Genomic DNA, 261,697 nt, shown 5'->3' on the forward strand with positions numbered 1-261,697 from the left:
CTTGCCTGGCAGCTTTTCCCTCGTCAGAAGGTTTATAGCTCCCCAGGTGATTGGCGCATGCAGACTCATGCTCCACATTTGCCACTCAGCGGTGGTGCAGGGCGGCGGCGTGCCGTCGTGCCGGTGATGATCTGGGCACTTGTTAGAAATGTAAAATCTTGGGGCGCCTGGGTGGCTCAGTTGGTTAAGCGACTGCCTTCGGCTCAGGTCATGATCCTGGAGTCCCGGGATCGAGTCCCGCATCAGGGTCCCTGCTCAGCAAGGAGCCTGCTTCTCCCTCTAACCCTCCCCCATCTCATGTACTCTCTCTCTCTCTCTCTCATTCTCGCTTTCTCAAATAAATAAATAAAAAAAAAGAAATGTAAAATCTTGGGCTGCACCCCACCCTGCTGAATCAGAAGCTCATTTAACCAGACCCCAGGTGATTCCTATGCACCTCACAGTTCGAGAAGCCCTGACTGGCACGCTGTTGTAAGAACATTGGTGGGGACCGCAGCACAGATGTTGGTGCCTGGCCCCTGGGTGCGGTCCTTGCTCTACTGATTATTAGTTTTGTAACTCTGGGCAAGATGCTAAACCCCTTGGTGCCTCTGTCTGGTCATCTGTAAATTCACAATAGTGGGAGGCCGGTCTCATGGGGTTGTTCTGAGGCCCGGCTCATGGTAAGCAATGCAAGGATTCTTCTACTGTTACTGTGACAAATCTCTTCCTGAAGGGACTCTGAAATGCAGCAAGCTTCACAAGTGTGACAGTGGCACCAGGGTCGGGGTCAAGAGGGTCCTGGGACAGCCCGAGGTCCCTCCCCGTCTGGACCTGCCGTGAGCCAAGGGGCTCTCCGTACCCTGGGATGGGAGCAGAGACTGGCCACCTCAGCAGATGGCAGCAGGCTAGGAGGTGCTGGCTCCCAGCTGGGCCAGCACAGGTCACCGCAGGCCCCACTGAGAAATGATGGATGACAATGGCTACCAACTACCAGCACGACCAGGCATAAGCCCCACATTGTTCAATCAACCCCACGAGATAGCTGGGAGCGCACTTGGAGAAGTGGCCCGAGAGAGGGCTGAAGTGACAGAGTGTACCTGGACATCACTGGATGGCCTTCCTGTCCTCACGTGAAAGGGAAGCTTGGGAAGGAAACCCAAGTTCGGCTATAGGAAAAGTAAGTTTTGCCATGATAACTCCCAGTGGGAGGGCTAGGAACTTCCCAGTGATCTCCTATAACCAGGTACCCGTCCCCGCCACGCCTGTCTTTATGTCTGACTACATAGGAACCATGCAATAGGGGAAAGGGCGCTTGTTATTTTTTATTTTTTTAAAGATTGTATTTATTTATCTACAGAGATAGAGGGAGAGAGCATGAGCAGGGGGAGGTGCGGAGGGAGAGGGAGCGAGAATCTCAAGCAGACTCCACGCCCAGCGTGGAGCCTGAGGCAGGGCCTGATGCGGGGCTTGATCTCATGACCCGGAGATCAAGACCTGAGCTGAAATCAAGAGCTGAATGCCCAACTGACTGAGCCACCCAGGTGCCCCAGAAAGGGCGCTTTTTAAAAGGTTGACCCAACATGAGCAGAAAGCACAGGATAATGAGTGAAAAGAGACTCTGGAAATGCACCTGATTTCTGAAGTTTGATATTCCTCTGACTCTCTCAATAAAGCCTGTCATTTATGGTCCATCCATCTGTCCATTCATCTGCTAATCTAATTGTCTGTTCATCCATCCATCCATCCACCCACCCATTCACCCACTCATTTATCCAAACATCCATCCGTCCACACATCCATCCATCCCACTGTCCATCTCTCTGTCCATCCATCCATCCATCCATCCATCCATCCATCCATCCATCCATGCAGATCCACCCAGTGAGGGAATTTAGCTCCTGAGTCTCCATATTCTTGCTTCATCATTCTAATATTGTTCATCTGGCATTGCCAAGGAAAGAACTAGTCCATTGAAATACCTTTTTTTCCAGATAATTTTTATCCCTTTAAGAGTGCCTAATTGCATTTAGTTTAGTCATTTTAGAGAGAAAATTTTTTTAAGTGCATCGTAAACTTGTCTTCCTTGCTAAAAGAGGACATGCACATCATATGTCTTTTCGGATGATCCAGGTCAAAGTTCTAAATGGCCACCATAGTGCTTTGTTGTAAGACCAGCGTTGTGGGCTCCCAGGGCTCTCTGCAGCTTGACACTAAATGCTCTGTTTGCTCTGCTTCTGATACTCATTTTTGTGCTTTTGCTGATTCTGATTCTGCTCACCTGCCACTTCTTAGAGCTCTCGGCATGCTTCTGAGCAATTACTTCTTTAAGTGGCCTTGGGCTGGGAGAATTGATAACTAAGTGTGTTAGAATTGTGCACAAAGCAAGAGCCCTGAGTTCTTTGTGTATTTATTAAAGACTTATTTTTTGAAGTACACGAGTCTCCTGCCTTGTAGCCCCTCTCTGCTTCATCCAGGGTTGAAGTGTTCCAGGTGGTTGAACTCCTTGGAGGCATAAGCCCTAGAAACGGAGGTGACATAGTATGTCAATAGACATGAATTGTTCTTCCCAATCATAACTGCTTTCTTTTCTGAAGAAGGGAGGGGATACCAGAGGCTAATATGGATGAATGGGAGCCCAGGGTGGGGTAGCTGGTCAGTGGTGTCCGAAGTGTTTGAGGGATAAGGAAGCTGCTGGGTCCCACTGATAGTGAGCAGGTGGCTGGGGAAGGACCTCCTGCCTCCTGCTCACTCCTCGTGGCAATGGGCAGTGTGGACAGGGGAGAGCAAAGGGAGCCCCCAGGGGCGCTGCAAGGCTTGGTCTCCTTTCAAGGCCTGGGGCAGGACTGGCACCAAGGAGTGAGAGGGGCACTTGGGGTGGGGATCGGGGGCACCTCAGCCTGTAAACACCCCACTTCCTGACATACTCCTCACAACACAGCAGCCTCAAGAGTGACCCCTTTAAATGCACAGATAGGGTGACACTCAAAACGCTGACACACACCTGGCTAGCAAGGGGACCCTTCTCTCTAGGTGGGCAGTGGCCTGTCAGATGGAAACACTGACAATATACACTCAGGCAGGGAGGGAGTGCCCTTCACTTCCCTCCCACCTGGGGACAAGCACTGCCTATTTGTGACAAACACATCAGCTCTGAACTTGGACACAGTGACTCCCCTCAGGAAAGTGACCACCCCGCTGACAATCGGGCATCCTCCCTCCCAGGGTCACCCAGGGCACACTCCTGCATGGTGAGGCACTTCTCTGAGGCTCCCTGCGCACCCGTACACATGCCCACCCGCACGTGCTCAGACACACTGAGACCCAACAAGGCTTGGGGAGCTGGGGGCTGATTCCAACAGTCTTCTCCCCGCCTCTCCAGGAGTTTTGTCAACCGCAGCTTGGTGCTGGGGAAGGTTCACTGCTTTGGCTTTGACATGGACTACACCCTGGCTGGTAGGGAGGGAGGGGGCAGGGTGTCTGGGGCTGGGGGAGCAGCGGGCAGGCACCAACCAGCTGGTTCTGCTGGGTTCCCGCAGCCTACAAGTCCCCAGTGTATGAGGCACTGGCCTTTGAGTTACTGCTGGAGCGCCTGGTGTGCACTGGGTACCCACACGAGATGCCGCGTTACACCTACGACCCTTCCTTCCCCACCAGGTGCGGGAGCCGGCTGGGGTGGGAGGCTGTGGCCCGTTGTGAGCCCTGGCACCCCCACCCATAGCCTCTGCACTCTCTCCCCAGGGGGCTGGTGTTTGACGTGCTCTATGGGAAACTGCTGAAGGTGGACACCCAGGGGAACATGCTGCTGGGCACCCATGGCTTCGCCTTCCTCTCGGAGTAAGGGACAAGGTGTGGAGGGCAAGGATGCTGGGGGGCGGGGGGAGGAGAGACTCAGGCACACAGCAGAGGCTCAACAATGCCAGCTGGATAAGAGAGAGCGAGCAGGGGTGGGGGTGGGGGGATGGGTGGGAAGGAATGGCAGGGCTTGGATGGGCCGCCAGGAGGCGCTAGGGAGGGCACATTGCCTGCACCCAGCCCACTCCCTCCCCAGGGCAGAGATCTGGAGCTTCTACCCCAGCAAGTTCATTCAGAGGGACGACCTGCAGAGGTTCCACATCCTCAACACACTTTTCAACCTGCCTGGTGAGGGCTGGATAGCGGGTGTGGGGAGGTGGTCCTCGGGGCGCCCCGCTCTGGCCTGGGTGGGCTGCTGCCTGGGTCCCTGGGCCAGCGACCTGACTGGCCTCTCCCCCTGAGAAACCTACCTGTATGCTTGCCTGGTGGACTCCTTCTCAGGCTGCTCCCGTGACACCAATTGCGTCCCATGCCCTGTCCAGCCCTGGGTGACCAACAGGACATTGCCGCTGCCCAGGGCCCAAGCCCTGAACTGGGGTCCCTGCCAAGGAGCACAGACCCCTCCTGAGGGGCTCTAGGAGCTCAGTGGGAAGGCTTTCACTGCAGGGGGGCCCCCCCCGACCTTGTAACTGGTGCCCCCCCAAGGGATGACCCACCACAGGGTGACGCCCCTTCCAGCATAGCTGGGACATAAACTCAGTGTGTGGTTCGAGGGCTGACTCTGATATAGGGTCCAGGTTTGGTGGTCACCTCAGGCCCCCTTATTGGCTTCTCTGTCCTCTCGGCCTGCCCCAGCTGTGACACTGGCTATCAGCATGGGAACGTCTTCATGTCCTTCTGAAGCCTCTTCCCAGACGTGAATGATGCCATGGATAATGTCCACCAGTCGGTGAGGGCTGGGACCCCAGGACCCCTGACTTGTCTGCCCTCAGCTCTGCTGGGCCAGCCCTGAGGGCTCCAGCCCCCATAGAGTTTCCACTCCTCTGCCTGCTGAGGACTGTGGTCTGGGCTCCCTGCATCTTGGACCCAGACATGCGGGCAGGTTGGTCGCACGCGTGCACACACACACACACACACACACACACACACACACACACACACACAGTTCTGCTCCCGCCTGCAGGGCTATCTGAAGGAGAAGACCCTGGAGGACTTGTACAAATACGTGGAGAAGGATGTGAGTGGGTCATGACCAGGCCTGTCTCTTTGTCCCCCTCCTCCCCAGGGCAGTAGGGCCATGTCCCTGCCTCCCTCCTCAAGATGTGGACAGAGCTCTGTAGCCTAGCCTTGCTCACAGACTTTCCTGCCTGGCCTGGAGCCCCGTGCCTGGGAGGCCGAGAGCCGAGAAAGGGATCCCAGGGCAGTTGGGGGAGGCCCCACCCCTGGAAGTGATGTCTACCTCTGTTCCAGGTGCGCATCCCCATCCTGCTGGGCAAGACGAAGGAGGTTGGGAAAGTGTTTCTGGCCGCCAACAGCAGCTACAACTACACGGATGTGAGTGTGTGGATGGGGGGGGGGGGGCTCGGCCATCAGAGCCCAGAGAACTGACTCCTTTCTGGCCGCTGGAGGAAACTGTATAAACAGTGAGGGGTCTGGAGGAGCCAAGACCCTACTACCCTCCCTGTCTGGTTGGCATTTTGGGTTCCATTTCTTGGCATTTTAAGGTCTCAGTGGAGTGAGCAATTTCTCACCACATAGCTCCTGTGGTCCCCAGTGTGTCCTGTGAAGTGGGGTGAGGGAGGAGGCAGGCAGTGGCCCCTGGCCCAGCCCAGCTGGGTGCCCTGACCCTTGCCCTGTCTTTGCCAGGCCATCATGACCTACCTGTTTGGAATTGGTGAGGTGAGTGCCACGTGCCTGGCTGGGGTGGGCTGTGCCAAAGGCAGGAGGGCCAGGCCAGGCCACAGTGCTGAGGGCCTCTCTCATGTCCGGCCTTCCCCTTGAGGAGGAACTAAGTGTGGGAGGGGGCTTTTCCCATGCATGGGCCTCGCTGGAGATGGTCAGAGAGAGCAGGGGGTGGGAGGTCAGTGACCTCAGCCAGGCCAAGGGAGGCCCTTGGCCGGGGGGGAAGGCCACTTAGAGCCTTGGAGGAGGCCATGAAGAGGCAATCAGATGTTTGGGGAGGGGCTCAGTGAGGTGCAAGGGGGTGGGGTCAGGCTGTGGCAGACCCAGGGAAGGGGAGTGTGTGACCCACCCTGTGGCACCGCGTGCGACCAGGAGTCACTGGCAGGCAAATGGGTGAGCAGGGCTCGAACTCAGCCACTGCGCTCAGATCCTCTGTCCCTGGGTCTCTGCCCGAGCGCTCTGAGGAGCTCTGGAGGCTGATGTGAGAGCCCACACAGTATCCAACACCTGCCTCCACACATACCTTTTGAGCACTTCCTTGTGCTAGGATGGTCAGGGCCAAGGATGCTGGGGAGCCAGAGGCACCGCAGGGCTGGGAGTCAGGACCAGGGTGCGTGGCTGGCTTGTGACTTGAGCCCTGGCAAACTTTCACAGTGCAGAGCGTGGCTGAACCTGGGCTGGTACTCCCGCCAAGCAAGGCAGGCCAGGGGGTGGGGGACCAGGGAGGAGCTGGGCCATGTGTCAGGGTCAGATGTCCCAGACTGCGTGTGTGTGTCTGCACGTGCTCTCCCACGCCTGTCCACAGACTGAGGCCTCCGACAGGCCCTGGAGGTCCTACTTAGACCTGATTGTGGTAGACACACAGAAGCCCCGCTTCTTTGTTGAGGGAATGGTGCTGAGACAGGTCAACACAGTAATGGTGGGGGCTGAGGCCCCATCCACCCTGACCAGGAGGGCCATGTTGTCAGGGAGCCCGCCCCTGAGGCTGGACCTGCCCTTGGCAGCTCCCTCTCTGCTGCTCTGTCTGTCCCTGGAGACAGGGACCCAGGGGCCTCCTTCAGGGCTCGCTCTCACCTCCGTCCTCCCACGCCCCCATGGCTACCCCTGCCGCTCCCAGCCCCCTGCTCTCTCTGACCAGGGTGCCCCTCTGCCCCTCCAGGACTCGGGCAAGCTCCCCATGGGCACCTACACGGGGCCCCACCACCACTGTGTGGTTTACTCTGGAGGTACCAGCTCCCACCTCGCCCCCTTGCCTCCACAGGCACCCTACCTCGACTAGGAGCCCATGGCCCCAACCTGCCGACCAGGCAGGAGGGGCTGTGAGCAAGCCTGTCCTCCCATGGGGGGCAGGCTCTTCAGATGTGGTGTGCGAGCTGCTCAGGGTGCAGGGGAAGGATGTCCTGTACATCGAGGACCACATCTTTGGGGACATCCTCAAGTCTAAGAAGCGGCAGTGCTGGCGGACTTGCCTGGTGGTTCCTGAGCTGTCCCGGGAGCCGGGCATCTGGGCCCAAGAGAAGGGTGAGCTGTGGAGGGGTCAGGACCAGGAAGGGGGGCGCTGGCCACTAGTGCAGAGGCCTGCCCCTTCACCATCTTGCCCTCTTTCCTGTTGGGGTTAGTAGTGACCATAATAATACTGTCCACTCTGTGGTTTACGAGAGCGGAACTACTTTATCCATGAGGAAACAGAGATCCAGAGAGGTTAAGCAGCTTGCCCAAAGTCACACAGCCAGAAAGGGCAAGGCCGACTCAAATTCCTATCTGCTGACTCCAGAATACTGTGGTGTTTCTGTAGTCCGAGGCCTCCTTCCTCACCTGACTCTACCCTCCTTATTCACCTGAGGACTCTTAGAGAGTGGAAGGTCCACTCCCCCACCTGGGAATGACTTGTATCCTCGGGGTCAGGAGTGGCTTTGAGCCCAAACAATTCAGGTTTGTTCTAAGAGCTGGGTCTGAGTCATTACCATGTGACCATGGGTGGGTCACCTGACTCCCTGACCGGCTTCCTCACCTGTCCCACAAGACCTTTGCTGTAACTGCTCTGCTCTGGGTGGAGCTTCACTTGATGTAAGGAAGGGGTGAAGGATGTTATGCACACAGCTTGGGGTGTGTAGACCCCTGGTGACCTCTAGCCTCACCACATGGCTGAGCTAGGCTTGGGGCAGACAAAGGAAGGTGGGGCTGCCACTCACCCCTCGCTGTCTCCTGTTGACTTTTCAGAGTGGATGGAGGAGCTGAAGAGACTGGATGTGCGCCTGGCAGAACTGTACCAGTGAGAGCCCTGCCCACAGCGGGGAGAGGGATGGAGGGTCCTGGTCAGTAGTCAGGAAATCAAGATCTGTTCCAGGCTGGCCTTCCCTAGTAAACTGGGTTTTGGGATCCCTCTGACCCCCTTGGGTCACACTGTGACCTCTAGGTCCTTCCTCCTTACCCACTCAGCATGGACTCAGGAGGCCTGTCCTTTCACACACATGTGCACACACCCAGCCCAGCACCCTCCCTGGGTGCCCGTGGAGTGCCCTCTGACCCCCATGGGGCCTAGGGAGGTTGTGCCTGGAGCTTGCAGGCCCTGTTCATTTTCTCCTGGGTCATGTGGCCATTTTTGCACCAGGCACATGGATGGGAGCAGTTATGGGCTGCAAGTCATCAACTCCACCAAGAGGGAGATTCAGGTAAGAGTGAGTGCTGAGCGAGGAGGAGACCCTCACCCGCGGGGGTTGGGGGTGGGGTGTGGGCCTCCAGGCTGCCTGCCCCATCTGCTTCCGTCCCAGGTGCCTGAGCCCAGTGTTGTGATTTTCCCCAACCTCCGCAGAGCCACCTGTCCTTGTCTGCCAGCGCCCTCTGCTGGCCCATGTTCCAAATGACAGCAGAGCACTGCCGCAGAAGGGCTGAGTTTAGCCTGTGGGGTGATTTGTGGCGTGTCTCTCAATCTCCATTAACCCTCCTTGAGATGTGCGGGCTTGTCGGGTTGGGTCATGTGACTGACTAGCCAGCTGTGATCAGCGTCTGGGAGAAGCTAGATGAGCCGCCCCAGAAGAGGGATTTAGGGCCAATGAGCTGATGGGTCCTGGGAAAAGGAGGAAGGAAAACGCCCCGTGGCACCTCTGACCAGCCCCCAAAGCTGGGAGAATCCCGGAGGCCGTGTCAGCGGGATTCAGGCCATTTGGCATGCACAGAGCCAGCTGGGCCCAATAATGAAGGATCTCTGCAGAGCCTTTGGAGGGTATAAAGCCCTTGCATGCTATTTGATCCTTCCATAGCCCTGAGAAGTAGGCTGGGCAGCGACAGTTACCTTTATTTTACAGATGAGAAAATGGAGGCTCAGTGAGGGGAAATAGCATGCTTTTGGTCACTCTGGGTGTAAATGTCCGGACCAGTTCTCTAGACGCTGAAAGCAAGGCCTAGTGATGAGGTGGGGGCCTGTGAAGTGGGCAGGCGTGGGGTCGGGTGCATGGGCCTCTGCAGAGGCTCTCTGTCGGAGCATCAGAAGCTGCATTAAGCTGAGGGTTTGGTCTGGGTGGTCACTCTCCAGGTCCAGGCAGGTAACTGTGAGGAAAGCAGGGAAGGGGGGCCCGGGGCAAAATGCAGAGCTGCCTCACCTCCCAAAACACCCGGCGCCACCTCTGGGTTTAAAGAACACAGCTCCTTCCCTACCAGGGGCAAAGGCCCCAAGTTCCTGGGGTGATAGACCCAGGGAGGGCAGAGCGGGGCCTGGCCCCAGCAGTGTAGGATTGGCTGTGGGTGATGCAGGTCCAGGTGGGATGGGCTCTCTCCTCTGCCAGAGAGTCACCCGGGAGCTGGACCTGTGCTACAGCATGATGAGCAGCCTGTTCCGCTGCGGCTTCCGCCAGACGCTCTCCTCCAGCCAGCTGATGGGCTACGCAGACCTCTACACTGCCGCCTGCCTCAGCTTCCTGCGCTACCCGCTAGGCTCGCCACATCGGGCGGCCCTGGAACTGGTGAGTCCCTGCAGAGCCTCCCTGGCATCCCTCACCCTCTGCCCCAGAAGGACCCTCTGGTCCCCAGCCCCGCCAAGAGCTTTCGAGGTCACCAGACCCAGTCTCCCACCGCCAGGTGCAAGTGGTCCAAGCCTTGCAGGGAACTGTGGGCGACCTAAGAGGAGTTGCAGTGCTAGAGATAAGATGCTGCAGCTGGGAAGTTTTCTTCCTGTCCAGCCTTCACACCTGCTTTAAACTGAGACCACCTTAACTCAGTATTTCCTTAGTAGAGAGGATATCAGATGCTAGGAGGAAGGCTGCAGTACCTCTCCCCTCAGTTAACATAGTGACTTCAGAAGAAATGGATGAAGCAGTAGATGATACAGTAAATGCCTCAGCTGGCTTTCCTCTGAACACCTGCACCCGCTCCTGGGTCAAGGGCAGGGAGGTGGAGGGGGTGATGATGTCACTGGGTTAGCGGGAGCCGTCACTGCAGCGCGTGCCTGAGCACGCGTGTCAGTTCTCCCAATGAAGTGTCAGTATTTTCATCTTGTAACATGGAGTCTCATGTCAAGGATCTGGACTTGAAAGAATTCTCCGGGGCTCCTTGCCTCCTGCTTTTCTTGCCACTCTCAGCTGCCTTCCAGATGCTTGAGAGGCAAAAACCATTTTCTGAGTGTCTCCTGGGTTTCCTGCATTGGCTAGGTGCCTTTTATTTATTTTGTTTTTAAGTAATTTTGCTTAATGCTCAGTATAACCCACCAGAGTTTTTTTTTTTTTAAATCTTCATCGTACCATTGGTGAAATGGAAGTGCAGAGAACCTAAGTACCTTGCTGTCACTGCTAGTAGACTGCAGAGTCAGGATTGGAACCCAGTGCTCTTGAAGAACTGGGGACATGCTCTGTCCCCTGCACCACACTGCCACACACTGGCAAGCGGGGAAGTGAGCTCTCAGCGTGCAGCCTCCTCTCATGGCTAGGTTTTTAGATGAGCAGGGCTGGAGAATTCCTGTTGGCAAAACTGGGGGGTCCAAAGCCTAGTTAGACATTGTTGCTAAAGTAGTGACCAGACAGGTGAAGAAAAAGCAACCTGAGCACCAAACTGAAACATGTAAAGAAACCTGCGATTTACCCAACCATGCTGACCTGGGATTTTTGAGAAAGTGATGTCCATTTGCCAGAACCTTCCTTCTCTGGCTGACCCTCCTGGGCTTCCTCTTCTGCAGCATCATTGGACAAGAAGCTGGCAGCTGTGGGTGGAGTGAAGTGGTGGTGGTGGTGGGGTGTTGTTGTCTATGCATAATCAAGGGCTTCCAGAAAGCCTCGACACTGAAGGAGCTGCTCCATCTCCACCTGCATGTGTCTCTGCAGATGCCCCATGAGTCATTTGTGGAGCAAGAATGAGCCAAACTTGATCCCTTCTCCTGCCCCCGCTTCTACAGCCAGAGGGTGAGTTGCTAGGAGGTGGTGGGTTGCTTCCAACCACAGTAGAGCTGGGAGGAGCCAGCTGCCTTGTGCTGGGGGAGCTCAGCCACCTGGGGCTACCCTGGGCTAGAGTAGGGGTTCCCAATGGAATGGTATTCAACCGAGGAGGCATCTTGTCTTCAAGTGTAATCATCCCTGAGTATTTATGTCGAAATTTTATCACAAATTGCTTTTCTTTGTATTTCTCCTATGTTATAGTATTACATTGATTTTTAAAATTATAGAGAGAATAACTATATCATCTATGAATTTCAATTCAGGAGAGAAAAGAGGAAATTAAAATATTTGTTTTTAAAATGGGGCATTGGGTCCCCTAGGGCTGGGAAGCCCCGGCTCTAAGCCCAGATTCACAGGTTTTGTTCAGCAGAGGCTAGCTGGTGCCTTCCACCTCTCCAGACCACTTTTGGCTGATTCGTCTGACAAATCCATTCCCACTCTGGAAGAAGCTGCAGAACACGTGCTCTTCCAAGCTAGGATTCCTCTCTAGACAGCCTTTATAAACACAATGAGTAGGGGCTCTGCTTCAGCTCCTTTGTCCCTTTGTGCTGCGTGGTCCCCCTGTGAGTGGACACTCCAGCTTTCATGAGTGGCAGACTTGGCTCCTAGCCTGGTTCTGCATCCCGGAACCCTGCATGCGGCTTCCTGGGGCTTGATTTTTAAAATGTTCATCTCATAGCCTTCCTTTTGCTGGGTGGTGCCAGGCTCGGTGTGCATTTTTTCAGTGTTTACTGAGTGCCTCCTGCATGCCAGGTAATTTAGAAACTGAATGGTAAGCTTCTTTACTCCTGCCTAGGAGAAGCTCACAATTCAAGCACATTAACAATCTTTTATCAGTGGTCTGCAACTATGTTTCCATCTCAACCCACCAGAGGGCTGGACACATTCCTATCAGGAACTCTGGGTCCTCTGGGGATGTGTGTGGTTTGATTTCTCTACCCCTCATCTCCATCCCAGACCAGACCAGGGCATTCTGGCACATTCTCTACCCCGGGGTGGGAGCCATTGTGTGAGCTCAGGAGGACGGATTCCATAACTAGCTTTCTTTGTTTCTTAAAAGGCTGAGGGCAAAGAGAGGGATGAGGACCAGGAAAGCTGCACTGAGGTTGACTGAACCCTGGACATGGGCTGACATCATGGTTGTCTTCTACCTGAGATAGTTTTCAGATAAATGGAAAAGTATGGAAGAGAGAAAAAGCAATCATATTGAAATCTAAATGTAACAGACTTGGAGCCCAAGAACATGTCTTTTAGGGAGGAGGGAGTATTGTCATCATCCTAGAAGACACCCCTGTGGCCTTTGAACCATTTAAAAATGGGTGTAACAAGTGGAATTATTTTACCCAGTTCCCCTGAGCTACATCACCATTCATATCCAGTTTTATTTCTACACATTTCTTAAAAATAGTATTTTTGTGCATTTTGATTCTGTTACTAGTAATAACAATAATACTCGATTGGCCGTAGATGACTTCATTGACTGTTCTTTCCAGGTCACTATGAAAGACAGTAAATGAGATAGCCCAAACATCTTTGAGCTTGGTGTATACATGCATTAAAAAACATATACAAAGTCATACTCATGACTTAAAGACTTGGTACTTTATTTTGGCAGGAGCTGCTCTGTGGCACTAAGCCCATGCCCTTCATTGTTCTGAGGTTACTGATTTGAATTCACTTCTCCAGCTCCTGTTTTTTCTGTTGGTAGCATCATCTGGTATTATCTAGAGGCTTAGAATGAATATACCTATGTAACTGAAATGACAAAACCAACTCTCAAAGGAACAGATCTGTGAAAGAGTTCGCTAGTTTCGCTTTCTGTGGATAATCAAGGGAAACATTTGGAATATCTGAGGATAAATAAGGGACGACGGGCCATGTACTGAAAGAGTTTCAGAAGCTTGCAGGTCTGGTGCTGCTAAGACTGTTTGCTCTTCTTCCTGGGTTGACTTTTGGGCCTGAGTCTGTAAAGGAGCTTCTCCAGGCAGAGACCAGGTATCCCTGGCCTTGTGTCTTCAAACACTACATTCTTGTTCAAGGGCTAGAGGGTAGAATTTTATCAGGAAAATTGCTCAGACCCTAGGGCCCATGCTTTTCTGGAAAGATGCTGAAATACGGTGCAGTAGCTAATACTACAGAAATCAACCATTAGAATTCCCTGCTAGGGTAGTGAGAATGCAGAGAGGGCTGGGGGATGAATAGCCACCAGAAGAACTCTTCAGGTCTGAGGAAGAGTGAGGGAGGGGGAGGGGGATGCGGTGGCATGCTTTTTCCTTCTGCCTTAAGCATCCCCTCCCTCTTCTCCTGTTAAACCTGCTCTTGCCTCAGACTCGAGGGGCCTCTCCACCTCCCTGACTGGATCCGATCCTTCTGTTCGTCCCATCCTAGGGACCTCACTTTCTGGGGATTATTGCATTTTCATACATTTGTGTCCCCCCTAGACTCTTGGCTTCATAGGGCCAGGTCACACAGCTCATCGCTGCATCTCTGGCATCTACGGTGTCCTGTTTTACTGAGTGAACTATGTCACCTGGCTTATTATTACACTGCAGGGGAAAAAGGGGGGGGGGACAAAGGTAGATTGTAAGACAAGAGGATGTGGGGGAAAGACTAGAAAACTTTGGATTAGAACTCTGCTAAGCTCGTAGGAAGTCAGCTGGGGCATGGTAAGGTGGAAAATACTTCTGTCAGGGGGCTGTTCAACCTCTGTACTCATTTACCTATACTTTAGTTGGAAATGAACTTCATTATTCCCAAGACTGTAGTAGATACTGATAGTCCATTTCTGGAAGAATTTTTAGTTGGGCATGTGGCCACCCAAAATACGTTTCCCAGCCTTCTTTGAAGATAAGTGCATGTGCCCAGTGGCCCCACAATCCTAAGTAGAAATAATATGTCCAATGACCAAGCTGTAACCTTAAAAGGAGAGGGGCATGTCTTCTACCTCCTCTCTTCCCGGATCCCTGTGGCTGGAATGTGACATTGGTTGGGAGGCATCCCTGGCCATGTGGACGAGGCTGTACCCCGGGGATAGTAGAACCACAGGACAGACGTGGCCTGGGCCTGGCACCAAACACTGGACAGTTTCACTTGAACTGCTGATGTAAGAGAGACCCATTTCCCTTTGGGACTAGTTACAGCAGCTGAATCGATACCCTAATTCTGGCATCCAGCCCTGAGCAGTCAGAAAGGAAGGGAATAGAAGCATCATCCATGGGTTAGCGCCTGGTGGTAAAAACTGTGATCAAGTCACCTCATTTGTAGAATAAATGACAGCACTCTGGCTCTCACAGCAATTCCTGTTTGGTAAATGGGAATAGTTCAAGAAGTTCTTCCTTATCACCTTCCTACTCCGCATTTCCTTACATGGAGTAGAGGTGGGGATTGAAAGCTCTGGACTTGGCGCTAGACAACCCTGAGTCTGAGATTTCAGCCCTATCGTCGACCGTCTAACTAGCGTCTCCATACGTAGGTCAGAAGGCTATTGTGAAGATGTAGTGAGATAAGATGCACAGACACAGCCAGAGGAAGCACTAAATAACAGTGTCCTGCACTATTGTTTGTGTGTATAGGACTTTTCCCCTAGCAACCGACAGAAACTGGCTTTCAGATTTTATGATCTCTCAGCAAATCCCTGGGCATTGTTTGGCATCGCAGGTAAAGGGAGTCTGTCCAAAGGGAAGGAAAGAGCTGGCTGTGTGGATTCCTGCATTTTGGTCATGGTGACCGTCTATTCTTATTGAAAATTAGTATATTAACTTTATGGTTTTATAGCTCAGTTTTATGAACCTTGTCATTATAAACCTGACCTAAAGAGATGGTGCTTCCCTCATTGTGATAAAATCTAGTTTTTGGATGAGGATCATGGTCAGACCCTTGATCAACATGAGTTCTCCATGGTAATGAATGTTCCCTATGAGGCCTCTTAAGATTGCCTAACAGTGTTTCCCTGGACAAACCCCTAATTCTCTAGGCCAAGCCATCATCACTGTTTTTTTTTTTAATAATAAAATAGGGGCACCTGGGTGGCTTTGTCGTTAGGCGTCTGCCTTCGGTTCGGGTCGTGATCCCAGAGTCCTGGGATTGAGCCCCGCATCGGGCTCCCTGCTCAGCAGGGAGTCTGCTTCTCCCTCTCTCTCCCTGCCGCTTGTGTTCCCTCTCTCGCTGTCAAATAAATACAATCTTAAAAAAATAATAATAATAAATAAAAATAAATGAATAAGCAGGAATGAACAAAATTTATTTTTTTGTTTTAGATAATACTTAAATATTAAGAAAGCTAAAATTTAAAAATTCATAATATGCAATCAAATGCACAATATGTTGGCTACGTTTTTCTATACATTATATTTACATAATGATTCTAATTTTACCTTTCCAAGAACAGTTGCCCAGGAGGAAGGAAAGGCAACCTATAATAGTCTCTGGGGCTTGTACTGTCTTCTCAGGCCAGGTGTCCTGTAGCAAAGAATTGAAGTGAAGAAGCAAGTGACCCTCCCCTCCCCTCTTCCCTGCTCCCTTTTGTTTTTCTTTGAAGCATTCTGAATAACAAATGCACAAAAGCACAATTAGATTTGGATATAAAAGCTAGTTCAGAACTGTATTTCATTGGAGAAGCCCTGGCACAGACAGGATGGGAATTGCCCCCTCATCTATAGGGACACTGTGACAGAAATCAGATTTGCACATAAAAGGCATCTAGGATCTCTGAGCAAAAGCATGGCTAGCATCAGCCCCATAAAATGGGGGATTTGATCAGACAGGCTGTCACATGGCAGCTGGTCTGGAAGGCTAGCTTCTGAGCTCCACTCGTCGGGGCAGGGAGGACTCGCCCTCTCTGCTAAGGTGGATGCAGGAAGGAAAGTCTATCATCCTGTGGTACCAGCCTCCTGATGTAAAAAAGAACTACACTGAGAGTAAATTAGGTCAATAAAGTGAAAATTTTTACCATACTTGTGTGGTAGATGAATATTCAATAGTTTAAAATTTATGTACTATAGAACTGTGGCAAACTATAGTCTTAAATAAACCAAAGACAGTCCCGTGGGCATATTAAATTTGAGAGTAAGCCCAGTGAATTACTCAATCCTGAGAGCCCACAGTCTGCCTGCCCATTATATAGTTTTGTCCAGGTCACCTGGACAAAGGTATTTCTTGTTTCGTGGAGGCTCTGAAACACTTTAAAAAAAAAAGGGACTGAGAAATTATGACTCGAGGATTTTAAACCCTAATGTTACAGGCAAAGCCTCATTTTTACGGAATATAAAACACTCTGTTTCTTCCACTTCTAACAGCTCGTTAAGAGAAGCCACTACTAAATCGTGTCCCTGCAGCATTTCCGGGTAGCGGGACACAGCTCGCTCAATCCTTGCTGAACGCCGCACAGGGGTGATGAGCTTCATGTCTTGTACTTCTGGCATTCCACTTATTCTGTGAGACAGAAAGATGCATGCAGAATCTTTTAACTTCTTTTGAAATTCTTATTATTCTGAGTTTTTTACTTCTGTCCTAATAAAACACGGTAGACACTTCAATGGAAGTTGACGTAAGGGTATGTGTAGAGCAGCTCTTGTCCTAAGATGGCTTTTCCTTGATTGTCAGAATGAACTGGGTGGTGTCCATCTGCTCTCGTATGGTATAAGCACAGGGATTTTTTGAATGAAGTGTTAAGTGTGGTTTTTATTTGATACTTGGCAGTTGGTGTTTGTTTATTCCATAAACTTTCAAAGAGTTGATAGGTTTTAAGGAAATTGGGCCTAACACCAAATGGGGTTGGACAAATGAGTTCTAAGATTCTAGCTTTGACAGAATATTATCAAAAAAACATCTTTTAAGATGGTGGACCAAAACACAAATGGAAACTGGAACAAACTGGGCATCTTCCTTGTAAACTTTAATGTGTTCCAATAAAAAGTAGCCCTGAGGATAGTTTGCAGAGAACTTTCCATGTAGTGAATCTGGTCTACATCTCACAAACCCACTGATTACATTAGCCTAAGCAAAACTAGCAGGCCAGTCTGCTAAAAACTCTCATAATAAATTCCAGAGCCAGAAAGAGGTGGTTTTCAGATCACCTGCTGGCCTTCATCCTTCCATGAGTTGGCTGTAAAGCCAGGACTGAGAGAGGGGTTTAGGACTGGAAGAGGCCCAGGTGTGCTTTACAGGGAACGAAAATATAGAACTGTGTGGTCGTGGTGCTTTTGTTTGGAATTCTCTTTTAAGATCACAAACAGAGACGGATGTTATATAATGTTTTGGGAAATGGCACTGATACCTGACACAGTTCCTATGAATTCTGCCTTAAACTTATACTAATTCAAACACCAAACACTTTCAATAAAATGAGCAGCTTCTATCTCGTATATATGAGATAGCTCATTAAGAGAAGCCTGTTCTTATAGGGTTATTCGCTGTCCCTTCCCTCCTACAGCTACAGAGGTTGCCCCTGCTTGGCACTCTGTGTCCCTGCCTCAGGGCCTGGGAGGAAAGGCGGGTGGGATCTGTAAGTGCAGGACCAAACCCAGGAGGGAGGGGAAACCCATTCCGACCTGGCTCCAAACTCCAGCACCACCTTCCTCATGGCGGGTCAGGTCTCCTTGGAGTGCTGTGAGGGTGATGGTGTGTGTGCACAGAAAGGGCACAGGTCTTCCTGTCAATGGTTCCAACCCTCCCCTCACCCTCAGCTCCCTTCCTTAATGCCAAAGATGGATTAGACCATCTGGTCCTCACATGACGCAGGGGTGTCCACAAACTGCTGGTACTCTGAATCTGTGGAAGTGAAACTGAGAACAGGGCTTGAGTTAGACCCGTACACACAAAGCTTACTTTAGAGTTTGCTTACCTAGGGATTGGGGCAATCTGTAATTTGATACCAGGATGATTATCCTGTTCTGCCTTGGTTATTTGGGGTGTTGTTATAACCTGTTCTCCCTCTTTTAGAGAAAGACAAGACTTTTCAGATTCCGTCTTATTGGTCAGTTCTTCTGTTGCTCTTATATTTGTCTCAGCAACTGAAGAGTCAGAGGTAACTCCTGTGTATGCAAGGTCAAGAAGGAAAGTAAGGTTTAGCAACTTAATACTAAAACTAAAAGTCAACAAAATGAAAAATCAATATACACAATGATTTCCCGATTTAAAAAAGAGTAACTGATTTGAAGTGAGAGGTATAGTTTTTCCTGCCCAGCCTTCTAGCAATGCCCTGCTACATCAGGCCATCCTTCTAACCAGCCCTCCAGACAGCCTTTGGGCCTTCTTGCCCCTTGAGATGGATCCTTGATAGCTTTTCAACATTCTGAACACATCCCCACCTCTTATTCGCTCTTGAGAGAGGTTCCCTTAGGGACTAGTCACTGTTCTTTTACCCTCATACCATACCTTGGGTCAATTTCCTTGACTCACTAGGGTTAACTCACTTAACCTTCCAATCCCTGCCTACCCAGGGATGACCACATGGCTATTACCTTGGGCAGTGGGCGAGAAAATGTCTTGTGTTAACATAATATACATGATAGCTCAATCACAGCAACCAAAAGGAAGGGAAGGAAATTAGACTGAGATAGGCAGATATTGTGGCTGGAGGCTAAGACCCTAAAAGACGTCAATGGGGGCCAAGAAGTGGGAAAGGCATAGATTCCTGTCTTTTTTCTTATCCCTCTGAAGAATAATGCCATGAATTATAAACAAATATCTGAATAGTAGCATCATTCCCAGTATAAGAGTACCACTGAGTATATCTACTCTGTGACCTTATTCCCAAAGGTAATAGGTTAGTTAGCTATCATTCCACATGACTTGATTGTTCCCCAAAGTTCAACCTGTCTTAAAGGAAGAACATCTGTCACCTTCTAAGATCAGAAAAATAATCTATTTTATTTTCTCAAAGTAGCTTGTTTTTTCTTTCCATTCATATAACAAATATAAGCAATTATAGTGGGCCACTCACTGTATTTGGCACAGTATTTTTCAAAGAAGAGTTTTCTAAAGGTTCCTGACCAATGACAGCAATGGTTAGCTAAGTGAAAAGGTTTTCCTGCTCCAGCTGTTTTTTTTTTTAAGATTTTATTTATTTATTTGAGAGAGAGAGAGAGAACACAAGCAGGGGGAGCAGCAGAGGCAGAGGGAGAAGCAGGCTCCACGGGGAGCCCAATATGGGGCTTGATCCCAGGACCATGAGATCATGGCCCGAGCCAAAGGCAGACGCTTAACTGACTGAGCCACCCAGGAGTCTGTTTTTAAAGGCTATAATGTGAATTTGGATGTGTGAGTGCTGGTGGGTTGTTATAACACAGAGGCATCTCTCCCTTCTGTCTCAGTCTTGTCTGAGAAAGAGCTACTTGTCTTATCCCACCTAGCACTCCAGGGAAGCAAGACACCCTACTCTAGGCCGCTCTTGTGAAAACAACCTATGTTTGGTGTTGAGCAGTATATTTACTTATAATAATAGAAATAATTCAGCTGATGATGATGGCTGAAAAAACTAGGCTATGGAAACCAAGAAGTGAGAGGGATTTCAGGGGACTTAAAATTCTTTTCTTTTCTCTCCTATGTGTTCCTCCACGACTTTTACTTGAGCAGCTGGAGGGAGTAAATTTAAATACAAAAATAATAGTACCTTCTGTCGTTCTGTTTGGGTCTTGCAAAATATTAAGAACAACTTCCCGTAACTCTTGTATCGGCTGGAAGAAAGAAAATTCATAAACAGTATTAAAAACATTCATGGAGAAAATGATCTAAGGAACTTTGCTTAACATCAAATGAGCCTCTTTTTATAATAGAAAATGTTTCCTTTTTAAAAATCTCTTATTTGACTATAAATAACATTTAAAAAGTTTCAGATTTATAGCTTTATGTGAAAAACGAAGGAACAAAGAAAATGTTGGTTAAATGCTGGCATACTTGACTTTAACGAAGAAATGTGCATACGGAAAGCTGTCCGTAGTGACATTTCTCTAAATCAGTTAATTTTCTTATTGACTTATATGATCCCACTGAAGATGTGTCCCCACATAAAGATTCTGGCCCAAAGATATAAAGTTAGTTATATAAAAATGCAGCTTATTTTTTTTAGTGTTGTCTTAACTGAATTTTTGTTTTTATCATAAAAGTCATATCACATTACAGAAAAATTGAACAATAGCCAAACTTAAAAGGAGAAATCACCCATAATCCAATCACCCAAATACAGCCTTTAGTTAGCATTTTGGATAATTCCCCCTAGCCTTTCCTTTCTTTCTTCTTTTATTAATAACTTAAAAAACATAACATTAAACATAACATATAAAATACAATATTAAACATAACAAAAAACAAAACATTAGAAAAAAGCCATTATTATTAAAACTACTTTTCTGGTAAAATATTAAAAACTACTTTTCTGGTAAAATTATCTGAGATAGACTTCCTTTTTCAAAGTATCTAAGCCATGCCATGAAGTAGAATACCATAAATGAACTGTAATTTCTCATAGAAATATTATATTTGGAGCTTTGTCTTTCTGATCTGGGATTCTGTATCAAATAAATAATAGATGTAAACTGACAATAGAGCATAAAAGCAAAGCTATTTGTACGTTTTCACAAAGTCTAATGTGCTTTAAGCTTAAGGGAATGGGAATAAATGTACAGAATATATTGTAAAAAGTCTGAATTATATAAAACATTTATCAAACATTTTACATTTTTACAGGCTTCTAGTTAAAGATGATGGATTGAATATACATTTATTTCTAATCCCCATGGAAACTCTAGTGAAATGATAATGGGATTAAAGGAGGCAATAACTACAAAGAATAGAAGAAATAGCAACAAGATCTGGAAGCTAGAATGTAGAAGGAAGAGATAACCAACTTAACCAACTTGAAAGAGCTAAATCCTAAGCTGGCAGTGTGGCTGAGAAACGACAAGATTCAACCCCAGGGCCTTTCTGAAAGGCTCAAGAATGAATGGTGGGGTCAAAATTGGAGGACTCTTGAGCATCTGTTCATCAGTCAGACCTCCAAGTCTTTTTTTTTTTTAAAGATGTTATTAATTGAGAGAGAGAGCACAAGCCGGGGAAGAGCTAGAGGCAGAGGGAGAGGGAGAAGCAGACTTCCTGCTGAGTGGGAAGCCCAATGCGGGGCACAATCCCAGGTTCTTGAGATCATGACCCAAGCCAAAGTCAGATGCTTAACCAACTGAGCTACCCAGGCGCCCCTCCAAGTCTTTATCCTAACAGAAAACTGAAGATGTATTTTCCAAGTCTCTGGGGAATGTCATGCACTATTGAGGGTGGGAATATCCACTGAAAAAAAAGGTAAATGAAAGTTTCCATGCTGAAGGTTGAGACTCCCAGCTCTCTTCTCCCCCACACTAGTAGCCTGGTTTCCAGCTCCCAGGAAGAGACTGGAAGATGCTTCTTTAGAGAATATGGCCAGTTCTAGAGGAAAGATCTGAAGACATTGATAATGAGGGTTCTTCAACCAATTGGCTCAGCCAGATCACCCTATGGTAAAACCTCATCCATGTGTCCAGAGCTTTTTCTTCTCTTTCTTTCTTTTCCTTCCTTCCTTTCCTTCCTTCCTTCCTTCCTTCCTTCCTTCCTTCCTTCCTTCCTTCCTTCCTTCCTCCCTCCCTCCCTCCCTCCCTCCCTCTCTCTCTCTCTCTTTCTTTCTTTCTCTCTCTCTTTCTCTCTTTCTTTCTTTTCTCTTTCTCTTTCCTTTCTCTCTCTTTCCTTTCTTTCTCTCTTTCCTTTCTTTCTTTCCCTCTCTCTCCTTTCTTTCTCTCTCTCTCTTTTCTTTCTTTCTTTCTTTTTCTTTTTTTTTTTAAGATTTTATTTGACAGAGAGAGACACAGTGAGAGAGGGAACACAAGCAGGGGCAGTGGGAGAGGGAGAAGCAGGCTTCCCGTGGAGCAGGGAGCCCGATGTGGGGCTTGATCCCAGGACCCTGGGATCATGACCTGAGCCAAAGGCAGATGCTTAACGACTGAGCCACCCAGGTGCCCTGTCCAGAGCTTTTTCAAATCCACCTCTTTGTATACAGCCCAGTTTTTACTGGCATCTGAGTAAAGCCTGTCATGAATAGAAAACAAAAGAAAATAAAACTACCACTACCATCAACAATAACAGAGAGAGAAGAAAAGCACTGGAGGGGAGTGCCTGGGTGGCTCAGTGGGTTAAGTGTCAGACTCTTGTTTTCAGCTCAGGTCATGATCTCATAGGTCATGGGATTAAGCCCCGAGTCAGGCTCCGTGCTCAATGGGGAGCCTGCTTGAAGATTCTCTCCCTCTGCCCCTCCCCCCATGTACACACACACGCTCTTTCAAATAAAAATAATAAAATTAAAACAAAACCAAAATAAACCCCCCCCCCCACCAACAACAACGAAAAAGAGAGAGAGAAGAAAAGCACTGGAGAAGAAAAACAGATAACGCAGATAGAAACGGGAATGTGAGGGTGATGGTGAAAGGTCCCAGGATGACATGCAAAGACGGTGGTAAAGAGCAATCTGTCGAGACTGGAACATGTCAGAAACTTCTGGGAGAAGGGTCTCTAAGAAAAAGAAATTGATAGGCTATCTGACATTTTAAAAGTATTGAGAAATTTTGGACCTCATCAAGATGAAAAGCTTCTGCACAGCGAAGGAAACAATCAACAAAACTAAAAGGCAACCAATGGAATGGGAGAAGATATTTGCAAATGACATATCTGATAAAGGGTTAGTATCCAGAATCTATAAATAACTCATCAAAATCAACACCCCAAAAAGAAATAATCCAATTAAGAAATGGGCAGAAGACATGAACAGACATTTCTCCAAAGAAGACATATAAATGGCTAAGAGATACATGAAACAATGCTCAACATCACTTGGCATCAGGGAAATACAAATCAAAACCACAATGAGATACCACCTCCCACCTGTAAGAATGGCTAAAATTAACAACTCAGGAAATAACAGTTGTTGGTGAGGATGTAGAGAAAGGGAACCATTTTGCATTGTTGGTGGGAATGCAAGCTGGTAAAGCCATTCTGGAAAACAGTATGGAGATTCCTCAAAAAGTTAAAAATAGAACTACTCTAAAACCCAGGGATTGTACTACTGGGTATTTATCCAAAGGATACAAAAATGCTGACTTGAAGGGGCACATGGACCCCGATGTTCATAGCAGCACTATCTGCAATAGCCAAATTATGGAAAGAGCCCAAATGTCCATCAACTTATGAATGCATAAAGAAGATGTGGTGTATAGATACACAATGGAATATTATGCAGCCATCAAAAAGCACGAAATCTTGCCATTTGCAACAACATGGATGGAACTATAGTGGATTATGCTAAGTGAAATAAGTTAAGTCAGAGAAAGACAAATATCATATGATTTCACTCATATGTAGAATTCAAGAAACCAAACAGATGAACATAGGGGAAGGGAAGAAAAAATAAAATAAGATGAAAACAGAGAGGGAGGCAAACTGTAAGTGACTCTTAACTATAGAGAATAAACTGAGGGTTGCTGGAGGGGAGGTGGGTGGGGGATGGGGTAAGTGGGTGGGGGATGGGGTAAATGGGTGACGGGCATTAAAGGGGGCACTTGTGTCACCACTTGGTGTTACATGTAAGTGATGAATCACTAAATTCTGCTCCTGAAACCAGTACTACACTATATGTTAACTAACTTGAATTAAAAAAAAGGTATTGAGAAATTTAGACAATTAGAGAAAAGTTCGGAATCAATTATATACTAATAAATACTCAGAAAACTAAGCAAAGGGAAAACAAGACAATAATTAACTTCAGGAAAAGCAGAAAGTCATGCTTGAAAGGCAAAATAACCTTAGTATATATTACATGGCTCAATGTATTCATGTATTTCTTACATATTCATAACAATATGAATACAGGATTATTCATAACAGTGACCAGGATTTCCATATGACTCTAATATGAAGGATGGCAAAATTTGCAGGGTGTGTCTCCTGGGGATACATGCAGGTGTGTGTCAGAAAGAGTTAAATTCTTATCCTGCATAGTTAGAAGTCTACAAATCATGTCTAAAATTGAAAAATCAAAAAATAGCAATATAAGCACACTATCTGAAACTATCCAGGTGAATATGAAAATAATCAGTTTGCTCTGGGAAGTGGGAAATGGGAGGGGAGGGACACAGAGGCCTTATGGAAAGAAACTTATTGAACAGTTTTGACTTTTTTTTTTTAAAGATTTTATTTATTTATTTGACAGAGAGATAGAGAGCACAAGTAGGCAGAGTGGCAGGCAGAGGGAGAGGGAGAAGCAGGCTCTCTGCTGAGCAGGGAGCCGGACATGGGGCTCGATCCCAGGACCCTGGGATCATGACCTGAGCCGAAGGCAGCCGCTTAACTGACTGAGCCACCCAGGCGCCCCCAGTTTTGACTATTTAAACTATGTTAATGTACAACTCTTGATTCTGAACAATCATGGGAAGAGGTATGGTAGAATATAAAATGACATGGCAAGTGACATTTAAGTGAAAAGAGTTATAAAACTGTTGGATGCAGTCTTTGTGAAAAAAAGTTATATGGAGACAGTGGTTTTACTATGTTTTAGAATTAAATTTTTTTCATGTAATGGCTCTGAATTATTGCTCTATGAATATTGATATGTTGGGCTTAATGTATTTTTAGGTTTTTTATGGTGAGGTATGATTTTGTAAGTACTGCACACTGATGTTGTAACTTTCCATGCTATTACTTTCCATAAGTGCATATTTCTACAATGAGTGTAAAGTGAGACACACTCACTTGACAAGAACAGTGATTCCATTAGTTTACATGAAACACTACTTATACCAAATAAATTAAAAAAAATTTTTTTTAAAGATTTATTTATTCATTTGAGAGAGAGAGAAACAGAGAGGTAGAGAGAGTGTGTGAGTGGGTGGGGGAGAGGCAGAGGGAGAGAGAGAATCTCAAGCAGACTCCCTGCTGAGTGGGGAATGGGGAGTCCAACACGGGGCCCGATCACATGACTCATGAGATCATGACCTGAGTTGAAATCATGAGTTGGACGCTTAACAGACTGAGCCACCCAGGTGCCCCTCTAGCAAGTATATTTTTAATTAAATGTACATAAAGGACATGTTGTGCTTCATAATCTGTGTATAACTTTATGAAGTGAATTAGAAGTTTAACATAACATTGTATGACTGCCATATGGCAAACAATAGACAACTCACATGAGAGAATTTTCAGGAAGTCATCCACCCAAGACAGATACTCACTGTTGCCCCGTTTCTAATGGCCTCTTCGTACAGCCCAATAACATCAAAGGTGCCTTTACTTGCCAACAACTTTGCTTTACAGATCCAGAATTTAGCAAATTTTTCGACCTCAGGAATACTGGACAATATGGTAAATATTGCATTAGAAGGTACACCCTGTAAAAAAAAAATACCCAGAGGTAATTATTACCATTTTGCTGTTATTCTCTCTTTTTTTTTTAAAGATTTTATTTATTTATTAGAGAGAGAGAATGAGAGAGAGAGAGCACGAGAGGGAAGAGGGTCAGAGGGAGAAGCAGACTCCCCGCCGAGCAGGGAGCCCAATGCGGGACTCGATCCCGGGACTCCAGGACCATGACCTGAGCCGAAGGCAGTGGCTTAACCGACTGAGCCACCCAGGCGCCCTTGCTGTTATTCTCATATCGAATATTCATCAGGGCAGTTATGCAGAAATCAGTCTGATGACTTTTTCTTAATTTTTTAAAAAATTCAATTTTACTGAGGTACAGTTTACATATAATAAAATGCATCCATTTAAACAGTATATTTCAGGGTGCCTGGGTGACTCAGTTGGTTAAACGACTGCTTTTGGCTCAGGTCATGATCCTGGAGTCCTGGGATCAGTCCCACATCGGGCTCCCGGCTCAGCGGGGAGCCTGCTTCTCCCTCTGACCCTCTACCCCTCTCATGCTGTTTCTCTCTCGCTCGCTCTCTAATAAATAAATAAATAAATAAATAAATAAATAAATAAATAAATAAAATCTTAAAAAAAATAAACAGTATATTTCAGTGAGTTTTGACACTGGTCATTCAATTTTAAGAGTTACATGAGACCAAATAGTAAAATGTTTTTCATAGCTGAAGGTAAGGAATATGTTTACATTTTTATGCAAAACCAAGCCCCAAACCAAACCAAACCCTAGAGTAATCAACATTCATATATTTCTTACATATTCATAATAATGTAAACACAGAATAGTGAGTAGAATTTCCATATGTCTCTAACAGAAGTATGAAGGATGGCACAGGTAAGCAAGGGTCATAGGGGTGTGTGTTGGGGATCCAAGCAGCCTATATAAAAAGGGCTAATTCTCACAAAAAGTATCTTTAAAATGTCCTCACTAATTTGGTCCCCTTCTGGCTTGTACCCAGAGCGGGCAGTGACATGGACCAGGAGGAATATGGGGAGCTACCATGACCAGAAACCCACATACCGGCACACTCAGCTAAGCAGCGACTCCTAGTCCTCCTGAGATGGGGAAGCCCCAAAGGTAAGCTCACAATCAAGAATCATCAATGTTTGAGAAAACCAACACTACATGAAAGAGGCATAAAACTCAACAGAGTTGAAGAAGAAATCAACGAGCTGAAAATTTGGCTGTGGAATTCTCCCAGAACTCAGTGTGACAGAAAAAAGAAATGAAGAGTATGAAAGAAAAGTTAAGAGTTCTGGAGGGAATATCTATTACTCAGGAGTTGCAACATCCATCTAAGAGATGGAACATTCACCACGACCGATCGGACATTAATTTTCAACAAATTCTATCAAGCAGAACACATACAGGCTACATTTACAATGCAGTATAATTAAAAGTTGGAAGAAAGACAGTCAGGAAAAAAAAACAAACAAAACAGAACTCTATCTGGAAGTTAAAAGATATTCTTCTAAGATAACTTTCGGGTTAAAGAACTCAAAATGGAAATCTCAAACTATTTAGAGATGAACAAAATGAAAATGCATGTCCATTATTAACCTATGGCCTCCTAGCTCCAAACCAACCTTTTATCCTCTGCTTTGGGACACTGGGGCTGGAATTCTGTAAATCACCCACTGTTTTCACAGCAGCTCCTTACTGGGCTCTGCCAGTAGGGGGAGCTAGAGGGAGTTTGTGGGGATGGAGAAGAGAGGGACTTCCTCTTTCCCATTTGCTTTTGCTACCTCAACAATGGTCCTTCACTGTGGCAACAGTAGTTGGTTCTAGCCTCCACCTCTTTTCCTGGCACTTACAGATCCTGCCTCACTGTGCTCTTTCAGAGGCAAGAGCACCAACTGGGTAACATCCTCTCCTCAAGGTCTGAGTCCCAGCCCTGCTGGGCCCCTCCTCCAGTTTCTGGTACCAGCATCTGCTGGGTAGTATGGCCTCCTTAGAGTTGAAGTTTGTTTCTCCTAGCTTCTAGATTCTAATACCCTCAACCTCTCTTTGTTCCCCTTAGATGCAGTGGGTAATAGCTGCTTCCTGAAGTTAGTGCTTCTGTTACCTCAGGTTCCTTTTTGCTGTCAGCTCTGTGTGTAGTACCCATATTTCCTCTGATGGTCCCTTTACCATTTTTGTGCACTCAGGCTCACAAAGTGTTTTCATGTCCAACAGCCAGCATCTGCTCCTCTTTGTATGTACCAGAGAGTCAGGGTGCCTGGGAATTTTTGTCTCCCCAGGGGCAGCCATTAATCAATGACCATGGAAGTATTAATACTATAGGTTCTTTACCCCTGATCAGGATGACTCTGAGAGGTCTGATCCAGTCTCCAGAGCTCCCCTGTGGGATTGTGCCACAGTTATATTCCATGGATTTTGCTTGATACCACATCCTACTTGTCTTCCTTCCCTTCCTGGCTCCACATTCCCACTCCCCTCTGTTTTCCCTGGGATCCTCTTCCTAATAAGTTACTTTCACACAAATTCTCCTCTTGGGGTTTGCTTCTAGGGAACTTACATAAGACATTGTGAAAACAACCTTTACATTATATTCTTTCTATTAAGATCTACCTGGTGCAGTTTCTGTTTTTCTGAGTCGACTCTGACTAATACAGAACATTATCTTATCAAACATAAAGGGTATGGCCAAAGCTAAATTCAGAGGCAAATTTATAGCATTAAAAATGTATTTTTAAGAAAATAAGACTGACATAAATGATTTAAGCTTTCAACTAAAAAGGCTAGTTAAAAACAATAACATAGAAATAGATGCAGACATTGATGCAAGAGAAAAAAAAAATCAATAAAACCCCAAAGACGGCCTTTTAAAAAGATTGATAGAGAAATCTTTAAATAAAAGGCACAAAATTACTAAAATTAGCTTGGGAAATACAAAACCCAAATAGACCAATGATCACAGAAAAAATTGAAAAGATATACCCCAAACTATGCACCATAGTCCAGATAACTTTATGAGCAAGTTCTTACCAAACCTTCAAAGAAAAAATAATTCTCATGTTGTATAAACTGTTTTCAGAGTATAGGAGAAGAGGAAAATGCCCAACTTATTTGACAAAGCCAGCATAATACTAATATTAAAGAAACACAAGAAAAGACAACCGAAGAACATCTATAAAAATCTGAGATAAAATAATTGCAACTCACAAAACTATATACTTCATTTCTTTATGTGCCTACATGGTATGTACTTGCATAAAAGCTGTCTGGATGGATAACTGGCAATAGTGGTCAGCTCTAGGGAGAAGCCTGGGATGTATAATTGGCGTGTGTGCATGTGCAGATGGGTTCGGTGGGGAGGTCTAGTCATTTTCTGTATTGTTTGAAATTTTTTTATTTTTAATTCTATTTATTATTATTATTATTATTATTATTATTATTTTGGAGAGAGGGGGAGGGGCGGGCAGAGGGAGCCAGAGAATCTTAAGCAGGCTCCATGCGCAGGTGCAGTGCAAAGCCCAACGTGGGGCTCAATCTCATGACCCTGAGATCATGACCTGAGCTGAAATCAAGAGTCTTAACGCTTAACCAACTGAGCCACCCAGTTGTCCCTGAAATATTTTTTTAATAATTAGAATGTATTCATGGGGGTGCCTGGGTGGCTCCGTCCATTAAGCATCTGCCTTCGGCTCAGGTCATGATCCCAGGTTCCTGGGATCGAGTCCCACATCAGGATCCCTGCTCAGTGGGGAGTCTGCTTCTCCTCCTTCCTCTGTAGCTCCCCTTGTTTCTCTCTCTCTGTCAAATAAATAAATAAAATCTAAAACAAAAAATTGTTAAAGAATGTATTCATGCATTTTCTTTAATACAATGAAAATAAAAGAGCAACAACAAAAGAATTGAACTTTAATTCTATAAAAGAGAAATAATTAATGTTTAATTGAATTGTGTGAAAAAATTGCCTGCAGTAGACCTAAATTGAAAGTTTCCTTTTTCTGTTGCTGTCCAACACCACCAGCCAAAGGACAGAATGGGTTTGCTTCAGGCAAGGACCTTAGTATAGATGTCTACCCAATTGTTTTTTATTAATATATTTTTCCTTCAAGGCGTCTCCAAGTATCATATCCTTTGCTTACCATCTCCTTTATCCTTATCTGCAGAATCCAAGATACAGTTTAGATGCCATTTATAGCTACCCAGAGTCATCAGGATAAACTAATTTTACACATGACCTTGCCTTTGACTTCAGCTTCATGTCCAAATGTCAAGTATTTACTCCTTGACCTTGATGCCTAAAGAAGGCAGAATTCCTTTTGGATCCCTTGAGAGGCAGACTGCTTGGGTTAGTTTTCCAACTTCTTTGTGCCTCAGTTTCATTTGTAAAGTGGGCATGGTAATAGATGTTATGATAAATGTATGAGATCATATAAGTAAAGTGTTAGAACAGTGCCTGGCATATAAGAGCCTTTATTTAAGTGCATGCCATCATTATTATTACTATTCTTCTTCTATATTAAAAAGAGCAGATGAATTTCTGCTTAGACCAAGGTTATCTCTCTTACACCATATTTAAGAAAAATATTTAAAAACTCTAAGACTCTAGGCCAAAGCTTTGGGAGCTTATCCTCCTTACTCACCTCCTCAATGAGCTGCAGACATTGTGTTAGAGTGTTGTTAATTTTATTGGACAGTTCAAGTTGTGCTTTCTTTTCTTCATCTTCTTCTTCCATACTCTTCCAGAATGAAATATTCATTTCCTCTATTATTTTTCTTTTTGTTTTAAGTTCCATAGGAGGCCGTTTATAGATTTTCCCCTTGGATTTCTGCCATTCTTCCAGTTGTTTCCTGTTATAAAATTAAGAGGGGGGGTGAGAAAATGCTTTAGGTTTCTTTTTGTTTATAGTCACACTTTCAAAGTGTAAGATATGCATGGATTGAGTACCACTATACACCTTCAACTACACATAAAGTCAGGAGAATGGAATTAAAAACAATTTACAAATGAGTAATCGCAGCAATGGTTGCCCCTACCCTTAAGAAGGCAGACTGCAGAGGGATTACTAGAATCTCAGTCTTCAAATTCCTTACTTCATGATTATTCTTCATTATTTTTCTCTTAAAATTTTCATTTCACCTGTATATTACTTCTGGCACTTGCTTTCCTAAGACATCCCTCCATCTCTGAGATCACAAACTCAGCACTTCGTTTATCTTACCATAAGCTCTCTATCTGCCATTCAACCAGATCCACCAAACTTGCATTCTGCTCTTAGTAGGGTCTTGGCCAGAGTGACGCACTTTGCCCAGTTCCTTAGCCTTCCCTGACCACACATGACCCCCTTTCTTCCTAAACAAGATCAATAATTTCAGGAGTCTTAAGTAGCTAGTCTCTGATGGTGGCCAAATCTTAATCCTCACTCTCCTCCACCATTCACATTCTCCGCTCTTACTTCTAAGCAGTCAATAGACTACAGTTAGAGGAGGTACCAAGAGGCATGGATTCAAGCATGTGAATGTAGGCTCTTCAGCTTCTTTAAATTACTACATGTTTATAAATCACAGATGTACATTTCAAGCCAGACTTTTCCCTAGAGCCCCAAACTTTATAAAACCCACTGCCTGGTTGGTATTTTTTATTTGAGGTCTGGCAGTCACTTCAAATTTAATACTGTCTAAAACAAAGGTCTTGATTTTCATCTCCAAACCTGTTCCCAAATAGCCTATATTGGGGAATAGTACCCCAATCTACCCCGTTGTTAGGACCTAGAACTAGGAGTTGTCTTGATGTAGTTCTTTCTTCCCCTCACATCTGACATACCATTGTACAGGCAGTAGTCTTCTATCTCTACTATCGCCATCCTAGTCCATATCACTGTCACCTTCTGCTTGAAATGCCATAGCAGCTTCCTTCCTAACTCAAGTCCTTGCTTCCACTCTCACCCTCATCAAATTTATCATGTGCCCAGTAGCCAGAGTGGTTTTTAAAGTGTGAAGCGGACTGTGTCACTGCCAGAAACTTCCCATGGCTCTTGGAATAAAATTAAACATGTTTTCTATGGCGGAAAGGCAGTGTAATTTGGCTCCTGCCTGCCTCTCCAACCTCACGTCGTACCACTTTCTCTCTTACTCTCTCCCCTCCAGGAGCTTTGGTATCCCTTCTGTTACTTGACCAACACTCATTCCTGTCTCAGTGTCTTGAATTATCATCTTCATTCAGTCCTCTGCTCAAATGACACCTCTTTGAAGAGGTAATTATGTGTAATTATTTTATTTCATCAACGTGTTGATTTTGTCTTCTCCATTAGAATGCAAGTTCTGTGAAGGTAAAAACCTTGGATGTCCCAGTGCCTAGCTCAGTGTCTAGAACCTACAAGTGTTCAGTAACATACAGCAAAATTCACATTTTTTTTTTTTAGTGTACAGTTCTTTGAGTTTTGACAAATGCACAAAGTCATGCCACCACAATTATAATCAAGATATAATCCCTTCAAAAATTCCCTCATGCTTCTTGATAGTCAACCCTGCTCCTCATCCCTAGCTCCTGGTGACCACCGATCTGTTTTCTGACCTTATGGTTTTGCTTTTTCCAGAATGTCAATAACTAATTAACCCTCGTTTCTCTCCTTGACTGCAGAGCACAATCCATAGCGCTTATTTCAGCCGCAACTGCCCTGACTCCTTCACCTTCATGCTAACCACCTGCTTAATGACAGAAGCTGAGATGTCTGGCCTGTGTTTCCTCTATGTTCCTGGCATTCTTCCTCTCTCAGCCTTCCTTCCAATCATAAATGAAGAGGAGACTTACCTTTTTCTAAAGCCAATTTACTCCCAGGACCTCAATGCTATGATTTTATTATTCTGGAAAAAAAAGCTCCATTAAGGTAGACTGTGACTGTGTGCTCACCACTGTATCTCCCAGTGTCCAGCACACTGTTGGTGTTAAGGAACACTAGATCAATGAGTAAGTGATCTCTCTCCAGAGATTCCTCTTGTGTAATCAAACACAGTCAGCACTCCACACACTGTCTTAAAGACCAATCATCCCATTATCTGGTCTAGACTATGAGCTCCAGGGGAGGGACCCTGACTTCCTCATTCACCAACTTGGATCTTTGTACTCAGTTTTCGTTTTGCTCAGAAGGCTCATCCTTCTTTTTGCCACTATCCTTTTCCTTGACCAGATGTTACTGTTGAAAGTACCTCCCTGATCCTTCCTTCTAAAGAAGTCAGCCCAGCTCACTCTCTCAATCACATCACCCTAAATGAAGCTGTGTATTTTCTGTCTCTTCAGGAGGGCAGAGAACTTGGTGGTGGTGTTCAGGGCTGTATTCAGAGAATAGATCCTGCCCTCACTTCATCCTGCTATATCTCTTAGCTACCATCTAATTTTACATGTTCCTTTCACCCTTGTCAGGAATCTCCTTATTTTCTATTCCACCCAAATGTACACAGGCACTTCTCCTGGGAGGTTCACCACATTGTGAGACTCTATCTAGTCCTATGCAGACAGTGTGAAATCCTTTAGCTTGGTTTCCAGCTACATTCGTGTTAATGTGAACCCCCAGCACCCTGAGATCCCAATTTCTACTGTCTGAACTATGGATGTGAACTCATTGCTCCTCTATGTCTTAGCTTACTTTTCAAAACTTGGCCTGCTCATATTCATGGAAGTTTACTTTTCCTTCTTCCCTGATAACTCTCCTGGATTCACTGGTCTGCTTAACAAGGGACTACCAACTCCCTGCTTCCTAGCTATGTAAATTCACTACTCTGGCTCCTTCCACCTTGCCCTCTTTTATTGCTGTTCAGTCTCTGCAGGGTACTTCTTGAATGAGTAGTCTACATCTACAACCCCTATTTCTTACTCCACCATTCTGTTTCAATTTCTTTTTTAAAGATAAATTATTTCAAGCACACAGAACATTACAGAGAATAATTTATAACACATGTATGTCCTACCCAGCTCTCTCAAGTCAGTATTTGTTGTATTTGCTTCCAATCTTCTTTTTTTTCAGGGTTGTAGCTAAAAATTACTCAGAAGCCATTATTTATGGCCTGAGTATTCCTGATGGTCAATTTGCCTAATCTTAAATTGCAAAATTATGGAATTAAGCAAAGTACCTTCGATCCTCTGCTGTGATCTTCTTCTTAATATTTGGATTAGTCTGGGTCCCATTTGGGACTCTTCTTCCACTTACGGTTTTGTTACCAGCTTGAGTTTTGGGAGCTGTCTTGTTAAGAAAATGGTTCTGGGGAAGAGTCTTTTTCAACTTGGAGTCCAAAATCTGTGCTTTTTGTTGATAGCTGTTGCTGCATTTACTACCGTTGGTTCCATTTGCTGTTATGTTAGGGGTGCTTGGAATGACTGAATTAGAACTGCCAACTGCCAAATTAGGTCTTTGGCTTATGGCTTTTGATTTTTGCAGTGCACATGATGTCCGAGTTCTAAAACAAGGTTGAGTGGATTTCTGATCTTGCTTAATGTTTGGATGTCTGTTATTAAAGCCCCCCTGAATCACATTGGGGCATGTCCAGGGTTTGGTTTGTTTTACTTTCTGTTCAGTAACAGTGTGTGACTGTAACTTAGTTTCATTTGGTCTTTCATATTTATCCCTATTAACCTTTATATCCTTTCTGTCCTTGACCACTGGTTTCTTTGATGCCTGATTCCTACTAAGGGTCTGAACATTGTGAGAGGGAACTATCCTTGGGAGTTTTTCTCCTGGTCTTGCAAGATTTGTTCCTCGAGAGAGTTGCTGTGACTTTATTGGTGGTATCCTAATTTGTGTTTTTCCAACAAATTGTTTATTAACTCTGCCTTTCAGAATAGCACTATTCCCTGAACTTTTGCCCAAGGCTTGTTTAGGAGGCAAACTGCTCTTGACTTGATTATAAGTGTTAGTCTTTGGCTTACCTATTGTCCATAATTCAGGATTTGGCTTCCTTTCAGAGTCTGAGAAGGTTTGGGGCAAGTTCTCTTTGTTCATCTCTTTTAGACAGCTATCCAAGGGTTCATTTTCAACATGGTTATTGTCCACAGAGTCTAGACATTTAGTATTTCTTTGATCTGCTACTTGCTGCTTTACAGTTTTCAATTCTTGTATATTAAATGACCCCACAGTTTTTCTAGATAGTTCTCCAATAGTGGATGATCCAGCTTTATGCTGTTGTTGACTATTGCTGGAAGGCTTACAGTTTGAGTTAGAAGAAACACATTCTGAGGTCAGCCTTTTGCCCTGAAGTTTTGGTGCCTCCAACTTTGCTTTTTGGGATTCTGTGATATTGGCAGGTCTGGGTTGGAGTTTAATGCTGATGGGTCTTGTAGCTTTGATAGGCAAAGCAACACGATTGATAACATCCTTTTTGGGTATAATATTCTAAAAAGACAAAGAAAAATACCAAAAAAGTAAGTTTATAACAATAGCTCAGTTTTTAAAATAAAAAATTAGTAAAAAAAAATTAGTTATTTAGAATTTCATTTAAGAAAGCTGAATCTGAGAAAATTAAGGCTCACTAATAGATGACCTATTTTTAAAAAAAGATCTATTTATTTAATTTAGAGAGAGAGGGAGAGCGTGTGAGCAGGGGGAGGGGCAGAGGGAGAGGGAGAGAACTTTAAGCAGACTCCCTGCTGAGCGCAAAGCATGGAGACCAATGCAAGGTTCGACATGGGGATTGATGCGGGGCTTGATCTCATGACCCTGAGATCATGACCTGAGCCGAAAACAAGAGTCAGACACTCAACCAACTGAGCCACCTGGTGCCCCTAGATGATCTTTATAACTTGAGCTCTTGTCAGAAATTTACCAGAATATTTTAGCTTGATAGAATTAAGCAGAGATGCAGTGAATATATAAAAACTGCTGTTTAAAAAATAAATTTGCCTCAGTTGAACAAGTACTTGCTGAATGCCCATTATGTCCCAAATGAAGTGTCCTTCTAGGGACTTTTGAAAGATATATACATAATAAACTTATGTTAGGGTACCTCCCAAGTTCCTCCTAGTAGTACTGTGTATTGCTACATAATTTTTTTTTAAACAACACTGCTTTTGTAAAGGTCACAGTGTCACTCAAGAACCTTCATCTCATCCCTGGAGATCAGGGGCAAGGATGGATGGTAGATGCTGGGATGTCTGAGATACTTTGGAATAGTTTTCAAGACAATCTAACATCTCAGTAGAAAGTTAGTCATATCTGTAAAGTCAGGACAGGGTTTTAAGGTTAGATTCTCTTATTAACAAGTAAATGTTTCAGTCATGTGATTTAATCTTGGATAAGAAAGGTAGGACTAGGGGACGCCTGGGTGGCTCAGTAGGTTAAGTGTCTGCCTTCGGCTCAGGTCGTGATCCCAGGGTGCTGGGATCGAGCCCCACATCGGGCTCCTTGCTTGGCGGGGAGCCTGCTTCTCCCTCTGCCTGCCTCTCCCCCTGCTTGTGTTCTGTCTCTCTCTCTGACAAATAAATTAAAAAAAGAAAAGAAAAGAAAAGAAAAGGTAGGATTAGGTTGTAGAGAACTTAAAAAAAACTAGGGATGGGAGTTGAGAATTGGTATGGTGAATAATTGAAGCAAGTCACTGTAGATTCTGGAGCATTTGCTCTGAAAGCAAGTAGTCAATGGAGAATTTGGCAGAGATTTGTAGATCCTTTGTCTCCGGGGGAAGATATGGTAGTGCTAGAGTTACCACTCTTTACTTTTGATTTGGTAATATTGTTGAGAATTACTTTTTTTTTTTTAAGATTTTATTTATTTATTTGACAGAGAGAAAGAGACAGCAAGAGAGTGCGCACAGGCGGGGGGAGTGGGAGAGGGAGAAGAAGGCTTCCCGCGGAGCAGGGAGACCGATGCGGGGCTCGATCCCAGGACCCTGGGATCATGACCTGAGCCGAAGGCAGCCGCTTAACGACTGAGCCACCCAGGCGCCCCAGAATTACTATGTAAACTTTGTAAATGTGTAAAGAAAGTCTATAACCAGAAACACGTGGCATTAAGGGCAAAAAGATGTTTCTTCTGGAATGTTACATGTATGGCAGTGTTGCTGGCGGTGGAATAGGGGAGGGTTGGAAGTGGGAGGCAGGGAGATGGATGGTATAGCCACATGGCCATAGCTGGGTTATTCCTTGAGCCCCAACATTTATATCCACCTCTGATCATTCCATTATTGCTTACTGAAGAGGCAGGGATGATGGTATCAGAGTTTCCAAACATATGCTATTCCTTAGTTTTCTTTTTCTTTTTTTTTTTTTTAAATATTTTATTTATTTGTCAGAGAGAGAGAGAGAGCACAAGCACAGGGAGCAGCAGGCAGAGGGAGAAGCAGGCTCCGCGCTGAGCAAGGAGCCCCATGTGGGACTCAATCCCAGGACCCTTGGGATCATGACCTGAGCCAAAGTCAGACGCTTAACTGAGCCACCCAGGCGCCCCTAGTTGTTCTTTTTTAAAAATTAAGATATAATTTGTATCCCACAGAATTCACCATTTTAAAGTTTATAATTCAGTGAGTTTTAATATATTTACAGATTATATAACCATCATTACTCTCTTGTTCCAGAATATTTTCATCACCCCAGAAAGAAATCCCGTTCCTCATTTCCGTCTCCCCACAAACACTGGCAACCACTAATCTACTTTCTGTCTCTACAGATTGCCCTATTCTGGACATTTTATATGAATGGAATCATACAATATGTGGCCTTTTGTGTCTGGCTTCTTTCACTTAGCAGAATGTTCTTGAGGCTCACCTGTATTGTAGCAAGTGTCAGTCTTCACCACTATTTTTCAATAATAAGCTTTATTTTTTAGAGCAGTTTTAGGTTAAAGCAAACTTGAGTGACAAGTACAGAGAATTCTCATATACTCCTTGTCGGCACACATGCATATCGTTACTTTTAATGGCTGAATAAATATTCTATTTCATGGATATACCACATTTTGGTTATCCACTCACTGACTGCTGGACATTTGGGTTGTTTCCACTTTTTCACTATTATGAATAATGTTGCTATGAACATTTGTTATAAACTTTTGTGTGAGCATATTCTCACACAAAGTTTTCAATTCTCTTGGGTATATACCTAGGAGTAGAATTGCTGGGTCATATGGTAAATCTGCTTAACTTCTGAGGAACTGCTAAACTGTTTTCCAAAGTCACTGTAGCATTTTATATTCCTGCCAACATTGTATAAAGGTTCTAATTTCTCCACATCCTCCCCAATCCTTGTTATCTGTCTTTTTGGATTATAACCATCCTATTGGGTATGAAGTGGTATTTAATTGTGATTTTTGTTTGCATTTCCCTGATGGGTAATGATATGGAGCATCTTTTCATGCTCTTATTGGCGATTTATGTATATATTCTTTGAAGAAATGTCTATTCAGATTTTTTGTCCATTTTATTATTATTATTGTTGTTATTATTAGTATTTTCTTTTGTCCATTTTAAAGTTGGGTTATTTGTCTTTTAATTGTTGAGCTGCAAGAGTTCTTTATATATCCTGGATAGTAGGTTCTTATCATATATATGACTTGCAAATATTTTCTCTTTTGTTCAGTTCTTATATCTTTATTTGAGGTCAGCCTGACCTTGCTAATTTATTATAAGTGGTAGAACTGGTCCTGCAGTTTTAAGTACTACACTGAGAGAAAAACTAGGCTTAGAAGAGTCATCAGGCTAACAGAACAGCCTGCAATCATTATGCAAATACAGATGATTAAGGCTGGAATTTTATCTTATTATCATTATTATTATTTTTTAAGATTTTATTTTTAAGTAATCTCCACATCCAACATGGGGCTTGAACCTACAACTCCAAGATCAAGAGTTGAATGCTCTACTGACTGAGCCAGCCAGGTGTCCCCAAGGCTAGAATTGAGCACCTCCATTTGAGAGGGAATGGGAGCTGCCCAAGGCCAGGGAGGGTGTTAGGGGAAGGGCTGAAGCTAGAACTTTAGTCTCTAACTCCTAGTCTCTGACAACTCACCTCAGAACTGATGGATCAAAATGATAAAACACACACACACACACACACACACACACACACACACACACACACACACCAAAAAAACAAAGAATGTACAAGAAAGAACAATTGAGGGCGCCTGGGTGGCTCAGTTGGTTAAGCGACTGCCTTCGGCTCAGGTCATGATCCTGGAGTCCCGGGATCGAGTCCCACGTTGGGCTCCCTGCTCAGCGGGGAGTCTGCTTCTGCCTCTGACCCTCTTCCCTCTCGTGCTCTCTATCTCTCATTCTCTCTCTCTCAAATAAATAAATAAAATCTTTAAAAAAAAAAGACAGAACAATTGATTCAAACTGAATTTGGTCACTTTATTTTGGACATATGAAGCCAGAGGAGAGAGGAAATGCACAAAAGATATGACTAGGGTTTAAGTCAAGACGAGTTTACTGAATGTATACTAGGTACTGTGCTAGACTCTAAGGGTGTGCAAGATGAGAGGAACACTGCCCCTGAGGAACACTGATAGGAAAGATATATGCACAAAATAATTACGGTATGATGAAACAAGGGCTGCAGTAGGGCTGGGAGAGATTGTAGAGCTTATCTTATCAGTGTTTCTCAAGAGTTTTTGTTCATATATGCCCAAAATAATTTTGACAAACCCTGTGCCCTTTCATACTTTTTAAAATTAACATCTAAAGTTTTTCTTTCTTTCTTTCTTTCTTTCTTTCTTTCTTTTTCTTTCTTTCTTTTTCTTTCTTTCTTTCTTTCTTTCTTTCTTTCTTTCTTTCTTTCTTTCTTTCTTTCTTTCTTTTCTTTCTTTCTCTTTCTTTCTTTCTTTCTTTCTTTCTTTCTTTCTTTCTTTCTTTCTTTCTTTCTTTCTTTCTTTCTTTCTTCTTTCCTTCCTTCCTTCTTTCTTTTCTTTCAAGATTTTATTTATTTATTTGACAGAGAGAGAGAGAGAACACAAGCTGGGAGAACAGCAGGCAGAGAGGGAGAGGGAGAAGCAGGCTCCCTGCTAAGCAGAGAGGCCAACATGGGGCTGGATCCCAGGACCCTGGGATTATGACCTGAGCCAAAGGCAGCTGCTTAACCGATTGAGCCACCCAGGCACTCTAACGTTTTTCATTGTTAGTTTAAATAGTTGCAAAAGATGTAATTTCAGGCACACTGTAAATATTGGCATTTTAAGATAAAATGAAATTTGACACTCATTATAATCCATTTAAAAAACTATACAAACATACTCTTCTTTAAAAATTGAAAACAGGGGCACCTGGGTGGCTCATCTTTAGGAAGATGTGGTGTGTGTGTATATATATAAATAGAGTATTATTCAGCCATAAAAAAGAAAGAGATCTTGCCATTTGCAACAACATGGATGGATCTAGAGAGTATAATGCTAAGTGAAATAAGTCAGTCAGAGAAAGACAAACACCATATGATTTCACTCATATGTGGAATTTAAGAAACAAAACAAATGAACAAAGGAAAAAAAAAGAGACAAACCAAAAAGCAGACTCTTAACTATAGAGAACAAAAAAGTTACCGAAGGGGAGGTGTGAAGGGGAATGGGTGAAACAGGTGAAGGAGATTAAGAGTATACTTAGTTTGATGAGCATGGAGTAATACATAGAATGGTTGAATGCTGTACACTTGAAACCAATTTAACACTGTATGTTAACTATACCGGCATTAAAATTTTAAAAAGTAGATGGGAATAGAAGATGTTTTGTTGCAGCAGTAACAGTCAATTCTTTGAACTCATCTAGAGGCATGTGCTAAAAATTACATAGTGATCTCTCAGCAAAAAATTATTTTTAATGTTCTGCTAGATGACAATGCTGAATGCAAAGAACTGGAAGTCACCTGAACTGCAAAAGGTTTTCTCAACATCAACACCATTATTTCATTATTGTCCCTTGCTTTTGTACCCTGGAGGTATTCCCATTCCCAGGCAAATCATCATATTAAGGGTGACTGGTTTGTCTAAAACAGCAGAGAATGAAAGAATTGAAAAATGGTAGAAGGATGACATTGCCAAGGGAGGTAGGAAAGGAGAAACTGTATGTGAGGCATATTCTATAACAAATCAATTTTAGGCAAAAGCATATGTGAAAGTTGAAGATCGGAAAATTGATTCTGTAAAATGCATACCCATTCGAGATACTTTATGCAGCTCCAGAGGAACATATAGCCTAGTGCATAGACATTTCTAAATGTATTTCAATATGCACTAACTCAATCCCTCTGAACAACTCTATGAGATATCTCCTATTATTTCCATTTTACAGATAAAGTTAAATAACTTGCCCAAGGTCATTTAGCTAGAAAATGAAGGCCTTAGGATTTGGACCTAGGCAGTTTTTAACAATTATACATTACAGTTTCTCAATAAATTTAAGGGCATGGCTCCAAGGAATCCTTTCAAATCTTGGTTCAATACATTAAACTGCCAGATAGAAACAGAAAATGAAAAACTTTGTGCATTCCTTTGAGTAGTAACACTGCAGTAAGAGTATGCCAGAAGAGCTTTGTTCAAGTCCTGGGTCTGACCCTTACTGGCCGTATAATTTTGGCAAAGTACTCAATCTCCTTGAGCCTCAGTCCTCTCATTTATAAAATGGGAATAACAATAATATCTGTCTTCTAGGAAGGGTGTCATGACGTCCTGTTTTTCACAAGATAGTTTTTATTTATGGCTGTTGGTGCAGCATAACAGTACCTCCTTTTATTCACAAAGGTATCTGGACATTAAATTGTAAGGCCACCTTTCTTACAGGGTTGTTTTGAATATTAATTGAGATATTGTATGTAAAGTGTCTTGCCCAGTATCTGGATGATAATAAGTACTCAAATGTTAGCTATTACAATTAGATATGAAAATGTTTTATAATTTTTTTAAATTTTATTTATTTGAGAGAGAGAGTGAGAGAGAGAGAGCACGAGAGGGGGTAGGGTCAGAGGGAGAAGCAGACTCCCCGCTGAGCAGGGAGCCCAATGCGGAACTCGATCCCGGGACTCCAGGATCATGACCTGAGCCGAAGGCAGTTGCTTAACCAACTGAGCCACCCAGGCGCCCTGTTTAATAAATTTTTTATAAATTGTAAGGCATTATACAGTTGTAATGATGACTATTATTTGCCTAGTCCCCTTAGTTCCTCATATCCCATACTTGCCTTTCCCACTTAATTTTTATCTTCGCAACTGGGTACAAAAGATAGATAGGCATCACCTCATTTAAGAGATGACTTACTGAAATAAGTATTGTCAGCTTTTAGAGAAGTCTCTGGGAACGCTGAATGAAGATGCTTTTTTTCCAGCAGATTTTCCCTTTAAGACTTGCATGCTACACTAATTCAATCCACATAAAGTAGAAGTCTAACCCAGTGATTCCAGACTGTTCAAATCATAATGTACCAATTTTGCCTTATATACATTTTCTATCCTTCACAGTGCCTAATAATGTTATATGTAGCCTTTCAGAAGGCTAATTTCTTCCATTTAAACCTTGAAAATGTGAGGATCCTTTACCACTCTATCCATAATCTAGCTTAATTAAACTGTTCAGGAAGCATATCATGTTAAGTAGCTTGTAAGATCCAATAAAGGTGTTCCCTTTTAAGGACTACTAGCCTTTTAACTTCATGGCAGCCTATCAAAGTGGTTAAGACCACAGGCCCTCATTCTCATGACCTGAGCCAAAATCAAGAGTCAGTCAGTCGCTCAACTGCCTGAGTCACCCAGGTGCCTCCAAAATGATGATGATTATTTTTAATTTTTATTTATTTTTTAAAGATTTTATTTATTTATTTGACAGAGAGAGAGACAGTGAGGGCGGGAACACAAGCAGGGGGAGTGGGAGAGGGAGAAGCAGACTCCTCGCTGAGCAGGGGCTTGATCCCAGGACCCTGGGATCATGACCTGAGTCGAAGGCAGATGCCTAAAGACTGAGCCACCCAGGCGCCCGATGATTATTTTTTAAAGATTTGCTTCATTTATTTATTTTAGAGAGAGAGAGGGAGAGTGTACATGAGTAGGGGGAGGGGCAGAGGGAGAGAATCTCAAGCTGACTCCGTGCTGAGTGGAGAGGCTGATGTGGGGCTCGATGGCATGACCCTGAGATCATGACCTGAGCTGAAATCAAGTCAGCCTCTTACCCGACTGAGTCACCCAGGCACCCCCCAAATGATTATTATTTTTATTTTATTTTTTTAAAAGATTTTATTTATTTATTCATGAGAGACAGAGAAAGAGAGAGAGAGAGAAGCAGAGGGAGAAGCAGGCTCCCCGCCGAGCAGGGAGCCCGATGCGTGACTCAATCCCAGGACCCCGGGACCATGACCCGAGCCGAAAGCAGACGCCCAACCATCTGAGCCACCCAGGTGCCCAAATGATTATTTTTTAAAAGACTAATTTCTACTTACAGATTTAGAAGGTAGAGGATTCAGACAATTATTCTTGGCTTTTAGATAAGGCCTATAAAAGATAAAATGAGATTAATTCTTAGTACAGAAGGATCAGCAAGGCTTGGGAAGTATAGTGATTAAAATTTATTATGATTAGAATTTTAAATCATTGGAATTTCTGTATATAGTAAAATAATTCAAAATTATATGCAATAAAGTCTTATTATCCCTTTCTTAGTCCTGCTATTCTACTCCTCAGTGACCACACCACTCTTACCCATTTTTTCGTGATCCTTTCAGAGATGTCCTATGCATAAATACAGCATTCTAACAAGATTAATGAAATATGTTTTTTTCATATTTGCAAAGTTCATCCAAACATCATTCCTTGAACACTGCAATATGCCAGGTACTAGAGATACAATGTCAAGTAAGGTAATTAACAGCTTCTTTGAAAAATGTCCTTGTTTTAAGTATCTTCAGATAATGAATATTCAGGGGTGAAAAAAAGATATAATTAAAAAAACAGGAGCACATATGAAATCTAGCCAATGAGCAGAAAATGCAAAAAAGGATAGGAAAGTAGAGGAGAATTAAGAAGGATTCAATCTGCGTGGATCAGAAACAATTGCCAGACTAATAGGGACTTTGATAATGACTTGCTGTTAGTTTTCCCCATCTTGAACATAAACCCTGGAGTATTTGTTGAATAAATGAATTAGATTTATTTAATCGAGGAAATAGAGTTGAGTAAAACCCCAAAGTAAAAGGAAACAAAAATAAAGGTCAAAACTAACTTTGTAAAAATTCACTCCCTCTTCTTTCAGGAGAAAATACATCAATGTTAAGTAAGAGGGACTAATAACACTACAATGGCAAGATGTTGACAAAAGATAAAAGTGAAACAGTCAGATTCTGTCCAACTCAAGGGTAAGGGCTAAGAGAATGGCCAAAGAGGACTGTCAGGCTGGAGGATGTTGGTGTGCAGCTATGAAGGACTGACTATAACTGGCTCTCCTGCTTTAGCAAGGAAAAACAACCAAGGTCATTCAACTCCTTGGCCTTTTCTAGCCTTCACAAGAATCACTTTCCCAGGAAAAAAAGCAGGGATAAGAAAAGTTCCCAGCATTGTAGGTAATAGTGTGGCCCTTCTCCCCCTTCCTTTAGAGACTGTCACAATAATAGTGCTTAAACTGCTCAGGGTTTTTTGTCATGTCTGGACCAATACACCCTTTTCTGAGTTATCATAGGATCTCAATGCAGTCTGAATAAGGGCTATGTCTTTTTTTTTTTTTTTTTTTATGAGTACAAACATGGGGAGCAGGGGAGGGAGAAGCAGACTCCCCATTGAGTAGGGAGCCTGATATGAGGCTCCATCCCAGGACCCTGGGATCATGACCTGAGCCGAAGGCAGACACTTAACCAACTGAGCCACCCAGGCGCCCCAAAAGGGCTATGTTTTGAAAGGCTTTAAATTGCTAGTAGCAACAAGGGCAACAAAACTTGCATAATTGTGTGAGACAAACTCACTTGGTATTTTGGCACTTCAGTTTTCCCTTGGCTGCTAGGTACTCCTGGAGCTTTCTCTGCCGCTCTTCTGCAAAATAGGCAGGCAAACAAACAACAGAAATTTAGCTGGAGATTTTAACCAATGCGTCTATATTCTAAAAGATGGCACTTTTCTATAATAATTTTGGCTTTGGTTCATATGCTATAAAGTCCCTAACCCCACAAATTTGCCTCCAAGTTAATGTCTATATCAACAATATCATTTGTATGCCATGTCTTATACTAAGCTCTTCATACTTAAATTACTTTCTTCAATCCACACAACAATCCTATGAGGTATTTTATTGTTTGAAATCTAGAGGGTAAATGATATGACCAAGGTTACCTAGCTAAATGTAGCAAAGCTAGGATTTGAAACCAGGTTTATCCAACTCCAGAGCCCTTGCTCACAGCCACCGTTCTCAGCTACAACGTATTATGCTTTGCATGAAAAAATCTGTTACTGGCTCATCTAAGCTGGTGAACCAGTACTGGTTTTTTCTTTAATTTTTATTTTTTAAAGTAGGCTCCATGCCCAGTGTGGATCCCAACATGAAGTTTGAACTCACGACCCTGAGATCAGGACCTGAGCTGAAATCAAGAGTCCGATGCCTAACTGATTGAGCCACCCAGGTGCCAGTTGGCCTGTTCTTATTGTGTTTTTTTTTTTCCTGACAGGGATGATTTTTGTCACAAACCCTTACATGGTTTCCTTTGGGCCTAAGGACAAAATAGGCCAGGTTAGGGGGTTCATGGCAAACATCTATTACATGGTGACTTTCTAAGCAAGGCATGTGAGGGAATGAAAATTCAGTATTTCTGTCTTCAGGAAGTTTCAATCTAGTAGTGAAAATAAAATAAGCAAACAATAATTACAATATAAGGCAAAATCTAGGTATCATAAGAAAGTGTCAAAGAAAGAATTATGGGAGTTCAGAAGCAGGGAATGAGTGAGAGGAATAGGTGGTTGGAAAAGGCTAAAATTCAATAGTGGCAAAAATAAAAAAAGACAATAGGGGTGCAGAACTACTCTTAATTTCATCTAAACCGAGTTGCTGTGTGTTTTGATATCTGGCTCTGATGCATCCCTAGGAGACAGCTTTGAGGATTATGCATTTTATGCTATGCCAGGCTATGCGGTGGAGAGCACGGGCTGAGAGACCGGGTTAGAATCCCAGCACTGTGGCTTCTAGCAAGTTAGCAAACCTCGCTGCTGCTGAACCTATAAAATGGAGACAGAAATGCCCATCTTTAAGGGCTGTTATGTAAAGCACCCAGGACAGTGCCCAGGACCTAGCGGACAGTCAACAGGTATTATTACTGAAACTATCAAAACACCGTGAGCATTTGGGAGCTGGTGACATCTGAGCTGTATTTTGAAAAGCAGCTAAGGGCTCCACGTACATTTAAGAGATCAGGGAACCCAGGACCCTCAGTTCTCGGTGCAGATCTAACCATCAACTTCCGGCGCCCCCGCCCTGCCCCCTTAGGGTCAGACCCCGCCTCTTGGACCCTGTCAAAGATCAGACGGCAGCACGGAGGACCACGCTCAGTCTCTGCCCGGAGCCAAATCTGGGTTAGGGAGCGCCTGGCTTCCTTCTGGGTGTGCGACCCGGGCAAGGGGTCTCAGGTTCTCTACCTAAACGAGATGACAATGACATCTCTTTGCAGAGCTGCTGCAGGAATTACGGGGAAGATACCCGTGAGGCATCTGCCCGGCATCTACTTTCCCCTACCCAGGGCCAGACGTCTCACTCAGGGCCAGGGCCTGGGCAGCGTTCCTTGGACTGGAAACGCCCAGGGGGAGACTGAGGCAGGCACTGGGGCGGACGGGCACCTCCCGCGAAAAGAACTGACTCGGTGGCCTCCCTTCTTCCCCGCCCTTGCTGGAGCTCCTGCAAGACGCAGGGACTCACGGTCATACTCACCGGCGGCTGCGGACTGCCGCGGTGGCACCATGACGTCTCCGCGACAGTTTTTCTTCAAAGCCCGCGCCTGAAGCTACGGCTGGGGCACAACGCGTCCGCTCGCTCTCATTGGCTCCTGTGGGTTTGAAACCCGCCAGTAGGAAGCAGGGGAGGGCGGGACAAAAGGAAATAGGCGCCTTCCGGTTGGCTCTGCCCTTCGAGCCCTCCCCGGAGACCCTTTGATTGGAAGAACGTGCAGCTCCCCGGCATTAAAGGCGGCTGCTGGGACCTGCGACAGCGTCCACCCGAGGGTCAGGCTGGTATCTTTTGAGGACCTGTGCGTGGCCGGTTGTGGAGTCGGTTACGGAAACCCGCTCGGCCGCATAGGCAGGGCCGCCTTACTCCTCTCACACCCTAAGGGTCACAGGAGCTCTGAAAAAATAAGGTAAACCCCAAATCTGATGAATTTGGGGCTCCTCACCAGCATATTAGCTCTACTTGTGAAGGTTCTCACCTTCAGTCTAAAAGCTCTAAGTTCTTCGTATTGCAGGATGGCTGCTCTTTTTGTTTTTAACTGAGGTAAAAATATACATAACATAAGTTACCATTTTAACCAGTTTTAAGTGTGCAGTCCAATGGCATTAAGTACATTCACTATGTTGTACAACCCTCACCACCATCCAGATCCAGAACTTGTTCATGGTCCCAAATAGAAACTCTATCCCCATTAAAGGGGAACTCCCGCTTGCCGCCGCCTCTCACGCCGGAGGAAGCACCACTTCACTTTCTATGTGTGATTTTGAAATTTTAGGACCCCCATTTAAGTGGAATTGTCCAGGACTTGTCTTTTTGTAACTGGCTTATTTCACTTAGCATTAAGTCCTCAAGCTTCATCCATGTTGCAGCATGTGGCTGGATTTCCTCCCTTTCTAAGCCTGAATAATATTCCATTGTATGCTTGTACCACCTTTATCCATTCATCTGTGGATGGAAACTTGGGTTGCTTCCACGTTTTAGCTGTTGTGAATAACGCTGCTATGAACATGGGTGTACAGCTAGCTACCTGTCGGCATCTCTGCTTTCAATTCTTTGGGGTGTTTATAGAGAAGTAGTATCGTTGGATTATATGGTATTTCTATTTTTAATTTTTGGAGGAAGTGCCATGCTGCTTTCAGGGTGGCTCCTTTTTAATGTATATTTTTTCTTTGATCTTATCAGCTGGGTATATGCCTATCTGAGAAAGGGATGATGGGGGGCATGCCCAGTCTTCCTGAGTCATTAGACACACCCCATTCCTCTTATTTCAGCCTGAAAACGTTTTCCTTCAAAGCTTGCCCCCTGTTTTAACTATTCCCTGGTTTCATGAAGAGATCTGGGGAATGTTTCTGGTATTCTGCATGTCAGGGTTCCTCTCTCCTGGATGCTGGGGAGGTGGATAGAGAGGGACAGTATGTCTGGGTCCCTGTTTGCCGCATTTGCTTCACCAGTTGGGTACTCAGCTGGGCATGAAGCTATTACAGCAGCTCTTCACCTTGGCCTCAAGTGGGGAGTTTAGCAGAGAGCCATACTGGGGTTTCTGGATTTAGGCATTTTGACATTTACATTAATTATATACAAATATGCTTAAAACATGACAATTGATAATTATGTTAATGAAAATTTTGGACTCTTTGTCTAGGACCACGAGTCTTCCTAATGGTTAACACTAGCAGCTGGGCAAGAGCCTTTTTGGTTAATGAGTAAGAAAGGGGCTCGTTTACAGAGAGTTTCAGAAAAGCAAATGGAGTTCTGTTGGTCTTTATAGAATCTTAGTGATTGAATGGGTTTCAGTTTTAGACATCTTGCCTGATCTGCCACCTAGTGTTAGAGTATCTACAGATCCCATTAGGTATTGCATCTTTGCAGGTATACTGCTGGTGTCAGGGAATTGCCTTACCTTATTAGAAAGTCCTGATTATTATGAAACTTTCTTTTAAATGAGCTCAAATAAGCCTCTTGCTCATTGGTCCCACTTTGAGCAACATAGGCCAGTTCTGCACCCTCTCCTACATTCTTTGGATAGTTGAGGGACTATTTTGTGGGACACAAAGTGTGGAAAGAAAGCTAGGTGGGTATAACAATTTTCAACTCATCAAACAATGTGTCCACAGTAGCACTCCTTATTGCTTTAATGGCTTTCTATTGCTCTCAGGCTAAAGTCCTACAAGCCCCTGCAGGGCCTGGCCTTTGTCTACTTCTTCAGCTTCAGTTCATACTAGTCTTCCCTTGCTCACTGTAGTTCAGTCACACTGCTTTTTTTCTTCATTTCCTTTCCATACTTTTCTTTCTGGGAACTGAACTCTTCTTCCCTTTTTTTCCTAGTTTCCCCTTCTTATTATTATTACTATAACAGCTTTGTTGAGATATTCATATACCATATAATTCATCCACTTTGAGTGTACAATTCAATTGTAGAACATTTTCATTGGGGCGCCTGGGTGGCTCAGTCATTAAGGGTCTGCCTTTGGCACAGGTCATGACCACAGGGTCCTGGGATCAAGTCCTGCATTGGACTCCCTGCTCTGCGGGAAGCCTGCTTCTCCCTCTCCCATTCCCCCTGCTTGTGTTCCCTCTCTCGCTGTATCTCTATCAAATAAATAAATAAAATCTTAAAAAAAAAAGAACATTTTCATCACCCCCTAAAGAAACTGCATACCTATTAGCAGTTACTCCCCATCATTCTTCCCTCTTCCTAGTCCCTGGAAAACACTATTCTACTTCCTATCTCTATAGATTTGCCTGTTCTAGACATTTCATATACATGGAATTATACAGTATGTGGTTTATGATGGGCTTCTTTCATTTAGTATAATATCTTCAAGGCTCATCTTTGTTGTAGCATGTGTCAGTACTTCATTCCTTTTTATGACTGGATAACATTCCATTGTATGAATATGCTATATTTTATTTACCCATTCATCAGTTGTTGGACATTTGGGTTGTTTCCACTTTTTGGCTCTTAAGTATAATGCTGCTGTGAACATCCATGTACAAGTTTTTATTGTGGACATATATTTTCAACACTCTTCACCCCTCCACCCCCCAAAAAAGAAAAGTCTAAGACGAGATGCCTTCACTGGTGAATTCTACCAAACATTTAAAGACGAATTAATACCAATCCTTCTCAAACTCTTCCAGAAAATAGATGAGGATGGAACACTTCCAAACTCATTTTATGAGGCCAGCATTACCCTGATACCAAAACCAGACAAGGGCACTACAAGAAAACAAAATTACAGGCCAATATCCCTGATGAACACAGATACACCCCCCCGCAAATACTAGCAACCTGATTTCAGCACTACATTAGAAGGATCATACACCATGATCAAGTGAGATTTATTCCAGGGATGCAAGGATGGTTCAACATCTTCAAATTAATCAATGTGATACACCTCAGTAACAAAAAGAAGTATAAAACTCATATCATCTCAATAGATGCAGAAATAACATTTGACAAAATTCAGTATCCATTAATGCTAAAAACTTAACAAACTGGGTATAGAGGTAATGTATCTCAACATTATAAAGGCTACAAATGACAAGCCCACAACTAACATCATACTCAGTAGTGAAAAGCTGAAAGCTTTTCCTCTAAGATCAGGAACAAGACAAGGATGCCTACCCTCATCATTTTTATTCAACATTGTATCAGAAGTCCTAGACAGAGCAACTGGGCATAAATAAAAGGCATCCATATCAGAAAGGAAGAAATAAAATTGTCTCTATTTGCAGATGACATGGTATTATATATAGAAAACTCTAAAGACTCTTAAAAAAAAACTGTTAGAAACAATAGATGAATTCAGTGAATTTGCAGCATAAAACATCAATATATATAAATCAGTTGCATTTCTATATACTAACAATGAACTATCAGAAAGATAAAGTAAGAAAACAGTTCCATTTATAATAGCATCAAAAAGAGTAAAATATTTAGGAATAAATTTAACCAAAGAGATGAAAGATCTCTACACTGAAAACTGAAAGACATTGATGAAAGAGGTAGAAGAAGACACAAATAAATGGAAAGATATCCCATATTCAGGAATTGGAAAAATTAATATTGTTAAAATGTCCACACCAACCAGAGCAATCTACAGATTCAATGCAACCCCTGTCAAAATTCCAATGGCATTTTTCACAAAAATAGAAAAAACAAAAACAATCCTAAAATTTGTATGGAATCACAAAAGATTCCAAATAGCCATAGCCATCTTGAGAAAGAAGAATAAAGCTGGAGGCATCACATTTTCTGATTTCAGACTACATTACAAAGCTGTAGTGATTAAAACAGTATGGTATTGGCATAAAAACAGACACATAGACCAATGCAACAGAATTGAGAGCCCAGAAATAAACTCATGCATACATGGCCCATTAATTTTTAAGAAAGGAGCCAAGAATATACAATGGGGAAAGGACAGTCTTTTATTTTATTTATTTATTTATTTATTTTAGAGAGGGAGCACCAGTGGGGAGAAGCAGACGGGGAGGGAGAGAGCGAATCTCAAACAGACTCCATTCTGAGCGTGGAGCCTGAGGTGGGGCTCAAATCTCACGACCCTGAGATCATGACCTGAGGTAAAACCAAGAGTCAGGTGTTTAACCGACTGAGTCACCCAGGCACCCCTAAATAGGCTTTTTTCCAAAGAAGATATACATAGGGCCAACAGGTACATGAAAAGATGCTTAACATCACTAATCATCAGGGAAATGCAAATCAAAACCACAAGGAGATATCAACCTTACAGTTAGTGTGGCTGTCATCAAAAAGACAAGAGAAAACAAGTATTGGCAAGGATATGGAGAAAAGGGAATCCTTGTGCAGTGTTGATAGGAATGTAAATTACTGCAGCCACTATAGAAAACAATATGGAGGTTCCTCAAAAAACTAAAAATAAAACTACCATATGATCCAGGATTTCCACTTCCAGGCATATATCCAAAGGAAATGAAAACAAGATATCAAAGAGATAATCTGTATTTCCACGTTTATTGCAGCATTATTTACAACAGTCAGGATATGGAAACAACCAAAGTGTCCATCAATGGATAAAGTTGTCGGTATTTTAAATAAAACAGGATCACACTGTAAAAATGTTTATAACCTATTCTTTATACTGATTAAATACTGATTCTTTAAACAAAAATATGTACACCAAATTACAGATATCACAAAGCTAAAAGGAAGAGCCAGTATATTAAAAATGAGAATCCGGAACAACCTAGAAAGAACTGGGGCCAAATTAACAAGAATAAATTTAGCAGGGATACATTTAAAGTTTTGAAATTAGATTGAAAACCTGTAAGTATTAATTGCCTACAAACACTGAATCAACAATGTCCCTTGCTTTCAAAGAGCTACTGTCACTTTCTAACAAAACCATGGTATCTAAAATAGGAAGGACAAGATCCCATGTCCAGGCTGTGCTGGTTTGACCGTATCTTGAGTACTATACTAGGTTGGCAACAATTTTATGAAAGGTATTGACAAACCAAGATTGGTCAAGACTCAGGAGGATAATTTTGACAAATGTATATAGTCATAAAACACAATCAAGAATAAATATAGCTACATAAGTGTATTTTATATATACCACAATGAAATTCTTGCTATCCCACCTTTTTCCATCACCCCAAAAAGTTCAAATGTAGGTATTTTTAATTGTCAGAGGGGTGACAGTGGGAGGTGGGTTAGGGAAATATTTTTTTGGCTTTTTGTTTTTGTACCTTGGACTTAATGGTGGAACTTTGGCTTTACTCTCCTCAATTTGGAAACTTATATATAAGATTGTAACAAAAGAAATAAACTCCAACAAGTTCAGTGCTAAGACTGTTGAATTTCATCCTGGTGACCTTCTTACTGATTAGGCAGTGGGAGAGTTTGGACTAGAAAGTATACAGAATAACATTTTCAGGCTATTTCTAGAATGATTCAATATTTCATTATTAAAGACTGAGCAGCTATTATACTTTTAAAGTTTTCTTGAATGGGTATTGCTTGCTCAGTGTTCTGTACTTCTCTCTTTCTTAAAATATCAAGATACTAACTAGTTTTACTGCAGCCATACTTGGGTATGGAGACCAAAGTAAAGTTGTGGCAGCGAGAAAAAGCCAGGTGAAACAAACAGATCAAACTTTTTCCTTTTTTTCTGTGTTTTTTGTTTTGTTTTGTTTTGTTTTTTCCCATGGTGCTCTGTATCAGTTAGGCTGAGTTCTGTTGTAAGTCATAGGAAACAAAATGACAATGGCTTAACACTATAATAATGTTTCTTGTTTTTTTTTTGTTTTTTTTTTTTTAAAGTCTGGCAGTAGGTACTTAGTACAACAGTGTCATCATAGATTCTGGTTCTTTTTCTCCTGCCATTCTATCTTCTTTAGCATGTCCTTGCAAAGGTTGCAAGGTGGCTACCATAGTTCCAAACTTCACATCCTCATAGAACTTCTATCTTTTATCAGGGTAGAAAATCTTTCCCAGAAGTTGTCCCTGGCAGACTGACATTTCATTAGACAGGATTTACTCAACATGACTCAGTCATGTGAGGATAGAATGGTCAAGATTGGCTTAGATCAACTGGATTCATTCTTTGTGTCAATACATTTCCTTCTGAATGAAATCAGGGTTCTGGGGCGCCTGGGTAGCTCAGCTGGTTAAGCGTCTGCCTTTGGCTCAGGTCATGATCCCAGTGTCCTGGGATCAAGCCCCGAGTTGGGCTCCCTGCTCAGTGGGGAGTCTCCTTCTCTCTCTCCTTCTAATCCCCCCCGCCATGCTCTCTCTCTCTCTCTCTTGCTTTGTACTCTCTCTCTCAAATAAATAAATAAAATCTTAAAAAAAAAAAAAGAAATCAGGGTTCTGTTAGTAAGGAAGATGGGGGGTTTGGCAGTTGAATGGACAACCAACAGTGTTCACCATATGCTTCTCTTCTCTTCTTTTTCTGATGTCACTTTAGGATTTTACCTGTTATAAACCTGCTAATGCCTTCCAAATCTATCTAGTTCTAACTTCTCCTGAGTTCCAGACACATTATCATCTGCTCATTGTACATCTGCAGTTGGGCATCTTGCCAGTAGCTTGAATTATGTCTAAAATGGTAATCGCCATACTTCATCCTGGAACTGAGAAGAACTCCATATTTCTACCAAAAATACTGATTAAGACACCACTGCTCCCTCATTTTCCAGTACCAGGAAATTGAGAGGCACCTTGGACTACTCCTTCTCCATTATTTCCCATATCTAATTTCAAGGTCCCTTAACTTTAACTTTTTCCAATTCAATGTATCTTGTATCCATGCTTCCCAAATGGATCCATTAGTATTGTTTTTTTAAAAATTATTAACATATAATATTTGTTTCGGGAGTATAGGTTTGTGATTCATCACTCTTACATAATACACAGCGCCCACCACAAACATACTCTCCCCAATGTCCATCACCCAGCCACCCCATCCCTGCCACCCCCCTCCACTCCAGCAACCCTCAGTTTGTTTCCTGAGATTAAGTCTCTTATGGTTTGTTTCCTTCTCTGGTTTCATCTTGTTTCATTTTTTCCTTTCTTCCCCTATGATCCTCTGCCTTGTTTCTCAAATTCCACATATCAGTGAGATCATATGAGAGTTGTCTTTCTCTGACTGACTTATTTCGTTTAGCATAATACCCTCTGGTTCCATCCACATCATTGCAAATGGCAAGATTTCATTTTTTTGATGGCTGCATAATATTCCATTGTATATATATACCACATCCTCTTTATCCATTCATCTGTCGATGGACATCTGGGCTCTTTTTTTTTTTTAAAGATTTTATTTATTTATTTGACAGAGTGCGAGAGAGCACAAGCAGGGGGAGCAGGAGAAGGAGAGGGAGAAGGAGTGGGGCTCGATCCCAGGACCCTGGGATCATGACCTGAGTGGAAGGCAGACACTTAACCATCTGAGCCACCCAGGCGCCCCAGACATCTGGGCTCTTTCCACAGTTTGGCTATTGTGGACATTGCTGCTATAAACATTGGGGTGCAGGTGCCCTTTGGATTACTATATTTGTATCTTTGGGGTAAATACCCAGTAGTGCAATTGATGGGTTGTAGGGTAGCTCTATTTTCAACTTTTTGAGGAACTTCCATACTGTTTTCCCGAGTGGCGGCACCAGCATCCCACCAACAGTGTAGGAGGGTTCCCCTTTCTCTGCATCCTCACCAATATCTGTCGTTTCCTGACTTGCGAGTTTAGCCATTCTGACTGGTGTGAGATGGTATCTCATTGTGGTTTTTTTTTAATTTTTTATTGTTATGTTAATCACCATACATTACATCATTAGTTTTTGATGTAGTGTTCCATGATTCATTGTTTGTGCATAACACCCAGTGCTCCACGCAGAATGTGCCCTCTTTAATACCCATCACCCCCCCACCCTCCTCCCCTCTAGAACCCTCAGTTTGTTTTTCAGAGTCCATCGTCTCTCATGGTTTGTCTCCCCCACCGACTTACTCCCCTTCATTCTTCCCCTCCTGCTATCTTCTTCTTTTTCTTTTTTCTTAACATATCTTGCATTATTTGTTTCAGAAGTACAGATCTGTGATTCAACAGTCTTGCACAATTCACAGCGCACACCATAGCACATACCCTACCCAATGTCTATCACCCAGCCACCCCATCCCTCCCACCCCCCACCACTCCAGCAACCCTCAGTTTGTTTCCTGAGATTAAGAATTCCTCATATCAGTGAGGTCATAGGATACATGTCTTTCTCTGATTGACTTATTTCACTCAGCATAACACCCTCCAGTTCCACCCACGTCGTTGCAAATGGCAAGATCTCGTTCCTTTTGATGGCTGCATAATATTCCATTGTGTATACATACCACCTCTTCTTTATCCATTCATCTGTCGATGGACATCTTGGCTCCTTCCACAGTTTGGCTATTGTGGACATTGCTGCTATAAACATTGGGGTGCATGTACCCCTTCGGATCCCTACATTTGTATCTTTGGGGTAAATACCCAGTAGTGCAATTGCTGGATCGTATGGTAGCTCTATTTTCAACTGTTTGAGGAACCTCCATACTGTTTTCCAAAGTGGTTGCACCAGCTTGCATTCCCACCAACAGTGTAGGAGGGTTCCCCTTTCTCCGCATCCCCGCCAACATCTGTCATTTCCTGACTTGTTAATTTTAGCCATTCTGATGGGTGTGAGGTGGTATCTCATCGAGGTTTTGATTTGTATTTCCCTGATGCCGAGCAATGTTGAGCACTTTTTCATGTGTCTGTTGGCCATTTGAATGTCTTCTTTGGAAAAATGTCTGTTCATGTCTTCTGCCCATTTCTTGATTGGATTATTTGTTCTTTGGCTTTTGAGTTTGATAAGTTCTTTATAGATTTTGGATACCAGTCCTTTATCTGATATGTCATTTGCAAATATCTTCTCCCATTCTGTCGGTTGTCTTTTGGTTTTATTGACTGTTTCCTTTGCTGTGCAAAAGCTTTTTATCTTGATGAAGTCCCAATAGTTCATTTTTGCCCTTGCTTCCCTTACCCTTGATGATGTGTCTAGGAAGAAGTTGCTGCGGCTGAGGTCAAAGAGGTTGCTACCTGTGTTCTCCTCAAGAATTTTGATGGATTTCTGTCTCACATTTAGGTCTTTCATCCATTTTGAGTCTATTTTTGTGTATGATATAAGGAAATGGTCCAGTTTCATTCTTCTGCATGTGGCTGTCCAGTTTTCCCAACACCATTTGTTGAAGAGACTGTCTTTTTCCCATTGGATATTCCTTCCTGCTTTGTCGAAGATTAGTTGACCATATCCATTTCTGAGTTCTATATTCTGTTCCATTGATCTATGTGTCTGTTTTTGTGCCAGTACCCCATATTGTCTTGATGATTACAGCTTTGTAATAGAGCTTGAAGTCTGGAATTGTGATGCCACCAGCTTTGGTTTTCTTTTTCAACATTCCTCTGGCTATTCGGGGTCTTTTCTGGTTTCATACACATTTTAGGATTGTTTATTCCATTTCTGTGAAAAAAAGTTAATAGTTTTTTGATAAGGATTGCATTGAATGTGTAGGTTGCTCTAGGTAGCATAGACATTTAACAATATTTTTTCTTCCAGTCCATGAACATGGAACACTTTTCCATTTCTTTGTGTCTTCCTCAATTTCTTTCATGAGTATTCTATAGTTTTCTGAGTACAGATTCTTTGCCTCTTTGGTTAGATTTATTCCTAGGTATCTTATGGTTTTGGGTGCAATTGTAAATGGGATCAACTCCTTAATTTCTCTTTCTTCTGTCTCATTTTTGGTTTATGGATCCATTAGTTTTTAATGTTCTGTATTTGTGAGTTTGTGTGGCTATAAACACAAGTGTTGTACCTGTGTAATGTAAGCTTTACGTGAACCTGGGAACATTATCATTCCTTTATTTTTTTTAAAGATTGATTTATTTTTATTTTGGAGAGAGAAAGAAGTTGGGTAAGAGGCAGAGGGGGAGGGAGAGAGAGAATCTCAAAGCAAGTCTCCCTGCTGAGCAGGGTGCCTGCTGTGGGGCCTAAACTCACGACCCTGAGATCATGACCTGAGCTGAAATCAAGAGTCAGATGCTTAACCGACTGAGCCACCCAGGCGTCCCTCATTCTTCATACCACTTGTGGTGCATACTGGCAAGCTAACAAAGGGGAGAGAAAAACTGTAAAACCTTGGTTTGGTTTTGTAAAGTAACACTAATTACAGTTATTTATGTGAAGTTTTATCATTTGTTCCTAATTACCATGCATTAAAATAATGATTAAGACAATAAATGTGTGTTAGATTTACTTTTTTTAAGTTTTATTCAATTATGACTTATAATAATAATGTATCAGTGCTTATTGTTGATAGTAATATAACACTGTAGTTTGATCACAACTTTTAGAACCTAGAAGGAATGTTGCTTACATTCCAGAAAAGAACATTTAGATTTACAGTTGTCTCATGGTTACCAAAATTAAGTTTATCCCATTTTAGCTAGTAAGACTTGATAGCAGGTGAAATTGACGCAAGAATGCTAAAGCAAGTTTAAAAGTAGAGGAGTGAAGGATTGATTAATTATCAGCTCAAAGTATTAATATAAATTTATTATCACAATTATAGGGCTTCCAGGTACTACAAAAAGCAGGACTTGACCAAAGTGCCTTAGTATAACTAAATCAAACTCATTTAGCCTAAAAAACACTCTTTCCTATTGTTAAGGATGACTGGTCACACTCAGGGAATGCAAGGAATTGCCATAAATATAAAAATATAATTATTTTAAAATATATTTATAAATATATATGTATACATAAATAATAAATATTTATGCTTCAATTTCTTGAGGCTCAGTATTTTCATTCAAGAATTATTTTATTGGGGTGCCTGGGTGGCTCAGTCGTTAAGCCTCTGCCTTCGGCTCGGGTCATGATCCCAGGGTCCTGGGATTGAGCCCCACATTGGGCTCCCTGCTCCGCGGGAAGCCTGCTTCTCCCTCTCCCACTCCCCCTGCTTGTGTTCCCTCTCTCACTGTGTCTCTCTCTGTCAAATAAATAAATAAAATCTTAAAAAAAAAAAGAATTATTTTATTAGGGGCGCCTGGGTGGCTCAGTCGTTTAAGCGTCTGCCTTTGGCTCGGGTCATGATCCCAGGGTCCTGGGATTGAGCCCCGCATTGGGCTCCCTGCTCTGAGGGAAGCCTGCTTCTCCCTCTCCCACTCCCCCTGCTTGTGTTTCCTCTCTTGCTGTGTCTCTCTCTGTCAAATAAATAAATCTTAAAAAAAAAGAATTATTTTATTAAACTGATCTCATTGATTAGCATAAAATATTGTTGAGGCAGGAAGGATGTAAGTATCATCCCCTCCATTTTGAAGATGATCAAACTGAGGTCCCAGAAACTTACAGTATTTGATTAAGGGTCCATCAGCAACTTAAAAGCAAGCAGTTGGAATAAAATCCTGGGCCTATGGCTTCTCATTTCAGCTGCTGTTGTGGGTATTTAGTTTTCTAATGCCTCAGTTACTTAACCCATCTGTAATATGGGTAAGATCTTTATGGTAGCCATAGTCAGTAGCCCCAGTCCTCCCAAGATTATTATGAAGAATAATAATTAAACTGATTGGTAGTTTGCAAAGTATAGGGTGTTCTTTAAATAACAAACAACATCATGTGTTAGTGTTGGTTCCATTAGACCTTGCTCACTCTCTTACAAAGAGAGTAAACATTCATTTGGAATTACAAAGGCTCAGCACATGCTCAGAAAGTGACTAAGAGTAAAGGATTTGACTCCTCCATGTACATAGTACATATGGACTGTCAACACTTCACAAGTAAGTAGACTCTAGAGTCAAGGCTGGGTTTCCAGTATCTGAAAGTCAGTGATAGAGGGTTGCCCTCTTGCCATGTGCACCAGTTTTCGTTCTTGTGTGGCAATGAACAACTTTGGCTGGGCAACTGATGTGAAGTAGTTCTTAGTGCCATGACGTTCCCAGAAGAAGAGAAGGTTGGTCTCATCTCTGATGGTTTTGGGTGTCTCAGGCATCTCCTATGATAAGGAGAACAGAGATAAGTTAAAGAACAAGATTTTAGACAAAGAACTGAAGTGCAATCCCTTGACATTTGGCCTTTGTGAGGAACATAGCACTTTAGGACTCTGACTCTGTAATATGATGATATAGATTCTTCATTCACTTGTTCATTCAGCAAGCATTTATTACATGCCTATTAGATGTATGGCCCAGTCTCCACATAATAGTTAATTTCCTTACTTAACTGGAGAGAAATCCAGATTAGTCATGGATTGCCAATGACGGTAGTGTCTCACTATATTGTGGCAGGTAGAGTAAAAACATTGTTCTTGTCCTGCCTTCAACATAAGCAAAAGGCATTTTGCATAAAATCTGAACACTCCAATTGAGACCTCTAAACATTTGACCGCTAAGTGTGCAGATCATATCTTTGGGAAGATAATTTATCGTTAGAGATATTTGTCTCCATATTTAAGCCAACAATTAAAAGTTTAATCCCCCCCCACCCCACACACACACACCTCCAGGTATATCAGCAGCTGATTCCTTTCAATACAATTTTTGACAATTGTGATCTCTTTAGGCTGTACTATACTTGCGAGTATGAATAGAATCACAATACTTTCATGGAAAAGCGAAATTCACATTTCAACTTGAGATGCTTCTTCTGTGTTCTTTTTAATCTAAAGCAACTAATTATCCTTTTGAGGTTTCCTTGGGGTTTTCAATGTCAACAAGGAATTTAACTTCCCAAACCCATTCCTCTCCTAGTTTTTTCCCATCTCAGTAAATATATTTTCTCCCCTCCCTCCTGTTGGTTCTATCTCTGAAATATAACCAGTTCTGTCTACTTATTTCTATCTGCCTCACCACCCCCACTCTCATGACTATTATTATTACCTCCTAATTAGGTTCTGTGCTTTCTCCATTGTCTTCCTGCTGATCTATTCTCCATTTTAGAAACTATAAGTGAAGTTAGGACAATTCCTTGTTTGAAACCCTTTAATGGCTTTTCATTGTACCTCAAATGAAACCCAAATGCAAGGCTCTGCAAACACTAGCCTCTGCTTATCTTTCCTCCTTCTCACAGTGCCCCAGTTTTAGAGTGTTCCTTTTGATTTCTGAAGCAGGCCTTTAAACTCTTGAAGCTCTAGGTTCTAGATGCACTCAGATCCCTCTCTTTGGAATGCTCACCCTCACCTGTTTCCTTGTATCATGCTCCTTCCTATCAGCAGATCCCATCTCACAGGGAGATCTGCTCTTGCCACTCTATGTAAAGGGCACTCTCCCATTTTTCTCTATCTCAGCACCCTGTTTATTTCTTTACAGCATCTTGTACTTTTTGCTGGTGGTTTGGCTTGTCTACTGTCTGTGTCCCCAAGAAGACCGAGTTCAATGAGGCTAAGGACTTTGGCTCACCATGGTCTACATAGCTGTTGGCACTATGTTTGAAAAAGAGAAGTCTCTCAATAAATAATGCCTGTTGAATGAATTCATGAATGAAGCTACTGCCCTAGTCTTACAGACATCACTTTTACTTCATTTGATCCAGGTAGAGAAATAATCCTACAAAATGTACCTACAAAAATCCTAGTTGGAGTTGGGGCTTTGCATTATACATTTACTCAATAAGAGTCACCTACTTATCAGTGGAGTAAACATCTAAGGCTATAGCAGGCGTGTGTGTGTCTGTATGTTTGAGGGGGAGGTGGTAGTGGAGATGGGGCTGGGATGAAGGATAATGCTGGCACCAATGAAGAGAGAGAAGCAATGGAATCAAAAGGCCAGAGTTTGAGTCTTGGCTCCCAGTTTTTTGTTTTGAGCCCATTGGCAGGTGATTAACACTCTCTGCTCCTATTTGGCTTATTTGAATTTCTTGGAATCAGGTCCCATTGTCCTAATGCCTACCATCCCATAGGTCAGATGGTAAATGTTAGTAAGGTTCAAGATGGATGGAATAAATAGATGCCCTCGGATGGGAGGTGGCTAAGGTCAGGCATGGTATGGAAAAAGAAGGAAGAAAGCAATTTACCTTTTATTCACTCTTGCCACCTCCATTTTACTTTCTTATAGATTCTGCCTAGAAGTGCCTCTGGGGATAGGTGAGAAGTAGCATGTGGGGGTAGGTGGGCAGGTGGAAACTGTGGTAGGAAGAGAAGAGGATTGTGCTACCCTGCTAGGGGTATCTGCCTATTGGAATCATTCACAAACATACGGGTTGTAAATGAAGGTAAATTGGAGACTGAGAACGACTGACCTTTAGCAGTACAGGTTCATCTTCATTTTGGGCACTCACAAATAGTCTAGTTTTTGAGATTCTTAGAGTCACAGGAAGTTTAGAATCTTCTGATGTATAAGCGCCCATGTCAAATTTCGCTGGCAAAGAGAAAAGCCAAAAAGAAAGTAAATATGTTGTATTTGAATGAAATCAAGTCTTATGATGTAGATTGTGTGTGTGTGTGTGTGTGTGTGTGTGTGTGTGTTTGTAGTTAAGTCTCCAACTATGGTGTAAACACCAGAATGGAATTCCATACATCTTTGTAGCCTTCACAACGTGTGCCATATTTATTAGGCAGGTAATACTTGGTTAATGTCTTTAGAATTTTCTTTTTTTATTGTTATGTTAATCACCATACATTACATCATTAGTTTTTGATGTAGTGTTCCATGATTCATTGTTTGTGATTGTCTTTAGAATTTTCTATGTTGAATGAATGCTTGGGGGCTATTTGTTGAATGTCTTGTAATTACATTAATGGGATAAGACCCTTCAACTGGTGAGCTCATGAGTTCATAATAACCTAAAATGGAGGGGTTTAGGGAAGCTGATATACTCATGTTGCTAGTGATAGTGAAAAGTAGTTGTTTTCCTTAGAGAATAATGCTTAATAAGAACTGTATAATTATTTATCCCTAGGAACCCAGGAGTTCCATTTTTGGGGTATGATCCAAAGAAATAACCTCATAGGGAAAAAATTATATATACAAACTCTATTGCAAAATAGTTACTTGGAGCAAACCCAAGGGACCAGCAAAGCAACATGATTGAATATTCTAGTGCCATTAAACATGGCAAATATATATGCTATTTCAATATGTGGGGAAATTATGTGACATAATATTAAGTAGGAAAATACAGCACAAAATAATTTGTAAATGTCATGGAGTGGAAAGCATGTTATCCGAAGTATGTCCAATCAGAAAGAGCCCTGTTTGCAAAGTAGCCTCTTTGGAGTTCTGAAACTAATTTTGTATACTGAAGACATGTCCTGAAGCTAAAATATGTATACCATAGAAATTAGATTTGTGTGACAAAATGTCTTGGACACTAAATTTTATCCTCCAGAACATATTCTCAGCTTATTGGATGTTTTGCTTCACAACTATGTTATCAAAGATAAGATTCTTTCTAGTTTGGTGTTATTTGTAAGTTTGAACAGTAAGCTTTCTAATGGAGAGTGATTGCTCCTTATTGGCTTCTTGGGTAAATCTGGGTAAGTCATTTAATATTTCTGAGAGTCCGTTTCCTCATCTTTAAAACCAAGGATAAGAATATCTGAGTGAACCAAAGGAGATACTTCATCAGAAAGCTTTATACTCGGTGCTCTCAAAGATAGGAAACTTCTCTCTTGTGGAGCTTCCTGATTTGACTGAAGCTCCTGTCCTTGCCCAGAATTTTACTGGGGATGTTGTGCTTCATCCTATTCTAGAAGAATTGTGCAAAGCTAGGAATCTAGAGAGGTTTATATTTTGAAAGCAGAAAGTTTGAAAGAAATACAAAAATAAGAGGAGGGGAGGATGACAGAGCTGTCCACTTACCTGCATCTTCCAGATTCTGCAATGCAGCAGCCATGAGGTAATTTCCCCCTGTTTGTTGAATTATACTTTGATTGAGGTTGTCATTCAGGATGAACTGGGATTTGATGATCCTCATATAGTTGTATTTTTCATTGCTGTGGAAGTTGTATGCTACTGATCTGGGCTTCATGATTTCTAAAACCATTATCACAAGCTCAGATTAATGTCTATGGTATAAACACAGAAGCTATATGTGCTCTAATACAAGCAGCAAAAGTAGCTATGGAAGGAACATTAGGAATATTTTAATCCAGGTGAAGAAACTGAGCGAGAAGAGAAGTCACCCAGTCAGCAGAAGTGGTTTCTAGGATTATCCCCATGGTTGCTTATTTCTTTTTAAACTTCAATTTCTCAGACAGTAATTTTTTTAAAAAAGAGATTATTTGTTAAATATTTCATTTTGGTTGTTTGGAGGTTTCTAAGAAAATAGGAAGACTGCTAGCATTCACTATCTACATTTTTCAAATGAATACACTGAGAAAAAAATGAATATATTAAGACCATATATGTCACCGAGGATGCAGGTCTAAATGTCTACTCCGCTTTCTGGACAGTGGTATATATCAACAGCTTCACAAATCCTCATGTTTCTGAGTAATTTTTATGTCTAGGAATCTATTCTAAGGAAATAGTGATAAAAGTGAAGATATGATATGGATGTTATTGATATGGATGTTCATTATTATATTACTTACAATGTTGAAAAACTGGTACCCTAGAATGCCCTTGATATATTGCTAAGTGAAAAAAGCAGAATATAAAATTGTATATAATATAATCCTAATAATGTTTGTTTATATGTGTGTATGTACATGAAAAAGACTTTAAGTTGCTGATTGACCCTTAATCAAATACTTAAGTATTTTCTCTAGTCTTGGCAGTGGCAAAACTCTTAGTGTTTTTATTTTCTTTTTTACATTTTCTTGTATCTTCCTATTTTCTAGGTGAATGTGTATTAGTGTTTACCTGTTACCTTAAAAAGCTATTATTTAAAAAATATTTGATTTATGTTTCATGTAGAGGCTTATACAGTAGCAGCATGGGAGAATAATCCTGACTGTTAAAATCAGAACTGAATTTGGTTTAAAGCTCTCCCACTTATATACTATGTGACTTATCTAACTGAGCTTAGTTTCCTCCTATGTAAAATGAGAATGTAAGATTGTTGTGAAGTGTAGAGATAATGTAGCCATTAATAAACTAGCAGTGTTGGTAGTATTAACAAAGGTAGTAGGAGGAGGAGGAGGAGGAGGCTGAAGAATAATGACAATACCTAACATTTATTGGGTATTTATGTACTAGGCATTATGCTAGTCCAGGACCTTACAAGTATTGACTCATTTAATCTTCACAACAAGTGGGGACTCTGATTATCTCCATTTTACAGTAGAGGAAACTGAAGCACAGAAAGGTTAAGTAACTTACCCAAAGGGGCATAGTTATTATCTGGAGGAATATAGCTTGTAAGTAGCCACCCGCTAACAGTATGTAACTGCTTTCTGCCATAAGGATAAAAGTCACATGACCTTTATAATATGGCCACAAAATGAGCCCATGAGGAAGTATTCTGTAGACTCAGGCCACTGTTCCTCTCTCCCCACTGGAGAAGGATAAAAATTAATTTTCCTTCCTTATAGTTACTAGACTGATGCCTGGTTGCCCTCTTGTTCTTCTGATTCTAGGCTTTATTTTCTCCTGTGCTCTGTTGTCTCCATTTGCTTAAAAATGGAAAACTAAGGTATTATTTGCACTTGACCTCTTACCTTCTTCTGCATCATTGGTAAAGCCATCCAGGTCATCATCAGTGATGAATTGATTTAAACTCAACCGTCTCTTCTTCAGAACTTTCCCATTGGCTGCCACCACCACCACATTCTCCTTGAAGGTAAGCTGAGATGTCTTTGAGGTTTTGGAGGTACTCAGAGACATGCAGTCCTCATAAAGTGGGTCATAGCTCACATCATAGAAGGATTTCTAGGAGGAAGGAAAATGGAAGCTGAGGGACTGCATATGGTCATAGAATGAGATCCCTTTCAGTAGAAGTTTTATCCAATAGATTTAGTGAGAAGGATCTCTATTTCATCAATCTTCTCTTCCCCATTCCCTCTCTTCTCCCCCATCCCCCCATCTTTCCCTCCCTCCCTCCCACCTTTCCCTTGAAAAATCTGTTGAGCATGGAGAATGTCATCCACTATTAGTGTAGAGAGGCAGTTGGTCTCACTTATGATGAAGAAATGTATGTGTCTGAACCTCTAGTGAGGGTGAAACAAAAGCTTCTAGGATTCAAGCTATTGCTGTTTTCTCCTGGTAGAGAAAATACTGTGTAAGAATAGCAATCCTATATGTGGAATTTAAGAAACAAGGCAGAGGATCATAGGGGAAGAGAGGAAAAAATGAAACAAGACAAAACCAGAAAGGAAGACAATCCATAAGAGACTCTTAATCTTAGGAAACAAACTGAGGGTTGCTGGAGGAGAGGGGGATGAAAGGATGGGGTCACTGGGTGATGGACACTGAGGAGGGTATGTGTTGTAATGAACACTGGGTATTATATAAGACTGATGAATCACAGACCCGTACCCCTGAAACTAATAATACATTGGATATTAATAAAAAAAAGAATAGCAATCCCGTAAGAATTACAGTCATTTGCTTACCTGATTCAGAGAGAGATGGTCAATTTCAGAACTGTATTCTTCATTTTCACTGTCAAACAAGATAATGAGAATGTAATTCTGTTTGTTACATAACTGCAGTCACTGGGCAACGTATTTTAATGACCACATTAGCTTTGGGTAACACACACACAGTCATTACTGTCATCTTTGAAAATTAAGGACTTCTATACATATACATACATATATGCAGTAATTTGTGCCTCACTAATTTGGAATTAGTAAGCATCAGGACAGGTCTTGAACTTTACCTGTGCTTTATCTCTAAAAATGGGGCTTGGCTAACAAATTGAAGAGTTGTAGTTGAATTTCAGGGAAAAATGTTAACCTCCTCAAGAGAGAAATGCTTTTGAAGCACCTCATTTTATTTATTTATTTATTTATTTAAAGATTTTATTTATTTATTTGACAGAGAGACACGGAGAGAGAAGGAACACAAGCAGGGGGAGTGGGAGAGGGAGAATCAGGCTTCCCGCCGAGCAGGGAGCCCGATGCGGGGCTCAATCCCAGGACCCTGGGATCATGACCAGAGCCTAAGGCAGATGCTTAACAACTGGGCCGCCCAGGCGTCCCTGAAGCATCTCATTTTAATTTTAAGCAAATACGTCATATGTTGTACATTGCTTCCATGTATTCACTAAAACAGATTTAATAATTTATACTTGGGAACTATCCAGCAACATTTTGATAGCCTAGTTTCTGTTAGCATATATTGATAGGTAATGGGAATACCATGTTTGTTTAAACTATCCTATAATTTTTAATTTTATTCATTTACCCTTCTCTTATGTCTGAATGAGGTTTGACTGTGTATGTGCATTCACGTGCTCAAATTGCTGTGGAGCCATTACCTCTTCCAGATTGAGATCCAGAAGTTTTCCTGAGAATGGTTTCTCTCTCTGACAGTCCATTAAAAACCCATTACGGTATCAGAGCATGTGAACCTGACTGAGGCTGTGTCTAAGTAGATGTTGAAATTCACTAGGACTCAGGAGACTACAGAAATAATTTTTCTAAAATGGCTGTCTCCCTGCCAGTGTCCTCTCAGTGTAACATGCTAGATTCTTACTTTTTCTGGATCTTTGCTGAACCTGCCCTGACTTCAGAGGTAGGACACATCTCTATACCTCTGCCAGTCTGGCTCCGTGCTAGTTACCCTAACTCCTAGATCGATTCTAACGTACCTTGATCCCCTCATTAAATCGCAAGAGGTAGAATTGATTTCCTACCTGTAACAATTCTTCAGGTCTTCAAAAAGGTCGGGAACTTTGGCCATCTTGACTTCTGCAACAGAGAACACCGGTGGCTGTCAGCCTAGCCAGCCACTGAACCAAATGCCGGCAAAGGGAATCACCTCAGCTTTGTGCTTCTTGAGAAGCTTAATGAATGACTTAGCCCATACTCAGCATTTTCCCCATTCTTCTTTTCACTCCCTTGAGTTATTTGCATATGTATCTGCCTCCTCTCCTAGATTGTAAACTTCTTCTAGAACTTTGGTATTCCTTATGTGCCCAACCCAATGCATTGTACACAGTAGGCATTCAATGAAAGCTTGGATAAATTAAAGAAAAACCCCCACAAGAATGAGGTATTTGCCTTATATAGACGCAAGAGAGAGACAAATTTGGAAATTTCTAGTTTTCTTCTAATAGCTTTAGTAGTAGAGGGGAGGCTCGGCTGCACCCGCCAATGCCCTCATGTGAAACCGGTTCTGTCCCTCAGTTCCCCATCAGCAGAAAGAATTATTTTCTGAAATCTGACTGTGATTCTAACTCACACACCAAACCACGGACAGACAAGAAAGGAAGGAAGAGGTTTGTACTTCCGAGAAGGCGGTTTGAGAGACAATGGCCAAGAAGAAAAGCAAAATATATTTTAAAAGTCAAAGATGTGATAAGGACAATACCTTTGCTGGCTCAGGCGCCAATGAGATGACTCCCTCTCTGTCTGCAGACTTAGCCCTAGTCAGGCTACTTAGCCTTTTGTCTTCTTGGGGTAGGCGTGGTCTGTGTGCGTCACGGGGAATTTACAGGGAAGAATTAATGTTTTTTTATGTTCCTTTAACCGGAAACTGGCCAAATAATGACAGATTACATACTTGATAATAGTGTTGTTTGCAAAGAATCCAGGAGTTTCTAACTTGGCTCATTTGTTTATGGCTTTGCTCTAAACAATTATAAACATGTAGTCTTAGAAAAAGGGAAGGAGGGCAGGAAATGTAACTTTCTAAAAACATATGGTAGGGAGGAAGGGAGAACTCCTAAAATCAGAATTCTAGATGGCTGGAGTTGGAGAGGAGCTTAGGAACTGTAGTTTGTGTTTTAGCATAATTTGTTTTTTGTACCCCGGGGGCTGAGTATGAATTGATGGAACGCTTGGCAGCCCCTGGCAAATAAGGGTTGGCTATGAGGGAAGATGATCCATCTTTTCTGAAGAGGGACATTTGTTGAATAGGCATAAATTACTCAGAGTATGGTGAGACAACCTCCTGGTTAGGGCCCGGTAGGGGAGAGAGAAGTGATAATCCTCTTACTCCTCTGAATACTGTTAACCCATTTCCTACAGAAGTGACAGGGCTTTAGGAGAGAGCTTCCTGCTCTGGCCATGTTACAGCAAAGTGGCCCTCTCTCAGGGCCCAGAGGGAAGTCTGGTCTTTTTTAGAATAAACCTAAGGTGTGTGAGCTGTAGACTCAAGGAAATATGGGCAAGGCCCTGGCCAAAAGCTGGAAGCTGGATTTGAGAATAGAGGTTAAGGGAAGGGGAGGGACTCTTACATACGACACTGCGTCAGGGTTGCCTGGCTGTTATTATCAAATACTTTTTTTTGGTATCCTGAGGCCGGCCCAGTTCAGGTGGTAGAACATCAGACTCTTGGCAGATAAATGTTGAAGGTTTCCTGTTTGGAGTTTAAGCCATGTAAATTTTAAATGAAGAAAACGGATGGAAAAAGAGGGTAGAGGAGGGGAACAAAAAGGTAAAGAGAGAAAGGTGAGGCATGGCAATGTAACATGGTATAAAAAGGCAAGACCATTCAGAACTGGGAGTGAAGTGGCTTGTGTGAGTTGGGTAAAGTATTTTCTCTAGTCTTGTTTAACGGGAAGTAATGGGTTTGGTTAGATGATCATTAAGGTCTACCCTAAGCGCAAGATCTCTGATTCTGATTCTATTGCTGGTCCAGATGCTCCTGGTCGTAGACCTGGTCACAATAGTTATAAACAAGAGCCACAGAAATAATGTAACCTAGATGTAGACAGTGTAAATTTAGGACCAGATTGGGGCAGATCTTGGGTGTCTCAGGACGGATCCTTGTTTGAATGGTGATGGTAGCCAATCCTCTATGCCTGTGGTTCTCCTTCAGGCAACACAGATAATAATCCTGGTTATTCCTTCTGCCTCCCGGAGATCTTGTGAGGACTACTACCAAGAAACAGTTGCAAAGCACATTGTGAATGTGGGCTACTATGGAGATGCAACTAAACAAAAATAATAACAATGCTAATAATGGCTTCTGTCACTTGGGAACCTGTATAGTCATCACTGTAACGCCTTAGTTCACCAAAGAAAATATAGTTCTTACGAAAATATTGGTTTGAAAACTTCAACAGGGAGGACATTTTCAGGTGAAGGCCTCCCTTGAAACCCTGAAGATATTTAGTTTCTGAGAGGAATATATAGTATCTGTTTGGTAATCCAGGAAGACATCCTTGGTTCTACCATTAGTGGTAACACCTGTCCTGGCCTTACCCTCCTCTGTTGTAAAGAATTGGAATTCCCTGAATGTGGTTGTTGAATTTCTCAAGGATAGTTGGAATTTTTTTAGACTGCCAACTCAGGTTGAGGTTTCACTTAACTTTTTCCTTCATATGACCTTTTTGGAAACTGGCTTTTAAAGGAAGAACAACATAGGTGGGGTTTAGAGAGTGGGAAGTCCTCACTTTGTTTTGGGGAACGTACTTTTCTGTATGTGTGTACCAAGACTGACTTGTAAGTAAGCCTCATCATCAGACCACCTCCTCCTGGGGAATGGAGAGAGAAACATGCTACGTAGAACTCTGCTGGAGCCTAGGGGGTGTTTGGGGGCTGTCCTGTGACAGGAAATTTGGGGGCTTCAAGCACCCACCTCTTGACTCTGAGGAGACTTCAAAAACTTTAGTCATTTTCTGCCTAGGTCATACAGAAAAAACATTTATTGTATACTTCTTCTGTGCCAGAGTTTTTGTTAGACATAAGCATTTTTTCTTTCAGGATTCACAAAATTAGATATGCAAGATGAGATGACATATTTTGGTAGGTGAGTGGATACACCCTATAAACCTGGAGGTTGCGGGTCCAAAGAATCATGGTGGTGCTTTTCATTTGAAAACTGCCTTATACTTCACAAAGAGCTCTCACTTGCATTGTCTCACTGGCTCCACACTTAACCCACAGAGGTACTGATTACTATCTCTTTCCACAGCTGCGGGCCCTTGAAGATGTTAAGTGGCCACCTACAGTCACAAAACTGGCAGAGCCAGCACGCTAACGTCAGGTTTCTGTTCTAAGTCCAATCTTCTCTTTCCACTGCATTTAGGTGCTCAAGTCTCTTACCTCCACCAAACGCCAAATGACGGGAAAAGTGGCGGGGCTCAAAGAGATCATTCTTAAATGTCTTTTCAGCCTCAAACACCCTGTCATTTATTGATTCTAGGATTTTTTTGTTTAAAAGAAAAGATGAAAAAAAGAAATGGTTTGAACTATCCCCCCACCCTCTCTCCTCCTCCTTCTATGAAATCTCATTGTATTCTGTGACATACAGGAAAAGGGTGAAGGTGATCAACGTAGTTGAGTGCATGGTCAGTGGTGGAGTCTGCATATGGACTTTAGCCATGCTCTTGCCATTGTACCATGAAGACAAGAAACATCAGTAAACATCTTTGGAAGCAACTTTAAAATCATTGCATGTAGTTGGATCTGACAGCATTGCTTGAATGAAAAAGTAAACACAACTCTTCCCTGTGAATTTTTCAGGGGTTGCAATTATTTGTTTTTAGGTTGTAGAAAGCATCTTCAGAGGAATGAAGTGTGCATAAACCATTATTACATACAGAGACAATTGAGCCTTTTGTCTCAATTCATCCCCTATTTAATTATAACCTGCTTTTAAATTCTGTGACAGTAAGAGGGATGGGAAGGAGGAAAGGACCTAACATAGTCTTCCAGGTGTTCTAATACATTATCTCATTTAATCTTCTCATTAAATCTGTGAGGTAGGTGTTCTTGTTACATTTTATAGAAGAGGAAGTCAAAGTCCAGGGAGATTAACCAACCTGTCTAAGACTGCAAGTTTACCAAATTGCTGACATGGGATTCAGACACCAGAGCTTAGGCTTAAGCAACTACCGGGCTGTCTCTTTTCCTTAGTGTGACCTCTTCCTTTTCTTTGCTCTTTTTAATTTCTAAGTTTTTCTGCTTTGTCTTGTTAGTCTATTGAAAGATCTAGAACAATATATTGAAGGATGCACTTCAGACACTATCTAGGTTGAACTTTCACGTTATAAAAGAGGAAGCAGGTTCAGAGAGGGGAAGTGTCAAGGTTGCAAGGTCACTTAGAGAGTTTGTGTGAGAGTGGGAGCAAAAATGAAAACTCCATTTCATGATTTCTGGTTCAAAATACCATACTACCCAGTGACACTGGCTCCTCAGTAAAGAAGGGTAAGGTGGAGAAAGAATGTCTCCCATGACTTCTCACCTATAAGTGAAAAAGGGGCTGAAAAGAATGAAACCCCATTCAGTGAGCACAACCAGCTGTGGTTCTTGCTTTCCTGAAAGCTGACCGTGAAGACATTCAACAATAATCCCCTAAGTAAGCCGATAAACAAACTGAGATAAGTTTAGTAAAGGCATGAACAAAGAAGCTAGTCTTAGACTGGGAGTGTGTAATTCATTGGGGAGGGGAGAGGGTACATTCCAGGCTGAGCAAAGGCTGTGGGGGTCAAATAAGTGAAAGTGGGGCGTTGAGGCTGGAGCTCAGAGAGGCAGGGCCAGTGGAGTGGCAAGATGAGGATGGTGAGGGAGGTAAGAGCTAGATAATCAGGGCCCTGTGTAGAGCTCACTAAGGTCTTTCCCCTTCAACTTCGGGTAAACTTTGGGCAAGTGCTCTGGGAACTCGGCAGAGGGATGGCTGTGGCTTGGAGTAGATAGAGAAATTCAAGTTGGCAGAAGCCTGTAGTGGGAAGGGGCAGCTTCACGTTGAGCCACCAAATCCCCAGTTAGCTGTGATTCCCTCTCTTTGCCTCAGCTTATTTGTTCCCTAATTTATGTGCTTTTTTTGTTTCTAAGTTCCCTTTCTTTCTTCTTTTGGGATGGTAGTTCACAGGGCTGTGCCCTCTGGTTGGCTACCCCCCTTGGCACACTGTCTGTCTTTCACGGATGCACTTAAAAATCAGAGTCCATCAGAGAGCTTCTGTGTGACTGCAGTCATGTCTGTGCCTGTCTCTCACTTTTCTTCTTGCTGGTTAATTGTAATTGCCTAATCAGAAGCGCATTTTAAAGAAATTCCCTTTTCTTTTGAGTCATTTTCCTCATGGAGTCATAGTTGTCTCTGGTCTGAACTTGTTTCACAATTAAAAAACAACTTGGATTACTTTTCTGGATTCTAAAACATGATTATTAAATATTGCTAGGGAAATATAAAAAATATAAAAAGAAAATAAAACCCACAAAAAATTAAATAACTAGAGGTATTCACTATTACTATTTTGGTGTATTTTCTTTCATTCTTTCCTTTTTCAAGGCATATATAGATTTGTTCTTATACAAATGGGATACTCTGAGCACTTCAATATTTGCTTTCCTGAAATCTGGGAAAGTATATGTGGTAGATTCTCCTTACCAAATATCCATTTATGGGATTACTTGATAAATGTCTGTCTTCATTTCCTAGTCTCCTTTGCAGAGCTGGATTAGGGACACATGGTTTTTTCTGGCCAAAGCACGGTGAGCAGGAAGTGAGACGTGATGTGTTATACTTCTAGGCTTATGCAATTGAGGGCCAGTGTGTGCTCCTGTCATCTCCAACTTCCTCTGGTGCAGCAACTTTGGAAGTCACGTATTCCAGATGGTGGGGCTACAAATGGATGAGGTGTGGTTGCAAATGTATGAGACTAGAACAACCTGCATTTGACATTGCCTGAGTGAGAAACAAATCTTTAATTGTGTGAAGTCACTGAGATTTCAGAGTTTGTTACTGTGGAATAACCTAACCTATTCTGACTACCACTCTAACTATCTTTCCCTTCTCCATCACAAACTCCAAGGTGACATGTACTTTATCTCAAAATTCCTCTTTCACATAATTGATTCCTTCTTGGACAGAATTGTGTCTAGATTAGTATTCCTCTTACCATATTCTCTACTCTCTGGGAGATGAATTTTCCAATAAGGTGAATCAAGAACCTAATCAGATGCTTTCATTTTGGCCAATTCTGATTCCAGATATAAAGATATATTAGCTGTGAAAATAAAAAGGCCAATAACAAACTGTTGAGTTAACATCCCAGATAGAAATCATGTAATAATTACATTAAACATCTAACATTTATACGGTACTTTATAGTTTTTCAAAGCATTTTTTTATAACTATCAATATAAGCATCCACTATGATGTGAAGCTGACTTATTATGCATGCAAATAGTTAATAGCAAAGGTCCTATGCCCAGTGCATGGTTCTCTTCTCCCTCCTTTTGATATGAATTCCTGGCTGCTGGGGAGGATGGACCCGTGATTAGAGCAACTGTGGCACAGAGCAGGGAATGGCAGGTGTGGCACATGGTGTGGTTGGAAAGGCAAGAGACTTGGACCTGGCTTTGGCCCTAATTAGTTGTTGTGTGACCTACAACATTTCTACACATCTCAGAGCTTTCCTTATCTACAAAGGGAAGAGGTTGGACTGGATGACTACTGGGATTTTTGCAGCCATGGCTGTTCATTCCACACTTTATGACTACCCTGAGCATAACCACGTCGGCTTCATGGTACCTCTACGCTCTTGAAGTGTTGTTTGGTTACGTAAGGCCCATCCTGGATTCATTCCTTACTATTCTTTTGTAGAGTCTTTCTCTGTCACATGTACAGTTGTATTACAAATAGATACATGCTTTTTCATTAGTTCAGTGGCCAACTTGATTTGTCACTCTGGGTATAAATAGAAACAAATTCCATTTCTAGTACGGAAATATATAATAGTAGCTGATAAATTAGAAGGAAATGACAATTTTACTCCATTGATGATGACTCAGGCTTGATACAGATGAAGGATCATCTGGGGCCTTGATTACCCTTAAGAAAAGGGAGTTTAAGTTTCTGAGTCAGAAAGTCTAGACAAGTTTTGCAGTATTTTGATTAAAAAAGATGAACATCTAAGGAGGAAATGTGATCTTACTTTCTCTTTGCTGCACTCTGCTCTCCATGGGATCTTAGTGCAGTCCCCAGAAGGTCATTATATCCCCTTCAGGGTGGCATTGAAGCTCCCCTGGGAGAGGAAACGCAGACTGAGAGAGCCTAGACTCAGGAGCAGGACCTGGGGGCAAAGGAGAGCAGGAGTTCCCACAGAGCAGAGTTGTATGAAACATTCCTGAAGCCAGCTTGGCAGTCTGTTTCACAGTGAGGCGTTGTATCAGAGGCCATGGGTAAAGAGGTGGCAAAGAACTCCACTTGCCCTTAATAAGCTTTTAACTTGTGGGGAAGACCTGTGCAGACGACTACAGTGCAAGCAGAATAAAAGAAGTCCTGTAATAGAGGCAGAGCATGCAGATGGGAAGGGAGTGGCTGAAGCTAACATGGAGAATTAAGGAAGACCTCATGGAGGCTGCATTTTAGCTGTGACTTGAAGTGGTAGGTTTGGATAGTGGAGAATGGATATTCCAGGCTGAGGAAATGGGGTGAGAAGGCATAAGGCATAACATTTCATGTCAGTGTCTCCTATTGTGTGGCCTTGGGCAAATTACTTTTAGAGCTTTGGTTGCCTCATCTATAAAACTGGGCTAATGATTGTTACTTCATAGGGTTTTGGAAGGATTACATGAGACTGTGTTTGTGAGAGTGTTTAGTTCAGTGTTAGTTTCCTTTCCTCTCTCCCCAAATGTCCAACATTCTGATTCTATACATTTGCTCAGGCTGTGCCCCCTTTGGGATTTATCCCCCACTCCGCCATCCATGGAATTAGAGCTTTCTTTAATCTGCTAGTCCAGGCCCTTCCTTGACACAGAATGGAAAACATAGATTTACTGCAGGGAATTTCCAGTGTGGCTAACCAAAAATCAGGTTATAGTTAAAGGAATTCTAAGTAGAATGCAAGCTTGTCCATAGTGGTTATAGTAGATTGGAATAATTATAAAGATTATCAGTTCATGCTGTCATTCATAGACGATGGGGATCTTTGATCCAGGAACATGCTTGGAGCAGGGGACTGAGTGGTGATTAAGACAAAGAAGGTTCTGAACCTCATAGAACATCTCTGCTAGTGGAGAAGCACGCATGATCATAGTTGTGGTTTTTAAGAAAGGGGTAGTGTGGGATGCTGTGGAGTTATATGCAGGGGGAGTGGAAGGGGAGAGGGAGGAAAACCTAATCTAGTCTGAAAGGTCATGGAAAGTCTCTCTGAGAAAGCAGCATCATGCATGGGAAGGGTAAGATTTAGCCAGATGAAGGTGCAGGTAGATGTAAGAAAAGAGATTAGTATCTCAGGCAATGGGAGCAGCATGTGCATAGGCCCCAAAGCCAGAAGGACTTTGGTGTATTAGAGAAGCTGAAAAGGGCCAAGGTGGTAGAAGCCCAGAGACTGAGGGGCAAAGTGGCAGGAAATACGGTGGAAGAGGTAGGCATGACCAGGTCATGCGCAACCCTGCAAACAGGTTAAGGACACTGGATATATCCTGAAGGCAGTTTTGAAGTGTTTTAAGCAGGGGAGTGGCAAAATTAGTTTTGTGTTTTTAAAAGATCTGTCTGGATTCTAAAGAGGAGAGAGCAAATGTGGGGAGAAGGGTAACGAACTGACTGGGTGGGAATTGAGGATGGCTTTGGACTTGTGTGGTGGCCATGGAGATGGAGAGAAGTGGATGCATTTGAATTATTAGGAGAGTCAAATTACGATTTGGTGATTGGTTAGAGGTGGGGCATGAGGAAGATAGACAACTCAAAGAAAAGTGCACTCCCTTAGACAGATGAGATATTTGAGTTAAACATATTCTGGAAGCAGCAATGAGGAATACTGAAGTACCATATTCTGAGAGAAATGCTGGCAGAATTGGAGAAAATGGAGTGGATTGTGAGGATCCCGTGAAGTAAGTCTGGGAGTTGCATGCATGGATTTGAAACTTGGAAGAGGCAACAGGCTAAGGCATGGAGTCTTGGGAGTGGGCACGAGGCCCAGAGGAGGGTGTGGAGGTGAGGCACACTCACCAGTCAGAGCATGTGCATCCAGAATGGCAGTCAGGGCAACTGGGAAGCAGAAGCCCAGCATGTCGGGAGGAAACATGGAATGTGGTGTCCTGGGAGTCAAGAGAGCTGCCTGCCTGGCCCATCCGCATGGAGATACAGTTGGTGTGTCACACCCTTTCCAGTGCAGCTGAATCATGGTGGGTTCTCATTTGGCACGCCTCGTTGTTCCTTCCAGCTTCTTCTGACCTTGTTTCAGCACTTTCTTTTCAGTTGCCAGTGTCCTATTCTATTCCCAGATCTTTCTTGACTTGGAGGAAAGTGGTCTGATAAAATCTTTGATGTAAAATTTCTAGGACCTAATATTATGGGGCAACTTGCAGACATTTATGTTTTTTTAAAAGAAGAGCTTGGAAAAAGCATGGCTTTACTTTGGGCCTGGGAATTTTGCTTTTGTGAGGGCTACTGACCCACTGAGAAAAGTAAATACATGGGCATTAAGGTGCAAGGAAATTTAAAATTTTAAAGATTAAGACTGGGCAGTATAACACTTTATTCAATACTTGAATAAATATCCTTTTTTAAAAAAAATTATTTATTTATTTTGGAGGAGGAGGGGCAGAGGGAGAGGGAGAGAGAGTCTTAAGCAGACTCCATGCTGAGCGCAGAGCCTGCCAGGGGGCTTGATCCCATGACCCTGAGATCACGACTTGAGGTGAAACCAAGAGTCGGATGCTTACCTGACTGTGCCACCCTGGTGCCCCTTGAATAAACATCCTTAAATCCAGTTCAGACTAGAGATAGAAGAGGAAAGAAACATTTGACAAAATATTTAAGAGACAGAGCGCTGTGTCAGAATAGGGAGAAAAGATAGGTGGGGTAGGACCAAATTGCAGTGGGCCTTGCTTAGTGTAATGTCTGTACTTTCATTTATGAGCAATGAGGAACACCTGGAGTGTTTTGAGCAGAGCAGTGATGTGATACAGAAGAGTCTCAGAGTGGTGAATTTAACAGATTAGTCCAGGAAGTGAGTGAAACCAGGAGATTGGTCTGCTCCTCCTGCTGAAAGGCAGGAGAGCCTGGGCTGAGGGAAACAAACATGGGATGCCACAGCGGGAATGGACCTGAGAGGCCCATGCAGGGAAGGAAGAACTGATGTGATGTGTCCTGGGTGTGCAGGAGAGTAGAAAGAGGACTCTAGGATGACATCAAGATGATAGAAATAAAGAAATCTGGAGGAGGAAATGGTTTGGGGAAGAAAATGATGACTTAGGCTGTAGACAGTTTGAGTCACCATATAGGATAGACAAAAGCATTTCCTAGATTTCCCCATATTAGTTAGTTCTGCTTTGTCCTTGGGCCCTGGAAATTTCTATAGAACAAAACTAATGGCCTTGCAGAGTTTGGAAAGAAGAATTCATAGAAACAAAGTAAAAAGAGGGGAAGTGACATATTCATTGTCTCATAGATTTGAGGGAAGAAACAGGATTTCCTCAAATGTTGCCTGAGAGGCAGCAGATTACATTTTAAAGTCAAACTCCACTATTTAAAATCAGAAAGGGAAAGTGTGGATTGATTAATAAGTAGTGTTCGGGAACCAATAAGCCTTTTAAAAAATAAAAATTTAAAAAGTTACATTCTCTTCTTCATACCAAATTAAATTCCAAATAAATAAAAGGCTTAAACATAAAAACAGTGACATCATAAAATTAACAGAAAAAATAAAAGTAAATTTATCTAATTCTGGAAAGAAATGTCCTTAGGACCAATTTCTAAAAGTGGAATTCAGGGTCCAAAGGTTTATGGCACTCTATTGCCAGATTGCCCCAGCCTTGTATGAAAGTGCCCACTTTTCCCACACTTTTACCAGGGCTGGCTATTTTTGCTTTAAAAACATTTCATTAATTTCCTGTTAATGACTTTTACCTTTTTTATTGAAGGAGGTCAACTTTTATTGTTAGATTTAAGAGCTCTTCATAAAATAATAATGTAAACAAATCGACACAAATGAAGTAAATATGTATTTTTCCATTTTGGTCTACACTTCAGTTACTGCACAGTATCTGTATTATGATTCCATTTTATAAAAACAGAAAAGATGGACTCTATATCTACCAGTATGTCAATGATAGAAATATTTTGGTAGCGGGGTCACAGATGTTTTTAATTTTATTTGTGATTTTCTTTATTTTAAAAAATTTCTACAACAAACACATATTTTGTCATTCTCTGTTAAAGTGTAATTTAGCATTTTCTGTCCTCACTCTTCAGTTTCATTAAACGAAGACTTTAGAAAACTCCTTGTATATGCCTGACCTTAGACCTTTTAGAATTTGGGTGCTGTTTTCCTAGTTCCACCTCTTCCTCAGGGTAGGGGTAAACATTTAAAACATGTTGCAAAACATTAAAAACATTTAAAACATTAAAAACATGTCTTTCTCAATTTTCTATGAAAATTTTATAAAGAGGGACGCCTGGGTGGCTCAGTCGGTCTGCCTTCGGCTCAGGTCATGATCCCAGGGTCCTGGGATAGACCCCTGTTTTGGGCTCCCTGCTCAGCAGGGAGCCTGCTTCTCCCTCTGCCTGCCGCTCCCCGTGCTTGTGCTCTCTCTCTGTCTCTGACAAATAAATAAACAAAATCTTAAAAAATTTTTTTTTTATAAAGAGATCTTCCTCTGGCCTTTAGTTCTTAAGAATATTCTCTTCTGGGCTTCTGAAGTTGGCAGGTTGGGAGGTGAGCTTCTCTTTTCATTGGACACCTTGGTGGCTTTTTGGGTAGTAGACCACTGTATAAAGTTCTTCCAGTTTATCTCTCCCCAGCTGAGCTGACCTCATGCTCAATGTTACTTAATAATCTGGGAAAGGTACCAACGCAACTCTCCCCACTCTAATTGAGCCAGGCTCCAGAACTCATTACTTTATTACCATCCACTTGGATTGCTTTAATGCATTCTCTGTTAAGTATAATTTAGCATTTTCTGTCCCCACTCTTCAGCTTCATTAAATGAAGACTTTAGAAAACTCCTAGTATGTGCCTGACCTTCTACCTTTTAGAATTTGGGTGCTGTTTTCCTAGTCCTTCCTCTTCCTCAGGGTAGGAGTTAAGTAACTTCTGTTGCATTCCTGCAAAGATGAGGGTGATTGAGAAATGGGACACCTGTATCTTTGTGAAGTAGCCCACTCTATAGCTGGAAAGCTCTGTCATTAGAATGTTCTTCCTCTGGTGGACCAAAAGCTATGAGCTACTCTGTGAGTCCCATCTGTTTATCCAAGGTATGCTCTCAAAGAGGCGTAGAAGTTCTGATACTGCAGGAGAGCCTCTCAGGAATGTGATGACATCTGTTATATGCTCCCTAAGTCTTCTCTAACTGCTCCTCACATTGCTTGCTTCTTAGTCCCCTCATTGAGCTATTTACTCTGAGCAGTGCAGGATCAGTGTACCCAGGGCCCTCCTGAAATATGGTGGACTCTCAAATACTTAGGGTGTAAAGCCCATGGTGGGTTGGCCTTTCTACTTCTCATGGATTGGGTCTTAGTCGATCTGCAGTGGAGCAGTAGTGAACCAGATTTTTCTTTTTTTAAATCCTTAGCAACTTTGTCTCCAGAGGCAAGGCCAGGCCAAATCAGCTTATAACTATTTACTATTTACTATTTACTGTAAAAAGACTGATCAATCAAGCAACAAGTATTTTGTCTATGACTGGCATTGTTGTGGGTGCTGAAGGAGACGCCAATGTAACCCTAGACTCTCTGGGCCTCATTATCACCTATAAGAATATCTAAAATGAAAAGGACTGACAACACCAAGTGTTGATGAGGTGGAGAACTAGGACTTTTATACACTGCTGGTGGGAATGCAAAATGGTACAAACACTTTGGGAAACAATTTGACAGTTTCTTAAAAAGTTAAACATGTAGCTACCATATGACTTAGCCCTTCCACTGCCAGGTTTTTATTTACCCACAAGGAATAAAAGCATGGGTTTCTACAAATATTCCTACAGGAATATTTATAGCAACATTATTTGTCATTACTAAAAATGGAAACAACACAATGTCATCAATAAGTGAATGAATAAACAAACAATGGTATATTCATACAATGGAATATTATTCAGCAATAAAAAGGAATGGACTAATGATACATACAACAATATGGATGAATCTCAAAATAATTATGCTGAAAGAAGCCAGGCATGAAAGTGTACCTACAGGGTGCCTGGGTGGCTCAGTTGGTTAAGCGACCGTCTTCGGCTCAGGTCATGATCCTGGAGTCCCGGGATCGAGTCCCACGTTGGGCTCCCTGCTCAGCGGGGAGTCTGCTTCTCCCTCTGACCCTTTTCCCTCTTGTGCTCTCTATCTCTCATTCTCTCTCTCTCAAATAAATAAATAAAATCTTAAAAAAAAAGAAAGTGTACCTACTATATGATTTCATTTATATAAAATTCTAGAAAATGCAAACTCATTTATGGGACAGAAAGCATCAGTAGTTTCTGGTGTTGGGGTTCGGGGGGAGGGAAGGTTATACAGGGGTATAAAGAAACTTTTGAGGAAACTTTTAGGGGTAATGTGTATGTTCATTATTGTGGTGTGATGATAGTTTCACTGGTGTATGCCTATGTCACAATGATCAAATTGTATACTTTGAATTTGTGTAGTTTTTTGTTAAAAGACTATTCATAGAAAAACAAAACAAAGACTCTCTGGGCCTCACAACTATGTGGGTATAAAGGAATTTTAGTAACAATTCCTTCCAGCTTCCTTGGTTCCTGTTCCCTTCTGACCAGGAACTTGGAGGCTCACCCTGCAAATCTTACCTGGCTTATCTTAGAGTCCTCTGAGGCTATCTCACATATAAATCAGTCTGGCAGCTACAGTTCCCACATGGTGCCACCCCTGCTATTGCTGAGAGCAGCCTGGGATGCTTTGGGAAGGCACAGCACTGGCCTTGCTGCTGGGACCAACAGAGAAGGCTGGTGTCCACACCAGAGCCCTGTCTTTCCCAGAGGGGCTGTTCATGTGTACAGGTACCGAGGCTATTCTGCATTTGTACTAAAGTGGAAAGAACACATTCACTGCTTCCCTCTGTATCCTGGGTACTTTTACATCCATGGCTCACAGAGTCTCTGGTGAAATAACTCCTACAAGCCCCTTTCTCTATGATTTCCTGCGCATGAGCAAATGCATCTACTAAAGAAGGGTGCCATGCTGTTTTCTCATGGCTGATTCCCCCGCAGGTTCTCCCAAACCTGCATACAGATCAACTCATGCCAGTGAATGACTTCCTGCTGCTTGCCCCACCCTCTTATCTGACCTGCTTGGACAAGTTGTATCCAAGCACCAGTACCACCTAGGGTACTCCCACTCCCTGGGGGAGGTTTGGTTTCTCCGGGAAACCCCAGGTATGGAAGAGTTTCCGTATTTCCCACTGCCTCTTCCTACGTTCCAAGTCAGGGGAGAAAGGGCAGACAATGGAGGCGAAGGAGGAAAGAGTGAAGAAATAGACATTTTTCCTTCCCAGAGCTGTAGATCAGGATGAGCAGGGGAAGGTGAGAAACTTTGAATGAGGCGTGAAGTTGTGTTCTTCTTCCTTCTGCCCTCTCCTCATCCATTCTCGCCATGAAATGTTCAGACATGCAGATGGGTCTAAAGAATGGCACAATGAACATCTGCATACTCATCTTCCTAAACCAAAAGTCCTCAGTGTTTTGTCATATTTGCTTCATACATGTGTGCATGTGTGCCCGTGTGTGTACATACACAGCCACACAGAGGCAGACTAATGTTTGGCTGGATAAAGAATTCTAGGCTGAAATTAGTTTTCCTTTAGGATTTTGAAGGCATTGCTCCATTTTCTTCTAGTTTCCAATATTGCTGCTGAGAAGTCTGATGCCATTCAAATGCTCAATTATTTCCATGTGACTGTTGTTTTCTATCTGGAATATTGTAGGATTATCTCTTTATCTCCAGTGTTCTGAAATCTCATGGGGTGGGTCTTTTTTCATTCATTATGCTAGGCACTCAGTGGGAACATTACAATCTGGAAACTCTTGTTTTTCAAGTTCTGAAAACTTTATTATTTGATTAAGTGCTTTTTCTCTCAGTTTTTTCAATCTTTCCTTTTCTCTGGAATCTCTGTTTTCACCTTCTGAGTTTCCTGGACCTGTCCTCTAATATTCTTATTGAGTCTATTCTGTCTTTATCCTTTTACATTATTTTCTTAGAGATTTGCTTAGCATTATCTCCAACTCTTTTGTTAAGTTTTCATTTCTCTTATCATATTTTCTTGTTCTTTGAATATTCTCCCTTCCCTCTCCCCTGTAGTATTTTGTTCTTGTTTCTTGGTTCTATTATCTTATTACTCTGAGGATATTCATAACAGTTTTTTCAGGTTTCTTCTCTTTGCATAGTTTCTTTCTTTCCCCTGCCTTGTTTTTTTAAAAAAATTCCAGTGTAATTAACATACCATACTATATTAGTTTCAGGTGTACAATATAATGATTCAACAATTCTATACATTTCTCAGTACCCATCACGGTAAGTGTACTTTTAATCCCATTCACCCTTTTCACCCATCCGTTCACCAACTTCCCTTCTGGTAACCACCGCTTTGTTCTCTGTAGTTAAGAGCCTGTTTTTTGGTTTGTCTCTCTTTTTTTTCCTTTGTTCCTTTGTTTTGTTTCTTAAATTCCACATATGAGTGAAATCATATGGTATTTGTCTTTCTCTGACTGACATATTTCACTTAGCATTATACCCTCTAGATCCATCTATGTTATTGGAAATGACACGATCTCATTCTTTTTTATGGCTGAATAATATTCTACTGTATGTGTGTATGTGTGTGTGTGTGTGTGTGTGTGTATCTCACATCTTCTTTGTCATTCATATTGATGGACATTTAGGTTGCTTCCATAATTGGGCTATTGTAAATAATGCTACAATAAACATAGGGGTGCATATAGCTTTTCCAATCAGTGTTTTCATATTCTTTGAGTAAATACCCAGTAGTGGAATTACTAGATCATATGGTAATTCTATTTTTAATTTTTTGAGGAACCTCCATGCTGTTTTCCACAGTGGCTGCACCAGTTTGCATTCTCACTGACAGTACAAGAGGGTTCCTGTTTCTCCTTATCCTTGGCAACACTTGCTCTTTTTTGTGTTTTTGATTTTAGCCATTCTGACAAGTATGAGGTAATACCTCATTGTGGTTTTGATTTGCATTTCCCTGATGATGAATGATGTTGAGCATCTTTTCATGTGTCTGTTGGCCATCTGTGTGTCTTCTTTGGAGAAATGTCTGTTCATGTCTCTGCCCATTTTTTAATTGGATTATTTGGTTTTTGGTATTGAATTGTGTATGTTCTTTATATATTTTGGATACTAACCCTTTATCAGATATGTCATTTGCAAATATCTTCTCCCATTCAGTAGGCTGTCGTTTATTGTTGATTGTTTCCTTTGCTGTGCAGAACCTTTTTATTTTGATGAAATCCCAATAGTTTATTTTTGCTTTTATTTTTCTTGCCTCAGGAGACATGTCTAGAAAAATGTTGCTGTGGCCAATGTCAGAAATTACTGCCTGTGTTCTTCTATGATTTTTATGGTTTCATGTCTCACCTTTAGGTCTTTAATCCATTTCAAGCTTATTTTTGTATATGGTGTAAGAAAGTGGTCTAGTTTTGGGGCACCTGGGTGACTCAGTCGTTGAGCATCTGCCTTTGGCTTGGGTCATGATCCCAGGGTCCTGGGATCAAGCCCTGCATCGGGCTCCCTGCTCCACGGGAGGCCTGCTTCTCCCACTCCCCCTGCTTGTGTTCCCTTTCTCACCGTGCCTCTCTCTGTCAAATAAGTAAATAAAATCTTTTTTTTTTTTAAAGAAAGTGGTCTAGTTTCATTCTTTTGTGTGTAGCTGTCCAGTGTACCCAATGCTATTTGTTGAAGAGACTGTCTTCCTCCCACTGTATATTCTTGCCTCCTTTGTCAAAAATTACTTGACCGTATAATCTGGGCTTGTTTCTGGGTTATTCATTCTGTTCTCTTGATCTATGTGTCTATTTTTTGTGCCAGGACCATACTGTTTTGATTACTACAACTTTGTAGTATATCTTGAAATCTGGGATTGTGATACCTCCAGTTTTGTTCTTCTTTTTCAAGATTTCTTTGGCTATTTAGGGTCTTTTGTGGTCCCATACAAATTTTAGGATTGTTTGTTCTAGCTCTGTGAAAAATGCAGTTGGCATTTTGGTAGGGATTGCATTAAATTTGTAGATTGTTTGGGGTAGTATTGATAATTTAACAATATTTGTTCTCCCAGTCCATGAACATGGAATATCTTTCCATTTGTGTCATCTTCAATTTCTTTCATCAGTGTTTTATGGTTTTCAGGGTTTGGTTGGTTTGTTTTGAGATCCATCTTACTTAAAACTTCCTGCAGATGTTTAGTAGCTTTCCTGCTTATATTCAAGAGTAGGTAATTTGAAAGCAGATTGAAAGCTCTGAGTATATGTGAGGTCTATTGGCTATAAGTGCTGTCATTTGATGACTTGGCAGGGCCATTGCATTGGAGAAACCCTAATATTAGTATTGACTTTATTCCCCAGGGAAGTCTCTTTTAGTCTCCTGCCTAAAGGATAAAAGCCTGGCAACCATCCTTCTGCAAGTGGCATGGGAAAGAAGGTCTGGGATTCTCAACATCATGCTGCATGCTTTCATTAATCATCCTGTTTTCAATACTTTCCTCCTACCTTCAAATGTGCCTGGTGTCCCTGACTCCACCTTTATTTTACATTTTCTACAGAATAAACTTGCTGTCTTTTACTAGTATGGGAAAGGTGATCCGTGGATATAACTAGTAGTTAAATTATTATCATGCTGTTCTTTAAAAAGACTGAACCAGTCAGCAACAAATGAGAATTTCCTCACAGCTCTGCCAGTATTTTTAAAAGAATGTTATTGAGGTAGAACTGACATATAATAAACTGCACATATTTAAACTATGCAATTTATGTTTTGATATACCCCTTTGAAACCACCACTACAGTCAAGTTAGGGAACATATTTATTACCTGTTTCCTCAAGCCTCTTTGCAATTCCTTCTTCTCCTCTTCTTCGTTCCCAAGCAAACACTGACCTATTTTCTGTCACTATAGTTTACATTTTCTAGACTTTTATGTAGATAGAATCATACAATATATACTTACAAATATACTTTTTCTTTGATTTGTAACCACTGTTTAAACTAGCTTCCAGTCTTCCTTATTTTACCCTCCGCTCCAATCTCAGAGGTCCTAGATGTTGGCTGGTTCCAGTTTTTCCACTGCTCACTTAGGATCAGCTTCCACTTGTCCAACTGCTTTCCAGCTTTCAATTTTTTTTTTGCCTAAAAAACTCCTGCATGAGACTGGGAACTCTTGAATTTTTGTTGTGAAGGTAAACTCAGTGAAGTGCATGCCCAGGAATTGCCTGATTGATCAAAACAATGCATATCGCCACCATTGTTGCTGTGTCGTTTTCTCCATGCTTGTGGGTTTGTGCCTTTAAAGATTGCTTTAATGTTATTTTAATGGGGTTTGGGGAAAGAAACAGAATTAGGTGGAAAAGTTCATATCTGCCATCTTTACCTGGAGGCTGAGACTGTTCATATATGAAGGTTGTTCACTAGAAAGTTCTGCACTGGCTGTAGATGTCAGAGCATGTGTGAAGCAGTTGCTGGAGGAAAATAAGGTCATTTCTTGTTTGTAATTCACTAAGTTCAGATTGTCCAACATATTGGTTATATTTGGTATTCAGTAAAAAGTAGTTTTTTCCTCCCTCCTTCCTGTTGTCCTTCCATCCTTCCATGCTTCCCTCCCTCCTCTCCTTTCCTCCTTTTACTTCAGCAGCTGCTTTGGGGAAACTTCTCAGGAAGTTTCTCTTCTCAGGAGGAGAATATAGCAGCCCACAGGTAAGGGAGACATCTTGCAAGGATAAAAGAGATGCTACAGCTCAATTTAGTATAGTGTGAAAGTCACTGATGATATCTCAGGAGTCAGCTAGTTAGGGAAAGGACTTCTGCCAGGGGAGAGGGGAGGGGGATTGGGAAAGAGTTAAGGATGAGTCTCTGAAAAAAAAAAAAAAAAGGCTGAGCCTCTGAGTATAGGGATTTCAGAGTCTGCAGTCTGGAAAAGACTTTTAGGAGGTCTGAGCCTGCAGAGCCTCAGCTGATGAGCAGCCTGAAGTCCAAAGGAGAACTTTTTTCTGTGACCAGGTAGAAAGTTCCTTCCTCACACAGGGAGGTCATGTGGCAGATGAGTGAGGCGGGGCATGGAGAGACATCCCTGGGACAGGTTTGGGAAATAGGCTCAAATGGGGACTGTAAAGTTCTTATTGATGAGTCTTTTTCATTCTTTTTCCTAATCTTAGGAAATAGAATCCAAGGCCCCCTGAAAGTGGAGGGTGGATGGTAGGAGGAAGGGTAACTGGGGCTTACATCTAGGAGAGCCGTGGAGTCACTGCTTAGCTGTCCCTCAGGGACTCTGCTGAGGTTACTACGAAGATAAGAGATTCTCAGCCTTGCTGGATGGTATTAACTAAGGGAACCTTATTATTAGCATTCACTTCCTTCTCTTTTGATGAAAGTTTAAAGGTCACCATTTCCTCTTGCAAAGTAAGTTCCACAAATACTCCATTTCCAACCTTAGAAATAGCAATACATCAAGATGATTGCATACTCCCTGTTCTGGGGGAATTCCCAAGCAGGGGGAGGCAGAGCTCTGACGGAGACAGTGAATTCAGACTGATTACTCAGTGGTAGCAGCCGTAGAAGCAGCAGGGACCAGAATTTCCCCGCACGTGTCTCAGGCTCTCATTTGCCAACTCAGTCTCAATCAAGTATTTTTACTGACAGAAAAGAAAATAGCTGTGGGTGAAAGAATTCATTTTTCAGACAGGGCTACACCCATTGTTAGCTTAGAGACCAGTCTTACTTTTCTCTTAGGTGGCAGATGCAAATGTCCCTGATGTTGGGAGAGATGTGGGTATCTACACTTGAGTTCTGTCCACTTACAACAGTAGATAGAGATGAGTGTCAAGTGTGTAGACTTTCTACAGACTGTACTCAATCTCATCCTGTCATTTCCGATGAGTTGGCAAGGAATGTAAGTGGTTTTGGGGCTATCCCACCCCTCTTTGAGGCAGATAATCCAAAGCTCAATTTCCATGGATGGAGGGTTGGTGGTCAAATGTGAGTAATGCAGCCGTACTGGAACTCCAGAGAGTTACATGCCAGAGTCTCATATGTCATTCTTCTTTTGTTCATGTGAATAACTGTGGTATCAGGTCTGAAGTTAGGGCCTTCCTATCATCTTTGGGGGAACAAAATTCCCATACCAATCTGAGATGCTTCTGTTAGAGGCTTTTTTTGGGGACGGGGGACTAATGTGTTATTCTCAGATACTTTGTTTTAAAAAAGTAGACATCTTACTTTAGAGAGATGGCATTGTGAGTCAGAGCAGGATCAGAAGAACCAGCCCCAAAAAGAGGGGGAGAAGTTCTGGGCATTGAGTATAAAAACATTTAGTGGGGAGAAGGGAGAAGGTTGACCAGGAGGGAGAAGTGTTTTTGCCTTCTCCCAACTCCCATGCTGAAGATAATCACCTTGCTCTTTAAAAAACAATGAAGGCAGGGGCGCCTGGGTGGCTCAGTCGTTAAGCGTCTGCCTTCAGCTCGGGTCATGGTCCCAGGGTCCTGGGATCAAGCCCCACATCGGGCTCCCTGCTCAGCGGGAAGCCTGCTTCTCCCTCTCCCACTCCCCCTGCTTGTGTTCCCTTTCTCGCTGCGTCTCTCTCTGTCAAATAAATAAATAAAAAATCTTAACAAAAATAAAAAAATAAAAAATAATGAAGGCAGTTGGGCAGGAACTCTTATCTTCCTGCCACAATACTGAATCCACTCACTCTCCCTTCTATGAAGACAGGAGAGGTGTCCCTGAGGACAACCCTTGTCTTGAGCTCTGACATTTATGCCCCACTGTCTGCTCAGGACTTTTCTCTCACCAACACCATCAACTCCTCCCTCTCTCTCAGGTTATGGCCATTAACTACGAACATGCCCAAGAGTCTGCCCTTGTGAAGAAATTCTTCCTTGACCCCATACCCTTCTCCAGCCACCACCCCACTTCTTTGTGTTTCTTCCCAGAGAGTTGTACTTTTATTTGCTGTCTCTGTGCCTACATCACCCAATTCTTTCTTCCTTCTATCCTGGTGGGTCTTCTGTATCCATCATCCCTCTGAGACTCACATGCCAAAGCCAGGACTGATGTCCATCTAGTGGCCGCTTCTCTGTCCTCGTCTTCCCCCATCTGCAGCATTGGACACAGGGTAACCACTCCCTCCTTTTTGAAATGCTGCCTTGCCTTGGTTTCTGTGACACCCCACGCCCCTGGTTTTCCTCTGCCCTGGCTGCCCTCTTCAATCACCTTCTCTGGCTCCTCTTCTCATACCTCTCAATGTTGGCTTGTCCCAGGCTCAGCTGTGGGTCTGCCTTCTTCCCAGGAGTCTAATTTAGTCCCATGGCTTCGTTTGTTGTCCATTTCTCTGTTTGTTGTCCAATCCTAAGTGTATATCTCCAGCCTGTGTGTTTTCTCTGAGCTTCAGACTTGTATATCTAGCTGACTCCTTGACACCTTCACTTGATATATAATTGGTGTCTCAAACTAAACAGGTCCAAAACAGAGCCCTTGACCCACCACCTACTTTAAACCTGTTCCTCTCCTGGTCCTCCTTAGTAAATGGTATCAAGATTTACCCAGTTATTCTTATGAAAAATATAAGAAGTTATCTTTGATTCATTTTTTTTCCTCTTTCCCATACCCAGTCCCCTGGGAAAACCATTACTTCTACCTCTAACTTAGAATCCAATATCTCTTTATTCTTTCTTCATCTTCCATTATTGAAGATAGGACACCTGATAGTCTTAGCCACTATCATCCCTTGGATGGTGCAATAGTCTCCTAATTTGTATCCTGTGCATACAGTCCATTCTTCACACCGTGGTTAGAGTAATGTTTTAAAAACATAAATCTGGTAATGTTACTTTTTGCTTAAAATCTTCCATGTTTTCGCAATGATCTTGATCCAGATTCCTCAGTATGGCTTACAAAACTCAAGTGATCATGGCCTTTGTCTGTCTTTCAATTTCATCTCATACCACTCTCAGTGGTGGCTGAAGCTGGCTGTGTGCATCTCTTTCCAATTTTGTATTTAGTGACATCACCTTGGCAGCTTGGTAGGTGGAAGTATTTACACTTTGCAACTGGTAAATGCTACAAACCAAGACTGTTTTGTTTTTCAGAAGGCCAGTTGTTAAAACACTTCCTAGGATTGATTTTCCCCTTTCTTATTTTGCTCCAGCCTCACTGGCCTCCGAGCTTTTTCTTGAATGATCCAGCTGGTTACTGTCTCAGGACCTTCATACTTATAGTTCTCTCTGTCTGGATTGTTCTTCCTTTCCCTTATTGGGGCCCTCTTACCATTTGGATCTTAGTTCAGAGTCATTTCCTTGATGAGCTTATTCAGGAACCCCATTTTCAATTCTATCACATCACTCTGTGTTATTGTCATCATGGCATTTACCTCTAACTGAAGTATATTATTTTTGTACTTGTTTATTATCTGTCTACCCATATTAAAACATTCCCTCCTGTGTTTCTAGCACCTAGGATAGGGTCTACTAAATGGTTGGTGCTCACTAAACATTACTGAATGAATAAATGAACTTCGTTAATATTGTTTATAATTTCTGGGTCTCAATTTCCTCATCTAAAAATGGGATCATCGGGGCACCTGGGTGGCTCAGTCGGTTAAGCCGTCTGCCTTTGGCTCAGGTCATGATCCTGGGTTCCTGGGATTGAGCCCCATGTCAGGCTCCCTGCTTGGTGGGGAGTCTGCTTCTCCCTCTCCCTCTGCCCTTTGGCTTGTGCTTGCTCTCTCTCTCTCAAATAAATAAGTAAAATCTTTAAAAAAATGGGATGATTAAAGTGATGTCACCAAGATGGTAAAGTAGGAGACTCCAGCCTCTGTCTCCCTACAAAGATCAATAATTGATAGCTATCTATGAAGAAAAACAGCCCTGAGAGATCTCTGGAGTCCACTAGAAACTTCCGCAATATAGTGGAACAAAAAAAAACAGAGAATAACTGCACAGAAAGGGAAGGAAGAACAGCCTCATTTTCCTTGCATCATCCCATCCCCCTGAACCAGCAATGCTCAGCACTAAGAGGGAACTCCCCAGCTAGAGTTCTACTCCCTGAGAAGGGGAGAGCAGGGTCAGCAACCAGCTGCTTCCCCAGCCTTTTGGGCCTTTGCATGAAGGATCCCCTTCAGTTTTACCCCACCCGGACCAGCAAAGCTAGATGTATAGAGATGGCTAGGAATAAGGAAGAAGAGCAGGAGCTACCAAGTATCAGCCATGCAGTGGGAGTGCCCGTGGTTCCCAGTGACCTGCTCTGCAGAGGACCCCGGCAGCTTTCACCACTGAAGAAACCAACAGCCAGCATAGCTGCCATGAACCTTCTGCAGATGGCACTTTTTTTTTTGCCCCACAGGCATTCCCATTCCTAACCTCCAGCTGTCTGAAATGCTCCCTACTTCATCGCCCATTCCTCTACCAGAACCTGGGACCTGCAACCAGCAGCTAGCCCAGTCCTCTGTGGCTGTGTGACCATGAGATGCCAGCCTAGACCTCAGAAGCTGACCCCCACGGCCATTTGTGCCTGCTTGTGGCTAGCCCCTCCAGCTGTGCACTTGCACGCCACTGGCCTGACTTTCACCACTAGCCTCTACTGCTGTGTATGCACCCATGGTGAAATCCTATAGCCATGGAAATGCATGCCGACAGCCAAGGCCCTAACAGCTGCTTATGGGCTTGGACCTGCACCACTGGGCTCACCTGCAGCTAGCTCCTCCAGCTCTGCACTTGCACACCACCCTCCCCCCGGCCCCGGCCCAACTCCCTTCAGTGGCATCCACTGCCATGCACCCTGTGGAGAGACCCTGTAGCCACAGGAGTGCATGTCTATAGTCAGGACCCTGCAGCTGCCTGTACACCCGCAGTTGGCCCAGGCCATGCTGCTGGTTCTGGCTGCTACTACTACATGAATGCCTGCAATTGGCCCCTGCCACTACACAGGCATCTGTATGCCCCTGCACTTAAATGAAAAGGCAATCTATGGAATGGGAGAAAATATTTGTAAATCATGTATATGGTAAGGGGTTAATATCCAAAATATATAGAGAACTCATATATCTCAATAGCAAAAAGAAAAAAAAAGATTCAATTTAAAAATGGGCAAAGGACTTGAATAGAGATTTCTCCAAACAAGACATGCAAGTGGTCAAACAAATACATGGGAAAGTGCTCAACATCAGGGAAAATACTGATGAAAATCACAAGAGATATCATCTCATACCTGTTAGAATGGTTAGTATCAAAAAGACAAGAGATAATAGAATGCTGACAAGGATTTGGAGGAAAGGGAACCCCGGTGCACTGTTGTAGGAATATAAATTGGTGCAGCCGTTATGGAAAATAGTATGGAGGTTCCTTAAAAAAAATTAAAAATAGAACTACCATATGATCCAGCAATGCCACTTCTAGGTATATGTCCAAAGGAAATGAAATCACCACCTCAAAGAGTTATCTGTACTCCCATATACATTGCAACTTTATTCACAATAGCCAAGACATGGAAACTATATGTGTCCATCTATGGATGAATGGATAAAGAAAACATATATATATATATATGTAATATATATATAATACATATATATGTAATATACATATATAATGGAATATTATTCAATTATAAATAAGGAAATCCTGTCATTTACAAATAATACAGATGGACCTTGAGGGCATTACGCTAAGTGAATAAGTCAGAGAAAGACAAATGCCATATGCTCTCACATGTGGAATCTAAAAACAAAACAACAAAAGAAACAGAAAAAGGGGCACCTGGGTTTCTCAGTCGGTTAAGCATCTGACTCAGGTCATGATCTCAGGGTCATGATATCAAGCCCTACCTTAGGCTCCATGCTGGACATGAAGCTGCTTGAGATTCTCTCTCTCTCCCTCTGCCCCTCACCCTACTTGCACGCTCTCTCGCTCTTTCTCTCTAAAAAAATAAAAAAAATAAAATAAAAAATAAAAACATCGAACTCATAGAAACAGAGAGTAGAATGGTGATTACCAGGGGCTGGGGATGCGGGGAAGGGGGAAATGTTGGTCAGAGGGTACAAACACTCAGTTCTAAGATGAATAAGTTTCAGGGATCTAAGGCACAGACAGCATGGTGGCCATAGTTAAAAATACTGTTATTGTATGCTTCAGAGTTGCTATGAGAAAAGAGCTTTAATGTTCTTACCATAACAACAACAACAACAAAATGGCAGTTATGTGAGATGAAGGATGTGTTGACTCACCTTACTGTAGTCAACATGTCTCAATATATACAGTTATCAAGTCATCACATTGTACACCTTGTACTTAGACAATATTATATGTCAATTCTGTCTTAGTAAAGCCAGAAAAAGGGTGCACACAGAAAAAATGGGACCTTTTTTTTTTCATTGAACATTTATTAAGCTCTTGTCCTGGGCACTGTGCCAGATGTTGGACTGAAAATTAAACTCACCCCCATGATTGTTCTGCAGAATAAAATACGAAGTTTGTAAAAATAATAGTAAAGTGCTATACAAACATGGTATTTCAATGACTGTGGGCATTATAGGGGATTTATTCTTTACTTTCTCATCACTGAAAATGTCTTTCTTGTGTAATAAAAAGGAATTTACAGTTCGTTGTTATTTTTATTCTCATTATAACTGGCCTGTTTCACTTGCTTTTTCATTGCCTCCAGGCCATTCCAGGACGGCCATCTGGATACTCATCATCTCAATAACTAAGGGGATAAAGCACTTAAGAGAGGAATAAAGATTAGTACTGGTTTCTTCTAGGAAAAGGGCCTGGAGGAAGCAGAGATAAGAAGGGACTTGGCAAAGATGAATTTACTTTTTATAAAATAGCAAAGTTAGATGCAAAAATAGGGCATTAGTACCATTTGTTTTTATTTTATTTTATTTTATATTTTTAAAGATTTTATTTATTTATTTGTCACAGAGAGTGAGATAGAGAGGGAAAGCACAAGCAGGGGAGGCAGCAGGCAGAGGGAGAAGCAGGCGCCCTGCTGAGCAGGGAGCCTGATGTGGGACTCGATCCCAGGACCCCAGGATCATGACCGGAGTCTAAGACAGACACTTAACTGAACCAGACGTCCCACTACCATTTTTTTTTTTTTTTTAATAACTGGAAAGGACCCTAGATACCATCTGGTTCAAAGGAGTCCATTTTACAAGTGGGAAGATAGAGTGGAGAAATTAAGTGGGTGATTACAAGTTTGACTAAAAGCTGGTAATTCCAGCCTAGCACTCGTTACCTCTGTGCCTGATGGTTAACACTGGCCTTTTTTTTTTGGAAGCTGAAGCTCTGATAATGGTGAACAATATCATCTTCAAGACCGTCCACAGTGGCTAATGTAGATGTGTTAGCAATGAAGGGAGTAAGTCAGCATACTTGGGTATGAGGTTTGGTCCTTGTTTTGTGCCAAATCATGGTGCTATTGGAACAAGTCACTGCCCTTCTCTGTCCTTCACTCTTCTTTTTCTTCTTAAGAGGGAGGGAATGGTGGCAGACATTCCACAAACCCCTGAGCCAGGTCACAGGGTTGGGGGCTGACCAATTGGCCTTCCTGCCCACAGAATTAAATCCCAACTGTACTGTGGCATTCTGTTTCTTCCAAACACCGCTCTTACCTCCTTCTACACTAGCCATGGCCCACCCTCCCTCTGGTCACATCTGACTCTGTCCCCTGCACTTTTCCCCCTCTTTATCTTCTTTGCTTCTGCTTCACCTACTCCATGTCCATTAATAGAAATTCTCATTTTTTGGCGTCTAGCTTAAATTCCACCTCTTTTAGGAAAACTTCCTTGAACTTCATCCTTGTTCTCCTCCCTACCCCCCTCACTCCCCACCCCCAGCCAGAGTTCCTGCTTATTTCCTTTTTGGTCAAGGGACCGGGTTTGTATATCTCTCAGCATACCAAATATTGGAACCCAATGTTCAGAGACCTCATCAGCCAGAGAGATAAACAACTGTGGTGTGTGGGCTCCCTCCTGGACTTGTTGATGCAGGGCCTCTGCCTTCTTCCCAAGTCTCCCCACTGTTTCAGGAACTTTCCACAGTCATGGTACAGCTCGGGGGCAAGTTCACACACATTTTCACTTCCTCACTTTTACAGATGACTTCCTTAAGTTCTGGGGGGTCCCCAGGCCGCTTCACAGTCTGTAGAATAAGTGAAGAGGGGTCTTCAACAGTGATGCTGTCATTTGTCTCCCAACAAAGAGCAGGAGACACAGACTTTCAACAAATAGTTGCCTTGCTCTCTGGTCCTAACCTCTGTCTTCTGAGGTTTCAAAACCAATCCCCTAGGCTGAGTAGGAGGATGGCTATAGCCCATCCTCACCATCATCTTTGTCTAATCTTTCTGCTCTCTAGAGCAGATATTAAATATGTAGTATATGAACATAATGTATATTATGTTTATTATATATAATATAAATTACATGCAACACATATACTATATATTATATATGTGTGTATATAACATGTTATATAACATGTATGTATAGCATGTTACATGTTCTGTGTAGATATATAGTATCTGCATATATCATTATACATACTGATTAAATTCGGAATAAAACAGTTTATTTTGTAATTTACTTTTCATCTAACACTATATAATGAACATTTATCCCTGCCAAAGAGAGTCTACTTAAATGTGGTCTTCACTGGCTGCACAGTATTCCATTATGTGGACATCCCAAAAATTATTTAACTGGGTTCCAATTGTTGGGTGATCAAGTTATTTCCAACTTTTTAAAAGCTCTTTAGGATAATGCTAGTAAACATCAATAACAATACATAAAATCTGTTGTGCATCCCTCCTTTTTTCTTATAAGTAGAATTTCTGGGCCAATGGAGAGTCATTTTGAAGACTTCAGATACTTATTGCCTTTGTAGTCTTCTATAAAAGGTTTATTTCATTCAGTGTGACTCAGTTTGGGGAGCAGAGGAGGAGGTGGAGACAGGGGTCCCCTCCCTGTCCCCACAGACCTCCTTGGGTGAGGTCAGAGAGTCAGGACAGGTGGAGCTTGTCCTGGTAGATCCTGCTTCCTGCACTTCCTTTAAATCTACGCAGCCCAGTCTTAATGTCCAAGTCTCTTTTAACTCCAGGAGCTCAAGCACTGAGGGTGGGTCAGGGCCAGAGGAGGGACTGCAAAGCCTCCAAGGCCTGGGGAATGGTGGGGCCATCTGGTCTGGGTTAACCCAAGTGATATTGGTTCTAAGGGGACAGGAAAAAAATTATTGATATAGATGTTGTCAAAGTGTAAGTTTTAAATTATTAAAAATATAATCGTCTTACAAGTATATAGTGAATGTGTCAAAAATTTATTTAACTCTGTATTAGGACAACCAAGAATATGGCAAAGCTGGTCAAAGGAGGAGATAAGGGGTGGATATATACATATCTCTCTCTCTCTCTCTATATATATATCTATATCTGGAGTTATATCTATATCTATTGATATCTATATCTATAGATGTCTATCTACCTACCTATATATCTAAAGATGATAGATAGATACATTTATATATATATTTTATTCCAACATGTATATACATGTTGGAATAAAATAGCAGTTAGATATAAACCAGGGCAGTGATATCATAACAGCTGGGTTAATGTTTTCCTAGACAGAGATAATTTGCAATTTTACTGTTTTACTGGACAAAAATGACAACTCATCAGTCTTCTGCAAGTTAACATCTAACTCTATAGTGTCTGGGCCTTGATCAAGAGTGAATAGTAAGTCAAACAAAAAGATACTTTCCTCTAGAGAAGGGACAGGCTGACTTCCTTAATTAAGTTGTTTAAGAGTTGCTTATATGCATGGGAAAGACATTTATAGTTATTGGAACCCTAAATTTACATGATTAATTTTACTACAATTATAAATTTCAAAAAACCAAAACTTTCTTAAAATTTTAAGTTCAACTTACAAATCTTGCTGTTGTATTTATAAGGCCAGTTTTGGGTTTAACAATGAGAAAAACCACTTTCACTTCTTAAGTTCATGCTCAGTTATTTTATTGCTTAATGTATTAAGTCTCCCTAAATATTTAACTCTCTTTTCTACCACAGTTAATTGAGTTCTCTTAAATATTTTAAATTACAAATTTAATGTATCTGCAAATTTAATATATAATTTTTTCAAACATTTCAAATGTCTGCCAAGGCAGACTTAAAAATCTAATAAGCAAAATCTTTCCAAGCACCTAAGTAATTTCCTGTAACTCCAAAAAGAGCAGATAAAAAAAATGTAGTAAATCAAGCTATAAAAATGGAAACAATTTTTACAAATATAAGCAAATTGTTTTCTACCCTTCAAATTAAAGTCAGAAGTCTAATATCATTTACACATTTCAAATTGAAACTACAAAGATAATATTTCAGATTCTTTAATGTTTCAGTTTCTTTAATTGTTTCAAACTCATTAAATAATGAAGACAGATTACCAGGACAATCTTAAAACTTATTTCTAAACCACAAAAGTATTAAAAGCTGTGGGTTTATTTACATCATCAGCTCTATGCTTTTTTTTCTTTTTTTAATTTAATTTAATTTAATTTTATTATGTTATGTTAGTCACCATACAATACATCATTAGTTTTTGATGTGGTGATCCATGATTCATTGTTTTCCTATAACACCCAGTGCTCCATGCAGTACGTGCCCTCCTTAATACCCATCACCGGGCTAACCCATCCCCCCACTCCCCTCCCCTCTAAAACCCTCAGTTTGTTTCTCAGAGTCCACAGTCTCTCATGGTTCATCTCCCCACTCCGATTTCGCCCCCTTCATTTTCCCCTTCCTTCTCCTAATGTCCTCCATGCTATTCCTTATGTTCCAGAAATAAGTGAAACCATATGATAATTGACTTTCTCTGCTGGACTTATTTCACTTAGCATCATCTCCTCCAGTCCCATCCATGTTGTTGTAAAAGTTGGGTATTCATCCTTTCTAGTGGCTGAGTAATTTTCCATTGTATATATGGACCACATCTGCTTTATCCATTCATCTGTTGAAGGGCATCTCGGCTCTTTCCACAGTTTGGCTATTGCGGACATTGCTGCTATGAACACTGGGGTGCATATGGCCCTTCTTTTCACTACATCTGTGTCTTTGGGGTAAATACCCAGGAGTGCAATTGCTGGGTCATAAGGTAGCTCTATTTTTAATTTTTTGAGGAACCTCCACACTGTTTTCCAAAGTGGCTGTACCAACTTACATTCCCACCAACAGGGTAAGATGTTTCCCCCTGCTCCACAACCTCTCCAACATTTGTCGTTTCTTGCCTTGTCAATTTTTGCCATGCTAACTGGTATAAGGTGGTATCTCAATGTGGTTTTGAATTTCCCTGATGGCTAATGATGATGAACATTTTTTCATGTGTCTGTTAGCCATTTGTATGTCTTCTTCAGAGAAGTGTCTGTTCATGTCTTCTGCCCATTTTTTGACTTGATTATTTGTTTTTTGGGTGTTAAGTTTGAGAAGTTCTTTATAGGTCTTGGAAATCAGCGCTTTGTCTGTAGTGTCATTTGCAAATAACTTCTCCCATTCTGTGGGTTGCCTCTTTGTTTTGTTGACTGTTTCCTTTGCTGTGCAGAAACTTTTTATCTTGATGAAGTCCCAAAAGCTCATTTTTGCTTTTTTTTCACTAGCCTTTGGAGATGTATCTTGAAAGAAGTTGCTGTGGCCGATGTCAAAGAGGTTACTGCCTATGTTCTCCTCTAGGATTTTGATGGATTCCTGTCTCACATTGAGGTCTTGCATCATTTTAAGTTTATCTTTGTGTATGGTGTTAGAGAATGGTCAAGTTTCATTCTTCTGTATATAGCTGTCCAATTTTCCCAGCACCATTTATTGAAGAGACTTTTTTCCATTGCATATTTTTTTCCTGCTCTGTCGAAAATTATTTGACCGTAGAGTTGAGGGTCCATATCTGGGTTCTCTATTCTGTTCCATTGGTCTATATGTCTGTTTTTATGCCAGTACCATGCTGTCTTGGTGATCACAGCTTTGTAATATAGCTTGAAATCAGGCAACGTGATTCCCCCACTTTGTTTTTCTTTTTCAACATTTCCTAGTTGATTCAGGGTCTTTTCTGATTCCATACAAATTTTAGGATTGTTTGTTCCAGCACTTTGAAAAATGTCTTTGGGATTTTGATTGGGATGGCGTCGAAGGTATAGATTGCTCTGGGTGGCATAGACATTTTAACAATGTTTATTCTTCTGATCCATGAGCATGGAATGTTTTTCTATCTTTTTGTGTCTTCTTCAATTTCTTTCATGAGTGTTCTGTAGTTCCTAGAGTATAGATCCTTTACCTTTTTGGTTAGGTTTATTCCGAGGTATCTTACGGTTTTTGGTGCTATTGTAAATGGAGTCGTTTCTCTAATTTCTCTTTCTACAGTTGCATTGTTAGTGTATAAGAAAGCAACTGATTTCTGTGCATTGATTTTGTATCCTGCCACATTACTGAATTGCTGCATGAGTTCTAGTAATTTGAGGGTGGAGTCTTTTGGATTTTCCACATAAAGTATCATGTCATCTGGGAAGAGAGAGAGTTTGACTTCTTCTTTGCCAATTTGAATACCTTTTATTTCTTTTTCTTGTCTGATTGCTATGACTTCTAGTACTATATTGAACAATAGTGGAGAGAGTGGGCATCCTTGTCGTGTCCCTGATCTTAAGGGAGAGTTTCTCAGCTTTTCCCCATTGAGGATGATATTCTCTGTGGGTTTTTCATAGATGGATTTTATGAACTTGAGAAATGTTCCCTCTATCCCTATAGTCTGAAGAGTTTTAATCAGGAAAGGATGCTCTATTTTGTCAGATGCTTTTTTTTTGCATCAATTGAGAAGACCATATGGTTCTTCTCTCTCCTCTTACTAATGTTTTCTGTCACATTGATTGATTTGAGAATGTTGAACCACCCTTGCATCCCGGGAATAAATCCCACTTGGTCGTGGTGGATGATCCTCTTAATGTATTGTTGGATCCTATTAGCTAGGATTTTGTTGAGAATTTTGGAATCCATATTCATCAGGGATATCGGTCTGAAATTCTCCTTTTTGATGGGGTCTTTGCCTGGTTTGGGGATTAAGGTAATGCTGGCCTCATAGAATGAGTCTGGAAGCTGTCCTTATGTTTCTATTTTTTGAAACAGCTTCAGGAGAATAGGTATTATTTCTTCTTTGAATGTTTGGTAGAATTCCCCAGGGAACCCATCAGGCCTTGGACTCGTGTTTTTTGGGAGGTTTTTGATCACTGCTTCACTCTCATTGCTGGTTATTGGCCTATTCAGATTGTCAACTTCTTCCTGTCTCAGTCTTGGCAGTTTATAGGTTTCCAGGAAGACATCCATTTCTTCCAGGTTGCTTAATTCATTGGCATATAGTTGTTGATAATAATTTCTAATAATTGTTTCTATTTCCTTGGTATTTGTTGTGATCTCTCCCCTTTCATTCATAATTTTATTAATTTGTGTCCTTTCTCTTTTCTTCTGGATAAGTCTGGCCAGTGGTTTATCGATCTTATTAATTCTTTCAGAGAACCAGCTTCTAGTTTCATTGATCTGATCTACTGTGTTTCTGGTTTCTAATTCATTGATCTCTGCTCTAATCTTAATTATTTCTCTTCTAATGCATGGCTTAGGCATTGTTTGTTGCTTTTTCTCTAGTTCTTTAAGGTGTAGAGTTAGTTGGTGAATTCGGGATTTTTCTATTTTTTTGAGTGAGGCTTGGATGGCTATGTATGTCCACCTTAGGACCGCCTTTGCAGTATCCCATAGGTTTTGGACTGATGTGTTTTCATTCCCATTGGTTTCCATGAATTGTTTAAGTTCTTCTTTGATTTCTTGGTTGACCCAAACATTATTGAGCAGAGTGGTCTTTAGCTTCAAAAAGTGTTTGAATTTCTTCCAAATTTTTTCTTGTGATTGAATTCCAGTTTTAAAGCATTATGGTCTGAGAATATGCAGGGAATGATCTCAGTCTTTTGGTATCAGTTGAGACCTGATTTGTGACCCAGTATGTGGTCTATTCTGGAGAAAGTTCATGTGCGCTTGAGAAGAATGAGTATTCTGTTGTTTTAGGGTGGAATGTTCTGTATATATCTATGAGGTCCATCTGGTCCAGTGTGTCATTCAAAGCTCTTGTTTCTTTGTTGATTTTCTGCTTAGATGATCTGCCTGTTGCTGAGAGTGGAGTATTGAGGTCTCCTACAATTAATGTATTGTTATCACTATGACTCTTTATTTTGGTTAACAGTTGGCTTATGTAGATGGCTGCTCCCATGTTGGGGGCATAGATAGTTACAATTGTTAGATCTTCTTGTTGGATAGACCCTTTAAAAATGATATAGTGTCCTTCTGTGTGTCTAACTACAGTCTTTAGCTTAAAATCTAATTTGTCTGATATAAGAATTGCTACCCCAGCTTTCTTTTGAGGTCCGTTGGCATGGAAGATGGATCTCCATCCCTTCACTTTCAGTTTGGATGTATCTTTAGGTTCAAAATGAGTCTCTTGTAGACAGCATATGGATGGGTCCTGTCTTTTTATCCAGTCTGCAACCCTGTGCCATTTTATGGGAGCATTTAGGCCGTTCACGTTGAGAGTGATTATTGAAAGATATGAATTTATTGTCATCATGTTGCCTGTGAAGACCTTGTTTCTATAGATTGTCTCTGTAAATTTCTGTTGTATGTCACTCTTGGGGTCTTTTTCTTTTTATAGAACCCCCTTAATATTTCTTGCAGGGCCTGCTTAGTGGTCACATATTCTTCAGTTTCTGCCAGTCTTGGAAGCTCTGCATCTCTCTATCCATTCGAAACAACAGCCTTGCCAGATAAAGTATTCTTGGTTGCATGTTCTTCTTGTTTAGTACCTTGAATATGTCTTGCCAGCCCTTTCTGGCTTGCCAGGTCTCTGTGGATAGGTCTGACATTATTCTGATGTTCCTCCCTCTGTACATAAGGAATCTCTTCCCCCAACTGCCCTTAAGATGGTTTCCTTGGTTCTAAGATTTGCGAGTTTTACTATTACATGTCAGGGCGTTGGCCTGTTTTCCTTGATCTTGGGAGGGGTCCTCTCTGCCTCTAGGACACGAATGTTTGTTTCATTCCCCAGATTAGGGACGTTCTCAGCTATTTGCTCATATATATCTTCTAGTCCTCTCTCTCTCTCCACCCGTTCAGGGATCCCAATAATTCTGACATTGGAATGTTTCCTGGCGTCACTTATTTCTCTGATTTTGTTTTCATGGATTTTGAGTTGTTTTTCCCTGGCCTCCTCTTTTTCCTTCTTTTCTATTAATTGATCTTCTAGATCACTAATTCATTCTTCTGCCTCGCTTACCCTAGCTGTTAGATTATCTAGATTAGATTGGATCTCATTGATAGCATTTTTAAGTTCTGCCAGTTCAGCTTTCATTTCTGCCCTTAGAGACTCTATGTTGCCATTAATTGATTTCTCCATTCTAGCTATTGTTTTCACAATTGCTACCCTGAATTCCATCTCTGACACCTTGGTTATATCTGTATCCATTTGTAGATTTGTTGCAAAAGTCACAGTCTCTGAGTCTTTCTTATTTTGGGGGTTCCTCCTCCTAGTCATTCTGTTGAGGGGTGGTTGAGGGAATGTACAGAGTTCAAATTATTGACCACAACCCAAGCAAGGTGCACCTGTTTCATAGGGACCTTAGGGTTGCCGGCCTCTTGTTCTCGCAGCCTGTCTTCTGGGGGAGGGGCCTGCCACACTGTTACTCAGGCAACCCTGTTTGGGCAGAGTTGCCCTGCCCCCTGTGGGGGGGGGAAGGGCTCAGTGAAAACCGGTTTTGGGGGGCTTTTGTTCTCTGGCGGCTTTCCCTAGTGGTTTTCCGAGTCTCTTCAGAGCCAGAGCAGAAGAGATCGTTTCCAACCCTCTGCCCCAGAGCAGAGAGATCGCAGTCTGTTTTTCAGTGAGCTCTCCAGGCCACACTATCTCTCTTTCTGTCTGTGCTGCTATAAACTGCAGCATCCCGGGTTGTGCGCCCCTCAGCAGCACTCCCAGTCCTCACCTCCAGGTCGGGGAACAGGGACACGTCTCTGCCCTTTGTGCTTCTCAAACCGCCAGCCACCCCCAGTTCGCATGTGCAGCCCTGCTGCTCCAGGTTTCAGTCTGTGGCTGCCCTAAAGTCCTTTCCCTGTTACTACTGGTCTGCGAGTCTGTGCCCGGTCCCCAGCTCCGGAGGCTTTTGCACTCCTGTGTTATTTCACCTTCCCGGCACCAGGCCTTATGGCAGCTCCCTCCCCCTTCTGTTTATCTTCAGATATGTGCCTATGGAATCACAGCTCCCCGCTTCATACCTCGAAATCAACCGCCTGTGATATTCTGTTTGTAGAGATCCAGATATATCTTCTTACATCTCAGGCTGATTTCGTGGGTGTTCAGACTGGTCTGGCAGATATCCAGCTCAATTTTGGGGACCGGTTAGAATAGGGTCTCCTACTCCTCCACCATCTTTTCCTGAACTGCTTTTGTTTTTTTCTTAAATATTTTCCTGGAGTTGTAAAGCCACTTAATACAGGGACACAGATCACAGATTATTCATCTGAGATGGTTCCTAGGCCAAAGATTCTGACCCTGAGGTTCCTGGATCAAAGATTCAGGAACTTGGTGTGAGTTATTGGCTTGAGAATGTGAGACACTGTCATTGGTTTCCTCTTGGGTAACTTGATGCAAACCACAGTCAATTCTTAGAGTCAATTCTTAGAGTTGGGGCCAGACTGATAAGTCAGTGGGAATTGGTTTCACAACTAAGCTCCATGGACATCTTTCAAATGTCCCCCTGCCCGATTTTTATCTTAACTGCTTTCAACTTTCCCCACCTGATATAGATAGATGAAATAGTCCCCCTTATCTGGGTCCTTGTTAATATCTTTTATTGCTTTATCAGCTAATTTCTAATTTCTTTGGTACCTGATTTTTTCTCCAATGTTTGTTGATGACTATAATTCTGTACTCATTATAATGATTAATGGGTGTTTTAAAATCTCAGCATTCTTGTGCATTTATTGCCTATGATGGCATAAATTCTTATGCATTTAATACCTGTGATAGCCACTGTTCACAGCTGCCATGTGATAATGAGTGGGAGGGAGATGCCTCTCAGACTCTTCTAGAATCCAGTAGGACCTTAAAGGGGTTGAAGCTAAAGCACAACATTTGGAGCTTGTTAGAATATGACTCCAAGAGAATGTGCCAGTGGCCAGGGCAGCTCAACCTGTTCGGTCTGAGAGTAATAGCTGGGCAGTGTAAATGGTCCTGCTTAGGGAGCCAGGAGAGGAGAACCCTGTCTGTGTGGGAATAACAGCCACAAGGCCCTGAGTAGCTAGCATGACTGAGCACACTCTGTGCTGTCTTATTCAGAAGACAGGTTCTGTTAGGAAAGAGTTGCCTTGTATTTCTACCCCAGACATTATTGACTGACTTGCTCTGTATTCATGTATATCACCTCCCTTATGGGCTACTCCAGGCTTTGACTCCTGTAATCCTTCTTTTTCTCTCCTGCATCATTTCTCTCTCCTTCCTACTGATTGATTATATGAACCTCCCAATGTATTATAACAACTCCCATCTTAAACATAAAAATCCTCTTGATCCCATGGCCTCCTCCAGCTATCAATGCATTTCTCTGTCCCTCTTGCTTCCCCTTTTCTTTTACAGCAAAACTATTCAAAGGAGTCTTTTTCTTTTTAATAATTTTTTTAAAGATTTTATTTATTTATTTGAGAGAGAGAATGAGAGAGAGAGAGAGAGCACATGAGAGTGGGGAAGGTCAAAGGGAGAAGCAGACTCCCTGCTGAGCAGGGAGCCTGATGCGGGACTGGATCCTGGGACTCCAGGATCATGACCTGAGCTGAAGGCAGTCGCTTAACCAACTGAGCCACCCAGGCACCCCTATTCAAAGGAGTCTTGCCTATTCACTGGTTCCACTTGCTTGCCTTTCATTCTCTCCCGAATCAGTTCTGAGAAGGGTTTTGTCCTCAAGCTCTGTCCTCACTTTTGTTATGGCTACCCTCCACCTCTTTCTCAACGAATCCAAAGGCCAGGCCCTTATGTACTCGACCTCTCGGTATTGTTGGATCTGGTGGACCTACTTCTCCTTTACCCTCTTTTTCCCGTTGTCCTCTCTCCTCTCCTGGTTTTTCTCTCACCTCACTGGTTACTCCTAAATCTCCTTTGATGGCTCTATTTCTTCCTTTCAACCCCTCTATGTTGTTGTACCCAGGGCTCAGTCTTTGGCCATTCTCTTTTCTAGCAACTCACTCTTGTTAGGTAGTGTCAAGTGACCCATGACATCATAGGCCTTCTACATGCCAGTTACTCCTAAATCTGAATCTCATGGGAGATTTGGATTTTATATTCTCATGGCTAATAGGTATCTCAAATATAACTTGGATAAAACAGAACTTCTGGTTCACTCCTTCCCCCACAAATAGGATACCTGCTGTTTCCCAGGCTTCCCTATTTCTTTAAATACCCCCATTTACCCACTTCCTCAGCTCTCAAAACTTTAAGTCCCCCTTGAATTCTCCTTTCTCTCATCTCCTACACTTACTCCATCAGCCAGTTCTGTTGTCTCTATGCCCAGAATATATCCCCCATCACCTATTACCCTTGTCCAAGGTACTACTATTTCCTGTGTAGTCCATTGCCACAGCCTCCTAACTGGTCTGTCTACATCCACTTTTGTCATCCTCTCTTCTTGTCTCCAGTGTCCATTCTTCACACAACAGCAAGAGTGATAAAAAAAATATCAGGAGATCATCCCTTCCATGTTTAAGAACCTCCAGTGGTTTTGTATGACACACTAAGTCCCAACTCCTTATAGAGACCTGGCCCTTGCCTGCCTCCCTATCCTCCTCTGCAGCCCCTCTCCCCTGTGCTCATGCTGCTTCAGCCATGTTGGCCTTCTTACTGTGCCTTATTCATGTCAAGTCCACTTCTGATCTTGGGACCTTTACATCTAGAAGTTCCCTCCTCTTGGCACACTGTTCCCCCAGATCTTTGCAAGATTGGTACCTTACCTATATTCAGGTCTCTGCTTAAGGCACTTTCTCAGAGGGACTTCCTGACCACCTCACCTAAAATAACACCTTTCATTGCACCCACCCAGTTATTCTCTATCCTATTGCTGTGTTTAGTTATTTTCCTATCACTGATGATGAACTGAACCACATATGCTAGAGCTGATTATCTGACCTTTACCCTACCCTGCATTATTACAGAGGAAGAAAAAAGGTCCGAGGTAAGAGTGGGCCCAGGCCTCCCACTCCAATCTTCTCTCCCTCACAATGCAGCAGAGCTCCATTAGGTGCTGTCACTATAGTCACTGTAGTAACCTGACATCCTGACATCAGCTGTGGTCATTCTTGGCATTCATCCAGTCCAATAAACAGCACCAGGGCAGACAGCCACAGAGTAGCACTTCCCATTGTACATTTGCCCTTCACCTACTTTTCAAGAAAGATGAGTACACCAGTCTTCCCACACATTCCTAACCTTATGAAGTTACATTGCCCTGGGGTATCAGAGCCCCTGGGTACCAAACAAAGGGAATATCTCAGTGTCCAGTGAAGGGATCTACAGACTTTTTTTGCAGCTTGGGTGATTTCCATTTTTTTTAATACTTTTTAAAAAAGATTTTATTTATTTATTTGTCAGAAAGAGAGAAAGAGAGAGAGAGAGAACAAGCAGGGGGAGTGGCAGGCAGAGGGAGAAACAGAGTCCCCGCAGAGCATGGAGCCTGATACAGGACTCTATCCCAGGACTCTGGGACCATGACCTGAGCGGAAGGCAGACGCACAACCAACTGAGCCACCCAGATGCCCTGTGATTTCTATTTCTATCTTCCAACAAAACTGAAGAACTAAGTAAGTTGTTGATTAATAAGTCATTAAACATAATTTTTGATGATAGATGACTATGTGATTTTAGCAAGTAACTTAGAAGAATTTCAAAGAATTGTGTGACATTGCTATAATAAAATTCCTTTCATTCCTATCTATGTATTACTTATATGTACATGTTTTCCCACTATTTACATTAAACAATAAGAATAGGATCAATGTTGAACAGGATCATTCTAATTATGAGTAATATATAAATATATGAAATAACTTTTTTAAAAGCTTCATCTCATTGGGGTGCCTGGGTGGCTCATTTGGTTAAGTGTCTGACTCTTGATTTCAGCTCAGATCATAATCTCAGGATTGTAAGATGGAGCCCTGCATCAGGTATAGTATTGGGTGTGGAGCCTGCTTAAGTTTCTCTCCCTCTCCACCGCCCCCCCCACAAAAGCTTGGTCTTATCAAGATATATTGCTAATAATCAACATTCATAATATATTATGAATATATTATATATAATAATATTATAAATATTATTTTGATCAATTGTGTACTAACAATAATTGTAATGACTCAATCTAGAAGAATTTTTAAAAAATTTAACATCCTATGGTTACATAAAAACTAAGTTTTTTTAAAAATTAAGTTTTGTTTTTTTTTAAGATTTTATTTGTTAATTTGACAGAGAGAGACACAGCGAGAGAGGTAACACACACAGGGGGAGTGGGAGAGAGAGAAGCAGGCTTCCTGCCAAGCAGGGAGGCTGATGCAGGCCTCGATCCCAGGATGCCGGGATCATGACCTGAGCTGAAGGCAGACACATAACAACTGAGCCACCCAGGAGCCCCTTAAAAATTAAGTTTTGATTGAAAACATTTTTTTAATTAAAAAAAATTTTTTTTGCTTTTATTTTTATTTTTTTAATTTAATTATGTTATGTTAGTCACCATACAATACATCATTAGTTTTTGATGTAGTGATCCATGATTCATTGTTTTTGTATAACACCCAGTGCTCCATGCAGTATGTGCCCTCCTTAATACCCATCACTGGGCTAACCCATCCCCCCAAACCCCCTGCCCTCTAAAACCCTCATATTATTTCTCAGAGTCCATAGTCTCTCATGGTTCATCTCTCCCTCCGATTTCCCCCCCTTCATTTTTCCCTTTCTTTTTATTAACATATAATGTATTATTTGTTTTGGGGTACAGGTCTGTGATTCATCAGTCTTACACAATTCACAGCGCTCACCATAGTACCTACCCTCCCCAGTGTCCATCACCCAGCCACTCCATCCCTCCCACCCCCCTCCACTCCAGCAACCCTCAGTTTGTTTCTTGAGATTACGAGTCTCTTATGGTTTGTCTCCCTCTCCGGTTTCATCTTGTTTCATTTTTCCCTCCCTTCCCCTATGATTCTCTGTCTTGTTTCTCAAATTCCTCATATCAGTGAGATCATATGATACTTGTCTTTCTCTGATTGACTTATTTCGCTTAGCATAATACCCTCTAGTTCCATCCATGTTGTTGCAAATGGCAAGATTTCATTTTTTTGATGGCTGCATAATATTCCATTGTGTGTGTGTGTGTGTGTGTGTGTGTGTCTGTGTGTGTGTGTGTCTGTGTGTGTATACCACATCTTCTTTATCCATTCATCTGTTAATGGACATCTAAGCTCTTTCCATAGTTTGGCTATTGTGGACATTGCTACTATAAACATTGGGGTGCATGTGCCCCTTCAGATCACTACATTTGTATCTTTGGGGTAAATATCCAGTGGTGCAATTGCTGGGTCGTAGGGTAGCTGATTGAACACATTTTTATTGTTACAAAGAAGTATCATAGAATGATCAGTAAAATGCTTTTAAGCATAATATGTATTACATTTTGATAAAATTTCATGGGGGAAATGAATGGAAATATCAGTTCAAGAAAAAAAGGAATCTTGTTAATTTTCACCTGTTGAAGAGGAATTTGTTCATGTAATTTTTAGATGGATGACAGTAAGAAACAGTTACTATGGTATTAGGGTTTTGTTGGATATGTTTACAAGTGATGTAACAGTTTTTTTTTAATGTCAAATTTATAATATTCCAGAAATGATAACATTTGCAATTAACTATTTAAAATTATAAAAATTTTTGGATTTTAACCTAAAACATGTATATTGGCAAAGGGGTGAGGTCATAGTTTTCCAAAACTGTCATAGGTGATTTATAAACTAAAATTTTGGAAGACCAACATTCTATAAGGATTAGGGCCCTGGAAGAGCCTTTTGGGGAGGGAATTGGACGTGATGCTCTAGAAGCAAGGTCCATGATGGATGGTGCATCAAGAGGACATTACATACTTGGGACAAAGGTCTTATCCCTATGGCTAGGAAGGCACTGAGGCTCAGCTTCCACACTTGACATCTCTTCTAGGTGTTCCTGCTATGTTATATTTTAAGGCCAAATCATAGTGTATAGATGCTCCTGTATGTATCTGGATTCCACATATCCTTCTGCTCCAAGGACTCATCCAAACCTACCCTTCACACGCAAACCACATGGATGGACCCTTCTGGCTAGGGGCTTCTTCAGGTTGACTTGCTGTGTCAGGATGCTCAGGTAGTGCCTGGGAGGACTCCCTTGGCTCACACTTCTGATCACTGGCAGATGAAGGATGTCATACCTTTTTTTTGGCTCTGAGGGCTGATGGGTTTGGGTGCAGGGAGGAGCTGGAGAGAAAGAGAAGCATTGATTCTTTCAAACAGCCTATGTGGAAGCTCAGGTCAAAGACGGGAGTGGCTGAATACCAGTAACAACTTACACCTTGGTCCCCAGAGGGCCCTACTTGCCCAAGGACAGGTTTTACCTGGACCCCTCTATCTCCAGCTGCCCTATTTGCCAGAAGGTGAGATATTCTCAGAGATAGCAAAGCCCCTGATTTGAGAGAGCTGCCCAGGTCCCTGGCACACTCCTTGCTCCTCCCAGGCCTACCTTTCCTGGTCCACATGCTTCATTTCATGGTTTTATGACTTGCTTTCCAAGAGGGATTTTAGTTTTCATGATTATTTGTGTAACAATCATACAAACAAGAAAACATTGCTTCTGGACTTCCCAGGGGGGGAAAAATCTAATCACTTGGCTTCTGTCCAAAGTGCCAATTTAGGAGCCAGGTTGTGGGTAAGATATGATAGAACTGGGAGGAGGCTCTGACTGTGGTCCCACACCCTGGGTGGGCATCACACCAGTTCTCTAGGTCATTCTCACCCTGGCTTCCAGTTGAATCAGATGTTTGTGGATAATTCAGCAAGGCTGTACAGAGAATGAGCATGAGGAATGGGCAGGGAGGAGATCTATACAGAAGACATGCTGACTTATGCTTCCGTCACTGACTATGACATTGTAGCAGCCACCCACCCCCAACCTGCCTTTCAGACTAGATGTGCTCCCACATACCATTGCATCATGTACCTTCCCCCCAGCAGATACTGGCTTACTCCAGCCCAAGCAGATAGGATAAGCCACACCCTAACCCTATGGACTCAAATTTACAAGCACTTGCCTCCTACTCTCCAGGTACATGGAATCTCCTTGAAAGCTGGTAGGAGCTGTGATGATATGGTGTGTTACCTGCCAGAGGTGCAGAAAAATTGACTTTTCACCCCATTGTAAAGACTTCCTACTTGTCCTATTTCATGTAGTTGGTAGAGTTGGGGGAGGGTTCTGGTTCTCTGCTTTCAAATCATTTGGTCTTTTCCATTTAGAAATAGGCTATTTCTCTTTTCCAGGATAAGAACACCTAGTGCAGAGAGAGGGAGAGCTGTTATCAGGGAAAGACGTTGGCTTCAAACCAGGAATAGGATAGTCTTTGGAGGGTCAATTTTAGACTTTGGCTCAGTTCCAGGAACTGAAACTCAGGCCTTTTGAACATTTTAATGCAGAGGACTTTTTAAAATTATATAAGTAATTCACAAATACATTCTTCTTGTAAAGAATTCAAACATAAATAAAGCTAAAGTTCTTCTTGATGATCCCCTCCCCTATAACCACTATTTTCCGTCTAGTCAATACCCTTCCAGAGCTCTCTGTCTTACATACTGTTAGAAGCACATGGCCATGCATTTTGGATGGGCAGTACTTTTTTCTTTTGTGTGAATAGTATCATCTATACTTATATCAGTCATCCTGTACTTAAGGTTTTGCAGTTTCACCTTTTCTGTCAATGATTTGTCTGAATCTTTTTCCATTTCAGCACTACTTATTTTTATTTTTAACTTGCCATGGTTTATTTAGCCTTTTCCTTACCCATAGACATTTAGGTTGTTTCCAGTTTACTTTGTTTAACTTTTATAAACAATTCTAAAATAAACATCCTTGAAATTGTTTCTTCAGGGAAGACACCAAACAGTGGAATTGCTGAGCCATAAGTCATGTTAAAAATAAATTAGACACTGCCAATTTTCTCTCTAAAATGGCTATAGCAGTTTACACTCTCATAGATGATTTGGAATCTGGCTTCCTCACAAGGTTAGATGGCTTCACATTTTGTCATTCTTTCTCATGTTCTCCCTTTTGGACCTGTGAGAGGTGGGTGGAATTGTTATCAATCAACCAAGGAAAGGGGACAGTATCATTGCTGGGACTCCCAGGGGTACTTCTGCTTTCTTCCCTGGACCAGCTGCCTACCTCCCACCAGCTCTATCATATATTGGGGAATGAGCGCCACTTGGGTACCTTCCCATCCTTTGCACTGCAGTTATGAAGCAGAGCAGGTTGTAGGGCCTCCATCCAGCTCCTGTGCCCTAGCTTGGAAAACTGTGAAGGAAGAGGAGGAAAGGGTACTAGGAGTGAGCTGCTGACAACTGGGACATTTCAATTAAGTCAAGTATATATGACTTTGATAATAACTATGGAAATTACAAATGAACATCCCCTTTGGCCCAGCAATTTATATACATATTTTTTGACAAATACCTTTTAAAAATGTTTACCATTTTAATTCTAAGTAGGTAATATATTCACATGATTAAAAAAATCAAACTGTAGATGGGGTGGCTGGGTGATGGACTTTGGGGAGGGTATGTGCTATGGTGAGCGCTATGAATTGTGTAAGACTGATGAATCACAGACCTGTACCCCTGAAACAAATAATACATTATACGTTAATAAAAAAATCAAACTGTATAAAAAGTATCTAGAGAAATGTCTTGCTCCCACCATTGTTCCCTATATTTTATTCCCCATCCCCTCACAGCTACTTTTAAATTTTCTTATATATCTTTCAGAATTTTTTTTAAAGATTTTATTTATTTATTTGAGAGAGAGAGAATGAGAGATAGAGAGCACGAGAGGGGAGAGGGTTAGAGGGAGAAGCAGACTCCCTGCTGAGCAGGGAGCCCGATGTGGGACTCGATCCCGGGACTCCAGGATCATGACCTGAGCCAAAGGCAGTCGCTTAACCAACTGAGCCACCCAGGCACCCTGTACTACAGTTAAAAAGTGTGTTCTCCCCCCTCATTGTAAATTCAGAATATACAATGCAAACTGGCCTTTCAACTACATGTGCTATCATTCTCACATTATAAATGAAAATGTTCAAATTAGGTACTGGGCCAAGTCCTCTAAGTGCTGGTGCTCTCTTTCACACTTTCTGAGGGGAGTTGGCAGAGGGTCTCAGGCCCTCATACCCTTACTCCTAGAATCTGTTAGGTGGGTTTCTGATGTACAGGTAAGGAGGTAGGTGTGCTAAAGCATTTACACCCAGACCAGAAGAGAAAAGCCCTTGTTAGCATTTAATGAACGCCCTCAAACGCGGCTTCAAGCTACTAGAACGCAGGCGCCCCCGACACCCTTAATCTCCTCTGCGCTTCTACTGAAGAATTTGGCCTTCACGATGACAGGCTGTTTTGGGAGTTTTCCCTTTCCCAAAACTTTGTAGTAGCCCGATCACACCACATCAATGATAGGAGCAGCTCCAGTCTTGTTTTTGGCAGCATTTACCCATGTCTGCTCACTGACCAAGGTCCACAGTTTATCAAGGTTGGCAGTTGGGCAGAAGCTCTGGTTCCTCTTTAAGTGGTAATGACTCATACCAACTTTTCCAAAGTATCCTGGGTGATATTTGTTGAAGTTGATCCTGTGGTGATGCATGCCACCAGCATTACCCCTGACCTCCTGGGTGCTTCCGGTGCTTGCCGATGCGGCCGTGGCCGTGGCTCACATGGCCCCGAAGTTTCTGGGTCTTCCTCAGTCTGGATGGCATGTCGACAGCTCAGACAGAAAAACTTCTTTCAGAATTTTTGAAATCAAATACAAACACATTGGAAAGTACTGTCTTATTTTCCCCCCTGCTCTTTGTTACATAAGTTAGTGCGCTATAAACACTGTCTGCCTCTTGCTCTTTTTTAGTTACCAGCATATCTTGGACAGGCTTCCATATTGGTATGGAATGCTTTCTGATTTTTTGAGAGAGGGAGGGAGGGGAAGAGAGAGAGAGAATATCTTAAACAGGCTCCATGCCCAATATGGGCTCTATCTCACAACCCTGAGATCATGACCTGAGCTGAAATCAAGTCAGACACTTAACGGACTGAACCACCCATGTGCCCCTCTGATTCTTTTTTATAGCTGCATGGCATTCCATTGTATGGATGTCCCATAATTCATTTAGACAGACTCCCATTGATAGAGATTTGGGTTTTTTCCCCCAATCTTTTGCTTTTACAAGTTATGTGCAATGAATAAATTTGATCATGTGTCATTTCACATGGGTAGATATACATGGGATAAATCACCAGAAGTGAAATTGCTGGGCCAAAGGGGATGTTCATTTGTAATTTTCATAGTCTTATCAAATTTTCCTCTGCAGGAGTTGTACCAATTTATATTCCCACCTATAATGGTTAAGAGTGGGGGTTTCCCCAGTTTTCCCAACAGAGTGTGTTGTTAAACTTTTGATTTTTGGTAATCTGATAGGAGAACATTGGTATCTCAAAGTACTCTTAATTCAATTTTCTTGTCATAAGTAGTATTGAGCATGTTTTACTTTGTCCACGATCTAATGGTATTTCCTTTTCTGTGGACTGCCTGTTAATATATTGTTTGTTGGATTTTTCCCTGTTCATGTTTTTTCTAACGTTTGAAGGAACCATTTATATATTAAACAAATTACCCCTTTGCCTGAGATATAGTTACAAATATTTTTTCCTTGGGTTGTTTTTGTGTTTTGACTTTGCTTCTGGTGACTTCTGCAATTCTGAAAGTTTACTCCTTACATCATTTATTATTCATTTTTTGCTCCATGCTTTTGATCATACTGGTCCCACTACTGAGAGTACCCTTTCCCTTCTTTTCTTTTTTTTTAATTTAATTTTATTATGTTATGTTAGTCACCATACATTATATCATTAGTTTTTGATGTAGTGTTCCATGATTCATTGTTTGTGCATAACACCCAGTGCTCCATTCAATACGTGCCCTCCTTAATACCCATCACCAGGCTAACCCATCCTCCCACCCCCTCCCCTCTAGAACGCTCAGTTTGTTTCTCAGAGTCCATAGTCTCTCATGGTTCATCTCCCTCTCTGATTTCTCCCCCTTCATTTTTCCCTTCCTACTATCTTCTTTTTATTTTTTTAAACATATAATGTATTATTTGTTTCAGAGGTACAGGTCTGTGATTCATCACTCCTGCTCATTCTTTTAGGTCTGACTCATATGTCGTCCTCCTTAACCCTCTGTCCTTCACAGTAGATGTTGTCCTCCTGGCTGCTCCTTTCATATTTTATCTTACCTCTGTTTGCCACATTGCCTTATTTTTGCTTGTATCTATCTGCCTCTCCCATCTAACTAGGAATGCCTTACCTGTCTTGTTTCTGTACTCCCAGCTCCTAGTACATAGGATTTACTTAATAAATGTTGAATAAATGAGTAGAGAAATTGTTGACAGTGGTTACCACTTCATCCCTTACTTCAGCTGATCCTATTTTTCAGATGAAACTTGTGTACCAAATATCTTTCGTGGAGAAACAGAAATGAAGGGGAGGGATAGGTAGGCTTGTCTTTGCTGGTTAGTGATGTTCCTAGGTATTTTGCCACACTCAGTGATGAGGAGTGGGCTTCCAGCTTCCCAAGGAGAACTCTCATGGCTCCATTTATCTTTATTTAATTTTTTTTAGGATTTTTTTTTAAATTTATTCATTTGAGACACAGAGACACACAGAGAGAGAGAGCATGAGTAGGGGGAGAGGCAGAGGGAGAGGGAGGAGCAGGCTCCCTGCTGAGCCAGGAGCCTGATGTGGGGCTCGATCCCAGGACCCTGGGATCGTGACCCGAGCTGAAGGCAGATGCCTAACCATCTGAGCCACCCAGGCGCCCCTACATTTATCCTTACTCCTCTGTGTCAGATCCAAGAAAAGGCAATTACCACATGGAAAAAAAATGTTTTTTTCAGTGAAATTTATTTCAGAATCATTGAAGCAGTGTGGTCATACTTAATCATTCATAAATATTCCTATTTAAACAATCTGAGCTTATACATTTTTCAGCCTTGGTGAAAGGACTTGATATAAAGATGGCACATTAGTGCAAATTAAATTCATTTCATAGCTATTAAAGAGTGGGCTCTTTCACAGACACTGATGCTTCTTGGCCCTCTTGACTTAAATTAAATAGAATAACCCACCAATAAATAAATAAATAAATAAATAGTTAAGTGGTTGTTCATCAGAAGCTGGGCACAAAGGACAGAGGGTTTGTTTGAACCTAAGGTGTAATGGCCTGTCAGGCTGGCTTCGAGTAAGTAGAAGAGATGAGAGGGACCTGACTCAGCAGAGGGGGTCTGAGGATTGGCCCTGGGAAGAGGGGGTTATTCCACCTGGTTGGTAGGCAGGAGGTCTTCTTAGCAGTGATATAGGGAAGGCAGCTGTGCACCGATTAGATAAAGAAGTGAAGTGTGCACTGATTAGATAGTGAAGTTCCCCTTGAGGCCATGTTTAAACCCTTCTATTCCCCTTCCACTAGCACTAAGGGTCACTCAGCACTTGTGGACTCTCTGGGTACAGGTCACTAGGAAGAGAGTTCCATGGTGAAGTCAGTTATATCCTGACCACCTTTGGTATTTCCCAAGAAGACAGGCATTGCTTCTGCTTTAGAGGTGCTGATATACCAGTTGGGGAACTGGGAAGATTCAAATTCCAAGGTTTCCTTGATTTCTGTCTTGTTGAAGACAAATCGCTTTTCCATCTTCTTCTTTGGGTAAACTCTGGGGTCTAACATCTGCAGCAAAACATAAATAAGAATTTTTATGAGGGAAGGGACAAAGACACTCTGGTGGTTATTCTCTGGTTCAGCTAGAGAGGAAACTGATGAGTCGTAGGACCAGGATCCAGACTCCTGATTTATCTTTGTGACCCCAACTTTCTGTGTAGTGACTGAAAGAGCTCTTACTCTTTTCTGAAACTTAGTATCAAATGGTAGGGAGCATAATATAGGTGGGAATTTTATTAAAAAGTGAAAATTGGATTAAAACTAGGAGTAGCTAGTTTCCAGGGACTTTTGCTGTATTTTTCCTTATGGCCCTGGCTAGAATGACTTCAACTTAGAAATGAAACTTTTGTTGGGAAAGCTGGTTGGGGGTGGGGTAGGGTGGAGGGTGATTTGGGGAGTGGAGGAGATGACAGGTGACAGCTCCCTTGATTAATTTCCCAAAGTGTCATTTATCAAATGGAGTAACCCTAACAATGTTATAATCCTTCTAACCCTAACATTGTATCATCTGTTGGGTGGTAACAAGGGCAGGACATAATAATATCAGCAAAATGACTTAATTTTCTGTGGTGGGAGTGGAAGTTGCATACATCTAACAATTACATTAAATTTATTTACATTTATGCAAAATTATCAAGTAGCTCTGCTCCCAGATTTCCTGGGGAGGAAAAGGTGGTTGTCTTGGAAGTAAGTGAGGCCTAATGGTGTTTGAGAGGAGCCTGGGAAGCCTTCAGCCACTGGTACTCACTTACCTCTAGCTGCAGGGTGGGCTTCCCATCTTTCATCACACAGGACAGGTACAGATTCTTTTCTTTGATGCACAAGGCCACAGGTATCTTGTTACTATTTTCATCCCCTTGCACAAAGCTCATGCGGAACACCGCTAGAGAAAGAAAAAGGGCCTTGTGGTCAGGAATACACAGCAGTGCAGAGTTGGCCCAACCACTGGACCCCAAGCCCAGGACTCATACAATTAACATCTTCTGTGGGAACCCACACTGAGGTTCTCATGGCCCAACAGATGGGATAACTTGGCTTCCCACAGACAATAAGCAGGGTTAGTTGGTTGATTCTTTTCTCCAAAGAAGGTCTGGGGGTTTCTTAGAGCCTCATCACAGTGGCAGTGAAGAATTAGGGAGTCTAAGTTTTGAAAATGGAAGGAAGGAAGCCATTTTGTGACTGGCCAGTGGTGTCCCCATCCAAATGAGCAAAACCATTTGATCAATGTGAAAGGCAAGAAAAGAGGTAGATCAGGGCTCCCAAAAGAAAACAGGCACAAATCTGTTTCAGACACATGGAACAAGTGGGAAGAACTTGGGAGAGGGGACGCTTAGCTGGAAAAAGTGGCTCCAAAGAGACACTCATTTTAATCTTCTTTAGTCACAGCCATCTCATTTGTGGGTCTTTAGGTCATGCTCACAACCCAGTTCTAAAGAAACAGGTTTGTCCTGGCCTGGCTAAGATGCCTCTCTCCAAGTTCAGCAGCCTTGGAAGAGAACAGGCTGCTCCTTTCAGCTGCTCCCTTGGCTGTGCTCCTGCATACAGGGTTCAGTGGCAAGGTGCCAGGCAGATTTCCACAAGTAATTGGCTCTCCAGACTTGAAACATTTGCTAGTTACAATACAGAGAGATAAGTTCCTGCTTGTCAGTAAAATTTCCCTATAAGGAGCCATCTGGTATTGGGCGGGCAGGATGTTAGGGTTAAGGGGGCAGGGTTGGGAATGAGGATGGACACATTATCTGTTTGCCACTCTAGTTTCAACCTCAAGAACAGGAAAAAGGAACCCACAGGCAGTTAGGTCATGTCCATCAAATGACCCCTTTCTAATGGAAGCATTGACATTGCACTATCATTCAAAGACTTGGCTAGACAATGGTCCTGGGTGTGCTTGAGCATTTTAATTTCTCAGAGTCTCATCTCTTGTTGAAAAATGAACACACTAAGGGAATCAATCTGGTGTTATTGCTAGGACCAAAATAAAAAGTTTACATGTTCATTATTATATGTTTTTCCATTTATGTTCATAATTTGCCTTATTGTTCTACTTTGTTAAAAATGTGGAGAATTAGCAAGCAGCCAGGAGGCCAAGAAAGGAATCAAGATGTCCCCAGTTACCTTGTTGGTTCACACTACTCCCATTGAGGTGGAGAGCCCGAAGCTCACATGAGTTATACAGCACCAGGGATTTTTGGCTTATGTCCCGGAATTTGCAGTCCAGCGATTGCAGGGGTGCATCACACACAAAGGCATCATCATCATACACTTCACAGACGATGGGTTCTGAAATATGGAGCATATATGTTGTTTAGGAAGAAAATTGGAAGGGCAGGCCAGATGATAGAAGGCATCAGAATTTGTTTTTTTGGAGGATATCTGAGCATGCACAGCTGGAGTTTGATTATAACAATTGTGGGGAGAGGGTGGGGTGTGTGAGAACACTGGACCTGGCACCATAAGATGTGGATTCAGGCTTGCTGTGGACTAGGAATAGAGCTACTCACATAAAATGGCAGTGGCAGTAACACTAGCCCAACGAGGACATTGTAAGACTTGAGGGAGGTAATGCAAGTGAAAGCCTCTGAGACTGGTGGAGTGACTGGCAAATGTGAGTAGTTATTAAGGTCTTACTTTAAGAATAGTGTCAACTAAAGAGATAACTCATTTGGTTTCTAGGCTCCTCTGTTTTTTCTCTCAATAGTAGGCCTTCTACTTTTTTAAAAGGCTTCAGCTTCAGGGTAGTTTAGCTGACTGTTGAGTTATGGACTCTGAGAAGCAAATGACCAGAGATCTCCTATTTCAGTAAATACCTTCTTCAAAGATGCAGCAAAAGATGTTCTTCAGGTCATCATCCTGGAGGGGCTGTGAGCAAGGTAAAGATACCTTCTTCAGCTTCTCCAAAGCCACAACGACTGACACGAAATGCTTCAGACTCTTGTTATGGAGCTGGTGGGAGATGTGTAGCTGGATGCCCTCATCTTCCAGAGAGCTGTTGTTCAGGTCTTGGAAGCAGCACTGTGGAGAGACCAAGGAAGAGTGTGTTAAGATGGTTGGGCCAGAGAACTGTTTTTACATCAGAGAGGCCAAAGAGGCTGGGAGATAACTGAGCTTCTAATGTTAAACTGTCTTCTCTCTGAAGCCCAGAGAGGTTCCGTGGTTTATCCAAGGGCACGTGGCAAGTTAGAGGCAGACCCAAAACCAGAATTGTGGGCTTTCTGGTGGCCTATATGGTATTCTTCTAGAATAAAACCCATGTCTACCTCATTTATCTTTTTTATACACTGCTCCACCTAACCATAAATTTATACCTTCTTGCCCTTTGTGTCTTTTTGTATCTCTAATGCTTTAACACTATGTATTTAATTCTTCATGGCAATGATGATCATAACATTTTCCATTCATCTATGTTCATTCAACAAGTTTTTAAGTATTCTATACAAGTTCCCTGTTTTTTTTCTAAACACTGTCTTATAAGCATTCTACAAATACTTTAAAAGTGTTTACTATCTGTGAAATATGTTCCCACTTTCCTGTTATTCAGAGAAACTGTGTAACTGTATGAAGGCTTAAGTTAGGTTGCCCTGGTAGCATGATAATGGTTTGAACTCTCAAAGGCCGGTTAAAGAGGCCTCTAATGGCACAGAGGAAAGCTGAGTGTGACAGAAGTTCCTGCCCAGAGCTGAGGCTCCAGATTAGAGTGAGCCAGGCTGCTGGAAGGAGCAGTGGAGGTAAAGGCCAGACAGAGAAGCCACACACCCCACCCAGGGCTGGAGTAAACCAGTGGCTGGTTTTAAAACATTTAAAGAAATGTGCTTTTTACAAGAGTAGGGACTAGATTATTAGGCTGGGGGAGGCTGCCAAGAATTGGAAAAAGAAAAAAAAAGTCAGAGAAAAGTAGCTGCTTGTTAATCTGTCTGACTGACCTAGCTGGGTTGATGGCTGTACCATATTGGAAAGTCATCAGGCCTCATACAGAAGAGAAGGGACAGCTCGAATGTTAAAATGGCTCCCAGTAAGGTTGAGAGTCAGAGAGAAACACCCATTTCCAGGGATAAACTTAGCTACCACTGACAATATTTCAGAATTGAATGTTACAGGATGCCAGGAGCTCCAAGATCATCTAGTTCATTCCCTTTATTTTTCAGAGGCCCAGGGGGTGAAGTGGCTTGTTTGAAGTCAAACAGCAAGTGAATGAATTTCTTTCAACTCGTAATTCATCTTTTTGTTTATATCATCCACATCTTATTGTCATAAGCTCCACCCCAGGGAGGAAAAACTATTCTACCTTTAAAGAGGAGCAGGCATATGTTAATTCCCAAGAACTTAAGTGATTTATGTAGGCAGAGCCCTCTCCTAAAAGGAAAATCAAATTTGCATTGCAGCCTTGTCTGCCTTCCTAGCAAGACACAGAGGACTTTATCACCACTGCCATTCCTCCTTGCCCTCCGCAAGCATAGCCATCATCACCAAGCCTTAGTGAGTGATGGTGGGAATGGTATAGTGACCAAGTCAGCATGCAGTGCCACCTGTGTCTCTCTTGCTGGAAGAGGTAAAAGTCCTTCCATCACAAAATACCATGGAAACAAGGGGGCCTAGAACCCTTTTCCTGGAGGCTCTCCCATGTCAGAATCTCACCAGGAGTTATGAGCTAAGCCCATGGTCTCACCTTCATCTTTCTGGGGCCATCAGCCTCAAAAAATAGGTCATTCTCGTTGTCACTGTAATAAAAACAGAGAGATTGCTCAAGTATGTCTCCCAGACAAGTTTTCTTTCTTTTTTTTTTTAATTCCCTGCAAACAGTCTTCATTATTAATAGGAAACTGCAAATGGTATGTCCCTTAAAGTTGCTGAAAGCTGCTGGCAAGTTTTGTGGCAATATACATGGAATGGCACAGGAGGCAGGGCAGATATCCTGGGTACTCCCTGTTGGATCCTGAGACCTAACTTCCACCCACTCCACATCTGAGCTTTTCCTCTCTCTCAAGCCAAAATTTGCCAAGAGGTCCCCTGTATTGTGTACTTTGAATCTTTTTTCCTATTTGCCATCTGCAGGAAGCCCCTGCAGCAACAGCATCTGGATGGCCTGTGGGTCCAAAGGCTGGACTTGCAGTGGGAAATCAGTCTTTAAACTAGGTTAACTTGGAGCCATGCTTGCCATGGGAAGAGGCAGTTCGGGGGACAAATCTGGTCTCCAAGCACAGATAACACTCCGCTCTTGAAAGAGGAGTGCGACTCACATTGCTGGTCTCACTGTCCCCACTGACCTGTAGTAGTAAGACATCATTTCACTGGTGGGTTCAGGTACTGTTGCCATGGCTGCTTCAGAAACCTGTGTAAAGAGGAGAAAATGAGCGACTCCTGCCATGCCAGTCTCCATGAGAGCTGCCTTCATATGTGATTTTCCCTTAGCACCTGGCACATGGCAGGCATGTAAAGGAACAATCTTTAAATGAGTGAGTGAATGTATGAAAGAGCCTTCCTTTGGGTCCAGAGGAAGCATTTGCTAAACCAAACCCAAACCAGGAGTGTTATTTGTTAGATGTGGAGCAGAGACTTTGACACTGATCTCTCAGATGTCTGCTGCTACATAAGCAATACTCATTCCCAGAATATTTCACGAATCATAGCCATAATACATGTGGCATTTTTGTAAAAAGCCCAGCTCTCAGGCAGAGAAGAAGGGAGAGAGGGAGGGAGGGAGAGAGAGACAGAGACAGAGAGAGACAGAGAGACTTGACTGGAACCTAGTCATAAAGAAGAGTTAGTTCAAGTTGTACCTGAGTAGTGAAGACTGGCTGGAGAGAATAGAATCCTGGAGTGGACCACTGTGCCTCGAAGAGCTATGCCATCTGCCAATCTCTACCTCACTTTTATGTTCTTAAAAGCAGAAGTAGAGAGCTGAAGAATTTCCCTTTTGGTTACTGATTTCACAACCAAATTAAAAAAAAAGGATCAGTGGGAACTTCTGGGGGAGGGTAAACTGAAATAATTGTCTAGTCCATGAAAGGGCAAGTGGTAGCAAATGATGACACATTTTTACAAATGTGTCATTATGCAAATATATATCATTTTTCTGACAACTGTTAACACAAATGATGTCAATATTAAAATATAGGGTTTTCCTAGATGAGAATACTATTTTAACTTAGGGTCTCTGGAACAAAATGGAGAACACACAGATACCTACACGAACAGGCTCCCTCACTTATGCATTGTACTTATATTTAGGAGCCTTCCCACTTGGAGATGGATTAAGGGGTATAAAGACAGTAACACTTCCAGTCTGAACTGAGGGTGCTGTTCTCTACTTTGGAAGTTCAAGGTTAATTACAGAAGCCTCTGGGGAGACAGGTGACCTCCTAGGATGGGACAGAAAATATATAGCTGTGCAGGCGTTCAGGCTCCTGTTGGGGCTGGGAGAACCTTGCGGATAAGCTCATTCAACCCTTTCAGACCAGGTGCTGGTGGTACCCTAGCCAGTTACACATGCTGTCTGTATCAATACTTGATGAATAGTGAATAAGCCCGGATTGAGAATGTATTTGAAAAGATTATGAATAATGATGTAGGAAAGAACATGAGGGTTCAAAGCCGATGGCCAAGAAAGAATTCTTGAGATGTCTTTGGTGCAAAACGTGGTTTTATTAAAGCACCTTCTCCTATTCTGAAGTTGCCTTTTTGTTTTGTTGACTGTTTCTTTTGCTGTGCAGAAGCGGCTCACTGTGACATAGTCCCCCTTGTTTTATTTTTGCTTTCGTTGCTTGTGCTTTTGGTGTCATATTAAAAAAACCATCGCCAAGACTAATGTCAAGGAGCTTTTCCCCTATGTTTTTTTGCAGGAGCTTTATAGTTTCAGGTCTTATTTTAAGTCTTTAATACATTTTGAGTTAGTTTTTGTAAGTGGTGCAAGATAGGCATCTCCAATTTCATTGTTTTGCATGTGAATATCCAGTTTTCCCAACACCACATATTAGAAAGACTATTTTTTTTCCATTGAGTATTCTTGACTCCCTTGTTAAATATTAGCTGACCATATATGCATGGGCTTATTTCTGGGCTCTCAATTCTGTTCCTTTGTTCTATGTGTCTGTTTTTATGCCGTTACTATACTGTTTTGATTATTCTGGCTTTGCAGTTTCGTTTGAAATTAGGAAGTGTGATGTCTCCAGCTTTGTTTTTCTTTCTCAAGATTGCTTTGGCTATTTGGGGTCTTTGATTCCATACATATTTTAGGATTTTCTTTCTTTCCTCCTTTCCTCCTTTCCTCCTTTCCTTCCTTCCTTCCTTCCTTCCTTCCTTCCTTCCTTCCTTCCTTCCTTCCTTCCTTCCTTCCTCCTTCCTTCCTTCCTTCCTTCCTTCCTTCCTTCCTTCCTTCCTTCCTTCCTTCCTTCCTTCCTTCCTTCCTTCCTTCCTTTCTTTCTTTCTTTCTTTCTTTCTTTCTTTCTTTCTTTCTTTCTTTCTTTCCTCTCTTTCCTTCCTCCCTCCCTCCTTTCCTTCCTTCCTTCCTTCCTGAGAAAGAGAGCATAAGCTGGTGGGGGGAAGGGGCAGAGGGAGAGGGAGAAAGAGAATCCCAAGTAGGCTTCCTGCCCAGTGCATAGCCTGACGCGGGACTCAGTCTCACGACCACTGAGATCATGATCTAAGCCAAATCAAGAGTCGGATGCTCAAGTGACTGAGCCACCCAGGTGCCCTAGGATTGTTTTTTTCTATTTCTGTAAAATATGCCACTGGAATTTTAATAGTTGTTGCATTGAATCTATAGATGGCTTTAAATAGTATGGACATTTTAACAGTATTAATTATTCCAGTCCACGAAGTTGGGATATCTTTCCATTTATTTGTGTTTTCTTTAATTTCTTTCGTTAATGCCTCAGAGTTTTCAGTGTACAGATCTTTCACCTTCTTGGTTAAATTATTCCTATTTATTTTATTGTTTTTGATACTATTATAAATGGGATTTTCTTTATTTTTCTTTTAGACGTTTTGTTGTTAGTGTATCAAAATACACCAGACTTTGTTGAACTCAGAGACCAGCAGAGTACCTACCCAAAGTACTGCCCCAGGATAGCCTTCACATTTGTAGGATGATTGAATGACCAGGTTATAAACTGCATGGAGCCTAGGAATGGGGCCTTCCCCACCCCTTTTGGCACATCTATATTACAGCACTTATAGCACTGAACTGAAACCTTGCTGGCTTATCTGGTTCCCTTAGGAAGCTGTGAATTCTTAGAGCTGGGTCTGGCATAGTGCCTGGCATGCAAACTGAGGCAGTGAAATTTTCTTACCTGCATGGGTGAGCAGGAATTTGACAGTGTTTTCCCTCAAATGAGCATGTACCTACTATGTTCCAGGTACTGTGCTTGCTCTGTGTTGTCCATGGGAGAAAGTCCCTGACTTTTCCAAGTAGGAGGGAAATAGACTACTGTGGGGCAAGGATTGCCCAGCAAGCTGGATCACCAAACAGCCCTCTGATTCTTAATTTGGCTCCTAGTACCTTGATATCAGGAAGGCAGACACAAGAATGCCATCTTTGATAAGTTATGTGTTCCACAGGCAATCTAAAAGCTGCATCCTGGGGGCGCCTGGGTGGCTCAGTCTGTTAGGCATCTGCCTTCAGTGCAGGTCATGATCCCAGGGTCCTAGGATCGAGCCCCGCATCTGGCTCCCTGCTCCGCAGGGAGCCTGCTTCTCCCTCTCCCTCTGCCCCTGCCCCCTGCTTGTGCACGCGAGCTCTCTCAAATAAATAAATAAAATCTTAAAAAATAAAAAGCTGCATCCTGTTCAAAGCATCAATTTTTTATGAGTTTGGTAAGCAATAGTAAGTTCCCAACTCTGAACCTTCATAAAATCGGGTGTCTGGTTCTACAGACATTTTAGAGGCCCTAAGGAGCCTGATGGACTTTTCTGTTTTACCTACACAGGCTTCACTCTGTAAATTAAGCAGTGGTCCCAAATTTCATTGAAGGAACTACCATCTTCTTCAGAGTCTTTATGCTGGGGTGAGCAAGACCTGGAGGTCTGATAGCTCTGTGGGCTCTCCTGACAGAGAACACAGAGATACCCTCAGCCTGTTGATGTGATTAGAAGCTGAGTGAAGTTGGATGAAAGCCAGTGACAGAAAGGGAGGTATGCAAGAGACTCGAGCGTCATTTCTGAGTTAATCCATTCTGTTTCTAAGGATTTGAGATTGAGGTCAGGAATCTTGAATCTACTTCTACATCTTTTAGTATCCAGGGTGTATAAGTTCCCATTCTTTTTGCTCAAGGGAAATTTTGGAGCCATGGGGCAATGCCCCTTGACGTAGTAGTTTCTACAGTTCTGCCATGTCTCATCCCAGCCCCATAGCCTGGACCCCAACCTGGCAGCATCCTGTCCATCTCAGGAAGTGAAACTTATTGTGTCAGGCGAGCATGTTGCACAATGCATGTATCAAGCCCTGTCTCTTCAAGGAGACTACTCAGGCCATAGCACTTCCTTCCAGTCCCTAATCAACAGAAAACTTCTCACTACAGAAATAGTTGCACTGGGGGAGGGCCTGAAAGAGTGATGATGATGTAAATGGCAACGCAAACCCAAAAAATGAAATAAGCAGAAGTGGGGAGTTGGCAATGCCAGGATGTAGTGGGAAGCTCCAGTTTTGGGGGGATTCTTCCCTCTTGAGTCACTCAAGCTCTTCTCACCTGCAAGTTGTCCTCTACACTGGCAGGTCATTTTCCAACACAGGAGACTGGCATTATTCAGAGCAGTAAGTGCCTTGGTACTATCTTATGTCTGATCTTAAGCTTCTAGCCTTTCTTAGCAAGATTGGCCTCACCCAAATGGTCTTCAATCATTTTGAGCAAGAAGACAGATAATCATGTGTTAGTTCTTATATTATCATGGGTAGTTGTAGTAATATCTACTCTCTGCCATGGGCCCTTTTGTTCTTGTTGACTCTCTTGCACAGAAAAGCCACCATTTTCCAAGTCCCATCTCATTCCTGGCATTGACTTCCTAATATTCTTCTTAAGAGTCTATCATTCCTTCCTACCATTCCCATGGGTCTTTCTGGTATCTGAAAGTATTTAAAATGTCCTGTGTAGCCATTCCTGTCTCCATGGATACCTCTCTCCTTTTCTTTCTGTTTTAGGGATTATTTCAGATTAGAGAGTCTGATTTTAGTTTTGAGACCTCTGCTCTTCCTCTTATAGCATCACCTCCATTGAGTCTGCCCCCTCCTGGATCCAGGTACTCCGGGCAGATAGGTAGATTCCAGGGTATTCCATTCTCCTCCCTGGTCTAGAACAAGGAGGACTCAAATATATGAGCAAGCTGCTGGGTTTGGTGAGGTATATGGTCTGCAGAGGCTTCTCCTTACTGGCTGAGTTGTTATTTCACCTCTGAGAGGCCAGTGGAAACTTGTCCTTCCTTTGGGTTCAACAGCAAAAGCCCTCTGGCAGGTGAAGTGGATGCCAGGGCATTTCTACTTTATATCTTTTCTTACATGTAATGGATATAAGATAGTCAGCCACAAACACAGGGCTTTGGTGCTACTTATACTAGGAGTCTGGAAACATTATAAAAGACCAGATAGTAAATATTTTAGGCTTTGTGGGTCATAGGGTCTGTTGCAACTACTCAACCCTGTCATTGTTGTGAGAAAGCAGCCATAGATAATACGTAAATGAATGGGCTTAACCGGATTTGTTCTGCAGGTCATAAGATGTAGGCCCCTGTCTTACACCATTGTATTAAACCATATCTCTTGGATATAAATTTAGAAACAATACTTAAAAAAACCTGTCTTTGGGCGCCTGGGTGGCTCAGTTGGTTAAGCGACTGCCTTCGGCTCAGGTCATGATCCTGGAGTCCCAGGATCGAGTCCCACATCGGACTCCCTGCTCGGCAGGGAGTCTGCTTCTCCCTCTGACCCTCTTCCCTCTCATGCTCTCTATCTCTCATTCTCTCTCTCACTCAAATAAATAAATAAAATCTTTTAAAAAAATAAATAAAAAAATAAAAAAAACTGTCCTTTATTGAGTACCAGGCACTTTTTTCATTGCCTTATTTAGTCTTTGCAATAAACTTTATAAATAGTATTTACCCATTTCACCTATGTGAAAACTGAGGCTAACATAACTTATTGAAGATCAAACAACTAGTAAATGCTGGAACCATGACTCAAACATGGTTGAGTTGAACCTAAACCGGATCCTTTTTTTAAAAATCACTTTTAATTGTTACATTTTTTGCTCCCATCTTGTGCTGTCCGCAGTGCCCATCTGCAGACCTCTTTCTCAATGATTCAATTATATTCTAAATGACATTAGTATCTTGGCAACTCTGCCCATAAATGTTTCCACACTCTTAGGATTAGAGTAAACTCTGTTCCTTTGTCCTTCCTCCTTTTCCCACCTGGCTGTGACATGTTGTGTGAATTCTCTTCTTTCTCCTCTCAGGGTAGCACTGGGACTTTCCAAACTGGGTATTTAGTTCTCTTCCCTTTTCTGAGTTTCTTCCTTATTCCTTTTCATTTTCTCACCTGCTACTGGTAACTCTGTTGTTTGATTTCCTTTGTCCTTTCCTTTTTCTTTAAGACTGTTAGAGCACTGTCCAAAAAACCTCTCTAAGATTACTACCCCTGGAATCATATGCTTTTAAAAAAAGTAATGCTTAAAAATACTTTGCTCCTAAAATCTGTGATGAAATAGTTCTCTCCTAAATTGTCTGTGGTGTATGTCTTCTACTTGCTGGTTATTACATAATTGAAGGTGATTTGGCTATTTCCTTCCAGGAGTTAGTTAATTTCACTTCTCTAATTACTTCCTCCTTCTTGGCTGGAACTGAGTTTTCTATCTTCTGGGAATACAAAGTTCTTAGCAAAGCAACTCGGGATTTGTTGGTTGCAATGGTCAAGTCTAGAACCCAGACTCTAGGTGGTTAATCTCCTCTAATGACTGAGCAATGTGAAATGAGGAAGTCCGATTGTGTAAAGTTATTATACAAATTCTGCCCATACTTCAATACAATGGATAGATATTCCAGAATTCAGCAATCTCTGACTTGGGATTCCTTTCTCTCTCTGGCATTAGAGGTTGGAAACTCTTCCAATATGTACTAATGAATCTATGAAGCTGCCAGACATGACCCATTTTTCAAAGTAGGTTTTCACAAGGGAGGATATTTGATATGATAGTTCCAGGAGTGATCTATCAAAGTTAACTGATGACATGTGTAGGCAAAAAGTTACACGTTAGAACTGGTAATGATTTTAAAAATATCCTTCTTAGCCTTTTTGTTAATATGCATGCTCATTTTGGGGCACCTGGGTGGCTCAGTCGTTAAGCGTCTGCCTTCTGCTCAGGTCATGATCCCAGGGTCCTGGGATGGAGCCCCTGCATTGGGCTCCCTGCTCAGCGGGAAGCCTGCTTTCCCCTCTCCCACTCCCCCTGCTCGTGTTCCTGGTCTCGCTGTCTCTCCCTCTGTCAAATAAATAAATAAATAAAAATATTAAAAAATATATATATACATGCTCATTTTGAGAGTTTCAAATAATACAAAAATATTTAAAGTAAAAAGGAGAAGCCCTCCCCTCCCCACCCCCACCCCATTGCCTCTCTCACCGGATAAACCATTTCACCAAAAGTATCCCAGTCACTGCCACCCAAGGACTCACCCATCCATTCATTCATTAACCACCATCAGTTCTTTCAATAGGTCTTTTTTTGAGAACTTCCTGACTGCCTGGGATCTGTAGATTTCTCTCCATCCTCATACTTCATTGTAATTCAAGCCCTCTCCCTTCTTACCTTGGTCATTTAAATCATTTCCTAATTGGTTTGCTTGCTGACATGGACACTCCATCCATCCATTCCCAACACATTAGCCACAGGGATGTCTCCACAAAGCAAATCTGGTTATATCAAGCCCTTGCTCACATCTCATCATTGGCTCCCTATCTCCTCCATGGGTGAGTCCAAGCTCCTGAGCATGGCAAGCAAGGTCCACCATGGAATCCTCTGCTCTCCTCTCCTACTACACACTTTAGCCCTCCCAAACTATTTGCAGTCACTTGAATGCAATAATATTTTTTCTAACTTCCATGCTTTTGTACAACCTGTTCTTTTTGCCTGGAACCTCCTTCTCCTCCTCGTAGTTTGTCCATTGCCTAATCCTTTAAGACTCAATTCATACTTCACCTCCTCCATGACATGCTCCTTCCCAAGCTAGATGGTGGGTGCCTTTCCTCTGTGCCATGTGTCTCTAACATCCTCTGCAAACCTCCCTCACTGTGCTTTATTTGCTCATCTCCCTTACTATTAGCACACCTGTTGCAGGGCTGAGATTATAGCTCTTGTCTCCATGCCTGGCACATGACGGTGGTCCATGAATGTTGGCTGACCAAATGAATGAAAGCCAGGAGTGATCCTGCTGCCACTCTCACGGCTTCCATCTTGAGCAACCTTCCTCTGTTTCCTTAGAAAAGAGTATTTTGGATTTAAAAATAGAGACTCACCAGAAGTGCAATGTCCAGCTCACGATGAACTCCTCAGTAAGCAGCCTGGTTGATAACGGAGGCAGCAGGTAGGCCCCAAAGGCTCTTAGAGACTTCTGGACCTGACTGGGTGTGTTGTCCTCTTGCAGAAGTGTCGTTCCTGCCACAAAGGCACCGTGAACACCTTGCTGTCCTGGCTTGAGTCAGAGTGGTGTCCAGCTGCTCTTCTGGGGAATGCTGAGCTCTTTATGAAGTCTTCTGGGACAGGGAGGTGACAGGAGCTATCACTATTATCAGGAAGTGATAGTGTTCTCCTGTTCCGTGTTTCACCAGATCCCTGGGAGGTAAATTTCTGCAGAGACACTCCCATTTTTCCCCGAAGTGTTTCTTGAGGACTTTTCCAAATTCCTCTGAGAATTTGGGAGTTCCAGAAAGATGAAATCAGAGGTGATGACATGGCAGGGTAAACAGCTCTTAGAATGACTTCCATCATTCCAAAATGTAGGATGTGGTGTGTTTGTGTGTGCATTTGTGCGTGTGTATACAGAGGAAGGAGAATAAAACTATACATCACACCAGGCACCATGTAAGTTGTGTTTATGTGTGCATGTGTGTGTATGTACACAGAGGAAGGAGAACAAAACTATACAAGACATGGTACTTGTCCTCAAGGAATTTTTGCAAATGCCTACAATTTAAGACAGAATATGGGAAGTGTTACAAGGTGTATAAACTGCCACAGAGCGGTCGTCTGCCCTTTCCTCTACATGTGTTCAGGGACATAGCCAGGTGAGAGGAGGGACAGAAACATGATTTGGTGCTCTGTGAGTTGAGAGTGCTCTAGGCTGCCTATTGAGATGCTGTTTGGGAAATTGTGGGTTCATGTTGGAGGGATTGTTTACTGCAGAGAAGACTGAGGACCTGAGAGTGCCAGGAAAGGCATGGGGGAGAGTACCTCCTCACTCTGGACAAGGGACTATAAGAAAGAACTGGGTTGGCCTTGGCAAACCAGGCTGCGGACTAGTATCTCCACGTGATCTTTGTTGCTGTCTGGCTTGGAACCTGAAAGGAATGGATATCTACTGTCAGACATCCTGCGGAGAGGGCATGCTGAGGCAGGAGGAGGGCCCTGGTGGGTATGGGGTAAATCTTTCTCTATTAGGCCACACGGCAGCTAGGACCAGGACTCTGGGACTTGGACCTGCCTGAAACTCACCCTGAGGGGTAAGAGAGGGGGAAGTGGGATTGAACTGGTTGCTGCCACACTGAGAGACTCCAGGAGTGAGACAGGGAAGGAGGCCTGGGGGTAGCCACACTGCCCGTGGCAGTTTTACTTCCCTTCTTTCAAGCCTCCTGCCTCATTGAAGGCAGGAAGGTGGTCTCAGAGATTTAAGGGAGGGCGACATCCCCTCTCCAGGGCTGATGTGACAGGAGCAGTTAGGAGGCATTGTGTGCCCAACAAAGCAGCCACCTCAAGAATGGTCCCAAGAGCAAGGGCCTGGGTGCCTTTCTCACTGCAGTATCCCCAGACACTAGAGCGGTGCCCAGCCAGTAGCTGGTGCTCAGTGCAGTTTGACATGAATGAATGAATGGAATGAATGAATGAATGAATGAATGTCACCAGCAGCAGTCTGAGTGTGGCAGCCTGAGGTGGAAGTCAGAGGGAGGATTCTGAGACAGTGTCTTAGGGACTCTCAGAAGGTGATCACTGGGGACACATAATTATGTCCTCATAATTAGATTTAAGGCAAATTTGACCCCAAATGAAACCCAGGCATGTTGTGTGTGGTGAATGAATTGAAAGGGAGTAGAAAGTGTCATTCAGAATGTACTAACTTGGCATGTGGGTTATTTTGAGCTGAAGGCAATGAGACTTAAAACTCAGTTTGTTACCTCTCCTGTAACTACCTAAAATAATTTAGATAAGTGGACTATACCAGAGATAGTAGGGCTGTTACCAGAGAGAACTTTTATCTGAAAGAATTTTCTGCATGGTAGGGCAAACATCTGTTTACCAAACACCTGCTCTTCTTATCTGCCCGTGAATTGCCCTCCTTCCCTCTGAAACCCCAGACCCCTACCCCTTTCCCTAGCTCAGAATGGCACACATAAGCCTCCATTGCCTGACTGCTTTGAGTCTCATATTTTTATAGGGCTCCTATACAAATGAAATGAAGTTTGCATTTCTCCTGTTAGTCTTATATAAATTTAATTATTAGACCAGCTAACAAACCTAGAAGAAAAGAAGGGAAATTTTGTCTGTCCATACAGAATCCTCACCACTGGCCTTACCCTATCCAGGAGCCCAACTTCACCTTCCCTCCCCCGGAAGTCTGCTTCAGCAGGGCATCTGGAAGGTTTGTACTGTGCAAAGGGAGGCATAAAGAAATGGGTGTTTGGGCCCCTGCTTCGAGACATGATATGAAGGGGAGTGACTCTGTGTGTGCTTCGGGGAATAATGGGAGGGTTCTGAGTGCCTGGGTGGCTCACCCTTGGCTTCTCCAGCTGGCTGACATTGTTTGCCTTCAGCTGGGGCCTGTCCATGTCTGTGATTATAGGATGCTTGTGGACTGGGGAGCACAGGGTTCATAACTGTACTTGTGATCGACTCTAGGTTCCCCTCTTTAGGGCAAAGGCTCCCCCTATGTCCCTGGGTTTGGGGTAGAAGTCTCTGTGACCTCAGCATGCCCCACTGTGATGTTATTGGTTAGTTTAGGTGGGGTCTCCTTTTCTGAGGCCTTTCCAAGGCTCACACAGCCCAGCCCTCGTACTTTCTTCATCTCTCAGCCCTCTTCCTCTTGCTCACCACACCTAGCACACAGGCCTTCTGTCTGATCCTTGACTTGGCAGTCTTGCCCCTAATGGGGGCCGGGGGGGCAAGTTGATTTATCTTTTCTCATCAAAGTCTCCTTTGACCTCCAGCTCTCATTCTCTGTCTCCAATTCCAGCCACTCTCTCTCTCTTTTAAAATTTATTATTGAAGTATAGGCAGCATACAATGTTATATTAGTTTCAGGTGTACAATGTAGTGATTTGACAATTCTATACATTATGTAATGCTCACCATGATAAGTGTAGTTACCATCTGTCAACTTATAATGTCTTATAATTTTATTGACTATGTTCCTTATGCTGTACTTTCCATCCTTGTGACTTATTTCTTTTATAACTGGAAGTTTGGACCTCTTAATCCCCTTCATCTGTTTCATTCATCCTCATCAACCCCCTCCCTTTCTGGCAACCCGTTAGTTCTCTGTATTTACAAGTCTATTTCTCTTTTGTTTGTCTGTTTGTTTTTTAGATTCTACATATGGACGTATAAGTGACATCATATAGTATTGTCTTTCTCGGTCTGACTTCACTTAGCATAATACCCTCTAGGTTCATCCATGTTGTCATAAAGGGCAAGATCTCATTCTTTTTTTTATGGCTGAGCAATATTCCATCACATATATACATATATAATACACACACACATATATAATATATATATCACATTTTTTATAAAACTGGACAGCTACATGCAAAAGAACAAAACTGGATAATTGTATTACACCATACACAAAAATAAACTCAACATGGATTAAAGGCTTAAATGTGGGACCTGAAACCATAAAACTCCTAAAAGGAAAAGGCAGTAATCTCTTAGATATGGGTTTTTGCAGCATAATTATGGATATGTCTCCTCAGGTAAAGGAGACAAAAACAAAGATAAACAAATGGGACTGCCCCAAAATAAAACGTTCTAGACACTCATTAGCACATTACTCCTATGTATTTTCTTCTTGCTGTCTGAAATGATCTCTTATCTGTTGTTTGCTGACAGATTGCTCCACTAGCCTGTGGGCACGATTGGAGCATAACTCCTGCTGTCTTATTCCTATTGTGTCCTTAGGCCAGGGTGGGAGATTCTAATTTTTGAGTGAGATTGAGCAAATGAGCCAGTTGATTCCTGTCTCAGGTTTCACTTCTCGCTTTCCAAAGAATGCAGGCCCGGAAAAATTAGTGTCATTTGGTTCAGTGCCTTTGGATGGGCGGTTTGTGTCCCTGGCTCCTGCCTGGTAGAATGTGCTGCTCTGGCTGGCTGCATAGGTTCCCTTGCCCTCTCTTACTTTTTACTGCCTCTTGGCAGTTCCTTCTGAAATTGCTTATTCAGTCTAGAGAATGACCTTGCCCAACAGGATTCTGCTCCACATAGGCTTAAGGCAACCAAGAACTCTTGCTTGGATCTCTCCTACTGAGTTCCTGAAGTCCGTTTATAGCTGAGGAACTAGACTACCCCTGCAGATCGGGCAGGTTGCAGACTCCTGTACAGGTGCCCAACTTCTGGCTTGAGTTCTCCCCACACTGGGTGGTTAGGTGGAGAGAGGGCAAGGTGTTACTCTGTGCTCCTGAGGAAGCCCAGGACTGAAATCTCAGCCAAGGGCCACATTCTTTAGAGGAACTGGCTCAGCCGGCCCCGACACTGGGGGTTGGCCCCTGCCTGATTGTCTTATTATAAATGGCTTTATGGACAAGGGGACTAGACTAGTATGAGCGGAGATGCGGGGAAAAGGGAGTAAGCCCACAATGTTTTCTCTGAACCTACAGTGGACTTGTTGGCTTTAACACAGATTGTTTGTCAGACCATTAGCTCTTAAGTTATCCTGTGGACAACGAGATCTCAGGAATCAGTCAGACTTTGTGAACTCTGGCAAGATCCTTGACTCCCTCTTTCCTGAGATTGATTCCTTAGGAGACACTATTTTAAAGTATCATGGATACAATAGGATTTACCTCAGTTTCACTTTGTTCACTGGACAGGGAAATTTGCTCTTGCTTCTTTTAAGTGCTAGTCATAAGGAAAGCAATCCTACAAAAAAGTAAACAAACTCATCATTGTCAATACCCAGAACATAACTTTTCAATTTAGTCTCCCCCAAGTAATAAGCCTCCCTTGTTGGTTAGTAGGGAGCTGCTTTGAGTGTGACTGTTTGGGAACACATCTGACCTTCCCCTCCAGTCTTAAAGCTCCTAGAGGGCCATGACAAAATCAGCCACTTCTCCTCCTATAACACCTTGCTTATGATGAGCACTCAACCAAGGGTTGGAATTATCACTGGAATGAAGGATTCCAGGAGGCATTCAGTGGGTGAGTCAAAAAAACCAAAGAGGGAATCAGATGAAGCTCTACCCTCCTAGCCTTATCTCTGAAAGTCACTCATCTTTCTGGCCAGATGTCCTTATGTTAAAATGAAGACAACAAGACCTATCTCTCAAGGTTGTTATAAAGATAAACAAGGTCCTGTATGTGAAAGTCTCTAACACAGAGGTGGACCATGGTTGACACACAGGAAATACTAGTTTGCCTCCCTTCCTCCTTCTTTCTTCCCTTCCTACTGAGAGTGGCCTCCTTTTCACTGTTGCCACGGAATCTCTGATAGTAGTGATAATCCAACAGGGATCACTGGTTATGTGTGAGTATGTGTGCATTAAGACTGGAAAATGTCAACTGGCAACATTCATTCATAAAGAACTCACTTTGCCTGGGGCTGCAGTGGGGATGGGGAATCTTGTTTCCCAGCATGCATCACTGTCCCTTTGTTTCATTGGTTCCTTGGGGCCTTTGTCCAAATGGAGCTCCCCAGTGGATTCACCAGATATGGGTGTCCTGAGTTTTCCAGCATCCTTAACAATTTAGCATCATCCATTCCCTAAAAGTATAATTGCCTTTCATATAGTATTTTCAGTATTGCTAGGAATACAAAGATGAATTAAACATGGGTACCTCTTTTCAGGGAATTTATCTTGAATACAAGGAATTAATAGTAGGTGCTGAGAAGAGACACTCCTTTTTGCCACCCTCAAGGCTTGGAAAGACTCTTGGAAAGACTCCATTTAGGCAATCATGCACACAGACATCCTCCTTTCTGACCACAACCTTCCTGCTTTCTCACCCCCATACTCTCAAAGCACCAATTATTCACCCTTATCAGGATTGCTAGCCCATAGACATCCTCCCTCTCTGTCCTGCTTTTGCTTCCTTATTTAGCCAGTTTAGTTAATATGTTCCATCTTTTCAACCATTTTCTTGCTGGTCTTCTCAGCAGTCTTTCCCTTTTTCTTTCTTTCTTTCTTTTTTTTTTTAAGATTTTGTTTATTTTTTTTCGTCAGAGAGAGAGCACAAGCAGGGGGAGTGGCAGGCAGAGCAGGTAGAGGGAGAAGCAGGCTCTCTGCCAAGCAAGGAGCCCTATGGGACTTGATCCCAGGACCCTGGGATCATGACCTGAGCCGAAGGCAGACGCTTAACCCACTGAGCCACCCAGGCGTCCCAGCCTTTCCCTTTTTCTTCCCTAGCACTTCCTAGGCAAAACCCCAGGCCTGGTTATATTGATGGTCTGCTTCTTCTGCATCTCTGTTGGGGCTACTGGGGGCTGTTGGAGAAAACTACCTGGCCTCACAGATGACTGCCACCTGGATGCATGGGCACCACCACCCACTGGGCTCTGACATTGTCTGGCAGTCCTATAAAGCTCTCCTAGTGTGCTGTGCACAGCAATCATTTCAAATACTCACCATTGACCTCAAATCCTGACTTTGTCTCTCCCCTCATACTTAGTCCTTAAAAAATAGACACCATCATGTGAGAGCTCCCACAGCATTTCCTTTTTTTTTTAAAAAAAGATTTTATTTATTTGAGAGAGAGAGAGAACATGAGTGGGGGGTGGGGGTGGGGAGAAGCAGAGGGAAAGGGAGAAGCAGACTCCCTGCTGAGTGGGGAGCCTGACCTAAGGCTCTATCCCAGAACCCTGGAATCATGACCTGAGCCAAAGACAGACACTTAACTGACTGAGCCACCCAGTTGCTGGAATGGTAGAGGCTCTTTATCCTACATGGGCTCTTCCTTCTACCCAGGTCCCGAACCTCCTGACCCACTGTTGTATAATGAACAGTTTATCTGGTTTTTGCCCCAGATTCCTGTCAGAACTTCTGAAACTATTGGAATTTTTGATTCTCGGCAGTGCCCTTAGATAACTTCAAGATGGAGGCTAGTCTCCAGAAAGACCAACCATGTGATTAGAAGATTGGGGCTTTGAGCCACATGATGGTATCAGTCAACTCTTTCTCCCAGCCTCCTGGGCGGGAAGAGGAGAGGGACTGGAGATTGAATTCACTCACGTGGCCAATGATTTAATCAATTATACTTACATAATGAAATCCCAGAAAAACTCTGGACACTAGAGCTTGGAGAAGTTTCCTTTTGTTGAACACAGTGATGTACTGGGAGAGTGATGTGTCCTGATTCCACATGGGGAGGGCATGGAAGTTCTGTGTTCCCTCCCAGACCTCTTCCTCTATGTCTTGGCATTTGACTGGTTCTCCTGATTTGTGTCCTATATAATAAAATAATAATAATAACAGCACTTTGCTGAATTCTGTGAATCTTTTTTTTAAATTTTTTTAAATAATTTTTATTGTTATGTTAATCACCATACATCATTAGTTTTTGATGTAGTGTTCCATGATTCCATGTTTGTGCATAACACCCAGTGCTCCACGCAGAACGTGCCCTCTTTAATACCCATCACCAGGTTAACCCAGCCCCCCACCCCCTCCCCTCTAGAACCCTCAGTTTGTTTTTTAGAGTCCATCGTCTCTCATGGTTCCTCTCCCCATCTGACTTACTCCCCTTCATTCTTCCCCTCCTGCTATCTTCTTCTTTTTCTTTTTTTTTAACATATCTTGCATTATTTGTTTCAGAAGTACAGATCTGTGATTCAACAGTCTTGCACAATTCACAGCGCTCACCATAGCACATACCCTCCCAGCCACCCCATCTATCTATCACCCAGCCACCCCATTCCTCCCACCCCCCACCACTCAGCAACACTCAGTTTGTTTCCTGAGATTAAGAATTCCTCATATCAGTGAGGTCATAGGATACATGTCTTTCTCTGATTGACTTATTTCCCTCAGCATAACACCCTCCAGTTCCACTCACGTCGTTGCAAATAGCAAGATCTCATTCCTTTTGATGGCTGCATAATATTGCATGGTGTATATATACCACCTCTTCTTTATCCATTCATCTGTCGATGGACATCTTGGCTCCTTCCACAGTTTGGCTATTGTGGACATTGCTGCTATAAACATTGGGGTGCACGTACCCCTTCGGATCCCTACATTTGTATCTTTGGGGTAAATACCCAGTAGTGCAATTGCTGGATCGTATGGTAGCTCTATTATCAACTGTTTGAGGAACCTCCATACTGTTTTCCAGAGAGGCTGCACCAGCTTGCATTCCCACCAACAGTGTAGGAGGGTTCCCCTTTCTCCACATCCCCGCCAACATCTGTCGTTTTCTGACTTGTTAATTTTAGCCATTCTGACAGGTGTGAGGTGGTATCTCATCGAGGTTTTGATTTGGATTTCCCTGATGCCGAGCGACGTTGAGCACTTTTTCATGTGTCTGTTGGCCATTTGGATGTCTTCTTTGGAAAAATGTCTGTTCATGTCTTCTGCCCATTTCTTGATTGGATTATTTCGTTCTTTGGCTGTTGAGTTTGATAAGTTCTTTATAGATTTTGGATACTAGCCCTTTATCTGATATGTCATTTGCAAATATTTTCTCCCATTCTGTCGGTTGTCTTTTGGTTTTGTGGACTGTTTCTTTTGCTGTGCAAAAGCTTTTTATCTTGATGAAATCCCAATAGTTCATTTTTGCCCTGGCTTCCCTTGCCTTTGGCGATGTTTCTAGGAAGAAGTTGCTATGGCTCAGGTGGAAGAGGTTGCTGCCTGTGTTCTCCTTTAGGATTTGGATGGACTCCTGTCTCACGTTTAGGTCTTTCAACCATTTGGAGTCTATTTTTGTGTGTGGTGTAAGGAAATGGTCCAGTTTCATTCTTCTGCATGTGGCTGTCCAATTTTCCCAACACCATTTGTTGAAGAGACTGTCTTTTTTCCATTGGACATTCTTTCCTACTTTGTCAAAGATGAGTTGACCATAGAGTTGAGTGTCCATTTCTGGGCTCTCGATCCTGTTCCATTGATCTATGTGTCTGTGTTTGTGCCAGTACCATACTGTCTTGATGATGACAGCTTTGTAATAGAGCTGGAAGTCCGGAATTGTGATGCCGCCAGCTTTGCTTTTCTTTTTCAATATTCCTCTGGTTATTCGGGGTCTCTTCTGGTTCCATACAAATTTTAGGATTATTTGTTCCATTTCTTTGAAAAAAGTGGATGGTATTTTGATGGGGATTGCATTGAATGTGTAGATTGCTCTAGGTAGCACTGACATCTTCACAATGTTTGTTCTTCCAATCCATGAGCATGGAACGTTTTTCCATTTCTTTGTGTCTTCTTCAATTTCTTTCCTGAGTATTTTATAGTTTTCTGAGTACAGATCCTTTGCCTCTTTGGTTAAATTTATTCCTAGGTATCTTATGGTTTTGGGTGCAATTGTAAATGGGATCGACTCCTTGATTTGTCTCTCTTCTGTCTTGTTGTTGGTGTATAGGAACGCCACTGATTTCTGTGCATTGATTTTATATCCTGCTGCTTTACTGAATTCCTGTAGGAGTTCTAGCAGTTTTGGGGGGGAGTCTTTTGGGTTTTCCCCATACAGTATCATATCATCTGCAAAGAGTGAGAGTTTGACTTCCTCTTTGCCGATTTGGATGCCTTTGATTTCTTTTTGTTGTCTGATTGCTGTGGCTAGGACTTCTAATACTATGTTGAATAGCAGTGGTGAGAGTGGACATCCCTGCCGCGTTCCTGCCCTTAGGGGAAAAGCTCTCAGCTTTTCCCCATTGAGAATGATATTGGCTGTAGGTTTTTCATAGATGGCTTTTATGATATTGAGGTATGTAGCCTCTATCCCTATACTCTGAAGAGTTTTGATCAAGAAAGGATGCTGTACTTTGTCAAATGCTTTTTCTGCATCTTTTGAGAGGATCATATGATTCTTGTTCTTTCTTTTGTTAATGTATTGTATCACGTTGACTGATTTGCGGATGTTGAACCAGCCTTGCAGCCCAGGGATAAATCCCACTTGGTCGTGGTGAATAATCCTTTTAATGTACTGTTGGATCCTATTGGCTAGTATTTTGGTGAGAATTTTTGCATCCATGTTCATCAAGGATATTGGTCTGTAATTCTCCTTTTTGATGGGGCCTTTGTCTGGTTTTGGGATCAAGGTAATGGTGCCCTCATAAAATGAGTTTGGAAGTTTTCCTTCCATTTCTATTTTTTGGAACAGTTTCAGGAGAATAGGTATTAATTCTTCTTTAAATGTCTGATAGAATTCCCCTGGGAAGCCATCTGGCCCTGGGCTTTTGTTTGTTGGGAGATTTTTGATGACTGCTTCAATTTCCTTAGTGGTTATAGGTCTGTTCAGGTTTTCTATTTCTTCCTGGTTCAATTTTGGTAGTTGATACCTCTCTAGGAAAGCACCCATTTCTTCCAGGTTATCTAATTTGCTGGCATAGAGTTGCTCATAATATGTTCTTGTAATTGTTTGTATTTCTTTGGTGTTGGTTGTGATCTCTCCTCTTTCCTTCATGATTTTGTTGATTTGGGTCATTGCTCTTTTCTTTTTGATAAGTCTGGCCAGGGGTTTATCACTCTTGTTAATTCTTTCAAAGAACCAGCTCCTAGTTTCGTTGATCTGTTCTACTGTTCTTTTGGTTTCTAGTTCATTGATTTTCGCTCTGATCTTTATGATTTCTCTTCTCCTGCTGGGTTTAGGATTTATTTGCTGTTTTTTCTCCAGCTCCTTTAGGTGTAGAGTTAGGTTGTGTATTTGAGACCTTTGTTTCTTGAGAAAGGCTTGTATTGCTATATACTTTCCTCTCAGGACTGCCTTTGCTGTATCCCAAAGATTGTGAACAGTTGTGTTTTCATTTTCATTGGTTTCCATGAATTTTTTTAATTCTTCTGTAATTTCCTGGTTGACCCATTCATTCCTTAGTAGGATGCTCTTTAGCCTCCATGTATTTGAGTTCTTTCTGACTTTCCTCTTGTGATTGAGTTCTAGTTTCAAAGCACTGTGGTCTGAAAATATGCAGGGAATAATCCCAATCTTTTGGTACCGGTTGAGACCTGATTTGTGACCTAGGATGTGATCAATTCTGGAGAATGTTCCATGGGCACTAGAGAAGAATGTGTATTCTGTTGCTTTGGAATGGAATGTTCTGAATATGTCTGTAAAGTCCATTTGGTCCAGTGTTTCATTTAAAGTTTTTATTTCCTTGTTGATCTTTTGCTTCGATGATCTGTCCATTTCAGTCAGGGGCGTGTTAAAGTCCCCCACTATTATTGTTTTGCTGTCAATGTTTTTCTTCGCTTTTGTTATTAATTGCCTTATATAATTGGCTGCTCCCATGTTCGGGGCATAGATATTTACAATTGTTAGATCTTCTTGTTGGATAGACCCTTTAAGTAGGATATAGTGTCTTTCCTCATCTCTTATTACAGTCTTTGGTTAAAATCTAAATTGTCTGATAGGATTGCCACCCCAGCTTTCTTTTGGTGTCCATTAGCATGGTAAATGGTTTTCCACCCCCTCACTTTCAATCTGGGGTTGTCTTTGCGTCTAAAATGAGTCTCTTGCAGACAGCATATCGATGGGTCTTATTTTTTAATCCAATCTGATAGCCTATGTCTTTTGATTGGGGCATTTAGCCCATTTACATTCAGGGTAACTATTGAAAGGTATGAATTTAGTGCCATTGTATTGCCTGTAAGTTGACTGTTACTGTATATTGTCTGTGTTCCTTTCTGATCTATGCTGCTTTTAGGCTCTCTTTTTGCTTAGAGAACCTCTTTCAATATTTCTTGTAGGGCTGGTTTTGTGTTTGCCAATTCCTTTAGTTTTTGTTTGTCCTGGAAGCTTTTTATCTCTCCTTCTATTTTCAATGATAGCCTAGCTGGATATAGTATTCTTGGATGCATATTTTTCTCATTTAGTGCTCTGAAGATATGCCAGTCCTTTCTGGCCTGCCAGGTCTCTGTGGATAGGTCTGTTGCCAATGTAATATTTCTACCATTGTAGGTTACATATCTCTTCTCCCGAGCTGCTTTCAGATTTTCTCTTTGTCTCTGAGACTCGTAAGTTTTACTATTAGATGTCAGGGTGTGGACCTATTTTTATTGATTTTGAGAGGGGTTCTCTGTGCCTCCAGGATTTTGATGCCTGTTTCCTTCCCCACATTAGGGAAGTTCTCTGCTATTATTTGCTCCAATATACCTTCTGCCCCTCTCTCTCTTTCTTCTTCTTCTGGGATCCCAATTATTCTAATGTTGTTTCATCTTATCGTATCGCTTATCTCTCAAATTCTGCCCTCGTGATCCTGTAGTTGTTTATCTCTCTTTTTCTCAGCCTCTTTATTTTCCATCATTTGGTCTTCTATATCGCTGATTCTTTCTTTTGCCTCATTTATCCTAGCAGTTAGTGCCCCCATTTTTGATTGCACCTCATTAATAGCCTTTTTGATTTCGACTTGGTTAGATTTTAGTTCTTTTATTTCTCCAGAAAGGGTTTCTCTAGTAACTTACACGCTTTTTTCAAGCCCAGCTAGTATCTTTAAAGTCATGATTCTGAACTCTAGGTCTGACATCGTACTAATGTCCGTATTGAGTAGGTCCCTGGCAGACGGTACTACCTCTTGTTCTTTTTGCTGAGGTGATTTTTTTCGTCTTGTCATTTTGTCCAGAGGAGAACAGATGAATGAGAGAACAAAATGCTAACAGGTTAACAATGTCCCCAGCAAATATACTCTATACAAATCAGAAAAGACCTGAAACCAGGGGACAAGAAAGGGAAAGAAAGAAGAGAAAAAAAAAAAGGAAAAAGAAAAAGATAAAAACAAACAAAAACAGAACAAAACAAAACAAAAAAACCAGAATATGATCACATATGATCAGGCTAGTGCATAGATCAGTGCCACACACTAGCTTTGGGCATATTTTGGTCTGTTAGAAGAAAGTGCCTGCTAAAATTTTAAAGGAAGAAAGACTTATATATGTACAAAATAAGGGTTGGTACAATGAAGGGATGGCAGAGGGGTGTAAAGATGAAAATTATAAAAGATTTTGTAAAAGGAATTGATAAGATAAGAAGTTGTTTTTAAAAAGAAAGAAGAAGATTTAAAAAGAAAAAAAAAAAAGAAAAACAAAGGGAGAGAATGTGATCAGGCAGGAGAATAGAACAAAGCCATACACTAGTGATTTAGGGTATAGTTTGATCTGTTAGAAGAAATTGTATCTCAAAATTTTAAAGAGAGAACAACTTATATATATATGCCAAAAATAAGGGTAACTACTATGAGGGGATAAAAATATGACTCTAAAAATGAAAAATAAAAAATGTTTTTTTTAAAAAGGGATTGATGTTATTTGAAAAAGGGAAAAAGAAAAATTAAAAAAAAAGTTAAAAAAATTAACTTTGAAAAACTAATTAATTATGGTAAAAAAGCCATGAATTCTATGTGCAGTATTCCCCTAGCGCTGGAGTTCTCCCGTTCTCCTTGATCGGTAAACTTGGTCTTGGCTTGCTGGCTGTTCGTGCTGATCTTCTGGGGGAGGGGCCTGATGCCGTGGTTCCCAAATGTCTTTGCTGGAGGCGGAATTGCCCCGCCCTTGTGAGTCTGGGCTAAGCAAGCTGCTCGGGTTTGCTCTCAGGAGCTTTTGTTCCCTGCAAGCTCTCCGTACAGCTTTCGAGGACCAGGGTGAAAATGGTGGCCTCCCACTCTCCGCCCGGAGGAGCTGAGAACTCGGGGCCCCGCTCCTCAGTGTGCCCCCAGAGAAAAGCAGTCACTCCCATCTCCCTGGTCTCCAGCCGCACTGCGTGCTCACCCGGCCTGTGATCCAGCGTTTCTATCTCTGGCACCCGACCCCGTGTGGAGTCTCCAAACCCAGCAGATCTCTGCAATGCGCTCCCGCGCCGCTCCTCCCTGGGGAGGAAGGGGAGTCTCCCCGGCTCTGTCGCTTGTTGGGTCCCTGGTGGAGGAGCAGTAGCCCGAGTGGGCCGCGGATCACAGTTTATGGCAACCCCGAGCTGAGAGCCCACGCCTCGGCTCCGTCTCTGCAGCCGGCTTCCCTGCTCCGATACCTGGGAGCTCTGCCGCACTCAGGCACCCCCAGTCTTTCTGTGACCCCGAGCGTCCTGAGACCACACTGTCCCGCAAGGGTTCCACCCCCTGCTTAGCCACTGGAGCGACGTCCCTCAGCGGAGCTGACTTCTATAAGTTCCGATTTTGTGCTCCGCGGCTCTATCACTTGCCAGAAGTGGCCGATGGAGGCCCCCTCCCCCGCCGTCTAGTCTATCCTCCCGAATATCGCCTCGGATTCATTTCTCCGCACGTCCTACATTCCAGAAAGTGGTCGCTTTTCTGTTCAGAGTGTTGTTACTCTTCTTATCTTCAATCTCCTGTTGAGTTCGTACGTGTTCAGAATGGTTTGATCCCTATTCAGCTGAATTCCTGAGACCAGACGAAATCCAGGTCTCCTACTCCTCTGCCATCTTGCTCCGCCCCCCCTCTGTGAATCTTTCTAATTAAAAAACCTGAGGGGGTCTTGGGAACTTCTGAACTTCTGAATTTAGCCAGTCAGTCAGAAGTGTGGGTGGTCTCTGGTTAGGAGAGTCCTATTGGGGACCACGCCCTTTAACTTGTGGGGTCTGCGCTAACTCTGGATAGTTATTGCTAGAATTGAATTGAAGTATACCCAGTAAGGGTTGAAATGGAATACCCATCTTCTCAAGGACCTTGCTCTTGGTATCTCTCCCCTCATCTTTGACCTTTTACTCTCTACTGGCTCCTTCTTACCAAACCCTCTCATGTCTTGCTTATCTAAATCAAAACAAAACAAAACTGCTTTGTTTCTCTTAAAAAAGTGCCTTCTCTTGTTTTCCCTCCCACTCCTCAGCCCTCAACGCTTTTGCTTCCTCCCTCCACTTGATTGTAACTTCTTTCATGAAGGCCATCCTTGTCCCCATAGTCAATGATCATTTTTAGCCTTTTAACAAAAAACAACAAAAAAACTTGACTTCTCTGCGGCATTTCACACTATTGATCATTTTCTTCTTAAACTACCCCCTCTTGCCCCAGTTTCTTCAATACCACCCATCTTTTCCTTCAGCGATTCCTTTCCCAGTCTCCTCTCTAGTCTTCTTCTGTCTGTCCCTTAACTATGCCAAACTACTCCACTTCTTGCCCTCCTTTTTGATATCTGCCCATGAAAGTCGCACCATCCATCCAGATACCTAGGGCATCACCTTGAACCTTTCACCTTATTCACCACTCTAACCTCATGTCTAATGAACCACCATGCTTAGTTCCTTTTACTTTCCAAGTACCTCATGTCTCTGTGCATTTACACCCTCTGCTTCTGTTGCTCCCCAGTCCAGATGACAACCTCCAGCTCACTTCCTCAGTAGTCTCCCTGCTTCTAGTTGTGTGACCCTCCAACCTGTTCTCCACCCTACATCTAGAGTAATATTTCTAGAACAGATGCAATCATTCATGTAGAGCCAGAGCCTATGTGGGGCCTGTCCAATGGCAAGTGCTAGTGACTTTTTGTTGAATGAAGGAATGAGTATTATGTCCTTGCTGAAGACCCTTCAGTAGTTTCCCATGGCTCTTAGAATCCAGTCTTCTAGACACAGTTTCTGGGCCTCTTGACCTGGCCCTTGCACACTCCCCTTTTTGGCCTTGAATGTATCATGCTCACCCTCCTTCTACCCACAACACCCCTCCCTTTCTTTGGCCGAGTAACTGTTATTCATCCTTACATCTCAGCCTTCATGGGCCCTTTCTGCTCCACCTGCCATATGTCCTAGTCACTTCCTGCTCCACCTATTATATACTTATTACATTGTATTGCAATTGTTTGCAGTACTAATTTACACACCCATTAGCAGTATCTCACATCCCCATCACTCTACATTCTTGGCAACACTTGATGTAGCCAAACTTTTAAAATTTTGACAATCCATTTGGTGTAAAATGGTATCTTACTATATTTTAATTTCTATTTCTCTAATTTTTAATGAGGTAGAGCATCTTTTCAAATGTTTCTTAGCCATTTGTATTTACTCTTCTATGAAATGCATATACTTTTTCCTGCTGGATTTTTTTCTTGTTTATTTGTAGGAGTTCTTTATATATTCTGAATACCAATCTTTTGTGATAAATTTTATATTGCAAATTTTATATCCCGGGTTGTGACTTGCCTTTCCACTTTTTAATGGTATCTTTTAGTGAAAAAATGTTTAATATTTAAAATGGTATCAGATTGATCAGTTTCCCATTTATGGTTTATGCCTTTGGTGTCTTACTTAAGAAATCTCTCCCTGCCCCAAATTACAAAGATATTCTACTATATTTTTTTCTACAAGTTTTAAAGTTTTGCCTTTTCACATTTGTGCCTTTATTACATTTAAGAGTAGCTGCATAAGGACAGGAGGTATGGTCTTGTTTCATGCTGATCCCCAGAGCTCTGTGTAGTGACTAGTACCCAGTAAGGGATCAGTGAGTGAATGAATGATTGAATGATTAAAGGTAGAAACAGAGTGGTGTGGGAATTCAGAGGGAGCAAGAGGTACCTTTGAAAAGGTGAAGGAGATAAAGTAAGATAGTGGTTCTCAATCCTGGGTCTACATTGGAGTTCCCTTGGGAGCATTAAAATGTAGAGGGCTCCACCCCAGAGATTCTTTGTGATTGGTCTGAGCCATGGCCTCGGCATCAGGTGATCCTAGTGTGGGGTCAGGGCTGATAGCAGCTGGATTTGGAGGTAAAATAATTCTGTGGTCAAGGGAATAGGATCTGGACTCAGCACACCTGTGCTTGAATTTCAGCCTTCTCACTGACTAGCTGTGTGCTCTTATATATACTCTTTGAACCTGCTTCTTTACCTGTAAATGGGTGTAGTTAACACCTACCTGCCATGGTGGTTGTGAGAGTTAGAGGAGATAAATGTGTTCCCAGAAGGAAGTGTGTTCTTAATAATTTGTAGCATTTATTTACTTACTTACTTACTTACTTACTTACTTACTTAATTTATTTATTTGTATTTTTCAAAAGCCGATGACCTTTGAGCCAGACCTTGATGCTTGGGTGAGACATAAATATGTGCTGATCGAGAGAGAAAGGCAGGTCAGGTGGAAAGAACGTCATGATTCAAGGGGGTGGGGGAGGGAAGACATTCTCAGGAAGAGTTAGCAGGCCAGTTAGCACTGAAAAAGACTGCAAAGAAAGAGAGAAGTGGGGAATCTGCCAGGGGAGACAGGTGGTGACCAGGTGCCAAGGGTATGGCTTTTCAGGGGTTCCTATGGGCACTGTTGTCTTCCCAAATCTCCAGCCTAGCCATAAGTGAGCAAGGATTCTGGATTCTCTCTCTCTTTGTTTCTCTCTTCATTCCCAGAATAGAGCAGTGACTGGCTTTTACGGGGAGAGTTAAGGCAGGGTGGCAGTGGGGATCAAGAGAGAGAATGCAAGAATGCTCTACATATTCTCTTATTGAATTCCCACCTTAGTACCTGTTAAGGCAATCTACTCCAGGGCAATGCCCAATAGGGGTTATTCTCTCTCTCTCCCTCTCCTATATGCCTAGATTATCTTTTTTTTCCATTTCTATTCTGTTATTTATCATATCTGTCCTGTGCCACACTATTTCACGTCCATTCCTCTTTTCTAGATTCCAGCTGTTCCTGGAGGTTTAGATCATTTCCTTGTTATTTTCTTGTCCCTCAGAGCACAATGAGTGCTTAATAAATGGTTATTGATTTAAATGAAATTTTATTTAAATGGTTATGTTTCACATCTAATTGGCTCCTGGATCATTGCATTCTGTTCTAACATAACCAGGGATGGGGAACCATATCAAAGGCAGGGCTATGCCTTGTAGAAGTGCATGAAACCCTCTCCCTGGCTGCTGAAAAAGAGCATGGGGAGGTGCAAAAACAAAACGTTCCATTTTTAGAAATGGAAAAATGTGACACTTGTCACACTTAGGTGTATTTTACCATGAAGTTATTGTTGGTGTCTTATGATTGCTTTGTTTACCCAGATATGGATTTATCCTCCCGTATAGGGAACTGAGGACAGGAATGTTGTTGATGCAGACTCTTGACAGGGAAGCCAGTATTCAGAGAATTTCTATCATGCAGTTTTTGAATTGTTTTGCATTTCTTTAATATTTATTTAAATTGGTGGTTTAACTTAGTTGTGAAGTCTGATCAAATGTTTGGGATATTCTCATAATGATGGCTTTGGTTTTTAGAAAAGTTATTTGTAAGTTATTATTTCTGGCAATACTTAAACAACATGGTCATTTGTTTCGTAAGGCCTATCTTAGGTTGTGACAGTGAAACTATATCCCTGTGTAGATAAATGCTTATTTTTTTGTTCTCTGTAGCAGGATATAAACTTAGCTTGTGCCCAGAAATAAATCAGGTTAGTAAAGTATAGTTTACTAAGAAAATGGTTGGGGCAAGACAATCTGTTTTATTTACTTTGTTGGAAATCACATATCCATCAGGAGACTGTTCTGACTGACCATGACTGTGAACTGACTAAAACAAGAGTTAACAACATCAATTTACATTTTAAAAGAATCTTTATTTGTTTTAGATGGGTTGTTGGTTTGATAGCCTGAAGATTTATAATTTGTGGGAGAGTTGGCTGTTCCCCTTAATGGTTTGACTTATTTCAAAGTTATACGTAGTTTTGTTGTGAAATAGTCTGGATTCTCAAAAAAATGTTGACTTGTATAATGCTGAGAAGTACTGAGCCACTCATCTGAAAGAGTAGACCTGAGAAATAATTTGAACTGGTTTATAGATGGACAGTACTGACATCTACCTCTGTCCTAACTGGCTGCTCAGATATAGACAGGAGGGGATGAGAGGAGTAAGGATTCAAAAGTAGATGCTGAGCTATGCATGATCTGGTTGATCTACAACACAGAAGATTGGGAAAATGGACCTCAAGGAAAAGGGGTGTACATTTATTGATCCCACTACGTGAAGGGCACTATGATAAGCACTGGAAAAATGAAGCTGAATAAGAATTGGTCTCTGATCTTAAGAGGCTAACAGGTTTTGGGGAAGACAGACAAAAATATTTAATAAAAATATTTAATGTTACAAATGCTCTGATGTTCAAGAGATCAAGAGGAAGATTGGTTGATTGAGTTTGGGAGCATGGGAGAGCACATTCCTGAGCATCTGCTACGGTAAGGACCCTGGATCATGATGTGAGCCGAAGGCAGATGCTTAATGACTGAGCCACCCAGGCACCCCTGGTACTGAGTCTTAAAGGAGGAATAGTACATGAGAGGGGTGGGGAGTATCAGGCAAAAGGACTTGAGGTAGGGTCTCTGCAGGAAGTGATGAGAGATGAGACTAGGTAGTAGGCAGGGACCAGATTAAGAAGGGCCTTGTATACTAGGCGAAGGAGATCTGAGTGATACAGTCAGTTTTGCATTTCAGCAAGTTCATTTTCCCACTATGGCGTAGAAAGGGCTGGAACTGGGCCAGGCTCAAAGCAGGGAGACAGAAAGTCTGGGGGAAGTGATGATGCCCTGAAATAAGGCAACAAGGGTAAGGGGAGAGTAGAAGAGACAGAATTGAGATTTTTCCACAGTGAAATCAGAATAGACTTAGTGACCAATTGGATAGGAGTGGGAATTCAGGAAACAAAAGTTGAGGATAACTCTGAGATTTATAGGTTGACCCACTAAAGTGGCATTATCTAACACTACCTGGAAGCCAGGGGGATTATCGACTTTGTTTGCTTTGGGCAGAGTGATGTAGGAGGAGTTATTGCATTAAAGTTTGGATACATGAATTTGGCATGCCTTTGGGATTTATAGGTAAATTTCTCCAGATGGTGGTTGAATATGTCTGTCTGGGATGAGGAAATAATAACAATTTGACTGTTGATGCACAGTTGGAAGTGGTCATTGAATTTCCCAGAACTTAGAGTAGCTGAATGGAGAGGGCCACCCTGAAGGAGCTGGGTGAGGAGCTAGGGGAATAAATGCTCTCATCTCTCACCTCTCTGCTTCTGACTTCCTCTCAGTTTCTCCTTTTGGCTAAACCTGACTGAAATCCAGACAGCAGGGGAGCCCAGTGGATGTAGTCCCATATAGGTCAGCCTCCTAGGGACCAGAGCTGGATGGAAAAGGGTGTTGGAGGATCTGGGGGTTCAAAAGGAATATGTCCAGGACAACCACCATCTGAGGGCAGGTAGTACAAGAATTGTCAGTAAAGGAGACTGAGGAGCCAGAGGCTAGAAGAAAAACCAGGCAACACAGAAGCCAAAGGAAAAACGAAGTGGAAATGGCCAACGGTGCCCAATGCTGCAGAAGTCAGGCAAACCAAGGATTGAGTCCATTGGATTTGACAATTAGGAGACCTTCATAAAAGTAGTTTTAATGGAGTGTTGGAACAAAGAGCCAGCCAGTTAAGGTGGATTAAAAAATAAAAAGGATTTTCATTTCTAGCAATATGGATGACTAGTTATATAGAGTAATATCTCCCAGTGAAAGATGTCTGAAAAAGCTGGATAAACTAGTTTTAAATAAAATATTTTTAAAAACATGACTGAACTGATAAAAGAAACAGTTTGATGCCAGATGCAATGGGAAACTTATTCTGCAGCTGCGGGTGAACACTAGAGTTGGCCAAGAGTTGGTTTGTTACAGAGGAACAACAATTAGAATGATGGCAGACTCTTCAACAGTGATAGTAAAGCCAGAAAACAGTGCAGTGGTATTTTCATAGTATTGTGAGTAAATGCTATCAACTTAGGGTTGTGTACCCAGTAAAACTATCGTATAAGAGTAAGAACCCATGCAAAGTTGTTAGTGATGAGAGGATTCATACCAAGAGAACTTTATTAAAGCAGCTTCCAAGGGCAGTACTACAGGGTGGGGAAAATGACCCAACTGGGAAGGCCTGGGATGTAAGAAGGGATGGTGGGCCATGAAAATGGTCAAGGTTTAGATAAAGCTAAACAAATATTAACTGTTTAAAATGATAATAATATATCTAATTTGTGGGGGAACTGTAATTCTGGGCAACAGTAGGTTTGGAGAGGGGAGAGATTAGGGTTAAAGCATTCTGTGGTTCTTTTTTTTATTTCCTAGAGGAGAGGGAAAATATTGAGAAATTTTTGATTTTGTTAAATTAGATGTGATGTTGAAAGTTCTTGGAGGCGAGGAGTGCCTGGGTGGCTCAGTCAGTTAAATGTCCGTCTCTTAATTTCGGTTCATGTCATGATCCTGGGGTCATGGAATCAAGCCTTGTGATGGGCTCTGTGCTGAGTGTGGGGTCTGCTTGGGATTCTCTCTCTCCCTCTCCCCCTCCCCCCACTTTCTCTTTTTTAAATAAATAAATAAATAAAATCTAAAAAAAATGTTCTTGGAGGTGAGCATCAAAATAATAGAGATAAAATCTATAATTCTCAAACCAGTAAACAAAACATTAATGGCATAATAAAAACAAAATGAAGCAACTCAAACCATCTAAGAAAAAAACAAGAAACAGAAAAAATGGACAAACTGCACAAAATAAGATGGTAGAAGGAATTAAAATATATGAGAAATCACCATCAAAGTAAATGAGCTAAACTTATTAGTTAAAAGGCAAAGATTATCAGACTGGATTAAAGAAAATAGAGCTACGTTTTACCACAAACACATGAAGATACATAGTAACATACATATACAAAATAAAGGTATAAAAAGTCTGAAAACAAAATGGTGAAAAGAATATATGTTAGACTAGTATTAAACAGGATAAAGCTGTTGATTCATAACAAAAGAAATAAGCATTAAGACAAATAGCATTACTAGAGATAAGTAGGTTCACTCATATTGATTAAAAAACCCCACAAAGATATAAAATTTAAAAATATATGCACTAATAATATACAAAAATACTAAAGTAAAAAATGACAGATCCACAAGGAGCCATTGACAAAGCCACCAAAACAGTGGGAAATTTTATTTTATTTTTTCCCCCAAGTATTTTATTTACTTATTTTATTATGTTATGTTAATCACCATACATTACATCATTAGTTTTTGATTTAGTGTTCCATGATTCATCGTTTGCGTATAACACCCAGTGCTCCATTCAATACATGCCCTCTTTAATACCCATCACTAGGCTAACCCATCCCTCCCCCAGAACCCTCAGTTTGTTTCTCAGAGTCCACAGTCTCTCATGGTTCATCTCCCTGTCCGATTCCCCCCCTTCATTTTTCCCTTCCTACTATCTTCTTTCTTTCTTTTAAATATAATGTATTATTTGTTTCAGAGGTACAGGTCTGATTCATCAGTCTTACACAATTCACAGCACTCACCATAGCACATATCCTCCCCAATGTCTATCGCCCAACCACCCCATCACTCCCACCCCCCACCACTCCAGCAACCCTCAGTTTGTTTCCTGAGATTAAGAACTCCTCATATCAGTGAGATCATATGATACATGTCTTTCTCTGATTGACTTATTTTGCTTAGCATAGTACCCTCTAGTTCTATCCACGTCGTTGCAAATGGCAAGAGTTCGTTCTTTTGATGGCTGCATAATATTCCATTGTATGTATATGTGTGTGTGTGTGTGTATATATATGTATATATATATATATATATATACATATATATATATATATATCACATCTTCTTTATCCATTCGTCTGTTGATGGACATCTTGGCTCTTTCCATAGTTTGGCTATTGTGGACATTGCTGCTATAAACATTGGGGTGCACATACCCCTTCAGTTCACAACATTTGTGTCCTTGGGGTAAATACCCAGTAGTGCAATTGCTGGTATGTACAGTAGCTCTTATTTTCAACTTTTTGAGGAATCTCCAAACTGTTTTCCAGAATGGCTGCACCAGTTTGCATTCCCACCAACAGTGTAGGAGTGTTCCCCTTTCTCCACATCTTCACCAACATCTGTCGTTTCCTGACTTGTTAATTTTAGCCATTCTGACGGGTGTGAGGTGGAATCTCATTGAGGTTTTGATGTGGATTTCCCTGATGCCAAGCAATGTTGAGTACTTTTTCATGTGTCTTTTGGTCATTTGGAAGTCTTCTTTGGAAAAATGTCTGTTCATGTCTTCTGCCCATTTCTTGATTGGATTATTTGTTCTTTGGCTGTTGATTTTGATAAGTTCTTTATAGATTTTGGATACCAGCCCTTTATCTGATATGTCATTTGCAAATATCTTCTCCCATTCTGTTGGTTGTCTTTTGGTTTTGTTGACTGTTTCCTTTGCTGTGCAAAAGCTTTTTATCTTGATGAAGTCCCAATAGTTCATTTTTGCCCTTGCTTCCCTTGCCTTTAGCAATGTTTCTAGGAAGAAGTTGCTGTGGCTGAGGTGGAAGAGGTTGCTGCCTGTGTTCTCCTTTAGGATTTTGATGGACTCCTGTCTCACATTTAGGTCTTTCAAACATTTGGAGTCTATTTTTGTGTGTGGTGTAAGGAAATGGTCCAGTTTCATTCTTCTGCATGTGGCTGTCCAATTTTCCCAACACCATTTGTTGAAGAGACTGTCTTTTTTCCATTGGACATTCTTTCCTGCTTTGTCGAAGATTAGTTGACCATAGAGTTGAGGGTCCACTTCTGGGCTCTCGATTCTTTTCCATTGATCTATGTGTCTGTTTTTGTGCCAGTACCATACTGTCTTGATGATGACAGCTTTGTAATAGAGCTTGAAGTCTGGAATTGTGATGTCTCCAGCTTTGCTTTTCTTTTTCAACATTCCTCTGGCTATTCGGGGTCTCTTCTGGTTCCATACAAATTTTAGGATTATTTGTTCCATTTCTTTGAAAAAAGTGGATGGTATTTTGATGGGGATTGCTTTGAATGTGTAGATTGCTCTAGTAGCATTGACTTCTTCACAATGTTTTTTCTTCCAATCCATGAGCATGGAACATTTTTCCATTTCTTTGTGTCTGCCTCAATTTCTTTCATGAGTATTTTATAGTTTTCTGAGTACAGATTCTTTGCCTTTTTGGTTAGATTTATTCCTAGGTATCTTATGGTTTTGGGTGCAATTGTAAATGGGATCGACTCCTTGATTTCTCTTTTTTTCTGTCTTGGTGGTGGTGTATAGGAACGCCACTGATTTCTGTGCATTGATATTATATCCTTCCACTTTACTGAATTCCTGTATGAGTTCTAGCAGTTTTGGGGTGGAGTCTTTTGGGTTTTCCACATAAAGTATCATATCATCTGCAAAGAGTGAGAGTTTGACTTCTTCTTTGCTGAATCGGATGCCTTTGTTTTCTTTTTGTTGTCTGATTGCTATGGCTGGGACTTCTAGTACTATGTTGAATAGCAGTGGTGATAGTGGACATCCTGCCATGTTCCTGACCTTAGGGGGAAAGCCTCTCAGTTTTTCCCCATTGAGAATGATATTAGGTGTGGGTTTTTCATAGATGGCTTATAGGATATTGAGGTATGTAGCCTCTATCCCTATACTCTGAAGAGTTTTGATCAAGAAAGGATGCTGTACTTTGTCAAATGCTTTTTCTGCATCTTTTGAGAGGATCATATGGTTCTTGTTCTTTCTTTTATTAATGTATTGTATCACATTGATTGATTTGCAGATGTTGAACCAACCTTGTAACCCAGGAATAAATCCCACTTGGTCATGGTGAATAATCCTTTTAATGTACTGTTGGATCCTTTCGGCTAGTATTTTGGTGAGAATTTTTGCATCCATGTTCATCAAGGATATTGGTCTGTAATTCTCCTTTTTGATGGGGTCTTTGTCTGGTTTTGGGATCAAGGTAATGGTGCCCTCATAAAATGAGTTTGGAAGTTTTCCTTCCATTTCTATTTTTTGGAACAGTTTCAGGAGAATAGGTATTAATTCTTCTTTAAATGTTTGGTAGCCCCTGGGAAGCCATCTGGCCCTGGGCTCTTGTTTGTTGGGAGATTTTTGATGACTGCTTCAATTTCTTTAGTGGTTATAGGTCTATTCAGGTTTTCTATTTCTTCCTGGTTCAGTTTTGGTAGTTTATACGTCTCTAGGAATGCATCCATTTCTTCCAGATTATCTAATTTGCTGGCATATAGTTGCTCATAATATGTTCTTATAATTGTTTCTATTTCTTTGGTGTTGGTTGTGATCTCTCCTCTTTCATTCATGATTTTGTTGATTTGGGTCATTTCTCTTTTCTTTTTGATAAGTCTGGCCAGGGGTTTATCAATCTTATTAATTCGTTCAAAGAACCAGCTCCTAGTTTCATTGATCTGTTCTACTGTTCTTTTGGTTTCTATTTCATTGATTGCTGCTCTGATCTTTATTATTTCTCTTCTCTTGCAGGGTTTAGGCTTTATTTGTTGTTCTCTTGCCAGGTCCTTTAGGTGTAGGTTAGGTTGTGTATTTGAGACCTTTCTTGTTTCTTGAGAAAGGTGTGTCTTGCTATATACTTTCCTCTTAGGACCACATTTGCTGCATCCCAAATATTTTGAACAGTTGTGTTTTCATTTTCATTGGTTTCCATGAATTTTTTTAATTCTTCTTTAATTTCCTAGTTGACCCATTCATTCTTTAGTAGGATGCTCTTTAGCCTCCATGTATTTGAGTTCTTTCCGACTTTCTTCTTGTGATTGAATTCTAGTTTCAAAGCATCGTGGTGGGAAAATATGCAGGGAATGATCCCAATCTTTTGGTACTGGTTGAGACCTGATTTGTGACCTAGGATGTGATCTATTCTGGAGAATGTTCCATGGGCACTAGAGGAGAATGTGTATTCTGTTGCTTTGGGATGGAATGTTCTGAATATGTCTGTGAAGTCCATTTGGTCATTTAAAGTCTTTATTTCCTTGTTGATCTTTTGCTTAGATGATTTTTCCATTTCAGTGAGGGGGGTGTTAAAGTTGCCTACTATTATTGTATTGTTGTCGATGTGTTTCTTTGCTTTTGTTATTAATTGCCTTATATAATTGGCTGCTCCCATGTTAGGGGCATAGATATTTACAATTGTTAGATCTTCTTGTTGGATAGACCCTTAAGTAGGATATAGTGTCCTTCCTCATCTCTTATTACAATCTTTGGTTTAAAATCTAATTTGTCTGATATAAGGATTGCCACCCCAGCTTTCTTTTGGTGCCCATTAGCATGGTAAGTGGTTTTCCACCCCCTCATTTTCAATCTGAAGGTGTCTTTGGGTCTAAAATGAGTCTCTTGCAGACAGCAGATCGATGGGTCTTATTTTTTTTTATCCAATCTGATAGCCTGTGTCTTTTGATTGGGGCATTGAGCCCATTTACATTCAGGGTAACTATTGAAAGGTATGAATTTAGTGCCATTGTATTGCCTGTAAGGTGACTGTTACTGTGTATTGTCTCTGTTCCTTTCTGGTCTGTGTTACTTTTAGGCTCTTTCTTTGCTTAGAGGACCCCTTTCAATATTTCTTGTAGGGCTGGTTTCATGTTTGCACATTTCTTTAGTTTTTGTTTGTCCTGGAAGCTTTTTATCTCTCCTTCTATTTTCAATGACAGCCTAGCTGATATAGTATTCTTGGGCTGCATATTTTTCTCATTTAGTGCTCTGAATATATCATGCCAGTCCTTTCTGACCTTCCAGGTCTCTCTGACTAAGTCTGTTGCCAATCTAATGTTTCTACCATTATAGGTTACACACCTCTTGTCCCGAGCTGCTTTCAGGATTTTCTCTTTGTCTCTGAGACTTGTAAGTTTTACTATAAGATGTCAGGGTGTTGACCTATTTTTATTGATTTTGAGAGGGGTTCTCTGTGCCTCCTGGATTTTGATGCCTGTTTCCTTCCCCAGATTGGGGAAGTTCTCTGCTATAATTTGCTCCACTATACCTTCTGCCCCTCTCTCCCTTTCTTCTTCTTCTGGGATCCCAATCATTCTAATATTGTTTCATCTTATCGTATCACTTATCTCTTGAATTCTGTCCTCGTGATCCAGTAGTTGTTTATCGTTCTTTTTCTCAGCCTCTTTATTCTCCATCATTTGGTCTTCTATATCACTGATTCTCTTTTCTGCCTAATTTATCCTAGCAGTTAGAGCGTCCATTTTTAATTGATCTCCATGCTTTTTTCAAGCCCAGCTAGTATCTTTATAATCATCTTTCTGAACTCTAGTTCTGACATCTTACTAATGTCTGTATTGATTAGGTCCCTGGCAGTTTGTACTACCTCTTGTTCTTTTTTTTGAGGTGATTTTTTCCATCTTGTTTTGTCCAGAGGAGAATAGATGAACGAGAGAGCAAAATGCTAACAGGGTAAGAACAACCCCGGAAAAATATACATTAAACAAATCAGAAGAGACCTGAAACTGGGGAAAAAGAAAGGGAAAGAAAGAAAAAAGGGAAAAAAAGAAAGAAAAAGGAAAAGATAAAAAAAGAATATGATGAAATATGATCAGGCTGGTGAATAGATCAGTGCCACATACTAGATTTTGTGCGTATTTGGTCTGTTAGAAGAAACTGCCTCCCAAAATTTTAAAGAAAGAAAAACTTATATATGTACAAAAATAAGGGTAAATACGATGAAGGGATGGAATATGACTGTAAAGATGAAAATTATAAAAGATTTTATAAAAGGAATTGATAAGAAGTTGGTTGAAAAAAGAAAGAAGAGAAATTAAAAAAAAAAAAACAAAAAGGAGAGAATTTGATCAGGCAGGAGACTAGAAGAAAGCCATACACTAGAGATTTAGGGTATATTTTGGTCTGTTGGAAGGGACTGTATCCCAAAATTTTAAAGAGAGAACAACTTATATATACACCAAAAATAAGGTTAACTACTATGAAGGGATAGAATATGACTCTAAAAATGAAAAATAAAAAAGATTTTTTAAAATGGATTGATAAGATGTTGGTTGAAAAATGGAAAAAGAAAAATTAAAAAAATATATAAAAAGAAAAAAAGAAAATTAAAAAAATTAACTTTGAAAGACTAAAGAATCAAGGGGAAGAAAAGCCATGAATACTATGGGCTGTATTCCCCTAGTGCTGGAGTTCTGCTGGTCTCATTGATCGGTAAACTTGGTCTTGGCTGGCTGTTCTTGCTGATCTTCTGGGGGAGGGGCTTGTTGCCGTGATTCACAAATGTCTTTGCTGGAGCTGGAAGTGCCCCGCCCTTGCCAGGCCAGGCTAAGTAATCTGCTTGGGTTTGCTCTCGGGAGCCTTTGTTCCCTGCAAGCTTTTGGTACAGCTTTGGAGGACGAGAGTGAAAATGGCGGGCCTCCCAATCTCTGGTCCCAGAGGAGCCAAGAACTCGGGGACCCACTCCTCAGTGCGCCCCCAGAGAAAAGCAGTCAATCACTCCCGTCTCCCCGGTCTCTGGCCACACTCCGTGCTCACCGGGCCTGTGATCAAGCGTTTCTATCTCTGGCACACGACCCGTGTGAAGTCTCCAAACCTAGCAGATCCCTGCAGTGCACTCCTGCACCGCTCCTCCCATGGGAGGAAGGGGAGTCTCCCTGGATCTGCCCCTTGTTGGGTCCCTGCTGGAGGAGCAGTGGCCCGACTGTGCTGTGGATCACAGTTTATGGCAACCCCGAGCTGAGAGCCCGCTCCTTGGCTCTGTCTTTGAAGCCAGCTTCCCCATTCTGATACCTGGGAACTCTGTCACACTCAGGCACCCCCGGTCTTTCTGTGACCCTGAGGGTCCTGAGACCATGCTGTCCCAGCGAGGGTTCCACCCCCCCCCCCCCATAGCCACAGTGGGAAATTTTAATTCACATCTCTTAGTAATTGATAGCCAACGTGGACCCACATCAGTAAGGAAATAACAAGCTTGATTGGATGGATATACCTGGAAAATGGCACCCCACAAAGACTGGTACAAGTCTTTCTGTGAAATGAAGATAAGAAACTCAGCCAAATGGAATATGTTGTTAGGAGTAAATGTGATAAACTACTTAAGATACTTTGTATAGGGCCTAGCATGTATTAAGCACCTGATAAGTGCTTGATAAATATTTGTAATTTGTTCCCTAAGATGCCACTGGGATATGGTTGAGACCCAAATTAAAAACAAACCGACAAGCCCTGTCCCCTTTAAGAGTCATTGACAGAGCACAAGAGGGCAGGTCTGAATGAAGACCACTGAGAGATAGCTGAGGGCTTTGGGGGCTGGGAGCACCAGTAAGGCCTGGGGCAGGACCAGGAAGGATCAAAGAGGGCATAGTAATGAGATTGAATGTGGTGTAAGCCATGCAGCCATAAGGATCCATCAAGAGTCAGACTATAATTTTATTTACTTTTTTAGTTTTATTTTTTTATTAGATTGTAATTTTTTTAAGTGAGTTTAGGTGTGGTTCTGGGAATTACAACAAGAGCTTTGTTAATTTAGGAAAGCAGGGTGAAGAGAGTTGAGGGAGGCCATCTCTGTTAGCCCATTTTATAAACCCGCTCCCCCGCCCCGGCTTGTGCATGCACGTGCAGTCTCTCTCTTTCAAATATATAAATAAAATCTTTCAAAAAAATTTTTTAAAAATCATGTTCCTTGGCAAGATATTATTATCTTACCCCAAGCCTGATTTGAGGAAGAGAATGCTTATAGATAGTTGCTACCCAGGATTCCGGCAGCTTCTTCAAACTCCTGACTCTCGCTCTTCTATATTTGTCTTTCTGGGGCTTCGTCTTATCTGATAGCCTTTGAGGTTCAGAGTGGGCCACTGAGTTATTCTAGTCCTGGAAGTTTCCAACATTTCTAAATGACAAAGGGGCCTGATGTATGGGAGTGTAAGTGAGGCTCTAGTGAGAGCATGCTTAAGAAACATTTGAAATTCTCCCAGCCTGGAGAGAAGTTCTGTGAAAAGATTGGCATTTCCACAACTCCAGATTATATCAAAAGATGACATTAGCAGTGAGTTGAGGTGATTCACACTGGGTCTGGGTTTCCAACTGTGGCTTTTCACTTAGTTCCCTATAAAATGGCTCTAACTGATTCGGTTACATTCTGAGGGCCAGCTTGGGGACTACAGAATAGAATAATGGGAGCTACCCCTGGCACCTGCTTGGTTGTAGCTTTTAAAAAGTTTTAAAAAAGTTTCTTAAAGTTTTACTTTCCTTGAAACAGCTGTACGTGAAGAATTTAAACAGTTAGATAAGGTAACTGTTCAGTAGGTCCAAGGATCTCCCAGGTGGAGGTGGGGGTGGAAAGATGATGTAGCATATGTTAAGTTTTTCTCTGAGACAAGCTGGGAAATTATTCTCAGAGAAGGTACCCAATCCTTGAACCTTGAGTCATCCAGGAAACCTTGGACTAGTAGGGTATTCATACTTGTGGAAGCCTAAGAATTCCTAGATCACTCATCTCCTTTAATTCCCACAGCAATCCTGTATGATATTAAGGAGCTCTTGCTGGTAAACCTCCAAGTATTTGTGGATAATGGGGTGGTGGTGTGTTTGGCCTAGGGGTGCAGTGGGGCTTTGAGGTGAAAAGGCAGTTGGTTCTAAACCTAAGAACTTATTTTTTCAGAATGTTCTGACACAATTAAACTCAGGTACAAAAGATAGGTGCTGTTGATGGACAGGGCTGCTCCAAGTATGTCTGGGGTGTCTTTAACCAGGGTCCTTTCATGATGATAATACATTGGCCCATCTGGGGTCTCTACTTTCTCCATCTTTTCTTCTTGGCCCTGGAATCAGGACGTGGCCACTTTGTCTGGACTGGCCTTCTGAAAGCAAAACATCCTACTTCATCTTCATCACGTATCAGAACTAGTGAGGTCCTGGATGGATAGCAGATGGATCCAAGTGGGATGGATAAAGGCTGTGGAAAGAGATGAAAAATGAGAGATGTAGCACTTGGTGCTGAAACTGTGGAATGAATGGGCATAGAATTGGCATGAGTGGGAAGAGGAGAGACCTGAGGGGAGCTGATAGAACAGGAAGTGCCCATGTGGAAACTGAGGTGGAATGGCCTGCTAGTGGTCAGGCAGTGGTGGTATATATGCATGTTTTTCATCCCTGTGTGCTCAGTGAACTCTTTAGAGACAGACCCTGGGCCCTAATGCTGCTTTAGTATCCTCACAGCACAGAGCTGAGCGCATGGTGGGTGAGTGAGAAAATGCCTGGTCTGGTTTCATTCATATTGGCTAGTGTATCATGGCTATATTATATATATATATATATATAAACATACACACATATATGGCGTATATATCATGATACTTATCATATGTATGTATATATAAAAGCGTAGTTGATGAAGGATTTTTCTACTGCTACTGAGATTTTAGGATATATAAGTTGGATACTGTAGTATTGAAATTCCTAGAAGTTTGTTTTTTTTAAGATTTTACTTATTTGTGAGAGAGAGAGAGAGAGTGCACAAGCAGGGGGAGTGGCAGGCAGAGGGTGAAGCAGGCTTCCTGCTGAGCAAGGAGCCCGATGAGGGACTCGATCCTAGGACCCTGGCATCATGACCTGAGCTGAAGACAGACATTTAACCAACTGAGCCACCCAGGCATCCCCCTAGAAGTTTTTATTAGTTTTATTTTATTTTATTTTATTTAAAGATTTTATTTATTTGACAGAGAGAGACACAGTGGGAAAGGGAACACAAGCAGGGGGAGTGGGAGTGGGAGAAGCAGGCTTCTCGCGGAGCAGGGAGCCCGATGTGGGCTCGATCCCAGGACCCTGGGATCATGACCTGAGCCGAAGGCAGACGCTTAACTGACTGAGCCACCCAGGCGCCCCTATTAGTTTTTAAAAAGTATGTGAACTTAGGGTGAGCAATCAGTGCAGAAGAGTTCGTTGTAGAAAGTACAGTGCTCTGTCTCTGCTTAGGGACAGATATTGTGGCCCAAATATTACTGCCATCAACAGTGATTTTTTTTTCTATTTTGATGGTTTTGTGGGGTGTATAGCTTCGGAGGCTTGACGTTAGGGTGGGTCTCAGAAAATCATTGGCAGTCTCACAAAGATAGACACACAGTTGGGAGATTTCTCATGGGGCTCATTAGCCACTTGTCCCTTTTGCTTCTGTGCCCATGTTGGGCTCAGAATAGCCTGCAGTGGTGGTCAGCTGTGAGGGGCATGCTGGCATGGAGTTATAAGAGCCCACTTAATATCATCCTGGACTACCTAGAAGGGTCTGCAAAGGAAACCAGGCCCTCTGAGGCTCTTAGGAAGGAAGGATGCTTGTCCACTTAGGGTTTTCTAGATCCAGAGTTTAGGGAGGAATGGTTTAGCGTTAGGCCATGTGCCCTTTTGCCAAGCTGGATGGGATGCCCCTATGAGCTGTTGGGCTAGGTCCTGGGGAAGAGAGCAAGGCAGGAACCGGAGGCCAGGAAGTGATGGGGTGTAGGAAATCCCATCTGATGGGCTGGGCAGTGAAGATGGGAGTGGTTGTCCAGGTGGCAGTGGTGAGGACTGAGGTGGGGGAAAATGCAGTACTACAAACCCACAAACTCAGGGGTGATAGCAATCTTACCATGCTTCTCTGCTTTCTTGATGCATTTTGGGCTCTCTAGCAGCAGATGACTGGGCCTCAGCCATCTCCATGGTGTAAAATCTTTGCAGCTGCCCTACTGGACAAGACAAGGCTAGTCTGAGTCCTGTCAGGAGGAAACCTGACAGCAGCAGCAGCAGATGGATTGGCTGACAGGCAAACATGCTGGTGGCTACCCAGTTGGATTTGTTTTTTCGAGGACTCCCAGCCAGAGAGCCCTTGATGACTGATTAAATGAGAGAGGAATGGAGGCCACCTGTGAGTCAGGCCACCACAGATGCTAAGGGTCTTAGGCAGTGTCCCATCCAGTGCCTGGATCTTCTTTGCAGCTGGATCTGAGCCCAGTTGGTAAAGGGTGAGCTGGTCGGAGAGGCGTGTTGCAGAGCTACCACACACTCTTGAGGGAATGCGGGCACACAAGCATGCACAGGCAGGCATGCTATCACTTCCCCTTTCACCACAAGGGCCATGTCTAGGCTGAGTTGGCTCTGTCATGTGGGAAAACTGGTTGTACTTAGTACATAAAGATAAAGGACTTTTCTGGAGCCCATCTATCCTGAGACCCTGCCTCTGGCCCACGGATTTTGACAGGTGCCTGCTCTTCTGAGGCTGGGTCTCAGGGCAGGCTTGTGGTCTTTTACCCACCTGTGATATACTCCAGCTAATGAAAGACTCTTGTACCCTCTCTCTGCCTGTAGCAAGTGGAGGCCCCAGGCCCTGGCAAGAAGTAGTGGCTAGGGGTGCCTGGGTGGCTCAGTCGTTTAAGCATCTGCCTTCTGCTCAGGTCATGATCCCAGGGTCCTGGGATCAAGCCCCGCATCGGGCTCCTTGCTCAGTGGGAAATCCGCTTCTCCCTCTCCCACTCCCCCTGCTTGTGTTCCTGCTCTCACTAACTCTCTCTCTGTCAAATAAATAAATAAAATCTTAAAAAAAAAAGTAGTGGCTATTTGAGTAACTAATAGAGAAAGCGAACCAAAAAAAGTTAGCCAAAATTCATTTCCCTTGGGACAGGGGAGGGGCCTTCATTTCATCTGACTCCTTTCCCATTTTCAAGCCTTGTTCCCAGAGGGGGACATGGCACAGAGGAGGAGCTGCTGAGTGGACATTCAAGAAGGAGCCCTGCCAAGGGGCTCCAACACCTGGCCTGACCAGAGAAACACCTGGCTTCACTCACGGCTTACGTTTTAGATATTTGCGTTGACGTATCTCTGTTTAATCTTACAGAAACCCCCTTCTGATGACAGAAGGAGCCTGGGCTAGTTACTTTCAGTTTATTCAAATCAAACAAGAGGGGTGAGGACTCTGTGCTGATGGTGCAGGCGGAAGTGACTGGGGCGTCACCAGAGTTGGGACTGGATTCTAACACCTAATGCCCTGCTGAAGGGAGAAGCTCCACCCTGTTCTGCATCTTGTCTGTTCTAGAAATGTGATCCAGACCCCAGGGCTGGGGCTTATTCCTGCAGCCTAGGGCAAAGCCCGTAGGCTCCTGGCAGAGAGCACTTTCCAGGGGCAGCCCCTCCTATCATTGCCTCTTCCTTGAGGCAGCTCACGTGTGGATACGCTAGGTGCACCAGGTATGCTAGGTACGCCAGGTGCAGCCAGATGCAGCGGGGCCTGGAAGGCATGGATAGAGAGGAGTGGAGGTACACCGTCGGACCCCAGGGAACTTGTGTCCTATTGAAGGAGAGAGGACACACACACACCCATTTGCAAACCAAGAATTACCTAACACAGGCCGCTTAACAAAGACAAGTGACATTTCCAAGTCAGAAATGTAAGAATAATGGAAGTAGGGACCCAAGTAGTCACCAGGTAGGGGCCATGGATGTTGGGGTGCCATGAAAGGGCAGCACTGACTAAAGGAAGATTTAAGAAAACCATTAGTGTTTATATCCAGAACAAAGCCAGCCCCAGAACGTCTTGTTTGTTTATTGGAGAAAAAGTCTCAGGGCTGGGCTCTTCCATTGCCCGAGTCTGAGATTCTTGGGGCTGTAGCCTTTGCCTCCAATGGTTTCTTGGGGTCAAAGGATCTTTTGGTTTTGCTTCCATGACTGAGCTGCAGTGGGAATATGCCAGACATCCAGGAAACCATAAATCAGAAGGGTGACTACCGTGCAAGGGTGACCCACCTGGACAGCTGCGACTGGCAAGATGAAAAGCATCTCCATTATGAGTTACCCGGCTAGACAGGAAGGCTTGCTTTATCCAAACAGAGGCTTGTGGTTTGCTATTTTTGTATGTTTCTAAGATAAGAGTTTCAGCAGTCGAAACATACAAATAAATATTTTATTGATTTGATTTATTTAGGTATTTGGGGGGCTAGTTTTGTAGCTAGTTTTGAACATTAGGAAACAGAAGAATTATTTGATTGTTTTAATTACAAAAAAGTAGGTATTTCTGAAGTGACAGGAATAAAAGATTTCAGTATTGGAAGGGAGCTCAGGTATCCAATCCCTAAGGATGAGGAAGGGCATCTGAGAGATGGAGTGATTTGCCTCAACTACTCGGCCAGAGCCTGAAGGAAGCTGGGGTCCAGACTTAACCTCTGCCACCAGCCACAATGCCCACTCTACACAATGTGCAGTCTTACACATGCATTATTTCTTTTGATGCATGCATTTCATAGCTGGCAGTAACTTGTCATTAAATCCTCCTTAAAATGTTACAAACGTTCTACTCTATTCCAATGAGCCTTTTCACTTAGCCTGTAACTAACATACAGCTCTCCCCAATGTGCTACACTGTGCCCAGTAGGGGTCTCCCTAAACTATTGCTTCTGAAGAGAACCAGACAATAGCAGTAACCATGGATTTAACATCTGAGTGACAAGTGGGGGTGCCAGTAGTTTGCACGCTGGGGGCCCAAGGGCTGGAGGCTGTCTTTGCAGAAACTGAAAAGGAAGGAAAAGCGATGAGAGAAACCCAAGTTAAAGTGACCACCACATTGTGGACTCAGTCCCCATCAGAGCCCAGTGATGTCCCTCTGTTAGGTCTACAGTGGATCAGGCAGTTTAACCCTGTAGACCTCCCCTATGCCTACATCTGGGCCCACCCCTAGGGTCTCCAAATGTTACTGCCACGTAACCTTCTCCCTCTTTTACACATAGGGAAACCGAGGCATCCAAAACAAATTACTGTGCTTTCCCAAACCAGGTAGAAGTTCCCTTCCCTAACCACAATTTTGTACTTTTTGACAGATTTATTACATGTCACATTTCTCCACATACTGCCTTTGCAGAGTGAATTTTAAATACAGTTCAAGGGGTCACCTGGGTGGCTCAGTTGGTTGAGCAGCAGTTCTTGGATTTCAGCTCAGGTTGTGAGATTGAGCCCTGTGTTGGGCTCCATGCTCAGTGGGGAGTTGGTTTGAGATTATCTCTCTCTTCGCCACTTCCCCTCCACTTGTGCTCACTCGCTCTCTCAATAAATAAATAAAATCTTAAAAAAATACAGTGTAAGGAGTGAACTCAAAATGAGATGAGGGTGGTCAGGGAGTCTGGCAGGGCTTTATATAAAATAAAAAGGGCCTACCAGCCACTTTGTGTTTATTATTTCATTTTATCCTTACAACATCAGTAAACATCAGCTATTACTATCCTTTCCTCTCTGCAGGGGTAAAAAGCAGGTGTAGCAGAGTTAAGTAACTTGCCCAGGTGCCTATAAATAGGGAGTGGTAGGGCCAGGATTTGAACCATGGTCTGCATTTTTTTTTAAAGATTTTATTTATTTGACAGAGAGAGACACAGCGAGAGAGGGAACACAAGCAGGGGGCGTGGGAGAAGGAGAAGCAGGCTTCCCGCGGAGCAGGGAGCCCGACGCGGGGCTCGATCCCAGGACCCCGGGATCATGACCCGAGCCCGAAGGCAGACGCTTTAGGACTGAGCTGCCCAGGCGCCCCCAGGGTCTGCATCTTTAAAAGTTCTGCACCACCATGCTGCCTTCTCAAGATTTAACTTCTGGTATTCCTCATAGCCGCTGGAACACATCAAAATGAAAGCATAAGGAAAAAAAAGTACCAGAAGCAAAAATAGACTTAAACAAAACCTTAGTATTAAGAACCTTTTGTCTTTCTGTTGAATCACTGACCTTGGGAAATAATAATTTTGATATATTTTAACACAATACATCCCAAATATTATCATTTGAACACATAATCAATGTAAAACTTCTCAATGAGCTATCATTCTTATTCTGCACTGCATCTTTGAGATTTGGTGTGTGTTTTATTTTTTATTTTTTAAATTTTTTTTAAAGATTTTATTTATTTATTTGACAGAGAGAGACACAGCGAGAGAGGGAACACAAGCAGGGGGAGTGGGAAAGGGAGAAGCAGCCTTCCCGCTGAGCAGGGAGCCCGATGCGGGGCTCGATCCCAGGACCCCGGGACCATGACCTGAGCTGAAGGCAGATGCTCAACAACTGAGCCACCCAGGCGCCCCTGGTGTGTGTTTTATACTTTACATTTCAGGTGCTCAATAGCCACATGTGGCAAGTGGCTGCTGTATTGGATAGTGCAGGTATACAAACAGGGAAAAGGAAAAATATTCCTGGAAGGATGGTTGTTGAGTGTCAATGCCATGGCTAACTCTTAAGGAGTTATTTACCCTGGCATGGGGTATTGAAAATATCAGCAAGAAGTACGGTGAGATCATGGTGGTTATGCCTAGATTATTATTATTATTATTTTTTGATTTCAGAAAGTCAAACATTTCACATATTGTGAAGATGTGATGAAAAGAGAGCAAGTTTGAGGCGTAGGACTGACAGGTTCATGTTTGAACTCAATTACCCCCACTAGCCAAGCAACTGTGGAGAGGTCATTCGACTGCTCTCAGCCTGTTTCCTCATTTGCAAAATGGGGATCACACTTGTTCACCTCACAGAGATGTCAACTTAGAAAATGTTGTTTCATTTTCTGGGGCTCACTTCCTTCTTTGTGAGCTTCGTAGTTTGTGCCCTGAAACTGTGATTTCCCTGCCCTTTGTTCAAGGTCCAGAAACAGAAGTCAGCCTGTGTCCCTTTGGTCAGAACTCAGATGTTGGTCATCTTCCTGGTTGTGAACACATTTCACAGGCCACATATTCCGGGGAGCACAAGTGGAACTTCCCTCATTTTTCTATAATTCCCTTTCATCTCTGATCGAAGCCCTCGGTTTTTGTTTCTTTCAGGTAAACTCAGGCAATTCAACAATTCCGCAATCGTTTAGGTTTAAACTCAGCCAGGTCAGGGTTCCACCCCTCCTCCCTTTCTCCTATGGGGGCGCCCAAAGTGTTGAGGGGTCTTCACAGCATAGAGCTGTTGGTGGGGAGTAGCAACGGGTCTGTGGTGGTTCTTGGGAATGGCGGAGCTCTGCCTGGCCCTGTCTGGCCTCTGGTCGTTGACCTTGTTCCCCATGGTTCCCATCACAGGTTACTTCGTGTCCTTCTTGTTCCCAACCACCAGCTTTCAGGCCCACAGGCCTCTCTCACTGCTGAGATATGGAATAAGGGCAGCTTCTGGAAGTTTTTCCAAACTTTCCTGGGGCCACAGGAAACTGCATGTGTCTATGCTTCTGTCCAGACCTTTCTTGCTACTGTTTTTGTTATTTGTAGTTTCTGTGAGGCTTGCAGCTCCCTTGGGCTCCTTAGATGTCCAAATGGATCTGGTTTTTTGTCCCAGGTTTGTTGTTTGTTTGTTTGTTTGTTTGTTTTGACAGGGAGAGACACAGCGAGAGAGGGAACATAGCAGGGGGAGTGGGAGAGGGAGAAGCAGGCTTCCCGCAGAGCAGGGAGCCCGATACGGGGCTCGATCCCAGGACCCTGGGATCATGACCTGAGCTGAAGGCAGACGATTAACGACTGAGCCACCCAAGTGTCCAATGTCCCAGGTTTTCTGAGCCCATTATGGGGCTCTGCTTGGAGAAGGAGAGGGCTGGAGGACAGGCTCTCCCTGGGCCCTCTTCTTCCCAGAGCCTTTTCTTTCCACACCAGGGCAGCCTATTTTAGTCTAGTTGGGCAGGGTTCTCTGGCTTTTGCACATAGGGTTGCAGCTTTGAAGGGTGTAGTTTGGGGGTAAGGCAGATGTCACATGGAATCAAAGTTGCCCTTGGAAATCCCTGAGATAGCCATCACTCTGACACTGTCACCTTCCTTTCCTTAAGTCCACAAACCAGTTTTTCTTGGGGCAGTTTGGGAGGCTGGGGGGTGGAGTGGGTTGCAGAGAGTGGTTGAGGAAGGGCAAAAGAAAATAAGCAGATGTATGCAGACACAATCCTTAGTTCAATTCTCCAGTTTTACCCTGACACCAAGGCTTCCCGCTCTCCACTCCCAGATTTGGGCTAATTGCTTTTGTATTAGCAATTTCTCTCTGGAGAGAGATAAACCAAAGGAAGCAGTGACAGATAAAAATCCTTCATATTGAAAAAGCGGTTAAAGGGTGAGCTAGATGTTGTCTCGGTTCTAGTCTGCTTTAAGAACAGTGAATGTGCAAGCAAAGGAGACCAAGGTCCCTGGGGCTGGTAAATGACTGCTTTGCTGGAAAGTGTCTGCGTTCAGAACCTTAAGTTGGAAACGTCTTTAAAAATGAATTGGCCATAAAGTTTTCTTCTGAAGTATGGTCTTTTCATCACTAAATAGGCATGCTCTGGAGGCCTTAACAAGCAGAATCTCTGTTTATTTGAAAACTCTGGTTCACGTCACTCGTGGGAAGAGCTGGGGTTCACTCCCCCGCCTCCCCGCAGGGGACTCTCTCCCGCCACCTAGTGGCCATGTGCTCATATTTCATGTGCCACTGAGGAAGCCCCTTGGTGAGTTCAACAGTCCAGGGTGTTATGGACCTTAGTATAGAAAAGCTAAACTCAGTAAAGATATGGGAAACACACACAAACACACAAAACCACCCCAAAAGTATTTTAAGAGAAATTTGGCATTTTTTTATGTTTCAGTTTTATGTCAATTTATTGCTGCCATAAATAGTGCTTAAAGGTGCCAGGCACTATTCTAAAACTGAAAATACATTTTTAGGTGTGCCCAGTCTGTGGGCATTAAAAGATAGTTGATATGAAAGTTGCTATGATTCACATTTTTGGGGTAAGATGCAGGATTTTTCGAGGTCTAGGCTGTAGCATTCTAGAATGCTCAAAGAACAATTCCTCGGGGCGCCTGGGTTAAGTGTCTGCCTTCGGCTCAGGTCATGATCCTGGGGTCCTGGGATCAGGCTACATCAGGTTCCCTGCTCTGCCGGAGTCTGCTTCTCTCCCTCTCCCACTCCCCCTGCTTGTGATCCCTCTCTCGCTGTGTCTCTCTCTGTCAAATAAATAAATAAAATCTTTAAAAAAAAAAAAGAACCATTCCTGGTGGGGCTAGGAAGGTTGAGCAGCTGCCTCAGCTCAGGTGGGCTTAGTGGAGAATATTAAGACAGATGAATCTGTGAGCTCTGTCCCTGCCAAAGTGACAGCTGATGGTGAGGAGGCTGAAAGATAGCTCTTCCCATTCCCAAGAAGTTAATAGTAAAAATGACAAACATTTATTTAACAACCACAGCATTACAGTGTTCTCACTAAAATTTGGCAATGTTTTTCATGTTCGGGAGTTTTCTAAGTGGCATTTGGCTGTGGTTTTGCATATTGTTAGAATGAACTACAGATGATGGAGAACATCTTCCTTTTGAGCCCCCTCTTGGAACTTGGGTTATTCCCACACATACAATTAGAAAGCTTAGACTTGAATTCCATCTGCTTTTGGTGTTCCCTGCACAAATCACTTAAGTTCGTTTTTCCTCCTCCTCTAAGTTGTTTTCCCCCGCCAAAAAATTCAAACAAAACACAGAATTTGCAGAAGAGAACCTCCAAGTCCCCTTTTATACCTCTTCATTCCCAAATGAACTCCCTGATGCCAGGATAACCATGTGTCAGCTGGTTGGCATCCTTCTAGGTTAAACCCTTTCCTTTGCATGTATACATAGTACATATACAGTGTTTACTTATTTACTGGCCTAAATGAGGTCACACTTAGCCTATTATTTTTCCTTAAAAATCGACTTTATTGAGGTATAATTTATATATAATAAAATGCCCATTTTTAAATGTACAATTTAGTGAGTTTTGACAAACAAAAACCTCATGAAACTGCTACCTCAGTCAAGTCATAGAATGTTTCCACCACACCCTAAAGCTCCCTTTTTCCCCTTTGCAGCCAACCTCCTACCCTATCCCCAGGCAGCCACGCAGCTACTTTCTACCACTGCAGTTTCAGTTGGTCTCTTCTACAATTTCATATAAATGAAATCATATACTGTGTAGTCTTTCATGTCTGGCTTCTTTGCTCAGCTTGTTTCTGAAATGTGGCTGTGTTTTTTGTTGTTTGTTTGTAAATAGTTAATTTCTTTCTATTGCTGAGTAGTTTTTCATTTTATAGATGTACCATAATTTGCTATTCACTCAACTATTGATGGATATTTGATCTGTTTCCAGCTTTTAACAATTATGAGTAGAGCTATTATGAACATTCACGTACAAGTCTTCATGTGGACTGATGTTTTCATTTCTCTTGGTTAAGTAGCTAGGACCAGAATTGCTGGATCCTATGGTAAGTGTATGTTTAACTTTGTAAAAACTGCCGAAGAGTTCTTTGTAACAGCTCTACCATTTTGTATTCCCTCCAGCAATGTGTGAGAGTTCCCGTTGTTCCATATCTTTGCCAACACTTTTTGTTCTATTTAATGTTAGATATCTAAGTGAGTATAGAGAGACATCTCATTGTGGTTCTAATTTTCTTTTTCTGATGACTGACAATGTTGAGCATCTTTTCATGTGCTGATTGACTATTCGCATATCTTTTTTTGGTGAAGCTTCTGTTCAAATCTTTTGCCCATTTAAAAAATTTGGTGGTTTATCTTACTGTGTCAGAAGACATGAGATAATAGAAAATATTTACATTGGTCTCTGCCCCCGATTCCTGGCACAGAGCTCCTAAAAGCCTTATAAATTCCTAATTGATAAGAGCACTATGAGCATCTTTTGTTCTATCGAGGCTACTCTGGGTGGACTTCTAATGAGGAATGGTTACTAGAAAGGCTTGTCATGAGAGGGGAGAGGGGCTGGAAATGAAGTTAATAATTGATCATGCCCACATGAGGAAACCTCTATAAAAGCACGCCAGCAGAGGGTTCAGAGAGCTTCCAGGTGAGTGAATATGTCCGCACTGGGAGGGTGATGAACCCCAACTCCATGGGGACAGAAGCTCTTGCACTCGGGACCTTCCCAGACCTCACCCTATTGATCTTTTCATCTGGCTGTTCATCTGTATCCTTTATCATATCCTTTGATAAATTGGTAAACATAAGTAAGTGTTTCCCTGAGTTCTGTGAGACATTCTTACAAATCAAACCCTAGGATGGGTCATGGGAACCCCTGATTTGTAGTCAAGTCAGACAGAAGTTGTGGGTAACCTGGGAACCTACTATTTGTGACAGGCATCTGAAGTGGGGAGCAGTTTTGTGGGACTGAGCCCTTAAACTGTGGAATCTGACACTATCTCTGGGGAGATGTGTTAGATTTGAATTGAATTATAGGACACCCAGCTTGTGTTGCAGAGAATTGCTCAGTGGATGTGTGTGTGAACCTCCCAACCTCCAATGTAATTGGGTCTTAAAATCATTACAAAAGAGTTCCATATTTATTTTTTATTCTTTATCTATCTTGTATACAAGTCTTTTGTCAGGTATAATAATATCTGTCTTGCCAGCTCCTAAGACTGGTCAGATAAGATAATGAGCAGGAAAATGGTATGCAAATGGGGGAGCATAATTCAAATGTTGTTCATTAAAGGCATAAGATCCTTCCTGTTGTGGTCACAGAAGCTGCTTCTTCCCGGTTTTTGTAGACCAGCATGTGGAGCTACCAAGGCCGTCTGTGTTGGCTGCCATTAGTTAGTCAGAGGGTTTTTGTTTGTCTTTTCTTGCCCTGTCATTCTAATTTGTGACACACAATCAACCACAACATGTGTTTTCAGTTATGACACTGGCCTGGGAGGCCAAGGGGTGATGTGAAGTGGTTTTCCCTGATTTTGCAATAATTGTGTGCTTTGCTGGTCTTATTACACCATATTCTGTTAACATGAATTCATGGAAGTGTAGCATCTGACAAGATACCTCAAAGACCTTCTCCCCTTCTTCATGAATTTGATTTCTCATAAATATAATGTTTATTTGATACTTTATTCTTAAAAGCAATAAGGCTCATTGAGAAACTTTGGAAACATAGCATAGAGGGAAAACATTTCCATTCCCTCAGATGCCCGTTTTCTTCTCACATTAAGTATAATTTCTGGCCTTTAGCGGTTTCTTTTCTGCCCTGGTTTCCATGTTTGTGAGTGTTGGTCTTTTTAAGCATTTGGATTTGGTCCCGGTTATCAAGGTAATATAAGGTCTTTTCAGAGAATTGGAAAGTATGGAAAAATTGAAGAAAATCATCCTATTCCTGTCTTTCAAAACCAATCACTGTTAACATATTTCTAGACTGTCATATTACATCTTCCCTCTAGCCATTTTAATAGGGATCTTCAGGCCATGGTCACATCTTTGAGTTTTAACCTTTCTTAAATGAAAATAATCTTCACTTAGGCGCTCTTACTAAAGAGAACTGTAAAATAAAAACTTAAAAAATAAGATTGAAAAGTTACAAAAGAATAATTTTTTTAAAGATTTTATTTACTTATTTGACACGGAGAGAGAGAGAGCACAGGCAGGAGGAGTGGCAGGTGGAGGCAGGGGGAGAAGCAGGCTCCCCGCAGAGCAGGGGGAGCCCGATGTGGGACTTGATCCCAGGACCCCGGGATCATGACCTTTGCCAAAGGCAGTCGCTGAACCAACTGAGACACCCAGGCACTGACAAAAGAATAATTTTTTTAAAGATTTTATTTATTTATTTATTTGAGAGAAAGAGAGAGCAGGGGGAGGAGCAGAGGGAGCGGGACAAGCAGACCCAGTGCTGAGCACAGCGTCCCATGTGAGGCTCGATACCATGACTCTGAGATCATGACCTGAGCCGAAATCAAGAGTTGGACACTCAACCAACTGAGCCACCCAGGCACCCCCAAAAGAATAATTTTTATTAACACTGGATTTGGGCTTTTGGGCAAATTACTGAGAAGAGGTGCTGTTACTCATAAGGGATGAAGGAAACAAGGAAGTTGATGTTTGGAAACAGGCCAGAGATGTGGTTAGGTTTCCCAAACCAGAGTGAGTTAGCAGACAAGCCAACTTTAGATGTCCTCAAACGGGCCACACACCCGGACTACTGGGTGGAGGTGACAGTAAAACTCGTGTGTACTGTTTGCTGCAGGGATTCTCACGCACAGGCCCGGGAGGAGAAAAAGCTTTTCATGCCAGCAAGTGGGGGAAGACGGGTCGCCTGCAGAAGGGCATGGTGAAATAGCAACCTCTAGAAATCTCTGAATTTCATGGGGTGACTTTCTTTGTCACTAGGGTGCTGGGTGGGACTTTCTCAGCCATGCAGCCCAGTTCTGGTCTCTCCAACCAAGCCTGGGATCTTCCTACCCCTAGGATCTTAGGTTATGTTGTCCTATCTACTTGGACTCAATCAATCAGTGGGTATGTGTTGAGTACCTACCATGTGCTATGACTTTTGGAGTTAGATTTTAGAGTTTTGGGGATAAGATTTGATGGCTGAATCTTACTACATATCTCTCCTTCCCTCTTGTGTTCCCTATAAGGGAATCTATATGTGCAAAACAGAGAACAAAGGACTAATTCTGTAAACAATTGGACAAGCAACTGATGACGCTCAATATAGGGCTCTTGTGGTATCTGTGTTGGGGGGGCCCATGGATTGGCTCAAGGCTGGAGAAGGGCCTCGTTCAAGTTTACTTCCCTCAGAATATGGATGGTTAAGTGTGTGAATTAGTACAAGCCAGCCACATGGATGAGAGTTGTTATGGAGAAAGTGTGATGGACAGCTGGGCTTCCTTCCGGAAGGCTCTGACCAGGTATATTTACTACCTGGGAGAGGAAACAGAAAGAAGAAGGGAGGATGGCTGGACCTTCCCTCTTGAGGCAGAGTATGGGCAGAATCTGTCTTAGGAAGCATGGTCTTCCTCAGAGTATTCCACATGGCAAGGGGGCCCATTCTGCGTGTGCAGGGAGTTAGTGGACATGGGCACAGCCATGGACTACTAGCCCACTCCCTGGTCAAAAGCACCCCAGTGCATGTCAGAGCATCTGATTAGCAGCTTCTCCTCCCAGGGGTGGGTGCTGAGCATATTCTCTCTCTCTTCAGGGAGGGACCCTGTAGGGGCATAACGAGGACAGCCTTCCTTGAAAAAAAACATGTAACCTGGGGCCTGAATGATAAGCTACAGAGGGCTGGGAGCTCTTTAGGGCCCTCCAGACCATGGCAGGGTGATGACAAGGTCTCATTTTATTTATTTATTTTTAAAATTTTTTTATTGTTATGTTAATCATCATATATTACATCATTAGTTCTTGATGTAGTGTTCCATGATTCCATGTTTGTGCATAACACCCAGTGCTCCACGTAGAACATGCCCTCCTTAATACCCATCACCAGGCTAACCCATCTCCCCACCCCCCTCCCCTCTAGAACCCTCGGTTTGTTTTTCAGAGTCCATCGTCTCTCATGGTTCCTCTCCCCCTCCGACTTACTCCCCTTCATTCTTTCCCTCCTGCTATCTTCTTCTTTTTCTTTTTTCTTAACATATCTTGCATTATTTGTTTCAGAAGTACAGATCTGTGATTCAACAGTCTTGCACAATTCACAGCACTCACCATAGCACATACCCTCCCAGCCACCTCATCTATCCATCACCCAGCCACCCCATCCCTCCCACCCCCCACCACTCAGCAACACTCAGTTTGTTTCCTGAGATTAAGAATTCCTCATATCAGTGAGGTCATAGGATACATGTCTTTCTCTGATTGACTTATTTCCCTCAGCATAACACCCTCCAGTTCCATCCACGTCGTTGCAAATGGCAAGATCTCATTCCTTTTGATGGCTGCATAATATTGCATTGTGTATATATACCACCTCTTCTTTATCCATTCATCTGTCGATGGACATCTTGGCTCCTTCCACAGTTTGGCTATTGTGGACATTGCTGCTATAAACATTGGGGTGCACGTACCCCTTCGGATCCCTACATTTGTATCTTTGGGGTAAATACCCAGTAGTGCAATTGCTGGATCGTATGGTAGCTCTATTGTCAACTGTTTGAGGAACCTCCATACTGTTTTCCAGAGAGGCTGCACCAGCTTGCATTCCCACCAACAGTGTAGGAGGGTTCCCCTTTCTCCACATCCCCGCCAACATCTGTTGTTTCCTGACTTGTTAATTTTAGCCATTCTGACAGGTGTGAGGTGGTATCTCATCGAGGTTTTGATTTGGATTTCCCTGATGCCGAGTGACATTGAGCACTTTTTCATGTGTCTGTTGGCCATTTGGATGTCTTCTTTGGAAAAATGTCTGTTCATGTCTTCTGCCCAATTCTTGATTGGATTATTTCGTTCTTTGGCTGTTGAGTTTGATAAGTTCTTTATAGATTTTGGATACTAGCCCTTTATCTGATATGTCATTTGCAAATATTTTCTCCCATTCTGTCGGTTGTCTTTTGGTTTTGTGGACTGTTTCTTTTGCTGTGCAAAAGCTTTTTATCTTGATGAAATCCCAATAGTTCATTTTTGCCCTTGCTTCCCTTGCCTTTGGCGATGTTTCTAGGAAGAAGTTGCTATGGCTCAGGTGGAAGAGGTTGCTGCCTGTGTTCTCCTTTAGGATTTTGATGGACTCCTGTCTCACGTTTAGGTCTTTCAACCATTTGGAGTCTAATTTTGTGTGTGGTGTAAGGAAATGGTCCAGTTTCATTCTTCTGCATGTGGCTGTCCAATTTTCCCAACACCATTTGTTGAAGAGACTGTCTTTTTTCCATTGGACATTCTTTCCTGCTTTGTCAAAGATGAGTTGACCATAGAGTTGAGGGTCCATTTCTGGGCTCTCGATCCTGTTCCATTGATCTATGTGTCTGTGTTTGTGCCAGTACCATACTGTCTTGATGATGACAGCTTTGTAATAGAGCTGGAAGTCCGGAATTGTGATGCCGCCAGCTTTGCTTTTCTTTTTCAATATTCCTCTGGTTATTCGGGGTCTCTTCTGGTTCCATACAAATTTTAGGATTATTTGTTCCATTTCTTTGAAAAAAGTGGATGGTATTTTGATGGGGATTGCATTGAATGTGTAGATTGCTCTAGGTAGCACTGACATCTTCACAATGTTTGTTCTTCCAATCCATGAGCATGGAACGTTTTTCCATTTCTTTGTGTCTTCTTCAATTTCTTTCCTGAGTATTTTATAGTTTTCTGAGTACAGATCCTTTGCCTCTTTGGTTAAATTTATTCCTAGGTATCTTATGGTTTTGGGTGCAATTGTAAATGGGATCGACTCCTTGATTTGTCTCTCTTCTGTCTTGTTGTTGGTGTATAGGAACGCCACTGATTTCTGTGCATTGATTTTATATCCTGCTGCTTTACTGAATTCCTGTAGGAGTTCTAGCAGTTTTGGGGGGGAGTCTTTTGGGTTTTCCCCATACAGTATCATATCATCTGCAAAGAGTGAGAGTTTGACTTCCTCTTTGCCGATTTGGATGCCTTTGATTTCTTTTTGTTGTCTGATTGCTGTGGCTAGGACTTCTAATACTATGTTGAATAGCAGTGGTGAGAGTGGACATCCCTGCCGCGTTCCTGCCCTTAGGGGAAAAGCTCTCAGCTTTTCCCCATTGAGAATGATATTGGCTGTAGGTTTTTCATAGATGGCTTTTATGATATTGAGGTAGGTACCCTCTATCCCTATACTCTGAAGAGTTTTGATCAAGAAAGGATGCTGTACTTTGTCAAATGCTTTTTCTGCATCTTTTGAGAGGATCATATGATTCTTGTTCTTTCTTTTGTTAATGTATTGTATCACGTTGACTGATTTGCGGATGTTGAACCAGCCTTGCAGCCCAGGGATAAATCCCACTTGGTCGTGGTGAATAATCCTTTTAATGTACTGTTGGATCCTATTGGCTAGTATTTTGGTGAGAATTTTTGCATCCATGTTCATCAAGGATATTGGTCTGTAATTCTCCTTTTTGATGGGGCCTTTGTCTGGTTTTGGGATCAAGGTAATGGTGCCCTCATAAAATGAGTTTGGAAGTTTTCCTTCCATTTCTATTTTTTGGAACAGTTTCAGGAGAATAGGTATTAATTCTTCTTTAAATGTCTGATAGAATTCCCCTGGGAAGCCATCTGGCCCTGGGCTTTTGTTTGTTGGGAGATTTTTGATGACTGCTTCAATTTCCTTAGTGGTTATAGGTCTGTTCAGGTTTTCTATTTCTTCCTGGTTCAATTTTGGTAGTTGATACCTCTCTAGGAAAGCACCCATTTCTTCCAGGTTATCTAATTTGCTGGCATAGAGTTGCTCATAATATGTTCTTGTAATTGTTTGTATTTCTTTGGTGTTGGTTGTGATCTCTCCTCTTTCCTTCATGATTTTTTGATTTGGGTCATTGCTCTTTTCTTTTTGATAAGTCTGGCCAGGGGTTTATCACTCTTGTTAATTCTTTCAAAGAACCAACTCCTAGTTTCGTTGATCTGTTCTACTGTTCTTTTGGTTTCTAGTTCATTGATTTTCGCTCTGATCTTTATGATTTCTCTTCTCCTGCTGGGTTTAGGCTTTATTTGCTGTTCTTTCTCCAGCTCCTTTAGGTGTAGGGTTAGGTTGTGTATTTGAGACCTTTCTTGTTTCTTGAGAAAGGCTTGTATTGCTATATACTTTCCTCTCAGGACTGTCTTTGCTGTATCCCAAAGATTGTGAACAGTTGTGTTTTCATTTTCATTGATTTCCATGAATTTTTTTAATTCTTCTTTAATTTCCTGGTTGACCCATTCATTCCTTAGTAGGATGCTCTTTAGCCTCCATGTATTTGAGTTCTTTCTGACTTTCCTCTTGTGATTGAGTTCTAGTTTCAAAGCACTGCGGTCTGAAAATATGCAGGGAATAATCCCAATCCTTTGGTACCGGTTGAGACCTGATTTGTGACCTAGGATGTGATCAATTCTGGAGAATGTTCCATGGGCACTAGAGAAGAATGTGTATTCTGTTGCTTTGGGATGGAATGTTCTGAATATGTCTGTGAAGTCCATTTGGTCCAGTGTGTCATTTGAAGTCTTTATTTCCTTGTTGATCTTTTGCTTTGATGATCTGTCCATTTCAGTCAGGGAGGTGTTAAAGTCCCCCAATATTATTGTATTGCTGTCAATGTGTTTCTTCGCTTTTGTTATTAATTGCCTTATATAATTGGCTGCTCCCATGTTAGGGGCATAGATATTTACAATTGTTAGATCTTCTTGTTGGATAGACCCTTAAGTAGGATATAGTGTCCTTCCACATCTCTTATTACAGTCTTTGGTTTAAAATCTAATTTGTCTGAGATAAGGATTGCCACCCCAGCTTTCTTTTGGTGTCCATTAGCATGGTAAATGGTTTTCCACCCCCTCACTTTCAATGTGGGGGTGTCTTTGTGTCTAAAATGAGTCTCTTGCAGACAGCATATCGATGGGTCTTGTTTTTTTTATCCAATCTGATAGCCTGTGTCTTTGGATTGGGGCATTGAGCCCATTTACATTCAGGGTAACTATTGAAAGGTATGAATTTAGTGACATTGTACTGCCTGTAAGGTGACTGTTACTGTGTATTGTCTCTGTTCTTTTCTGATCTGTGCCGCTTTTTGTCTCTCTCTTTGCTTAGAGGACCCCTTTCAATATTTCTTGTAGGGCTGGTTTCGTGTTTGCAAATTCCTTTAGTTTTTGTTTGTCCTGGAAGCTTTTTATCTCTCCTTCTATTTTCAATGACAGCCTAGCTGGATATAGTATTCTTCGCTGCATATTTTTCTCGTTTAGTGCTCTGAAGATATCTTGCCAGTCCTTTCTGGCCTGCCAGGTCTCTGTGGATAGGTCTGTTGCCAGTGTAATATTTCTACCATTGTAGGTTACATATCTCTTCTCCCGAGCTGCTTTCAGGATTTTCTCTTTGTCTCTGAGACTTGTAAGTTTTACTATTAGATGTCAGGGTGTGGACCTATTTTTATTGATTTTGAGAGGGGTTCTCTGTGCCTCCTGGATTTTGATGCCTGTTTCCTTCCTCACATTAGGGAAGTTCTCTGCTATTATTTGCTCCAATATACCTTCTGCCCCTCTCTCTCTTTCTTCTTCTTCTGGGATCCCGATTATTCTAATGTTGTTTCATCTTATCATATCGCTTATCTCTCGAATTCTGCCCTCGTTGTCCTGTATTTGTTTCTCTCTCTTTTTCTCAGCCTCTTTATTTTCCATCATTTGGTCTTCTATATCACTGATTCTCTCTTCTGCCTCATTTATCCTAGCAGTTAGTGCCCCCATTTTTGATTGCACCTCATCAATAGCCTTTTTGATTTTGACTTGGTTAGATTTTAGTTCTTTTATTTCTCCAGAAAGGGTTTCTCTAGTAACTTACACGCTTTTTTCAAGCCCAGCTAGTATCTTTAAAGTCATGATTCTGAACTCTAGGTCCGACATCGTACTAATGTCCGTATTGAGTAGGTCCCTGGCTGACGGTACTATCTCTTGTTCTTTTTGCTGAGGTGATTTTTTTCATCTTGTCATTTTGTCCAGAGGAGAATAGATGAATGAGAGAACAAAATGCTAACAGGTTAACAACGTCCCCAGCAAATATACTCTATACAAATCAGAAAAGACCTTCCAGTAAGTGGTCGCTTCTCTGTTCAGAGAGTTGTTGCTATTCTCCTCTTCGATCTCCTGTTGAGTTCATAGGTGTTCAGAATGGATTGATCCCTATTCAGCTGAATTCCTGAGACCAGACGAAATCCAGGTCTCCTACTCCTCCACCATCTTGCTCCGCCCCTCTGCCAAGGTCTCATTTTAGGTCATCTGGTTGGAAACTAGGTCTCTGCCATCAGCTGGAGGTTTAGGGACCAGGATTCAGCTTCCAAGAGTAAGAAACTAGTGAGCTTGGGGGTTAGGGTTCAGTCTAATAAATCAAGGCAGGCCTGCGGTCATAGTGGGAGAACTGCTGTCTGTCAGGAAACCAGGACAAACATACTTATACAGCCAGGGAAGCACAGGGGACCTCTAGTAAGTCATTCATTTAACAAATATTACTGAACATCTGCTGTGTAATAGGTTATGTTATAGCCACTGGAGTGACGAGGTGGACAAGATGCCTGTTCACATATAGGTTATATTCCCATGGTGGACAGGCAAGGGACGAATTATGAATAATAAATTAAGAAAATGTTCAGATAGTGACATACTCAATGACGAAAATGAAACATGTTGGGGAGGGCTGCGGGTATGTAACCTGAGAGAGGTTGGTCAGGGAAAATCTCTGAGGGGTGCCCGTGAGAAGGAGCCAGGCATGAGAACATCTGGGGAGGAGCCTCTGCTTTGGGCACAGGCAACAGTGAGTGCAAAAACCCTGCCATATTGGAAGAACTGAAGGAGGTCAGTGCAGCACAGAGAGTGACGGAGAGGAGGGTGATGAAGTCAGAGAGGTAGGTGGGGCCTTATTAGCCAGGGTAAAGAATCTGGATTTTATTTTAAGTGAGACAGGAAACCACTGGAGGATTTTAAGATGGGGAGTGACATGCTCTAATTTACACTGTAAAGGGATCATCTTACTGGGGTAGGGTAAAGCAGGGAATCAGATCCAGAGGACAAAAGAAGAGCCCCACCCTTGGGGTTGGGCAGTAGCAGTGGGGTCGGAGTGAAGTGAACAGAGTTAGGATATATCTTGGAAGGTGGAGTCAGCAGGATTTGTTAATAGACTGTAGAGGAATGGCAGGTCGGGCGTGCCCATTCCTGAGGGAGAAGATTGGGAAGAAGCAGGTTTGGATGACAGCGAGGCAAGAGTTTGGGTTTGGCCATTTGCAGTTTGAAATGCCAAATATCAATGTGAGATTGGCAATTAGACAAACAAGTCATGATTCCATGGGAGAGGTGAGAGCTAAGATGTAAACATGGACATCATTGGCTAAGAGATGGTATTTGAAGCCACGGGACTGGATGAAATGCCTTCAGTATGTTGGTGTCTGGGCACCAGCTTAGGCAGTAAGACTATGACCAAATCCTGCCACCTGGTGGGGACTGGAGAGGCCAGGGTGGAGTCTGGCTTGCAGACTGTGTCTTTCATATCCATACATATGTGTGGCTGAATCATGTGAGGACTGGCACTGCTCCCACATCTTTCTCATTTCTCCCCTTGTAGCTCCACTCATATGTTTTCTAAAAGCCCCCATTGTCTTCATACTCTGCCAGCTGGCAACACCAGTTGGGCTCCAGGGCCCAGAGCAGATGTCTAATGGTCCTTGTTTACATGTCTCCTTGGTTGTCATGCCCTGGTTTTTGCCCTCTCTTGTATGGTTGACTGAGTAAAAAGCCCACATTTATATTACATGGCAGTCTCTTCAGGCCATCTGAGGCTCTTCATTTCAAGAACTGCAAGAGTTTTTAACAGTCATTCAGTTTTCATTTTGAAGATGGGAAATCAAGGGCAGAGAAGAGAAGTGGCTTGGCCAGCATTACAGAACAAATCAGCGGGAGCTGTGAGCCCCAGGAGGCCAGGGACAACTAGTGCTGTCTCTTGATCATTACAGAGAAATATGAGTTCCAATAGTAAAAGGGGCCTTCTAAAATTAAATGACTTAGTCTTTTAAGAAAACATTTTATTTAGAAATAATTAAAAATTGGCAGGAAGGTGCAAAGGGAGACTCCGAGTGCCCTTCAGCCAGTTTCTCCCAGTGTTATCATCTTGCTTTCTTACAGTGCAATGGCAAAACCAGGAAACTGACCTTGGTATAATCCACAGAGTTTATTCAGATCTCCCCAGTTACACACACACACTCATTTGTGTGTGTCTGCAGCTCTATGCAATTTTATTACATGTGTAGCTCCACGTAAGCACTGCAATCAAGATACTGAACTGTGCCACCCCACACATCTCCCACACCCACTTTGTTCTCCTCACCCCTGGCTACTACTCATCTGTTCTCCATCTCTATAATTATGTTATTTAATGGATATTATATAAATGGAACCATGAAGTAGGTATTCTTTTGAAATTGGCTTTTCTTCACTCATCATAATTTCCTTGAGGTTCATTCAAGTTGTTGGGTATATCAATAGTTCTTTCCTTTTTATTGCTGAGTAGTATTCCCTGGTATGGATGTACCACAGTTTGTTTAACCAGTTGCCTCTTGGACATTTGGATAGTTTCCAGTTTGGGGCCATTATGAATAAAGTGAACATAAAGCATCAAAGTATAGGTTTTTGTATGAACTTAAATCTTAATTTCTCTGGATATATGCCCAAGAGTGCAATTGCTGCACTTGGTCATATGGTAGGTTCATTTTTAGTTTTATAAGGAACTGCCAAACAATTTTCCAGAGTGGCTATGCCATTTTATATTTCTATCACAATGTATGAATGATCCAGTTTCTCTACATCTTTGCTAGCATTTGGTGTTATCACTATTTTTTCATTCTTGCCATTGTGATAGGTATGGAGTGATATCTCAGTGGGGTTTTAATGTGCATTTTTCTAATGGCTAATGATGTTGAATATATTTTCATGTGTTTACTTGTCATTCGCTTATTTTCTTTGGTGAAATATCTGCCCATGTCTTTTGCCCTTTTTACTTCCTTCCTCCCCTCCCCTCCCCTCCCCTCCCTTCCCCTCCCCTCCCCTCCCCTCCCTTCCCCTTCCCTCCCCTCCCCTCCCTTCCCCTCCCCTCCCCTCTCCTCCCTCCCCTCCCCTCCCTTCCCTTCCCCTCCCCTCTCCTCCCTCCCCTCCCCTCCCTTCCCCTCCCCTCCCCTCTCCTCCCTCCCCTACCCTCCCTTCCCCTTCCCTTCCTTTCCTTTAGTAGTCTCCATGCCCAGTGTGGAGTGCAATGTGGGGCTTGAACTCATGACCCTGAGATCAAGACCTGAGCTGAGATCAAGAATCCAACAGTTAACTGACTGAGGCACCCATGCACCCCCTTTTGCCCATTTTCTAATTGCATGGTTTATTTTTTAAATGTTGAGCTTTGAGAGTTCTTTGTATATTCTAGATAGAAGTTCTTTGTCAGATACATGATTTGCAAATATTTTTGCCAGTCTGTAATTTGTTTTTGTTATCCTTTTAACAGGATCATTTACAGAGCATGTTAATTTTGATGATCCCAAATTATCAATTTTTCCTTTTATGGATCATGTTTTTGGTGTCAAGTCTAAGAACTCTTTGTGTAGTCCTAGGTACCAGGATTTTTCTCTGGAGTTTTATATTTTCTGTTTAAGTCCGTGATCCATTTTGAGTTACTTTTTTTACATTAAACTATTTTTTAAATTAACATGTAATGTATTATTTGTTTCAGGGGTACACATCTGTGATTCATCAGTCTTATATAATACCCATTGTTGAGTTAATTTTTATATATGGTTGAGGTTTAGGTTGAAGTTAATTTTTTGCCTGTGGATGTCTAGTTATCTAGCACCATTTATTGAAAAGGGTATCTTTCCTTCATTGAATTACTTCTGCTCCTTTGTCAAAAATTAATTGGACATATTTGTGTGGGTCTATTTCTGAGTTCTCTATTCTGTTCCATTTATCTATGTGTCTATTCCTCTATCAATACCACGCTGTCTTAATCATTGTGGTATTATAGTTGGGAAGAGCATTTCTTCCTATATCCACCATTAATCTTGATGAAAAAAATTCCTTGGACTGTGTTTTTTTGGGAAGGGCAGGTTTGGGGGGGAAAGGATTCTTTCTTATGTTCACAAACTGAAAAATTTTTTCTCCTAATTATTTTCATCTTTGAACTAGACAATCTGATTGGAAAAAGTTTATAGAATTATGTGTGAAATATAAGTAAATTGGCCAGGTGTGATGTCTTTACCTGGAGAAAGTTGCAATGTACTTTATGCCCACTCTCTTGGCTTTTTGGAGGCCTTCTTCATGCCCATCAGATCTCGGAGGAGCTTCTGGATAGTAGAGGTTATAGTAATCCTGACCTGTGTGTAAATGGAGTGATTCTAACCTTACTAAAATAGCTTGCACAAAAGGAGAGGCCTTCAGGATCCATGAACTTTCTAAATAAAGGCTACTGTATTAGTTCCAAGAATATAACACCAAATACAGTACCTGGAGGGCATGGCAGGTGATAGAATTGAAAGAAGTGGGTTGCGGTAAGAAAGAAACCCAACCACCATCTGAAGGCGCATTTATTACTCTGCTCCAACCCTCTGTGGAAACAAAGCCTTAGTATTGCTAGATTTAAAAAAAAAAAAATCCCCAAATCCAGATTTTTTAAAATGTGAAATTTCTTGGCTTTTAATGTTGAGAATCAATCAGTATTTTAAAATAACACTGTGTGGGCCAGATGAACTTGTCTGTGACTCTCATCTTTCCCACGGTGGACAGTTTGCAACCTTTGCTACTCATCTGGGTCAGCCAACAGTGTCTTGTTTGTTTTTGCCAGTCATGAAGGTAATGTGTGATTGGTCAAGCAATTATGTGCTGTGTCTAGTCTGGTTCCAAAGAGTCTGAGGGTGCATAAAAACAGTTTATTTGCCCATGCAGATCTTGCAATCTTGTTTACACTGCTCATTTACTTTGCAAATCTTTCATGGTTTGTTTTAAGCAGACAGAGCTGAGGAGAGCTTCAGCCCAGCCTCTTTCTAATGCTCCATCTATCAGACTACGTGGAACATGATGGTCTTGTATTGACTGAGAGCCAGTGGGTGTGATCCCTCTTCTAGGTGTGGTGGAGATGCCAGGGATGGAGGCTGGTGGTGTGTGTGTGCCTGTGTGTGTATGCAATGTTGGGGGTGCAGAGGGCAATACCTAGGTGTAAAAAGTTTAGTCTAAGGCAGCATCAGGAGGTCCATGAAGTCAAAACTATTTTTATAACATACAAAGCATTATTTACCTTTTTCCTTCTCATTTTTTAATGTGTGTCCAGGGGAGTATTCCAAAAGCTATATGACATAATGATGGCATTGCTCTAATGGCTAATGAAAGATTTGTATATGTTTTTGTATTTTAAAATTTGGGGTTTTTTTTAAAGGTTTTATTTATTTATTTATTTGACAGAGAGAGACACAGCTAGAAAGGGAACACAAGCAGGGGGAGTGGGAAAGGGAGAAGCAGGCTTTCCGCTGAGCAGGGAGCCCGATGCGGGGCTCGATCCCAGGGTCCATGACCTGAGCCGAAGGTGGATGCTTAACGACTGAGCCACCCAGGCACCCCTAAAATTTTGTTTTAAAACAAACTTCTCTGGGGTCTTACTAATATTTAAGAGTATAAAGAGGTCCTGAGATCAAAGAGTTTAAGGACTGCTGGTCTAGGGCAGTGGCTGTCAACCCTGGCTATATATTAGAGTCATCTGGGGGGCTTTAAATTAGTACTGTTGCCTGAACCTCATCCCAAACCAATTGATCCAGAATCTCTGTAGATGGGAAGTTATCATTATTGCCATCCCCATCCCCATCATCATCATCATCATTACTATTAGCATCCCCATCATCATCATCATTACTATTAGCATCCCCATCATCATAATTGTCTTCGTCACTATCATCATCATCATCATCGTCATCATCAGAACTCCACCTATGAACTATCCACCATTGCTCAGGCCCTGTGCTATGTACCTCTGATTCTAACAACTGTCCAGAGAGGCCAATATGATCTTACTTTACAACAGGAGAAGTTGGTTCAGAAAAGCTGAGGTGAGTGAGTTCACAGACCTGGAACAGATGGAGCCAGCATCTTTCAAAAACCAGTTCTTTCTGCTGTTTCAGTGTTCCCAGTCTTTGCACTACTGAAACTTGCTGAATTCTGCTTTTATCCCGCCAACTCCACAGTATATTTTGATAGATTTTTATAAACGAACTGCACTACTAAGCAAGAGTTAGTTTATGTTTTAAACTGTGTGGTAAAACCATGCAATGGTCCATCATGACTTCTGCTTAGTACAAGATCATAAGACCACAGTATAGAGTTGAGGAAATTCCACCTAAAAGCAGAGAGACCTGATCCCTGGGTTCACTTGGAAGGCCTAAATGTGGTTAAATATGTCTTTTTTCCTGACACTTTGAAATACTGAGAAGAGCACATGACCCCCTGCCCCCCAAGCTCTTACCTTGGTGGATCACAAGTGAGCACAACTCATGGGTAGATGAGGGAAGGAAAAAGAAACCTTCAATTTTTTGCTGAATTCTGAGCAGTCGAATGCCCTGGGTGTGCCCAAAGCCTTTTCTTGCAAATAGACTTTCATGAATAATTTGTTTCAATTTTGTCAGGAAGCTGGCTTTATGGATGCCAGAGGATGGAGTAGGTGGAGTGGGGGAAGAAGAAAGGTAGGTGCCATGAGGTCTCCGTTTCTGGGACAGTGATCCTTTTTCTCTGATGGGGAAGGAGAGCATGAAGTTTAAAAGCACACAGATGAGGTGTCTGTGAGACCTGTTAACCTGCCAGATAGAGAGATGCAGCAATTCTCACGGAGTCCTCATTGCTCTGCCTTTACTTTGCTTTTGCTTATTCTAACATTAATAACAGAAACATTCTGACCCCAAAGAGTTACTAACTCCCCTCTTGGGCTAGTTAAACCCTATGTCCCCTTAGAGCTCAGTTCGAGAGTCACTTGCTCAGAGAAGCCCTCTCTTTCCCCTTGATTAAAGTCCCTGTGATAAGCTGGGCCCCTCTCCTTCACAACACTTGTGCTAGGAGTAGTTTTTTGTTTTTTTTTCTTCACCCAATTCCTCCTCCTTTATTTTTTTTTATTTTTTATTGTTATGTTAATCACCATATATTACATCATTAGTTTTTGATGTAGTGTTCCATGATTCATTGTTTGTGCATAACACCCAGTGCTCCATGCAGAACGTGCCCTCCCCAATACCCATCACCCGGCTAACCCATCCCCCCACCCCCTCCCCTCCAGAATCCTCAGTTTGTTTTTCAGATTTGTTCACCATTTTTATTTTCAGCATTTAGCACCATGCCTTGTGCAAATAAGTTTTTAAAAATGAAATGAATGAATGTGTGAATGAATGAGTTAGTGCTGAAAAAGCAACTACAGTTTTGGTTTATTTACTTTTTTTTAAGTATTGGATTCCTCCCTGATGCTGTTGTTCTCTATGTTCAGGCTCATGTTACGTTTTTTTTTCTTTATTGTGGTAGGATGCTGATCATTATCTGTATTTGAGGCTAGACCAAACACTGTTAGTGCAGATTGCTAGGTCCCAATCACCCCAAATGGCTCTCAACTGTGTCATTCATTTTATTGCACTTTTAAATAAAACATATCAGGAAGAGGTGGTGTTTCTCCAAATATGATCTGAACCACCGGCACCAGAATTACATGGGGAACTCTGTGAAAAAGCCTCTTTCTGGGCTTAATCCTGGGCCAGCTAAATCAGAAGCTCAGGGTATAGGAGCATGAGAATTTGCATTTATTGTTATTATCTTAAAAAAATGAATATGTACCGCATGATCCAAAACCCCAAAGTATAAAAAGACATATGGGCTTTAATAAAAAAATTAAATGTTTAAAAAATTAATATCCATTTTATTTTAGAATATTTTTAGGTTTATAGAAAAGTTGTGAAGATAGTACAGAGAATACTCACATACCCCACACCCAGTTTCCTCTGTTGTTAACATCTTATGTTGTTAGGGCACATTTGTCATGATGAATGAACTAATAATATTGATATATCATTATCATTATTATTTTAAAGATTTTATTTATTTATTTGAGAGAGAGTGAGAGAGAACATGAGAAGGGGGTGAGGGGCAGAGGGAAAAGCAGACTCCCTGCTGAGCGGGGAGCCTGATGCCGGGCTGCATCACAGAACCCCAGGATCATGACCTGAGCCGAAGGCAGACGCTTAACTGACTGAGCCACCAGATGCTGCTTGATATATCATTATTAACTAAAGTACATACTTTGTTCAGATTTTATTATTTTTTTTAAAAATTTATTTATTTATTTTAGAGAGGAAGAGAGAGCACAAGTGGAGGAAGGGGCAGAGGGAGAGAGAGAATCTCAAGCAGACTTCCCACTGAGTGTGGAGCCCTCTTGACTGTGACAGTTTCTCAGACTTTCTTGTTTTAATAACTGACAGTTTGAGATATTTCATAGATTTTCCTTCAATTGGGGTTTGCCTCATATTTTTCTTATGCTTAAACTAGAGTTACAGGCTTTTGGGAGGAAGACCATTGAGGTAAAGTACCAGTCTCATGACATCATATCAAAATTACATGTTATCAATATGATTTATCAATGTTGATGTTAGACTTGATCAGCTGAGTGAGGAAGTGTCTGCCAGATTTCTCCACTGTTATATTATGTCCCTCTCCGCACCTCCCCCCACCCCGCCTTTACACTGTACTCTTTGGAAGGGAGACAATATGGGTCAGCCCACACCTCTAAGGTTAGAGGAGTTATGCTCCACCTCTTTGAGGGAGGAAGTATATACATAAATTACTGGGATTTCCTCTGCAGAGGAAATTTGTTCTCTCTCACTTACTTATTTATTCAATCATTTATTTATATCAGTATGGATTCATGGATATTTATTTTATACTTTATAATCCAATGGTATGTTATTTGTTTTGTTGCTCAAATTATTCTAACTTTGCCACTGGGAACCCTTTCAGTTGGCTCTGGGGTCCCTTTGACATACCCAATTACTGCCTCCCCTGCTTTTTTTACTTTTTGGTACTACAAGGTACTCTAGACCCATCTTGTACATTTCCTGACTCAGCCCTAGAATTTCAGGCATTTTCCCAAGGAGTCTTGATTCTTTTTATTAGAGAATGGTATTAAAAACTACGAACTGGGCACTAGATATGCTTGTTGTACTGGGTATCATTGCTTCTAGGCTCTCCCAGCTGACCAATCAGGGAAATATACATGTGATACCAACCCAAGCACATACATATATTGATAAATATTTCTGTTTGTAACTGTCTGTACTATATTAAACCAAACCTGAGTTCATACTGATGTCTCTAATCCATTTCCACATGAATCACTTCAGCCTTTTTCCCATGCTTGTCTGTATACTCTCCCTGTAACAGTGAGAAACCTGGCTGCTACCATCCACCATTCATTTGCTTAATTGTTGAATGCCAGTACCCATGTATAATGGTTTCAAAGTTGTTCACTTGTACTCCACGCTCTGTGGGAAACTTTACCAACTGCATGCAGTGCTTATGTACAGTTCCTTTGCCTTTGGTCTTATAGACTGCGCTCATTTCCAAAGTTACTTTAGGTCAGCACTTTTCCTTTCTCCCTCACTCCCTGCGGTGAGGTTATTTCATACCTTTTTACTATATTTAGATTCTTTTGTTACAGTCTGCATTCCAACCTGGGATAAAAAAAATAAAGCTGAATAAATAAAATAAGTTTAATTAATTTAAATAATTTTATATTTAATAAATTTAATTTTATATTTATATAATTTTATATTTTAAACCCCCAAATATAAAAAATATATAGTTTCTGGGGTACCTGGGTGGCTCAGTCGGTTAAGTGTCTGCCTTCAGCTCAGGTCATGATCCCAGGGTCCTGGGATTGAGCCCTGCATCGGGCTCCTTGCTCAGTGGGGAGCCTGCTTCTCCCTCTCCCTTTGCCTGTCACTCCCCCTGCTTGTGCTCTCTCTTGCTCTGTTAAATAAATAAATAAAATCTTTAAAATATATATATATATATATATATAGTTTTTAAATCATGGTCAAACAGTTAAATTTTTGAGCACACTTTTTTAATATTTGCTTTTTTAAAAAGTGGTTTATATTTGTGCTTTCCTACTGTTATATAATTAGAAATACTAACAGTTTCTCCCCATTTACCTTTTGTGTACGGGGACCCCTCTTAGAGGACAGGGGCCAGAGGTTCCTTGAAGTTTCCAAAAGCTCATATGTGAGTGAGTTTTGAATGAAAGATGCATTTTCTGACAGAAAGAAATGTAATAAGTGATGATTGGCTTCCCAGGCTCACCCACTAAATCCCACTCAGTTCCTTATTTATTCCCAGCTGCAATAGTGGCATTTTACTTATCTCTGACCTCATGGATAAGACTGTTCTCTGGAACAAAAAAAAATCCAAGTTCCACGTGAGTTTTTAAGATTGCCTTTTGACAGAGACTGACTGTTCCTTGAGGCAAATGGTAGGACAGTAGGACCTGTGGAAGTATCTTGATACAGGCAGAGTACACACTGGAGCTTCCCTTCTGGTAATGATGAACTTGGCAATTCAGGAATGAAGGTGAAATGAGGATATTTTCAGCTAAACAAAAACAAAGGACGTTCACTACCATAAGATCTGCAGGAAAGAAAACTTTAGATAAGCACTAACCAGTAGAACTTTCAAAGATGATGATAATGTTCTTTATATTTGCTGTGCAGTAGTCTTTAGCCAGCCACTTGTGGCTAGTGAGCACTTGAAATGCATCTCTAATGAGACCAAGGAACTGAATTTTAAATTTTATTCAATTTTACTTACTTTACACTTAAATAATCACATGTGGCTGGTGGCTACCATATTAGACAGTGCAGCCTAAAATACAGACTTCAGATAAGAAGAAAATGATCCCAGATGGAAGGTATAGGTATAAGAAGAAATGAAGAGCAAAGAAGTTACTAAATATATAGGCGAAAATAAATTAACACTCATGCTATGAAATAATAATAATAATAGTATCTTAAAGTTTTGAAAGTATATGAAATTAAAATATATGACAGTAGAAGCATATAAATTGGGCGAAGTTGAGGTAAATGGAGTTCTGTCATCCTTTTTTTTTTTAAAGATTTTATTTATTTATTTTGACAGAGAGAGAGACAGCGAGAGAGGGGGAACACAAGCAGGGGGAGAGGGAGAAGCAGGCTTCCCGCTGAGCAGGGAGCCAGATGCGGGGCTCGATCCCAGGACCCTGGGATCATGACCTAAGCGGAAGGCAGATGCTTAATGACTGAGCCACCCAGGCGCCCCGGAGTTCTGCCATCCTTGATTGTCTGGGAGGAGGATAACGTTATTCATTAGCATTAGTCTTTATAATTTAGGGATGCATGGGGGATACTTCTAGGATAAGCACTAAAAATATAGAAAATAAGTATATAAGTATATAAATTTCAAACTAGTAGGGAGATAAATGGAATGGCAAAAAATATTCAAATCAAAAGAAAGCAAGAAAGGGGAGAAGAAACAGAATAGGAGTAATGAATATAAGGCACCATAACAGTGGTAGGTTTTTAAACCCAAATGCTCTATTTCATTGATTTTAATACACATATTTACTCATATTTTTACATTTCTGGAATTGGGAGGCAGATGATAGATTGTGGCATTGCGTGAGTCCTGCCAGGTTGTGTTAACATGTCAGAGCTTTTTTTGGTCATCGGTTGAGTTTTGTGGATCATTGTTATTCCATATATTTAGTTTAATTTTTGTTGAAAATGTTTCAAAAAGATGCCCTCTGAATTGGCATGAAAACCGAGCAGTAGGGTAAAAAGGTAATAATACTGAAGCAATTCCTTTTTTTTTTTTTTTTTTTTTTTGGCAAATACCAAGAGCTTTCAAATACCTAAAAAAGAAGCTAGCCACAAGTAGATGAAGGTCTGTTACACTTTGTTTCTGAGATATGTGCGGTGTAAAACAGGAGAAATTGCCAAATCCCTTGGAATTGATGAAAGAAAATTTGAACCATGGAGAAGCTGGTATGATTGATTTGTGCACTTCATAGTGCTATTGTTGAGATGCTGTGTCATGGTTTAATTGGTGGTGTTTCTCTTATTGATCTATAAAATATTGGTATGTCTTATAATCCATAATGATGTAAGCAGTTATATGATATGGTTATATCATATAACTGCTTATATGATAAGGTTAATTATATGATAAGGTTAATTATGAAAAGAAAACAGAACCCAATTATATGCTATTTGCAAGAGATACACCTAAAACATAAAGGTGGAAGAGGCTGAAAGGAAAAGAATGGGAAAAGATACACCACACAAATCTTAATTTAAAGAAGACCTCTGTATCTGACAAAGTAGGCTTTAAGACAATAAGCATTCCTAGAGATAGAGGGTTTCTCCTTAGGGATAAAAGTTTCAGATCACCAGAGAGATAAAAAATTATAAATTTATATGCACCTAATTAACATGACTTCAAAATATGTAATGCCAAATTCAAGATCAAAATAATAAATCTATGGCATAATAGGAGATCTTAATGTGCTTCGTACATAATTGATAGAACAAGATGACAAAAAAGTCAGTAAGGATAGAGAACATCTGCTCAGTAGAATTGATATATATCTGATCTCATGGTCACGTATAAAATACTGTACATAACAACTACATGATACATGTCAAACATTGACCTACAGTTATTGGTGGAAAAAATGTAAGGTGGAAATGAGCAGACTGGCAGTCAGGAGATGTTAGTTAATAGCCACACTAATAATGGGGATTGCAATCATCCCTTTACTGACTTCCAAATGTTTCTTACAACAAACATGAAATTACATAACGTCCTCTACTTTCTTACTCTGTGTTCTGTTCTGAATTCTGTCTTACTCACTACTTAATACTGTGGTCTCTTAAAATTTGCCAGTCTTCTGAACCTCATGCTAATGATAAGGCCCCTGCTACTTGCTGATGGGCCTTTCAGATGCTGGCTGGATGCTCAGCTGGATATGTGGCTACCACCTGACCTGGATTCCTTATTGCTATGCTCCTGCCATCTGTTAGGACTTGGTGCTACCTGTATGGGACCCACTCCCATCTTCCCCCATGCAATACTTGCAGAGGCAATGCATTCCCATGCTCCCTTGGACACTGTGCTCTGGACTCCAGACTGAATGTTTCCTGTGGGCAACTGCAGCTGGGCCTGTTCCCCTAGCACTGTTCCTCATGGGTAGTTCTGAAACAGAGATTTCACCTTGCTGCCCCTCCTGCTATGCATGCATGGACAAATCACAAGAAGTGTCAGCATCCTATGGTGATGCAGAATGTAGGAATGAAACCAATTTCAAAATCGCATTTTAATTCTTTGACTGTTGGATGACAGAATTTATACTCAGTTGGGTTTCCCATTTTTTTGTTTCATATTTTCCTTCACAATCTCATCCCCATGACAAAGGCTTATCAAGAAATTCTCTAAAGATCTCTATTAAGCATTTAACAGACAAATTAGACATTTCTAGTCTAGCTATCAAGGGTATAACATTTTTCAGATCTTTAGACCAATAATGAAATACCTTGCAGCAATTAAAAATAATGTTACAGAAAAATATTGATGAGATGAAATGATATTTGAGATATCATCTTAAGTAGAAAAGGCAGGATGCATTGTAAATAGGAAAGGATGTTACCAAGTAATTTGTCAGACACATTCCTGTATTTGTCTGTTATGTAGATGTGAGCCTGGAAGAAGATCTGAAGATAAAATCCTAGTCTTTACCCATATTTGAAAGATGGAGCTTCAGCGTTCTCAGAAAGGCCTGGACTGCCCGGAACTTGGTCTGTGACCTCAGGGAAATCACTTAACCTGCACTGCCTTTTACAGTGGAAGCTGGGAGGCCAGCAGCCAGCCCCAGGATCACGGCATTAGGGGAGCTAAGGAACACAGCGGGCTTAGCCCAGGCCTGGCATCCTGAGAGCATACAGTGGACTGCCGTGGCTGTTGCCATTGCCCCTGTGCCATTGCTGGTGGCCCAGCAGCTCTGATCTTACTTGGTCGTGTGGATTTTCCTCTGAATGGACCAACTGGTATTGGCTTTGTGAAGTACAACCATACTCGTTAACTGACAAGAGCAAATGCAATGCAAAATAATAATTTTAAAAAAGCAAGTGAATAGCCGACAGGCTGTAGGGAGAAGCTGGTTCTTGGTGGGCTTGAACAAGGAAGGTCCCTTGGGGATGTGTTGCATGTCACCACTGAAAAAGAGCGAACAGAGAGGAGGTGGACAGGAGTGTCAGTGATGTCCTGGAGTGCTCCTTAAGGAGAGATGAAAGAAGGATATTTGCCTCTGGCTGAACTCTGGGACTGGAGTAAAGAACCAGCAGGAGAACAAGGACTTGCCTGAACCGCCCAGGCTCAGTGTCCAGCTTGGACCCTGTGTCTCCCCTTTCCTTTCATTCATGTCTCTTTCCTACATCTTCGCTGTCAGACTGGACTGGCAGCCACACAGCCTGTCTCAAGTGCCTTGAAATGTGTTGAATGGATGTGGCACAGTCCTTGGCAGAGTGACAGTACTCCATAGGAATTTGTTTGTTCCCTTGGTGTGGAAAATGGCAGGCAATGAGCAATGACGTAATGACTAATAACCTAAGATGCTATTTATCACTGGGTAAAGGAATGCTGGTGTTACATTTGCATACACACTCCCAAACTGATTCTTCAAAATAAGGACCAGACCTGGCCCCTCCACATGAGAGATCCTGAAGGGAGAAGACAAGCCGAGCTCCAGGAACCATAGCGCGTGAGGATCTCTGGCGCAGGTGAGTGGTACTGACTCCAGCTGAAGAGGCCAACTGACATAGACAGGGAAGCAGAGCAGCATCTGGCCCTGCCTTGCTTTTTTCCCAGAAGCATGATCTTCTGTGAATTTCCTGAATTTCTAAATATTGTCTCTGATACCCGCCCAGACCACCTTGCTGTCAGCCCCAAGAGCAGCCTGATGTCTACCAAGAGGGCTTCTGTCAATAAGCAGAGCATGGCTGGAGGGCCAGGCAGACACTGAGCTTCGGAGACCTGGCAATGCTGATAATGCTGAAAATCTCTGATTTTCAGATTCTAGAGAAGACTGATTTCAGAATCTAGAAAGTACTGGTTTTCAGAAAAGAGATTTTGGAAACCTCAATATTTTGAATGTTCTTAGGTGCAAAGAGATCCACTTCAGATGGCTGAATGCACTGCTTCTCTAGGGAGCTCTGTGGAGGCCACCTACATTTATTTTGATACAGGTGGCAAATTCTATAAGCGGGTCACAGTGTCATCCCCAGTACCTCAGTCTGTAGTTATCATTCTGTCTTCCATCAGGACCACCATTGTCTTCATGTATTTGGGTACCTACATTTCTGCCAGATGTTTCTTATTCTGATGTCATGTGGCTGCCAAATTCTCTGCCTTCTCAAGGGCCACCAATTCCCTGTGTCCCTTGATTTATCCCCAAACTACAAAGGCAGGTGTGCTTTGTAGATTTGGGGGATGCAGCCAAATAACAGATAACCGAAACTCAGAAAGTGGCTATCCACTCCCTTAAAATTCTATCAGGTGTCCTCACCCAGTGGCCTCCTCCCCTATCTTTCATTGTCTTTGCTGCCAAGTCCTGGAGCCCTCTCATGTCATTTTTAATTTTTGCCAAATCATTTAGTTCCCTTTGTCTCACTCCTAAGTGCTTCTCAAAGGATTGGGTTTCCACACAGACTGCCCATCTCTGCAAACTAAAAGTGGTGTTACCCTTGAGAATTCACTTGCCTTCGGATTTTTCATCTGTAAAATGGGAATAATGATTCTTGCCTTACTTCCCTCACTGTGTTGCCCTGAACTAATGTTGGGGAAAGTTCTTTATGAAGTGAGTGAGATGTGGCCTGCAGAATTGAGGGGTGTTTAGAAATCTCTCTCCTCTAAGCCCTCCCAGTGAAGAGGTCCTGTGTCATCCCTTCCCCAAGACATTAAGAGTTGAGTCTTCTGGGACCTTTGGAGGCTCAGTTTTCCATGACAAGAGGCTGCAAAAAACCTGCCTTTCTTTGCAAAGATTAGACTACAGCAGAGGGTCAGCAAAGTTTTTCTGTAAATGTTGGGACAGTCAGCATTTTATGCTTTGCTGACCAGATGATCTGTCTTTCAAATACTCATCTCTGCCGTTGAAGTTGGAAAGCAGCCATAGACAACATGTAAAAAAGGACATGGCTGTGTTCCAATAAAACTTTATTTAAAAAAATAGGCAGTGGGACAGATTTGACCTGTGAACTGTAGTTTGAGAGCCGCAGGACTAGAGCAATACATTTTGAACTTTTGATTACATTTTTATCAAATGTTGTCAAGATCCATAAAAATGATATCATGACCCACAGTTTGGAAACATTGCTTTGGAGGGGCAAAAATCAAAGAAGGAGTGATAGAAGAAGCATGGTCAAGTCTTACAAGGCCTTCCTGGACACAGCAAACATTTCTAAGCAGAGAGCAAGGCTGATGGCCAATCAGCATTAGGGGAGTCCGGCAAGATTTCTGGGGTCAGAAGTGCCATAACTGATCTCCTTCCCTGTCTACTCAGGTCCTGCTTTTCATCCCAGGCTCCTGTTGAGTCATTTCATTGTGTTAAAAATGTCATTTTTGAAGGACTCAGGTGTGAAAATGGAGTCTGAAGACCAGGAAAGAGATGAGCCCCGGTGCTGCTCAGAAGGTAAGATTTTTGCAAACATTCATACCAGGGCCAAAAAAATAACTCCTAAAGCGGGACCTTGTAGGTTTGTGCACAGACCCGTTCCTTCCTGTTGACCTCGCATGGTAAGTGACCTTTGAGAACTTCGCTGGTAAATGAATTAGACAAGAGAAATCCTTGAAGGGAAAATGAAGCTTTGCCATGGGTGTCTAGGTACGTTAGGTAGTAGATAAACAGATCATCTTCACCCACAGATCCAGGGCTTTGAAGTCCTGACTCACCACCTGGATGGTTCTGGATCATCCAAATGCATTTCTTTCCTCCCAGCCTGCTCAAGCAGAGGAGAAGGCCCTGCAGTGGAAGGGACTGTCTGAGTCTGGGGTGAGAAAATGACACCGGCTTAGGGCTTCTGAGTGCCCATGGAGGAAGGCACTTGGCTGTTGGCTCAAGGGGGATAAAAAGAGGAGGCTTTGAACCCAAATGACTGTCTAATGCATGGAGTGTGAAGGGAGAGGCCTATAACATGACAGAGGCCCAACCCCTGAGCCTTCAACTCACACATGACAATCAGTGTTCCCAAACTAAAAATAGGACATTTGTCTGACAAATGTGGATCTGCCAACAGAGAGGTTTGGAACCAGCCCTGCTCCTGGAACATGGGCCATGTGATGGCCGCCATGCACATTCTGTCCCTTAAGCAGCAGGGAGTGCACACCAGGAAGGCATAAGCACTAGATACTGTAATTTCCCAACCCTGGGGAACTCCAACTGGTGACACTGAGGCCGTGTCCTAATTCTGCCTCTTTGTAGGTGGCATGTGTAGAAAGGGAAGAATCTTCCTCTGACTCGCAACACAATCCTTTTGAGTCTCTGTCTGAACCTGGCCTGGGGCAGCTCCACCTTCCCACATTCCTACCTCACCAAGGTGCAGTCCTCCTGCTTCTTAGAAGCATAGACTGTGAGCTGGAGGGACAGACAGGGAAAATGAGGCTCAGAGTGGTGAGAGGCAGAATTGCCTCAGACAGCCGAGTAGTTAGCAAGGCCAAGACTGTGTAGAACCTTCATACCAGAGCACAAGGTTTGAGTTTTCTTCTTCCCTAGGTGCTATATGCTCTCACAGTGCAAAGGTTGTTTGGATTATGATCAGGGATTTCATTCAGGTATTTCTCAAACTTAATGTTTGATCAGGTAGAAGCCTCCAGATTATTCTCAGATTAATGTGGGCAATGTATACTATACCCCCTGAATTAATGCAATGCATATGTTTGTAATAAGTAAGCGTTCTAGGAAGTTCTGCATTCAGAAACTAAGTTAGCTCTATTTCATTTCTGTTTCTACCATTTTTGACCAGGAAAGTTTCGTTTCGTTTTGTTTTGTTTTGTTTAGAGAGAGAGACAGAGGTTGGAGGGGGAGGGGAAGGACAATGGGAGAGGGAAAGAGAGAATCTTAAGCAGGTTCCATGGCCCGCACAGAGTCTGACGTGGGGCTCAATCTCACAACCTTGAGATCATGACCTGAGCTGAAATCAGGCTTAACTGACTGAGCCACCCAGGCGCCTCCAGGAAAGCTATTTTTTATGTCATTACTGTCTCTGTGCTTTAGTGTCTCCCAAAACATCCAAAAAAGAAGTAAAGCATTAAATGGGCCCTGATGTTTCTAAATCCCTAGAAAATCCCAATTGTGTGTGCTAACCTCACTGTCTCTGATTTCAGACTTTACCGGAAGCCCCCCAGAGCCAAACATGAGCCTCCCCACAATGAGCTCTCCCTATTCATGTAAGGCCCCTGGATGAACTGATGAGGGTGGTGATGGGTGAGGGTGGGGATGAGAGTGATGCCACTATGTTCTCTTAGGGGAGTCAGAGGATCAGAGATGGGGGATACCTAAGGGTGCTGTGATGAGGCTGAGGCTTTTCCTTTGTGGAAGTGCATCTCAGGAGGGTCAATAAGAAAGATGAACCCTGGGTGGGCCTCTGCCTTTTCAGAGAGGTGCAGGTAACACATGCTGCTGAATGGCACAGGAGAAGAAAGGTTATGAGCCTGGGAACCTTCCATGTCCTTCTTCTGACCTTTGCCGTGATGCTAGCTAGCAACCCTGACCTCCTCACGTAATTTATGAAAAACAGGAATTTGGCCAGCAGAGGGCGCACACGAAGCTCACACCATTAGTGCCTTGGCAGCCCTCAGATCTAGAACCTTCTCATAGGCTACTAGATAACCTCATGATGACCTTAAGAAAATTCAAGTGCAGAAACTGAGGAAGCGAAGGAGGGTACCTACCCCAGGTGACACAAGTAGTAAGTGCCAGATGCTGGAATTTAAAGGTACTGTGACATCTGTCAGCCCAAGTCAGGTTGTTTTTTTTTTTTTTTTTTTAAGATTATTTATTTCTTTATTTGACAGAGAGAGACACGGCGAGAGAGGGAACACAAGCAGGGGGAGTGGGAGAGGGAGAAGCAGGATTCCCGCGGAGCAAGGAGCCCGATGCGGGGCTCGATCCCAGGACCCTGGGATCATGACCTGAGCCGAAGGCAGTCGCTTAACGACTGAGCCACCCAGGCGCCCCCCAAGTCAGTTTTAAGGCTTCCCCTCACCACCCTCTGCACAGGAAGAGTCAGGAGACCGCAGCCTGAGTCCCAGGTCTATTGCAGGTGACCTTCCTCCCCGGTAAACTGGCAGTGAGCGCACACAGGTGCCCGGTGAGCTCCCGCGACTCTGTGAGGGAGGTCTCGTCAAGCACTACTGCAGCCGCCCTTGCTCCCTCTGTTGTTTGGCAATGGACTGCCTAGAGAAAATAACTACCAGCACATTAAAATCACTTACACCTCTGCTGTGGCCTTGAGAAGGAACTCTGAAGAACGCATATGGGGTCAGGAACGATGTGATGTGAACTGATCCAGCTAAGAAGATACGGCGCAAGCCTCAGTGCGTGATGATGGGAGGCCCAAGTCAGCGTGAGAGGAGGGAAACAGAAGACGAAGGACAGGTTTGGGAAATATTTACGGGGCAAACAGCCCAGTGCTAGTGCTGGAAATTCAACTTACAGAGCACGAGTCGGTGTCTCCCGAGACCGATCAGAATCTCAGGAATGTGGGGCCCAGGCATCCAGGGCCCTAAAATGTCCCCCATCAGGTGATTTCCAACGAATGGTGCTTGGCTCCTAGGTACTTTCTGCCTAATTTCTCACCCCCCACTCTTCCACTGGCCCTCCAGTGCAAGGATCTGTCCCACCCCAGGCATTGCTGATGGCACGATGCCCCCAGTGATAGGCTGCAGGAAAGAGGGTTAAGAAGAATAAAGATGAACATGTTCTTAGTCTTTTATATGACTCAGATACCTGGCTAAATGCTACTCATTTGAGTAAGCATTTTAATCTTCCCAACAACCCCGCCAGGTAGGTGCTATTCTTACCCCCTTTTCACAGATAAGGAGGTTTTGAGAGATTAACTTTTCCTAGGTCCTAAATCAGTAAGCGATGGGAGCTTGGATTGAACCTATCTGTGAAAATAGATAACCCATCCTAAATTGCTCGTTCAGAGCAAGGCAGAAAATCTGGGAGTGGGAGAAATCTTCAGTGGGCTGTGATGTTTGAGGCCACAGGCAGGTGGAGGCCTGGGGCTGGGACTCTTTAGTGTGGGCTAGAAAGGATTGCCTGTAAAAGGGCAGTCTCAGGGAATTTAATCTGTAGCAAGAACAGGAGCACCCTAACCAGAGGTTCCTTTCGCAGTTGGCCACTGCTTCTGCTCCCATTCAAGATCCTGGGGCAGGGTGAGGCAGGTGAGGGCAAGAGCAAGGCTGTCTTGGGAATAGAAGAAGACGTTTATCCATCCTGTACTCTGCTTGGCATTGAGTTACCTGTACAGAGATAATAGCCTTAGGAGTGGTATACTCTAAGCATTTTGGATCCCAGTGACCCCAATCAATTAAACAAAACTGAGGATCTACATCTTTGAAATGTGAGCATTAGTACATTATGAAACTTACACAAAATTAGAAAATTCATGAGGACTAAATAAAATAGGAACTGACATTGAGTGGTTTCTTCCCACATTCCATTCCAGTGGACTGTCTGGCTCACCCAACCACTGTGCTCCACCCCCATCCCAGCAGACACACACCTAGCAGTGTGCTGGCAAATGTTTGACAACCAGTTCTCTGGGGTTGGGGGAGTGGGAGGGGGCTCTGATACGTAGCTCTTGCCAGTTTTCATGGTGTAATGATTCCCAACATGGCTGACTTCAAACTGCCAACATGAAGTCATTGAACATGGATTTGGGAAGAGATGCTAGCAGTTGGCTCTTGCAAGCTGATATAAGCTGGTTCCAGCACACCACTGCAGCCACCTTTAAGATCTTCATTTTAGAGCCAGGACTGGTTGGCAAACTATAGCCTGCAGGCAAAATCCAGCTCACCGCCTGTTTTGTGTAGTTTGCTAACATAGCCATGCTCATTGGTCATCTATGGCTGCCTTCTTACTACAACAATAGAGCGTGTGGTTTCTTGGCCTGCAAAGCCTAGAATATTTACTATACATCCCTTAACAGAAAGTTTGCTGACTCCTGCTGTAGAGGGTAGGAGACCAGAGGCTGTTGGCAGCCTCTAGACATTCATCCCTGAGTCAGTCTGGTACTTGAAGTACAATTTCCATTAGAGAGCTGAATGCACGATGGTCACAAAACTCTACACTATTTTACACTGCAAAAGTAACATTAGATGTTTTAGTGTTTTTTGTTTGTTTTTACTTAGCTTAGTTTGTCGTGGCAATTTTCAGTAGGAAAATGCATTCTAAATTCCACTGATTCTAGAGACCCAGAGCTGTTGACAACTACCTGTTACTTCCCCCCAGCCTTCTCACAGAAGGAGCTTTGTCAGAGCAGCTCCATGCAGGAGCTCAAGGCAGGATCAGAGGTCAGTTGGCCCAACGTGGCAAGACAGGTTCTCTTTGTAGAGTGTGCAGAAGGGACAGTTTGGCAGTCTCTCCTGGTGATTTCTGGTCTCTAAGGTAATTTTCATAGTGCATTGGGTGATTGTCACATCAATAATCAACATAATGCTGTGAGGAGGGCAGGGTGGGGAATTACTATGCTCATTTCATAGACGAGTAAACAGACTCAGAGACAAGTACCTTGACCAGTCACCCAGATCTTAAGTGGCAGATTTCCAGGTGTTCTGACTCCTAGTATAGAGCAATTTGCATTGTCCCTGAGGTGCTAAAACGTGACTGTGCTTAAGAATCACCTGGGAAGGTACACCTGGGTGGCTCAGTTGGTTGGGTGTCTGCCTTTGGCTCAGGTCATGATCCCAGGGTCCTTGGATCGAGTCCTGCATCGGGCTTCCTGCTCAGACCCTACTTCTCCCTCTGCCTGCCGCTTCCCCTGCTTATGCTCTATCTCTCTGACAAATAAATAAATAAAATATAATCGTTAAAAAAAAAAAAGAACCACCTAGGAAGCTTCTGATGAATCTTAAGGGTATTGTGCTATGTGGAAAAAGACAGAGAAAGAGAAATACTGTATCTTATCATTTTTTATGTTGAATCTAAAAAAGCTAAACTCAGAGAAACAATGTAGAGTGGTGGTTACCAGGGCCTGAGGGTAGGGGAAATGGGGAGATACTTGCCAAAGGATACAAACTTCCATTTATAAAATTAACAAGTTCTGGGGATCTGATGTACAGCATGGTGATTATAGCTCATAATACTGTATCATATACTTGGAAGTTGCTAAAAGAGTAGATCTTAAATGTCCTCACCACACAAAATAATTATGTGATGGTATGGTGTCATTAGCTAATGCTGTGGTGATAATCATATTGCGATACATAAATGCATCAAACCAACAGGTTGTATGCCTGAAACTTATTTATATGTCAATCATATCTCAGTAAAGCTGGAAAAAATACAGATTCTCAGGGTTATACACACTGAGATTCTGACTTAGGCATTCTGAGATATAACTCAGGGGTCTAGCTGCCTTGTTAAAAAGCCCTAAGTAATTCTGGTTCAAGTATTTCTTTCTAGTCCACACTTTGAGAAACACTGCTTCCTCCCCATATGTCTCATTTGTGATTGAGAGCCATTTCTGAGTGATTGGGTACCAGCACCCAACTGTATTAGCATTTAATCTGGGCTGAAATATCCGCCACTAGGGATATCCTGCTCCAGGTGACATGAGCCTGAACCATGGAGAAATCCCATTGCATGGTGCATCTGGTGACTGTGCACTGTTCCCAGCAGCAAGGTGCCCAGCAGAAGACAGTGGCTGAGAGAGGCTTACTCACACAGAGCTTGCACAGTGTAGCTTGCCCTGGTGAACCCACTGCTAGTTGACTCATTCATTACAGAAGTGCTTGTGCCAGGCTCTGTGTTAGGTGAAAAGGATGAAAGGCTGAGCAGACCCAGATGCAGACTCTGTCCCCACGGAGCTCATGGTCTGGTGGGGAGGCAGACATTAATCAGGACAACAACAAGTGTAAATGGAGAAGCAGTGCCCAGTGCATGATGGGGGTGGGTTGTAACCCAACAGGAAATCAGAAGGGCTTCTTTGGGGAAGAGACACTTGAGCAAGATCACAAGAAAAAGTGGGTATTAGTTGGCTCAAGGTCTGTTTAGGTTCTAGACAAGGTCAGTCTAGGCTCTGCTGTCTGTCTTCGAGTGGTCCCGATGAGTTTCATTTATTGATATAGAAAAAAGCAAAGGTGAAAAAAAAGGGAGAGATGCGAACAGCATGGAGCCACCTGCATCTCCTTATCTGGCAGGGATTGTTTACCATGCCCCAAGCTGTGGTACCCTGACACTCCATTGAGATACCTTTGGGCACTTCCGTTCTTATGGGGGCACAAAGGGAAGGGGCAGTGCTTTAAAGGCCCAGGGACCTCCTGCCAGCCATCCTCTTCCACTCTGTCTCCTGACATGCACAAAACCCATTTCCTCACCTGACAAGTGAAACAAGTGTTGCTGGAAGGGCAATGAATAAAAATCGGCCTTGGGGCACATCCACAGCATGAGACAGCCTTTACCTTTTCCTTGGAAATTTGGGAAGAGAAACTGCTTTATTTTTTACACAGCCTCAAAGCAGATCCTGGCCCCTGATCCACTTTCTGAAACAGTGGCCAGAGCCCACATATTACCAAAGGCTGCAGAGGAGAGGAGAGGAAAGGAAAGACAAATTTCCTAATGTTGGTGTGTGCTAATTACTTCCTGGCTCAGTCAGCAAAATCCTTCAAGAGAAAGATGGACTCAGACCAGCTCTCGCCAGATGGCAAACAAAGATGGAGGGAAACACTGCTTTGCTAAGGCAGGGGGCTGGTCTGCAGCCTGCAATCTAAGTTCACTGCAAATCCCCCCACCTTTTTTTTTTTTTTTGACCTCTACAGGACTGGGAAAGCCAACTGCTTACGTATGGGCCTTGGAAGCTGCAAAGTGGCAGCTTTCATAGTAGATAAGATTGGGGCCCCATATCTTTATCAAGCATGGTCCTTCAAGAATAACCATTCAAGTATATTCATTCCAGTGTATCAGGCATGATCCCTTCAGAGTTAGGTCCAGTCAATATGCTGGCCAGTGTCAGACTAAGAATATTTATGATCTCATCTGAGCCCATTCTGAATGATCTCAAGGCAGCATAATGAAGTTGAGGGACCTCTTACAACACACATCAGTGGCTAAATGCTGCTGCCAAACAAGAACTGTCAGTTTCTAGAGCTCCCAAAATGAAAATAAATGCAAACAAAGCACATTAAATATTAGTTAAGTACTTGCATAATCATATAAAATGGAGAATTCTTGAAAACATTGTAACCACAAAGTAATTTTGATTATATAATCTCTTTGGGTTGCAGTGAGAGAAAAAAGCAACTGAATTGTTAAATCTTGCTATTTATCAGATCACTTTAATTTTAGATATTAGTCATGTTTTGGACTCTAGATCAGATAAATCAAGTGAGTAAGCTAATTTTGTAAGTATCACGATTTTCAATTAGAAAGTAATTGTATAGCTCACTGAATTATAAAAGAAAGGCATAGTGTTTTGGTAAACTGTTGGCTTTAGTCTTAAGATGACACAAACAGAGTTTGCCTTTCTAAAGGATGCAAAGGGAAAGACCAGCAAGAGAACAAAAGGAGGCACCAACTTCCAGACCCCAAATTTTTACCAGGCTTTCCCAGTGCAGATGACAGTTTCTGAGTGGGTAAGCATCATCTAGACTGTAAGCATTGGATCTGTTATATGCAACTGAGAAATCAAACCGTTACTAGCCTCCAACATCACTTTTCCCCAAATCTATACCTGACTCCTGGTTCCTATTCTGATTGCCTGCCTGGCCACTACCCCCACAGCATTTTAGTATCTGGACCTTGCTTTGCTTTGGACCTAATCCCAGATAAGTCATGAGGGCCCTGCTGCCTGCCTTCAGGCTTCCCAGAAGTAGCTTCTCCCGATTCTTTGTTACTGGTTCCTCTCACCTGTTCACAGCCGCTGTCCCATCCTTCTCCACTGGGGACTCATGGACAGTGCCTTGGCATACCCCTTGGACCCCGGACCCCACTGAACCTCTCTCAATGTGCCTGCAGCTGGATCAGCTTCCCTAGAATTCATCATCCATGTGCGTCATTTATTATAGAGCTTGCATTGTCCAGGCTATCCTCTTGGAGGAGATAACCAGTAGAGTCTGGCTATATCTTGAGAAACAGAAACACCAGGGTGAGGTTGGGCATGTTTAGGAAAGCAACAAACCCACAGGTACTGAGATCATCACTTCCCAGAAATTTATTTCACCCAGAACTTTGTAATTAACCACACTCTACTTTTTTTTTTAAAAAAAAAAGATTTCATTTATTTGAGAGGGAAAATGTGTGTGCACAAGCCAGGGGAGCAGCAGAGGGAGAGGGAGAAGCAGGCTCCCCACTGAGCAGGGATCCTGATGTGGGGCTCGATCCCAGGACCCTGGGATCATGACTTGAGCTCAAGGCAGATGCTTAACTGACTGAGCCACCCAGGCTCCCCCACACTCTACTTTTTATAGCCCAAACAACATACACTTTAAAGGGACAAATGACACTGAAGGCAAAGTCCATATGCTTGCAGGGTGAAGACAGCATGGTATAGGGAGAAGATATGTCCTTATTTGCTATTCTCTATAGAAATACACAAATGTTGGGTGCCTGGGTGGCTCAGTTGGTTAAGTGTCTGCCTTCAACTCAGGTCATGATCCCAGGGTCTTGGGATAGAGCCCTGCATCGCATCAGGCCTCCCTACTCAGTGGGGAGCCTGTTTCTGCCTCTCCCTGTGCTGCTCCCCCTGCTTGTGCTCTCTCACTCTCTCTCTCAAATAAATAAATAAAATATTAAAAAAAAAGAAAAAAGAAACATACAAATGTTGACACAAAATGAATAAACCTTTTAGAATCTCTAAAAGAAAGAAAGAGAATTTTATTTGAGCCCAAGATAGATGCCTGGGAAACATGCTCTTCACAGTGAAGAAAGTGCTCCAGGGAATGAACAGTTTTTATGGTTATATACCTTTTTACAAGTTGTAAAAGCTCAAAAGACAACAGATTAAGATGTAAGCAGGAATCATAAATTTTAATGTCAAGGAATGCAGGGAGTAGGAGCATCGATTAAGATCTTAAGGACAAGATGGTTTCCTTCAGGCTACTCATTTACAACGCAGGTGTACAGTGTGTGCTTGGTGGGCCATAAATCAGGCTTTTGGTTTAAACAAAGTTTATGTACAGTCATGCTGACTTAGAAAGAAATCTAAAATGGCTTCCCTTACATATCAGGCCTTTAGAGAAGGCCTCATCGTGAAGACCACTCAAACAAGAACAAACAGGAGCTATTTATTTAGAATTTGCTCTAGCAAAGGAGTCAGCCACCATCACTTGCATTTGGCAGTGATTCAAAGGCAGGCAGAGGAGTGGGTAAGCTGTGTGGTGACAAAGGGGGAGGGCTTCAGGTGTGTATTGACTGGAGTTGTTGGTGTGGGAAGCTGGAGGTGGGCCATCCTGTATGCTTGGCTTGAAGAGCATAGTTGGCTTTCTCTGGTTGGTCCTGAGTTGGAAGTGGAGACCGAAATAGAAAAGCTGGCAGTCACTGAACACATCCTAAGTGTGGGTCAATCGTTAGAGAAGCTGAGGGTTAGAATTCTGTTGGTCTGGCCATTCCCATTTGCAGATTCAGTCTCCTACTGTATAGAGAGTCACACTGGTATTTTGAAATTTGAATTGAGTGTTGTTTTTTTTTTTCTTTTCCTAGATCTTTCCTTACTCCCACAGTTTGTCTGTGTAATTAGAGGTACAGATGAAGTATCTGGAATCTGCAGCTGACTCCAAAGTGAAATAGGAGCCAACATATTCCTTGAGGGAGGTGAAGGGATCCTCGTTCAGTGAGTTCGCTTCTTTGATGTTCTTTTTCTGAAATACAAAGGAGAATTTATTAGGTAGCCAGGCTACTTTGTGAAGGAAAGAAGGAAAGATCAGGCAGTCTTTGCCAAAGTTTGGGTTTTCAGCCTTAGCATTCAGGCTTCCCATTTCCCTGAACTGGGAGGGCAGGAGGCATTTCTTTCCCAATCTCTTACTTTCAGTTGCAATGAGAGATGTTTTGGCTCTTTGACTCTATCACAGGAGGGACAGAGTTCTCCTTTAGAGACAGCCAAAGAAATATATATATATATATATATATATATATATATACACACATATATATACACACATATATATGTGTATATATATACATATATATGTATATGTATATATATATATGATTTTTCTTGATGTTATTAGCTTTTCTTTAGTGTGAAGTTGATATATAAAAGGTCTCTGGAAAAAGTCAGAAAACTGGGTCAGCTCTAGGATTAGAAAAATGACCTTTTTTTCTTCTGACATTTCTGGTACAACGCCCTCTTTCCTTTGGCATAGTCATCAAATTCTCATAGGTGAGCTGTCCCAGGAGCCAAGAACATCTCAATTCTTGGAATTTCCCTTTCCCTATGCCTCTGGCTCCTTCTTCCTTCCAACCCTTCCGGATAAACTTCTTTTAGATCCACGACCCCCTTGGGACCCATTCCTGTCACTGTTGCCCACCACCAGCTGGTCTTTGAGGCTGCTCCACAGGAGGCAGCCCTTTGCCCATCCTGGAGAAGAGAGTGGCTGAAGGCCCCATCGGGAGAGGGGCTTTATACAGGCCAGGTGGGAAGTGAGAGAATGAGAATCATTTCTGCTAAATAAAGCAAGATGGAGGGTCACCTGGGGTTGTGGTGCTTTTGTCTGGAACTGCTTTGAGGACCCTACCTTCTAGAACCAGAACTTGCTGGTTTGGGTCTCGAATAGTATGTGTATTTAAGGTTATGGATTGATTTTTACTCCTGAAAAACAGTACCAGAGATTATGAACAACGAACATGCCTCCAGTTCACCAGCCTTGGATCCCTACTTTGCCCAGTGGGCTCAGGCAATATGTGTTCCTCTCAGTTTTTCACCCCAACCCATTCATCCATTCATAGAACAACTTTGGCAATTAACCACACCCCTCTGGAGTCAGACTGAGTTGGGGCCAAATCCCTGTCAGTCATTTACAATCTGAACAAATTCCTAAGCCCCAAATTTCATTTTGCCCACCGGTAAAATGGGGATAATAAAAGCTATCTTACATAGGATTGATGTGAGGTGTAAGGGGATTCAATGAAAGTTAATTATTATTATTTGTAATAGTATTGATAATATCCAATGGCAGGTCATCATTATTATTAGTAGTAGCTGTGTTGATAGCATCCAATAAAAGTTGGTTATTATTATTATTGTTGTTGTTAGTCGTAGTCGTCGTGGTGGTGGTAGTGGTGGTATTGATAACCCTCTCTTCTGCACCCTCTCACCGGTGGGCCCATGACATCAGCAACGCCCAGGTGACATGGATCTCTGCCGTGTTGGGCACCAGCTGGGCCGATGGTGAGGACAGTGAAAGGGTGAGGATGACAGGGTGAGGCAGGAAGCACCCAGGAGCAGCAGTTTTGTGTTAGGAAGGGGATGGAGATGGCAGGAGTCTTGAGGAAAATGCAGAGGGGTTGTACTTGCCCTTGTGGAGCTTGTCTGAGGGGGCAGGACCAACTACAGCAGTGGCCAGGGATCTGCCTGACTATGCGGGGGTTTAGGGATTCAGTTGATCAACGCTGCTCATGGGGGATAGGGATGCAGGACAATTCTAGACAGGGAACTTGTCCCTATGCCATCTCTGGTAGGGAAAATGACCAAACATCAGTGGCTGAATTCAGGCTTTGCATGAGGGAGGGTATGAGCCCACATACAGGACTGATGATTGAGTCTACGTAGAACAAAAGATATAAAATATGATTGATGTGATAGATTAGCATTTATACTATATAATGATATACAAACATAAACAAACACAACAGTCTTGTTTCTGGCTCCATAAACATGATACCTTTAGCAGGGATCTATGGTTTATACTCTCTTCCGGGTTACCCCCTGATCTTAGGATCACCTGAGGAGCTTTAAAATTATAGATCTGGGTCCCATCCCCAGTGACTGATCTAATTGATGTGGGGTGGTGCTCAGACACTGGTATTTTTTGAAAGCTCCCAAGTGATTTTAAAGTGTGGCCTGGGTGAAGAGTCATTGTGCTGTAGGGTTGGGCTCCTAATTGGAAACCGTTTGCTCCATCAGGCGATACAGTTTCTGATAATAGTTAAGCTCCCCTCCTAGATTTTCTGATACAAGATGAGTCATGTTTACAAGTTGGTATCAGGAAAACTACTTTTGTCCTTGTTTTTTCCTTCTACTATTCTAACTCCAGAGTCCTTTGGGAATCCCACTGGGAGATGAATCTAGAAATTTAATCTCTTAGCAGTAGCTAAGAGTTAAGTGTTGGCATTTGTGCCAGATCTAGTTGGGACTGGTAGGAAAGCAGCACCCAGAAATCCTTTTCTCTCCCATCAACTTCAGGCCCCATTTGGATCAGATAGAGTCCTTGCTACAAGGTTTTCTTACTTTACTAAGACATTTGGAGGTCACATTTATCCGAATTATTAGTTTAGAACCACGGTTCCCAAAGTGTGAAACAAGGGGCCCTCGGGTGCCTCACCACACTCACAGAGGTGCCATGGGATGTTTTAAATTTTCAAGGGAAACACAGACATCTGTCAGACCCATAAAAACCACTATCATTAAGTTGTTTCAACCTGACTACTTAATAAACAGAACTGACTGTTAAGGCACTCCTATCTTAGAGGCTCTGTGAAGAAATTCCTGATACACTAAGGGCACAGTGAGTTGAGAAAGTTTGGGAACCTGTGACTTAGAAGTTGGAGGTGACATTTCTTGGGCAGAGTACTTCCTTGGGATTAATAGATACTTTTGACAGTGCATTTAGGTGTGGGATGAAATCCCGAGTGGGACTGAGATGTGCTAGAAGATTGTACTAGATCTATCTGCCTGATAAAGAAGGAACACTCTGGGGGCACTTGGGTGGTGCAGTTGGTTAAGCATCCCACTCTTGGTTTCAGCTCAGGTCATGATCTCAGGATCCTTAGGTCAAGCCCCACCTTGGGCTCTGAGTGAGTCTTCTTGAGAGTCTCTCTCCCTCTCCCTCTGCCCCTCCCCACTGTGCACTTCTCTCCCACTCCCAAATAAATAAATAAATCATAAAAAAAAAAAAAGAACACTCTGATGCTTCCACAAGCAGCCAGGGAAGAATAAGGCATGGGGTCTGAGACTAGAGAGAAGCTGAGGGAAATGAGAAGAAAGGAAGGCCTGAGAGGTGGGACTAGAGGAGTAAGGTGGTCTCTGAGAAGTTCCTGAGAGCAGTATCACTGATAGGTGTCAACCAAGAAGGGCATAAATTGTTTGCTAGGCTGTCGTCATCTCCCATGTCTGCTGGCTCCTTGATAGTCAAGAAGCAATCAGGGGATCAGCAGCATCATTTGAGAGCTTGTTAGAAATGAATCTGGAACCCCATGCCAGACCTAGAATCAGACTCTGCATTTTAACAAAATCCCCAGATGATCCTTATGCACAGGTATTTGAGGAGTGCAGGCTAGCTGAGAGACTCTCAAGCACTGCTGACATTGAAACATCCAAAAGAGTTAAAAAAAAAACCATACTGGAACTCTTAACTTAACTGATCTAGGGAGTAGACTTGGGATCAGGATACTTTAAAGTCTTTCAGGTGTTTCTAAAGCCAAGTTTGAGAACTACTGGGCTGGTAACAACTGCTTTGTTAGAGTGGGGTTTTTTTTGTTTTGTTTTAGTTTGGTTTTGGTGGGGTGTGTGTGAGGGGAAACCAAAGTTCTGTGTCAGTTTGGGACAAACAGGAAAAAACTGAAATATGTGAGCCATGAGAGAGATCAACAGATATAAGAAATCAGGGACTGTAAGAGGTGGCCCTGAAGTGTTAGGGGATAGGGAAATTGAGTTTCCACCATATGTTGGTGGAAAGCGAATTCCTGCTTAAACATTGCAAAAAGGATGACTCCAATAGCCTGGAGCAGTTGGAGACATGTAGGTGACTGCCATCCAGTTACAGACAGAATTGGCTCACAAGGGAGCGCTTGGATGGCTCAGTCAGTTGAGTGTCTGCCTTTGGCTCAGGTCATGATCTCAGGGTCCTGGGACTGAGCCCCGTGTCGGGCTTCATTCTCAGCGGGGTGTTTGCTTCTCCCTCTCCCTCTGCCCCTCTCTCCACTTATGCACTCTCTCTCTCTGTCTCTCTCTCAAATAAATAAATAAAATTTTTTTATTTTATTATGTTAGTCACCATATATTACATCATTAGTTTTTGATGTGGTGATCCACGATCCATTGTTTTCCTATAACACCCAGTGCTCCATGCAGTACGTGCCCTCCTTAATACCCATCACCGGGCTAACCCGTCCCCCCCCCTCCCCTCCCCTCTAAAACCCTCAGTTTGTTTCTCAGAGTCCACAGTCTCTCATGGTTCATCTCCCCCTCCGATTTCCCCCCCTTCATTTTCCCCTCCCTTCTCCTAATGTCCTCCATGCTGTTCCTTATGTTCCACAAATAAGTGAAACCATATGATAATTGACTTTCTCTGCTTGACTTATTTCACTTAGCATAATCTCCTCCAGTCCCATCCATGTGGATGTAAAAGTTGGGTATTCATCCTTTCTGATGGCTGAGTTATAGTCCATTGTATATATAGACCACATCTTCTTTATCCATTCATCTATTGAAGGGCATCTCGGCTCTTTCCACAGTTTGGCTATTGTGGACACTGCTGCTATGAACATTGGGGTGCAAAGGGCCCTTCTTTTCACTACATCTGTGTCTTTGGGGTAAATACCCAGCAGTGCAATTGCTGGGCCATAGGGTAGCTCTATTTTTAAATTTTTGAGGAACCTCCACACTGTTTTCCAAAGTGGCTGTACCAGCTTGCATTCCCACCAACAGTGTTAGAGGGTTCCCCTTTCTCCACAACCTCTCCAACATTTGTTGTTTCTTTCCCTGTCCATTTTTGCCATTCTAACTGGTGTAAGGTGGTATCTCAAAGTGGTTTTGATTTGAATTTCCACTTCTCTGAAGAAGACATACAAATGGCTAACAGACACATGAAAAAATGTTCATCATCATTAGCCATCAGGGAAATTCAAATCAAATAAATAAAATCTTAAAAAAAATTAAAAAAAAGAATTGGCTCACAAGGCTAATAAAATTCACAATAAATCTTCAGAGGGTATCCACTCAGATGATATCCACAGAGCCACCTAAAAAAAAATGCTATATTCAGTCTTCTGGGATCTGTATCCAACAAGCAAAGAAGGCCAAAACAATGGCTTCCAGAAGTACTTTCCTAAAAATTTTCTATTTGCCTGCAAAATTAGTCAGTCCAGCCCGTGGACTAGAAGGGAGTAAGTGACATATCAGTGGTACCCTACCACAATGCATCAAGGTATGTATTTTCTCAAGCGCCATTCTCTTTTTCCCCCTAGATCACTGACAACCCATTGATTTCTAGGGAAATCCCTCCTGGGATAAGATGGCTCTTCTTGTATCTTGGAGAAGGTTGCTCAGAGAAGGTATTGGGGATAAAATTTGGAAAAGTTAGAAAAGCCTTAGGGAGGAGGTCCTCCTAGTGAGAAGACGGCCAGACAGCTAAGGAAGTCAATTTTGGGTTGGGCCAGAGGGTTGAGAAGGGCCAAAGTCAATGGTGTTCACAGCCCAGGAGGGTGTTCCAGAAACTGGGGGTGAGAACCACATACCTGAGCTAGGGATGTACGATGCCTGCAGCTCTAAATGGATGTCTGGAGCTATGCCTTTTTTTTTTTTTTTTAAGATTTTATTTATTTATTTGAGAGAGAGAGCACAGTGTGAGAGAGGGTACAAGGAGGGGGGAGAGGCAGAGGGAGAGGGAAAAGCAGGTTCCCTGCTGAGTAGGGTGCCTGACAAGGGCTTGATCCCAGCATGATGACCTGAGCTGAAGGCCTGCACTTAACCCACTGAGCCACTCAGGTGCCCCGTATGTTGTGTCTTATATAACACTGAGACTATTGCCTCATTGAAAAAAATAAAATGAGAGTGGATTGATGTGAAATAATGAAAGCAACAAACAATTAGTCAATAGCCTATTTGTAGGGCAGAATAAATACAGTACAAATTCTTTGACATTCTTCTCCTTGACAAAGGTGGTCAGTGTTCCCTTCTCTTAACTCTGAGTGGGCTCTGTGATTGCTTAACCAGTATTTAACAGAATGCAGTAGAATTGTGCCATTCCCAACCACATCCAGGTCTTAAGGACTGGCAACTTAAAAAAAAAAATTTGAGATATAATTAACATATAACATTGCATAAACGTATTGGTTTGATACATTTATATATTGCAATATGACTACTACAGTATTTAGCTAACATACCTTTGTCATATCACACAGTTATAATTTCTTTTTTTGTGTGTTGGGAACACTTAGGATCTGGTCTGTTAGCAACTTCAAAGTTTATAAACAGTATTGTTGATTATAATCGCTATGTTGTGCATTAGATCTCTAGAACTTGTTTATCTACTATTTGCAAATTTGTACCCTTAAATAACATCTCCCCAGTTCCCCCATCCCCCAGCCCCTGGTAAGCATTCTGCTCTCTGTTTTTGCAAGTTCAGTTTTTTTTTTTTAGATTCTACATATAAGAGATATCATACAGTATTTGTCTTTCTCTCTGACTTATCTCAATTAGCATGATGCCCTCAATGTCCGTCCATGTTGTTGCAAACGACAAGTTTTCCTTCTTTCTCATGGCTGAGTGATATTCAGTTGTATAAGTATACCACATCTTCTTATTTCACTCATCCATTGACAGGCCCAAAGGTTGTTTCTGTATGTTGGCTATTGTGAATAATGCTGCAGTGAACAGGGGTGTGTGGATATCTCTTCAAGATACTGATTTCAGTTCCTTCAGGTATATACCCAGGAGTGGGATTGCTGGATCATATGGTAGTTCCTGCTCACAGAGGGAAGGTTGCCTCAAGCCAGGGCAGAACCGGATCATATGGTAGTTCCGTTTTTAGTTTTTTGAGGAACCTCCATACTGTTTTCCATGATGGCTATGACATTTTACATTCCCAGCAGCAGTGTAAAAGGGTTCCCTTTTCTCCACATTCACACCAACATTTGTTATCTCTTGTCTTTTTGATAAAAGGTAGCTTTTATGTAGTATCTCCTGAAATACGTATTCTTGTACACCAGTCATTACATTGTGAGAAATTCCAGGCAGCCTTGGGAAGAGGTCCACGTGGAAAGGAATTGGGGTGCCACTGACAGCCCAGCTGAGCTCCTAGCTGACAGCCAGCACCAACATGCCAGCCAAGTGAGTGGCCTCCTGGAAATGCATCCTTCAGCCATATGAAACAGAGTCAACCATTTCAGCTGAGCCCTGCCCATATTGCAGAATTATGAGTAAAATAAGCCACTAAGTTTTGGGGTGGTGTGTGATGCAGTAATAATCATTGGAACTGAATTTGGTACCAGCAGTGAGGTGCTCCAGTGACTAAAGCTTACAACATTTGCCATTGTCTTGGGCTTGGGTGTCAGATGGAAGTTGGAAGATTTTGGGGAGACTTTTAGTGAGGGCTAAGATAGTGAGGAAAGTGCTACTGACAAAAATGATATATGTGTTATGTAGGGGTGAGAAGTTTAGAAAAAGTGTTGCCTGAAGTAATGTGGGAAACTGGAAGACCTCAGAGGGATTTAGGACATGCCTAGTAGGTCCTTGAAAAAAACAGAAGCCTCACAGGTGATAGAAGGTAGAGCGGGCTGTCTTGAAAAGAAATGTAGATGTGTTTTTCCCCTAATGGAATTGATTATACATTGAAAATGCAAAACATTTTTAAAAGAATTATGGTAGCTTGGTCTGAAAGGGACAGAGAAGTAAAAAAGAGAGGCCTTAATATATAAAATATTATATAAATATATATTATAAATGTATATTATATAAATATATACCTATATAAAACATTATATAAATATGAAATATATTGTATATAAAATACATTTTAATACATAATATATTTCTATAATAATATATAAAATAATATAAAATATAAATATAATTATATATTATATAATAAAATATATAAATATACTTTAATATATAAATATATATTATATTATTACTATATGTAAAAATATATATTACATATTATATAAAAAAATAATGGCCCCAAAGATATGTACATCCTCATCCCAGAACTTGTGCATATGTTACCTTACATGGCAAAAGGGCCCTGCAGATGTGATTTGGTTAAGGATCTTGAGGTAGGGTGATGATTCTGGATTATCCAGGTGGGCCAAGGTAATTACAAGGGTTCTTATAAGTGAAAGAGGACGTTAGGAGGGTCAGAGTCAGAGCGATGCAGTGTTTAAAAAGATTCAACTAGCCATTGCTGTCTTTGAAGATGGAGGGGAGATGTGGAATACAGGTGCCTCCTAGAAGCTGGAAAAGGCAAGGAAACAATTCTCCCCTAGAGCCTCCAGAAAGAGCCTGCCAACATCTTGATTTTGGCCCATGAGACCCATTTCCAACCTCTGACTTCCAGAACTGGAGGACCATGTTTTTTTGTTTTTTTTAAAGATTTTATTTATTTGAGAGAGAGAATGAGAGAGAGAGAGAGAGAGAGAGAGAGCATGAGAGGGGGGAGGGTCAGAGGGAGAAGCAGACTCCCTGCTGAGCAGGGACCCCGATGCGGGACTCGATCCCGGGACTCCGGGACCATGACCAGTCGCTTAACCAACTGAGCCACCCAAGCGCCCTGGAGGACCATGTTTGAGATGTTTGCATTATGAAGTCTGTGGTAATTTTTTTTATAGCAGCCATAGGAAACGAATACAGACCTCCAGCTTTCCATGGGCCAGAGGCAGGTGGAGAGAAACCCTCCACTGCAGACATGGGCTACTCCATACAGAAAAGTAAGGGGGGCTCAGAGGGTGGGGCTGATGGCTCCCTGGTAGCCTGCTCCCAGGGAACAAGGCAGGTCCCTAACCAAGGAATTGATGATGTGGTCCCAGCTGGACTTGTGAACTGCTATGAACCAGGGACTGCTGTGTATGTCTGGAACTTCCCCTTCTGAACAGGAAGATCTCTGTGGTTGCTCTCTGCCTGTTTACCACTGCGTGTTGGGTATGTGTGGATAGATAACTTATCTCTTTGGTTCACAGGTCTTCAGATTGGGAGAAACTTCATCCAATAAGCCATATCTATACCTGGACCTGATTTAGACCAGGGATGGGCAACTTTTTCTGTAAAGGACCAGATAGTAAATCTTTTCTGTTTAACAGGCCATCCAGTCTCTGTTATGACTACCCAACTGTGCCATTGGAGCCCAAAGGCAGTCATACACAATGTGTAAATGTGTGGGCAGGTCAGATCTGGTCTGTAGGCCAGAGTTTATCTGACTGAGATGATGAGGTCCTGGACATCAAGCTGATGCCTTAACCGGATGAGATCTTGGGAGCCCTTGGGTGAGCATACGTGTATTTTGCATAAGTGAGGACTAGAAATAAGGCAGACTAAGATAGATTAAAAATAAAGGCAAATTCTTTGACATTTTTCTCATTGAGAGGTGGCATTTATGTGTACTCCTCTTGAATCAGTGCAGGTTCTGTGATAGATCAATAGAATTATGACAGAAATGAAGTATTGCCAGTTTCTGTGTGCAGGCCTTAAAAGACTAGCAACTTCGACTGTTCCTCCACTTTTTTGGAGGTTGGGATACTTGTTCTTGGAATGCAGCTGCCATTCTGTAAAGAAACCTGAGCAGCCACAGTATGGGTTATGTGAGCATTTGTGACTCTGAAAATTTGACTTAGAAACAGACCTGTGAGATACAGTCTGTTCCTAACTCTGGCTCTATGTATGCCTTTTAACTGGGCCCAGTGAGTGGTTGCAGCTCTGGGCCTGGACCCATAGGGCCATGGGGCACAGAGGTGGTGCCAGGAACAGGACTGGGGACACAGGTGGTCCTTGCCGCGTGATTCTCATGATATACTTCCATAGAGCTATGTGTTCCTCCTGCCCCCCAAGTCTTTGTTTAATTTATAAGTTAATTCTTTTAGCAACAACAGAAATAGAAGAGCAGGAGTTACTCCTCCATTTAACATAGGAAGCACTTGTGGGGTCCAAGGATCGTTAGGGGCAGGATGGGCCAAAAGGACTCTTCTGCTAGTCCCAAGCTCGGCTCTTTCTGTGGGGCTAGTCCGTGGAGGAGACCAGAGGGCCTTGTGCCCTCCAGAGCCAACTGCCAATGATCTGTTTTCTCCCAGCTCTGATTCTAGGACAATGCCTCATCAATTGTGGGTTGAGAACATGGTCATAAAAATCAATAGAAAAAAAAGAGAAATAGAACATACATCAGAATCCATTAAACATAGTAAGGGTGAATAATATATTATGAAATATCTATTCTACATTTAGCTCACAAATTCTTGGTAAAACTTTTTTTTTTTTTTAACTATTCAGCAGGAATATTCTGCTCCCATGTCTTAAGGAGCTGAAAATGGATTGGGTGGGAACAGTTGGGTTTTTTAAGACACACCGATGTTTTAGCATCATGTGGTGTGGAATTCAGATGTCCCATAAGATTTTACACCCTAGATCTTCCCTGTGAATTCGATAATCACCCAAAGTAACTGAATCTCAGTGCTTTCGGAAAGAACTTGACATAAAGCCATGACACCTTTCTATTTCCGCAGCCCAATTACCAGGACACAAACTCCTGTAATGCTTCTAGAATATCTTATTTTTTTATTTTTTTTTTACCATGCTACAAAAATATTTAATAAAATCTTTAAGAAACTTAGAAATGACTGATGATTGATAATTCTCTTAAGTAAACAGCCTATAATAACATTATAGTCACTGGCTAAGTTCCATCAGTTTTTTTTAATTCTCTTTGATTTTTTCTCTTGGTCTTCTGTTATCCTTTCTGCAGGTCGCTTCTTCAACCCCTTCATTTTCCTGATTTGTAGTTTGCTTAGGTCTTGCTTCTGCATATGAATCCTTCCATAAGTTGTACCAAAAGTATCATGGGAAACATTTTTCTTCTTCTTTGGCTTGAGCGCTTTTGGCATTTTCATAGATAATTTATAAAGATCATCTGATGCCAGATGTGTCCTCCTCAGAACCAGATCCAGTGAGGGCCCTATCTCTTCCAATTCAATCCTTGGTGTTCTACAACCAGATTTCTTCAACAGCAACTTACAGCTTCGAAAGTAAATCTTCCCATTCAATGCAGTGAAGTGCAGAACATACTCTAAACCAGCCAGGCGGATATTTGGTACTGTGGGGCCTCTGAAGAAATCAATAAGAAGACTTTTTAGCCTTCTGTAGTCTTCTGTTACATCAAAATCATCACCAGCAAATATTAATATGGGTTTTGTTCCCTCGGGACGTTTACTATTCTTAATATCTTTTAGAGAGACAAACTTCTCGATACCCAACTCAATCATATCCAGCACATGGTAGTCATACATACAACCTATTACTAGATTATTTGGCCGCTTCTTATTATGGGAGCCAAACATAAATAAAGAACAATCTGACTTCTTTGAAAAGAATTCCAATGATGTCTGATCCTCAAATGGTCTTGTAATGTTTTTCTTTTTATACAGAACTCCATACGGTTTTTTCAGTGCATATACATCTTTAAGTACTTGTGTCACCATGGAATTTTCATTTCCCCCTTTAATCAGCATAGCATTTTTAATATTTTCACTGAGTTTTGGTTCTCTCTTCTCAAGGAATCTCTTGGCTCTTTTCATTTTGGGCTTTACAACTCGATCCAAAGCATCCATGGCTACCACAGCGTGAATCCCAGGAACCTAGAATATCTTATTTTTTTAAAAGCATTTATTGGCTCATGAATATTCATCCCCAGTATCTTGTCTTGTAGAATTTCTCTTTAGGGATCTCAATGGCTGTAGTAATTGGGCACAGTTACTTATGCATTTTTATCAATCTGAAATGAAAATTTTAACTTAATATTCTATTAGTAGTTATTATTTGAGAGTGGAACCTTTTCTTTTCCCTCCATTGGTCTCAAACAATGTAACAGCTTTCACAGGCTAGGTAAGGGACTGATTCTGCCACTGTGTGAGGCATTTGCCTTTAACAGTTAACTGCATCATTCTGTGACCAGCTCCTGTTGTAACCAAGCTCACAAAATCATTGTTTCTTATTTTGCATTTGTAGACACTTTGGGAATCTCCATTCACCTTGCAAGGTGTCCTCACAGTTTGTTTCCTGCTCCTGGTGATAACTCTTCCATGCAAACAAGACTTTTAAACTAAGGAAGAGAATTATTTGGAGCACGAATCCAAATATAATTGTTATTATGTCTGCTACAAAACAAGACACCAATACCAAAATGGAGTCATTCATGTTAAGCCCCATGTCACCAAACTGAGGCTCAATTACAGTTTTAGCTCTCCCTGAAATGGAGTCTGAAACCAGCAGTAAAAAACAAAAACAAAAACAAAACAACAAAAAAAACAAAACAAGGCAGATCATTCAGGAGTCACCTGCTCGGCACTAGCTAGGTAATCTGCCTGAAACACCTCTGCCATCACCTAAGGGAAAGTAACCTTGCAATAAGCAAAAATTAACCTGATATTTTGCCAAGTAGGCAATCTTTGTTTCCGCTCCCTTCTGCCTATTAAAGTCTTTCATTCTTCACAGCTCCTCAGAGCTCCTTTCTAGCTGCTAGATTGGATGCTGCTGGATTGGAATTGATTTCTGCTCAAATAAATTCTTAAAATTTTTAATATGCCTCAGTTTTTTCTTTTAACATGTGGATGACAGAGTTTTGTCCCCACGGCTGTCAATGACTTGTGAATTAGATACCTTTCTAGTTTTATTTAAATTTTATACACCCTGTTCCCCAGAAAGTAAACAATTTATGAAAATTGAATGTTTCATCTTAAGGAGGCTGTAGGCCTTTATGACTTTACACAAATTTTCATAATTTTTTATGTTACCTACATTTTAAAGAATATTTCAAAATTCCAAAAAATTAATCATGCAACAAGAAAAGTAAAATATACTGATATGGTAAATTTTATGTATTCATTCAGTAACTAAAAATCTGAATATTTCACCAAAAAAAGGCTTCAGTCATATAAATGCAAATTATTTAAAACAATAATTTGCTGAAGGTACAAAGACCAAAAGTCCACTTTAACTAGCTCAATTGAATTTTGTTAAACTATTTTGTAGTTTTTGAAAATGTATTTCATTATGAAATTCCATCAGATTTTGGTAGGATAACATTATAAGCCGATAATAAATTTACATGTATGTGTGAACTCGGTTGCAAGGTAAAATGTATTTCAAACTGGGATGCAGTAAAAAAGAAGTTTGCAATCATGATTCTAAGCTTGCGACAAAGGTCCTCCGTTCAGACGCCTCGCTGAGTTGAGCTCCAGGCCCGCCCCCGCCCCCCAACCCCCAAACCCCCAAACTGGCGCGGGATGTGGCCTGCGGAGGCTTGGCCTTTTAATGTCATTCGGTGCCGTGGCTCCCTCTGCTGGTCCCAGGAGGCACAGCTGACCTCTCAGCCAGGGCCTTATCTCCAAGTCCTGAAGGTGTTCTAGGGTGACCAAAGGGCGGTCTTTGGATTCTGTGACAGCCAGGCCCTCTCTGTAGCAGCATCTAGGAGTGGGCAGGGGCTGAGGATGGCTCTTGAGGGGGTTTGTGATGAACCAAACACTTGCATTCATGAATCCACGATGAGCAAGCTGGTGAGCTGAATCAGCTCATAACAGGTCTGGTGGACTCACTATGGAGCTTGGACTTGCTGGGGGAAGTGGTGTAACTGGGTCTGAATTTTAGAGAGATTTCTTTTGTTTGTTTGTTTTTAAAAGATTTTATTTATTTGAGAGAGAATGAGAGTGAGAGCGCGCACATGAAGGGGGAAGAGTCAGAGGGAGAAGCAGACTCCCTGCTGAGCAGGGAGCCTGATGCGGGACTCATCCGGGGACTCCAGGATCATGACCTGAGCCGAAGGCAGACACTTAACCAACTGAGGCACCCAGACGCCCCTAGAGAGATTTCTTGGCCAAACTCAGGCAGACAGCCTGGAGCATGGAGCGCCTGGAGGTGGGTAGGCAATTATGGGCCGGGCCAGGAATCCAGGTGATAAGTGGTGCCCCTGAGTCTCAGGAGGATGTGCCCCATGTCTCTACCTGCTCTGTGTCTGTGAGACTGACCTTGTGGGTTGCTTCAGGGGTCTCTTGTCCTCTGACTTCTGGTTGGGCTGAGGCAATGGGAGATCAGAGGGAAGGAGGAGAGTTTGGTTAGTGTGCCCCCCTCCCCCAGTTGTCTGTAGCATTCCTTTCTGATATAGAAGCCATACTTCAGTTCTAGGTATACCAGTCACTGGCAAAGCCCCTTGCCCCTTCTCCTCTTGGGGGTGTGGGGATAGGGGATTCCAGCTGTTGGCAGCTCCCGTGCTTCATTCTCTCCTGTTGCTTTCTCTAAACCTGCCTGCAATTTTGTAAATATTCCCTTGCTTACATTCTTCCCAATGTGCACCTTCTGAGTATACTTCTTTCCCTTGCCAGGTCCTGAGCCATGCCAAAGATTTTGAACTTTATTGTTCAGGCAGTGAGGAATCATTGAAGGTTTTAGAGGACAATAGCAAGAGCAGATGTGTATTCAGGAAAAATCTGTCGAACTGAAATGAGCAGGACAGGCCAATCAGTGGGGATTTGAGGCAAGTAAACCATTAACAGGCAGCAGCATGAATCCAAGTGATAAACCGAGACCCTGAGCCCCACATCGTTGGGTCAGGGAATGGGAGAGGGAAGCCGAGCATTAGATGAGCATCCCAGTTGCACATATTATTTGGTAATTAACTTTAAAAACCTCTACATTTAATGTTTTGGTTTTTTAGTGTTGAAAAAAATGAGTGTATCAAAAGTGTCAAACCAAAATGTTGTGTTTTGCCTTGGCTCTCAGCCCCTGCCCCTTCCACACAGGCTTGGACCAAGTGGCCGCACCTTCACTGATGTGGTGCCTTGATCTTTCTGGCACCAAAGCTGCATCTTTAATGTCCAATCAAAACATAATGAATGGTGAGCCACAAATATGAGCACATACGGAATTTTAAATTTTCTAGCCACCATGTTAACAAAATTAAACAGAAGTAGGTGTAAATCAAAATATACAAAGATCTCTTTACATTCAGTGATGTGAGAACAAACAACCCAATTAAAAATTAGCAAAGAAATCTGAAGAGACACCTCACCAAAGAAGATATACAGATGGCAAATAGGCATATGAAAAGATGCTCACCATCATACATCATTAGGGAATTGCAAATTAAAACAACAGTGAGACACCATTACACACCTATTGAAATGGCCAAGCTCTGGAACACTGACAATGCCAAATGCTGGTGAGGATGTGAAGCAGCAGGAACCATGCCTGGTGGGAGTGCACAGTGGTTCAGCCTCTTTGGAAGACAGTCTGTCAGTTTTTTTTGTTTTGTTCTTTTTACAAAGCTGAACACAGTCTTACTGTATGATCCAGCAATTGCATTCCATACAAAATTTGCACATGAAAGTTTATAGTAGCCTTTAGGGCTTCAGAATATCATATTTTCCCCCAAAATAATTTCCAAAATGTTGTATTAATATCTTATGAATATTTTAGAAATTCAATTGTTTAATAAAATTAATTTGTTACCAAAATTTTAATTTATTAAGTATTTCATGTGATTTGTTTTGAAATATCCTTAAACATAAAGATAACCTAAAATTTTAAGAATTAATTTTCTGGAGCCATAAGGTCTTTATTTATATTAAATAGATTAATGCTTTATGGAGATTTATTTTCTAGCCAGCATAATAGATAATTTTGGTTAAAGCTGAGAAGTCTCAGACTGACAAGACAAATGTTTGTTTTGTTTGGGGAAAAACAACCAAGAAATTAGGCTTATCTTATTTAATTTTTTAAAGAAACTAAGTTTAAATCACCAATTAGGCAATATAGTAGAGAACACCTCAGTTTGGATTTGCCCAACTGATAATTCTCCTTCTCATTGTCTAAACACCTCACTCATATGGAAAAATGATCAGAGAATCAGCAGTACCAAACCAACTACTCTAGCAGTTTACCATAATACATTCATTTCATTTTTCTTTTTAACTTTTTATTAGAAATAATAATAGACACAGAAAAAGTTCAAAAAAAGTGCAGGAGTTTACAAATATTTGCCTAGCTTCCTCTAATGTTAGAAATTTAAATAACCATCTCCAGCCCAGAGAGGGTGGCTACCGATGAGTTCTTCAGGAGACTGGAGTGCCCTTCACCAATACATTTGCTCTTGGTCCCTCGGGTCATCCTGGGGTGGATGATTAATGGGCAGCTGAGTAACAGGTGTGTTCCAACATTCTCTCCATCTCCCTGAGCCTCCTGTACAGCAACAGCTCAACCTGAGCTACATATGTATTTACAATGTCAGCACTCTGTGGCAATGACTAATTCATCATAGGGTTTCTAGAAGGGAAGTCGATGGAGATGCTTCTAAGATGCTGCTTAACATATATGAGAAAAAAGTTCTAGGTGTGGTAGGCAGAAAACCTAACTTGAATTGCTATAGTGGAGGATTCATGGTTTCTTACCCACTTTCCAGACTGAAGGAAGATCACAGACGTGAAAAGCCCTTTGAGGCAAAGGCCAGGTCCCTTTGAAGAATTTTGCATAGTGGTGTGTTACAGATTGAATTGTGTCTCTTCCCTGCCCCCCCTTCACATGTTTAATCTCTAACTCTCAATGTGACTGTGTTTGGAGATGGGGGGCCTTTAAAGGAGCCATTAAGGCTAAATGAGGTCATGATAGTGGGGTCCTAATCTAAATAAAACTGCTGTCCTTATAAGAAGAGGAAGAGACACCAGGGATATGTGTGCACAGAGGAAAGGCCACAAGAGGGCACAGCAAAGAGAGAAGCCTCAGGAGAAACTAAAGCTGCCAAAACCTTGATCTTGGACTTCCAGCCTCCAGAACTGTGGGAAACAAATTTTTGTTCCTTAAGCCACCGTGTGTGTAGTATTTTATTATGGCAGCCCAAGCAGACTAATACAAGGCGACAGGTAAATAGTAGGACTCTTCCCCCAAGCTTTACCCAGAGACACTTGTGGCCATTTATCAGAGGACTGTGTCCTGGGAAGAGAGAAAGACTTTCCAGGGGTTTCAGATATTGGCTCCATACTGATGCTGATCCCCAGAGATGCAAAAGGCTGCTGTGGTCCATCAAGCCAGGTAGAAGATTATAAAGGTCAGGAGACAGATGGACTTCGGAGTTCAGTCTGTCTGAAGACCCAGCCTTATATTACTTTCTCAGGTTTAGAATCTATCTAATTTAAATCGATAAATTTAGTGATTGGCAACATGCCCATTTTGGGTTCCTTCTCATAAAGTGAGGGTTATTATGGAGAGAATGCAAAGGGGAAGCCCCTAGAATTCTTCTTCACCCCTGCCAAGATAATAAACCCAAAACCAAAAGCAATACTACACACCTGGGGCAATGACTAGAATTAGTGTCATCATCAAAGACTTGAAAGATGCAAGGTTATTAATTTTACATCCCCGTTTAATTTGCCTTTTTGTCGGGTACAAATACTGCATAGGTTGCAGAGAATGCCAGGAGATCATCATAAACTTTAACTTGTAAATCCAGTTGAAGCTGCAGATCTGCATGTACTGTCCTTACTGTCCTTACCCAAGACCTAGTATACAGCTATTCACCTAGAAAATGTTTTTTTTTTTAAAAAAAACCATATCTATGAGCAAAGATGACCAGAAACAATTTGCCTTCACATGCAAGACTGTGTTGCCTCATGTCTGTATCAACTCTCCAATTCCTTATCATCATAAGTCCTGGGGACCAGGTGTTGGTCCATTACATTGATGACATTATGCTAATTGAATTTGGTAAGCAAGAAATAACAAACACACTAGATGCCTTAGAAAGAGAAATGCTAGTGATATGCATTCAGGGGTGTGCTATATTGGTGAAATTCCCAGTAGTCCGGTAGTCTAGGACATCTCAGAATATCACCTAAAAAGTGATAGACAAATTGTTGGATTTTGTATTTCCCAGCATAGAAAAAAAAAGAAAGGCACAGTGCTTAAGGGGCTTCTTTGGATTTTAGGGTTAGCATTCCTTGTCTGGGCATACTGTTTTGGTCCATGTACCAAATAATCCATAAAGCTGCTAGTTTTGATGGGTCCTAGCGCCAGAAAAGACTATGCCGAATGTCCAGGTTGGGATGTAAGCTTATTTGCCCCATGGGCCTTAAGAATTAACAGACCCACCGGTTCTAGAAGTGTTTGGGGCAGATAGAGGTACTTAATGGAGCTCTTACAAGCCCCAGGTGAAAAATGATAGGGAAAATCCCTGGGGTTTTGGAATAAGGCCATGTCCTCTTCTGCTTTGCTGAAAATCAGCTCCAAAATTGCTATTTGTTTATTACAGGGTCTGAATTCTTAACCATGAGACATGAAATGACTATCCTATTTAAAATCCCCACCATGAGCTTGGAATGACCTGATCTACCAAACCATAAAATTGGACAGGCACAGGAACATTCTATTTTAAAACAATGGTGTGTAGGAGACCAGGCCCGAGTGTATCTGAAAGGCAAAAGTCAACTTCATAAACTGGTAGCTCAGACTCCCATGATATCTGCTCCTACAGCTTTTCTACCCATTTCTTAATTCATACCAGAGTCTCATGGGGAGATCTAGAATAGAGGAGAAAAAGTGTAGGCCTGATTGGATGCATGCATTGATCTGCTGCCCCCAGCTGGAAATAGATGGCTACTGCCATTTCACTATAACCCCTTCAGGTTGCCTTGAAAAATAATGATGAAGGGAAAATCCTCCCATTGGTCAGAACTTGAGGTAGCATATTTGGTTATTCAGTTCATGTTGGAGGAGATCTGTGATACAGATCTACACTAATCCATGGGCCAATGAGTTGGCTAGCTGGGCAGAAACTTGGAAAGAAAAAGGTTAGAAAATTGACTACAAGGAAGTATAGAAAGTGGTATGCAGGTCAACCTCACAGAATGGACACAAAGTGGGAAATGTGAAGATATTTATTTTTCAAATGAGTGCCTACCAAAGGGAATCTACTGCAGAGGAGGCTCTCAATAAATGAGAGGTCAAAGTGTCCCAACCTGTGGATGTCAATCTTCCCCAGTCACTTGCCTACTCAATGGGTCCATGTACAAAGTGACCATGGTGGCAGATATGGAGATTATGCACGGACTCAGCTGCTTGATTTCCCCTCAACAAGTTTGATCTGGTTACTACCACTGAAGAGTCCTCAAACCATCATCAACAGAGATCAACAGAAAACCACTGATATGGCACCATTCCCTGGTGAAACCAGCCAGCTCCCTGGTGGCAGATTGGTTGTATTGGACTGTTCTGTTATGAAGAGGTCAGTGCTTTCTTATTGTAGAGATTACATATAAATTTTTTGTATTGATTTATCTTCTCAACTCATAGTACTTCTGCCAGCAACACCGTTTGCAGATTTACTGAATGACTTTATCTAAGATGTCCCACATAGCATCACTTCTAACTAAGGGTTATGTTTTTCAGTAAAGGCATTGTGGCAGCAAGTTCACACTTATGTAATAATTCATTGGCTTTACCATGTGCAGCTATCTTGATAGAATAGTGGAATGGTCTTTTGAAGAGTCACGTGTTGTGCCAAGTAGAACACATCACTTTGAGAGAGTGCTGTCTTACTGAAAGTAGTGTATTCCTTAAACCACTGGTTGATAAATGTTGCTGTCTTCCTCATGACGGGAATGCAGAAGTTCAAGAGCCAAAGAGTAGAGTGGGGAAGAGCCCCTCTTACTCTTAAACCAAATGGCATACTGTAGGAACTTTTTCTTCTTGTTATGTGACCCTAAGCTCCATGGAAAGGAGGTTCTAGTACCCAGGAATGAAATGCTTCCACTAGGGAATACAGTCAAGGATCTGAGGAATTGGAAGCTGAGATTGCCCAATAGCCATTAGGCCCCTCGTGTCATTGAATAAACAGGTAGAAAGGAGTCACCTTACTGGTTGGGGTGATTAATACTGATTATTCAGGGAAAACTAGGTTGCTGCTACTTGATGGAGGTACACAGGACTGTGTCTGGAACCCAAGGGATTCCCTGGAGAAAGTCTTATTACTCCTCTGCCTGGTAGTTTCAGACAATGGAAAACTTTAGCACCCAAAAAAGAAGAGCACCAAGGACTCAGAGTCTACAGAGACAAAGGCTTGATTTACCCTCAAGGTGAAGAAGAGCATCCTACTTAGGTACTCGTAGAAGGCAAAGGGGAAAATGGGATAGATGATGGGAGAAGGCCACTATGATTACCAAATTAGACCTTGTGAATAGCTACAGAATCAAGGAGTCTATCAATTGACTGCTTAACTATTTCTTCCTCATTCCTGTCTTTTCCTCTAACTTATATGAGTAACACTGGGAATGGCTTTTAAAAACTTTCATTTGGGAGTATGACCACATTGACCTAACTTGTGATGATTGAGAAGCTGCTGTCTTTTTATATTTCCCTTGGGATAGGAAGCACAGATTTCCAACTCATGGAATAAGAACATGGACCTGAGGGGCAAAAGGCTTAGCCTATGCTGGATGACTTCATCAAGTCTTGATGACTTTTCATTCACTGGAAGGATATTGGAGGGTGGGAAGAGAGTGAGGTCAGGGTATTTATTGCTGGTTACTTCCCTCTGGGGTCACCCCAGGCTGTTTTTCTTGAGGCAGGTCATGGCTTCTATTATGTTACCCTCTCCACAAAGCTCTCTCTCATGGATTCTGGTAACTGTTTCCTCCTCCTGTCCATTCAGGCCTATGAGTAATAAGAGGTGTATCCTACTGTTACTAGCCCTAGGGTTCAGCATTATCTATGCCTTGGCATTTCCCTACACTCTGCCCACATCTTTATAAATAATCCCTTTATTACATTTACCTCAAATTGTCAAATTTTGAATGTGTCATATATTTCTTGTTAGGACCTGACTGGTACAGCATGGCTCTCAAGTTCACCCAAGCAGACTTGAAAGACTTTGATGTGGGAGAGACATTCTCTTTCTTGCAAAAATGTAAATGTCTGAGCATGCAGTTCTTTCTTTTTTTTTTTTAAAGATTTTATTTATTTATTTGAGAGAGAGAATGAGAAAGAGAGAGCACAAGAGGGGGGAGCGGGAGAGGGAGAAGCAGACTCCCCGCTGAGCAGGGAGCCCGATGCGGGACTCGATCCTGGGACTCCAGGATCATGACCTGAGCTGAAGGCAATCGCTTAACCAACTGAGCCACCCAGGTGCCCTGAGCATGCAGTTCTGATTCTCACAGAAAATTATCTTACAGATATGAGGAAACCCGGCCTTAAGTACTGAATGTCAGTTCAGAAAAGAATTAACTCAATGCTGATCCTTACTGACATTATGAAATTATCAGATCAGCAGTTCTGATCCTGTGCTGCTTCTGGACTTCCAAGTTTATGATCTAATGAATATTTTGATCACTTTGAATTGGAGTTTTCCAACTTTTGAAGCTGAAAGTAAACTTAACTGATAGATTCTTATAAGGAGAATTGATGAGTCATGGCGTACACACATTTAGATTTTTAATAGCTCCTGCAAATTTGCTTTCCAAAAAGGCTGTGCTGATTCACACATCCATCCATACAGTGAGTGAATCTGTTTCCTTACCACCATTGCCTACCACCTTTTTAATTTGTGCCTTCCTGATGGGTGGAAATGGAATCTCATTGTTGCTTTGATTTGCATTTTGCTAATTACTAGTATGGTTAACTATAATTACTTCTTTTTTTTAAAGATTTTATTTATTTATTTACAGAGAGAGACACAGCGAGAGAGGGAACACAAGCAGGGGGAGTGTGAGAGGGAGAAGCAGGCTTCCCGCTGAGCAGGGAGCCTGATGCGGGGCTCGATTCCAGGACCCTGGGATCATGACCTGAGCCGAAGGCACACACTTAACTGACTGAACCACCCAGGCGCCCCTAACTATAATTACTTCTATTTGTTGGATCTTTATATTTTCTTCTCAGCAAAATGCTTTTTACATCTATTGTTTATTTTTCTATAAAATTACTTGCATTTTTTAAACTAGTAGGAACTACTTAAAAACTTTGAATATTAGGTATTAGCTTGTTAGATGTATTGCAAACATTTTCTTGTAGGCACCTTATCTTACAACTTTCACCCATTGTGTGTTTTGTCCAAAATTCTAAAATTTTGATAATGTTCAATTTATCATCATTTCTTTCATGGCTTTTGTATTTCACGTGATGTGGATTGTTGGACTAAAAGTTCTCTGTCATTGACTCTTTGTCCAGGAATTTCAAACTTTAGGCATTTAACCTAAACTTCTCCTTAAATGTTTTACCACAAGCTGTCTGATGAAGGCTTTAGCTGTTTGCTTTTTATATTTTGGTTGCACATAAGTGTACAATTTGGTCAATAGATGTTTTAAATTTAGAGAAATGTACCTTGATGTTGGTCCTGTATAGTTGGATTCTTTTGTCTTGATGCTTTTAAGCCTTCTATTTATTTCTGCCATTTTGGTGAGGAGTGTGGGGGTTACTTTTGTTAACTTATCTTTCATTTTCACATGAAGGAGAAGAAGCTGTTAAATAGCATGTTGGCCCACAACTGAAAGTCTGGGTTTTCGTGGAAGACCCAGCTTGAGGAAAGATGTGAGGATAGGTCAGCCCACAGGGAAGCAAGTCTTAGACAATGGGCTTGGACTCCTTAGAGGAACAGAGGTTTGTGCAAGTTTAACTACATCATCATACCCACATGGGGTAAAGGCAGTCCTACAGAGATCACCCTGGGAATTTCCTTGGCATCCCATTTTCCCAAATCTACTCAAGTACAAATGGCCCGGGCTGTTCTCTATGGTCTGTGGTCCACATCATGTTGCACCATTATTCAACCAAGGGGAGTGCCAGTTCTCTCCCAGTAGCAATTCCCAGGCCAGACTGCCAGCCCTGCTTGTAGGTAGCCCTTGATAGATGTAAGCTACAATGGCTTTGGTCCTTTTGGGAGCCCCAAGGGAGCTGGCGGGCACTGGAGCAGAAAGCCCTGAATTAGGGGATTGGGAATTACAGATTCTAAGCCCAGTTCTACTATGAATTTGATTCTGTTATTTTTCAACTATGGGGAGCAGATAAGCTCTACTACTTCATGGTTCCTTCTGCTTTATTTGTTGTGAATGTCAGCTTGGCCACATGAATACATTGTTATGGAGATTGTGCATCTATGAACAGGTTCTAGAGAGTCTAGTGGTGGTGAATGACCAAGCCCTCTCCCCCTACCTGGTTTCCATTGATGTTCCCTCCACTTACCAAGATCATGGGCATGTTAAGTGAGCAAAATAGCAGGACTTGATACCAAACAAACATGGATGATAATATCTTAGAGTTTAAAAATTGGAATCTGGACTTCATGATCCCTTAAAATTATTTCCACATCTAGGATCTTTGGCTTTAAGAGTACTTACTTGAATTCAATTCAAGCCACACTTAATGGTGTGCATAATTTTCATTATTGTATGTGACAATAGAACATTAATAGAATCTGACAAACTGGGTTATGTTTACATAGCAGAATCATATTCCTTTTTATAACCAGCAAAAATATTGATAGTCCTCTCAAATATAGCTAGGGTATCATGTAATCATATTATCCATCCCTTCTACTCTAAGACAAAAGTTCTGGTCCATTTCTCCAGTAGATGGACTCTCTGTTCCTCAATTATCCACCCCAGTGGTTCAGTTCTTCCCTCTTATCACCATCACTCCTATTTTAATTTCTCTGATAGTTATTCACACTAAAGTTTAAATTGGGGACTTCAGAATGGATACTGATTGCTGGCAATTCTGGAAAGTACTGGATGCTCTGAATGTTGGGAAGAGAGGGAAAGGTCAGTGGAATAAGAGGCTGAGGCCGAAGAGGACACATGCCATCATAAGACACAGGTTTTTGCAACCATCTTCTGGGCATGGAAAATTCAAGCTATATTCAATGGCTTTTGAATCAATGAAAATACAGCTCTCTGGGTTGTGTCCCTTGGGCCCTCTGAGCATCTCTTGGGCTGATGCCTCCTCTCCACATTTGTGGTTCATGCACTGAACAGACTACACTCTCTTTTCAGAGGTCTGAGCAACAGTTTGGCAGAGGGTCCCCTCCAAAGGTCTGGGCATCAGTCCTACAAGATCCTTTGAGCTCATAGCTTCTTTTGTTCCCTCTTGTTTCTTTCCTGTAGTTGTTAATTTCGGGGATACTTCAGCACTTTCTTGTTACTCTTTAGCCTTCTAACATATTTTATAACCAGTTGCCTTTGAAATTCCTTGTGTGGGTTCTGCTTTCCACACTAGATCCTGATTGAAACAGAGACTTAAGGAATTTGGGGGCCAGATGATAGGACCCTTTAGATGCCATTTTGTGGTGAACATCCCAAGAAAGGGGGTATGTTAATTGATACACAATGGAGAGGCTCTTCAGTTGGACAGAGGGGACACAAGAGAGGTGACACTGACTGAGCCTGGCTTTGAACACAAGTGTGTCCGAATTCATTATCACACTCTCTCCTGGGGTAACAGATAAACTGGAAGCCAAAAGTGATAGGATTGAGGCCTCAACAGGAAAGGACCATGTTCCTCCAAGGGCAACAAGGAGATGGGGGTGAAAAGTATGAGAGGTTGAACAAGGAACTTTTCAGGGCTGGGAAGAGGAGCTCATGGAGATGCTTGCCTAAAAGGTTCTGTCTTAGCCCTTCCCTCCCACCCCCCAGCTAGGCGGGTAAATACAAAGTTGTTTCCAGTCTGTTTTTTGAAATTCACCTCAGTCAAGTTAGCTTGTGCAGCAGAAAATTTTTGTGCTTGACCTCAGCAGATGGAGGGTGGGGGTGTAACAAACATGGTACTTCCCACCAAAAATAGTAATAATAGCTGTTACCATTCACTGAGAACCTACAAATGCCCTACATTACTAGAACAGAGGTGGGGGATAAGTTGGGATCTGGGGCTCAGTTTTTAGGGACATCATTGCTGACTATTTTAGTTCTTAGGCAGTTCTGGAGTCCACTGCATTTTGGGGGCACCAGGGACCAGGCTTGCCTTGATTAAGGGTATGCTGCTCAGTGCCTGTGGCTTCCCAAGGGGGTGGAGGTGCTGAAAGAGTACAGTAAGGGAGCTTTCAGCCTAGTCCTCTTTTCAGGGGTGGCTTGGGTGGTTCAGGCGTAGTTGGATGGCCAGGAATGCCATGTGGACCCTGCCTGAAGTCCACAGCTAATTTTGCAATCACAGGACTCCCTTAGTGGAACTGTAGAGGGCAAGCTTGCCTGCCTCAACAGATGAACTCCTTCTGTGAAGGGCCTGGCATTTCCAGTTATAGCCTGAATGAAAAGGCAGGAGAACTGAGTTCTGGGGAAGTCCCTCAGTCTCCCCTTGCTGAGAAGCCTGGGGTCTGTCATCAGCTCTGTTTCCCTGTGGGCGTGGCTTGGTGCCTCCTCCTCTGGCAGCTCATGCTGATGCTGTGATTTCTTCATCTGCGTCTCAGGATATTCTGACATATAATTGCCACGCCCCCCCAAGGTAGGTGGCACCTCCCCCATTGTACAAAATAAACGGCAGTCTCTGTCAGAGCCCATCGCTGCTCTTGGGAGCTGTTGGAGCTGTGTTTCAGTCCCCTGCACTTTTGATAAAGGTTCTCCAACTTTTCAGCCTTCCCTCTTTTCTGTGCTTTAGGGCTCAGGAAGGGATGGGGCTATGCCAGGCTCTGTGTCTTGTCCAGTGCTTGTCTAGCTGCTTCTCACTTTCTCACTTCCCAGGGAGTTGCTGGGATCCTGGCAGAGCTGGCCTGCCCCCAGGCAGAAGCAGATGTCAATGGGGGAAGGAGGAGGAGACACAGGCATTAGGGGGCTGTGGGTATTTAAGGTCAAAAGTCATGCCTGGCTTAGAACATCTAGGAAGATACTGTCACTGGCTGGATTTTCCGGTGGAGGAAGTTCTGCCTGATGTCTCCTCCCTGTCGGTACCTTGAAGTTTTGTCTCAGGAGGTGGCTCAGATTTTCTGACTAGGGCTTTGTGTCAGGCCAGGCTTCCCAGTTCCTTGTCCAGAATGAGGATCTCAGTAACTAGCGTCCTGGAAAGGTCTTGGAAATGTCTCCTGACGCTCATGTCTCCTGTCACTGTCCCCACAGGTGTTGAGACAACCCCACTATGACATGCATTCGAGGAGTCCCTATCTCTGGAGAACCCTTTACAGCAGGTGATGTTGAGATGGGGCTCTGGAGGCCTGGGACACCTGCACTCATACCTGTCTCTTCTGGATCTGCCCCAGCATTTTCTGCCCCTCTTTGTGTATAGCCCTTACCACCCAGTGCTCTCCAGCTTTCCCTGGAGAGAGAGCTTCTACAGGGTGGGGAGCAGTCCTTATTCTCTGCTCTAACTCCAGACCCAGCACCAAGTCAAGCACAGAGTAGTCATCAGAGGGAGTAGCTGGTCTTGACACACATGTCCTATGGGACAGCTTACCCTCTTAGACCATTTGCAGCTCTGGCCCTCCTCACCACAACCCATAGTTTTCCCAGAAAGAAAGGCTGAGCTGAGGGTCATGTGAATGCTGTCAGTTTTGGTGTGTAAACCCTGGACCTTCCTTCCTGAAGGGCCTAGCGTCTAGCAAAGCGGCCTAATTATAATGGTTCTTCATTATTCTTTTCTATTTAAACTGTAGTGAATAAACCTCATACTGGGGAGGTCTCCGACTTGAATCAGCAGGTGTGGATCCTTCAGGGTCAGACCATTGTGACAGTTCCACGGAGTAACAGTGTAACCCCAGGTGAGTGTTCATCCCGTAGCTGCTGCCTTGGAGGCAGGGGAAGGGTCACATTAGTGATGCTGGCACTGGCCTTTTGTGAAAGGGTGGCTTGACAACAGGGCCCACCTGGAAGGAGGAGAATTTCACACCTGCCTGGGAAACCATGTCGGAGAAGTTTGTCTGGAGTAGGATTTAGAAAGCAGAGAGGGTAAAGCAGCCTCCTGGGGGGCAGGAGAGAGCTGCTTTCAGTGACTGATGGCCTGTCCCATGGAAGAGGAGTATTTTATTCTGCTTGACTTCAAGGTGTCCTAAAAGGACTAAATGAGTGGGTACAGGAAGGCAGATTTCAATATCACATTAAGCAAAACTTGCTAATGGTCAGAACTCTTCAAGGATCAGAGGGGCTGCTTGGGGTTGGAGCTTCCCACCTCCAGGTGTTTAAGCAGAGGTATGACAATCTCTAGGACAGGGTCTGCCACCTGTTTAACTCTGTATGTTTGCTCCATTTCCTAGGGACGTGACTGGTATGTCATATGAATGAATGAATGAATGAATACAGTAGTTGGCCATTTGGTGGGCCTGGGGTAGCAGGGATGACACTTGAAAGGTTTCTTCCTGCCCCACCTGAAAGATGCTGGCCTTGTCCTGACTTCAAGAAGAAACTGACACCATCTCCCCTCTTACCTTTAATAGTCACTGTCACTGTTGTCCCATGCAAGTATCCAGAGTTGCTTGAGCAAGGAAGAGGAGTTCCCATTTATTTGGGAATAGAGAATCCAGATATGTGTCTGTCTTGTGAGAACATTGAAGGGCAGCCCACGTTGCAACTGAAGGTGAGTATGAAAAATGACATTTAAAAAAAAGCCAATTTCTTTTATAAGATGTTTATTTGGTAGATAATCTAATTTTAGAATTAAAAAAAATTCACCTATTCTTTTTTTTAAGATTTTATTTATTTATTCATGAGAGACAGAGAGAGAGAGAGAGAGAGAGAGGCAGAGACTGAGGGAGAAGCAGGCTCCCCGTGGAGCAGGGAGCCTGATGTGGGACTTGATCCCAGGAACCTGGGAGCATGACCTGAGCTGAAGGCAGATGCTTAACTGACTAAGCCACTCAGGCACCCAAGAAATATTCTCCCATTCTTAAACATAGTTAATATTCTTGGCTATTTTTGAGTAGTGTACATGCAATTGAGTTATCCTGACCCTCACTAGTTGAGGATGTTTGTCCTTCTTGAATTTTGAGGTATTCTCAACCATTGTTTCTTCAAGTATATTCTCTCCTTCATTCTGCCTTAGCTTTCCTTTTGGAATTCCTATGCCTTAGTCATTGGAACTTCTAGATCCCTCTTTAATATCTTGTCTAATTTTCCATACTTTCTATCCTTTCATTGTTTTTGTTTTTTGCTTGTTGCATCCTGGGAGAATTTCTTGATTCCATTTTTGAAGTCATGATTCCATTTTAAGCTCTTCCCATCTGCTAAATCATTCTCCCCTTGCTGTTTTCTGAAATTTCAATCTTTACTCTTATTCCATAAACTTCAGCTCCATAAACTTCTGTTTAATTCAATTCAATTTATCAAATCAGTTCAGCAAATGTGTGAGTTCTTACTGGCCTCTAGCTCTGTTGCGGCCATCTGACGTACATTGGGGCACAGAACGGCAGAGAGCCCTGCCCTCATGGGGCGTGGATTCTAGCAGGAGGAGAAAAATGGTAGACAACAATTATCAGGATGGGTAAGTTGGTGATGTGTGTAAGGGTGTTGTGTCCCCTGGGAGAGCAGGATAAGAGAGGCAGGCAGTGCTAGACCCAGGTGGAGTCGGGCTGCCGTAGAAAATAGTGCAAGCAGGCCTGCTAAGATTTTAACAGACAGTAGAAGGCAGCAAGAGAGTTAGCCAGCTGGGTGTCAGGGAGGGCAAGGATTAGCAAAAAAAACAGTGACAGCAGTGAATTAGGGAGGAGGAGTTCGGAGAGATAAAGGCGGATCACAAAGGGCCTTGCTGGCATTTATAAGGACTTTGCCTTTCAATTTGAGTGAAATGGGGAATTATTAGAATGTTTTTAATAGGAGAGTGACATGAATAGACATAGGTTTTAAAATAATTATTTTGGCTGCTAGCTGAAAACAGACTGTGGTGGAGGGCAGGGGTGACAGTCCTATGCAGAACTTCGACATGATCTATGTGAGATCTGATGGATGAGGGGATAGCAGTGAAGGTAGATAGAAGCCGGTCGGACTCTGAAAATATTTTATTTAAATTGAGGCAACAGGATTTGCTGACAGAGTGAATGTGGAGTGTGGTGAAGGTGGACTGAGAATTACATTTTCAGCTAAGTCCTGTCTAGTAAGCCGCCCTTCTATTGTGGTTTTGTCCTCAGATGGACTGAGAATTGACCACTGCATTCTGCCATGTGTGGGTCCTTAGGGACCTTGGTGACAACAGTATTGCTGCAGTCCGGGAGGTGAAAGCCTGGATAGAGGGGGTTTAAGAGAGGGACAGGAGGGGAAAAATCCGAGACAGGGTATATGGACAACTATTACGGGGAAATTTCTGCAAAGGGAAGCTGGGAACAGTGATAGGCAATCGAAACAGTTATTTTTTAAGGTGGTAGAATGACAGCAAATATGCTAATGGGAATGATGGAGAGAAAGCCAAAATGATGAATTGCTAGAGGAGCAGGCATAAGCTGGGGAGGGCAGATGGGACCTGCAGCCCAGTCCTTCCCAGGCCGGACACTGAAAGGGAGGAGGAGGACGTATTGGAGTTTGAAATGAGAAAGTGTCTTTTTATTTATTAAACACATCTCTATTGAATTTCTCTGTGTTGAGGAATGCAGTGATGAACAAATCTGGCAGTAATGATATGATTGATGGATAAATATACTAAGTTCAGATGGTAATCAGAACTAATGAAGAAAATAACCTGGTAACGAGATAGGGTTCGAATGTGGCTGAATTACAGACTATTCCTGTGTAGTGGCTCTCTGGAGATCTTTAATTTAGTTAGAAATACTTTACTTAAATACATGCTATATAAACATACAAAATGTACTTCTATATGTGACATAGAAGACATTTTCTGATTGCTCTATTTACTTTGTTGTTGTTTTTTGAATGCAAATCCTTTGGTTTGTTAGACCCTCTTGTGTTTTTTTCCTGGCACTGACCTTTCTCACATGCTGGCAGTTGGTCAAAGACTAACACGGAACTTTGGTTAGACGAATGGTGTTTGCAGGGCGGCGGCCCTCACTGCTGCAGCTTTGGTGGGAGAGGTCCTTGGTTTTCTGCTGCAAATCTGCATCTCCTTCCTTTTCCTCCGCTTGGCTTCTTGTGTGAGAAGAGTGCGGTGTTCGAGTGTGCCCACATGTTCATTAACCTGTTCCTTGTGTCATTCCTCCTCTGTCTCTGGATTTGAGGCTGGGGGCTGGGAGGGTCTGCTGCTCCTAGGCCTGTTTTAATAGAGGGATAAGGCTTTCTCGAGCTTTGGAACATTTACTGATTGTGTGCAAGTAACCCTGAAGGACTCAAACAGCCTCTGCTTCTCCTGCGGGGCCTTCTCTGTCATATTTCAGGAGGAGGAGATACTGGATCTGTACAACGAAGTCGAGCCCGTGGAGCCCTTCCTCTTTTACCACTCAAAGAACGGCAGGACCTCCACCTTCGAGTCCGTGGCCTTCCCTGGCTGGTTCATTGCCTCCTCTGACAGAGGCCACCCCATCTTCCTCACTTCGACCCAGGGGGGAGTGTACAATGTTAACTTCAATTTAAATATCAACGCTTGAACTCAGGCTGGAGGGGGCAGCTTGGTCAGAGGTCTTTATATTAAATTTTCGAGTTCCCAGTGTGATTTCCTCTATATTATCTCAGTGTCATTTCACATCAGTGCTGAGAGGTGGGCAGGACCCTGTTATCACCGCACTTTATGAATGACTTCATGGCAACTGAGGCATAGAATGTGGGCTCAGACATAGGAGGGAAAGGTGATGTAAGGTTCTCTCAGGCTGAAGCTGTTCATCCCACAGCCGTCCCCCAGTAAGAGTATGAGTATGTCAGAACCCAAAGACATTAGGGCATTCCCTGGGGGTGGATATGGAGAAGGCTCAGAGCTCATGAATCTTACCCAAGATTGGGTGACTAGTGTGGAACTGATTGTTTTTGTTTTGCTTTGTTTCCTTTCCTATTTGGATTACATATTCCATATAGTTTGTATGTTGCCAGTATGTCTCAAGTTGCATAATGTATCCTTTTAAAAGAACTTTTAAAGATAAATAATTCTTAATAACAGAAGAATTATGTTTTTTCCTAATTCTAATATGTAAACATAAGGCCAAATATAAACTTCATGTGTTTACACAATAAGAAAGCTAAAACTAAGATATAAAATGAAATAGCAAACATAGTAAACTGAAATTAGCAAGAGTAATTGAATGAGGATAGCTCTGTGGGTGAGCCTGGGACCTGGGCTTAGCTGGGGGGAGGAGGGCCCCTGTCGCTGCTGATAGGCTGGGGAGGAGATAATGCATGTAAAAGAGAACTATTATTTCACTACTTTCTGTACAGTCTCACAGCCTTGATTTCTTTGCCTCTTCTAGACTTTTCCTTTTAGGCATACTCACCATCCACATAATCCCTTTAAAAACTGCAGGAAAGTCCCTTTCTTTGGAACAGAGAGCCTAGCGTTTTCACCAGCCATGCTTCAGATGATGTATTCTGATGAAATTAAATCACTGATTGTGAATATAACTGTAGAAAGATGTAGCTCAGATCTGGTTCTGCATATAATACATTTCTTATTTTCACTCTGATATTACAAATGCAGAAAATTCTATTTGCTTAAATACAATTTCCAAAATAGCATAGCACCAGTAAATTAAATTTTTTTTTTCTACTTTTGGACCATCAGACCACATACTCTACTAGCCAGGCCAGTAAGCAATCAGTAAGCACCGATTTAATGCAAGGTCTCTTGATTCTTTAAAGTTTCTTCAATTACGTATAGTTTTAGCATTGTAGTTTTATAAAAAACATTAAAATGGGCACTGAGCTAATTCTGGGATATTAAATAGAAGACTTGGTTATTGAATATTTATGACTATCCTCACTGCTAATAAATGGTGGCAGTGTCTTACATCTGCCAATTACATTGTTATAGTGTCGGTTGTTACATCTGACAGTTGGGATCCAATGACACATTTGCTTGTGACATGATTATGGTCTGAGTGTTACAGCATCTCCAGACTACTACAGGCTGTGTGGTGATTCCGTTGTCCCATCTCTTTTCTCTACCACCAAAACTGTTCATGCAGACACTGTGACACTTTGGGTTGTCACTTGGCACAGATTTGAGCCCAAACAAAGCTCAAATATGAGTCTTGGTGTCATGTAACTGGCTATCCTGATGGTCCAGAAGAGGTTCTGATAGCATATTGAGAGTGTAATCAAAATGAAAACATAGTAATCTCATAGTTTGTGGAACTGGAGAACAGACTTCCAGGGACCCCTTGACTTATCTGTCACATTTGAGAAAGACCACAGCATATGAAATCATGGAAGGCCCCTGTGAGTAGCGACATCCTCATTTTCAGGTTTATGGCCTGGGGAACATCTAGTTTTCACACATTTGAATATCAAATGCTCTGGCATTTGAGTTCTAGGAGCTCCAGGCCAACATTCCTTGAAGGATTTGGTTCTTTTGGGTCTTTAGCAACGGGGTGGTATAAAGGGCTTGATGCATTGTGTTGGGGGAGGTCATTGAGAGGATATGACCACCAGTTGACCCATGAGCTGGACTCTGGCCGTTGGAGGCTCCTTACCCGCTCCCCTGCCCTTGCAGTGTGTGTGTTCTGCTTGCCTTTCCTGCTCCCAGAAGCTGCCCTAAGGACATAGCCTTGAAATAGTGATGTGATGTTGAGATATCTGGATGGTGTATGTGGCCGAACCCAGTTAAAGCCTCTACACACAGTTTTAATATTCTAGTGGGTGAGTATGGAGATCTACTTGTCTTGTAACCACTCAAAGACAAGCATTGTGTGTGAGTTTTCTTGTTTATTAAATTTGGCACCTACCGATCTGGGGTGAATCGTCTCTTTCCTTTTGGTCTCAATCCTGACCTCCACATATGAGGACCAGTTTCAGATTATACCCAGGAAGCTCCTGAGGAGGTGTAAATCTGACAGATTACACTGAGAGAGGTGCTTTTGGATTCTGGTAAGGAATTAAGAACCTGGTCACCAAAATCACAACTACAGTGAAAACTGTTGAGTGGGATGTTTTTCTGCTTTGGGAATCATATCTTCTGGCACCAGGACTGCTGAAAGACCAAGACTGCTTCCTGAAGCTGGACCTGATGATACCGTCCCTGAACTCATGAACAACTGGGCATGAGGGACTGAAGATGCTGCCTCCGGGACCCTAAGAACAGTGGCTGTAATAAATAATTCTTCATGTCAATAAAACATTACTTTTTCTTTCTCATACTTTAAAAAGTTGTTTAAAAGAACATTCTTCCAAAACAATACATGTCTATGATTAAAAGCAATATTCTTCTGCCCTGATCCTATTTCCATGAGGCAACTGTTAACTCCTTTTCAGCTCTTTTTTCAGTTTTCCTCCATGTGTCTAGGGATATATTTTACCTCTATTTCTTGAGTTACCAACTTTAGACATTATCTTTTCTACCAGACAGATGTCATTTGCCTCTCTACTGTACAAAAATCATATGCCCTTTATCTGTTTGCTACAAGTTAATAGAAGTAGTAAGTCAAACAAAATTATATTTATAGAGAGTTGTATGACCTTCGGGTGGGCCCATTAGACAATGCTCTAATATGACATTGAAAAGGCACACAATAGCGGAGCAAGTGGTGGAGGCGTAGGAGACCTGGATTTTGTCTGGTCTCAGGAATTCAGCTGAATAGGGATCAAACCATTCTGAACACCTACGAACTCAACAGGAGATCGAAGAAGAGAGTAGCAACAACTGAACAGAGAAGCGACCACTTACTGGAAGGTAGGACGTGCGGAAAAGTGAATCTGAGGCGATATTCGGGAGGATAGACGGCGGGGGAGGGGGCCTCCGTCGGCCGCTTCTGGCAAGTGATAGAGCCGCGGAGCACAAAATCGGAACTTATAGAAGTTGGCTCCGCTGAGGGACGTCGCTCCAGTGGCTAAGCGGGAGGTGGAAACCTCACGGGACAGTGTGGTCTCAGGACCCTCGGGGTCACAGAAAGACCGGGGGTGCCTGAGTGTGGCAGAGCTCCCAGGTATCGGAGCGGGGAAGCCGGCTGCAGAGACGGAGCAGAGGCATGGGCTCTCAGCTCGGGGTGGCCATAAACTGTGATCCGCAGCCCAGTCGGGCCACTGCTCCTCCAGCAGGGACCCAACAAGCAGCAGAGCTGGGGAGACTCCCCTTCCTCCCCCAGGAGGAGCGGCGCAGGAGCGCATCGCAGGGATCTGCTGGGTTTGGAGACTCCACACGGGGTCGGGTGCCAGAGATAGAAACGCTCGGTCACAGGTGGGGTGAGCACGGCGTGCAGCCGGAGACTGGGGAGACGGGAGTGATTGACTGCTTTTCTCTGGGGGCGCACTGAGGAGCAGGGCCCCGAGTTCTCAGCTCCTCCGGGCGGCGAGTGGGAGGCCACCATTTTCACTCTCGTCCTCCAAAGCTGTACCAAGAGCTTGCAGGGAACAAAAGCTCCTGAGAGCAAACCCGAGCAGCTTGCTTAGCCCAGACTGACAAGGGTGGGGCAATTCCGCCTCTGGCAAAGACATTTGGAAACCACGGCATCAGGCCCCTCCCCCAGAAGATCAGCACGAACAGCCAGCTAGCCAAGACCAAGTTTACCAATCAAGGAGAATGGGAGAACTCCAGCGCTAGGGGAATACTGCACATAGAATTCATGGCTTTTTTACCATTAGTTTTTCAAAGTTAATTTTTTTAACTTTTTTTTTTGAATTTTTCTTTTTCCCTTTTTCAACCAACATTTTATCAATCCCTTTTTAAAAAAAATTTTTTATTTTTCATTTTTAGAGTCATATTTTATCCCTTCATAGTAGTTACCCTTATTTTTGGCATATATATATATATATATATATACACATATATATATATATATATATATAAGTTGTTCTGTCTTTAAAATTTCGAGATACAGTTTCTTCTAACAGATCAAAATATATCCTAAATCACTAGTGTATGGCTTTGCTCTAGTCTCCTGCCTGATCACATTCTCTCCCTCTTTTTTTTAAAACTTCTTCTTTCTTTTTTCAAACAACTTCTTATCTTATAAATTCCTTTTATAAAATCTTTTATAATTTTCATCTTTACAGTCATCTTCCATCCCTTCTTTGTATCAACCCTTATTTTGTACATATAGGAGTCTTTCTTCGTTTAAAATTTTAGGAGGCACTTTCTTCTAACAGACCAAAATACACCCCAAATCTAGTGTGTGGCACTGATCTATGCACTAGCCTGATCATATTTGATCATATTCTGGGTTTTTTTGTTCTGTTTTTGTTTGTTTTTATCTTTTTCTTTTTTTTTCCTCTTTCTTTTTTCTTTCTTTCCCTTTCTTTTCCCCTGGTTTCAGGTCTTTTCTGATTTGTATAGAGTATATTTGCTGGGGACATTGTTAACCTGTTAGCATTTTGTTCTTTCATTCATCTGTTCTCCTCTGGACAAAATGACAAGACGAAAAAAATCACCTCAGCAAAAAGAACAAGAGGTAGTACCGTCAGCTAGGGACCTACTCAATACCGACATTAGTGCGATGTCGGACCTAGAGTTCAGAATCATGACTTTAAAGATACTAGCTGGGCTTGAAAAAAGCATGGATGTTATTAGAGAAACCCTTTCTGCAGAAAGAAAAGAACTAAAATCTAACTAAGTCGAAATTAAAAAGGCTATTAATGAGGTGCAATCAAAAATGGGGGCACTAACTGCTAGGATAAATGAGCCAGAAGAGAGAATCAGTGATATAGAAGACCAAATGATGGAAAATAAAGAGGCTGAGAAAAAGAGAGAGAAACAACTACAGGACCACGAGGGCAGAATTCGAGAGATAAGCGATACGATAAGATGAAACAACATTAGAATAATTGGGATCCCAGAAGAAGAAGAAAGAGAGAGAGGGGCAGAAGGTATATTGGAGCAAATAATAGCAGAGAACTTCCCTAATGTGGGGAAGGAAACAGGCATCAAAATCCAGGAGGCACAGAGAACCCCTCTCAAAATCAATAAAAATAGGTCCACACCCCGACATCTAATAGTAAAACTTACGAGTCTCAGAGACAAAGAGAAAATCCTGAAAGCAGCTCGGGAGAAGAGATATGTAACCTACAATGGTAGAAACATTACATTGGCAACAGACCTATCCACAGAGACCTGGCAGGCCAGAAAGGACTGGCAAGATATCTTCAGAGCACTAAATGAGAAAAATATGCAGCCAAGACTACTATATCCAGCTAGGCTGTCATTGAAAATAGAAGGAGAGATAAAAAGCTTCCAGAACAAACAAAAAAATTAAGGAATTTGCAAACACGAAACCAGCCCTCCAAGAAATATTGAAAGGGGTCCTCTAAGCAAAGAGAGAGCCTAAAAGCAGCATAGATCAGAAAGGAACACAGACAATATACAGTAACAGTCACCTTACAGACAATACAATGGCACTAAATTCATAATTTCACTAGTTACCCTGAATGTAAATGCGCTAAATGCCCCAATCAAAAGACACAGGCTATCAGATTGGATTAAAAAACAAGACCCATCAATACGCTGTCTGCAAGAGACTCATTTTAGACCCAAAGACACCCCCAGACTGAAAGTGAGGGGGTGGAAAACCATTTACCATGCTAATGGACACCAAAAGAAAGCTGGGGTGGCAATCCTTATCTCAGACAAATTAGATTTTAAACCAAAGACTGTAATAAGAGATGAGGAAGGACACTATATCCTACTTAAAGGGTCTATCCAACAAGAAGATCTAACAATTGTAAATATCTATGCCCCTAACATGGGAGCAGCCAATTATATAAGGCAATTAATAACAAAAGCAAAGAAACACATTGACAGCAATACAATAATAGTGGGGGACTTTAACAGCCCCCTGACTGAAATGGACAGATCATCGAAGCAAAAGATCAACAAGGAAATAAAGACTTTAAATGACACACTGGACCAAATGGACTTCACAGACATATTCAGAACATTCCATCCCAAGGAAACAGAATACACATTCTTCTCTAGTGCCCATGGAACATTCTCCAGAATCGATCACATCCTAGGTCACAAATCAGGTCTCAACCGGTACCAAAAGATTGGGATCATTCCCTGCATATTTTCAGACCACAGTGCTTTGAAACTAGAACTTAATCACAAGAGGAAAGTCAGAAAGAACTCAAATACATGGAGGCTAAAGAGCATCCTACTAAAGAATGAATGGGTCAACTAGGAAATTAGAGAAGAATTAAAAAAATTCATGGAAAGCAATAAAAATGAAAACACAACTGTTCAAAATCTTTGGGATACAGCAAAGACAGTCCTGAGAGGAAAGTATATAGCAATACAAGCCTTTCTCAAGAAACAAGAAAGGTCTCAAATACACAACCTAACCCTACACCTAAAGGAGCTGGAGAAAGAACAGCAAATAAAGTCTAAACCCAGCAGGAGAAGAGAAATAATAAAGATCAGAGCAAAAATCAATGAACTAGAAACCAAAAGAACAGTAGAACAGATCAAGGAAACTAGGAGCTGGTTCTTTGAAAGAATTAACAAGATTGATAAACCCCTGGCCAGACTTATCAAAAAGAAAAGAGCAATGACCCAAATCAACAAAATCATGAATGAAAGAGGAGAGATCACAACCAACACCAAAGAAATACAAACAATTATAAAAACATATTATGAGCAACTCTATGCCAGCAAATTAGATAACCTGGAAGAAATGGGTGCTTTCCTAGAGATGTATCAACTACCAAAATTGAACCAGGAAGAAACAGAAAACCTGAACAGACCTATAACCACGAAGGAAATTGAAGCAGACATCAAAAATCTCCCAAGAAACAAAAGCCCAGGGCCAGATGGCTTCCCAGGGGAATTCTATCAGACATTTACAGAAGAATTAATACCTATTCTCCTGAAACTGTTCCAAAAAATAGAAATGGAAGGAAAACTTCCAAACTCATTTTATGAGGCCAGCATTACCTTGATCCCAAAACCAGACAAAGACCCCATCAAAAAGGAGAATTACAGACCAATATCCTTGATGAACATGGATGCAAAAATTCTCACCAAAATACTAGCCAATAGGGTCCAACAGTACATTAAAAGGATTATTCACCACGACCAAGTGGGATTTATCCCTGGCCTGCAAGGCTGGTTCAACATCTGCAAATCAATCAACGTGATACAATACATTAACAAAAGAAAGAACAAGAATCATATGATCCTCTCAATAGATGCAGAAAAAGCTTTTGACAAAGTACAGCATCCTTTCTTGATCAAAACTCTTTAGAGTATAGGGATAGAGGGTACATACCTCAATATCATAAAAGCCATCTATGAAAAACCTACAGCCAATATCATTCTCAATGGGGAAAAGCTGAGAGCTTTTCCCCTAAGGGCAGGAATGCGGCAGGGATGTCCACTCTCACCACTGCTATTCAACATAATATTAGAAGTCCTAACCACAGCAATCAGACAAAAAGAAAGGCATCCAAGTCAGCAAAGAGGAAGTCAAACTCTCACTCTTTGCAGATGATATGATACTGTATGTGGAAAACCCCAAAGACTCCCCCCCAAAACTGCTAGAACTCCTACAGGAATTCAGTAAAGTAGCAGGATATAAAATCAATGCACAGAAATCAGTAGCGTTCCTATACACCAACAACAAGACAGAAGAGAGACAAATCAAGGAGTCGATCCCATTTACAATTGCACCCAAAACCATAAGATACCTAGGAATAAATTTAACCAAAGAGGCAAAGGATTTGTACTTAGAAAACTATAAAATACTCAGGAAAGAAATTGAAGAAGACACAAAGAAATGGAAAAACGTTCCATGCTCATGGATTGGAAGAACAAACATTGTGACGATATCAATGCTACCTAGAGCAATCTACACATTCAATGCAATCCCCATCAAAATACCATCCACCTTTTTCAAAGAAATGGAACAAATAATCCTAAAATTTGTATGGAACCAGAAGAGACCCCGAATAGCCAGAGGAATGTTGAAAAAGAAAAGCAAAGCTGGCGGCATCACAATTCCGGACTTCCAGCTCTATTACAAAGCTGTCATCATCAAGACAGTATGGTACTGGCACAAAAACAGACACATAGATCAATGGAACAGAATCGAGAGCCCAGAAATGGACCCTCAACTCTATGGTCAACTCATCTTTGACAAAGCATCTTGGACAAAGAATGTCCAATGGCAAAAAGACAGTCTCTTCAACAAATGGTGTTGGGAAAATTGGACAGCCACATGCAGAAGAATGAAACTGGACCATTTCCTTACACCACACACAAAATTAGACTCCAAATGGTTGAAAGACCTAAACGTGAGACAGGAGTCCATCAAAATCCTAAAGGAGAACACAGGTAGCAACCTCTTCGACCTCAGCCGCAGCAACTTCTTCCTAGAAACATCGCCAAAGGCAAGGGAAGCCAGGGCAAAAATGAACTATTGGGATTTCATCAAGACAAAAAGCTTTTGCACAGCAAAAGAAACAGTCCACAAAACCAAAAGACAACCGACAGAATGGGAGAAAATATTTGCAAATGACATATCAGATAAAGGGCTACTATCCAAAATCTATAAAGAACTTATCAAACTCCACAGCCAAAGAACAAGTAATCCAATCAAGAAATGGGCAGAAGACATGAACAGACATTTCTCCAAAGAAGACATCCAAATGGCCAACAGACACATGAAAAAGTGCTCAACATCGCTCGGCATCAGGGAAATCCAAATCAAAACCTCAATGAGATACCACGTCACACCCGTCAGAATGGCTAAAATTAACAAGTCAGGAAACGACAGATGTTAGCGGGGATGTGGAGAAAGGGGAACCGTCGTACACTGTTGGTGGGAATGCAAGCTGGTGCAGCCATTCTGGAAAACAGTATGGAGGTTCCTCAAACAGTTGAAAATAGAGCTACCATACAATCCAGCAATTGCACTACTGGGTATTTACCACAAAGATACAAATGTAGGGATCCGAAGGGATACGTGCACCCCAATGTTTATAGCAGCAATGTCCACAATAGCCAAACTGTGGAAAGAGCCAAGATGTCCATCGACAGATGAATGGATAAAGAAGAGGTGGTATATATACACACTGGAATATTATGCAGCCATCAAAAGGAACGAGATCTTGCCATTTGGAACGACGTGGATGGAACTGGAGGATGTTATGCTGAGTGAAATAAGTCAATCAGAGAAAGACATGTATCATATGACCTCACTGATATGAGGAATTCTTAATCTCAGGAAACAAACTGAGTGTTGCTGAGTGGTGGGGGGTGGGAGGGATGGGGTGGCTGGGTGATAGACATTGGGGAGGGTATGTGCTATGGTGAGCGCTATGAATTGTGCAAGACTGTTGAGTCACAGATCTGTACCTCTGAAAAAAATAATGCAATATATGTTAAGAAAAGAAAAGAAGGTAGCAGGAGGGGAAGAATGAAGGGGAGTAAGTCGGAGGGGGAGATGAACCATGAGAGACGATGGACTCTGAAAAACAAACTGAGGGTTCTAGAGGGGAGGAGGGTGGGGGGATGGGTTAGCCTGGTGATGGGTATTAAATAGGGCACATTCTGCGTGGAGCACTGGGTGTTATGCACAAACAATGAATCATGGAACACTACATCAAAAACTAATGATGCAATGTGTGGTGATTAACATAACAATAAAAAGTAAAAAAAAAAAAGAAAAGGCACACAATAATCCTTTTGCCTTTTTCAAGATTTGGGTAACTTTTCTGAATGACATCATTTTCCTTCAGCCTTTTCTTTTTATGGGTAAGGAAAGGGGGGATTGGGGCGCCTGAGTGGCTCAGTCGTTAAGCGTCTGCCTTCGGCTCAGGTCATGATCCCAGGGTCCTGGGATCGAGCCCCGCATCGGGCTCCCTGCTCCACGGGAAGCCTGCTTCTCCCTCTCCCACTCCCCCTGCTTGTGTTCACTCTTTCGCTGTGTCTCTCTCTGTCAAATAAATAAATAAAATTAAAAAAAAAAAGGAAAGGGGGGATCCTTGGAAGTGGATATGACTTGTTGAGGACTGCACTGACATTTGTTAGAAGGCCTGGAAGTATGATAATCTTGATTTTTGGTCTTTCAATTTCTGTCTCCTTCTCTTGAGATGTTATAAAACACTGTGTGAGAAATCAGCAACAATTACCCAGAGCAAGACAGCAGAGCAACGTTTGAGCCACCTCGTTCCCATCATAGGGGCTATCCTTACCTAGTAGTGTATCAGCAGATGACCCAACCTAGGGCGGAACACTCCTGGCCACCTAAACATTGTTATGTAATGGTGTCAGTGCTGAAATATATTGTGTATCTGTATTTCTCAAACTTGAAACAATATCAGAAGCATCTGGGGTCTGAACTAAAAGCGCAGATGTTTGGGCTCACTCTGGACCTAGTAAATTAAAACCCATTCACCTCAAAATTCCAACTTAGTAGGTTTAGAGCAGGGTCTAAGAATCATTATTTTACTAAGGGCCTTAAGGAATAGAATGCACTCCCACTGTTCATATGCCCGTCATGTCTGTTTTAGGGTAGTTGGCTAATGTCAACTAGCAGAGTGGTTTTATTTGCTTGGGTATCCAGTGACTCTTCTGTGGTTGATGCTTTCTGGTGGGCATTAACATTGTATTATATAATACAAACATCTTCACATTTATGTCCACTCCCGTATGTCCATCCACATGTCTTTACTCCCTATCTCCTTATCTTTCAGTCTTCTGATCAGCAAGCCACTCATTGACTACTGCCCAGGAATCTGTGTGTATTGTTCCTTTGGGACAATACCAAGTGAATGACTAGTAGTATTACTCCCAGCTATTCCCATTGAATTATTTCCTCTCTTCACTATTTTTCAAGGCACTGCCAAGTGTGGTTGTAAAATAGCTGCAATCCATTTTTGCCTTTTAGACCATAGTCAGCTGACCCATTTGTAAACAATACTTGGGCTTTTTTCTCCTCATTCAACTGGCTATAGGGCGACCCTCCATACAACTGCAAATGCAAGCTAGGGGAAGGGCATTTGTACAATTGTGCTGGGTGACATAGGGGTCTGCATTACCTGCTCATATAGCTTACATGTACCCTCTAGTTCTGCTTGAATTCAATTCTGGATTGAGAGTGAATGGCTGCTGGGCATGTGTCTAACTTTATTGCTTGGTAGTCTGACATAATTCAAATCAAAATGGGCAGTTTGGGATGAATGGTCACTTAGTGCCTCATATATGTGTTTCTCCATGAGGGCTCACTAACACACAAAGAGCTATTTCCAAAAAAAAGCATAGAATTCTCTGCTATAGAGGGCAGCAGGTGGCTCAGTTGGTTAAGTGTCTGCCTTGGGCTCAGGTCATGATGACAGGGTCCTGGGATCAAGTCCCATATCAGGCTCCCTGCTCAGCAGGAAGTCTGCTTCTTCCCTTCCCCTTGCTTGTGCTCTCTCTCTCACTCACTCTCTCTCTCAAATAAATAAATAAAATCTTTTTTTAAAGATTTTTATTTATTTATTTGACAGAGACACAGTGAAAGAGGGAACACAAGCAGGGGGAGTGGGAGAGGGAGAAGCAGGCTTCCCGCGGAGCAGGGAGCCTGATGTGGGGCTTGATCCCAAGACCCTGGGATCATGACCTGAGCGTAAGGCATATGCTTAACGACTGAGCCACCCAGGCACTCCATAAATAAATAAAATCTTTAAAAAAATTCTCTGCTATAGAGAATTCTCTCCTTGATGCCCCTCCTTTATTATTCCCCAAAGTGAGTCTTTCCACATGATGAGCTTTAAATTATCTGAGACTGTTTTTGATTTGCCTTTAATCTGGAAAGAAATTTTGCAGAGTGTGGAATTCCATTGCAAGTTTTTTCTTTCCATGTTTGAGATATCATTCTACTGTCTTCTGACTGCCACTGTTGTTATTAAGAAGTTAGTTGTCAGTCTTTTGCTTCCTTGAAGATAGTGCCTTTTTATTATCTGTTGCTCTTACTAGCTTATCTTTGTCTTAGATTCTATGCAATTTCAGTCTGATATGGATTTCTTTTTATTTACTTGGAATTTATTGTGTTTCTTAAATCTGTGAATTTGTGTCTTCACCAGTCAGTTTGAGGAATTGCTAGCGCTTCTTTCTTCAAATAGTGCCTCTGCCCTACTTTATCTTTCCTTTTGGGACTCCAATAAATGTCATAAGCTTTCTCACTTTATTCCCCACATCTCTTCCACCCTTTTCTGTATTTTCCATCATTCTTGTGTCTGTGCTATAATTTATATTTCTTCTCATTTATTTCCAAGTTAATCAATTCTCTCTTACTTTTTTTTTTGTTTCCAGATTTATTGAGGTATAATTGACATATAACATTGTATAAGTTTAATGTGTACAAAGTAAGGTGGTTATTTGATACATGTTTTGTTTGTTGTCTACTTGTGTGTTCTTGTTGTTCACTGAATTTCTCTAAAAGGATTATTCAGGGTTCTTTGTCAGACAGTTTATTTATCTCCATTTCTTTAGGGTCAGTCATTGGAGTTTTATTAGTTTTCTTTAGTGGTGTTGTGTTTTCTTGATTTGTGATCCTTGTGACCTTTATTGATGTCTGTGCATTTAAGGAAGTAGGCACTTCTTTCAGTTTTTGTAGGCTGGCTTTGGAAGGGAAAGCCCTTTGCCAGTCAGCTTGTCCAGAGATTCTGGGTGGGCTTGCTGCTGAAGTTCTCATAGGCATGTCTGTTGCCTGGGTCAACAATTGAGCAGACCTGGTACTTAGGTCCATAAGGGGCTAGTCTGTGTCTGGGTTCACTGGGTTCACAGGCCCAGTGCCTGTCTCTGGTGGTAGGCCTGGGACTGGGGTCTGTGTAGATGGGCCTGACGTCTGGGTCCACAGGGGCTGGCCTGATGGTGGGGTGGCCCTGGAGCCTGGGTTCATGGGAGCTGGCCTGGAAGCCGGGACTATGGAGGCCACCCTAGCAATTGGGCAAGCCTGAACCTGTAGCTTCGGGGGCCATGAGGGCCACTCTGGAGTTTGGATCCATGGGGGCTAGCCTGGAGGCTGGAGCCATGGGAGTTAGTCTGGAGACTGGGTCTCTAGGGACCAGCCTGGTGCTGGGGTGGGCTGGTAGCCTGCACCCATGGGAGCCCACCCAGAGCCTAAGTTTATGGGTGTAACCTGTCTAGAGCCTGAGGCCATGGGGTCTGTCCTGGTGCTAGGGCAGCCTGGGGGCCTAGATCCACGGGAGACTGCCTGAACCTTGGGGCCAATGGTACCAGCTTGGAACTGGGGCAGGCCAGGAACCTCATTCATGGGAGCTTATCTGGAGTCTAGATTTGTGAAGGCTGCCCTGGGTGCTGGGGCAGGCTGGTAGCCTAGGGCCATGAGAGTCAGCCTGATGCTAGGGAGGGCCAGGAATCTGGATTAGCAGGAGGCTCTCTGGAGCCTGGGTTTGTGGGGGTCTGCCCAGTGCTTGGGTGGACTGGTAGCCTGGTTGTTGGAGCCCACCAGAGGTCTGGGGCCATGGGAACTGGCCTGGTGCTGGGATAGGCCCAGAGCCTCAGGCCACAGGAGTCAGTCTGGTGCTGGTGTGGGCTGGTGGTAGAATCCACTGTGAAGTCAGTTCCTTACTTCACTCTCCTCCCATGAGTTGGATGTCTCTACCTTGGCTTGGTTGGGGGATTGGGCAATGGGAGTAATGTGAAACTATGCTTCCTATCCTTTTTTCAGTGCATCTTTTCTTATTTCTGTGTTCTACCCAGGTGCTGTCATCCCTCACCTGGAATTCTTAGCTCTTGTGGAAGTATTTTTATGTATGGATAATAGTTCAAATTGACATTTCTGGGAGGCACTGAGTGCTAGAAATTCCTATACCATCAGTGGTACTCTCTAATTCTTCCTTCTGCTGTGTGCTGTCTGTTGCGAAATACAAATTTTGGTTTATGTCATTTTATTTATTGTGTTATATAATTCTAGAGATGCTGTTTAACTCTTCCAAATCTGCCACACTTCATAGTTTGCTGTTCTAGAAAAATATATCCATGTTTGTCATTTGCTTCTTAAATATGGTTAGGATAGTTGTTTTATGCTCTCTGTATAATAATTACAGAATCTGATGTCTGTGTATGTTTCTGCTATCTTGCTTTGTTTATTTTTTTGGTTCTTGTTCTTGTGATCTTGTTTACTTGTATACCTAGTAATCTTCAACTCCTTGTGGCTTGTTGTCTTTGTAAAATTATTTAAGTGGCTCTGCCCTCCTCTAGAGAGGCTTTCTCTTTGTTTCTGGTGGAAAGTGTTTGGTCTACATTAAACCAATTTGAGAGTTCCTGGCTCAATCAAGCTGTGAGTACTCAAAGTGGAAATCCTCCAGAGGGCCTGTCCACAGCCATAGCCTTCCAGAAATTACTTCTTTTCTTTATATCTTTCCCTCCCCCACTTTGTTCAGTGCCAAGACAGCCCACTTCATGGGTTCCAGAGATTGGGGAAAGGTGAGCGTGGGTCTAGATCTGGTTTGCTTGTCCCCCCTCCAGTCATAGGCGGCTCCTGAGTCTTGACCTTTTTTTTCTTTTTTTGTGCTGCTGTGACTAGAGTATGGCGTGTGTGTGTGTGTGTGTGTGTGTGTGTGTGTGTGTGTGTTATATCAGCACAGAACATATAGTTCAGTAGTTTTAATGCTCCTTTATTTCAGATCCTGATTCCATAAGTCTGGGATAAACCCTGAGATTCTGCATTTCTGACAAGCTTCCAGGTGATGCGAATGACACTGGTCCACAGGTCACACTCTGAATATTGAGGATATATAGAACAAAGACTCTTCCATTTAATAACTTGGCAATATGTGAACAATAGCCAAATTGAATGATGGGAATTGTGCTATAGAAGTTGGGAAGGATTTATGGAACTGAGGTGACATGTTAGACCTTGATGTGAAGTAGTGAAGGATAGATATGGGTGGATAAAGGAATGAAATCCCAAGTTGGATCCAGTTCTGGCTACCTGAAGAGAGAAGGAGGGCTATATCTCTAGATTTTATTCCTATGGAGTTCTTACAGAGAGAGAAATTTCCTTCACATATTTGACCCAGTGTCCCTTCTCAGGATCATCCACCACCTTGGTGGTAAAGGATACACCTCCATACTAGGGAGACATAAGTAGAGGTCTTGGGTTATCTGGTATCATGAAAGCCCCCATCACCTCAACTAATGGCACTGGCTACATGGAGCTCCATGTATTTATAGGATGAAATAATGAATCTGAAAGGATCCACATCTTATTAGCTCTGGTCCCGAATGAGTTGGCATGCATCATCCATACCAATGTATCTTGAATATTTGCTTCTTTGTACCTTATGGCAGGACATTGAATCTCTCTCCTCAAGATATCCAAGTGGGTCTGGTCCTACATAAGGAGCATGGGGGTGATGCCATAGGCTCCAGACTTTCTTCTTAGAGTGTGGAAATCAACTCATGCTAATGGATACCTAGGGCAACTCCTCATCATAGCCACAGATTGATTCTGAATCCTAGTTTTGAGTCAGAGACACCTACTGCACATTTAAGTGTGGGTGCTTTATGATTCCACACTCCTGAAGGATTGGTTATGGGGCTATCCAGGACAAGATGATAATGACCTTTCACATCCCACTGTGCAGTGGGAATCCCTTGGAACTGTATACAGTGTGAACATGAGGGTGTTAGGTAGTTAGGTAATTTGATGAGGTAGAAATGTCAAGAGCTAGGATGATCTATTGGTGGTCAAAGCAAAAAGGCTGGTAGAGACAAATAGGCTGATCTGGGGTCTGGTGACAGACTTAGGAGACTTAATAGGCCAGTTGCTACAGGAAGCTGTCATGTACTGGGGGCTTTGCATACTCTTCTTTAACCCACACAATAATCTAACAAGGTACAATGCATTTCATATAATAATCATTTGAGGATCAGAGATGTGAAGAGACTCTGCCAAGGACACAAGTCTGAAAGTTGCAAAGCCTAATTGTGAACACACATCTTTTGAATATAAGTCTCTGGTTTTTGAACACATGTCTCTGGCTTTTGAACACTAAACTACTATCATAGTGTGGGTTCTCCCTGAGAAACCCTACTATTGTCCCACCAGAAGCTGGGGAGGCTGGGACATTTATCCACGAGCCCTTTCTCCCATTGGTTGAGGTTGCCGTTGAGATGAATACCCTTGAGGTATGAAGCTGACAGGTGCTGGGAACTGTCACAGTGACAGTGAACTCAGTTGGCCTGAAGGGATTGGGGCAGAGTATCAACAGCATTGCCTCAGCTTTCCTTTATGTAAGACCTAATGTGTGTCTGCTAGCTCAGAGCAGTGGAGCATCTGGGAGCCAGGCTCCCTTTCCCACTAATCCAGGGTAGTGATCTAGAGTCAGTGATAGGCAGGGTGCACAAAAGCTGGCTTTGCCCAGGTTAGGCTCCCTTGAGTGGAGAAGCAGCATGCAAACAGACTCTGAAAAGCTGGAGAAGCATACACTGGGGCATTTTTACCTGGTCTGAGATTGGCAGAGAATATGGTGACTGGACCAGGAATAGTTGCAAGTTACACAGGTCTTAGGGAACCCACCCCTTCCTTAGTCTATCTTAAACCTACTAGGGGCTTCCACTCCTAGTAATAACATTCCAGTATGTCATTTTGTGGCAAAAGAATCCAGTCATGGGCCCTGGGGCAGTCCCATAATATTTCTTTCCTCAAACTCGATGTTGATGACTATATTTCCTGGTCATTGCTCTTAAGGGCTTAGCATGCCCTACTTTTTCAGGGTGAAGAGACAAGTCATAGCGATGCTTGGTTGATATTTACATAAAGACTCACTGAATCCTCTGGCACCAGGAACCAGCAAATATTGAGTGTCAGGCAGTCCCAGCCCAAGTGAGGCAGAACCTCCTTCCTTCCGCATGTGGATAAAATGCTTGGGACCTGTTGGAGTCAGTCAGAGCACCTGAGTGCAGAGGAAGCCATAGTCCATAATAACAGATTACAGGTACAGCCTGAAGTCACAAAGCCTATTGACCTTTGATCTTCTCTTGCATCTGGGTCTCTGGTTTCTCCTGTCTTTTCAGTAAAAGAACTAGGAGTCCTAGAAAACTTTCCAGAGCCCTTGGATGCAGATAGAACCTTAACTTTGGATCCATGGACAAGAGCATCTCCTAGACAAAGGTAACTTCAGCTCAGAAGCCATTTGTGGGGAGTCTTGTTTCACTGCTCTATGTCTAGCCTTGGGGAGACTTGGGGGGGCCTTGGTGGAAGGCACAGGGTGCTGGAGAAGCTAAGGCTTCTTCCAAGAGTACAGGTGGTGATTTGCTTACTCCCTGTCCAGTGATGACTATTGAATCAGGCCGTGAGGATCCTGAGGCGGGGAGGGATGTGAACAGCTGGCTCTCGCTATGGGGAGTTTATGGCCTTCTTGGAGAACTGTCCTGGTTCCCTAATCAGAAGCCCAGGGACAGATGGCCCCTGACAGTCAAAACACCTAATAGAGATCCTAGTGATGCCTCTTTGGACGAAGAATGGGTGAAGACGGGGTTATAGAGGCAGATTTGCTGCTAGTTATTTAGTGGTGTTCAAGCTTGAAGTCCGGATGAGTGGTGACTCACCAGCCATATGGGAAGCTAGAATGGAGATAGATGCCCAGTCTCCCCTCCATTCCTTCCTTTAAATCCGGAGACTTGTTGCACAAAACAGTGCCTGAGGTGATGCTCTGGAACTTCCTAACAATCACAGATGTGATGGATGGAGGGCATCCCAAGGCCATCAGAGTCTGGAGAACAAGGACTAACCAGTCAGGACAGAGATGGGAGTTTCCATTTGGGGTTTTCTGGCCTTGGAAAACCCCATCCTTAGTCTCAGATGTGTATTTGGGACAGGATTTTGGGGCAGCTTTCTCAAAAGAATTTTTACACAAAATACCAGGGTGGAGGAGGGGCAGTGAGAAATTGATGACATGTTTTTCTTCTTTCTTTCCCCCACAAGACCAGCTGCTGACAACCTCCTCTCTATTATCTGATCTACCTTGTCCTCTTCACAGGAAGCTCTGAAACCATCATGGCTACCACACAATGTGAGTGGTGAATTTCAAACCAGCCTGGAAATATCTCCATCCTGCACCAAAGACAATAGAGTACCGGGCCCCTATCATTTACTCAGTTATAGATGCATTTATTTCTTGCTAAAATATGCAGATTGCAAAACCTGCATTTGAAAATCTCAGAGCATTTAGCTCTTTTCTTATTATGTATGTTCAGAATTATTATTTATTTCAATAAAGAGGGTAAAGAAAAAAACAAGAAACATATCGATGACCAATTTGAATATTTTTGGTTTTGTTACTACCCAGAGACTATCAATCAGAAAAAGACAAGTCACTGATATCCCTAGAAAAAAGACAAATCTCGAAAATCTTTTGGGGACTATAAATGCAGGTAGATCCTTACAGACGCTTTGATCCACAAACCAGTTCCTGCCTTATTTCTTCTCCCTTTCTCCTTATAGCCACTCTTTCTCAGAGCAGTAAGCCTACCCCCAAGGATTCAAAAACCATTATTACCAAGATGCAGCTAGGGTCCTGAAGTTTATAATAGCCTCATATATGTTTTGTGTTTTCTGTCTTCTCTCAGCGGTAGATAGTCCCAGAATCTTTGGTGTTTATGATTCTCAACAAATGGTGTGGATCCTGAAAGAAAATTCATTAATAGCAACTCCTTTTAGCAGAAATGTCAGACCTGGTGAGTGACAATCAAAGCCACTGTTTCCTCTAAAAGGGACACCAGCTTCTGGGGGTTGGGGCTGAGCTTGCTTGAGCCTGGCCTTGGGCCCCTCCTACTTCTGGGCGGCAGCCCAATGTCCACAGGGAGGACAAGAAGGCTCTCTTCCACAGAGGAAACCCTGCACCTAGAGATGAGGATGTGAGGGGTTGGCAGTTCTTCTTATCAAGAGAAAATGTCTGCAGATAAGAAGAGATTATCCACTTAAGCAGTGGTTGACCTTTTCCTTGGAGTTTCTCTCCTTTAAATTTCAACCGTATCACTACCTATGTCCCCAGAATCAAACTTGATCATCTTTTCACTATCAAACCTACACACTTTCCTAATTTGGTGTCCTGTCTTCTGATAATGGGGGATATTCCTTTCTCCTAGCAAAAATCAATCTGTCTCAGCTTCTTTCCCTTTTGCTAGGACTTCAATGTTTGATTTAATTTTTTTATTAAAGATTTTACTTATTTGTTTGACAGAGAGAGACACAGCAAGAGAGGGAACATAAGCAGGGGGAGTGGGAGAGGGAGAAGCAGGCTTCCTGAGGAGCAGGGAGCCCGATGTGGGGCTTGATCCCAGGACCCCGGGATCATGACCTGAGCTGAAGGCAGACGCTTAATGACTGTTTGATTTAATTCTTCTCTTCCCTGCATAGTCCACCTTTGTCTGTTGGCTGGATCCTTTCTATCACTGACAGACATGCTCTAATATAATATGTCTAAGTTTAATACTAAACACCTTCTCTTGATTCCCACATTCCACTCTTACTACCACTCTTTTTTTCCCTGTATGCCAATCTCCATACAGTGATATGTACTAGTCATAGCCAAACTTCATAGGAGAGCTGGCTACACAACTTGTTTCCACTTCATCTCCTGCTCACACTTGCACCAAACAACCTGACTTCTGAACTGTTCTCTAAAGCTCCCCTTCCCAAGGTCACCAAATATGCTCCTCTGTCCTCATAATGTTTGGTTCCTCAGCTGCAGTCAGCATAATTGATAACTCTTTCTTTCTTGAACACCCCCATCTTCTCCTTCTGTAGGAACATTCTCTTGTGGTTCACTGGCTTCTCTTTGACATTCTCCTTTCCGACTCCACTTTCTCTATAAAATCTCCAAATGCCGGGGATCCTCGGATCTCAGTCTGCAATCATTATGTAACCCCACTGAAGTGATTGGGAGTTGGTCTCTTAGATTGATGTATCATCTCTATCACTCTGGCATTTATGCTTCCAACCAAAAAGTCCCCTCTGGACAATTTACCCATGTCCTCTCGATGTCCCCTCAGACATCTTTAACTTCATCTATCCCGAGCAGAATTATGGATCTGACTTCTCAAAACTGCTGATGAGCCTAGTCTTCCCCATCTCTATTAGTGGCATTACCATCACTTGTTTCCTCGAGCCAGAAGTGCAGGAGACATCCTTGATTCAATCTCTGTCCAATCCATCAGCAAAGACTGAGGAGTCTCTGTGCAAAATATGCCTTATTTCTAAGAAAATATAATCTCTCACCTGGGCCACTGCCATTGCCTCCTCACTGCCCTCCCTCACCCTTCATTTGTGTAGCCTCTCATCCATTCTCTACAAAACATTAAGAGTGACCTTCTGAACAATGTTAATTGAACAGTATCATTCCCATGTGTTTGTGTCTTGGGGGTGGGAGGTGGGGGCTAGTGGGGAGATCTCAGGGGCACCGGTCTTCTTTCAGAGTCACATAGCGGCCTTAACCAATCCTTTCCCTGTGACACTCTCCTTTCAGACCCTCTCCAGCACCATGTTTTCCCATGTTTTCATATACTAGTTTCCTCTTAACTTTAAGGTCTTGGTTTGAACTTCACTTCTGCAGAGAGGTCTTTCTTGATTTCTCTATCTAAATTTGGTCTCCTACTGTCTCAGGCTTTGGTCCCTTACCCCAAAGCAGGCATTGCAATTTATTGTGGTTCTGGTCATTTCTCTGCTTACATATTTTGGTCTCATTTTCTGCAGGGGCAAAGACAATGTCTGTCTTATCCTCAGCTAAATCTCTGGTGCCCACATGCAGCCTTGTCCTGAGTGGGAATTCAATAAAGAGAGTTGACTGGAGAATTCTCAACCCCCTGCGCAGAAGGATAGAAGCAGAACACCCAGGCTCCTGGGCTAAATTAGTTGGGAATTAAATTCAGCTGATGGTGACAAAAAACCCACATAACTGGGACTTAACTAAGAAGTTTATTTCTTTCTCATGAAAAAGAAGGCTAAGCAGGCAGGCTGAGGCCAGTGTGGTGGCTCCATGATAACCCCATAGTCCAAAGATTCTAGCTTTCTGCTTTACCAAGCTCGAGTTCTCCTCAACCATCAACCAAGTATTTGAGGCTGGCAGTAAGAAGACACAGGGTATAAGGAGCTTCTCCCAGCTGAGTCAACTCCTTTTAAAGAACATTCTTAGAAATCCCACACAACACTTCCACATTTATCTAATGGGCTACAACTTCAGCGTATGATCAAATTTAGCTGCAAATGTGGTAGGGAATTTTTATTTTTATTTTTGGGACACAATATGCCTTGGTAACAACTGGGGTTCTGATATTAAGTAAGAGAGTGAAAATGGGCTTCAGATAATGATGAAGGGTCTCAGCTCCATGGTGAATGGGAGGAGCCTTCTGAGGGACTCCTGACTGCTCAGCATCCCCCCTGGCTAGGAGGAGTAATGTTCGGCCAGAAGGACTGGACTTTCTGCTGCTTGGGACCTGATACCTGTTTCCATTTTTCCTTGTGTTTCCAGTCAGTCTTGATTTAACAACATGTACAGACAAAGAATTTCATGATGCAGGAAAAGGCAATCCAGTTTACTTGGGAATCAAGGGCAACCATCTTTGTCTCTTCTGTGCAGAAATTCAGGGCCAGCCTACTCTGCAGCTTAAGGTGAGTGATCGTACAGCTAATGAGAGAAGCACTGTGAGATGCACTTTTTATTTCATTTAACATATTGCTGAATAAAAATGACATTTTTTCAATCCTGAATTGTTCACTTTAAGGAAGGAAATGTGACTTGGCTGACCCCCAAGTCAATGGGCATGGGTGTAACACTCATTTGAACGTAAGAGCATTCTCCGAAAGCTAGAGGGTACACCCATGAGAATGTTTCAAAAAGGCCAAGGAATGGTGGTTTCTTAATCATCAGTTTTCTTTAACTGCCTCCCAGAAGTCCTCCAAGATGCTGGGCTGCTCCCACTTAAGCAAAGGCCACTGCGTGGCAGAGGAGACAGGGGGAGATTTTTAGTCTGGATTTTGTGGATTATATGCCTGTGGTCTCTGTACCGAAGGTAGCATTTGTAGTTATGAAGCGAACCCTTCTGGTTATGATGAACGCTGTAAGATGTCAACCCACTTGGAGGCTGGGAATCTTGTGAGATGCCCACACCTGCAGATGGGTGCCCACCAGGAGCACCCACAGAAGAGACTTAAGCTGGTCTCTGTTCTCAGGGAAGATAGTGCTGTCTCAGAGAATCAGAAACACCTGGTGTTATAGGATGCTGGGATGGAGCAAAGCTATTGGGAGCCAGCGGGTTGTCTGTCTTGACACTTGGTGTCCTTTCACCTGCCTGTGTCCCTGGCCTCTGTCCCTCCCTTTGGGGAAGCAGTCACTCTCGGGGCTGTGTTATTTAGACCCTTCCTCTCAGTAATCCTCTCTAATGAGCCTTTTTCCTAATCCTAGGAGAAAAAGATCATGGATATGTCCAAGGAGAAGAAAGCGCAGAAGCCCTTTCTCTTTTTCCATAGTAGGGAGGGCTCCACCTCCACCTTTGAGTCTGTCTCCTACCTGGACTGGTTCATAGCCAATTCCAAAATGGCAGGTCAGCCTGTCATTCTTACCAAGGAGAGGGGCAAAAATTATACCACTAACTTCTATTTAGATCCTCAGGACTAAATTCAGCCTGGGCTGTGGGTGGCTGATTCCAGGAGAGAGGATCAAGCAGTCAGAGAATCTTCCATTCCAAAACACAATAAGTCATCATCTTGAGAGACCTCCATGCACTGATGCCCATCCGTAGTCCCCCTCATTCTCATCACCCAAAACCACCTCTTCCTTTAGATATCCATTTCTGCACCATGTCTCCCCTGAACATCATCCTAGTGTAAAACCCGAGTTACTTTTTATTCTTTCCTGATCTCGTCCCACCATCCACTTATCTGCCATGTCCAGTTAAATCAACATCCAAAATGCTTCCTGTACACACCTCTCTCTTTTGCTTCTGACGACCTATGGCCTAGAGATGTGAGTTCCAAACATTTTTGTTCATAGAACCCTATCAATAAAAGAGTATTATCTGTTAATTCTCTGCATGTTTATTATAAATATTATGATGTGTGTTCCCAAATTAATCTAAAGTTTTTATCTATCTAAGTAATCTCTACACCCCACATAGGGCTCAAACTCATGACCCTGAGATCAAGAGTCACATGCTATTCCGACTAAGCCAGCCAAGTGCCCCACCAAAGATGAATCTAAAGGATAAGATAAATGTGAAATAAAAATTTTACATGTCTTGATCATCATAATGGATTCATAATATCATTAGTTAATAATTTGACACATAACACATACTTTGGTTAAGATTAATTATTAACTGTAGTGAATTTAAATCAATCCATATTTCAGAGAATCACTTGTATCAGTTTAAATTTTTTTCAGGTGACTTCTCAGAACTTATTGTATTGTCTTTGTTTTCACTTATAAATTAGCTCAAAGGAGAAGTACCAGCTTTGATATTTTCCTGTTATTATTCATGTTTTCTGGAATTTTAGTCAAATCCTTAACTAACAGTTTCTTTACTGGGATACTTTTAGGCCAGTTGTCCCTTTGGTGAGGGTTACTTTATTTAAAGCCTGTAATAAAATCTCCAGATTCACTTAGCCAGTCACAAGGAACTATAATTTACCATAATATCCTGCACTTGAATGTGAGCATGATGGACTCTCTTCCCTCAGGAGACCTTGCCCCTTCTCTGCATATGACAGGCAGTGGTATCAGGTTTTGCAATGGATACCCATTGCTAACTAAGTTCAAATTTCTTACCGAGACATAATCTCTTCCAAAACCTATCCTTGTGGCATTATCTCCTGGTGCCTCGCTGGCCATGGTCCTGAGACAACCCTTGAATCCCCCCTTACATCCTGTTTGCCTACCTCTTACTCTAGTCATTGCTGTGTGACCAGCTCTGAAAAGGTGTAACCTGACATCATGTCATCTCAGCTGCACCAAGCATCTGTCTCTCTCTGCTCGGGGGCTCCTAGGACACCTTGGGGAAAGACACTTGCAGGAACTTGCTTTGCACTCACACATGCACACACCTGGAAGTGAGATGGAGCTGCCCATGAAGAACCCTTGACCAGTGGGGGGTGGGAGTGGGTGGGTACCTGCTATTCTCTTGGATCCTTCAGGTGCACAGTTCTGAGATGCATTCTACCTACAGGGTTCTTCAGAGGGTCCAGTAGAATTGAGTCATAGTCATCCATGGCAGCGCTGAGCTCAAGAACACACTCTTGCATTGGCTTATCTCATTTCCCTGCTTTGGTTTCTCCATGCCCCATTTCTGTTCCCTGGGGTCACTTCTCACCATCTGAATGCAAAACCCTTGTCTCAGGTTCTGCTTTCCAGTGTAAACCCAGGCTAAGACAGATTCAATCAAAGTGAGCTTCTTTTCTGTACCAGCTACACCCAGCACGTTGGATTTCTTCCCTCTGTGCCTCTGCAC

The 261,697-nt window shown here is 42.4% G+C and overlaps 6 protein-coding genes and 2 pseudogenes across 21 annotated transcripts; 3 read left to right on the forward strand and 5 right to left on the reverse strand.

Annotated features, from left to right (window-relative positions):
* Nucleotides 1-669: 669 nt before the first annotated feature.
* On the forward strand, nt 670-13,612 carry NT5DC4 (5'-nucleotidase domain containing 4). The gene is given in 17 exon segments (XM_028122383.1): nt 670-818; nt 3,362-3,435; nt 3,519-3,636; nt 3,721-3,816; nt 4,031-4,122; nt 4,237-4,294; nt 4,630-4,723; nt 4,958-5,011; nt 5,245-5,328; nt 5,641-5,673; nt 6,482-6,589; nt 6,836-6,902; nt 7,027-7,197; nt 7,897-7,948; nt 8,288-8,348; nt 10,986-11,063; nt 13,538-13,612. Coding segments are annotated over 17 exon segments (1,464 nt in total).
* Nucleotides 13,613-15,427: 1,815 nt separating this feature from the next.
* Nucleotides 15,428-46,379, reverse strand: CKAP2L (cytoskeleton associated protein 2L). 2 transcript variants are annotated; one of them, XM_088026423.1, is made up of 10 exons: nt 46,326-46,379; nt 44,380-44,446; nt 42,868-42,919; nt 33,607-34,862; nt 30,123-30,330; nt 25,334-25,489; nt 19,708-19,771; nt 17,938-18,127; nt 17,477-17,565; nt 15,428-16,530 (listed from the first exon to the last, which is right to left on the reverse strand). In XM_088026423.1, exons 1-10 carry the CDS (start codon nt 46,354-46,356, stop codon nt 16,301-16,303), a joined length of 2,343 nt encoding a protein of 780 aa, XP_087882549.1. In that variant the 5' UTR covers nt 46,357-46,379; the 3' UTR covers nt 15,428-16,300. The 2 variants fall into 2 exon arrangements, with proteins under 2 accessions (XP_087882549.1, XP_027978294.1); XM_028122493.1 differs by lacking the exon at nt 17,477-17,565 and having other exon boundaries at nt 15,428-16,526.
* Nucleotides 46,380-58,476: 12,097 nt separating this feature from the next.
* Nucleotides 58,477-67,349, reverse strand: IL1A (interleukin 1 alpha). The gene is made up of 7 exons (XM_028122449.2): nt 67,310-67,349; nt 66,633-66,687; nt 65,386-65,434; nt 64,492-64,702; nt 62,690-62,863; nt 61,128-61,246; nt 58,477-58,887 (listed from the first exon to the last, which is right to left on the reverse strand). The coding sequence occupies exons 2-7, from the start codon at nt 66,677-66,679 to the stop codon at nt 58,690-58,692; spliced, it is 798 nt and encodes a 265-aa protein (XP_027978250.1). The 5' UTR covers nt 66,680-66,687; nt 67,310-67,349; the 3' UTR covers nt 58,477-58,689.
* A 44,392-nt stretch (nt 67,350-111,741) lies between these two features.
* Nucleotides 111,742-112,186, reverse strand: LOC114223472 (large ribosomal subunit protein uL15 pseudogene; annotated as a pseudogene).
* Nucleotides 112,187-114,364: 2,178 nt separating this feature from the next.
* On the reverse strand, nt 114,365-121,071 carry IL1B (interleukin 1 beta). Its single transcript, XM_028122353.2, has 7 exons — nt 120,966-121,071; nt 120,453-120,517; nt 119,855-119,906; nt 117,999-118,203; nt 117,307-117,471; nt 115,944-116,074; nt 114,365-115,200 (listed from the first exon to the last, which is right to left on the reverse strand). The coding sequence occupies exons 2-7, from the start codon at nt 120,500-120,502 to the stop codon at nt 114,991-114,993; spliced, it is 813 nt and encodes a 270-aa protein (XP_027978154.1). The 5' UTR covers nt 120,503-120,517; nt 120,966-121,071; the 3' UTR covers nt 114,365-114,990.
* A 3,721-nt stretch (nt 121,072-124,792) lies between these two features.
* IL36G (interleukin 36 gamma) lies at nt 124,793-239,042 on the forward strand. 15 transcript variants are annotated; one of them, XM_028122430.2, is made up of 10 exons: nt 124,793-124,936; nt 192,624-193,708; nt 195,487-195,615; nt 197,307-197,369; nt 198,245-198,579; nt 205,846-205,975; nt 232,357-232,424; nt 232,890-232,994; nt 233,667-233,806; nt 236,547-239,042. In XM_028122430.2, exons 7-10 carry the CDS (start codon nt 232,376-232,378, stop codon nt 236,754-236,756), a joined length of 504 nt encoding a protein of 167 aa, XP_027978231.1. In that variant the 5' UTR covers nt 124,793-124,936; nt 192,624-193,708; nt 195,487-195,615; nt 197,307-197,369; nt 198,245-198,579; nt 205,846-205,975; nt 232,357-232,375; the 3' UTR covers nt 236,757-239,042. The 15 variants fall into 15 exon arrangements, with proteins under 15 accessions (XP_027978231.1, XP_087882550.1, XP_027978232.1 ...); XM_088026424.1 differs by lacking the exon at nt 198,245-198,579 and adding an exon at nt 225,309-225,551; XM_028122431.2 differs by lacking the exon at nt 205,846-205,975.
* Nucleotides 216,964-217,896, reverse strand: LOC114223477 (ribosome production factor 2 homolog pseudogene; annotated as a pseudogene).
* A 15,247-nt stretch (nt 239,043-254,289) lies between the features above and the next one.
* On the forward strand, nt 254,290-260,067 carry IL36B (interleukin 36 beta). The gene is made up of 5 exons (XM_028122439.2): nt 254,290-254,366; nt 255,180-255,267; nt 255,824-255,931; nt 258,724-258,863; nt 259,657-260,067. The coding sequence occupies exons 2-5, from the start codon at nt 255,252-255,254 to the stop codon at nt 259,867-259,869; spliced, it is 477 nt and encodes a 158-aa protein (XP_027978240.1). The 5' UTR covers nt 254,290-254,366; nt 255,180-255,251; the 3' UTR covers nt 259,870-260,067.
* The last annotated feature ends 1,630 nt before the right edge of the window (nt 260,068-261,697 follow it).

This window comes from Eumetopias jubatus, unplaced genomic scaffold, assembly GCF_037043125.1.
Source record: "Eumetopias jubatus isolate StellerSeaLion01/CBP00866 unplaced genomic scaffold, mEumJub1_p1.0 scaffold_9, whole genome shotgun sequence".
Classification (NCBI taxonomy): Eukaryota; Metazoa; Chordata; class Mammalia; order Carnivora; family Otariidae; genus Eumetopias; species Eumetopias jubatus.

What these genes read in the sequence shown, in the direction of transcription:
- IL1B (XM_028122353.2), bottom strand. Translation starts at nt 120,502, where the DNA reads ATGGCAACAGTACCTGAACCCACCAGTGAAATGATGTCTTACTACTAC. An exon ending in ATGATGTCTTACTACTACAG is followed by an intron (nt 119,907 to 120,452) that starts GTCAGTGGGGAC and finishes TTTTTATTACAG; the next exon opens with TGACAACGAGAATGACCTAT. An exon ending in ATGGCCCCAGAAAGATGAAG is followed by an intron (nt 118,204 to 119,854) that starts GTGAGACCATGG and finishes GTCTCTCCACAG; the next exon opens with TGCTGCTTCCAAGACCTGAA.
- IL1A (XM_028122449.2), bottom strand. Translation starts at nt 66,679, where the DNA reads ATGGCCAAAGTTCCCGACCTTTTTGAAGACCTGAAGAATTGTTACAG. An exon ending in GACCTGAAGAATTGTTACAG is followed by an intron (nt 65,435 to 66,632) that starts GTAGGAAATCAA and finishes CTTGTTTGACAG; the next exon opens with TGAAAATGAAGAATACAGTT. An exon ending in GCAGAATCTGGAAGATGCAG is followed by an intron (nt 61,247 to 62,689) that starts GTAAGTGGACAG and finishes TCTCTTTGCCAG; the next exon opens with CGAAATTTGACATGGGCGCT.
- IL36B (XM_028122439.2), top strand. An exon ending in TAGCAGAAATGTCAGACCTG is followed by an intron (nt 255,932 to 258,723) that starts GTGAGTGACAAT and finishes TTGTGTTTCCAG; the next exon opens with TCAGTCTTGATTTAACAACA. An exon ending in AGCCTACTCTGCAGCTTAAG is followed by an intron (nt 258,864 to 259,656) that starts GTGAGTGATCGT and finishes TCCTAATCCTAG; the next exon opens with GAGAAAAAGATCATGGATAT.
- IL36G (XM_028122424.2), top strand. Translation starts at nt 195,537, where the DNA reads ATGTCATTTTTGAAGGACTCAGGTGTGAAAATGGAGTCTGAAGACCAG. An exon ending in GCCCCGGTGCTGCTCAGAAG is followed by an intron (nt 195,616 to 197,306) that starts GTAAGATTTTTG and finishes CTCTGATTTCAG; the next exon opens with ACTTTACCGGAAGCCCCCCA. An exon ending in GAGTAACAGTGTAACCCCAG is followed by an intron (nt 232,995 to 233,666) that starts GTGAGTGTTCAT and finishes TACCTTTAATAG; the next exon opens with TCACTGTCACTGTTGTCCCA.
- CKAP2L (XM_088026423.1), bottom strand. Translation starts at nt 46,356, where the DNA reads ATGGTGCCACCGCGGCAGTCCGCAGCCGCCG. An exon ending in ATCCTCTACCTTCTAAATCT is followed by an intron (nt 34,863 to 42,867) that starts GTAAGTAGAAAT and finishes TTGTCTTTTTAG; the next exon opens with AATATTATACCCAAAAAGGA. An exon ending in CCCAAACAGAACGACAGAAG is followed by an intron (nt 18,128 to 19,707) that starts GTACTATTATTT and finishes TTGCATACACAG; the next exon opens with GAGTTACCTCTGACTCTTCA.